The sequence below is a fragment of the Ooceraea biroi genome, chromosome 1 (assembly GCF_003672135.1).
Source record: "Ooceraea biroi isolate clonal line C1 chromosome 1, Obir_v5.4, whole genome shotgun sequence".
NCBI classification, from domain to species: domain Eukaryota; kingdom Metazoa; phylum Arthropoda; class Insecta; order Hymenoptera; family Formicidae; genus Ooceraea; species Ooceraea biroi.
The window spans coordinates 11,482,306-11,770,663 of NC_039506.1; the positions used below are offsets into that span (position 1 = coordinate 11,482,306).

General features: G+C 37.1%; 25 protein-coding genes, 3 long non-coding RNA genes and 1 other non-coding gene across 60 annotated transcripts in view; 14 read left to right on the forward strand and 15 right to left on the reverse strand.

Moving 5' to 3' along the window:
• Window positions 1–7,434, reverse strand: part of LOC105275115 (synaptotagmin 1) — a 25,017-nt gene extending 17,583 nt beyond the window's left edge. Inside the window, exons 1-7 of one of the 3 annotated variants that reach the window (XM_011331765.3) lie at window positions 7,128–7,433; window positions 3,251–3,377; window positions 2,969–3,079; window positions 2,691–2,836; window positions 2,511–2,609; window positions 1,971–2,165; window positions 1,365–1,541 (exon numbers count right to left, since the gene is read on the reverse strand). In XM_011331765.3, the coding sequence (XP_011330067.1) occupies window positions 1,365–1,541; window positions 1,971–2,165; window positions 2,511–2,609; window positions 2,691–2,836; window positions 2,969–3,079; window positions 3,251–3,374 (852 nt within the window). In that variant the 5' untranslated portion in view covers window positions 3,375–3,377; window positions 7,128–7,433. Of the gene's footprint in view, window positions 1–1,364; window positions 1,542–1,970; window positions 2,166–2,510; window positions 2,610–2,690; window positions 2,837–2,968; window positions 3,080–3,250; window positions 3,378–7,127 lie in introns of all 3 variants that reach the window. The other 2 variants (XM_011331766.3, XM_011331764.3) reach the window with 2 other exon arrangements.
• Window positions 7,435–14,877: 7,443 nt separating this feature from the next.
• On the forward strand, window positions 14,878–16,013 carry LOC105275112. The gene is made up of 4 exons (XR_003406814.1): window positions 14,878–15,027; window positions 15,098–15,222; window positions 15,292–15,465; window positions 15,602–16,013. It is a non-coding gene; the product is annotated as an uncharacterized LOC105275112 (long non-coding RNA).
• Window positions 16,014–42,706: 26,693 nt separating this feature from the next.
• LOC113562333 lies at window positions 42,707–43,246 on the forward strand. Its single transcript, XM_026971568.1, has one exon. The coding sequence runs from the start codon at window positions 42,707–42,709 to the stop codon at window positions 43,244–43,246; it is 540 nt and encodes a 179-aa protein (XP_026827369.1).
• Window positions 43,247–64,927: 21,681 nt separating this feature from the next.
• On the forward strand, window positions 64,928–66,974 carry LOC105275118 (golgin subfamily A member 6-like protein 6). Its single transcript, XM_026972417.1, has 3 exons — window positions 64,928–65,459; window positions 65,869–66,318; window positions 66,475–66,974. The coding sequence occupies exons 1-3, from the start codon at window positions 64,928–64,930 to the stop codon at window positions 66,972–66,974; spliced, it is 1,482 nt and encodes a 493-aa protein (XP_026828218.1).
• An 11,488-nt stretch (window positions 66,975–78,462) lies between these two features.
• On the reverse strand, window positions 78,463–81,237 carry LOC105275124 (52 kDa repressor of the inhibitor of the protein kinase). Its single transcript, XM_026972859.1, is given in 5 exon segments — window positions 78,463–79,427; window positions 79,515–79,595; window positions 80,609–80,767; window positions 80,770–80,846; window positions 81,137–81,237. Coding segments are annotated over 5 exon segments (804 nt in total). The 3' UTR covers window positions 78,463–79,041.
• Window positions 79,333–85,991, forward strand: LOC113561446. Of its 4 annotated transcripts, none has more exons than XM_026974220.1 (4): window positions 79,333–80,584; window positions 84,796–84,976; window positions 85,065–85,303; window positions 85,394–85,991. In XM_026974220.1, the coding sequence occupies exons 2-4, from the start codon at window positions 84,852–84,854 to the stop codon at window positions 85,591–85,593; spliced, it is 564 nt and encodes a 187-aa protein (XP_026830021.1). In that variant the 5' UTR covers window positions 79,333–80,584; window positions 84,796–84,851; the 3' UTR covers window positions 85,594–85,991. The 4 variants fall into 4 exon arrangements, with proteins under 4 accessions (XP_026830021.1, XP_026830018.1, XP_026830015.1 ...); XM_026974217.1 differs by lacking the exon at window positions 79,333–80,584 and adding an exon at window positions 83,587–83,965; XM_026974214.1 differs by lacking the exon at window positions 79,333–80,584 and adding an exon at window positions 84,023–84,232 and having other exon boundaries at window positions 85,065–85,270.
• Window positions 85,811–87,539, reverse strand: LOC113563090 (putative nuclease HARBI1). The gene is given in 3 exon segments (XM_026974199.1): window positions 85,811–86,673; window positions 86,758–86,992; window positions 87,074–87,539. Coding segments are annotated over 3 exon segments (1,125 nt in total). The 5' UTR covers window positions 87,397–87,539; the 3' UTR covers window positions 85,811–86,106.
• A 244-nt stretch (window positions 87,540–87,783) lies between these two features.
• Window positions 87,784–94,650, forward strand: LOC105280918 (anaphase-promoting complex subunit 4). Of its 5 annotated transcripts, XR_003407314.1 has the most exons (13): window positions 87,784–88,002; window positions 88,086–88,181; window positions 88,349–88,603; window positions 88,762–89,141; window positions 89,227–89,427; window positions 89,552–89,833; window positions 89,901–90,124; window positions 90,469–91,040; window positions 91,143–91,629; window positions 93,565–93,669; window positions 93,753–93,918; window positions 94,158–94,342; window positions 94,508–94,650. XR_003407314.1 is itself a non-coding variant. In XM_026974183.1 (11 exons), the coding sequence occupies exons 4-10, from the start codon at window positions 88,498–88,500 to the stop codon at window positions 91,583–91,585; spliced, it is 2,208 nt and encodes a 735-aa protein (XP_026829984.1). In that variant the 5' UTR covers window positions 87,785–88,002; window positions 88,086–88,181; window positions 88,349–88,410; window positions 88,459–88,497; the 3' UTR covers window positions 91,586–91,629; window positions 94,508–94,650. The 5 variants fall into 5 exon arrangements, 3 of the variants coding, with proteins under 3 accessions (XP_026829984.1, XP_026829983.1, XP_011340088.2); XR_003407315.1 differs by lacking the exons at window positions 93,565–93,669; window positions 93,753–93,918 and having other exon boundaries at window positions 87,785–88,002; XM_026974183.1 differs by lacking the exons at window positions 93,565–93,669; window positions 93,753–93,918; window positions 94,158–94,342 and having other exon boundaries at window positions 87,785–88,002; window positions 88,349–88,410; window positions 88,459–88,603.
• On the reverse strand, window positions 93,685–95,877 carry LOC105280917. 2 transcript variants are annotated; one of them, XM_011341785.2, is made up of 5 exons: window positions 95,742–95,877; window positions 94,452–94,700; window positions 94,189–94,323; window positions 94,013–94,118; window positions 93,685–93,916 (listed from the first exon to the last, which is right to left on the reverse strand). In XM_011341785.2, exons 2-5 carry the CDS (start codon window positions 94,692–94,694, stop codon window positions 93,756–93,758), a joined length of 645 nt encoding a protein of 214 aa, XP_011340087.1. In that variant the 5' UTR covers window positions 94,695–94,700; window positions 95,742–95,877; the 3' UTR covers window positions 93,685–93,755. The 2 variants fall into 2 exon arrangements, with proteins under 2 accessions (XP_011340087.1, XP_011340086.1); XM_011341784.3 differs by lacking the exon at window positions 95,742–95,877 and adding an exon at window positions 95,099–95,393.
• On the reverse strand, window positions 95,665–97,055 carry LOC105280916 (transmembrane protein 60). Its single transcript, XM_011341783.3, has 2 exons — window positions 96,679–97,055; window positions 95,665–95,960 (listed from the first exon to the last, which is right to left on the reverse strand). The coding sequence occupies exons 1-2, from the start codon at window positions 96,886–96,888 to the stop codon at window positions 95,784–95,786; spliced, it is 387 nt and encodes a 128-aa protein (XP_011340085.1). The 5' UTR covers window positions 96,889–97,055; the 3' UTR covers window positions 95,665–95,783.
• Window positions 97,056–97,998: 943 nt separating this feature from the next.
• On the reverse strand, window positions 97,999–99,038 carry LOC105280921. Its single transcript, XR_894203.3, has 2 exons — window positions 98,525–99,038; window positions 97,999–98,437 (listed from the first exon to the last, which is right to left on the reverse strand). It is a non-coding gene; the product is annotated as an uncharacterized LOC105280921 (long non-coding RNA).
• LOC105280919 (NADH-cytochrome b5 reductase 3) lies at window positions 98,346–102,760 on the forward strand. Of its 4 annotated transcripts, none has more exons than XM_026974205.1 (5): window positions 99,430–99,567; window positions 99,698–99,884; window positions 100,569–100,901; window positions 100,976–101,164; window positions 101,303–102,760. In XM_026974205.1, exons 2-5 carry the CDS (start codon window positions 99,864–99,866, stop codon window positions 101,684–101,686), a joined length of 927 nt encoding a protein of 308 aa, XP_026830006.1. In that variant the 5' UTR covers window positions 99,430–99,567; window positions 99,698–99,863; the 3' UTR covers window positions 101,687–102,760. The 4 variants fall into 4 exon arrangements, with proteins under 4 accessions (XP_011340089.1, XP_026830006.1, XP_026830007.1 ...); XM_026974206.1 differs by having other exon boundaries at window positions 99,448–99,567; window positions 99,686–99,884; XM_011341788.3 differs by having other exon boundaries at window positions 99,448–99,542; window positions 99,686–99,884.
• Window positions 102,611–107,252, reverse strand: LOC105280922 (T-complex protein 1 subunit beta). Of its 3 annotated transcripts, none has more exons than XM_011341789.3 (7): window positions 107,097–107,252; window positions 106,263–106,572; window positions 105,744–106,180; window positions 105,589–105,666; window positions 103,863–104,087; window positions 103,279–103,660; window positions 102,611–103,146 (listed from the first exon to the last, which is right to left on the reverse strand). In XM_011341789.3, exons 1-7 carry the CDS (start codon window positions 107,097–107,099, stop codon window positions 102,974–102,976), a joined length of 1,608 nt encoding a protein of 535 aa, XP_011340091.1. In that variant the 5' UTR covers window positions 107,100–107,252; the 3' UTR covers window positions 102,611–102,973. The 3 variants fall into 3 exon arrangements, with proteins under 3 accessions (XP_011340091.1, XP_011340092.1, XP_011340093.1); XM_011341790.3 differs by having other exon boundaries at window positions 106,263–107,010; window positions 107,097–107,251; XM_011341791.3 differs by having other exon boundaries at window positions 106,263–106,998; window positions 107,097–107,249.
• A 522-nt stretch (window positions 107,253–107,774) lies between these two features.
• Window positions 107,775–110,198, reverse strand: LOC105280924 (trafficking protein particle complex subunit 2-like protein). Its single transcript, XM_011341794.3, has 7 exons — window positions 110,151–110,198; window positions 109,835–109,958; window positions 109,307–109,353; window positions 108,973–109,145; window positions 108,783–108,870; window positions 108,150–108,229; window positions 107,775–108,067 (listed from the first exon to the last, which is right to left on the reverse strand). Exons 1-7 carry the CDS (start codon window positions 110,187–110,189, stop codon window positions 108,025–108,027), a joined length of 594 nt encoding a protein of 197 aa, XP_011340096.2. The 5' UTR covers window positions 110,190–110,198; the 3' UTR covers window positions 107,775–108,024.
• A 2,513-nt stretch (window positions 110,199–112,711) lies between these two features.
• LOC113561670 (nicastrin-like) lies at window positions 112,712–114,470 on the reverse strand. 5 transcript variants are annotated; one of them, XR_003406360.1, is made up of 4 exons: window positions 114,026–114,464; window positions 113,598–113,941; window positions 113,155–113,347; window positions 112,712–112,857 (listed from the first exon to the last, which is right to left on the reverse strand). XR_003406360.1 is itself a non-coding variant. In XM_026968418.1 (4 exons), exons 1-2 carry the CDS (start codon window positions 114,352–114,354, stop codon window positions 113,848–113,850), a joined length of 432 nt encoding a protein of 143 aa, XP_026824219.1. In that variant the 5' UTR covers window positions 114,355–114,470; the 3' UTR covers window positions 112,712–112,857; window positions 113,155–113,347; window positions 113,654–113,847. The 5 variants fall into 5 exon arrangements, 4 of the variants coding, with proteins under 4 accessions (XP_026824219.1, XP_026824212.1, XP_026824210.1 ...); XM_026968418.1 differs by having other exon boundaries at window positions 113,654–113,950; window positions 114,026–114,470; XM_026968411.1 differs by having other exon boundaries at window positions 113,199–113,347; window positions 113,598–113,950; window positions 114,026–114,470.
• Window positions 114,471–115,863: 1,393 nt separating this feature from the next.
• Window positions 115,864–127,430, forward strand: LOC105284622 (digestive cysteine proteinase 1). 2 transcript variants are annotated; one of them, XM_026968406.1, is made up of 12 exons: window positions 115,864–116,066; window positions 116,991–117,042; window positions 117,144–117,317; window positions 117,473–117,645; window positions 117,806–117,910; window positions 118,158–118,317; window positions 118,455–118,647; window positions 118,727–118,944; window positions 119,034–119,134; window positions 122,701–122,832; window positions 126,660–126,849; window positions 126,993–127,430. In XM_026968406.1, the coding sequence occupies exons 2-12, from the start codon at window positions 117,003–117,005 to the stop codon at window positions 127,175–127,177; spliced, it is 1,671 nt and encodes a 556-aa protein (XP_026824207.1). In that variant the 5' UTR covers window positions 115,864–116,066; window positions 116,991–117,002; the 3' UTR covers window positions 127,178–127,430. The 2 variants fall into 2 exon arrangements, with proteins under 2 accessions (XP_026824207.1, XP_026824205.1); XM_026968404.1 differs by lacking the exon at window positions 115,864–116,066 and adding an exon at window positions 116,294–116,383 and having other exon boundaries at window positions 126,993–127,177.
• On the forward strand, window positions 119,141–119,716 carry LOC109611315. Its single transcript, XR_002193676.1, has 2 exons — window positions 119,141–119,377; window positions 119,592–119,716. It is a non-coding gene; the product is annotated as an uncharacterized LOC109611315 (long non-coding RNA).
• LOC113563566 lies at window positions 119,918–120,036 on the forward strand. Its single transcript, XR_003407489.1, has one exon. It is a non-coding gene; the product is annotated as a 5S ribosomal RNA (ribosomal RNA).
• Window positions 127,431–129,114: 1,684 nt separating the features above from the next.
• On the reverse strand, window positions 129,115–141,353 carry LOC105284623 (eyes absent homolog 4). Of its 7 annotated transcripts, none has more exons than XM_026969891.1 (10): window positions 141,198–141,353; window positions 138,548–138,614; window positions 134,972–135,093; window positions 134,334–134,499; window positions 133,691–133,871; window positions 133,471–133,606; window positions 133,007–133,090; window positions 132,242–132,507; window positions 131,514–131,970; window positions 129,115–130,615 (listed from the first exon to the last, which is right to left on the reverse strand). In XM_026969891.1, the coding sequence occupies exons 3-10, from the start codon at window positions 135,081–135,083 to the stop codon at window positions 130,434–130,436; spliced, it is 1,584 nt and encodes a 527-aa protein (XP_026825692.1). In that variant the 5' UTR covers window positions 135,084–135,093; window positions 138,548–138,614; window positions 141,198–141,353; the 3' UTR covers window positions 129,115–130,433. The 7 variants fall into 7 exon arrangements, with proteins under 7 accessions (XP_026825692.1, XP_011346589.1, XP_026825682.1 ...); XM_011348287.2 differs by lacking the exon at window positions 138,548–138,614 and adding an exon at window positions 140,721–140,940 and having other exon boundaries at window positions 141,032–141,353; XM_026969881.1 differs by having other exon boundaries at window positions 140,721–141,353.
• A 13,348-nt stretch (window positions 141,354–154,701) lies between these two features.
• On the reverse strand, window positions 154,702–157,254 carry LOC105284624 (nuclear transcription factor Y subunit gamma). Its single transcript, XM_011348292.3, has 5 exons — window positions 157,044–157,254; window positions 156,193–156,325; window positions 155,645–156,118; window positions 154,991–155,170; window positions 154,702–154,899 (listed from the first exon to the last, which is right to left on the reverse strand). The coding sequence occupies exons 1-5, from the start codon at window positions 157,064–157,066 to the stop codon at window positions 154,774–154,776; spliced, it is 936 nt and encodes a 311-aa protein (XP_011346594.1). The 5' UTR covers window positions 157,067–157,254; the 3' UTR covers window positions 154,702–154,773.
• A 4,966-nt stretch (window positions 157,255–162,220) lies between these two features.
• LOC105284633 lies at window positions 162,221–165,111 on the reverse strand. The gene is made up of 3 exons (XM_026969075.1): window positions 165,027–165,111; window positions 164,640–164,893; window positions 162,221–162,550 (listed from the first exon to the last, which is right to left on the reverse strand). Exons 1-3 carry the CDS (start codon window positions 165,034–165,036, stop codon window positions 162,305–162,307), a joined length of 510 nt encoding a protein of 169 aa, XP_026824876.1. The 5' UTR covers window positions 165,037–165,111; the 3' UTR covers window positions 162,221–162,304.
• A 3,359-nt stretch (window positions 165,112–168,470) lies between these two features.
• LOC105284626 lies at window positions 168,471–173,122 on the forward strand. Its single transcript, XM_011348293.2, has 2 exons — window positions 168,471–168,671; window positions 169,508–173,122. The coding sequence occupies exon 2, from the start codon at window positions 170,107–170,109 to the stop codon at window positions 172,912–172,914; it is 2,808 nt and encodes a 935-aa protein (XP_011346595.2). The 5' UTR covers window positions 168,471–168,671; window positions 169,508–170,106; the 3' UTR covers window positions 172,915–173,122.
• Window positions 173,123–178,289: 5,167 nt separating this feature from the next.
• LOC105284628 (NADPH-dependent diflavin oxidoreductase 1) lies at window positions 178,290–182,891 on the reverse strand. Of its 5 annotated transcripts, XM_011348295.3 has the most exons (6): window positions 182,318–182,774; window positions 182,064–182,174; window positions 181,948–181,985; window positions 181,634–181,731; window positions 179,777–181,270; window positions 178,304–179,592 (listed from the first exon to the last, which is right to left on the reverse strand). In XM_011348295.3, the coding sequence occupies exons 1-6, from the start codon at window positions 182,343–182,345 to the stop codon at window positions 179,367–179,369; spliced, it is 1,995 nt and encodes a 664-aa protein (XP_011346597.2). In that variant the 5' UTR covers window positions 182,346–182,774; the 3' UTR covers window positions 178,304–179,366. The 5 variants fall into 5 exon arrangements, with proteins under 5 accessions (XP_019888918.2, XP_011346597.2, XP_011346598.1 ...); XM_020033359.2 differs by having other exon boundaries at window positions 178,290–179,592; window positions 181,948–182,174; window positions 182,318–182,772; XM_011348296.2 differs by lacking the exons at window positions 181,948–181,985; window positions 182,064–182,174; window positions 182,318–182,774 and adding an exon at window positions 182,786–182,891.
• A 52-nt stretch (window positions 182,892–182,943) lies between these two features.
• Window positions 182,944–194,311, forward strand: LOC105284629 (ubiquitin thioesterase trabid). Its single transcript, XM_011348300.3, has 9 exons — window positions 182,944–183,435; window positions 183,516–183,634; window positions 185,217–186,236; window positions 186,502–186,783; window positions 187,967–188,168; window positions 188,262–188,539; window positions 189,034–189,263; window positions 189,401–189,830; window positions 190,528–194,311. The coding sequence occupies exons 3-9, from the start codon at window positions 185,515–185,517 to the stop codon at window positions 190,604–190,606; spliced, it is 2,223 nt and encodes a 740-aa protein (XP_011346602.1). The 5' UTR covers window positions 182,944–183,435; window positions 183,516–183,634; window positions 185,217–185,514; the 3' UTR covers window positions 190,607–194,311.
• An 8,359-nt stretch (window positions 194,312–202,670) lies between these two features.
• Window positions 202,671–205,378, forward strand: LOC105284630 (protein ALP1-like). Its single transcript, XM_011348301.3, has 3 exons — window positions 202,671–204,089; window positions 204,157–204,506; window positions 204,584–205,378. Exons 2-3 carry the CDS (start codon window positions 204,329–204,331, stop codon window positions 205,228–205,230), a joined length of 825 nt encoding a protein of 274 aa, XP_011346603.2. The 5' UTR covers window positions 202,671–204,089; window positions 204,157–204,328; the 3' UTR covers window positions 205,231–205,378.
• A 415-nt stretch (window positions 205,379–205,793) lies between these two features.
• Window positions 205,794–208,784, reverse strand: LOC105284632 (flocculation protein FLO11). The gene is given in 5 exon segments (XM_026969868.1): window positions 205,794–206,319; window positions 206,412–206,668; window positions 206,753–206,927; window positions 207,195–207,278; window positions 207,281–208,784. Coding segments are annotated over 5 exon segments (1,140 nt in total). The 5' UTR covers window positions 207,405–208,784; the 3' UTR covers window positions 205,794–205,819.
• Window positions 208,785–236,909: 28,125 nt separating this feature from the next.
• Window positions 236,910–238,115, reverse strand: LOC105284634. 2 transcript variants are annotated; one of them, XM_026970942.1, is made up of 3 exons: window positions 238,091–238,115; window positions 237,636–237,949; window positions 236,910–237,159 (listed from the first exon to the last, which is right to left on the reverse strand). In XM_026970942.1, the coding sequence occupies exons 1-3, from the start codon at window positions 238,098–238,100 to the stop codon at window positions 236,911–236,913; spliced, it is 573 nt and encodes a 190-aa protein (XP_026826743.1). In that variant the 5' UTR covers window positions 238,101–238,115; the 3' UTR covers window position 236,910. The 2 variants fall into 2 exon arrangements, with proteins under 2 accessions (XP_026826743.1, XP_026826744.1); XM_026970943.1 differs by having other exon boundaries at window positions 237,021–237,154.
• Window positions 238,116–240,835: 2,720 nt separating this feature from the next.
• LOC113562735 lies at window positions 240,836–244,013 on the forward strand. Its single transcript, XM_026973076.1, is given in 4 exon segments — window positions 240,836–240,870; window positions 242,940–243,261; window positions 243,796–243,856; window positions 243,859–244,013. Coding segments are annotated over 4 exon segments (573 nt in total).
• Window positions 244,014–284,001: 39,988 nt separating this feature from the next.
• On the forward strand, window positions 284,002–284,403 carry LOC113562904. The gene has a single exon (XM_026973655.1). It carries the CDS (start codon window positions 284,002–284,004, stop codon window positions 284,401–284,403), a length of 402 nt encoding a protein of 133 aa, XP_026829456.1.
• Window positions 284,404–288,358: the final 3,955 nt, after the last annotated feature.

The following is a 288,358-nucleotide window of genomic DNA, read 5'->3' on the forward strand; positions in this document are numbered from 1 at the left end:
AGTGATCGCAATCCAGTAAACATAAGTATTTTAGCAGCGGTTTAAAAATGGAAGGAAATAACACGTTTTTTCAGTGTATAATAGTGTGCACCACTAACTACACCACCGACTGATCTGCATACGAAGATTATGCTCTGCATCTGGTGGGATTGGAAGAGACCCATTCATTATGAGCTCGCATCGAATAATCAAACAATGAGTTCGAACAAATACCGTTTTCAATTGAATGAATTAAAGGCAGCAATCGACGAAAAGCGTTCAAAATTGATTAATAGAATGTTACGTTCTAACACGACAACGACAGATCATACATTTCCTTACAGAGCAAATACCAGCAAAAATTCTTGCACCTTGACTAGGATGTCTTAGCTCATCTACTACATATATTCACTCGACTTTATGCCATTTGATTTCCACTTATTTCGGTCATTGCAAAATTCCCTCAATGATTTACAGCAGTATAATGCAGTTGAGAGATGATGACAAGTCATTAAAAAATGGTGCATTGTTCAATAAAATTAATTCTTAATACAAATTTTTGCATTTAAATTTTTCTAAAAGATCTGCATGGACTTTTCGACCAATCCGATATACATATAGCGGTTTATTCATAACAATTCATAATGTAATAACAGGATGAGTAATTATTGTAGATTCGGCAGTCGAGGAACTCTGAGCTCGAACGCGAAGGTGCGCATTTTATAAGCGCTGAAAATAATATGTTTCCCTAAGTAACAGAAATGAAAATAAAATAGCTAGATTTCTGGAGTCCACGTGGACACACGTGGGCTGCACGTGTGTCGGCAACATTATTTAATGATGATATAATTAAATAGTTTAGATGTTTAGTGTATTCAACACTTATTTAATGTATTATAAATATTTAATAAATCCTAGTACGCCTCCTTGTGGTGCATAGTGGATAAATCCAATGTCGGCGATAAATAAACTTTAAAAACCTCGCATAATCTGAGAAGAAATATCATAATAATATTTTGGAAAGATTGATACCAACTATCACATCATAGAGTCAAAAATAGGAGATTCACTTTAAAAGAATTATTGTGACTTTCGCTTGATTTAGGCAACGCAGCTCAAAGGTCAAACAGTTAACATAGATACATTATTTTATACCCTGTAACTTTTGTTTAACATATTTTTCTTTAAAATGCATACTTTTCGAGATATATCCAGTCCGAAATATTCTCACGCTTTTCTACACTCTGTACACTCTGTATATTATCTCTAGTTTTATAGAACAATGGAAAACAGAGATATTTATTTTGTGTACTCGTATTCTCTTTTTTATTTTAATATTATTGCTATTTTATATAAATTATTCTCTCGTTAATTAATCGACTCACCTGTCCACCTTCGCCTTCAACGCTTTGCAATTCTCTCCATTCCTCGATCGTTTGTGCTAAATCAATTTGACAGAGCGGCACTTTAACTTCGCCAATTTGATCATGTTTTGAAAATCTGTCAAAATCAAAGATGGCGAAGACCAAAGTCTTATTCATGGCATCAGCATAAGGAACGGCCTACAATAAAAACATATTTGTTAATAACAGTGTGATAATCAATATTTTTATATTTAAATATTTTTTATATATTAAAAATATATATATTAAGAATAATGCTCATATTTTTAATTTTTATATTTAATTTTAATAATAAATAATAATATAATAATAAAAGTAATAAATAATTTTAATTACATACATTACATTTTTAATTTTAATTAAATATTGATTTTTAATAGAAGTAAAAATGTACACACACACACACACACACACACAAACACACAATAAAATCTAAAGAATAATACATATAAAATAAAACAATATTATAAATTCGCTAAAAATTAAAAGATTATGCATTGTAGATTAATTATAATTAATTAAAATTTATATTACAGTTCGAAAAATATATATTTTGTATGACACAATTGTAATACACATTTAACTAACCTTGAACGTAAAAGTTTCATTGAAGACCGGATTCAATGTCTTCCTGTGAACTTTCGTCTCAAACTTTTTCTTCTTATCCGGTAATAAATATACTTTAACATATGGATCAGACGTGCCGCCCATGTCTAATGCCGGCAATTCTTCCGCTTGTATTACTGTCACAGCGAGACTGTTTGAATTGAAGTCGTATTCAAGCTGAAAATAGATTGTATTTACACACATATAAGTATACATAAATAGCAAATTTAAAATAAAATGCTAAAAATAATTATATCATATTTATGGTATTAATAATGCAAAAGTAGATGTGTTGTCAAAAATGGCCAGTGTTTGTTCTGTGTATATTGTAAATATGAAATAAGACAATTTATATAACATACTAAAATAAGATAATAAATGTGTGCATTAGCACAATATTTTAGTTTTCTTACTTCATGGTACTCATTTATTTTGATTTCAATAAATTAATTATAATTTGTAATATTGTTCTATAACATTTAAAATAAAATACAAGAAAACAGGACACATTGCGAATTGTACCTTGTACTGCAATCTTCCAAGTTTAACTTCGCTCTGCTTGCTCTCGGCCTCATCTGGTTCCTCAGCATTATCTGTCAGCTCCTCCATGTCCGGCTGGACCTGCACATATCGAAGTGGATTCCACGGGTGTAGAATGTGTCTCTAATGTCTACATGAAATCACGGTACACCATATACATACTTTGTCTTTGTACGTGCTTCCTAACAACTGCACGGATTTCAGATCTACTGCTCCCTTCAATCCCTTCTTGCCATCTTTGGAACGTCGTTTGCGACAACATCTTCGTATACAGCAGAAACAGATTCCAAGGATAATTACACCTACGACTGTATGAAAAGAAGCAAAGATGCAACATTTAAATATAATCAAATTTTAGTATACAGATTTTTATATACAGATGTTATTTTTAATTAATTATAATTTGGTATTATTTTGTGAGCAAACAAACTCTTTGTTACCTATTAAAATAGCGACAAGACCCCATGACGGTATCCCTAAATCTTTCTCTAGCTCTTCTTCGAATTGCTTAAATTTGTTCTCGGATTTTGCCGTAAAAACTTCTTCCGTTCCTGAAAACAAGTTTTAACTAACATCTCAGAAAAGGAAGATTATTATCATAAATAAAGAGTACGTACATGCACCTGCGTTTGAAATATATAAAGCAAATCCAACTCCATAATTATAACTGAGATCATTATTACAACAGAAAAATAGGAGTAGAATATCATATCAATACTCACCACCATTTTTCTCAGACGTGTCTGTAGTGGGAAGTACATTACTATCAGTGATACCACCGCCGACATTTTCCTCGGTTTTCTGCGGTGCCTCGGCATTTCTTTTGACGAAAGACCTTGGTGCCATTTTCTATATCATAGGGGTATATTATTATAAAAAACACACATATACGCACTTTGAAGTAATTCAACGTAAAATAACAATTTACAATATTTACAATTATATATAAACGACAATTCTTCTTCAACAATATTCTTATATTAACATCTCTTTTAATATTCTTCCTTTTAATAATTTAATAATTTAATTTCGAATAATTCGTGAATTCAATTCTGTCTTTCTGAATAATGGCGAGACAAGAGAGTGAATTAATCAATGATTTGACGAAGGTAGTAACGTAATACTATGATTTCACTGGGCCGAGATCGTGACGCGTGCAGCCAACGCGCGGGCGGATATTGTTAGAGATTCTGTAATCTCTCTCTCTCTCTCTCTCTCTCTCTCTTTCTCTGTCTGTAAAAAGATTGTCAAGACGGAACTGAAATGGGACGGTAAAACGGTGTGATACAAAGGCAATACCGCGCACGGTGATGTATTATCGAGCAATGCGCGTGGGAGTTTATTCACGCCAATCTATAACTGAACAACGGAGCGGAAGAAATAGAGATAAAGAGATAAAGACGCGAGAAGAGGAAAGAGGGTGGGGGAGAGAGAGAGAGAGAGAGAGAAGGAAAGAGCAGAGGGTTGAAAAAGAAGGAGAAAGAAGAAGATGATCAAATAGAAAATTAATACACTATAACACAATATTGCTGAAAATTAGGAGCTAATTTTATTATAGGAGAATGAATTTAAAATATCTTAAAATCAAAGAATTATTTATCTATTAGTTTTTCGATTATTCATTATGCGATAATTACATTATGTAATTGACAATTATATAATCATACTAACATAATCATAGAGAAGATGTGATTTATATCGTCGGTGTGTAGTTTTTACACACCCCATAGAATATGCGTGCAGAAATACATGCACGCTGTGCAAGATCAATACGGATAACTTTCAATGGGATTACTTATCTCAGACGCAATAAACTCACTTACAAGATGCTACAATTTCTTTATCATGGTAAAAGCAGATAACTTTCTGAGTATAAGAAATATGTTCAGTCTTGAGTAAATCTTTTCTTTAAAAAACTTGGCAGAAGAGATAACTAGTTAAATATCTCTATGCTAATTAAAATTAAGAAATAATAAATTTAAAAGTAGACATCGGAATATACTTGATTACTACTACATACAAATTTTCACAAAATCAACACGTTTTAATCTCCTGTTCATTCACAATCAGAAGTTACATCTTTATTCTCAGAAATTATTATACAAACTTTAGATTAATGTAGAAAAATTCATGCTATCTTTCTACATCTTATTTGTATAAACGATAGGTTTCACACCAAAATGCCCTACGACTCTACTAATAATGTTAAAAATTATTTCAAACATAATTAACATATTACATATTGTTCGATACGGATAAAAAAATATTAAAATATTTTTAGAATATTTTTCTCATTTCATACTTAATTTAGTATTTTTTAACGAATACTAAATTCGTAGGTTTTAAAGAAAATTTGTTATTATTAACAAAGAGGAAACTTCTGATTTTAAGGCTTTACTGACGTACTGACGTAAGAGAGGAAACTTATCTTTTTTCTTACATTTTAAGACTTTTTATTTTAACACAGAAAGATTCTTTAAGATAGGAAAATAGGATTACATTATATAATGTCACACTTTCTTCAGTATAAAGACTGCCTTTTAATTATCAAAGATTGAAGATAATCAAAGATCTTGTTTTTCGTTTAGAAACTACGATCAAGTTGTCATTGAATATGCTTAAAGGCGCCTCTTAAATTCCTATGATTAGTCCAGCAAATCTTACTACGCATTAATTGGAATATCTGTTGTATCTAAGCAGCCACGTAGATTATATACACGCTTGCATGTGTAAAAATGATCATATTTAAAGCAGGAATCAATACAGCTTTTCGTACCTGAAAGATACACTAACTAATATATAATAATTCGTAACTATTTTTTCTTGTTTGTTGTAAAATGTATAACGAACATTATGACAAATGTAAATACATATTATGTGCATGTGTAACGACGTACGCGTATGTACACGTAATATGTATGCGATTTATTGTATTAGACTAAATACGTTTTATTATATTATATTAAAAATGTGAATAAAACAAACAAGATATTAAAATTATTTACTAGACCGCGGAAAATCGTAATAACATATTTTCGTAATATCTGTAAAATATAGTTGTTGAAATCTTAACAGAAATTGAAAGGATCGTCGAAAACAAAATTAAAGAAATAAAGTTTAATAATAGAACATGTGCCTGTGTGCGCATGTATGCGCTAATGATACCTTTCTTTTTCAAAATAGCGATCATATGATCATCGACTGGCCTATATCTTTTTCAAGGACAATTTCACTATAATTGTTGTAAAGCATCTACCTTTCATGAATGAATATCCCTCACGTGACTGTTATACAACGAGTAAAAATGTAAGTTACGAGATAGATATACGCCCTTCTACTAAAGACAATAGATTTAATCCGATCAATAAAAATTGTTAGTCAATTTTAATTAATAAAATATTATCTTGACTCATTTTTATGTACCGATTTTTCGTGCTTTTAAGGATCCCGCAGGATGGCTTTGTATCTTGTGGTTTTTTTTAGTATGAGCAACCGAAGAAACCGCAATGACATTGAGCACCGGCATTTCAATCCTTAATAACTGGCGAACATTGGAGAGGAAATTATGTTGCAGATCAAAATATTTTATAGTTATTATACTTTTCTCCATCTATCGCACAGCTAACAAATCCCCCTCGAAAAGAATAAATAAAGGTTCAATTTCTTCAGAAAAAAAGCAACGCATTAATTTGCACATCTAATCTATCAAAATATAATTTTGTTGTATATTTTGTAAAATGAAATTTATTTAAAACACATTTTTAAGTTTATTTTTAATTGTATAATATAACATATATAAGGCTTCTCTGCGATTTTTTTAAACTTATAATAATTTGTTTAGTATTTTACTCATGTAACAATATATTATAGAACTTTGGTGGACGTATTTGTAAATTTACTTAAACGTTACATAAATATATGTAAAATAATGTTAAATAATAGTACACATTTCAAATTAAATCTCTTGCATTAAATTTCTCAATCTTATTATTTTGAAATTTTTATCTACGTTATTCCCACCTGTCACGACCTTCTTTTCATCTTGTAATTAAAAACATGAAAAAATATTGATCGATAAAATTCATCTATTGTAACAATTATGTTTTACATCTGAATTAAAACGTAAGAATTTATATGCAAAATTACGCACTTGTGATTAACAGAAACATCCAGAAAAAAAGACGATAAAGGAGAAAAATAAGAATTGACAAGTCGCATCATCTAAAGAAGCAAGAAATAATAATCTTGCTTTGACGGAAAAAATCTTTATCCTTTCTTACAATATACACTCTCCATCTCTCTGTCTCCCCCCCCTCTCTCTCTCTCTCTCTCTCTCTCTCTCTCTTTCTCCTCTCGCTCTTTGAAATGTGTCCATTCACGAATATTATTTAACAGAAAATAAAGTTCGTAAATCAAAATGCGTTAACTACTAGAGATTGATATTTTTTACGTTTCTCGGTCAACTCAATGGAGGGATACGAGTGATTATATCTTCGCGGAGGGTATATCGATTTCTAATTTTATATATATCCGTCATATACAAGGGGTTTGATCCGACAAAGTAGAAAACGGATGTTTGTTCATCTCGGCGATACTCACGAGCTGTTGATTGTTCCACAATCTGTTCTCTTCTTTCCTTTTCTTCGCGTTTTCTTCCCTTTTCGAGTTAGTTCCTCCCTTGGGCGTTACTCGGCAACCTCGTCGTCGCTCGTCTGCGACTACTCACAGATTCACGCGTATCGAGTGACAGTAATAGGGGATACGACGTGTGGGGCGAATTCACCACTCTTGTACTCGCGTTTTACAGGCACATCGCGCTGTTTCATACGCGACGATGGCGATACACGGCCAAGGGACAAAAATCTATCTCGCGATGTATCACGGCGATCTCTCATCGACGACGACGACGGTCGGATGAGCCGAGTGCGCCTGACCAGTGATGGCGAGCGCGAACATGGCCGTCGACGTAAATCGATAAAACACGTTACGTTTCCCGACGGCGTTCCGACGCTGCTCGGAGCCGACGCTCTGCGTCGTTCGCTCTCACCGCCCCCGCCTGTCCACCCCCGAATCCAGAGCGGCGCGATAACGACAACGACAACTCTGGAGTGAACGTCAATCGACGTCATCGGTATGCGCGGACGTTCGATACGTGTAACTGCTTTTTAGTTTCGAAATGTCACTACCCTTCTGGTAATGACAATGACGTGATATTAATGTGATTTAATCGGGTACTCCGTCACCAATTCATTAACATGTTATCAGCGCCAATGCAATACGGTACAATACAATGAAGAGACAAGAGGCGCTTGAAAAAAAGACCAATTGGGATCATCCTTTTATATCTCTGAGATATTTCATGCATCCCTTAATTATTTTCGAATTTTACAGTCTTAGAAATCTTACATCTATATTTAACAAGTTGACCATCCAATAAGTTTTATGTATCTTACTGCGTACGTCGCAATAAAATCTGTTAGTTTTGTTTCAATAAAGTGCATCGCGATACGTAAAATATATGTATTATTAGAAATGAAAATTGTAATAATTCGATAATGCACATTTTATTTGACATCTTCCTTATTATAGATTTATGCTACTTTGAATTTTATGAGACTTTATTAAGTGGATTTTATTTACTAGAAGTATTTAAAGAGAATAAGTCCGATAGATCGGTGGTCTTCACGTGGCGTTATTATTAAAAACTTATCAGCGTCGATCATCAGCGATTTCAGTGGCAGTCGACATGACGCACTATAGCGTATGCTATACGCTAAGTATAAGGTATAATTATTAAAAGTCGCGATATACATGCATTTTAAGAAAAATTGTACATATACATCATTATTAAAAATGCTATTAAAAATTGCACGCATGTTGCATCGAGATTATCAAAATAGCAAATTTTTACACATTATATATAATTAAAGTTTTTACACATTGTATATAATATGTACACAGAAATATCGACCACAAGTTAGTATTGTATAATCTAGAGTCTGCACGCAAATGTACGACGATTTTTTTCCTGCGAGATAAAATAATAAGATTGGAGAGAAATCGATTTGTAATTTTATTCCATTCACACAGGCAAGTAGAAGATTGCTATATATAAAACTTCCTATTGCTTATGTAAACCTCTTTACCTAAAATAGCAGTAAGCAAGAATACTATGCACTATTCATCCACATATCGATAAAAAGTTCATATATGCGGTTCGTGTACTTATCGCGAGAAATAATATCAATGACATGTATTCTGGTTTTATATATAGGTGTTCTATTGTTGACAGATGGTTTAGCAATTAAATCTCAAATTAAATATAGTTGATTGACGTAGTTCTTTAATTATAATTTATATTCTATTTATATTCTATTGCATTGTTGAATAAACAAGATAATATAATACGTTACAATACAAACAATAATTTGAATATGAAATAGTAAAAATTAACCACTACTTATGGTCCAACTGTTACATGTACAAATAAATAATTTATTTTTTTGTAAAAGTAAATGTTTATTATTAATACATACAGGATGTCCCATTTTAAAAAACGCACCTCGATAATTCTTCAACGAAGCATTTTCAGCAAAAATGTTTCAGACAAAAGTTGTATGGTTCGAAGGGGGACATAAGACGGCGTCATTGGTTTGACCTTGAGTGAACGTGCCAAGGTCATATGGAGTTCAACTTTGTTTTTTTAAACGGAACTCCATATTTTTTATTGCAGATTCTGATTCTCCGTAGAAAAGTAAGGTAATTATGCATTATAGGGGTGTCAGCTCCGATGACCTTGACCTTGACATATATTATAGAGGTGACCCTCCTGAGTGACCTTCAAAAGGTTTTAGCCGTCGCTCGTTGTTTATTAAAAAGTTATTAACAAAAGAAGTTTAATAGTTTAATAGTTTAATAATTTTGCATGTATTTTCAGCAAGCCAGGTCCCACGCAAAGCAAGATTCTATATTGTAACTTCCACGCAGTACTTTTGGTCATCCCAAAGTTTTGTTATTTATTTTATGTGCTTCGCCCGTCACCTAGTACTCTTCCACCCAAGCATATACTTTCCCAGTATAAACTTTCTTACTTTAATATTATTAATTTTTTGTACTGGGAAAGTATATGCTTGGGTGGAAGAGTACTAGGTGACGGGCGAAGCCTGTCTCCTCGTGCTCTTCCACGTAAAAAAAATAACAAAACTTTGGGATAACCAAAAGTACTGCGTGGAAGTTACAATGTAGAACTATCTGCAGATTACTGGGATGGAACGATCTTTATATATTTCAACGTGAAGTTCTTACTTTGCGTTTTCGAACAGCTGAAAAGTTTTGCAAAACAGATTTCACCGTACAGATTTTGATCATCTGGTACACGGCACAGATCCCGGTGGGGGGAAGGGACACAGCTCCTCGTCCCCGCCCTCCCGCGAAGCGGGCTGAAAACGAGCACTCAACTGTCGCCTAATAACATTAACGATCGTATGTGTCCGGGGCTTTATTCATTAAACTGTTTTGTTAATAACTTTTTAACAAACAACGAGTGACGGTTAAAACCTAGTGCGGGTTTTTCGGGGAGGTGACCTTTGTAATATATGTCAATATCATGGTCTTGCTTCGCGTGGACAGCTGACAATTTGTACAAAATCATTAAACTTCTTTTGTTTAGTGTTACCAAGGTCAACTTAATTTTTTTAATGAAAACTCCTATTTTTTATTATATTATCTTTTTCTACTAATTAATTTGAACAACTTTTGTCTGAAATATTTTTTTGTATTTTCTGTTTTTAATTTTTTTTATTTTCTGTTTAAATTGTTTTATTTTTCTGTTTTAATTTTTTTATTTTTCTGTTTTAAATTTTGTTATTCTTTTGATTTAATTTTCTGCATTTTTATGTTTTTAAGTAATTTTGATGTGAAAAAACAGTTTTTATTAGTTGCGCCCACTGTAATCAATTTTTGTGTCTTGAACATTTTTTGAATCGCACATGTTATCATTAACTCAAAATTACTTAAAAACATAAAAATGCAGAAAATTAAATCAAAAGAATAACAAAATTTAAAACAGAAAAATAAAAAAATTAAAACAGAAAAATAAAACAATTTAAACAGAAAATAAAAAATTAAAAACAGAAAATACAAAAAAATATTTCAGACAAAAGTTGTTCAAATTAATTAGTAGAAAAAGATAATATAATAAAAAATAGGAGTTTTCATTAAAAAAATTAAGTTGACCTTGGTAACACTACCCATGATCACACTCATATTGCCACTGAATGCGCTTTTTAAAACCTTACAACTTTTGTCTGAAACATTTTCTTCTAAACTGCAATGCTTATGAAATATTCGACCGTTTCCAGCTTTTTGGGACACCCTGCATGGGAAAGTTTTTATATCGCCATTTTTTTAACGCAAAGATAGGAGCTGTAACTTGCAGAATATGCTACTGGCATCATCCACAACATTTCTGCATACAGTTTGAATCGAAAACGATGAATCAGCTGGAAACGTTCCCTTGTAAGAGAATATCAACAATTTCGTTCCCTGTGTAGTCTGGCATTGCAGAAGTTACAAAAAATAAACGAAGAAAAATGTGCGTGCGTGCGTTCAAAACACTATAATAAAGTATGTTTTCATTAAATACTTTGCGAGTTACAAGACTTAAAAGTTACAGTACCGCCGGCATTAGCATTATCCAAGGTGTGCCACGTGGAGGTTGTCCAATCGGATTTACACCTCTTTGTATGTGTGTGTGTCACAGAAACTATAAGGACATGGTACATCATACGCACGCACGCACATGCTGACGGTAAACAGTAAAATACTAAAAAAAACTTTTGTGTCTGTTATAAAGCGAGTATTATCTTTGGTCCGCCAAAGGTTGAACCTGAGTTTTCGCAATAAGGAGGGCGTTTAAAAAAAATGTTTCAGACAATAGTTACTTATTTTTCGACGGATAATCAGAATATGCAATAAAAAGTATGGGGTTCCGTTTAAAAAAACAAAATTGAACTCCATATGACCTTGGCACGTTCACTCAAGGTCAAACCAATGACGCCGTCTTATGTCCCCCTTCGAACCATACAACTTTTGTCTGAAACATTTTTGCTGAAAATGCTTCGTTGAAGAATTATCGAGGTGCGTTTTTTTAAAATGGACACCCTGTATACACATAGTTATATGTATTAATTTTCTTTCAATCATGAAATAAATTTTCATCCTAATATTTCTATCTTTCACACAAGTTATAAATTTCAGTTCCAGACAAAAAGATTGCTTTTCATTTGCAATAAATTCATTACGCCATTTTCTTATTCTTGGATATGTATCAATTTTCTGTCAAATAAGATGTGCTGCATCTGTCGGAGCAAATAATAATTTGGAGATGCTATGTCTAGTGAACAGCGAATATGCTGGATAAGATAAAAGATCTCAACCAAATTCCAACAATGTGTTCTCGCTCAATCTAGCTATGTAAGGCCGAGCATTATCATATAGCAATTTAATTGAATGACATGCTTTCCTTGCAAAAGGTCATTTTCTTTCCAATTGTTCAATCACATGAAATAACTGACAACAATAGCGATCTAAAACTGTTAGGGTGAATAGTGTAAGCAAGCATTATGTAGTAATGCGGATGCGCGTTAATGTATGTTGGTATAATTTAGTTATATTTTTAAGTTGGTAAGACTTTGTTTGTTTGGTCGCTTTCCCGCGCCTTTTGTGTTAGATTCACTTCCGTTGTACCTTACAATACGTTCGTTATTCCAGTTTATGTCGTTACGTTTAAGTTTACTTATAATAAGTTGTATAACCACATACGAAGTATATAAAGAGTATCGTAACACGCTCGTGATTTATTTGGCTCATGCAATAACCCGATCAAAAACTACTGACTACTTGACATATTATATGTTTTTAATAAAAGTATACACATGTTATCAAAAAATGGTGCGAAAATATATTCAATGCAAAAATGTCATTCAATTTAAATTGCTTTTTTGCACGCATGAAAAATAATGGATTACCTATTTGTACATTTAAAATAAATTATATACTTTAAATTATATTATAATAAATTTAAAATAACTATCTGTAGCAATTGGCTTTTTTATTTTTATTATATTATCATTATGAATTGGGTCAACGCTTTCGCACTTTCCAGTCAATCCAATATTATTAGGTAATTAACTAAGTAATTGCGTCTAGATGGCGATTACACAACGCAATGTAGCGCCATTTTGGAGAATTCAGTTTTTTTAAAGATTGTCTATCCTGTTATAAAATTAATAATATCCGACTATGTTGTGCTGTCATGAAGGGGATCATCGATTTTGGTGGAAGCTTGGAGTAAAGAAAATAAGAACAGGAGGAATGACACGATGTACATTACATGTGTTGTAATATTCGGGAGGCAATGTTTACACGGTCACTGTCGTTCTAAGAAAGAGAGTTTATTCTGTCTCGCATACATTTATATCCCTTTAAAAAACCTTACAAAGGTAAAAGAATACGCCAAGTACATAAAAAAGCAAAATCAAATATGATGAAATCCATAGTTAACTAGCCAAGTACCTAGAAGCAATTCAGTTTGAGGATTTGTAATTTGAAATAATACTTGGCGTGCCCGGGTCGCATTGGACATGCATTCTTCTAAATTTGTACTTCCTTGAGTATTTTCACTAATGACTTGTAAATGACTTTGTATTTGATAATATTAAAACAAATACGTTTACAGTTTTGCACATTAGTGGAGTGATTATAAATATCCCTTTTCATTACTCACTTAATACAAATAATTTACACATACAGTTTACACAAAGTATAGTACCTATGGTAGGACGTATGTTTTAATGCGACCCGGGCACGCCAAGTATTATTTCAAATTACAAATCCTCAAACTGAATTGCTTCTAGGTACTTGGCTAGTTAACTATGGATTTCATCATATTTGGTTTTGCTTTTTTATGTACTTGGCGTATTCTTTTACCTTTGTAAGGTTTTTTAGAGGGATCTCATTACTTTTTGTAAAAATTTTTTATATTTCATTAATTTTTAATGTTTTTATAGAAAAGTACATAAAAATCAAAAATAAGGTACCGAACAATGAGAGTCACTGCATAAACATCGAGCGTTACCAAGTTCAGTGCATAGACGTCAAGCGCTAACGTATAGTTTATCTGGAATTCATATCATTTGACATGTCACATAAACTTGTGATTAAACTATTTCAGGAACTAAAGCCGTAATCAAAACTCTAACGGCACTTTTATAAGATAATATGGGTTCAAGCTGTCGGTTGCGACCACTCCAAATAAAAATGGTTCAGTCAATCCTGAAATATTGTAATTGAATGTTAGACTTGTGACGTTTCGTTCTTCTCCTTTTCCGAAATCCGGTTCAGACTCACGTACATATGTTCGCACATACAAATTCAAAGCGATTTTGTACTTTTTTTTCGTTGCACCACATCGACGACGACGACGACGTTGCACCACGTCGATGACGATGACCACGACGACGACGATGACGACGACGTTGCACCACGTCGATGACGATAACCACGACGACCACGACGACCACGAGCACGACGATGGTGCCGTATGACGTTGCAGCACGTCGATGTGGTGCAACGTCGTCGTCGTCGTCGACGTGGTGCAACGTCGTCAACATCGACGTGGTGCAACGTCATCGTCGTCGTCGTCGTCGTCATCGTGGTCGTCAACATCGACGTAGTGCACCGTCGTCGTCGTCGTCGTCGTCGACGTGGTGCAACGTCATCGTAGTCGTCGTCGTCATCGTGGTCGTCAACATCGACGTAGTGCAACGTCGTCGTCGTCGTCGACGTGGTGCAACATCGTCGTCGTCGTCGTCGTCGAATAAATTAAATCGTGCATGTATGAACGCATGTGTGAACGCAAGCTTGAGGGACAAAATCGCTTTGCATGTGTTTGTGCGAGCATACGTACGTGAGTGGTCTGAATTCCATGAAAACCGAAACGTCACAGTTTTAACATAACAATTGCAATATCTCAGGATTGCCTGCACCAATTTAATTCTAATTAATCGCGTTCGAAAGCGTGCACCCATATTATGTTATAAAAGTGCCGTTAGATTTTTTATTATGGCTTTAGTTCCTGAGATATTTTAATCACAAGTTTATGTGACCTGTCAAATGATATAAATTCCGGATAAGCTACTCGGTAGCGCCTCGACGATGTCACGCCAGTGCTGTATCAAGCGGCTATTTCTCATGCGGCTATTTATTTTTTTATGTACTTGGCGTCGCGACGCTACCACGTCGCTTGATGTAACTACCGTTAATTTTATGTAGGATAACACGAATCGGTAAGAAGTGACTCGAAAAAGTTTCATAAATTTGATTACAGGAATTACCACGACTTATGGCCAAACGATTTATTTTGTGCATACATTGTTTGGCCAAGATAAGAGTAAAATGCAAGTACTTTTAATTGTTTGTAACAGAGGAACACAAATCGGTAAGAAGTGATGCGAGAAAGTTTCATAATTGCGATTATAGGAATGGCTTTAAGAAACTTCTTTTTCCAGGATTTTCATTTCGAAAGTTACCTCGATTTCCGGCCAAAATAAATTAATTTTGTGCATACATTGTTTGGCCGAGATAAGTAAAATGTAACTACTTTTAATTTTTTGTAACAGGGGAACACAAATCGGTAAGAAGTGACTCGAGAAAGTTTCATACTTGCGATTATAGGAATGGCTCTAAGAAACTTGTTTTCCAGGATTATCATTTCGAAAGTTACCTCGATTTCTGGCCAAAATAAATTCATTTTGTGCAGACATTGTTTGGCCGAGATAAGTAAAATGTAAGAACATATGTTCAATTTTGAAATTGTAACAGGGGAACACAAATCGGTAAGAAGTGACGCCAGAAAGTTCTATACCTGCGAATCTAGGTACGTCTCCAAGAAACTTGTTTTCCAGGATTATCATTTCGAAAGTTACCTCGATTTCTGGCCAAAATAAATTCATTTTGTGCATACATTGTTTGGCCGAGATAAGTAAACTGTAAATACTGTTAATTTTTTGTAGGAGAACACGAATCGGTAGGAAGTGACTCGAGAAAGTTTCATAATTGCGATTACAGGAATTACCTCGACTTTTGGCGAAACGATTTATTTTGTGCATACATTGTTTGGCCCAGATAAAAGTAACATATGGAATTATTTTTAATTTTTTTAACAGGAGAACACGAATCGATAAGAAGTAACGGGAGGAAGATTCATAATTGCGATTATAGTAATCCCTAAAAAACCTTTTTAAAAAAAGAAAAACGGTGGAGTTCCGAAAAGGGTACGGCTCCGATTTTAATGTAACTTTGTAAAAAGCTTCCTCTCAGGTTGAAATGAAAGTCTTTAAAAGGATTTTTGGCGACTCTCATAAAAAGGTCATTTTTAATAAGAAATTCTCAGAAAAATAACAAAGATCTCTATTTGTATTTAAGTGAATATGGACTTGAGTTTGACATATATTACAAAGGTCACCTTCCCGAATAACCCACACTAAGTTTCACCCGTCGCTCGTTGTTTGTTCAAAAATTATTAACAAAAAAGTTTAATGAATAGAGCATAATTTTACGATACCAAATACGTTTACAAAAGAATATATTTGATGGAATTTTAGCTTTAAAACAGAAATAGTTTTGGGTTAGGTTATATTTTCCGAAATTGGAGCCCCGGACACATACGCTCGGTTTTCAGTCCGCTTCGCGGGAGGGCGGGGAGGGAGGGGCGACGACGACGACATCGTCGTCATCGACGTGATGCAACGTCGTCGTCGTCGTCGTCGTCGTCGTCGTCATCGACGTAGTGCAACGTCGTCGTCGTCGTCGTCGTCATCGACGTGGTGCAACGTCGTCGTCGTCATCGACGTGGTGCAACGTCGTCGTCGTCGTTGTCGTCATCGACGTGGTGCAACGTCGTCGTCGTCGTCGTCGTCGTCATCGACGTGGTGCAACGTCATCGTCGTCGTCGTCGTCGATGATGTTGCTTGCAATTACTTGCAATTTATGACTTTATCGTGAAATAAAACATTTCCTATGTATCACATTTTTTATAGTATTTGCGAGTTATATCTTTATCGTAAAATAAAACATTTCCCATGTATTATTAAAATCATTTTTAATTCATAATAAATTAAATCATGCATGTGTGAACAGCAGCTTGAGGGACAAAATCGCTTTGCATGTGTATGTGCGAACATGCGTACGTGAGTCTGAACCAGAATATGGAAACGGAAAACGGAACGTCACGATTCTAACGTACGATTATATCTCAGGATTGACTGCACCAATCTTATTCGAACTGGTCGCGATCGAAAGCTCGCATTCACATTTTATTATACAAGTGCCGTTAGATTTTTGATTACGGCTTTAATTCCTGAGATATTTTAATCATAAGTTAATATGACCTGTCAAATGGCATAAATTCCAGATAAGCTACTTGGTAGCGCGCGACGTTTATGCAATGAAATTGGTAACACTCGATATTATACAGTGACTCTCATGATTCGGAACCTTATTTTTGATTATGTACTTGGCGTCGCGACGCTACCGCGTCGCTTGATAAGAATAATACGTCGATTATTTAACAATTCTTTTCAGAAAATTGTGATACGAAAATTCGTTTGCTCTGTATATCTTGTTCTGATTGAATTAGGGCCCCATTGGCGACAATTATCAGGGCCGAAAAAAATGCGACATTGCCGCTATGTCGCCCATGTATAAAAGTATAACTTCAATAATTAATTATTCGACAACCATGCAGACAATTGTCTTTAATTTTGGTATGGACGACAGATTCCCATAGACGAATATCCTCCATAAATATGAACTAATTTTATCATATTGATTTGAGCAACCACCCTCCTTAAGGACATCGCTCTGAATAACTTCCAAAAGGTTTTACTCAGCGCTCATTGTTCATTACAAAGTTATAAAAAGTTGTACAAAGAGAGAATAGATTCGTATGAAATTTTGGCAATTAGTTACATTAGTTACAACATCGATGTCCTCACCGATTTTAATTACTTTGACATATATTGTAGAGGTCACCCTTCTGATTAACTTTCAGAAGGTTTTAGCCGTTGCTTGTTGTTTTTATAAAAAGGTTATTAACAATTCAAGTTCGAGAAATATAAATACTAGTAAACTTTTTTAACAATTATGTATATTGCTTCAGGGCGGAAGCCTCTCCTCTTGGCAATACGTTAAAAACAAATAGACCACTTTGAGGACTCCTACATTACTGGGTGTTACCCCTTATTGCTGGCGATATTGCTTAAGGGGATCCTGGGCCGGGATTCTGTAACTTGTTATTGATAGTTTTCGTTAATTAGCGATAGCCAATGGCAAGAACGACCTTGGAGAAAAGCATGGCTCTCATAGGTTGTCGCTAATTAACGATACCGAAAACTATGGATAACGAGTTACAGAATCCTACAGCTGGAGTGGCTAGTGAACTCCTTCGTATTATCGACGGAATGAATGAGTTTTTTAAATAAATCTTTTCATTGATAGCGCAGAATGAAAAATCTTTTTGCACGATGAAAGAAATCCTTTTGCACGATATCAAGGAACTAATCTTATCACTCTTGGTCACGATTTCACATATGAAATTTGGCATGCAATTTTCTTAACAATTTAGCTTTTTTACTACGCTTCTAAATTCATTTCGAAAAGCATCATCGTATTCGTTTATTGTGTCCCTAGCGTGGACAACAGCCATTTCGTACATACAAAGCGCCAAATTTTTATATAAAGCACATTATTGAAGAAGAAAATTGTAATTGTCGAACTTTTTTCCGTTTCGAACAGAAAGTCTTGTTGTTCACGATTCATTATTGTGTGTACTTTAATCATGGAAAAGGATTTTTATTCTGTGCAAACAATAAAAAGAATTCTTTAGAAACAATCACTTATTCCGCCGGTAATACAGACGAAATTGGTCATTTTTCCATAAGCTATACTTTTTATTGGTCATACAGAATGAAAAATCCTTTTCCACGAATAAAGTAGAAACAGTAACGCAGTGGTGGTCACTCGACTTAATGTCAAAAACGGAAAAAAGTTCGAAAATTACAGTTTTGTTATCGGTTTCTAACCTCACCTCGTACAATAATTTGCTTAATGTAAAAGTTATGCACTTTGTACATACAAAATATGAATGACCCCGACTCGGGATAGGATAAAGGATTATTAGGGCGCTTTTAAAAGTAAGTTTTCACGCGTAGTAAAAAAGATACGATTCTGCAAAACTTTTGGTGCATACTATTTGTGTGAAAGAGTACAACAGAGCACAAGATTAGTTCCTTGATATCGTGCAAAAGGATTTCTTTCATCGTGCAAGAGGATTTTTCATTCTGCGCAATCAATAAAAAGATTTCATTAAAAAATGTCATTTACTACATCCGTAATACAGACGACTCCAAGGGATCCTCCTGGAGTCGTCTGTATTACGGATGTAGTAAATGACATTTTTTAATGAAATCTTTTTATTGATTGCGCAGAATGAAAAATCCTCTTGCACGATGAAAGAAATCCTTTTGCACGATATCAAGGAACTAATCTTGTGCTCTGTTGTACTCTTTCACACAAATAGTATGCACCAAAAGTTTTGCAGAATCGTATCTTTTTTACTACGCGTGAAAACTTACTTTTAAAAGCGCCCTAATAATCCTTTATCCTATCCCGAGTCGGGGTCATTCATATTTTGTATGTACAAAGTGCATAACTTTTACATTAAGCAAATTATTGTACGAGGTGAGGTTAAAAACCGATAACAAAACTGTAATTTTCGAACTTTTTTCCGTTTTTGACATTAAGTCGAGTGACCACCACTGCGTTACTGTTTCTACTTTATTCGTGGAAAAGGATTTTTCATTCTGTATGACCAATAAAAAGTATAGCTTATGGAAAAATGACCAATTTCGTCTGTATTACCGGCGGAATAAGTGATTTTTTCTAAAGAATTCTTTTTATTGTTTTTTTTTGTTTATCTTGTTACGTCCAGAGACTGCACGGTTCCTTGCTTCCAAGAAATATAGCGATATCTATTTTTTCCCATTATCGAACAATGAAGCGCAACGCGTCGATCCGGTCGCGTGTGGTCAGTAGGGGCCCAGAGGGATTAGGAAAAACAAAGATACAGCTGCGTCGGATCATCTCCGAGGAAATACCCTCACAGGAGCCGCGGGTTTTGACACACGTGTCCGGGCAGGCGCGATATTAGATCTCGATATTAAACCCTTTGATCTCTAACGATCATTCTTGAATTAAAAAACAATAAGCCGCATCGCAACAAATTCGGCCACGCGTGACTATAGGCTCGCGGTGTTAGTTTAGGATATCGCTCTTCCGGGAAGAGGAATGATACAGCTGCGCCGGATCATCCCCGGGTAAATACCCTCAGAGGAGCCGCGAGTCCGGTCACACGTGTACCGGTGCGAGACTTAAGAAAACCATCTGCGAACGGCTTATCGCCTCATAGACCAACTGTCAATACCTGCAATTAATTAGCGAACGGTCCCCGAAAAGCAGTTCCCCGAAAGGTAGTTCCCGGAAAAGTTACCCCTCTTCCACACTATTCCTATCTTATAAAAGGCGATGACCACTCCGGAAGATAGCTTCATTCATTTCTGTCAGCGTTCACGCTCACAACCATTTGTCTCAAACGTTTATCTTGGTGTTGTGCGGAAGTTTATCTCACGTATCTTGGTGTTGTACGGAAGTTCAGTGCCTAGCACCAAGTGTCGTTCAGTTGCAAGTACCAAGTTTACCAAAGGTCCAATTGACACTCTGGTCACTGTCCTGGGGACCTACACGCACTACAGAGAAACTTCCGACCGGCCAGCATTTCATTCATCTAGTTCGCAACCGGAATCCTACAAACAAGTAAGCGAATCCTCTGTTTGATAGTTTTCTCTTTCCTTCTTTCCCTTTTTTTACTTGTTTGTTAGTCTTCGCCGACAACTCTCATTCTCACTTTCCTTTTCTAGTCTCTTCTACCCTTTTCTATCCGTTTCTCTTTTATTTATTCCGTTTGCCCCTTTTTTAAGTGTCTCCCAAAAGATCCCGCAGTGCGTCTCCCTCTTCGGGACCGTCTCGAGAAAATCAAGGATTGTGGTCTGGGGGCCACCCGTCGGGGGAACCACCCCGCAAAAAGATCGCGACTGAGACCAATTCGCGGCCCCCCTCTGCGTCATCTACTAGTTCATCGATAGTAATTTTAGATCCTCCTCGGCCTCCCTCTTCCGCCTCCTCCGTTCAAGTCATTTCTTCCCCTTCTCTTCGGGCATCGCCATCCTCGTCCATCCAAATTTTGGAACCTTTACCCCGATCACCTTCTCCGTTTTCTGTCTCCCCGTCATCATCTTCTTCCTCCACCTCTTCATCACGCTCCTTTTCCCGACCCTCAATCCCTTCAAGCGCCTCTCTTTCTATATCCCCTCCTCCTTCTCTTACACCGCCACCGTCCTGCTATTTCTCTCTATCCGAATCCTCTTCACGGGTATCCATCCAGGCATCACCGCCTAGCTCTCCCCGTTACTCTCCCTCTATTTCCCTAGCTCCGTCCTCCCGTCATTACTCACCAATTCAACCTGGTGATTTTGACGATTTCCCAGCTTCCCCTTCTCCGACATCCTCAGTAGATGAGGACACAATATTAGAGTTTATCCGCCGTTCACTAGTACATCTCGGTGAACGGTTTCTCTACATCTTTCCGCAAATCACATACCCTCTTCCACCTGATGCCCTCGTCTTAGACCCCGATTTCTTTCCCATCCTCTCACTCAGGACCGCCATTCGGCACACAGACCCAGCCGTCGGGATACCCCTCATAGTCAGGGGACACCTTTTTCCTATCCTGTTCCCTGCTACCCTTCTCCGCTGATATTTTCTAACGAATCATTAATGTTAACTTAGAATTAGACTTTACTTAGGAAGTAAACTTAGAAAGTAAAACATTTTTGTACTAAATATGTTAGATACGATTATTAGATAATTACTGCCAACAAATAACCACTAGAATTGTATTTTTAATTTACAAATTACACATTTTATAAACACCAAACAACACATACACCATATTTTCTTGCAGGCAAGATGTGATTTCCTTTTTTTTGTTTTTCCAAAAACTATGTTTTTGTACCCAGACGTAACTTGGTTTTAAAATATAATGTTTATTAATTAACAAAACAACGATGTGTTAATCATTTGAGTTCCCTCAACTCATCCCCATTTTCAGCAGGGTCGTACGGGTCCTATCCCAGGTAAAAGGGATTCAATTCCCTGACCTAAAAAGGGACCTACGGGCAGACCGTTCCGGGCTTATGGTAAAATCGACCCCCGTGGTCGTTGACCTTTATTAGGCCGGAACATAGTGGTCAGTCCGACTCGTGCTTTGGGGCCTGCAAGTGCAACAAGGTACAAAAGGCGCTTTGTTGCGTCCTTCCTTCGCGCTCACACAGCTCTGGACGTAACAATCCTTTACCTCGATTTTTCACTGCATTTTTCACAATTCATATGCACGAAATTTTCCTGCACACTAATCCTTTTTACTAGGCTTTTAAACGCATTTCTAAAAGTTTCATAATATTCCTTGATCCTGTCCTTACTAAATATTTTCATAATAATATATAAAGAAAAAAGATCACGCGTATGTTAAACGGAATGTAAGTTCGCATTCGGTGCTTTCTCAATGCGAAAATTATGGGCGCAGCATGGACACGCACCAAGTAGAGACTTCATCATCAGAGTGTCAAAAAATGAGTGTAACAAAATAGGTCCATCTTTGAAAATGGGCGTAAAGCGTTTCAATCAGTCTAGTAAAACGGTATCAAGTAAATTTGGCGGCCTAGCCGCTCTCAGGTTCCTCTCTAGTAAGAGAGAGAAACAGCTGCGGTGGTTCTATCTTTGTTTAATGTACGTCTTGGTGGGGATGGTCAATGCCATCAAATATCCACACTGTCGCAGTAGTTGTGTAAACAGTTGTATTAAATGAAGCAAATTATTAATTACTCTATAAAATAAAATAATATAAAATAGAATAAAATGGTTGCGATATGTTGTATCTGTAAGATAGTATAGCAGATAATATAGCAGAGAACTATTGCGGATGTTAGTCATCATAGGTAAGTAATGACAAAAATATACATACATATGTATACTTATATTGAATATATCAGCAGTTGCTGTTTTGAGATTACGTAGACTTTACAAATCATTTTACTTAAAGTCTAATATTATTATTCATATTAGTGTTCTTCTTTTTCATACTTATTTATTTAGAGTGACGCCCAGTTGCGCACAGAATAAATCGGACACAGCAGGTTTAGTGAATCGGACACGGACCCAATCGGACACAATAAGAAACGGACATACTGCGTGTGGAATCGGACACAGTGATAATCGTACACAACGCTAATCGGACACAGTGGCAATCGGACACAGTAGGAAATGGACACACGGTGGTTGCAATCGGACACAGTAGGAAACGGACACACGATGGTTGCAAACGGACACAGTAGGAAACGGACACATGTTCCGTGACAGTTTCATTCTAATAAGGAAGAGTCAAAATTAGATGTAGAGTAAACATTGCTTTGTCTTGCAAAGTACATGCGTGGATACAGTGTGGATACTTTCCCAGTATAAACTTTCTTTAATATTATTAATTTTTATACTAGGAAAATATATGCTTGGGCTTCGCCCGTCACCTAGTACTCTTCCACATAAAAAAAAAACTTTGGGGTAATCAAAAGTACTGCGTGGAAGTTACAATGTAGAACTTTACTTTGCGTGGAACCTCGCTTCATATACTCTCAGCATATGCTTTCTAAATTTATTAAATATCGCACGTATGTGCAAAGTAAGCATGGTAGCATCGCTACGCCATATAAAGAAATAGAAATAGAAAAGTTCTTACAAGTAACATTTCCAGGTTAGGAAAACTGTCACGGAACATGTGTCCGTTTCCTACTGTGTCCGTTTGCAACCATCGTGTGTCCGTTTCCTACTGTGTCCGATTGCAACCACCGTGTGTCCATTTCCTATCGTGTCCGATTGCAACCACTGTGTGTCCGTTTCCTACTGTGCGCAATTGGCACTGTGTCCGATTGACAATGACAATGTGTCCGACTGCCACTGTGTCCGATTAGAGTTGTGTACGATTATCATTGTGTCCGATTCTACACGCAGTGTGTCCGTTTCTTATTGTGTCCGATTGGGTCCGTGTCCGATTCACTAAACCTGCTGTGTCCGATTTATTCTGTGCGCAACTGGGATCATCCCATTTATTTATTACTATTTATTTATTTATTACTACAATAATCTTAGACTTTATATATATGTACAAAAAAGTGTTTGCATAAATAAAAACTATACGTACTAATTAAATGTTAATACTATGATGTATTTGTAGAATTTCCAAAAATGAAGATTTAAGAGCAAAATGGTTTGAAAGTATTGGCAGTTAAGTTAGTAAACATAGTACAGTTTGTAGCAGACATTTCGATGAAGACGGCTTTTATTATAAAATTGTCGGAGGAGTCATGAAAAGATTCTTAAAGCCCACAGCAGTTCTATGTTTATTAATTAACAAGTTAAATAAGTATGCTATTTTTAAATGAATATTTTGTATCACGTTAGGCAAGATTATGTTAGTTCAAACTAGATGATATTTTTTATTTAACATTTAATTTTAATTATTCTGTTTTAAATAATGATACTGTATCAAACTTAGAAGACGTATCAAGGATTGGTAGTAATAGTACAGCAAATTTAATACAAAGTAGTGCTGACAACACAACAGACAATGAAGTAAGGTAAGTGACCCAGTAATCGTTACGTTAAGCAAAACGCTTGACTTTACAAATGTATATCGCTCAGATTGAGAAGTGAATGACTGTTATGTTAAGTTATTCTAAATCAGTTTTTTGTTACGAATAAGAACGTCTCTGTAAAATTCTCGTACCTCTTACCTTTCTCGAGAAAATTCTTCGTAAAGGTTAAAAAGCGCAAATGTACGAGTCATCGCCATACCTCAATAATTTGCGATGTTGTACGTAAAACTGAGATCTGCCTTTATAACTTGAAGCTCAAAAATACTAAAATATCAGTGAGCCGCACGATTGACAGAAAACTTTAAAATACGTTGTTAATACGTAAACATGACGGTTACTGACGTGTGTAAAGTTAGCCCCGCACTTTTTGAATTTCATCTTTTTCTTGATTGTGCTGAATTGTGCTACGTTTGTGCCATATTGTGCCGCAAACCGCAGTTCAATATCTCAAACCGTTTTCGAAAAAAAATAAAAAACGAAAAATTTGGTAGCCCCGCACTTTTCGAATTTTGCTGACTTTTTTTATCAATCTCTTTCCATTTTACCTACTACTTTCGATAGTCGTTCATTTTTCTTGACTAGCATAATTCAACACAATTTACTAAATTCGATTATGTACCATGGTTTGGACGGTATGGAGTTTTGCATTTTTCTATTCCTAAATCCTAAGTTCCTATCAGCGACTGTTTTGCAAAATCCAGTAATCTGACGAAATTGTATCATTAGAAAAAGTTGTGCTCGTCGATCGCAATCTGGTAAAACCGAAAAAAAATTCGAAAATGTCAAATTTTTATTTCGCCCTCACCATTTTTTGGATAACTTTGACTAATCTTCACGATAATCCACGCTTCTTATGCATGTGTTTTGTAGATTTTAAGTAGCACAATCCAGCACAACTCGCAGAATTCGATTATTGTTCGCCGTTCGTAAGTTATAAGAGTTTGAAATTTTCTATTCCTAAAAAACCGTTACACTTCAGTCCTAACTTTCTCTGTACTGCGATATCTAGCGGTCTGAGGAAATTTTGTCACTTGAAAAAGTTGTTGTGCTACTCTAGCACAATCTGGCACAAATGGAAAAAATTCGAAAATGTCAAATTTTTTATTCACCTCCACCCCTTTTTCATTAATAATTATCGACTTTCAAATTAATTTCCGATTTTTATGCATGTCTCTCGTAGAGAATGAGTAGTACAACTCAGCACAACTCGCAAAAATTATATATTTGCCTTGCAATGTGATTTTATATGTTTTTTTAATCTATCTTTATGAATTTTTTATCGAAACGGAATGAAATATTCAAATTTTTCCAACGGCACAACACGGCACAAGTCAACGCCAATTCGGAAAAAAAATTTGAGCTTAATCGCGAAAAAGTGCGGGGTACCAAATTTTTCATTTCATTTTTTTTTTAAAACGGTTTGAGATATTGAACTGCGGTTTGCGGCACAATACAGCACAAACGGAGCACAATGCAGCACAATTAATGAAAATTCTAAAAGTGCGGGGCTACCAAATTTTTCGTTTTTTATTTTTTTTTCGAAAACGGTTTGAGATATTGAACTGCGGTTTGCGGCACAATATGGCACAAACGTAGCACAATTCAGCACAATCAAGAAAAAGATGAAATTCAAAAAGTGCGGAGCTAACTTCACACACGTTAAGAACTGCGTCCATGTCCTCTGCACCGTATACATCTCTCCTTCGCAACTCCCTCTATAGTGTATCTTTTTCTATTCGTTGTTGTATCTACTACATCTCCAGATCACATGATTAATGTCTTCCACCGCGTAACTGCACTCACATCTCGCTGACTCTATACAGGGTGTCCGGTAACTCACGACTCAACGCTCGTGAGTGGATAAAGCGGACTGAACTGAGTGGAAAAGTCCTATACCATTTTGCAATTTTCACAATAGTTAACAAGTTATTAATTATTAAAAATCGTGCTATTAGTCCGGCCTACCGCCGAATGCAAGCGCGCGGCGAGATGCGACCGCCTAGCGATCGAGTGCCTAGCGATCGCAGTGGCAATGACTAGGCATGCCATTTGTAATAAACAACTTCTCGCACCTAGCAACTTTGATCGCTAGGCGGTCGCATCTCGCCGCGCACTTGCATTCGGCGGTAGGCCGGACTAATAGCACGATTTTTAATAATTAATAACTCGTTAACTATTGTGAAAATTGCAAAATGGTATAGGACTTTTCCACTCAGTTCAGTCCTCTTTATCCACTCACGAGCGTTGAGTCGTGAGTTACCGGACACCCTGTATATCTAATAACTTTTACGGTTTGAGAGGATTAAATGTCTCAATCAGATTATATGCAATAATATATTTATGCACAACTGATACACAGACTTTCTTGAATACGAAATAAAAAAGATATTGAGAGCTTTTAACAAAGAATATTAATGCATGTATACGACATGAATATTCAGGGCGGGATTGAAGCGCGCGAACAAAGTAACTAACTCTTACAACGCATACAGCGCGCTCTCTTAATAAACCAACAAACTAAAACTATATTATCTCTATACAGCACCCTTTCAATGACAATCTATCTATATATATAATCAATCAATTCGGTATTACAACACTCCCACTAATTGACAATTATATATATATCTACACAAAAAACAAAAAACAAAACTTATGTCTTTTCAATTTCAATCGATTCTTCAATCATTGAAAGTCCAAATAATAAACTGTTAAATCGCTCCTTTGACAATCCTTTTGTTAAAACATCCGCCAACTGTTGCTCCGTTGCAATATAATGTTGAGTTCATTCCTTCTGACCTTTTCTCGAATATGATGAAACCGCACCTGTATGTGCTTCGTCCGTTTGTGAAAAGAAGTATTTTCACAAAGTCTTATGGCGCCTTGATTATCAACATTAAGATCAATAGCGCCCACTTTACGTTCAGTCAAGTCATCTACGAGTACTCTCAGCCAGCTTGCCTCTTACGCTGCCGAACTTGCTGCAATGTACTCAGCTTCCACCGTTGATAAAGCGACGACTCCTTGCCGTCTACTGGTCCATGATACAGGTCCATTGCATATCGTAAAGACATAGCCTGTTGTAGAGCGCCGCTTGTCCTCACATCCAGCGTAATCACTGTCGCTGTAGCCGCATACAGTAAAACTTTTCGTACCATCGAATACGATACCCTTGCTTTTCGTACCTTGTAAATATCGTAGTACTCGCTTTAACATTGTCCAAGGCTCTTTACCTGGATTATTCACATAGCGACTCAACAAATTTATAGCGAATGCAATATCCGGTCGTGTGACATTTACTGCGTATTGAAGAAATCCAATCACTTCACGATATGGTATCTTCTCCATTTGTTTCTTCTCTTCATCAGTGTGTGGGCACATCTCCTGATTCAGCTTGAGTCCAGGTGTAATTGGGGTAGCACTCGGTTTTGCATCCATCATGTTGCATTTTTCAAACACTTTCTCAATGTAGGTTGTCTGATGAACCTTCAGCAACTTCTTCTGCCTATTACGTTCAATCTCGAATCCTACGAAGTACTTCGGTTCACAAATCTTCATCTCAAACTCCTTTGTCATCTTGTTGAGTACTTCATCAAATATACTGTCCGATTCACTTATCAGCAAGCCATCATCGACGTATATTGACAGATAAACCTTTATTCCATTTATCTCACCAATATATATACATTCATCAGCTGCTGACTGTTCAAACTTAAACTTTCTTAAAAAGTCACCGAATCGACGACTCCAACAATTAGGAGCTTGCTTCAAACCGTACATTGCTTTATGCAATCGTACCACTCGTTTCTCCTGCGGTCATGATCCTTCTGGCAATTGCAAGTAAATTTCTTCCTTTAATTTACCATGCAAAAATGCAGTCTTCACATCAAATTGACGTATGTGAAGATCTTCATGTGCTGCTAAAGCAAGCAGTGTTCGAACTGATTCATACCGCACGACTGGTGCGTATATTTCGTCGTAATCAATTCCTTCTTTCTGCCTGAAACCACGTGCCACTAGTCGTGCCTTGAAACGATCTGACTCTCCTGGTATCTTCTTTACTTTAAAGATCCATTTACTGTCAACTACTCGTTGATTCTTGGATACTTCAACTTCTTGCCAGGTTCCGTTCTTGATGTGTACCTTTATTTCTTCATCAATTGCAGCCTTCCACTGGTCACTCATGGAACTCTTCATGGCTTCCGCATATGTCCTCGGTTCATTATCTACAGCCAGATTTACCTCATAACGTATAGGTCTCTTAATCTTGCTCGGTGATCTCAATTTTCGTCGATAACCTGTAGATGATGATTCGTTGCTGATGTCTTCATCATTACTGCTCCCACTTGCTATCGGAATCACTCAAATTCTCTTGTTCATTTAACTCCTGATTACTATTGTCTTCAACTTGTTCATTTCGTAATTTAACAATAGTAAACGAATATTTATTATTTTCGTTATCTTCTTTAGCGAAATTAACGTGTGCCGATACAAACACCTTCTTCGTCACCAAGTCATAAAGCCGATAATTGTCACTCAACTTCTCATAGCCGACAAACAGCATCTTTCGACTCTTCTTATCCAGTTTTCTTCGCTGACTATCAGGAATATGAGCATAAGCAATGCTGCCAAACACGTGAAGATTCCTAACATCTGCTTTCTTGTCAGTCCAAATTTCATGAGGTGTCTTGTTGCCACTCTTCTTTGTGATCACACGATTCAATACCTCAGCTGCTGTCTTCACTGCTTCAGGCCATAATTTCTTAGGTACATTTTCTCGACCATACAGAATCGATCGCGCAGATTCAACTAAACTTCTCACCTCTCGTTCAGCCGCACCATTTTGCTGAGGCGTGTACGGTGCTGAAAACTGGTGCTCAATACCACGACTTGATGTTACTCTTCGAAATTCTTCACATGTGTATTCTGTGCCGCAGTCGCTTCGTAACCACTTGATGTCCTTGCCGAACTTGTTCTTGATTCCATTTGCAAACTTTGCGAACGCGTCGACTACCTCATTCTTCTATCGTAGACAATACACCATTCGATATCCACTTGCTTCGTCCTTAAATGCCACAAAGTATTTTTCTCCATTCAAGCCAAGTTCTTCAAATGGCCCACAAACGTCCGAATGTATAAATTCACCAGGTCGACCATCCTTCGGTGGTTGCGTCCTGTGGGTCGATCTCTTCTGCTTACCATAATTTCAAGCTTCACATGTGAAATCCACATCATCGTTGATATTTAATCCAAGCGCACTGTTTTCTCTGGCCATCTTCCTGATCGTGTCAATGCTTACATGACCAAGCTTCTCATGTATCTCACGAAGTGACGACTCTTCAGCAATATGTGCTTCGCTCTTGATTATCGTGAATATTCGTGGCAAACCATTATTAATTACTCCAGTCATAAATACTTGTCCATTTGGCTTCTCAATTAAAACTTCATGTTTCTTCATTAATATTTTATAACCAGCTTCTGCACATTTTGTTAACGAAAACAAGTTCTTACGTAAATCAGGTACATACATTACATCGTATAACTTGCCGCTCCACCATCGGCCATCTGCAAACGACTTCACACGAACTGTTCCTCGTCCTTTAACTGGAACTGCTAATTGACTTGCTGTGCCGATTCCTGGATGATTGACAACCTCTTCAAAAGTTTCAAAACAGCCTCTATCGTGTGTCATGTGACAGTTGGCACCAAGCACTGTCTCCAAGCCACGACTCTTCAACTGTATTTACCATAAACGTTTCAGCTATAAAACCGTAATCCGACTCACTTTGTTTTGACTTCGTATCCTTTGTGTCCTTCGTTTTAAAATTCTTCTTTTTCTTCTTTTCTGGGCAGTCTCGTATCATGTGACCCTCTTCGTCACAGTTATAACATTTACCAAAAAACTCTTTTCGTTCTCCTTTGATCCTGTTAGCAGATTTCTTCTTTTCGTTACTTTTATCTGCCTTACTTGTATCCTTGCGAGATTTGACAACCAAAGCTTCACACTCAATATCGACCTTGCTCAAGACTTCTTCATGTCCTGTTAACTCAATAGTCAAATTCTCGATTGTCTGCTTCGATGGCTCCTTACTATTCCAAACAGTGATGAAGTTGCCATATTTTCTTGCAGGAAGTCCATTCACAATCTTCGCTACAATAAAATCATCCTCGAACTTCACTCCCACTGCTTCAAGTGAAGCTCTGATATTTGAGACTTCACTAATATAGTCCAGCACATTCTGACCGCTCTCGAGTTTACAATTTAGCAGATCATGTTGTAACTGTGCCTTACGTGCGTTCGATTTCTTCTCAAACATGCCCAGGATCTCAGACCAATGTTCTGCCGCTGTGGTACAACTGAGCAATAGTTTCAAAAGCACTGCATTAACAGAGTTCACAATCTCAAACGTAGCTTGGTTATCACGTTTCAACCATTTCTTCATCTCGTTGACCTCTGCTGGCTTCTGCTCTTTACCTTCTACGATGTCCATAAGTTCTTTCGCCCTCAACAAAACGGATAATGTTTTCTTCCATACTAAAAAATTGTCAGCGTTGACCAGCTTCTCAACCTTGACTTCTCGAAACTCTCGATCCATTGCGATTGATATACTATTGATCAATGTCCCTTTCGACACTCTCACGTTTCTCTTATTTCTATTCGTCTCTTAACCTCTCAACTAACCCGCGCAGCGTGCTGGGCCCATAACCTGATAACTTTTACGGTTTGAGAGGATTAAATGTCTCAATCAGATTATATGTAATAATATATTTATGCACAACTGATACACAGACTTTTTTGAATACGAAATAAAAAAGATATTGAGAGCTTTTAACAAAGAATATTAATGCACGTATACGACATGAATATTCAAGGCGGGACTGAAGCGCGCGAACAAAGTAACTAACTCTTATAACGCATACAGCGCGCTCTCTTAATAAACCAACAAACTAAAACTATATTATCTCTATACAGCACACTTTCAATGACAATCTATCTATATATATAATCAATCAATTCGGTATTACAATATCCTTTTCTATTTAGAGACGCATTTAGATTATAATGATTTGCCCGTAGTCGATTCACCGAAGAGCAGAAATACCTTTCACTATTTAACTTAGAAAACCACGGTCTACTTCTGCGACGCCGATTATAAACGGCGTTACACATCCTATTTTACGCGCGGCCCGCCTTGCACGCGCTACGAACGTCGCAAATCCGTTGTTACCGAGACTCTAAATTGTCGATATTTCCTTATGATTGGGCGCCAGGTGCGTCTCTGCGCACCACTCGAAAGTCCTCATGAACGTGACTAGCTCGCAATTCTGCTCCTTTACTCGGGCGTAGGGAAGTAAGTTGGGACCGCTGGAAGGGCAACCGTGAGACAATAAGGCTCCAAACTCTTAAATAACAAATCAGTCGTATATTTGGCTCGCTAATACATCTGACGGACGAATTCGCGTCCGCCAGGATTCTCACTGCGAATCGACCGGATTGCGCACAACTCGGAACGGTCGGCGAGGCGAATATTTCTAAGCGGCCGCACCGCTACCCGAAACTACCCGGGATCGACTCTCGATGTTCGCTCGGCAACGGGTCGGAAATCCAGATGAACCTGGAGACCTCCGAAGAAACGCCACATCTCGGCGAAATCTTCCCGGATCCCGTGGTTCCGATACGATTCCGGCCCCGATACACTCTCTACGGCAGGCCGACACGTGCACGCAGCTCTGAGACCCGCTAAATCGCCTCGCGATATGGCTCAGGCCCCGCGACGCGCTCAACCCGCGAACGCGAGCACGATACGATACGATACGATAACCACACGGAACTCGACGTGTCGATCTCCCCGGGCGTCGGTCACGGCTACACGGCAACGGCACCCGACGGGCACCACATCGAGCTACGGCTCTCGCTGGTCCCGGTAGAACGGGTCGACTCTCTACGACCCTCGCCGCCGCCCGATTAACGAATCTTTAACTACGCATTACGACGTGAGACGCGACGCAGACAGACTCCGCCGGAAAACGATACTACACGCGACACGGCGACAAAACTACACTTTACGCGAGAACGATAGACTTTACGCACGAATGATGAGAACGATACTGTACGCGAGAACGATAGACTTTATGCACGAATGATGAGAGCGATACTGTACGCGAAAACGATGGAAGCGATACTTTACGCGAAAACGATCCTGTACGGCATAACGCCACCTTCGACCGAACGGCAAAGGTCCCCGCCCGTACCTCGGATCGCGACTCTCATTTCGACAACGCACAACTCGCAACCACAAAGCGCGACGCAAATAACAAATCACGACAACCAACGATACATTACGCGACCACGATCCAGCACGGCATACGGAACGGCAGCCCGCAATCGCAAATTCCCCGCACGTAATCCGGATCGCGATAATTACAATTCGACAAAATACCAATCGCAGTTACAAAGTGGACGAGAGCTGGCTGTGACTATTAATAGGAGCGTCCCTCATTACGCGAAATTAACCGGGGCCGACGGACCTCGCCTCGGTACATCTTGACAACGGCAAAACGGCATAAAGTCGCCACACGTGGCTCGAAGATCGTGCATAAGTCCGCGCAATTACGAATAGTAAATATATACGGGTTCTAACTCGGGAGCTCCGAGGGGGGGGGGGGTATCTCCGAGGCGCGAGGGTATAGCGTCACGGGAGGGGGGGTCCTCTCAAGTGTCCTCCGCGGTCGAGGGTGTTTATGTAAACATATATCTAGGAACGAACCATGGTATGCTGTATGTTAATATCTTATTATATTTTCTAGCGCCGATACCCGGCTGCTATCAATAAGATGTTTATTTAAACATATTTCTAGGAACCGTGGGATTGTTTTATAGATAAAAATTTATTTTCGAGCGCCGATACCCGGCTGCTGTCAATGAGCAATTGAGAAGAGGCGATATACAGATCTAGGAATGTGTTCGGAATTGCATTAAAGGAATTTTCGGAAACCAAATCGTCTGAGAAATTGATCATTCGAATAGCTGTGCGGGTGATGTTTGTCTCATAAAGTCATTCGAGAAGTTTCGAGAGTTGAAATCGAGAAGGAAATTCGGGACAAATATTTTCTTCCTACGCTGTTTGTCCCGCCAAATCGAGACAAACATCAATCGCAATCTAATGGTTCACTCGCGACTTTTCTCAGGAGACATGCGCGAGGAGATGACGTCAGACGGCGACGGCCAATCGCTCGGCCTGCGACTCGCTCCGCGCATGCTCCTTATCATCGGGCTGCGTGAGGCCCAACCATGTGCCAATCGCGTGCGGCACGTGGGGGTCACCCCCAAAACTTTGAAATCGATTGGGCCTAGCCAAAATTCACGGGCTCTACAAATAGAGCTCCAAGCGATCCGCGGACTCACTTCACAGTCAGTCTGCAAAGTATCAAAAGTTTTCTGGCAATCAACTAATCGCAAAGTCTGTCTCTTTCAGTGCGTGCAAATTCCGTCGCTCGCGGAATCGTCACGGTGATAAATTCCGTCGCTTGCGGAATCACCACGTTGATACTTTCCGTCGCTCGAGGAATTAAAACGGCGATTTGAACTTGTATATAGTGTACATAATTTATTTCAATTATATATAACTTTGTGCCGTTACAACAGACGCTTTCTTCTTTTGTGTGTTCGTGGATGTGCTATCCGTCCCGTAATACCTCGCGTATGTAACAAATGGGACTTTTAGAGAAGTTTATTTCTCAAGGGTGATACGGTCGGAAAGAGAGGCGTCACGTTTGGAAATAAGCGGTCACTTGTATTAGAGAAGTTTATTTTCGAGCGCCGATACCTGGCTGCAGGGTGGAAAGAGACGGAGATATGGTACCGATATCATATAATCAAACGGAAAAAAGGTTTAGCATCACAGTTGGTTACGAGTGCTGTAGAAAAGAGTTTCCTGAAAATCTTCAGTGTGAAAAGTTCTGTGCAACAACATGGAGTAAAGTGATCGCTCCGGATTCGCCAAAAGGGTACGTACTCGAAGTCGATCTCGAGTATCCGCGGCATCTCCATGACGCGCACACTGACCTGCCGTTCTGTCCGACGCGCGATAAACCGCTAGGCAAACGGCAGGATAAGTTGCTCGCAACTTTATACGACAAGAAGCGGTACGTCATCCATTACCGCAACTTGCAACAGTGTACGCGTCACGGTCTTCGCGTCACAAAAATCCATCGCGTATTAGAATTCGTGCAATCTCCATGGCTCCACGATTATATTGAACTAAATACACGATTTAGAACGGCCGCTACCAACGATTTCGAGAAAAATTTATATAAACTAATGAACAACGCGGTATTTGGAAAAACCATGGAGAACGTGCGCAATCACGTAGATGTTAAACTTGTAACGAAATGGAACGGACGATACGGCGCGGAGGCAATGATCGCGAAACCCAATTTTCATAGTCGCAGCATCTTTTCATCAAACCTGGTCGCGATCGAGATGCGTAAGCTCGAGGTGAAATTCAACAAATCGATCTACGTAGGTATGTGCATCCTCGACATATCCAAGGTCTGTTTGTACGAGTTTCACCAGGAGTACATGTTACCGTTATATCACGACAAATGCAAGATCATGTACACGGATACCGATAGTTTAGTTTATCATATCGAGTGCGAGAACGTGTACGAACAAATGAAACGCGACATTGCGCGATTCGATACAAGTGATTATGCATCCGACAACATTTATGGAATACCGCTCGAGAACAAAAAGATACCAGGTCTTATGAAAGATGAGAACAACGGCGCGATAATGACGGAATTCGTGGGGCTCAGAGCGAAAATGTACGCTTTGAGGGTAAATGGCAAGAAAGACACCAAAAAGGCGAAAGGTGTTAAGAGTAATGTAATCGTACGAAAAATAACTTTTGATGATTATACGCAGTGTTTGCAGGAAAAGATTGAAATGAGTCGAGATCAGTCTCGTATAACATCGCAGTTGCACAAAGTGTACACCGTTTGCGAGACGAAAATCGCTCTGAGTCCGTACGACGATAAGCGCTACATTGTACCCGATTCCACGAACACGCTACCGTGGGGACATTTGCGGATACCATTGTAAAATATTTAGGATAAGGATATCAATAAAGAGTTGTATTTCATATATCGTTATATTTTCATATATAGTTATACATTTATATATGTTTGTGAAAAATAAAAGTATTAAACGACATTGTCTTTGTGTATCCATGAATTGTGCGATCCATCGAATCCCAGTCACTTCACGTAGACCTCGTCACCTCTCCTGCGCAGTACTTTCTCCACGAGATACACGTCCGGATACCTCGTGCGACGCAACTCGTGCTCGTAGAACGCTCCGGCGACTGGTTTGTCGCGATAGTCATCGAGTAGATAGGTCACGGGGTTGGTACGCTGCACTTTAGCTATGCGAAAAACCTCGGTGGTCCAGTTTGGCATGTAACCCTTCTCGAAGATTGTCTTGTATTTGCTAACGTGTACCGAATCGCCTACTTTGAACCTTGCTGGAGCTGCTATCTTTATCGCGCTGTATACAGTAGTCAAGAGTCTCTCAGCAACAGCGGGGGTTACGTCAACAGGTCGCATGCCGATTGTTCGATGCTTTCGGGTGTTATACTCCTTGACGAGTTGGGATAGCGCGTCGACCCACTTGTAAGTCCCATTAAGGGTAAACATCTGCCACATGGCGTTCTTCAGCGTACGATTGAATCGCTCGACGACCGATGCCTTCAATACCGAATACGTGGAATAATGATTGATGTTGTGTTTTCTCATGAGTCGTTGCACGTCGGTGTTGTAAAATTCCTTCCCCATATCGGTTTGCAAGTTTTTCGGACATCTCTTGCTCTCTCGAATTATCTGGGCGATAGCCGCAGCCGTCTCGCTTCCGCCTTTGCTCTTGAGCGGCACGGCCCATGTGTACTTGCTCAACACATCGATGACGGTGAGTATGTAGTGGTAGCCTCTGTTGAAACGTGAGTACGGGCGCATCTCGACTAAGTCTGCCTGCCACAGGTCATCGTATCCCTGAACTATGACCCGTCTTCGTGGAAAATTTCGTCTCGCCGGGGCATGCAGTTCCTCGACGAGTCGCCGCTTCTCGGAACTGACGGCACCTTTCTTACATCCTTCGGAGCTCATGTTTTGACGAGTACAAATCATCGACTGGTCGGCACGATATGTGTGAAGATAGTTACATTATGTCTCAAAACTGTTCCTGAGCCGTTCGTACCTGTTCGCGGTCGTTCGTTACTTGTTCGTACCCCTTCTGTAGTTATTCCAAGATGATTCGCTGAGGCTGGAGCTCCGCGGGGAAAGTGGGGGAGCGCTGAGGCTGGAGCCCCGCGGGGGAAGTGGGGGAGCGCTGAAGCTGGAGCTCCGCAGGGGAAGTGGGGGAGCCTTGGAGTTGTTGTTGATGCCCAATCTTTGGAGATCCGTGAGCGCCTGTTGAAAACCGTCTAGCGTGCCCCGCGAGGAGAGTGGGGGAGGGTTGTTGTATTCGTTGACCACTCTTTGGAAATCTGTGAGCCCCTTTCGAAGATCGTTAAGCGCACCTCGGTAATCCTTCATGTTCAAATTTGGTGAGAGATATTCGTTCGATGCGAATGACGTTGAACGATTGGTTCGTATTGACGATACGCGTATCAATTTATAATGATACCAGCCTTGTTCTTTCCATGTTCTTTCCACGTTCGTTCCACGTTCAAACACGTTCGTTCCACGTTCGATACACGTTCAAACACGTTCGTTTCACGTTCGTTCCACATTCGTTCCACGTTCAAACACGTTCGTTCCACGTTTTTAAAACGTGCGTTAGCTGTTTCTGAGCCGTTTATCAGTCCTTTATTAGCGGTTCGCGATCATCCGATTTGTTACCCTTCAATAGGCGTTTGCTAACGTTCTGAGCCGTTCACCAACGTTCGAAAGCCGTTCTTGAGTCGTTCCTGAGACGTCGGCTATCCGTTCAGTGGGTATTCGAAAACCGCTCTTTTGCCGTTTGTTGTCTTCGTCATAGTTGTTGGTTAGTTGTTTGTAACCCTCGCTTTCCAACTTTAAACGTCGAAGATCGTCGTATGCGGCCTGGCACCTCTTCATGTCCCTCTCGAATGCAATCAGCTTTTCGTTAAATTCTTTCTGTTGATTCCTCAACGCTTCAACGTACCGTTCCACGTACAGTTTATTGACGGCGTCAGTATCAGCCTCGGGCTCCGCTACGTGGTGAATCTTGCACGACTTTGCGTCAAAGTCCGTACCGATGCGACACAGAGCGTTACGGCGCACGTAACTTCTCACTAATTCGTCCCAATGACGGGAATTGTTGCTGACTGCGTCGTTTCCCCGTTCGAATAGTCCAAACTTGTTGAGAGGCATTCGTTCGATGCGAGTGACGTTGATCGACTAGTTCGTTTTGACGATACACGAGTCAATTTATAATGAGACCAGCTTCTCGAAGTTCCTCGATGATCGACAGCATCTCGTTGTCGTGAGAGTTGTGTCCGGCTTGACGCGAAGCTTCGAGCAATCGTAGGCGATCCACCAGCTCGTTGGGATCGTCCCAGTGCACGTAATCGATCGCATTGTCGTTCAGTGTCATGACACGAGGTAATCCTCTTCCGGATTTCTTCTTAGGTTCAACCGGTAGTAACGGTGCGATTATGTATTTATACTTGTATCCCCTGTTACTCTTTACCAGACCTCGCGCGCTGTGATTGCGTCTATACGCGTTCGTCACCAACAGCATGCTCTTGTACGTTTGCATATCATTTGCCGTGTACACGTCCTCGTCGAGATGTTTCTTGAAAATCAGCTCGTAAAGACCAGGTGTACCTTTGTGTCGCACGTCGTCGATAAGTATGTTATCTTCGTGGTCTATCGCGAATCGTTTATTACCGAACATCAGCCCATCCTGATCGATATAAACGCCGAACACACGATCTATCTCATCGTCACGGCTTATAACAGCCCCGACGTACCGTTGACTCAGCGGGCCCAATTGAGTCCGCAACGAATCGTCCATGGTTTCGAAAACGTTCTCAGTTGGAAGAGACGGTTGTACGGCTCCGATTCGACGTCGTTTCGATTCGTATGATTCGCGATCCGGTGAGCTGTTCCCTCGTTTTCTATTTGTCTTCAGGGTGCATGGTACTGCAAGCTCTACGGTACGTGGCGTAAAGGTTATCAATGGCGCATCGCTCGATCCGATTCAACGCCGTTTCGATTCGTATGATTCGCGATCCGGCGAGCCGTCCGTTCGTTTCCTCTTTACCCTACTCCTTATCACATTCTTCTTCTCACACTTCGGGGCGCGTGGTACGACTCGCGCTTCGGGAGTACTTCAATCCCTACGTCCGACTCGTCCTTCACCGCGCGTGTGCTCGAGTTGTCAACGATCTTTTGCAGCGGTTCAATGATTGGCCCAAAATATCTCCTCACCGCGATATCATCATCGATCATATCGGTCTTCAGAGCACGATGTTTCTTGCGGATCGATTCGCTCGTTTTCTCAATCGCCCTCGCGATTTTTTCACGCTCACGAATATCATTGCTCCCAGCCATGTTGTCGATCAACGACTAACCGCTCCGCGGTATCGCAAACACGTTAAATCCGTTTCTGTATCGACCGTTAGCGAGTGGGCTGTCCTTGTCTATCACTACGAAACCGTACTTGCGTTGCCAACAACTACGACACAACGCACAGAAATCATCGTACGTCATATCGGTATTCACGTGATCGTTGTACACGTGTTTCAGGTTGGTACCATCCTGTTTAAACAGGATCAGCAGGTTCGCGTTGTCGCGTATAAGATGTTTCGGTATTCTCGCGTACGTCTGACAGAGATAGAAACAGTCGACGTTCGAGTGTCGCCCCATCGCAAAGTATTCTCTCACCGTATCCAGCTTATCGCACGCCACGTCATCAAAGACGAAGATCGAGTTTGGACGCGCCTCGTTCAGTGGAATGACGTCACTGTTATTGGAGAATGTAAAGTAACCGATTTCATCTATCGACGACAACAGAGTTTCCAAGTACTGATATTTCGGCTGCTGCAACGACTTCGAGTACACGTACACGTTCTCGAAACGTACACCGTGCGGACTCTCCAGCAGGCTTATCAGAACGTTGGTTTTACCGCAGTTCGAGGGGCCGCAGATGATCGTGCGTATAGTGGTCGGCAGCACCGGGCCGTGTTTGCGTTTCTCCTCATTGTCCCCCATCAGTCGTAATCTGTCGTTGCAGTTCGTAACCTGTATCGTCAATGGTTGCCGCACGAATCTCATTTTGTCACTTCTCGGTGGAGGAGTGGAGTCGCCTATTTATAGGCGCATGAAACCGCGAATAGCGCAGTATCAAAATGTTTGTCACGCTGACGAGTCCTTCCGATATACGCGATTTAACCGCTGAGCAGTTACAATTTGTGCCTAAGGTAGTTCTGTTGCAAGTGTGCGGGAACTATATCGAACACGTGTAAAACAGGCTCCCGGAACATATAAAGGCGGATTCGGATGTGCAGACTTACCGCCGTTGTCGCGAACATTACAATCAACCGTGGCAACAAACGCACATCGACGGTCCGGCACCGTTGATCAGGGATTGCCCTGAATGTCAGCGCTCGCGACGAACGAATCAGTGAGAGGCGGAAGTTTGCTGAATCGCGCGATAAACGCGCTTCCTTTCAAGCTGCACATTCCCGGCTATCAGTTTTGTGGTCCGGGTACGCGACTCGAGAAACGATTAGCCAGAGGTGATCCGGGTATAAATCCGTTGGACGCAGCGTGCCGCGAGCACGACATAGCGTATTCTCGGGGTAAGAATCTCACCGAGAGACACGCGGCGGACAGGATACTCTCCAAAAGAGCGCGAGAACGCATTTTCGCGAGGGATTCGACTCTGGGAGAGAGAGCCACCTCCACGGCTGTCTGGACAGCGATGAAGGCCAAGACGAAGCTCGGTATGGGTCTGAAGACGAAGAAGAAGACGACGAAGAAAAGAACAACGAAGAAACGGATCCTTCCGGTAGCGAAACGCGGTGGTATATTACCGATTCTACCGATGCTGGGTGCACTCGGATCGTTGGCCGCCGGGGCAGCGGGAGTCGCAAAAGCGGTGAATGACAGCAAAGCCGTGCAGCGTCAACTGCAAGAAATGCAGCGTCACCATCGCGCAATGGAAGGTTGCGGATTGTATTTCGCTCCGTACAAGAATGGACAGGGACTGTATCTCGCCCCGTACAAACGAGGACAGGGCGCAGTAACAAAGAAAAAAAAAACGTCAAAAAGGCGATAAAGATGCCTACGGGTGTAACCACCAATGTAGAATTGGATCAACTGGCAAGACGTATGCGCGTACCATACTTTAGAGGTGTTTTCATGCGTAACTCGTTACCGATGAGCGGTGTACGTCGAAACGAGAGCGGTATCGTGAATCTGGACGATGCAACGGGTCCCGGTACTCATTGGGTAGCATACGCAAAGAGGGGAGGCCACGTGATATATTTTGACAGTTTTGGTGATCTCCGACCGCCAAGGGAACTGGTGCAATATTTCGGACATGCGGTGAAGATTCAGTACAATCGAACGTCCTATCAAACTTACAATCAGAGCATCTGCGGACAATTGTGTCTAAGGGTTCTCCAAACGGTCGACGATCAGTATGAATTTAAAGCCTAACGAGGTGCTATGAATATTCAGTATTCGTTGGGCGGTTTCTCCATCATGTCGCTGACACTCACGCTGACCGGGAGGAGTAGTATTCTCGCGGTAAACTACTTTCCATCCATAGATTTGAGCGACGGTGATTACGAGCTCGGTCTAATGGATTTTGAGACTTATCACACGATACCGAACGTGAACGCTTCGAACAATACATTTTATTTTGGCGAAGACGATGCGGAGATTACAATTCCCAGGGGATCGTACGAACTGCGAGACATAAACGAGTTTTTAAAACGTGCAATATCAATTTCACCGAAACGGCATATGATTGATCCCAGCGACGAATACCCAATAGTGCTCCGCGCTAATCACAATACGATGAGGAGTGAGATTAAATGCTCCTATAGAATAAATTTTGGAAAACCAAACAACATTGGATCGCTGCTGGGATTCTCGTCGAAGCGTATATTGCAACCGCAACAATGGTACGAATCGGACACATCGATCAACATCATCAACGTGAACGTTATCCGCGTAGAGTGTAACGTGACCGCGGATGCGTACAGCAACGGCGAACGCGTGCACACGATACACGAATTTTCGCCGAGAGTGCCATCGAGATATAAGATATCGGAAAGACCGAGACAGATCATTTACCTGCCAATCATCGTACGGTGCATTACGGATCTAACGATACGCGTTGCCGACCAAATCGGGCGATTGCTCGACTTTCGTGAAGAAGAGATCACGATCAGATTGCACGTGCGACGGCGATAACGTGAGATGCTCGTATTGAGCGGATCGAAGCAAGCGACAGATAACGCAATCTTTACGAGGCCAACGTTCGGTAATAGTCAGTCATCCGATACCACCAAGAAGAAGAGGCTCACCGCATCGAATATTGAATTTTTGAGATCTTTGGGTTTCGCGGTACGAAATATTTAATCGCGAAAAAAAATGACAGAGATCCTCAACATCGGAGACGAACCGATCTTTGACAATCGCATCGTCAAGATCGAGACTCACACGTACAATCCGTTCGCCAACACGACGTTCGGACACAGCGACGAGATAAGAATACCTATACAACAACAGGATCTGTACACACTGCCACATGAAAGTTTTTTGTACATCGAGGGAAAACTAACGCTCAACGGAGACCTTATTGGACTTCGTATGGTGATGGGAAATAACTGCGTGGCGTTCATGTTCGATGAGATTCGCTACGAACTTGACGGCGTGGAGATTGATCGCAACAGAAACGTTGGCATAACCAGCACGCTCAAAAACAATACACTGTTAACATTCGACAGAGGCATAACCCTGGGTAATTCCGGTTGGGATACGTATTATAGTGATAATGCAAATGGATACTTTAATTTTTGCGTACCGCTCTCCATGTTACTGGGATTTTGCGAAGATTACAAACGCGTGGTGATCAACGCTCGTCATGAACTGATTCTGATATGATCGCGCAACGATAACAATAGTCTGCTGGGAAATCCCGCGCTGGCGCCTGTGATCGACATATTCAAGATACAATGGCGAATGCCGCACGTGTTATTGAACGAGATAAATAAGTTGTCGATACTGCGTGCTTTGGAGAGTGGACGATACCTTACCATGGGTTTCCGATCGTGGGACCTGTACGAGTATCCGCTGTTACAGAGCACGACCAAGCATTCATGGGCGATTAAGACCGCGACTCAGCTTGAGAAGCCGCGATACGTCATCTTTGCTCTGCAGACAGGTCGGAAGAACGTCATGTCCGAGGACGTTACCATATTCGACGACTGCAAACTAACCAACGTGAAACTGCATCTCAACTCGGAATTTTATCCATACGATGACTTGAATGTGGATTTCGAGAAGAACAAAACCGCCATCCTTTATGACATGTATTCACGTTTCCGTAGGGCTTATTATAACTGCAATTGCGCCGAGGCATACTTGACTCCTCCCAACTTTCTTCTTCGCGGACCTTTCGTGGTTATCGATTGTTCGCGACAGAATGAGTCTGTCAAAAGTGCCACCGTGGATGTGCGATTGGAATTTGAGTGCAAGGAGAATGTACCGCCAAATACAACGGCCTACTGTCTCATCATACACGATCGCGTGGTCGAATACAGCCCGTTGACTAACGTTGTACACAGAGTCACCTAAACGTGGCAACATCGCGATCTCCATTATATAAAAAAAAACAGCCGCATCGAGAACGATTGTAGTCGACGCGTTGATACCACAACCAGTCATGTCCGTACCGACGTTCGTGGATCTGCAAGGCTTTATCATCGGCGGAAACTTTGTCGTGAAGGAGGTTACCGTGCTGAGAAATGGAAATATTCTCTCTCACTATATCTTTGGACCCTGCGTGCCATGGTACAGTCTCAACAAGGCGGAGAGACGTCGTGCATTCTGGCTGATGGCGAATCATCACGGATTACAATGGGACGATGGAACGATTCCGTATCGATGGGCTAAAGATCTGATTGCAAAGGCGGTGACGGACGAAGCATCATATACCATCGTATACGTCAAGGGACGCGAAAAACGCGAATGGCTGCGGAATCTGCTCCTGGATGACGACGATATCTACATCGAGACTATCGACGCTCACTACGAAGACGTACCATCTTTGAATAAGCTGGACGTTACGCATACTTTGCGTTGTAACAAACATGTAACCAAGTGTGCTTTGCAAAATGTATTTAAACTGTTTAATTGGTGGTCTTACCATACGAAATAAAATATGTTTTTATGAAACACGATTCTTCTTATTTCCCCTATCCCATCCCCTCCTTATAATTGGCTGAAGAATCGAACACGTTCGTGCACGTTCAGTATTGCATCAACTCAAATTCCATACGTAAGCAGCGCTGACATCGGCGCTTAAAAATGTTTAGATAATCCCCTCTCCTTATAATTGGTTGAAGAATCAAACATGTTCATGCACGTTCAGTATTGCGTCAACCTCAGTGCGTACAAAACCTAACCAGCAGCAGCAGCAATGAACTCCATTGAGGGAAGCAGCATGAACTATTACGTTCCGCTTCAGGACGCCGAAACTCCACCGAAGAAATGTATCAGGTACGTTTAAGAATCTTCTTCTTTGTCTTTTGATTTTTTTAATTTATAGAGAAAGTATTTTTTTATTCATGATTTTTTTTCTCACAGCGTTTTACCCGCACGTCGTGCAGTTCGTATACTGAACAGCCGATACGCACTGACGGCTACGGGATATAAGTACCTGGACATCGGCATCAACGTCGGTCCACCGAGCTACGTCGAGATTGCGATAGGAGATCATCGAGGAAACGAGCTGATCCTATCTCTCGAAACGTGGAAGGGACTCTACGAACAACGATGGAACATCCAGAACCATCTCTGCAAGGATGTTCGCGACCGTCCTCTCACCGTTGGACCGTTAACGGTGCGATTCAGTGAGAGTCCAGTGTGTGATACCAAACTCGTGTGTCTGGATTTGTCCAACGTACGATTGATGATGACCGAATCGACGTTCTTCGCCATGATTAACCTGGACCGCTGCATCGAGCTGACGTACGCTCAGTTGGATCGTCTCGTTGAAAAGGTCGACGCAAAGATTGCGCAATTTTCAAATATCGCGTCCGCCGAGACTAAAGATGTAACAAACGTAATATCAGCAAGCAATTGCTTCAGCGCCAATAACATTATAGATTGTGAGCTGTTGGCTCTGGTTTTTAGTAAACCATTGTAAAAAACAGATACAATAAAGAAATACTGTTCCAGGCATAAAGCGTACTATTCTTTTCCTCACGCTCACTTCCCTTACGCACTAGAGTATCCTCTATGAGGCGCTTCGCCCTTAACTTGTTGCATCGAAACGTAAATATTTTTTTCTCTAGATCGTTCTCGAAAAGGCTGCATCTTCTAGTTTCGTAGACAATGTATAGTAGTATGGGGATGAAATACGTGTATATGTGCGTGTTGTGTAACCGAAAAGCGCCACGTTACGCCAGCTCTAGACTTTTAGCAGTTTTATTACCTCAACACTTAACCATTGCACATCTAGCCTAAATCGAAAGCGTCACGTTACGCCAGCTCTGGAGCTCTTGAATTTTAGAGTTTTACTACCTCAACACTTATCTTAATGTTAACCATTGCATATTGCAATCCCTACTCTTCTTCTTTTCTACGGGCTAGAGGCGAAAGATTTTTTCCGTTCAGTCAGTCAGTCTTCAGTCTTCGATCGTGTGATCAGTTGTGTGAGCAGTGTAAGAGCAGTGATTGTATTGTGATGGAGAAGAAGAATTGTATTAATATTGAAGAAGCTAGGTGGACGAGGTGGGAGAGGAGAATGCAAAAGGATGAAGGAGAGTATTACGAGAATATATGGATACGACCGGATGTTGGCGGAAATATCTTCCAGCTCCGCCACTTATATAACATGGAGGAGTGGGATGAGAACAACGAAGAGGACTGGAATGATCCGCGTGAGTCTTTTGACATTGTTATACAATTGCATTCGTGGTAGGATTGTTACTAAACTGTTTTTCTTTTTTCAGCAACGAAATCTGGGGAGAATGAGGAAGAAGAGGGGATGGCGCAATTAACAAAACGATTGTGGATAGATGAGGACGTTGATGATGATGAGATATGTAGGTATTTTTTCTTTTTTTTATTTACATGGACTTATTACTATTGACAAATGAACTAGCGCGCCTGTGTTGTCTAGTACTACTAAACTCATGTTAGGTAGGACTAATAAACAGCTGTTATTTTTCGTTTTTAGAAGTATTATATGATTCCAAGCGTGCGAGGATAGATGAGGAAGAGGAGGAAGACGAAGCGGAGGAAGAGGAAGAGGGGGATTATTATTAAATTCATTTTATATTTTATATTATTAGGCCCATTTATATTTTATATTTTATTATATATGTATTACTATTACTATTTTCATATATTGTATTCTTATACTATATAGTTTTCTATTTTAATACATTGTAATACATATTATCCTTATATTACTATTAATACTCTTATTACTATTACTGGCATTAAAACATATTATGATTCTTATATTATGTATTATTAATTATATGTATTATTAATTTCATTTATATATTTTATTACATTTTAAAATTATATATCTATTACAATTATATATCTCTTTCTTATTTTCATTTCCTCCTTGTCGTCCTCATCCTACATTCCCACATACTAAAAAATAAAAACAAATATATATTTATTAGTTATATAGTTATTTATTAGTTAGTGCTTTACATCACAAGTAGATCTTTTTTCTTTTATTTTTAAAATTTTAAAACTTACGTGGCGTTATAGCAGGAGGGATCACCGCTCCAAACGAACCCCTTCTCCTTCCTCCCTCTCTTCCGCCTCCTCCTCTTCCCCATCCTCCGGTTCCATGCAGCTTGCGCAGACCCCCTCCACCTTGACCGCAGAGGACCCTCGTGAGCGCGGTCTACGTGCAAGCGGCTGGCCCCTTCTGAAACCCCCTCCACCTCGACCGCGGAAGACCCGCGTGAGCGCGGTCTACGTGCAAGCGGCTGGCCCCTTCTGTAACATAAATATTTTAAATTCAGGATTACATGATCGGCTTTTCCGTAATATACATTTTCTTTATTTACTATTACATACCTGTTTCTCGCTGCTCTTCCATCCGCAATGTGAACGTATCCGTGGCTGACAAGTGCTTGCGTCGCGTTGGTCCGTGAAACACTTCTCCTCACCAGTGTTCGATAGTTCATTCTATTTGTTCCATAGTTTATTATATTTCGGAGCACGTGCTGTTGTTCCATTGTTCATTATATTTCGGAGCACTTGCACGTGATAGTTGCCCTCAACAGTGCCCGATTAAGCGAATGCACCGATTGTTTAGTGTTTTTTATATTTCGGGGCACTTGCACATCTTTTCTCCGCACTTTATACATTTATGTACTATACGTAGAATGCCATGGTGTATTAACTGATACTTCCGTAGCACCCAGGGATCGTTGTATTCGTCATAGATCCACGAATCATCAGTCCAATCAATTTTCAAATCCGGGAAGTTGTAATACGGATAGGTTATCAACATATCGCATAAACTGTACCAGTTTCTCATCATTAACAGTTCGAAACACCTCCCGGAACCTGCAGGACCCAGAACATTCATTATTACATCGCTATAACCTGTGTACAGGCCTGGTTCTTTTGAATGCTGTTCACCCTGAATAAGTCCTTGTCTGACGTGGCGTTCATTCGTACCGCGTATACCGCGTTCTCGATCGCACAGAAACTGCACCACTGATATACGTTGCCACCTCCGGAACTCGGGATGTTCTTCTATCACCCAGGTCGCCATGCTCGCGTATTGTCACTTTCACTGTTCAATGTTTTTTAATTGTTCACTGCGTATATATCGGGCACATGTTGCACGGGAATATCACATATAATGCGGAGCGGCAATTTGTACACCAGCGACCGCGTATTTCATCCCAGGTGTCTACTTCGTGTCTTCGTATAATGTACACTACAGGTCCAAGGTCTACATTCGCTGTGCTGATTGCACATGACATGCACAAATCTGTAGGTCCACCCGTTGAATAATAACAGTATATGGCGCAGACACTGGTGAGTGGAGAAAGGGTCATTCGTTGGGAATCGGATGTTATTCTATGAGTTTCTTTTTCGACCGCTTCTGCACTGCTAAGATACGCACTCTCGTCTGATAATATACTTTCTTCGTCACTATCCATTAAAAGGCGATCGCGGGCGACACGTTTCTCTATATCGTCCATATCGATGTCATTGTCAAAGTTGAAATCATCGTTAGATTCGGAATCGATTTCCATGTTTTGCACACATAAATTCGTTTTGCGCGCACAGAACTTTTCTCACTGAAAACTTTCAGGAAACTTTTCTGGAGCACTCGCAACCAACTGTGATGCTAAACTTTTTTTCCGTTTGATTATATGATATCGGTACCATATCTCCGTCTCTTTCCACCCTGCAGCCGAATATCAGCCCTTGAGAAATAAACTTCTTTAATACAAGTGACCGCTTATTTCCAAACGTGACGCCTCTCTTTCCGACCGTATCACCCTTGAGAAATAAACTTCTCTAAACAGTCCCATTCCTAGATCTGTATATCGCCTCTTAATTGCTCATTGACAGCAGCCGGGTATCGGCGCTCGAAAATAAATTTTTATCTATAAAACAATCCCACGGTTCCTAGAAATATGTTTACATAAACATTTCATTGACAGCAGCCGGGTATCGGCGCTCGAAAATAAATTTTTATCTATAAAACAATCCCACGGTTCCTAGAAATATGTTTAAATAAACATCTTATTGATAGCAGCCGGGTATCGGCGCTAGAAAATATAATAAGATATAAACATACAGCATACCATGGTTCGTTCCTAGATATATGTTTACATAAACACCCTCGACCGCGGAGGACACTTGAGAGGACCCCCCCTCCCGTGACGCTATACCCTCGCGCCTCGGAGATACCCCCCCCCCCCTCGAAGCTCCCGAGTTAGAACCCGTATATATTTAATACTATTACGAAACGTCGAGATGCCGCGAGGTTCCGCTTACCCGGCTACGTGGACTATCGTCGCAGAGTGGAGATCTTATAAGTCGACTCGTCCCTCGAAGTCCTTATCTCGGGCCCACGGCAGGATCGCTCTAGTCCTCAGCCGTCGTCACAGCACGGCCGCTAAGCCCAAAGTCGTCGTTACCGGGGCTCGCCTGGAGGTCCTTGCCCTTCGCGCATCAATCTGCGCAACCCCTCGCGCATCGATCCACGCATCGATCCGCCCCTCGCGATCGCCGCGTTATCGCCCCCGTCGCCGCTATCGTCGGCTCGGCAGGTTGCCGTGCGATAGGCGCCAAGTTCGAAACTCCTGGATCCCCTTGTTGTGTGTTCCGCTCCTGTTCCGCTGCCTCCGGACGCCGGCTGGCCATGCCCTTGTCCGGGACGCGGAAGGAGGCGACGATATGCTCCGGAGTCCTTGTCCTGGTCGCAGGTTTTATTTCCTCCTTGCTGACGGCTGGGTAATCCCTGTAAAGCTGATGGTTACTCTCCCTTGGCCCTTCCTTGTGCGAGGGTTTTCGTGTCGGGGCGGTTTCGGGACGGCGTGGATCCTCCCAGACGACCCCGGAACTCGTGCTCCGCCTCTCCAGACTCCGTAGCCTCCTGAGTTTCCCTCGATGTCCAGTGGATTACATAGTCCAGACGATGATCCCACACTCTGCGAACACTAATAAACTCGCGCGCTCTCCGCGCGGCACAAATAACCACGGTAATCGTAATCGAGCAACAAGTTCGACGCTCCCTCGCCTGAGGGAACGATCCCACCAAAACTGTGCCACCTCGATCGGGCGAACCCTTGTGACGGACGCGCGGGCGTCACGTCACACTTCTTCTGCGCTTATAATAGTTTAAAAAGTAACTGCGTCCCTTATTTGCACCCTGAACTTCTATTATATTCTGCGTGTTTTCCCACGCAGTTCTATCAAAAATCTTAACACAATCCGAAATCGGAACCTCTATCCCCTTTGTCGTTGCACCTCGAGCACCCTCCTTGGCCAAAATATCCGCTATCTCGTTACCCGTTATACCTCGATGAGAGGGAACCCAAACATATAATATCTGCAGACTATTCCGCCGCTGCAAGTCAAAATGCAATTGTCTCGCTTGCAGAGCATAAGGATTCTTATACACGTTCTACTTATTGCTGGCCAAAGCCTCTAGAGCACTACTACAATCCGAGAACACTATCAATGATCGGTGCGATCGATATTCCTCCTGACCCATGATTGAACGAGCCGTATCCAATGCGACCCAAATGGCGAAGCATTCTGCCGTATACGCCGAGCATTCGCGAGGCAAACTGGCACAATACGCCGTCTTCATTTCGTCCACTACAACCGCCGCCCCCGTGGAGAGAGAGCCCTTCAGTCGAGATCCATCCGTATACATGACCAACGGGTCGTCCGTCAACCGATGCTTGTGTATCACTTCTCTGATTATGTCCTGATCCTCCTCAGTGTATTGCGCCGCCTGCAGCGGTACCGCGTATTCCACCTTTCTTCTATATGCCAACTCGTTTCCTACATCGAAATCCACTCTGATCTTCTCCGTTATCTCTTGGTAGCTACACTCCCACAACGGGTATCCCTCCTGTGAGGGTCCTAAAATACCACTCATTTTAAATACCGTGTCGCATGCTTCCGTGAGAACGCTCAGCTTTTGCATAGGGTTGCAATATCTTGCGAAGTGTTCCATCCTAGACAGAGCAACCAAACTGTATCGCATTTCCATCTGACCATACTTAGGGCCAAAGCACAAACATGGCGTAACGATCTACGACAGTCGTAGTCGTAGACGTAAGTAACGCACAAGCTTTGACGTATTATTCCTGTGTCGTATAAAATATACTTAAGCTTCTTAACCAAAAGTAAGTACATTGATATTTTCTAAATAAATTAAGAATAATTCTATTTAATAAAACAAAGTTAATTGTTTAATTGATAAAAGTAAATGAGATTTTTATTACTACGACTGTCGTAGATCGTTACGCCATGTTTGTGCTTTGGCCCTTATATACCTTGCTGCAATAGTTCTTGGCCAGCGTCAGAGCTCTTTCCCGTAGTAGTGAAACCTTGGCCTCGGCCACAATGACGTTTGTTGGTGTCGAATTGCGGTACCCCATCGCCGTGTGAAGCCCTGCGAACTGACCTCGCTCCAATTGTAAACGCGCCTGCTCATTTGCATCCTCGGGATAGGTTATGTGGCTTCATGGAGCCCACATTTGCGATCCATACCCCAGCCAATCAGAGTCTGCTAAGGATCACGTGACGAGTTGGCGAGTCTCTACTTATAGGTCTCTAGCTTGACCATGATTTCTAACCCAGATGTATGTACAAAATTTTCAAACACGCTTTTCTTTTCTCTTACGCTTCTAAATTCATTTCTAAAAGCCGCCTCATATTCTTTCATTCTGTCTTCATTCAAAAGTGCCTCACTTTTGTGCGTACAAGCTGCCAAACTTTTATATTAAGGAAATCATTGTATGAGGTTAGGTCAAAGCCTATAAGAAAACTGTAAGTTTCAAATTTTTCTTTATTTTTTAGATAAAATCAAGCACTTTTGAATGTATTTCAGTATGTACTTTTATCGTGGAGAAGGATTTTCCATTCTGGGCACGTATTATGATACTGTTCGGAAACGATTCCGATCGGAATGATTCCACATTTATCCCTTTCTTCCTGTTCTTCCCTTTCTTTTTTCTAGGGAAAAATGTGGGGAAAACGGAATCATTCCAATCGGAATCGTTTCCGAACAGTTATCACAATACGTGCCCTGTACAACCAATAAAGAGTAAAGCGTTTACAAAAAAGTCACTAGATTGTCGGTATTGGGCGCATGCAAATTGCAAATAGCTCTGCGGGCACTGAGATATAATAATACTGGAGAAGGCACTGGCTCGCCTGGACTGAAATTCTGTACTCGCCTACCGATGATTGTCAGTATCGTTAACTAGCGACAACCTATGAGAGCCACGCTTTTCTCCAAGGTCGTCCTTGCCATTGGCTATCGCTAGTTACCGACACCGACAATCATCGGTAGGCGAGTACAGAATTTCAGCCCTGGCGCGGCCCAAGTGAGATAGTTGAAATTCAGGTCTTGTACAGTCACGTTCAAGACTTCAAACGTTCTCGAGTAGATATTATTGAACAGATTGTACGAAACTGATTATTAACTTTTGGCCCGGATTGTACTGCGAGTGATTGCGCATGCGTCCCGTACATCAGACAAAGACAGACTGTGACCTAAAAATCTACTGTCTCACGACCGCTTTTCGCTTACGGTCGAAGCATAGCAGTGCCTCCTCCAGTATTATTATATCTCAGTGTCTGCGGGCACACAGTTGAGAATCCCTGCTGTACACCATCGGTATGAGTCTGGTATGAGACAGATTTCTTAACCTCACAATTGTCAGTTTTAAGCACGCTCGCTCGGAGGGACGGTCGCATGGCGGCAAAGAGTACGGTTGAGCTTGCTAATTCTGCTGTGTATACGAGTGAATTTATAGAATTTGAGGCGTGTTGAGTGCGTAGAAACAGTTCTTTTCAAAACTCTCGCTTAACCCTTAGCTGGCACATGGGGTTCTGAGAGACCCCAGCCTAGTTCGACTGTAAATTTCAATATTTGAACGTACGTAAACTTAAAATACTTCTTAAATAAATAGCTTAAATTGAAAAAAAAAAAACATAACCACTTTTATTCAAATATCACCAATGCAACCTTCAGAATAAATACCTTTTTTTATACCGAAAAATCAAACTTTTTTTTATAATAGTGTTATGACTCCAGAGTATGTCATTAAAATTTTAGCTCTTAATACGAAAAATTGAAAAAATAAATTTTTTAATGAAAACTAACATTTTTCACGTTTTTTCGACAAAATTCATTTTTTTATATACTTAACCTTCAATTTTTTTAAAATTTACTATAGGATCTTCTATAAGAATACTTTAGGAGTATCTCCTAATTTTTCAAAGTAATTATATATTTATTTACAGTAGTTACAAATGAATGTACTGCTGGGGTCCTACAGGACCCCAGTGTGCCATCTATGTTATTTGGCTGCAGTGTGCCAGCTAAGGGTTAAGTACTGAGGTGGGGAGTCCCTGAGAGGGCTCCTCGCGTGTTCGCTTGCTAAAGTGTTCAAGAATCGTACGGATGAGGTTAAGAGTGACATAATTGTAGCCGGTAATGGCGGGAAAGATTTGGATATCGATTTAAACGCACAAAGGAAGGATAGTGAACGAGATGGCATGAGTATTGAGTGTAATGTTACAAGTAAAAGTAAAGGAGACATCGGTAAAAGCTTTACGGAGAAAGACTTTGATAATTTTTGTACTGAGCTTAGTAAGGAGAACTTGAAGAAGTTGCGTAAACATATACATCCCATGAGGACGAAGAAGGCTGCGCACAAGCTAGGACGCGTGAAGAGGCAGGCTAGAGATCGAATACATGTGAATGTTGAGGAATCTTTTGGGAAAAACCCTGACAAGATTGTGGATATGGATTCTGCGGTAGCAACAGATATGGATTGTATTGAAGAAGTAAGTAGAGACATTTCTGCTGGTAATATGGCTTGCGCGGAAAACAAAGGAGCTTCGGCTATGGCAGTTAAAGAAAGTGATAATAAGGAGTTTGATGATAAATTAATTAATAGAAAAGGTATCTTTATCGCGGAAGGAGATAGCGAGGTAAAGCCGAATCGTCAGACTCGTTTTAAGGATGGTCACGTGGGTGATGCAATAATTTCTATTCGGCTTAATACTGATAAATGTATAACACGAGGAGGGCATAATATGTTAAAAATGATGGAGATTATTTCAAAATCCCCATATATACCTAATAAAGTACAGAAGACGGGATTTCGATCTATGGATGTAATCTTTGATAACATTGATAGGATCAATAAATTTTTGGATAGTTGTCGAACTAAAACAGACTTTGAGATTTTTACAAGTAATTTGTATAGTAAGGGGGTTATTGCGGATTGGGATTTCACTCTGGACAGGTTAGGTGAAGTTATAGATGATAAGGATAGGATATTAAGGATGGAATGGATGAAGAAGCTAATTTACAATAGGAATACTGGGCACGTATTATGATACTGTTCGGAAACGATTCCGATCGGAATGATTCCGCTTTTTCCACATTTGTCCCTTTCTTCCCTGTTCTTCCCTTTCTTTTTTCTAGGGAAAAATGTGGGGAAAACCGGAATCATTCCGATCGGAATCGTTTCCGAACAGTATCATAATACGTGCCCTGATCAATTTGAATGGATTCGTACACGCTATATTGTTTTGACCTTTAAGAGTAAATTATTGCCTAGTTCCATTGGTTTGTATGGCGGGTTAGTGTCTATTAGGGTAAGGCCGTTCTTTCCTGCGGTTAAGCAATGTTTCAATTGTTACAGGTATGGTCATGTAAAGGCGAAGTGTAGGGCTAAGTCTAGAGTGTGTGTGGTGTGTGGTGATACTTTCCATGGAGAGTGTTCAAAAAGTTCTAAATGTGTTAATTGTGGGTATTGAGGACAATGAAATTTAGATCGATATACGATGAAACGGGATATCTAGCGACATCTTATAGGTAATTAGGAAACCAATTTTCGTACGATAGATCGTTGCGTTAGCTCTAGGATAGACAAAGGGTCAGAACCTGTGCGAATACGCTAGCGATAAAGGTACAATTTCATGCTGTCGCTCGTCGCTCATTTTCAGCGACAAAACAGGTTACGTGATCAAAATTGACCAATATCCAGCGTTAATTCTGATCACGTGACCTGTTTTGTCGCTGAAAATGAGCGACGAGCGACAGCATGAAATTGTACCTTAACACGTGCGATAGACTGCGCTACATTGTCATTGTATCCAATTATATTGTAATAAATATACTAAGTTGTTCTAAATTCCACTCGAACTTTAATTCAATCAAAAGGTTATGGGCCTAGGATGTGCCTAAAGTGTTAAAAGTTCGGAGTGAGAAAAGAAAAGGATTGGAGCAGACACGTGACAAAGTGCGACATAAAGAAGCAATGGAAGCTGATTACGTGCACGCAGTAAAACTGGCAGGAGCTAGTAACTAGAAAGTATGGAAATTCCAAACGAGAATTGTGTTATCAGCAAAGGAATTGCTCGAGGTGGTCGAAGGCGAAGAAACGGAACCTGTTCAAACGGCAGACGAGACACCGGTGGCCTTTGAGACACGTAGGAGAGCATGGAAGAAAAAGGACACGAAAGCACAGGAAATACTGGTCACAAGAATGGAGGAATCTCCAACAAGTCATCTACTGACGTGCCAGAACGCTCATCAGATGTGGAACAAACTACTTTCAGTCTATGAGCAAAAATCAACGGTAAGCGTGCATTTGTTACAATAAAAATTCTTTCAGATGAAATGCGAGAAGGAAGGAATTTCGGAATTCGTTTCCAAAATCGAGGAAGTAACAAGTCAATTGAAGCACGCAGGGGTCGAAATATCACGATCCATGGTCGTCACGAAAATATTGATAGCCTTGCCCGACGAATACAAACATTTCGTATCCGCATGGGATTCCGTTCCCGAAGAGAAACAATCTGTGAACGAATTACTCTCTCGATTGTTAATAGAAGAAGAAAGATTCAAGACGAAGGAGGAATCAAGCAATGATAACTGTGCGTTATGGATGAAACGCAAAAGAGACCAGAAGAAGAAATGTACTATATGTGGAAGAGGACACACGCAAAAGGAGTGTTTTCATAACAAGGAAGGCAAAGGAAATAAACTCCGCTGTTATTACTGCAAGAAACCAGGACATATGCAAAAGCAGTGTAGGACGAGAATACGAGAAAATGGAGAAGGTGAAAACTCAGCAAGTAGCAGCAATCAGGTAATCGCTTTGCCTATTACTGCATTAAATACTCAAAGTAATCGAGAAGCATGGTATCTGGACAGCGGTGCAAGCGAACACATGACTCCAAGGAAAGAGTGGCTGACGGATTTCAAACGCATCAAGAAACCAGTAACAATAGGAGGCACAACCATCGACGCAACCGGAATTGGAGATATCAAGCTAGAAACGTTCGACGGCAAAAAATGGAAACCATGTGTATTAAAGAAGGTATTGTACGTACCTAATCTAAAATTAAATCTGTTTTCGGTAAGCAGTATAGCGGATAAGGACTGTAAAATAATAATCGATAAGGATACATGCCGGATAGTGGACAATAACGGTAACACTCGTGCAACAGCCGAAAGAGACGGAAAACTATACAGGATGAAATTCAAGCTAAAAGAAGAACATGCACTCAGTGGAAAATCATCAAAGAAGACATTAAAACAATGGCATGAACAATTAGCGCATCAAAATTTTAATCATGTGAAGAAGGTACTAGACAAGTTCAATATTAATTACATAGAGAACAAAGACGAATTTTGTGATTCATGCATGGAAGGAAAACAACATAGGATGCTATTTTCGAGTAGCCAGAATGAAGTAAATGGTCCGTGTTCAATAATCAGTGCTGATCTAGGAGGACCAATGGAGGTCGAAAGTTTAGGAGGATCAAGATATTTCTTATTACTGAAAGATCACTATTCACATTTTAGAGTGGTGTTTTTCATAAAATATAAATCAGAAGTTGCTGAGAAATTGAAAATATTCTTCGCAGGAGCAAAAGCAGACACCGGTCGGAAAATAAAAGTGCTGAGGACAGACAACGGACGAGAGTTTATAAACATGGAAGTCAATCAGATATTACAGAGGTACGGCATTCGGCATCAGAGGACAGTGAGCTATTCACCAGAGCAAAACGGCGCAATAGAACGAGAAATGAGAACAATAGTTGAAGCAGCAAGAACGATGCTACACGCGAAGAAAGTAAGCAAAACACTATGGGCAGAAGCAATAAACACGGCAGTGTACATCATTAACAGGAGCGGTACAAGTTCGATAAAGGACAAAACTCCGTACGAATTGTGGCATGGAAAGTCTCCGGATTTAAGCACAATAAAAATATTTGGAAGCGAGGTATTTGCTCATATACTTAAGCAAATACGAAGAAAATGGGATTCTAAAGCCAAGAAAAGAATCTTCGTAGGATATTAGGAAAATACCAAAGGTTATAAAATTTATTATCCAGCGGGAAGAAAAATAGAAATTGCAAGAGACGTGGTGTTCAAACCAAATATACCAAGTAATCAAAGTCAAACCCGAGACGGAAGGAAAAACGTAACTATTGAAAAGGAAGAGGATGCTGAAGATGAAGAGAAAACAAATCTGGAAGCAGAAAGAGAAGAACGAGATGAAGAAACAAATTCTAAAGCAGGAGTAAGATCAAATGAGATAGAATCAGTAGAAATAGAAGAAAATCGAGATGAAGAGAATGAAGAGGAAGAAATATTTGAAGATACGCAGCAAAGTATTTCCGAAGAGGAAGAGAAACCAAACCGGCAACTCAGAAACCGAGACTCGATTAAGAAACCATCAAGATGGCAAGACTTTTATACCTGCGCATTTGGAGTCAGAGATAGACGAACCAACGACGTATGAAGAAGCCTATGGCTAATGACAACAAAGATAAATGGAAAGAAGCGATTAAGGAGGAGTTACGCGTACTAAAGGAAAATAAAACTTGGCAGAAATATATTCCCCTGTAGCAAGGCTTGAAACTTTACGTGTCTTATTGGCTGTAGCAAACCAAAAACATTTAAAAGTTCATCAAATGGATGTGCAAGGGGCCTTCTTATACGGAGATATACAAGAGGAGGTCTATATGGAACTGCCACCAGGATCAAAATCTAGAGGAGACAAAGTTTGTAAGCTGAGAAAATCTATCTATGGGCTAAAGAAATCACCGAGATATTGGAATGACAAAGTAAATCAGAAAATGAACAAATTAGGGTTTGTTAGATCTAAAAGCGACTATTGTATGTATAGTAAAATAACCAGTACTGTGAGAATGTATGTTTAGTATACGTAGATGATTTATTAATTATTGGATCAGATGAGCAAAAGATAGAAGATTTGAAGCAAAAAGGACCCCGCACCAAACCCCGTGAAATTGGGCCCCGGTGAAAATGGCTGAATTTGAAATATGTTGTACCTTTTGGGTCACTGAACAAATATTTCCTTAGGCAAAATGTCAAAAAATGGACAGTTTCGTCGTTTCAACCCTTCAAAGCCTGAGGTCAGACCAGCAAAGATATCACTTTCGGATCAATGCGGTTACCATTATAAGGAAACAATATGAATTTTTAGTGAACAAAATAGTTAAAGAATAATTTGTTTATGTGACAGTATTGTTTAAACAATTTGAAAATGTCATTGTTTACAAGAACTGATTGCTGATGTAAATTCTGTGGGAAAAATCATAACAGCGTTTTCCTATCTAACGCATTATGTGTTTTAAAATAAGCAATAAACAACTGGCTGATAGTGAAACCTATTCCAGTAGCCTGACCCTTAGTTATGAAAAAACAAGTACTGTTAAACAGAAACAATGATATTGAGTGTTTTTATTACACCTGCGATTAGCCTATATTATAGTTACCGGAGTCTACCACGTGGAGGTGTAATGCGATTTTAGACTCCTTTGGGGTGCTTTGGGGTACAATATATAAAGGTTTCGTAAATATTCCGACGAAACTTTGCGCTCTCATACGAAAACGGGGAATTATTATACAGCCACGTGTGCGTGCGTGCGTGTGTGCGTGTGCGTGTGCGTGTGCGTGCGTGCGTGCGTGTGTGCGTGTGTGCGCGCGCGCGTGTGTGTGTGTGTGTGTCTGGGACTCCCCCAGGAACCTCGAATCGTGAGAGGCAAGGGGACTCACGTACAAAAAGCATCCCAAAGGAGTCTAAAATCGCACTGCAACCTCCACGTGGTAGACTCCGGTAACTATAATATAGGCTAATCGCAGGTGTAATAAAAACACTCAATATCATTGTTTCTGTTTAACAGTACTTGTTTTTTCATAACTAAGGGTCAGGCTACTGGAATAGGTTTCACTATCATCCATTTGTTTATTGCTTATTTAAAACAAATAATGCGTTATATAGGAAAACGCTGTTATAATTTTTCCCACAGAATTTACATTAGCAATCAGTTCTTGTAAACAATGATATTTTCAAATCGTTTAAACAATACTGTCACATAAACAATTTATTCTTTAACTATTTTGTTCACTAAAAATTCATATTGTTCCCTTATAATGATAACCGCATTGATCCGAAAGTGATATCTTTGCTGGTCTGACCTCAGGCTTTGAAGGGTTGAAACGACGAAACTGTCCATTTTTTGACATTTTGCCTAAGGAAACATTTGTTCAGTGACCCAAAAGGTACAACATATTTCAAATTCAGCCATTTTCACCGGGGCCCAATTTCACGGGGTTTGGTGCGGGGTCCTTTCTATTGTTATTCAAAATGAAAGATTTAGGTAGCGTATTTAATTATTTCGGTATAAACATAAATCAGAATTTAAAGTTAGATAAAATCGAGATTAGTCAAGCATCATATTTAAAGAATATATTGAGAAATTATGGAATGATTAATTGTAAACCGGTTAGTACTCCAATGGATCCTAAATTTTATTATCAATCTCTTAAATTGAACGATTTAGAAAATAGAAATAGAGAACATCAAATATGGAAAAAGAAATGTCGCCAAATAATAGGTCATTTAATGTATGCGATGCGAGGATCGAGACCAGATTTAAGCATATGTTTATCAATATTAAGCCGATATCAAAGTTGCGCAAGCGAAAGATTGTGGATCGCGTTAAAAAGAGTTTTAAGATATATTAAAGGAACATTACATTTAAAATTAGTATATTCTAAAAAAAGAAATGTTAAGTTAAGTTGCGGATATGTAGATGCAGACTGGGCTGGCGATGCCAGTGATAGAAAATCGACTACAGGATATATATTCTTAGTTTACGGATGTTGCGTCACATGGATCACTATAGGAAACAGAGTTCGATTTCTTTATCATCAACCGAAGCTGAATATATAGCACTTAGTATGGCTACTACTGAAGCGTGTTGGTTATATAATATAATTGAAGATTCGAAAGTTGGCGATGATAATAAGAGAATAATTACTTTGTTTGAGGATAATCAATCGGCGATTCGTATTGCAACAAGACCAGAAAATAATAAGCGTATTAAACATATTGATATTAAGTATCATTTTATAAAAGAGAAAATTGATTCTAAAATGATTAAATTAGAATATGTATCTACGGAAAATCAGTTAGCTGATATGTTAACGAAACCGCTAGGTAAACAATTATTTGAAAGATTAAAATTTAAGTTTGGATTAAGGTTGGATAATAAATCGCAGTAATGTATTGTAATTCCATTGAGGAGGAGTATTGAGGACAATGAAATTTAGATCGATATACGATGAAACGGGATATCTAGCGACATCTTATAGGTAATTAGGAAACCAATTTTCGTACGATAGATCGTTGCGTTAGCTCTAGGATAGACAAAGGGTCAGAATCTGTGCGAATACACTAGCGATAACACGTGCAATAGACTGCGCTACATTGTCATTGTATCCAATTATATTGTAATTGTTAAGCTGGAGACACAATGCGAGGCGATAGCGATAGGAACAGGGAATAACCAATCGCGTTGCTCGATTTGGTCATCCATACTTAAATCGTGTAACGCGATTGGTTATTCCCTGTTCCTATCGCTATCGCCTCGCATTGTGTCTCCAGCTTTAACGGGGCAGCGCGAGAGCAGTAGGATGCATAACACAATGCTACGTATTGAAATGACTGATTTAATAAGAAAATACACTGCTTTTAGTAATACTGACTTATCAAAACGAAAACTAAATATATATGTAAAGAACACGACTTGACTCATTAGCGCTCTTATACGTTCGTGCTCGCTCGTACATAACGAACCGAAAACTAAAAACTTCGCGTCACTCTAAACACACGCATGCGCAGCATACGTATAGCAAACTCAAACGTACATATTATTATATATTTCTAACAGTAATAAATATAGTAAGTTGTTCTAAATTCCACTCGAACTTTAATTCAATCAAAAGTGGGCTCGATCATAAGGCGAATGATAAAAAGTGCAGCAAATATGAATACAACAGGAATATTTTAAAGATTAGCGTGGAAAGAGGGGTTACATTATATGAAGCAAACAATTTGTTACAGGAGGGCTTTACTAGTTATAGGAATCCGTGGTCTTTTCGCGAAGAGTGGCCAAGACTCAGGGATAACCACGATGGAGGTAGGGATCCCCATCTGCGAACTGCTAATGTTAGTCATACGAGTGCGGATGGGCAGTTTAACCGGGTTGGTGAGGGTAATCGATCATATCGGGAAGATAGGCGAAAAGACGATACAATGTGCAATACTGATGCTGATCGTAGGCGCGGGGGTGAGGTAAATGTACCGCTCCGTACACCTCAATAAAGTTAGCCGGGCAACTTCGACTTTAAACATTTTTGTTTATACGAATCGTTTGTTAGTGGTTTGTTGTTGATTGTTAGATTAATTAAACTATTTGTTAGACAATATTTTCTATGTAAATACGAAAACAATTTGTAATGTCAAGATAGCCGGTAAATTACAATTTTTGTTTCAAAATAGGCTTAATCGATGCGGAATCGTTTGTTGTTTCCGAATAAACTAATTAAAACGTTTGTTAGATCACGGTTTCACTTAAAAAAGCGAAATTCTATTCAAAAGAAGAAACGAAATTCCATCAGTAGTTTCCCTTCTATGTTATTGAATGATTTAAGGTATAAGAAATACTGTCACGCCATTTTAATCCTTCTCAGGAACGAGCGAGACGGCAATAACAACCAGTAGAGCGTGCGAGACAGTAATAGGAGCGAGCGAGAGGGATATAATAATAACAACATATAAGAAGAACTCGATCCCGATAAACTTTTTTCCACCCTGTTTACTTTCATTTCGCTCGCTTCTATTATTGCTTTGCTCGCTGTTACCGAGATGGATATATCGACGCGCGTGTTCGCGGGTATATTCGTCAGAAGCGCAGACTTTTTTTGACTTTGTCCACGGGTTTCTTCATCTTTTGTGAAGATGATTTCGAAGGATTTGCTTGAGTCGCTTGACAACGGCCGCGCCACGTTGCAAAACACCAGTTCCCGTCGAACACTGAAGTCAAGCAACGTTGGGCACGGTGAGCAGCTCGGATGGGTTGCCGCCGTTTGCTGTTGTCTGGGGTGGGAAGGGTAAGCTTATTCGGCATATCACCGATACATGGTTATCGACTATTGGTTCGTCTTGGCCGTATTAGTCCACAGAGACTAGGCGCCATTAATAGATGAAAAAAGAAAGAAGACAAGCAGACCGATGGTTATGGATAACATCATCTTCGGTTCTATTGGATTCGAGCTGTAGTAGCTCCTGCTTATACTTATGTTGTAAGTGTTTTCGCAAAATTAGATACAAGTATTACTTGTTTAGTATTACTAATACAAGTAATACTTTTTGTTTCTGTATCGGTGATATGTCGAATAAGCTTACCCTTCCCACCCCAGACAACAGTACACGGCGGCAACCCATCCGAGCTGCTCACCGTGCCCAACGTTGCTTGACTTCAGTGATCGACGGGAACTGATGTTTTGCAACGTGGCGCGGCCGTTGTCAAGCGACTCAAGCAAATCCTTCGAAATCATCTTCACAAAAGATGAAGAAACCCGTGGACAAAGTCAGAAAAAGTCTGCGCTTCTGACGAATATACCCGCGAACACGCGCGTCGATATATCCATCTCGGTAACAGCGAGCAAAGCAATAATAGAAGCGAGCGAAATGAAAGTAAACAGGGTGGAAAAAAGTTTATCGGGATCGAGTTCTTCTTATATGTTGTTATTATTATATCCCTCTCGCTCGCTCCTATTACTGTCTCGCACGCTCTACTGGTTGTTATTGCCGTCTCGCTCGTTCCTGAGAAGGATTAAAATGGCGTGACAGTATTTCTTATACCTTAAATCATTCAATAACATAGAAGGGAAACTACTGATGGAATTTCGTTTCTTCTTTTGAATAGAATTTCGCTTTTTTAAGTGAAACCGTGATCTAACAAACGTTTTAATTAGTTTATTCGGAAACAACAAACGATTCCGCATCGATTAAGCCTATTTTGAAACAAAAATTGTAATTTACCGGCTATCTTGACATTACAAATTGTTTTCGTATTTACATAGAAAATATTGTCTAACAAATGTTTTAATTAATCTAACAATCAACAACAAACCACTAACAAACGATTCGTATAAACAAAAATGTTTAAAGTCGAAGTTGTCCGGCTAACTTTATTGAGGTCTCCGTACGGGTGCGGGAAGATCGGTACGGCAAAGAGGGGAGAGCTCGGTTGTGCAGGGTTGGATACTTTTATTGATAATACAAGGGTAGCTATTGATGAAATGGTAATAGAAGAAGATAACATAGAATTGTTAGTTCAATTGGGGAAAGCTATTAGCAAACGAATTGAGGAGTTTCGTCAAAAACAAGGAAGTCATCTTCAACCTTTGAGTAAGAAACCGTTGGATAAAAAGACTGAAGTAAAAAGGGTTGACGTAGCAAGTTCTGTCGAATTTAGTGATGAATATTATTAATTGGAATGCTCGAGGAATAAGAGGTAAAAAGGCAGAAATCTCAAATGTTATTGGTAATTATGACATTGGTATTGTATTGGTAATTATGACATTTTTTGCATTACAGAAACTAAAGTCAGTAGCCGTGATAATATACGATTTTTTGGGTTTCGATGTTATCGAACTGATAGAGATGTGGGTTTAGGGTATAGCGCGGGTGGAGTCTTTATCGGTATGAAACACATTAACTCTTATGTGAGTGACGAAAAAAATCTTAATTGGTGATGAAGGTACCCGGATACCTTCGGACATTTTGTAAGAAAATTAATATCCTGCAAATTACGTTCCCCAATGAGTCAATCTGTCCAAAGATAACGCTAAAATAATCATCAGTTTAAGAGTTCTAATGCGACTAGAGAACAGATAAGTTACCCGGGTACCCCGTCACTCACATAACGGTTAAACATAAAGTGTTTTCGTTAATAGATGTTCCCGGTAACACTGAGGCTGTTGCGGCCACAATTTATTGTGGTGGTAAGAATATTAATATATAGTAGTCGTGTATAGGAAACCTGGTAGTTATATAAGAAAAGGGGAATGGCGTAAGTTTTTATATCAATTTCAGGAAAGGAATATCATTATTATGGGAGATTGGAATGCACATAATATGATTTGGAATTGTGCAAATACCGATTATAATGGAGCGATTTTGTCGGAGGAATTGGTTGATACCGGTTTTTATGTAGTAAATTCGGATACATGCACTTGGTTGGGAGAGGGAGGTAGAACTCCGTCCAATTTAGATTTATTAATTAGGCCCAGTTTCACAAACATCGGTTAACTGCTAACTGGAGGTTAACTCACTCTTCGTCTCTTTCTAAGGCAGGTAGTTAGAAAGAGACGAAGAGTGAGTTAACCTCCAGTTAACAGTTAGCTGATATTTGTGAAACTGGCTCTTAGTACGACTGATTTAGTTAACCTTGTGCAATATGAACAACTACTTGATACTTGGGTGTCGGATCATTTCCCTGTAAAGTTTGTATTAAATGCGAGTACTATTTGTTATAAAAAAATAATCAATCGTTTGTCAAATAAGAATACGTGTTGGGATTTATATTCTGTTTTAATGTGGGATAGATGGAATGAGTTTCTGACTGAGGAGTTTTGTAGTTTACATTATTTGACTCAATATAGGACTTGGTTAGATGGCGTGATGGAGTGAGTGTCGCGGAGCGTGTGAGAGTTTAGTTTTTAAGTATTGTGAAGAGTATTCAGAGCGTATTACGGTAAGAAGAGTGTTATTCAGGAAGCGTAAGTGGAAAGGATACAATAGTTATAAAGGGGATAGTAGGAAAGAAGCGTACGAGAGGTAGAAGGAGATTAAGGTTGAGGTGAGGAGTGAGGTTAGGAAGTTAGGCGGGAAGAATGGACGGGAAGAGAAGCAGGATAGGAAAAGTGGGAAAGGGAGAAGAGGAAGGTCAAAGGAAATTACAGTTGAGGTCGTTAGAAGCCACTAATAAGACGGGGGGGGGGAGAAAGATAGGCTGCGTGGAGACGAAAAAGATGGATTAGAGAAACGAGTAAAAAAGGAGGTTAGATTTCAGGTAACGGAAAAGGAGAAAGAGAAAGGGGGATGTGTTTCAGATGATTTGATAAGAGAATTGACTGATTTGAGGAAGGAATATAGGAAAGATATGAAAACGTTGAAGGACATAATTGATGAAGGAAAGAGAAATTACAGGCTGATGGAGGTAAGGTTAAGGATTGTGGAAGAGAAAATTGAGGGATGGAATAAGAAGTGGAAGGAGTTTCAAGAGTTTAAGGAAGCTTATGAGGAGGAAAGGAGAGAGAGAGAAGAGAGGTGGAGTGAGAATGAAGAGAGGAAAAGGAGTTTGAGGGAAGCAGGGAGCAGTAGTAGCATATATACCAGGCAGAGTTCAGAATGGTTATCGAGAGGGTCAGGAAGTAGTGATGATAGATTAAGCTCAAGGGAGGTGCGGAGCATGAGACGCTTAGTTGCAGAAAAGGAGAAGGATGAAAGAAAGAAGAATATAATAGTAAGAGGTATGAGCACTGAGGGTACGTTGGAAGAGTGTATGATCAGAATTCAGACATTGTTGAGGGATAAGTTGAAAGTGGATAGTAAAGTGTGGCAGGTAAGAAGAAGTGGTAGAGTTTTGATAGCGAGGCTAGAAAATGAAGAGGAAAAGAGAAAGGTCATGAAAAGTAAGAATAAGTTAGGAACAGAGAGGGTATTTATAGAAAATGATTTGACATGGGAGGAGAGGAGAGTGCAGGAAGAGATAACTCGGTGGGCAAAGGACCAAAGAGGAAAGGGAATGGAGATAAAAGTAGCGACAGGAAAGGTAAGAGTGGGGGGGTGTGGAAATGGTGGGGTGAGGTCAAGAGAGAACAGGAAGTGATAAGTGATGAGGGAAGGAGGGATGAGGGGGAGAAGAGCAGGAGAGCGGAGGGGGGACAGGCAGAGAATTTTGTTTAAGCCAAGAAAGGAGAGAGATAGGGGGAAAGGGGTGGGTTAGGAGAAGAGGTAGGGAGTTGGGTTTTTGGAACGTGGCGGGATTGTTAAGACAAGATGAAGGATTTTGGAAATATATTAAAGGATATGATTTTATAGGAATGTGTGAAACATGGATAGAGGAAAAGGACTGGTGCAGAATTAAAAGTAAATTACCAAATTCACACAGTTGGTGGAGTGTTCATGCTGAAAAGAGGAAAGGTAAAGGTAGGGCGAGTGGTGGGATAATAATAGGAAAAAGGACAGATTGGAAAGAGGATGAGGAGGAAGTAACAAGGATACAGATCACGGGTATAGACGTGGCACAGGTAAAGTTGGTTTTAGAAGACGTGACATTAAATGTCTTTACAATATATAATAAGAATAAGGACAAGAATAGTGGTGGTAGAAGGAGCAAGAATAAGGACAGGAGGGAGGGGTTAGAGGATTTATTTAGGAGAATAGAGGAGATTTGTGAGGGAGAAGGAATCATTATTGGTAGGGATTTTAATATACGAATAGGAGAATTAGAAAGTAATGGAGAGGAAGAATATGCAACTGTGCGAAAAAGTAAGAACAAAATAATAGGGAACGGGGGAAAGGAATTTTTAGGAATAATTCAGGAGAAAGGATGGCACATTCTAAATGGAAAAACAAAGGGGGATTGGGAGGGGGAATATACATATATAGGAGCAAGAGGTAATTCAGTTATAGACTATGTTATAGTGAACGATTTTATAAAAGATAGGATAGAAGAATTTAATATAGAGGAAAGGGTGGACTCAGACCATACCCCGCTAAAGGTGAGGATCCAGCTTACGGAAGAAGAGGAGGAAGAAAGAAGAGGAGCAGAGGAAAAGAAGAACGAGACAGAAGAGGCAGAGGACGGGTCTAGGAAATATGTTTGCTGGGACGAAGAGGTAAGAAGGATATATAATGAGTTAACGGAAGAAGAAGAAGAAGAAGAAGAGGTGGATAAGGATGCAGGGTGTGAAACAACTGAAGCAAAATGGAGGAAATTAAAGGATCGGGTGTTGGAGAGCCTGGTATACAAGAAAATAGGAAAAGGCAGGAAGAGAAACATGGGATACAAGGATTGGTGGAACAAGGATTGTACGAGGAAAAAAAGAGAAGTGAAGAGAAATTATAGGAGATGGCGGGGAGAGACGAGAACTAAAGAAGAGTTTTTGGTAAGCAGGAGAGAATTTAGAAAGCTCCTGGAGTAGAAGAAAAGAGAGAAGAGGGAAGAGGAGGAAGAACAACTGAGAAAACTGAAGAACGAGAAGGATGTATGGAAGTATATTAACAAAAGGAGAAATAGAAAGGAGATGATGGAAAATGGGATAAAACTACAGGAATGGAAAAGACATTTCATGGAACTATTGGACGGAAAGGAAAAAGAGGTGGTTTTTGATAACAAACAAAGGATAGAAGAATTAGTAAAAGGTGAAGAAGAAATGGAAAACGAAGTTGATAACGAAGATGATAATGGAGAAGAGGAGTTGGAGACAAGGGAGATCTGGGAGGCAGTGAAGAAGTTAAAAGGTGGTAAGGCAGCAGGTGTGGATGGTATCCCGATGGAAGCATGGAAATATAGAGGAAAGGCGGTACGTAAAGGATTAGAAGAACTATTACAACAGATCTGGAAGGAACAGAGGTTACCAAAGGAATGAAGAAAGAGCATAGTGGTACCCTTGTAGAAGCGAGGAGATGTGGAACGGACAGAAAATTATAGAGGCATATCAATGCTATGCTCGGCATACAAGATATACGCAGAAATCTTACGGAAAAGGCTGGAGGAAGAGATAGAAGCGAAGAGGTTGTTACCCGATAGTCAGGCAGGTTTTCGTAAAGGATGGTCGGTGATGGATAATGTCTTTGTACTCAATCATATTGTGCAAAGGGAAAAGGAAAAGAAGAAAGGAGAAAGAGAGGTATACGCTTTGTTCGTGGATCTAAAGGCAGCTTTCGATACTGTTGATAGAGTAAAGTTATGGAGAGGTATGGAAAAGAAGAAGGTGAGCAAGAGACTAATTGAGAGATTGAGGACTATTTATGAAGAAACGGTAGTAGCGATCAGAACGAGGAAAGGGATGTCGGAGGAATTCATAACTGAAAAAGGAGTGCGGCAGGGATGTGTCTTGAGTCTTACCCTGTTCAATTTATACATTGCGGATATTGATAAGGTTTTAGAAACACGTGGTATAGGAGGAATCACTTTGGGAGATAAAAGAGTATAGTCTCTGGCATATGCTGATGACATGGTTTTATTTGCAAAAAATAGGGAGGCTTCAGAGGATATGATGGGTACGTTGAAAGGTTTTTTGAAGGAATGGAGTTTAGAGTTGAATGCGGATAAAATGAAGATTATGATTTGTAATAGTAGGAGAAAGACAAAAAAGTTACAGAGGAAATGGAAATGGAATGCGAAGGAAATCGAAGTGGTAAAACAGTTCAAATATCTAGGTTTTGTAATAACGCAGCGGGTAATTATGAGGAACATTTAAAGGCGTTACGGAGGAAAGGCAGGATAGCGCTGAATAGAGTGTGAGATTTAGGAGAAAGGATCTGTAGGGATGATTTTGCAAGGAGATGTTATATAGATATCTGGTGCATAGTGTAATATCATTTGGGGTTGGAGCGAAAGGAAGGAATTAGAGAAGATTATGGAAGATTATGTAAGATGGGTTTTCAGATTGGATTTTTGTACACCGAGGTATATTTTGAGAAGAGAGCTGGGTATAAAAAAAGCAAAAATAGAGTGGGGAATCAGAGCCAGAACATTTGAGGAAAAGAGTAGGAAGGAGGAGGTGAAAGAACTTGTAAGGCGTTGTTGGGAAGAAAAGGATAAGAGGAGGAAGAACAAGAAATTGTATAGTAAAGAAAGAAAAAATTATTATAATAGGAATGGATGGGGTATAGGTGCAGTGGAGGAGTTTAGGCGGAATGAAACGGAGATGGAGGATTTATTAAGAGAAAGAGAACTGGATTTACAAAAACAGATGGAGGAGAAAGGAATAAGAAAAGCGAGATACAATGCGAGATATAGGCCGGTATTCATAGTCGAATCTTATATTTAAGACCGTCTTAAGTTTATCTGAAGATGCTGTATGGATCATTTCATTGGTTATGGAGTATCTGAAGATACACTTAAGACGGTCTTAAATATAAGATTTGACTATGAATACCGGCCATAGGGTTTTGGAGTTAGGCAAGGATAAACCGAAATATCTATTAAAGGAAAATTTAGGAAGAGTAAGGGCGGGGGATGATGTTAGAGCGTTGGTACGATTACGATGTGGTAACATGGAGGAAGCGCATAAGTATTGGATAATGGAGAACGAGAGGAAAAAGTGTAAGTTTTGTGGAGCAGGGATGGATAATTTGGAACACTATATAGAGGAATGTGAGGAGGTAAAGGAGTGGTTTAATTGTATGGGGGAAAACAGGGTGGACAGATTGTCAAGGTTGTGTAATGATGAGCTATGGGAGGAAAAAGAGGGGTTTTAAAGAGGCTGTGGAGAGAAAAGGAGATTAGAATCAGGATGGAAAAGAGGAAATTGGAAGAAGGAAGGATGTCTCGTTGAGTTTAGTTTAGAGTAGTATATTTATTTTAGTATATTGGTAAATTATATAGGAAAAGGTTTCATTGTAAATAGGTAGGTGTGGATATGTTTAGGTATTTTAGATATGTAAGGCGTATTTTTTGTACCTAATTAATGCGACATTGTGATATTTGATGTAAGGATTAATGTTTTTTGTTATTCGTTATACAGTTATTTATTTGACAGAATAGGGTAAATTAATGTACAAATAAGGTAACATAGTATTTGATATTTGACCTTATATTATTTATATTTATAGTATTGTATAGCGAAAGATATCAGCGGATAAGTTAAGAGTAACGGTGTGTGTGTGAACAGAAAAGGTATGGACGGATGAGTGGTTAAGTGGAATTGTAAACCAAGTCCCTTTTTTGGCGAAAGCTGAAATAAACTTTATATATACATATATACAGGGTGTAACAAAAGTCTGGAAACGGTCGAATATTTCATAAACTATGCATTTTAGAAAGAAATGTTTCAGACAAAAGTTGTTTGGTTCGAAGAGGCACATAAGATGGTGTCATTGGTTTGACCTTGAGTGAACATGCCAAAGTCAGAAAGAGCTCAACTTTGTTTTTTTAAATTGAACATCCTATTTATTATTGCATATCCTTGTAGCTTACCTCAAGAGCTTTCCAAAACACTATATGAAAATATTTTTTCGCTCATTACTCTGTGAGTTATGAGGCTTGAAAGTTATTAGTACCGCCGGCATTAGCATTACCCAAGGTGTACCGCATGGAGGTTGCACGGTCGGATTTACACCTCGTGTGTGTGTGTGTGCATGTGTGCGTGCGTGCGTGCGTGCGTGTGTGCGTGTGCGTGTGTGTGCGTGTGTGTGTGCACGGCAGGGATCAGGACCCCGGGACTCGTCACTGCTCCGGTATTTCAAGACTCCAAACCCTCCCTGCCGTGACGTGTATTTGTTGTGCGTGCGTGCGTTTCGTTTAGTTGAGTAAGTGTTCAAATTGACCTCCGTCTGCTGCTTGACAGTGGCCTAGTCGTAGATAAAAATTATTTAAAACATTTCGTCTCATCTCTGCCGAGATAAGATCGCACACACACACACACACGCACACACGCACGCACACATGCACACACACACACACACGAGGTGTAAATCCGACCGTGCAACCTCCATGCGGTACACCTTGGGTAATGCTAATGCCGGCGGTACTAATAACTTTCAAGCCTCATAACTCACAGAGTAATGAGCGAAAAAATATTTTCATATAGTGTTTTGGAAAGCTCTTGAGGTAAGCTACAAGGATATGCAATAATAAATAGGATGTTCAATTTAAAAAAACAAAGTTGAGCTCTTTCTGACTTTGGCATGTTCACTCAAGGTCAAACCAATGACACCATCTTATGTGCCTCTTCGAACCAAACAACTTTTGTCTGAAACATTTCTTTCTAAAATGCATAGTTTATGAAATATTCGACCGTTTCCAGACTTTTGTTACACCCTGTATATATTTGACTCAATATAATTATCTTACGAATAAAATGCGGGAGGCGGTTTTGGCAGCATCTGGAAAAACAGTCGAGTATTCATTAAGGAATCGAAATAATAATTTTCAGAAGACTAAGCAGCTTAGGAATAGGAACCCCAAGGAGTGGTGGGATTCTGTGACAAGGTTGTTAAGGATCGCAAAGATAAGCTTGCCGATTTTCGACGATTGGGTAGCATGCATGATTATATTAAATTTAAGGAGGCTAGAGCTATCGCTACAAAGACTATTAATGCTAAAAAAAAAATTGTTTTTGTGATTTTATTCAATCAATTAATAAATTTGTTAATATGAAATATGTGTTGAATAAGGTACGAATTTTAAAAAATTCTTTTAAAACTATTGATTGGAAAAAGTGGCAGCATAAGGATCGTAGGCAAGAAATTTTGAAAACTATTAATGAGCTTAGTCCCCCATGGGTAGAGGACAAAAAGATCCCTATTGATTCTGAAGATGAGTATGATAATTTAAGGGTACATTTTCGGTTGTCAGGTCAAAAAAATCGATTTTTTTTTTTAAAAACATATTTTGAAAGATAGAAGTCTTAAAAATGTATCCTTAAAATATTACGTCAAAACTCGAACAATTTTGAAAGTTAGCGACCGTTATGTGACACAGACGCAAGTAGCGAGGCAGGTGGCGCGTAGGACCTTCTTTTCAAAACCATACTGGATCAGGTTAGATCGGTTTAAAAAGGTCTGTAGATGTACAGGATAGTATAATGCTATACCATCCTATCTGTATTTGTGTATATATGTGTATTTCTGTGTGTAAGAATTCAAGAGCGACCGGTGAATTCAGTTGTGTTTACTGCTCTCTTGATCTTTGCTTCGAAGGCTTTAATTTTATCCTTAAAACAATGATGACAATGGGTATCACAATTGGATCGCAAAATTATTGGCAAGCAAAATTATTTGCCGAGCATCGCAACAGCCAGCGGTTGACCACAGCTGAGAGAGCGTCCGCTCAAGCGACCAAGGAGGCTCGAATGACACAAAAAGAAAAAGAAGCGGCATTATAAGCTTTTTATGAAGAAGAGGAAGGCTTATGATATGGCCCTGGAATAGCTGATTAGCATCAAACAGTTGTAAGTATTTAAAATTTTATAGTTCACTGTACTTAAATCTTTAAACGCGTTTTTCTCGAAACAACATTTTTTCACCTGGTGACCATGATATCTTGAAAACGGATAGTCCGATTGACTTCAAATTTGCAGGGAATATAAAACACAAGTCTCTTTCTCGTCTGAACTAGGATTATTTTATTACAGCTTGTACTTTTTTTGTTATTGTAAAAAATATGGCCAATTTTTATCGAAAACTCGATATTTATTTTTCGGAACGCTATTTTTTTAACTTCTAATTTTTCTTTTCGTTTTATTCTAGTTCATATGATAGCCACATGTGTGAAGATTATATATCACTTTGATTTTTTGTTTCAGACCACCTGAAGACGAGTTAGGATGGTCGCCATCAAGAGAAAAATTTTCTGAGGCTGCTCGCGACAAATAATTTTACGAGCGCGTGTTTCAATAACTTTCTTTTAAAAAATTCATAAATGTAGTAAAATGTTCATACAACAAGCCTATATAAATGAAATATCGATTAGGTTTATAGTTTAAGAAAAAACAATTCCGGAAAAACCACCTATTTTTGAGCGCTGCAACCGCAAATGTACCCTTAACCCCTTCGGCGGCATTGATGCCATATGGCGCGAAAAATGTATGTGTCCATGTTGGCATTGACGCCATATGGCGTCCTTGTATTTTTTTCGATTGATTGGGCCGATCTTCATAAAACTTAGTACCCAAAAGCTTTTTGGGTCGCTGAATACTAATCCATAGTCAAAATTTCAAAATTCAAAATGACGGATCCAATATGGCGATCAAATAAAATCAAAATTTGTTTGGAATGTTATTAAATCTGATATCTAAGAGCTTTTGGGACTGATAATACGAATCTCAGATCACAATTCCAAAATTCAAAATGGCGGATCCAATATTATCAAAAAAGCAAAATCTATCTGAGTGTTATGAAAACTGGTATCCAAGAATTTTTTCAATCGCTGAATTTGAGGTACAAAATTGCAAAATTCAAAATGTCGAACCCAATGAAGTGGCACAAAATAAATAAAAACTTGTTTCACTGACTAAGTTTTTGGATGCATCTTTCCAAAGATAGTTTGGGTTCCCAATTCTAAGATACAAATACTTGTCAGTTTTTCAATTGTTCTTAGATAGATTTGGTGTTTTGACCACCATATTGGATCCGCCATTTTGAATTATGAAATTTTGTATCTCAAATTCGTATTCAGCGGCTCAAAAACCCTTTAGATACCAGTTTTCATAACAAATAGATAGATTTTGATTTTTGACCGCCATATTGGATCAGCCATTTTGAATTATGAAATTTTGTACCTCAAATTCATATTTCGCGAGCCAAAAAATCCCTAAATACAAGGTGTCTTTAAAATCCGATTACTGTTTTTTGGGTGCACCAGGGGCACAAACAGTGATATTCTGTTTGCCGCTGAAAGGGTTAAGTAAGGATATCGAAGAATGTGAGGTAATTCGCGCGATTAACCGGATTAGAAAAAATTCATCACCAGGGTTAGACGGTATTGAGTATATTATGGTAAAAAAGTTACCCAGGGAATATATTTCGTTGATAACTCGAATTTTCAACTCCATTTTTACAGATGCGAATTTACCTGAACCGTGGAAGAAGTATCAGGTGATATTTATAGACAAAGCGGATAAAGAACGAGTCCGATCTATTTCTTTGTCGTGTTTTGGCAAACGTTTAGAGCGTATAAGTTATTGAGAGATTGAGTTGGTGGGCAGAAAAAGAGAGAAAGATTAATATTAACCAGCGGGGTTTTCGGAAAGGCAGGTCCTGCGTTGAGAACATTACTCAATTAGTAGTCAATATTAAGTCGGCTTTTTATTCGCGTAGAAATATTTTGGCTGCTTTTTTGGATGTGAATGCGGCATATGATAACGTGCAATACTCGGCTTTAATTCAAGGTTTAAAAAATGACAAGTGTCCGGTTGGGTTGTTAAAGTTTATTAATAGTTGGATGTATGGTAGATCGGTTAAGTTTATCATCGGCGAAGATGAATTTATTTTTCGTAGTGTGCATAAGGGTTTGCCACAAGGTGCGGTTTTGAGTCCGCTCTTGTACGCTTTATACACGAATAAGATCATGGCAGATTGCCACCTTCCGTGCATGACGTGCAATTTGCTGATGATGTTGGTATTTACTATAGTGACCCTGATAAAGTACGTAGAAGGAAGTTTATAGAAGAAGCTTTGGTTCGAATTAATGAACAGCTTTGTAAGTTAGGTTTGGCGCTGCAGCCTCAGAAAACGACAATAGTAGAATTTAATATAGATGGTATTGTTGATAACAGGGTGAAAATAAAATGTGTTGATAAAGTAATAGGGATAAGTAAGGAAGTAAAATTTTTGGGAGTATGGTTGGATAGTAAATTGAGCTTTACTAAACAATCTCAGCTAGTATATTAAAGACAAAGTTATTAAAGCAAACTCTATGTTGAGATATGTTAATAAAGTTACCCGTGGAATGGAAGTAAATACTTCATTGCTTTTGTATAAAAGTCTGGTCCGTTTAATTATAGATTATAGCTCTTTTATATATGTTTCTAATGTATACGATGCTAATTGTTTGAAAGTAGAACGGGCACAAATGGATGGGTTTAAGATCTGCTTTGGGTTTCCGGATTAGTACTCCTACTAATGTTATAGTTGCAGAAGCGAAAGTAATGACTATTCGGGATAGAGCTATATTGCTAGCACGGAATTTTATAAGTAAAATAATTGCTGCGGGAGATGATTCTTTAAAACAGGATATAAGTAACTTTACCTCGCTTGAAGAAAGGAATAGGCTCAATTGCCCATGGAGAAAGAGCTCTATAATTGCAGAGTCTTGGAGAAAGTGTGCTAGATTACGGGAAAGACTTTATTGTTCTCAGGGTTATGAAGTCTTTCATACACAATATTGGTGGTTAACTAGGCAAATTACTGTTGATTTTGATATTGGAAAAGAATTTAATGTTCAGCGACATGAAAAAATAAATGCGGATAGTTTTTTAAGATCGTTTTTCGAAAAGTTCGCGCTAGAACAGGATACTTATATTATTTACATGGATGGTTCTAAAATTACAGAGAATATTGCAACAGGTAGTGCATTTTACATAAGTAATGAGGAAATGGGATATTATATGAGTTTAAATAGATCTACATCTATTTTTACAGCGGAAGCATGTGCCATAGCTAAAGCTCTGATGTTCGTTCAAAACCAGCAATTATTTTCGAGTATATTAATTTTAACTGATTCGCAAAGTGTTTTGCAAGCATTGGATAATAATCAGATTACGGTTTATATGAATCCATATGTGTTGGAAATTAGAAGATTGTGTATTTTGAATTGTCGGAGCGACTACAAATAGATAACAAGAAAATTGTTCTCGGCTGGGTACCTGCACACAAGGGAATATATGGCAATGAAGTTGCCGATAGTTTAGCTAAAGAGGCGACGATGGAGGCGGAAAGCCAAGAGTTGAAGGTCCCTTTTAGGGATTTGAGGAGCGACTTTAAAGAAGAGTTATTTAAGTGCATTATCCAAGAAGTTAAAGCTCAGGAAACATTTAAAGGACGGTTTTATTTTGACAACTTTTTCCGAGAAGATGAGTATAAGCCCTGGTTCTATGGAATGAATGAGCGTCGTCGATTTATTGTGACACTTAATCGATTGAGATCCAATCACAGTATAAGGATATACAGTAGGGACAAGCACCCGTTTTCGAGTCAGCCGCGCAGATTTGCTTGCGCATCCCAAGCGGCCATGTTCTTGGGCGGCTTCCAATCCCGTTCAAAGTAAAGAACGCACATTATCTCCGTAACTGTGATCACATATAGATAGAGAAACATAACCAAACATAAAAATTCGCATATTGTATTGTATTGTTTGTTTTGTGCTTTTGTTTAAAACAATGTCTAAGAGAATACATCGAGTGTGTGCGGTGCAAAATTGTTTTCACAATGATTCACAGTGATAATATATCATTTTTTCGCTTTCCAAAAGAGAAAGAAAGGTATGCATTACTTATGTATTTATAAAATATGTAATTTTTTTTAAGAAAACACATTAAAAATATTTGCTGATAGCGGTGGTTTCTAATATTATTGATACGCTACTTGCCGCCCGAAGACATGGCGGATCGGCTGAAAAAGATCAAAGGTGCCGACGCTCTTTGTCCCTACTGTATATCATTATACCACAGTGTAACTACATACAGTAGCGACAGTAGCTGTCGGTTCCTTTGATGTAGCCGTATTCGGTCACGTGATGATCAACCATGTTGAAGGCTGTGCGAGCGCTTAATTTGAACGATATTAAGAAACGCAGTAGTGTCTCGCGCGAAGGAATTTTTATGTTTAAATCAGATAAAGTAGAATAATGCAGGTTTATTGTTTGTTTTAATATCAGCATATTTCAGGAATGTGAATAAAATTATAAAACAATATTTATAACATGATGGTAGAAAGAACAGTTTATTGATAGTATAGGATGGCATGACATTGAAATAAATAAACATTATTATTTCATTTCAATAAATTGGAACCATTATTATTTCATTAGTATTATCTGAAATAATGATGACTTATGTTATAACATATAAATAACTTACATATTTTATCCGGAGTCATATTACGAATTGATTTTTGCATTGTGTAGCAATAGTCATAACTGTGTTTTTGTTGATGAAACACATCTTTGGAAATATCAAGAAGTGCTATCCTAAAATAATATTAAATAAATTATTACTAATTAATAAGAATTGCAATTAATAACCAGTGGTGGAACCAGTGGTGCATGTTATTTTCACCTTGGAGTAATTAAGTGTAGGCTGTGGTGTTAGGAGTTAATACCAGTTAAACCCAACAAACAAGCAAATGAATTAACAGAAATTAAAGTTAATTAAATTAAAGTTATGAATTAACAGAAAGTAAAGTGAAAAAATGTAAGTATGAGTGGCATTACACGGCAACGTTAATCGGGTTTAATAACATCCGTAGTTATAAGGTTGGCCAATCACAGTCATTCCATTCTTCAGGAGAATAGTTGTAATTGGACAGTTTTAGAACTACGGATGTTATTAAACCCGATTAACGTTGCCGTGTAAACTTGGTCTATGATAGGCATCATAGGTTGTTAGAGATAGGTTGTTAGAGCTTGCAATAATAAGAAAAATAGGATAAATAAGATATATATATATATATATTTATATAACAGAACATATACATGTAATATAGAGAACATAACAAAAACAGAACATTTATAATAAAAATAATAAATTGCAAGAGCAAATATATGAAATAAATAGTAAGACATATTTAATTGTGGTTTAAAATTATCATTTTTTTGTGACCTGCTTGCGATTTAAATGTTCTGTTTATAAATTTCAAAGTATAAAATAACCTGACTCTACAATATAATTTAATTAAATACTGTAATGGAAATTGTGAACAAGGATGACTAAATTCAATATTACTGCAAATAGATATTAACTTATGAATAATATTTTGTTGTACCATTAACTCTTTAATATTGTTAAAGAAACAATATTCTAACTGTTTTATATATGCAAGAAATTCGTCGTTTGGCATAAATAAACTACCATAGAGATTTTCTTCAGTAGAGTTATATGCTCGAAGAAAACAATAAATTGATGTACTGTCTAAATCAATATATTATTTTGCATACGTTAAGCAAACATCACAAGAATGTTTATCAATACATTTACGCATAAGATAACCACAAATAAATCGAAAGGTATTTTGTTCTGTCACATCCATGGTACGATAATCATGAGTATCTAGTAAGATTGAATTTTGTTCCTGTATTTCGTGTTGGATAACAGGATTTTTTTCTGTATAGTTTTTCAATGCAGTTAATATGTCATCATAGTCCTCGGCACAATTTCCCTTTGCAGCATTACAATAGTTCATTGCAAAAACCTTCCTAAATGTAAAATAAAATTGTATTGGCGTTGGGTTGTGCGCGTTACCATTTAAAGACCTTATTCTTCCTAATAAATTTTCTATTGGATCTTGATTAAATCTCCGCATAAGTACAAATTTAATATCTGAAGCGTTTTCTTTCAAATAAGACCATAAATGAAACAAACTGTTAATATTGTGAATCCACTTGTCAAAAGCTTTTACTTTACTAGTAATATCTTTATTTGCTTTATTATATATTTTTATATTAGATAAATACGTTTTTACTGATAAAAAAAAAGCTTCTTGAGATTTTGAACAGGTAAAAGCTCTTTTATGTTGTTTTTTACTATTTACACTGGATGAATTAAACATATCAAACACATTGTCCATAATTTCAATAAATTCACTTGTAGCAAGTGCATCGGTTGGTAAAAGATCTAGCGTTACAAGTGTTTTTAAAGCTGAAGCCACAGATGCACTTAAAACTTGTACGGCATACCGAACTTTCATGCGTTCAAAATTAGTAGGTCGCATATGTGAATCAGTGAGTTTTGGTGCCAATCGATTTTCTTTTTTACTGTTTATTGCATACAGTTGTTCTATGTGAGTCCAAGATATTTGTTTGCCATTTGCAATTATTACGTTATTTAAAAAATTATTTCTACAAGCTTTTTGTAGATGTGGAGGATCAAAAAAATAAGCAATGTGTTTATTGTTAATAATAAAATATGGAGACTCAGTAACCTTTAACAGCTTTGCTGTTTGTATGAAGTTACTACCCATATCTGTAATTAGCGCAACTACTTTCAATCCAATTCCTTGCAACTTACTAATTGCCTCAGTGATTATAAGTTTAAGTTGATCAGCTGGAAATGTAGAGTGTAGGAAATAATAGCCTAAAGGTTGCTTCCATGATCTACACATACCTCTAATCATTAATACAGCAACATTGCATGAAGGAGAGAAAGACTTGCCATTTCCGACATCTTCAAATCCTATTACTTCATCTCTACTGATATTGTAAAATAAACTTGCTTTCAATGATGCTTCATCAATGCATAAAATGCAATATGTGTCGGAGGAAATTACAAATGTGCTTATTTTCTTCCGTAACGCATCAAATAGAAAGTCATGCAGGCCCGGTACAATTTAAAAATTACTTATCATGCGTTGTAAGGTTCGTTTCGTTGGTAAGTAAAATGTTTCGCTCAATAAATCATAGCATTTAGCATTGCAAAAGTATATGTTCAAACAGAATTCTTTATACTCTGCGGTATATTTTCTATCTTTTTTCGATTGCTGATGTAGAAGAGCTTGATTTTTAACAAATTTTGCAACAGATGGTGGCAGAAAGTGATCTGTTAAATTAAAGTAATGTTCAATGGAAGAGTCCTCCATCTCAACCTTATTCTTGTTTATTTCTTTTTTCTGCAATCTGTAAATTTTCCTTTGCAGCATTACAATTCTTCTCTTTAATAATTGTTTCCGAGGTGAATTTCTTGATAGAGTTAAATCTGTTTGTGTTTCCTGACTCTCTGCAATCATTGTTAATTTTGCATTTGTAAATAAATATAACATTGTATGCAAGTTCATAATCATACTTTCTATTTAATACAATTTACCTCTTTCGTTTTGTATTTCTGTATTTGCAACATAACTTGAAGTGCTAGCTTCTAAATAATCCAGCAAGGGAATGTCTGAACCTTTCAAAAACACATTAAAACAAACGTAAAATTACTTTTTATACCATAAATGATAACGATTGGAATAAATATAGGTAAGAAAGGGGTGCGTGCGTGCGTGCGTGCGCGCGCGCGTGTGTGTGTGTGTGTGTGTGAAGCGGAGGGAAGAGAGAAAGGATGTAAAGAGAAAATATCATACAATAACAATGATACTAGTTGTTCCGAATTACAATTATTGAATCTTAATTTAATCCGTCGTTATTCGATATCTTCAGACAGTTCTCGAGCTCGCTTGTTTTCATGTAAGAACGCGACAAATAAGTTATTTTCGCGAACTCGATCGACTCGAAACAATGGAGCTAGCCGATCCGCTGGCTGTCCGCGACATTGACTCGAGTTTTTAGACACGTATAGATCAAGAGCCTAACGTCCGAAGCCTTGTTGTCACCGTGTTAGTCGAATTATCTGAGGGATTCAAAGGAAAGCGAGGTCTCGGGAACGATATTAGAGCTTTGTCAGCACTCGCGTAAAGATCGATCTGCTTTTGAATCACCTCACGAATCGAACCAATTCCAGTGTCGGCCAACTCTCAACTCGCTTCGCCGTTGAGCCGCTCTCTCATTTCGACGTCCGACGCGTCTGAGAGCTCGTCAGGCGCGCGTCATCGATTCGCCGCTGCATAACATTTCTATTCTGTGTCTTTGACGAACTGCCACCTCGTGTGTCGGTGCACGCGTGAAAGCACGCCCGAAACCGACGCGATCAAGATATCCGCCGCGTCGCCGATCCGGCGCTGCAAATGTGGAAGATCTCCGATCTGCGCCTAGTTTGAACTTACGACCTGACTGACATGGTGCACGAATTGCAGTGATAATAAACTGACCGTTGAGTACACAAGAGTTCTCTCTCAACCTGCAACTACCTCTTCCTCCATCCGCTTGGAATCATCAGGGCTCCGAGAGCACAGTCTCGCGCTCAACGCTGGGCGGTTCCGGTATCACGAAACACTAGTAACGCTTTATTCAATAACTTGCCTACTTCTAATGGTTCTTGATAATTTGATTGAGGTATTGCATTGCTTGAAGTAGCTTCCTGTTTTTGTATATTATGCTCTCTTACAGGAACAGCATTTGATTGAAGCCGGTTTCGTAGATCATTCAAGAACATTTCTTGTGAAAAATGCAAAGCACAGCACGATAGTTTTTATATAGTTGCTCAGATGTTTTGTTTATTAAATCCTGACGTCCACAAGCTTCTACCCAAAGCTTACTTCTAAAACGTTTTTTATTCATACTTATTCATATAATTAAAGAAGTGCAGAATTTCATATATCTCATGCTAAGAATATAATGAAGAACATAATGAAGAATATAATGAAGAACCACAATAATTACAACTAATTATTTAAAAGCTCTTAAGATCTCTAAATATTATTATGTATATATTTTGTGATTCATCCCAAGTAGCAAGGTGACGTCAAATGACGTTATTAAGACGTTATTAGACGTCATTAAGACGTCACCTTGTTATCTGGGATGATTTGTAGCGTAACCTTAACGTACCTTTCATTCTTTGGAAATCGGAAAAAGCTTATAAGTTTTGTTTCTCTGCTACTATTTTTGCATGAAGCAAACGCACAAGAATTGCCACCCCTTGCACTCATGTTGTCAATGTAATATCAATAATGTATGAACGCATGTATGACAGTCCGCCATATTATTAGCTGTGCAGCCAACGCATGCGCAGAAGGAAATCAATTCGCCGATTTGCTAGCACTGTCGCTACTGTATATACTTATACTGTGATTATTCTGTGATCCTTTGACTATATAACCATGGACTGCCAGTTACTCCGACTTTTCCTATGCTTCCGTGTAATCAACATCACGCGCGCCACCATAGGTTAAATGGCAAAAAATCGAAACTCAAAATCAGATTGCAATGGTAAAACAGGAAAGAAGACAAAGATAGAATGAAAGAATAATAATAGAATATGCCGAATTCAAAATGCCGATGACGATGATGAAATTTCGATCTGATCCGCTATTTCACTCGATTAATCCTTGCATTGCGGATGGATACGTTAATCCTCTCTCGTATGAATTATTTCAGCGCGACCAAAATTTGTAGATGAGAGGTGGTACATAGATTGCATCCACACATTTCTATCCAGATATGTGATATCTCTCGTATAATCCTCGCACAAAAGATACGTGATATATCTCTCGTATAATGCTAATAACAACTTTATTTTCTAATTCAATAACGCGAGCAGAAATTGCGAATAGAGTAAATCCGAACACAGTTAATTAAATTACTATTTTCTTCTGTTTATCTTCAAATCTTCAAATGCATCTATATAATTTTAAGTTCTTATGTAAACGTTCTTTATGTACGTTATTAAGGATTCTATAATTTATTGTGCCAGTTTGGAGGAAAACTCTCGCGTCTCAAATTTATTTTATGTTGTAGCTTGCACCCTTGTATACAATAATAGACAAACATTTTAATGTTTGTCTTGCGTATTTTAACGTTTACGCGTATATATTATACTAGCACATTAACCTACGAACGTAGATTTCCTACTGCATGTCTGCATGTGAACTGATGTGAATTCACAATTTGTTATTGAGGTACCAGAATTTGCCACTTAACCTATGGCGGCGCTCGTGATGTTGATTACAGCATAAAAAGGCCAACTAGCAGTCCATGGTTATATGTCAAAGCAGAGAGAAGCCTGAGAGCGGTCACGCTCGCGTTTTAACTGTAACGCCTCAAACGTGGACATATGCATTCCACTTGACGCTCCCAACGCTCGCGGCGTCATTCTATCTTTATTCAATATTCAGTGAGCAATAAAGACAGAATCACTTCAATCACTTCAATGTCCACGTTTGAGACGTTAGGGTGAATTCACACCTTGGCAGAATAGCAGAAAACAGAAAAGCAGAAGCCAATCAGAACTCGCGCTGGTAGTCGACAGTACATTCTGCTTTCTGCTTCTATCTTTCCGCAAAAGTTCGGGAACTGAAGAGATCCTAAAAACAGATAATTATCATTTTTCGAAGTATCATTACTGTAAAAGAAATTGGTATGTGAAAAAAACATAAATATAACTTTCTTATTATATATATACAGGGTGTCCGATAAGTAACTTCTATCCCGAAAGAGGGTGGTAGATTGGGTCCAACTGAAAAGAAAAGTCGTATGTCATTTTCTAAAATTCACAATAATAAATAGTTATCAATGCAAGCTTGGAGTCTCTCCACCAAATTATCTCGCACTCTACGGAGCACAGCTCGATTTCGTGCTAAAGTAGCAACCGCCTCTTCAATGCGATCTCGTAAATCCTGAGCTGTCCTTAAAGCCCTGCTTGACCCATAAACAATGGCTTTCAGAGCTCCCCAGAAATAAAAGTCCAGAGGGTTCAGGTCAGGTGAACGGGCGGGCCATAAGTGTGGCGCAGAATTACGACTGATCCATCGAGTTCCAAAAACTCGTTGTAAAAAAGCGCGGACTTGCCTGCCGAAATGTGGTGGAGCACCGTCATGCATAAAAAAATTCGATTACGGGCATTCCTCGGAACCATACGTCGCAGTCGATTCAGGAGAGTATGACGTAGAAACCGCAAATACTCAACGCTTGACAATCGGTTTGAGAGAAACACAGGAGCAATATAATCATTCCCGAGTATCCCTGCCCAAACATTGACTGAAAAACGGCCCTGCTGAACTCTTTGGACCATTGCGTGTGGATTGCGTCTGCGCCAGATACGAACATTTTGCCGGTTCAAAATGGAAGTGCTGGAAAAACTGGATTCATCAGTGAACACTATATTTTTCAGAAAGTGCCGATATCTTCGGATCTTGCGAAGCATCCACCGACAAAAACGAAGAGGAGCTATGCGATCACCAGGTCGTAACTCATGCACTACCTGCACTTTGTAGGGTCGTAGGCCTTCCTCACGGAGAATGCGCAAGACTGTTTTATGATCAACCTCTACTCGCGCGCCTATGCGTCGTGATCCCATGACAGGATAAGTTCGAGCTAAAGCAATCACACGTTCCTCAATTCTCCAAGACACACGAGGACGACCTGTCCTACGGTGGCCAGCACCTGCAAAATTCATTTGCTCCTGATCATGTAATCGTTCATCGAGTCGTTGAAATTCTCGACGATCAGGCACGGACCCTGGACGTAATGGTCTGCCATTAGCTTGGCGTCGCAACCAACTAGCATAAAGAGCTCGTGCTCGTGTGTAATTACCATGAGCACGATCAATTGCTTGAAGCATTAGACGTTGGTCACGCCCATCCCGAAGCGCCCGATCACGACCACCACGGCTACCACGTCGAGGCATGCTACAGCAACGTTATTCTTAGAAAAAATTTGGTAAAAAATTAAAACAATTTTTTTTAATTTTACACTGAAAATTGATTCAAGATCAGCGGCGGTCTTCTAATAATCACGAAAAAGGTCTGGATATGGATGGAAAACTTCTTAAGCACAAGTAACGGAATGTCTTATGGAGCGATATATTATTCCTCTCCGAGGCAAATGACCGTTGCTTTAAAGAACCAACAGCCGTTGAAATGTTACTGGGTACCAAGATACCCCGAAGGGAACAAAAATCTACCACGCCCACTTCGTTGTTCCTGGGTAGCGTTAAGAGTAGATTAAGCAGATTTTACATTCATCACAATTAATTTTACGAAATTTTTTGGCTTCTAAAAACTTCAAACGAAGATTTCTCTATGAAATATTGATTTCCGGCATATGGTCCCTTTGAGACTTTTGTTCAGCTTGACGAGTAGAATCGACTAAGCCAATAAAAAATTTGACATTGAAAATGACCTTGAAAGTTAATTTTGCGGCACCAGGTTTATGATGCAATGTTGGCTATCTCGACGAGTAGAATCGACTGGCGAAAGCTTGACCAATAATTTTTCCCCACCCTGTACATATAACAAATACAATAAACATGTATGAATAAAACTTATGAATAATGTGCACTAGCACTTTATTAGTGGTCAACTAATCAATTTAGACTATTTAAATAGACTAAAAGACTAATAATAATAAAGTATGATGTTTGAAAATTTTCATTTAGATTTTATTATGTTATCAGACAAGCTATGAAAGCTATCACAGAAAGTTTGTTCACCTTGTGTTCACACACAATGTGTGACTATTAAAATGATTATTATTATAATTTTATATAGGCCAGATACCAGTCGAAGAATTAAAAAGACGCTGGAAAATTCAATGTGATCGATATATGAGGATTCGAAGTGATATGAAAAAAAAACCACGCAGTGGATCATCTGCGGCAACCAAAAAACATCCAAACTATAAATATTATAAATTAATGTCATTTTTAGATGATAGTATGGAACAGCAAAAGTAAGTTATATTTTGATTAACATTAGAATTGATGTTAAAAAATTGATGTTAAATGAGAAACTAATTCCTATTTTATAATTTATTTTAGGCATGTATCGAATATATGTTTTAATATAAAATCACAGCCGCTTACTTCATCATCAAATTATAATACTTCACAAATAAAAACTTCTCACGTTGACAATCTGCTTCCGTCATGTACTACTCAGGTTCAATCTCCGCTTACATCACCTACAGCTGATTTTTCATCATCCGAAACGATTTCTCAGTCTTCATCATCTTCCTCATTGACAAGTTCCGCAAGTCATAATTTTACCAAATCATCAAGTACAGGCTTTAAAAATCCAAATTTTTTAATCTTTTAAATTAATATTAATGATAATAATTTGTAATTATATGTTGTTTTTTCTATTTTAGAACACGTCCGACGATTTTCCACCATCGAAGATGAATTATTACGTGGACTTGCAATATTAAAAGAACCAACACCACCTGCAGCAACAGACTCGATAGATCTATTTTGTCGCAGCATTGCAGATACTTTACGGAAGCTAGATCTGAAAAGCAGATTATCAGCTGAAATGGAAATAATACAGTTACTCCATGATAAGTTTTAAAAGATTCAAAAATATATTGTTTTTATTATAATAATATTAAGAAATATATAGCAATATTATTAATAATATTAAAAAAATAATTTTTAGTTTTCGTTATGTGATTAAAGAATTTATTATGTGTTTAGTTTATAACTATAACAAATGTACTTAATTGTTGAATATTACATTTTATTTTATTTTATTAGTTTAATAGACGAAAAATATGTTCCTTTTTTTAAGATTATAATATTTATTTTAGAACGTTTAGTACAGATAAAAATGTTATACAAAATACTCTTATTCTTTTACATTCAGTTTTGCACATGGATACATACATTATCTACATACATAAGTTTATTAATAAAACAATGTTTTCTTAACATGTACATGTTTTTTTAAATAAAGTCATGTTTATGTTACATGTTATTATTCTGAACAGCTTCGTATTGCCAAAATACCGCTTCTTCATTCATGAAATAATTAACAAATTTATTTCTTATTGTTACAGCATTACGTTGTTCATTTACATCGATGTTAGGCAATATTTCTCACAGCTCCATGTTCATTGTATTCCATTCTATCAAACATATATCGTCGTTCATTCACGGGTCTCCTTAACTCATTCTTTATTAAAAAATTATGAAGACAAATCGATGCCTTAATAATATTATCGACAGTCTTCAAAGATGCTATAATTGGTTTACGGAATATTCGCCATCGAGATGCTAAAATACCAAATGCGCTTTCAATTATATGCCGTGCTTGACTTAATCGATAATTAAAGATTCTTCTTTCATAAGTCAGAGATTTGCGAGAAAATGGCCGCATCATGTATGTTTTTAATGCGAACGCTTCATCTCCCACCAAAACAAATGGTAAAATACAATTCTCTGAAATATTTTCAGGAGGAGGCACATTTAATAGATTATTTTCAAAAGCAATGCCAATGTCACTTCTTTGAAATATTCCTTCATCGCTCTGGCGCCCTTCTGCTCCAATATCGACAAGAGTAAAAGAGTAATTTGCATCACAGATAGCCAACAATACTATACTATGACTTGCTTGATAATTATAAAATGTAGAACCAGAATGAGCAGGTGCCTAAAATATTATATTTATTTAATTAGCGATAATAAATATTTATTTATATGAGTGACCAACAAATATAAAAACATATTTATTTACCTGAATAACAATATGTTTCCCGTCTATCGCTCCAATACAATTAACAAAATTCCACATATTGTTAAATTTGTTAGCTATTCTCTTCCAGTCATTTTCTCTTGGTTGTTTAAGGACAATTGGTTGTAAAATATTCCAAATTGCTGTAGTAGTCTCTAATATTATATTCGATACTGTACTTTAGCCTATTCGAAACTAATAACTAAGTGATACCATGCTATCCCCACGTGCAAGATAGCTGCAAATAGCAATTTATTAAATATTATAAGTAATATATAGGTTAATAAATAATTAATATATCTTTAATAAGTTTTCTTACCGTAATGTCACAGCAAGTCTTGTTATTGCTGGTATAGGTGTACGAAGTATAGTTTCTTGCTTCGTTATATATGGTCCAATGAGACCAAGTAAACAGTCAAATTGTTCTGGTGTCATTCGGAAATAGTTCACAAATTTAGTAGGTTGCGTCAAACGCATTTCTTTAATAAGTCTTTGTGCACCAACTTCGTCTCTTTGTTTTTCATTGAATATACTTCGTACCCAAACAGTACGTCTTTTTAATATTCTTCGACGTTTCAATAATAAATAGGCATATAATGTGAAGAAAAACCTACGATATTTATTATTATGATATTCTTCCATTGTTTTAATATATTTCCAGACACTTAAATTTTAATATGTAATTATTCTTAACATTAAAAATAAAATTCACGGAACTCAGGTTACAGGAAACAGGTTATAGTCACGTTATAGGAAAGATCAATGTGAATAAACAGAATAACAGAAAAGCAGAAAGCAGAAACTGTCGACTACCAGCGCGAGTTCTGATTGGCTTCTGCTTTTCTGCTTTCTGTTATTCTGCCAAGGTGTGAATCCGCCCTAAACAGTTAAAACGCGAGCGTGACCGCTCTCAGGCTTCTCTCTGGTCAAAGCTGTGATCCAATCACTATAACCTCAACCATTCTTTGGCAAGAAAGAATATAGTGGCATCCGCCAGATGTAGTTGCGGCTATGAAACGGCGGACATCAACTATCTTGTGTTTGTATGCTCCAAGTATGATGATATTAGAAAAGATTTGCACATGAAATTGAATGAAGTTGGAGCAAGTAGTCCGGATTGTGTGTGGAGCTGGTTACGAAAAGAGGAATTAAGTACTTTGAGAGTCGTTTATGAGTTTCTTATGAAAACTGGAAGAATTATATAATTGGCAAGCGCAGCGTATATTAAAACAGAGGCGAGATGTATATGTATGTGCCATAGCTCACGCGGGATATACTAACCCCCCCCCCAAAAAAAAAGTTTTAAACACATAACTTTTTTTCTATTTAAGAGCGACGATGTTCTTTTTCGCATTCGTATTTTCATTAAAATATACAATACATTAAAAAACTGTCAACTCGAAATGTATGAAACATTTATAACTCTGGTGAGTAATAGTTTTCATTTCCAAATAATACAATTTTATACCATAAACGGAAGAACTTTTTATTTATAAGTAATACTAATTTATTTCGCAATAGCGAAATAGATAAATTTTTACTTTCAAATAGTATGATATTTAACATTGAATTATACAGAACTTTTTCTTTTTAGGTACGTCGATCCAGTGATACCAGGTGTAAATACGGATAAATATTGGCAATATAAAAACGCAGGTAGTTTAGATACATATTAAACAAGAATTTCTATAGAGGAGAATTTAGATTTTTTATTACAATATTTAGCAAAAAGAAATTAAAACCATGGCTGGTACTATAAGACAACTAGAGGAACGTCAACTTCCTGCAGAAGTAACGATAATGCTATGGTCACCAAAAATGGATCTTTTAGCAATTAGTAATGTGAAAGGTTAGTTTTTATTGAAAAGCAGTTTGTTCAAATAACTTTGTTAAGACTTTGTAATTTTTAGTTAAAGTGTGATAACTATATTCATTTGTTTTTTTTTTCTTTTTAATCACTTAGGCAGTTTTTAGAGGACTCTGTTATCATTATGTAAAATATTACAGGTGAAGTTGTCCTTCATAGGCTCACGTGGCAAAGAGTATGGTTACTGAGTCCACCGGATGAATCCGATGTCAACGCACATTTAGCATGGAGACCAGATGGAAAGCTTCTCGCAGTGTCCTATGAGATCTCAAACTTGCTCTATCTCATCGATATCGAAACTAAAAATGTCATTCATAAAACAAAATTGCCGACAGGCGATACAATTGCGTGCATCAAGTGGTTGTCGCTGTCCAATATGGAACACGAAAGTACATTGACGAGTGATAGGGCTAATATACCCACTGGTGATTACTTGCCAGCCCTGCCCAGTTTAATTAGAAGTTACAGCACAGAACCGGAGCGCAAGGAATTCCTGTCCAATACCTTAGACATGCTTTTTGTATGTATCATAAGAGATAATTATTGTCAATATGACACTTACAGCTATGTGATAAGAATATCACAACTGTGTATGCTTGTTGCAGATTGGTCAAAAAAATGGTGTAGTACTGATGTACATCTTTGGTATGTTCTATTGTAGCACTATAAATGTAGGCCATGGACCAATTTTACAGATCACAGGTGGATCTGGTGATCCAATATGGATCACGTGGAAGGATAATGATTGTATCAAAATAACCAGAGTATCTTGTTCATTGTTCGAAAAAAACACGGCATTCCTCAAGGTATCTTACATACAATTTTGCAATCACATTTGTAGTAAAGATGTCAGAAATTACAGTAAAGTATTACGCACGCTAGATGATATTAAAGAATGATATTGAATCATCAAAGCCTATTTTCGTTCAGGTGGCGCAGATTCAAGCCAACGTAGAATGTTTGAAGGACTACCTCTCACGTACCTTAATGGCTACTTCTGAAGCCTGGGAAACGATACTTCTTGAAATGGATGAGAAACTCACGCGATATGCGGAAGCAAATCCACCCGGTGGAATGGCTGCAGATTTCTTGGAATTACTGATGATCGGCATACCTTCAAAGAACTTGGAAAATTTTCTACTTCGGGATCTCACTGAGAAGGGCTTGAAGAAATTTGGGCATAGTATTGAAATGTGTTACAGTAACATACAGGTATCGTAAGAAGTATGTAAAAGCTGCGACGTACGTTTCGAGTATGTTAAACTGAGTATTTTTACAGAAACTAGTCTCGAAAAATTTAACTAGCGTTGGTATGGCTCTAATTTATCAATTAGCCGAGTTGAGAGGATTGAGTAGAGTGGGCGGCACGTATGAGGCATTGGGGCTACATGACGAGACACTTGTAACTAACGCCATTAATGAGTCCGAGGCTTTCCTGGCTAAATTATATGAGATCGAGCAAGTTATAGACCAAAGTATGCGCAATTATAAGGCGTTCTTTCGGTATGGAATATATATGTACGCGCGTGTGTGTGTGTGTGTGTGTGCGCGCGTGTGTGTGTGTATTAGGGGCGCAAATTTATATGATGCTTTTTTTGAAAAAATATACTCTTTATTTTCTTTCTTTTTTTCGAAAATGATACAAAATAATAGCCAATATTTCGAAGATTAACACGTTTATTATTTTTCTGTAATGAAAGCTCAATTTCTTCAAAAAAAGAATCATCGAAGTAATTTGTGTCTCTAATATATGTGTATGTGTGTGTATGCATGTATAAATTAGAAATTAAACAATTAGTTAATTTATTATTTGTATGTTATTGTTTTATTTATTATTATTATTATAGATGGTTATACGTAGCTATTCTTCAACTGACGGATGAAAGAGTACCATCAGAAGTGAGTCGCGTAAGTCAGCAGGAATTAATGTTTATTGCTGAATTTCTAAATGGCTTCGACAAGACTGTGCCAACGGTAGATAGCAGAGCAGCTGTAAATCTAGAAAAATTAGGGCAATATCTGCGCCATGAGAATTTGCAGACTCGTTTGACTCCGGAGGGAAGTGAATGGGCGGCTATGCTCAATACGAATAATTGCCTGCACAATTACGCACACGTAATAAAGCAGGATTTTAACTTGTCCTTACTGCAGTCCTATGCGAAATTGATCACCGCGATAGAGAATGTCTTTGCAAAAGCGTATCAGGGCCTGCTCGATCACTTTGTAATGATCTCGACTTCGTTACCATCATACGCATCCCTCGTATGTTCGCAAATTGTAGCGAGTGAACGAAGTCTTCTGCTAGCCATGAGTAATACCGATAGCAAATTTCTGAAGCTTTGCAACATCGAATACGTATCTACGGAATCTACCTTCCTCAGTTCAAAAGTGATCACGATAAATTTAGATCACAAACAAGGTTGGTAGTACACCCCTGGAACGATCGTAAGACTTGAGACTTACATGTTTATTATAGAATATAATTCAATAATATTTTTTAATGCATATCTTTTACATTTAGGAGAACACCCAAGAGAAAGCTGCGATATCACAATAGCGGATTTGCAATTTTATTCACAAGATTATCTCAGTTTACTTACGTTAAACAAACAAATTCGTACATCGTCGCTGATACAAGTGCCATTGCGTGATATACCGATCGTTGAGTACCGAGATGACAATACGGCAGTAGTTTATTTAACCGATGTCATTGGTGGGACGTGGCCGAGACCGTTTCAAGGAATATCCGCTAGACGATTAGCGGTCAGTGGTCCCCGAAAAGTAGCTGCCATTCTGAATGAAAATAATAGGAAAATTCGATTACTTGAGACTGAAGCCGAACCAGAGGATGAGGAAGACGATGACGAAGAGGAAGCACGACTTTTGGATAATATGATGGATACCACGCCTAGCGTAAACTTCTCTACGGAAATAACGAGGAGCAACTTGCAAGAATACTATTAATACAGTAAAGACTTAAAGCAATACAGATAGGAGATATATTTCAGGTATGTGTAATGTATGTATAAAAATTTTTATATAAATCTATTTAAAAAAACATGGATAATGATTTGTTAACTAAAAAGTTTTAAGTCATATCAATATATATATATATATATATATATATTATTTGTCCTAAAGTTCGACTTTGATTTATTATTATATATTATCTATTATTATAATATCCAGGTTTTTTGAAAATGTGATATTTAACATATCCTTACTATTTATCATTTTTCTTTTTAATATAAAAATTTTGTTTTGGCTAATGAAAAAATATTTCATGCCGAATCCAATCGTGTATAACAATGTCACATTGCAAAAGATGGATTGTTGAAAAATAGATGAAAACAACTTCATATGCGCGCTATCCGTAGTCTTCTACCCCGCTCGATACATCGCCATATGTGTCGATACGTTCTCTTAAACTTTCTCATGATAAGGGATGACTATTAGTACAGATACGCAGTATATGTTACGATATAATATTTCAATATATAGCAAGTACAGTAATGATGAAACTGATCTATACAATAATAATGTTTCTTAACATTTTCGTTGAAAAATGAAAGAGTATATACACATTTTGAAAGTAAACCTTTATTTATGAGAAGCGTGTATCAAGAGACACGGTAGTAGTGTTTGGCATAAAATCAACGATTAAAGTATGAACAGTGAAACTAACATAACATCTCAGTACTCTCTACTCAGTAACTGATATTGATTTCAAATTATTTACTATTTATATTATTAAAGTGCATATAAATAGACTATATCACAATTCAACACTAAACCACAAAAACCATCAAATGTGAGAACTTTGCTATAGTGACCTTGATCATTTCATCGTAAAGAAGCAAGTTTATGTCTGCAAATATCTTAGATACGTATCATAAGGATTAGTTGTATTTCATTATATTTATATGGAGCTGATTTGCCGCGTTAGACGAACACTGCTGCAATTTTTCCGTCATCATGTTACACAAATACTTATTATAAGCATCATGTTGTACAGTGATTTGCTGTATTATGTTTTTGAAATATATTATATCTAAAATCTTATTAAAAGTTAAATTTAAAACACGCGATTAATAAAATAAGATATTAATATATTATAAAAGTACATATTTAACACATTGAATGCCATCGGTGACTCACGCTGAACTTTCCATTCAGACCGTTTTGATAATTTCATATAAGAAAAAACATTACCATGAAATATTTCATAATATCATTCGCTAATACATAATTGTTATGTGTAGTGCAAAAAACTCATAAAAAATAACTAAAAAAATTTTGTTTTTATATTATACATTATACAGGGTGTTTCAGAAATAGATAACCAAACTTTAAGATTATATTCTACTCACAGTAAGGATGAAAAAAAGTCATATCGACATAGATCCGGAAATGCTTCCTTTCCAAGTTATGAACACTTTTTATTTACAACAAACTTTGATAAAAAAAACGTTTCTCATTGCATTGATGCAGAAAATAATTTCTTTTCGCATCAATGCAAGCCATATCGAAGTTTCATGGATTGTCAAAAACGTTCAAAAATTCCTAGGGACATTTTAAGATTCTCATTTATGATACTCGTGTTGCTACTGTGGACGTACTAAATTGTATTATCGCTTTGTGTGACAAAATACGAAATAATATTGCAGGAAGTTTTGAATATCTTCAACAATCTATGGAACGCCAATCTGAAGTATTTCCAGCAATTTCTTTAATGAAAATGTCCTTTTACCAAAGTTTGTTGTAAATAAAAAATGTTTATAACTTGGAAAGGAAACATTTCCGGACTTATGTTGATATGACCTTTTTTTCATCCTTACAGCGAATAGAATATAATCTTAAAGTTTGGCCACCTATTTCTGAAACAATCTGTATAACGTATATTATAATATATTACTCTTTCTTCTTCTTAATTATTTTTGTAGTCTTATAAATGTTTCATAAATAACTCATGGAATGAAAATGAATGGAAAGTGAAAATGCGACACCCAACGTGTTAAACACAATCTGATCTAAAAGTAAAATCTAAGGTATTTTTTCAGGAATTTTTACGAACATTTTATATTTACATAATATATAATACACTAATGTACAATTGATCTATTATAATTAGAACCTATTGCATTGCCTGTTCATTGTGCATTTGTTTAAATACTTTGGGAAAATCAATGTCGAGGGCAGTATTATCGATCCCAACATTTTCGATGCCTGACGAAACACCAGGTGTATTATTCGACGTATAACGTGCTGGAGAACTTTCTCTGGACTCTTCCAAATCTGTAAGAATTATTAAAAGATCATGTCTGATTACACGAATATATTTACACGAATATATTTTTTTACATTAATTATTAATTTCTATAGAAAATTTACCGAAGAATCTTTGATTTTTCCTTCTCTTAACAGTGATAATTAAAAGAACGACGGCTATAGCAACCACTAGTACCATAACAGCACTCATACCCCGCAATAAGTTTGTCTAAAGAAAACAATATTTTAATAAAATGTAATATTGCAGTTATCCTTGTACAAATTAGGACAGGAGTTACCTCAAAATCAGATTCCCAGACTTGTTCCCAATCACTTTTAACTATTAATTCAATGGAATGGATTCTGAGTTGAGAATCGTCGAGTAAGCCTCGAGAAACACACTTGTAAAATCCAGATTCCGCCGTGGATACGCCCTATAAAAAGATCATTAATGTAATATTATAAATCTAATTATGATATATAACATTATATATTTATTGAGACAGTTGTATAAATGAATTGCTGTTTAAGAAAACATATTGATATTTTCAAAAACCCTTACTTTGATTTTAAGTGTGCCAGTCAACACCTCATAATTATATTTCTTTTCGTTTGAAGGATTTCCTGGGCCAATAACATCATTATTCCCAAATTGCCAAAACATAAAACGGTGATGTTCGTCAATGCTTAAGCAGGGCAGTTCAGCCAAGTGACCAGCCGTCACTTCTTTTACTGTTACTATATCGCTTGCAGTTTCAGACTTTTGTAAAAGAAATAATGAATAAAAAAGTATAAAAAGCCACATTGTTACCTGAAAATAATGTTCTGTTTACAAAAGTACAAATTTTAAAAAAAGTCATTAAATATAATGATAGAGAATATCCCAGATTACAAGGGATTCTAGCGGGATTGTATGTCTTTTTCTATGTTGATTTGTTCGAAAATTTATGTTTAAAAACCGATGCGTTCACTATATCGCAATTTATTTAAAAAAAGCTAGAGATAACGTATATTTTTATGTATAAATTATATAAGATAAAATAAGAATATACACTCAAAAAAATCCGAAAGTTTTACAAATGTGTTCAGCATATTACTACACATCCCACCGAGACCAATGTTAGCACACTGTCAGATGTTACTATCTTTCCCCTCCTCTCTCTCTCTCTCTCTCATATCCCATAATTACATTCTAATTACATTATTCACCTTTTTTTTCCACAGCTGCTAATGCTGCAAAACCAGTTTGTTCTTCACAGATGGTTGTCGCAATAATTACCCAATGCACAATGCTAGCCTTAGAACACCATCCCGACTAAATGTTGTATAACCGTAAAACGGACTCTTACGTGCAGTTGCTTATTGCTTCTAACTTGGCTATATAATTGTATTCACGGATGAATGTTCACGGAACATTAACATAAATTAGTAATTTTACACTGCTTCCCTTTTCTTTCATTCACTCTCGCGAGAAGTTTCTACGAGTACCGCCACGAAATTATTTATTTTTAACTCTTGTCCTATTTGGCCTTGTGCAATACTATTTATAGTAGAGTTACTGTACTTCATAATGCGTGTTTTCAGATTCTGCTATGAGGGAATGTACTGTTTATCTTGTAGAAAGGCTCTTGATGGTGTTATATGTTTGATTTAAAGTAATAGGTACACGAAATATTCATATATTTTTCATGTAATTATAAATACGACAATCCATACTGTTGTTCAGCAATAATGTTAGAACGAGGAGTAAACAATTTATAAGAACAATAAGCATAGCAGCATTCAACCATCTAATTATTGGACACATATAACATATATTTGTCAATTCTTATTGATATATCATGATACATACATTTCTTTAGGAAATTTGAAATAAGTTGGAGCTCATCCATTGTCAGTATCTGGACTGATATATCAAGTGAATGAAAACGTCTACTGCCAATGCAGGAAGAAGTAGCCAGAACGGTGCCAATACCACTTTGGTTGGTAGTGACCAGTGCGGAGCTTCCAGTTTTAGGCAGACCAAGATTTGAGCGCACAGTTTCAGGAGCACAGCTATCATGTACCATGTCTGAAACATTTTTTTATTCTTATAATACATTGAAACTTTAAATTTTCTTATTTTCTTTCTTAGATAAAATTGGGAATTGATTATTGTCCTTTTAGACATTTCCTGTCTTCTACATTCCTATTAAATGTCTTATAATTTTAATTTAATTTAACTAAATTTAATTTTCATTATTATAATACATTGAAACTTTAAGTTTTCTTATTTTCTTTCTTGGATAAAATTGGGAATTGATTATTGTTCTTTTAGACATTTCTTCTACAGAGAGGAACCTGAGAGCGACCACGCTGCCGTTTACGCCCATATTTTTGCATTGAGAAATTTGAGAAATACAACACCGAATGTGAACTTACATTCCATTTAACATGCACATGCACATGATTTTATAATGACAAAAGATCATGTGCATGTTAAATGGAATGTAAGTTCACATTCGGTGTTGTATTTCTCAAATTTCTCAATGCAAAAATATGGGCGTAAACGGCAGCGTGGTCGCTCTCAGGTTCCTCTCTGTCTTCTATATGATATCCTCTCGCTTTCTTTCTGTCTTCTATATTCCTATTAAATGTTTTATAATTATAATTTAATGTAATTTAATTATGCATGTATGCACAAGAACAAACCAAAATATGTTTTGCTGAAGAAAAATGCTGTAGCTGTAGAAAAATGTTTTGCTGAAATGTTAGATAATAAGGTTCGCACAATGTTCAGATATACTCACATTTCGATATAGGCTATTAACACGTCCATTTTTGCAGTGCGAAATCATGTTGAAGACTATGTAGATGAGAAGAATGTTGTCGTAGAGCCACATCGGAATGAAAATGATGAACCAATTCCATTGTATCCTTTGATCGAGTCTCAGAACGAGCAAGATTAGAAATATCAGTAAATTGAACCACGTGAATAATGCACGATGCAGAACCGCCATGGAAGACTTCTATTTAAAGGTAATAACACACGCGAACGCGACTCCGAAGAAGATCAGGCATTCATGTACGAAAAACGAGATGTTTTGACAGTTCTAACCTCTCGCGAGTCAACAGCATGAGACATTATCCTTAGTCATGCTGTTTTATCGACGGAGTCACCAATAATTGAAAGATACGACTCGCGACGTTTCTCTACGGCTCATTCCTATCTTCATCAAATTCTTCTTTATCTACTTCTCCAATTTTAATAAGGTCACATAAAAAAACATATACAATGGTCCACATAAATTATGACAACCAAAGGCTCTAAAAATATTTATATTTTTATAAATTTATAATATATTTATAATATTTTTCTACAATGTTACAGCCCAATACTTTTGAGTCAGCAAACGTAACAATTTTTTATAACTTTATTTCAAGCGTTTTTATAATTGTGTGTGTACACGTATGTACATGCGTATGTATACGTTAAAATAATTATATCTTGATGATTAAATTCTAATTAAGAATAAGATAAAGACTAAAGAATAAACTATACCTGCAGTTATATACTATTTCATCGCATTAAAAATTAGCATTTTTTATCGTGCGGATATCTATACATATAAAATCCCTATTCTGTCTGTCGTTGAATTGATTGGGTACTTCCCGACATGCTAGAAACACCAAATGTCGCATGGTGATAGGGGTTCACCCCCAGGTAATGGGAAAATTCTTGAAATCTTTAATTTCAACAATGATAACGCCTGGCGTAGACAGGCGTTTCCCTAGTTTATAATAATATGTTACACATTCCTTGTCCTTGTAACAAGACACGCTCGAATACATTAAGCAACTGCAACACTGTATCCTTGAAATATTACAGAAAAACGGCGGCTACTCAGCAGATTCTTATCGGCACAGCCAATAGTATCATTCGTACAAGAAAACGTCATCATGAGATCATGGAGCTATTGCAGTTGCGTATCCCAAGGATGCGTGCCATGAAGACAAAATTTCCCACGACAAATGAAAAGAAATAAAGGAAAAAGTGCCAGAGAAAAATAAAAAGAGGAGAGAGAATAACAAGGAGAAAAGAAGGAAAGCGAGATAAAAGTTTATATTTCATTGTTTTATAAATAAAGTTCTATTAATTTATAAATTAATGCCTAATATTACACAATTACAGTCTTACACAATTCTTATCTTATTTTCTTGATATATATGTACAGTTTGTTATTGTGAGACAATAGCTTTGATATATTATATTGCGATTATTACAAAGTTTTGCAGATTTTTGCAAGGTAGGAGAGATAAAATAATAAAAATCTAAAAAGTGTCATCATCTCATTTTTTTCCACGAGAAAAAGACTGGAACGTTAGTTACATCACTGCAAAGTGATTATCGTACGAGCCACTGTTTATTGATATATATTCGCAGATACGTCGATCTTTCTTGCTACTTATTACTGCTGTCTTCTGTTGATAAATCGACCGCAAGTAGCTTATCGATCCAAGTAATACGGTTACCGGACATTCGAAGATTCACGGAGATTCGTCGGCATCCTCGAAGTTGGAATTGAAAAATATGAACGCCATAATTGATTCTGAAGTACGTATATCTTGTATGAATAGAAATGAGTTGGCTTATACCTGCGAGCAAATCTAATCTGCGTAAACCTTCTTTGAATTCTCAGGACAGGAAGATAAATAATCACGTTCTCGTCGCCATGCGAAATGTTTTTTCAAAATAATTTTTCTTTAGGAAAATGAAAATTCAACAAACTGCGCATGTAAATTTATAGCTCCGTGTTAGGCGTACAGTACACGTCAAGTGACAGAATGACATTTTTCTCATCGAGGTCATAGACACGTCAACCTACAATTTGGAGTAATTCCAAAGCAATTGTTTTCTCGTAACAAACGAGATTTCGACACGGCATTTCAATTCAGTCCTTTCTATATTTTGATATCGAATATTTTTCTCTCTCTCATAAGTCTTTGAGTATATGCGAATAATGAATTACAATTTTTATATACTTACATTTCATTATAGATAATTATAATAACAAATTTCTAGATAAATGTCGCATTTACTTCCTATTTTATTTTTGCATCGCGTACAACCCGCGAATTATTATTATTATATTTACGCACGTGAAGTTAGCTCGAGTTTTTTTTATGAAATTACGCACGCACACACACGCGCGCGCGCGCATAATTGTATAATTTTATATAGGACATAATTGTTACATTATATGTAACAATTACACTATTAATGTAGTGGAATACTTGAAAAACAATGAAAAAAGTATATTTTAACTGAAACACGGCAAATAATTTCTGGTCTTTTTAACTTTGCAAGTAGAAGATGTCTTTTTGTTTGGCAATTGGCAGACCATTTCATATCCATCGACACATGGTTATTTGGTGTACGAATCGACCGATGACAAAACCGGATGCGCCTAGCTCAACTTAATAATGCGGCTTTAGTAATATGGTTATAAATACTTGCGCCCGATAACTGCTATCCCGAAAATGTGAGAAGCCGAGTCTATTTTAACGTATCGGCGAGTCTGTAAAGCAGTGCCGTTTTGCTCGTTGACCTCACGTCCTCGTAGACGCCGCCGAGACGTCGTTTCGTTGTTAGCGAGTCGAGAAGTCGCTTAAAGTGAGGTCTATAATAAGAATTTAAGGTATAAAACCATAAGAAATTCACCAATCACAGTCGATTTCTTTCTCCACGTTCGATCGTAATTGGTCAATTTCTTACAGCTGAAAACTTAAATTTTATACCTTAAATTCTCATTGTAGAACTTGCTTAAGGTTACAGTCCCGCACGTGATCGCGCCGACTGCTCCGTTTCGCATAATCGCATTGCGTATCCAGTTATCCACCAGGATTTCTGGCACTTGGCGTCGTCCGTGGGGTTTTTAACCTCTCTCGCGTTCACTCGTGTTCCCCGTGTGCCCACGTGTGTCCCCCGGTGACGATGTCAAATGTACGAACCCTGGTAAGTTTCAGACTGAACAATCGCGATCTCACGAATATCGTAGAAACAGTGTCGAAAAAACATTGATGTCGTTAAAAGTTAATCTACATTGCTGTACATAAAACAATAGATTTTTTCCCTTTTAAGAGTGAGTTTTAATAGAGAGCTTAGTATTTTGATCCACATCACCTGACCTAATTTCGAAACTTTAGATGTTTTGTGATACTTTTTACGAAATCTCTTTTTACGAATTCATTTTTTGCAATTTTGAAACTTGATGTAAAAAAGTTTCTCTCAAATTAGGAACCTAGATAGCACAAGACGTCCTCAGGATCACGGTATGATCCAGAATATTCTGGGATATTTGTGAACTGTTTTCTTGTGTTATTAATAATTTTTTTATAAAAAATTTAATTGAAAAATGTCAAATATTGGAGTAAGACAAGTATTCTATAAATATCTACTGGACGTCCAGTGAATATACATGCCGTGTGTTGCACCTATGTTCAATATATTTATTTGGCAAGTTTACTCACTTTACCATACATATACAATTGTACATCCTGGATGTCCCCAGGGACACTCTTGTGCTGTTTCGAAAATCTGTGTGTAAAACATTTTGAGAAATATTGGGAAAGATAATACCTTCTAAAAATGGCAACTATAAAAATGCTGTTGCATCTCAAGATGAAATTTTATCTTTAGGTGCTTCCAATCCTAGCTGCAGTAGGGACAATAATAGTTGTAGGAGTGGCATTTAAAATCTATATATCCTGGAGCAAGAAGAAGAAGAAGTCTGTGCCAATATTGCTGGTTGATCCGGTAGTCAAATATAGCCTGCCTCTAATCGAGAAAGACATAATTAGTCACGACACGAGAAAGTTCCGGTTTGGACTACCAACACCAGATCACGTTCTCGGCCTGCCTATCGGTCAACACGTACATCTGACAGCGAAGATTGGAGAGGAGGTCGTGATACGTTCGTACACGCCTGTCTCGAGCGACGATGATCGAGGCTACGTGGATCTCGTCATCAAGGTAAGTGAAACAACGAGGTCACGGTCTACGTGATTAACGATGAGAATGCATTTTGACCGTGCGAGATTTTGCAGGTATATTTCAAGAATGTGCACCCGAAATTTCCGGAAGGAGGAAAATTGTCTCAGTACTTGGAGAACATGAAAATAGGGGATACCATTGACTTCAGAGGACCGTCCGGTAGATTGGTCTACAAAGGCAACGGAAAAATCGCCATCAAACTTCTCAGGAAGGAACCGCCCGTAGAATATAACGTCAAAAAGGTGAGTACGTAGTTGCCCATCAAGTATCCTGATAGGTAGAATTCTATTGTATTTTTGTTTATATTTATTTTTAAGTTTTATGTAGCTTTAGCAATTATGTAGACTTGTAGACGATAAAGCCTCTCTCTACGCTTGCAGATGATCATGCTCGCCGGCGGTACTGGTATCACCCCGATGTTGCAACTGATTCGTGCGATAGTAAAGGATCCGACGGATGAAACTCAAGTATCCCTGTTGTACGCCAACCAGACCGAGAAGGACATCCTGTTGCGGGATGAACTGGACGATGTTGCTAAAAAATATCCGAATCGAGTGAAGGTTTGGTACACAGTAGACACGAGCAGCGAGGGATGGTCATACAGCACAGGGTACATTAACGCTGACATGATCGAGAGACACACGTTCCCGCCATCGCCGGATACCATAGTATTAATGTGCGGTCCACCGCCAATGATCAATTTCGCTTGCACGCCAAACTTGGAGAAACTTGGCTACGACAGTAAATTACGATTCGCGTATTAATTGACTCACGGGCAAGATTGTAGTTTGCATCCAACCGAGACTTGTATGTTTTTAGCGTACTTTAGTAAAGTAAAACACGAGCCGTTGATGTCTGACTAAACACCTTAGTCGGTCCGTTTTAACGCGGGATCTTGAATGTAATGCGATGCTAATCGATGATCTTCTTTTCTGGATTTCCTCAATCCTGAGGTAGCCTTGCGGTTCCGTCTTTATTTTATTGTTTCCTTGGAGAAAATTCCTTCAATTACAGCGATTATAAGTCACCCCATTCAACACGTAAACTGGGTCTATATTTTAACTTGGTATAGCTCCATTTTATAATTTTTATAAAAAGTTGTTTACTTTCTTATAAATATGTCATTTTTAAAAATATACATTATCTTATAGATGTTTTTAATTCAATGGTTCTCTATTGAAAAGAGGGCGAAGAGAAACAAACTTTCATAAGCTTAAAGACAACACGTGAACAGTATTTGCTGATTACTACCTAAGGATCGAATTGTTTTTATTGTAGCAGTCAATAGAAGATAGTACGTTGTACGTAGTGCATGGATACTTATCTATCTATCTATCTATCTATCTATCTATCTATCTATATATATATATATATATATATATATATATGGATAAGTATCCATGCATATATATATATCCAACAATATCTACAAGACATAAAAACATCGAAGTTTGGAGCACCCTTTTTTTATTCTCGAGTCACAAGCTATATTTAGTTATAATCAATTTGAATAGCAAAAATCATAGAATTTAAGGGAAACTTAAAAATCAGATACGCAAGCATTTGCCTTATTACTTATTAAAATATACTTTGTTCAGCCGTACATTTGTGTTGTGTAAGAATGACCTGTATAAAGGATGGGGTGAATAAAGTATATTTGTTAGCATGGGATATTTAAACAACATATTGTATCTCAAAGCATTTATTAATGTTGAATCTCTATTGTGTCGTTATAAAAATTCTAAATACATGAAACAAATGCCTTTTTTAAAGTTTTAAGAATCTTTGTAGGAAACTGAATAGAATAGAATTCATATGTAAATATACGTTTGAAGAAACATGATGGAGTAATTACGCTTGTGTGTGTGACGATTATCTTTTTTTATCCATTGCAATGCTCCCTCAACGAGAGAATGACATAATGAGATTATAATTTATATTCTACATTAAGCACGTTAGTTAATTTCAACCTACACGTCGCGTGTAGAAAAAAAGAACAAGCAATCGTGAAATCGGGAGAGATAAAAATGTTTTTTTCTCTTTTAAATGAATTAACAACGTCCCCTGTCTTGAACGCGCTTCCTAGGAGCCGCACGCAAGATGTCATCTACACGTAGTATCATCTCCGCCGCCTCGGCCGCGCTTACGAGGACCTGTCTCTTGACTGCCCAAGATTCGGTAATTCCCAGTCGTTTCATACAACCGATTTTACCTAATTCCATGTCTGCAAAATAAATCGCAGAATAAATTCGTGCTCACATCGCGTCATATGAAAGGTACCATATTAAAAGAATTGATTATATATAATAAGAGATATTGTAACAATACTTTCAATGTAAATTTGAAGGAAACTTACCTAATCCCATCGTGTTACCGCCTAAATTATGCGCGGCCCTTAGCTCACTGACCAACTGTGCCGAATCGTAGCCAGCGTTATCGGCGATAACGGTTGGCAACTGCTGTAATGCGCGAGAGAAAGCTTCCATCGCGACCGCTTCCTTGCCCGGCGTAGCTGCGGCTGCTCGCATGACGGCGCAAGCCATAATCATCTCGCTGCATCCACCGCCGTAGACTATCCGTGATTCGCGCACTGTAGCGGCCAGGACGCAAAGCGCATCGTGCAGCGATCTCTCGGCCTCGTCGATGATTTGTTGCGTCGCACCGCGTATAACTACGGTGCACGCCTCGCCCAACGGAACCCCCGAGAATCTCAGAAGGGTATCCTCGCCTATCATCACCTGTGCGTGGAATGAGCAATCAGGTTCAACATAATTAAATTACGTACGCGATGTAATCGATAAAATATTAATTATTTCATATATTAAATCATTAAAGGCCACAATTATATATTATAATATTAACGACTTAATATTAATACGAGATGTATGTAAATAATATATGAGATAATTGCAGAATTGCAAAATTAAATCGTAAGTTTACCTGTTCGATAAGATCGCACTTTCCAAGCTTGACCAAATCCGGGTTGTCGAAAGTACTAACTATTTCACCGCCAGTGACTAGCGCTAGTCTCTCGATACCGTCGAAGTCGGCGTGCTCGATGGCCATAACGCCGGCATCGGCAAACAATTGTTCTGGATAATTGTAGATTAACTGTCTATTGATGAAGACGTTACATCCATGCTTCAAAATCTTGTCGACTTTATCCTGTGACAATTTTACATTATTTTTACTTTCTGAAAATTACTGACAAAAATTACCGTCATACGCAATTTTGATACTTTGCCTGCGAGCGTTTTGTTCTTCTCTATCGCTGATCACGGACAGCATGTTTTTTTTTTAATGAATTATAAGTGAATATAAATATCAAAAACTAGGTGTAACAATTTGGGACAAGGTGTCCCAAAACCACCGATAGTCATTTTGAGAGAAGATTCTATGGAACATTCCAAGACAAGCAATTTGAGTACGAAAATGTTATGGATCTACAAGTTTTTAAATGGTAAGCGATTTACAAATGACAGAGGTGAAATTCTGCGCGCACAGATATGTCGAAATTTTATACAGCACAGATGCTTCCATAAATTCTTGTGACATTATTGAAATTATTCTTCAAATGATTAATATTAGTAATTAATTAAATAATAAAGCAATTATACAAACATTAATAATTTCATGTTTTTTTCATATACAGGGTGTTTCCTAAGTAAGTAGACAAACTTAAGGAGGATATTCCTTGGCTTATTTTAAGAAGAAAAGGTCATATAAACATATGTCCTAAACTGCTTTGTTTTCCAAAAAAAGTACATTACTGTTTTCGTTCACTTTTCGGATAACGTGCTTTAAATCCAGTAGATTTTTTTCTATGGGGACAGCTTAAATCTTTAGTTTACGCTACACCTATTCAAAATGAAGATCTCAGAAATCGCATAATAGATGGATGTGAAAGAATATGTAACACTCCAGGTATTTTTGAGCGTGTACGTCAATCAATGGAAAGGAGAGTTGAGGCGTGTATCATGGCTGCAGGTGGACATTTTCAGCAGTTACTGTGATGTTATTATTTTTCTTTTTAGTTACTATTTTCTTTTTCGTTATAATTTTTCTTTTTGGTTACTATTGTTTTTCATTTGTTTCATTTGCAATAACACAAACTGTTCTATAATAAACGAAAAGTGAACGAAAACAGTGATGTACTTTTTTTTGGAAAACAAAGCAGTTTAGGACATATGTTTATATGACCTTTTCTTCTTAAAATAAGCCAAGGAATATCCTCCTTAAGTTTGTCTACTTACTTAGGAAACACCCTGTATATTTGTACATTGCGTACGCATAATTAAATTTAAAAGAAAATTCAAAAAATAACCAGATATTATGATTATGATGCTAAACAGGGCTGTCGACATTACCATATTCTCGTATAGTATTTCGACATATCTGAGTGTGCGAAATTTTAGTTTTTCTATCACTCACGAACTTTAAGTGCTTCCCATTAAAAAACTATTATAACATCGATATTTTCGTCTGAGAATGTTCCATTGAATCTGCCCTGAAAAATGGTTTTCAGTAGTTTTGGGACATCCTGTATATTCAATATAATGCAGGATCATCCGTAATCCAAGGACGAGTATCAAAATTGGAATATTCCGCCAGCCACAGATAATGGTGTTAAAAATGTATGTAAAATTGAGAAAAGGTAAAGTTTTACCTTCATCTTTTCTTTCTCCGCAGTTTCTAACTCAGCGATTTTTGCCATTGAATCTACACGAACTCTGGAACCAAACACCTGTAAACATAATGCATACATAGTTAGATATTTATCAAGCTGGTAAAAAATATACATATATGTACAGAAGCACATACCTTGATCTTGTCCGTGTCCATAGATGTATTAGCAATGAGTATACGCGCATCTGATACTTTTTGCGGTTGATGAACACCCGGTTTCTTGTCCAACAAAAATCCTTGATCCAAGAACGAATCAGCGAGCGTTGCACCGCGTTTTTTTATAACTTGTATCGCGGAGAGATTACCAGAACCCTTAAGTCGCAGGACCGCGTCGACCGCGAGTTTACTGAAGTGCTCTTTATGCTGAGACAAGATCTTGGAGCTCAGCGTCGTGCGCGCAATGTTCAGCAGATCCTCGCGGAAACGCTCGGGATCGGCAGAGTTGTCCGCGGATGCATTTTTCAGAGCTTCGATCGCGACATTTGCGGCGTTCCTCCAACCGCTAATGATGGTCTGCGGATGAATCTTCTGGTTCTCAATCAATTTCTCTGCCTCTCGCAAGAGTTCGGCGGCTGTAAGAGGAGTGAGAAGAGACACTTGATCATGCTTAATCAAATAAAAAATTCAAGTTGACAGAAATAACATCACGCGTACCGAGAATAGTGACCGAAGTTGTGCCATCCCCCACTTCATCGTCCTGAACACGAGACATGTCAACCAGAATCTTGGCAGCGGGATTGTCAACGCCAACGCTCTTGAGAATAGTGGCACCGTCATTGGTGACCTGTACCTGTCCCGCGGATCTGCCGTAAGATACAAGTATCTTGTCCATGCCTTTAGGACCTAGGGTGGATTTCACCAAGTCTCCAATGGCAATAACTCCAACGAACAGGCTTAGCCTAGCAATCTCTGCTTTCTCCTCCTCTGCCTCGGGTTTGAAGATTCGCACTGGATTCAAGGAGGTCTTGCAGCAAAATAAAATGACAAATTAGTTCATAATATAGATCCATATTTCAAATTCGTCATTTAAGCAGATTTAAAGCAGGTTCTACCCGCTTGATGAGAACTAAAGCTATAAAATTTAAGCTTTAAAATTTAAATCATAAGAAGTTGATTAATCACAGTCGATTTCTTACAGCTTAAAGCTTAAATTTAAACTTTATGTCTTTAATTCTCATTGTAGAAACCACTTAACGTGAGATGAGATGTATATCTCCACGACGGTTCTTAACACGGTGAACGTGCGAAATCGGTTTAACCAATTGGAAGAATCGGTTTCTTCAGATCTCACTACGCGTGCACGTGTGTGTAATGCAACTAAGATTATTGCGTAAAAGTGATCTGTTCTTCTTGTTATATACTTTGGTCACCCATGTGCGCCATTGTCATGCTGCCAAGAGATCTCCCGAATTCGCCGATTCAGAATAAACCATTAATATTTCACGCTATTTCAATGTCACAAAAACTACAGAAAATACGTATAGTTACCATTGTGAATTAAGTATAAGGAATACTTAATTAATATTCTTCTTCGAGAGAATCACACAAATCCTGAATCAGAAATTAGAATCGTCAGCGAGGATGCACGACGTGCGTTCGCGATTTCAATGACCGTCGCTATGCCGCTTAGCCATGTAACATCCATGCGCGTTTCCATAACGTGTTTGGTTTCCTCTTCTACGCCGCTGATTCGCTAGAATCTCGGTGATGCGACATAAGAGCCAATCAAGATTTCAAACAGAAAAATCAATATATAAATGGACCAATTAGAGAAAAATCTGAAAAGATCGTCATGTATTTAATCGTACAGGTGCGAAGTTGACTTTAGCATGACGGCGTTCCTGAATTTAATTCCTTTTAAGTCCTGAATCGAACGTGCCCTACCATGTAGATTAAATACGAATGATCTGAATAGTTAAAATGCGTACGAATGATAATTGACTGTATAGAAAACGGAAACATTATATTAACAATAAAAAGCTGTATAAAAATCATTATTCCAAAGTCACTCAAGAATTATATTAAAATCGATGTATATATTACAAATTTATTTATTTATTAAAAAAATCTATTATAAATACTAAATTATATAATTATATAGTCTATTTATTAAAAAAATTCTTTATATAACAATAAGATAGGAACAATAAGACACAGAAAAAAGAATTATACGACATTATTAAAGTGTTTTATTGCGATAAATCATTAACAATGAGAAGATACTAAATCCAAATATTTAAATATGAAAATCAACATATGGGAAATTTGCAAATAGAAAAAATAGATATAGTTAAGAAATAATTATTAATTCTCTTAAAAATATAAATTAATATGTTATTCGTCATGAGTGTTTATATTAATCCATACAGAGTTCTAAATTTTGTAATTGTGATCGTCTTAACATCTCTCTGGATAATTATACGACTCCCATTATTTCCAGTACTGACATATCAAATAATCTAAAAAGCCAATGCATAATTATACATATTTATTTTCATCTATTATTACGCAGATGATAGTCAAATGATGGCTACTACTTACTTGGAAGTTATTTGATCTCCTGGAATGTAAAATGGATTGCAGACAGCATTCGAGTATGCAGCGTGTAGCTTTTTAAAGATCTGGCAGTCAATCGTTAAAAATTAAGTTTGCACTTGCACAATACATAAAGTGACCAGATATTTTATGTTGGAATGCAGGACGTGTCCAAATAAAAATAAGTACTTAACATGTTCGTGAGGAACCATTTTCTTAGTTTATTTAATTGTGCGTCATTAAAATATCTTGGATCTATTTTTTATGCGTTTATTAATATAAAAATTAGAAAAGAAACATACTTCTGATAAATTAATAAAAAAAATTAAAAACACTTCTTTTCATAACAAAAATTAACTACATAGAAAATAATAGTCTCGATACAAAAAATGATCGTGTATATCAATATAAAAAATAACTATATAAATATAACCATTAATATAGAGAATATTAAATTTTTGCCACTGCAAAAATGTTAAAAAAGTTACATGTCTAATCCGGGATATTTTCCGGGACAGTTTTCAATGCAGGATAAACAACTTCAATCCAGGACAGTCCTGCATAATCCGGAACATCTGGTCACTTTACACAATAAAGTCAGAATTTCATTACACATAAGTAACATGAAAGGATCATTACCATCTTTACTTCATTGTCCCTTAACGATACGTTGGATGACTGTAGTACTATGACGAATTTAATCTTTGTGTTAGTAGCGTAGCCATATCTGAAGATAGAAATGTTACAATATATTTACACAATACATATAATGCATAAATTTCCCATCTTTGTATTGCAATGTAATGTCTTGTGTGATATTGTAACGTACATTTTATACTCTTCAGTTGCAAATAACAGGCCCAAATACAGGTCCCGTATATCGACCGTGGTCTTATTTCCTACATTGAGTTTTTCCTCTATAATATCGATCGATGTGTGCACCTTGTAGTGAAATTGCAGTGCGGAGGCTTCATCAGCACACTTAATGTATTTCGGGGAATTCTGCAAAATGTTCATTAATTAATTAAGCAATGTTTTTCGGGGATAGAGTAAAGAATACAGTTCCACACGTGTGTACTTGGTTTGGAAATTTTGAAAAATTGTTTATCCATCAGAAATAATCATAACCTATATATAAGTAAAACGGAATTTAGTGTACTTGCATCTTTTCCGATAACAGCTACGCAAGCGGCCATTGTTTTAGTGGATTCTACAAAAACGCGGAAGAAAGATCCATCATAACATGGCACGCATTTTCTCTTAAATATACTTGTTTGTACAAAGCAACCGTGGCACGACTACTTCACGACCAACACAATGACGTTAGGTTAGCGTGACAACATTGCAGCGTACGTACTTCGTTGCTCAAATGAATGCAATGTTACTTCGACGAGCAATTTTACTCGTAGTAAATACACATAGACGTGTGTGTATGACATGAGAACAATATAGCAGTGTAAATTTATTTAAGAATTACATTGCACAGCACACCGATCGAACAATGCATTTATACAATAGAAAACAAAACAGTATGTAATATTGTACAATATTATGAGACGTTTATACAACATTGGTACACGATTGAAGCTTTTTCTTTTCCTCTCTGCGTCATTGGTCGTAGTATCTCTTCTTCAGAGTTCTGTATTTGCGCAACATGTACAAAGCCTCGAGTTCCTTTATCACAAAATTACCATGACCTATCATTTTATCAATCTTTTCAGGATCAGTCTCTAGTTTGTTCTTGTCGAAAGCTCTCCTCAGCTTGGTCCTGAAGTACTGGTATCCCTTTGGATAATCTCGACCCATGTACAACAGCTGAAAAGATAATACAAAGTGCACTACAGTATAATAAAGGTCAAGTGATAAAAGAAGGAAAAATGAAGATTTATTTTTTATGTTTGATTGTGTACCACAGGTATATATCAAAATATATTAGCATATGTTATTATTGGAGAACGATAGCATATAAATTAAATCTATATAACATATAGCAAGTATTTTATTTACCGTTTTGTACAAATCAACAACTTTAGTACGCTGTGACATGATACATGATAAGTCGCAGCTAGTCTGGATTGAACTAAAGTGGTACCTTGGAAACTAATGAAGAAATTTTTTTTGTTATAGCATGGTTATCATTTTTGTTCTCTCTCTCCCTCTCCCTCTCCCTCTCTCTCTCTCTCTCTCTCTCTCTTCTGTTTGAAGAAATTAATTCGATACTTTTTTGTTAAAGAAATTGAGTCTTTATTAGAAAAAAATAATAAACTATAAATCGTCAAAAAATTTGCCATCATTTTCTAATATTTTTCTCGACCTATCGAGCAGCTGACGAATTTCTTCTCGAAAAAAATAAATAAATAAAAGCTCAATTTCTTCAACAAAAAAGCACCGAATTAATTTGCACACCTAGTACAAGTATAGTAAAAATTACAAAGTTGGCAACGTGAATTGCTTGTGGAACGATCTTAGGTTTGTTCGTGTTGCATGAACTTTTCGTGTCGTAGTTCGTTCTATCTTCTACCAACTTCCATTCTTTCTCTTTTTCTCTCTAAACGCCTGATCTATATACATTTTATTCTAACAATAAATAAGAGAAATATAAGTACTGCAACTGCAAAGAACAGATCTCTGATCTCTGATCTTGGCTGCAGTCTAGTTAGCAATTAACAAATATAATTAATATAATTTTCTAAACCTTTAATTATATCGGGTGGTAATATAAATTCATCTTGTGTTCTTAATAATATGTTGTAACATATATTCGTTACTAAACCACTAAACTCAGATGCATATATAAGTCATGTATATGACTTGCTGTTTGTGACCGCTGCAAATTCGTCAGAGTTCGCTCGCATCAGAGAGGAACCTGAGAGCGGCCACGCTGCCGTTTACGCCCATATTTTTACAGTGAGAAATTTGAGAAATACAACACCGAATGTGAACTTACATTCCATTTAACATGCACATGATCTTTTGTCATTATGAAATCATGTGCATGTGCATGTTAAATGGAATGTAAGTTCACATTCGGTGTTGTATTTCTCAAATTTCTCAATGCAAAAATATGGGCGTAAACGGCAGCGTGGTCGCTCTCAGGTTCCTCTCTGCTCGCATACGCGATAGTGCAATACTTCGACGAGAGAATAGGTCTGTTCTTTTTAGCTGCACTGCTGAACTAGTGCAATACGTTAAAGTGAGGGCGCAGTCCCATGGTGCGGAACGTGCGCAATGCGGAATTGGCGGAATGAAGTCCGTCCAATCACAGTCGTTCCGCCAACTGTACTCCGCTGAAATGTATTTTCCTATGTCTCATGCAGCAGAACTTGCGATTCGTATACACTTGACCGGAATTGAACGTAATTTTAAGGAACTGCTATATGCAATCGTTTGTATTTCGTTTGAAGAGTAATGAAGTGTGATTAAAAAGGTTTGTGAGTCCCTCAGTTAATTGTAATTAATTAATTATTTTTGCTTAACGTATTTAGCCGGAACAGATTAGCCGGAATAACTTCAAACGATATTTTTGTATGGAATCGTTTGTATTTTGTTTGTAGAGTACTGAAGTGTGATTAAAAAGGTTTGTGAGTCCCTCAGTTAATTGTAATTCAATGTTTATTACTCGGTAGTTAGCCGGAATATAGATTTTAGTTCATGTTAAAAGAAAAAGGCGCCACTGTTCCCTGAAATTCTATTGACAGTTTCCCTTCTATGATGTTGAATGATTTAAGCCATTATATACTTACCATGCATACTAAAAAAAGCATAAATATATATAAATTAAACACTTCTTTCCCGTGTACATCAAGCTCTAAGATGTTAAGTAAGATATTTCATGATAATAAACGCCATGACGCTTGAATTATTTCTTTGTTTTATTCTTATCATAGTTATATATATAGTTATATTATTATATATAATACTATTAATTCTGCATTTATATATGTATATATTCCTACATCGTATTCGTCCCACGTTTTAATGAAGAGCAATACAGCATTGTATTTTGTAAACTTAAAGCTATCGGCAACAGAGCCTAAATTTTAATTACCATTTATAAATATTTTAATTGTTTCTAGATCTAGATAATAAAACAAACTCGGTTAGAGAAATAAAAAAACAATTTATTTTTACACATTACAGATTTGAACAATTTGCATGTTTACTAACAAATTTATATCATTATTGAAATTTGTTCTTTAATAATCTCGCATACACGCACACGTATACGTGAAATGCTGTTAAAATGATGGAGTGTTTTATTGTCCGTTTTGTAAAATACATATTTTTAATTAATAATTTAGAAAAATGCAAAGAAATTATATTTACACTAAAGCCCGTTTTAGACTATGCAATATATTATAATATATTGCGCTAGATTTGACGCAATTCCTTGAGCAAATTTTTGCTGCAAGAATTGCTTGCCGTTGATTGCATAGTCTAAAACGAGCTTAAGATATTAAAAACGTATCAGTTATTTTCACAATTGAACGTGATGTATGAGAAACGATAAATAACGATAAATAAAGTAACCGCAATGGCAATGATACGCGTGTAACACTATTTGAATATTTTGAATTAAATTATAGATTGTCGGAGGGCGCACCACACATACAGTTAAAGGCTAGTTATTGGAACATCCTGATCTTGGTGATGATGATCCAACCTGGTCATTGATATGTGGTCCGCGGCATGTTCCTAGCAATCGACGGTTCTCCTGTAACAAAATTATATCATTAATAAAACAATCTAATAGGGTTCATTTCCTGTTAAATTTCCATGGGACAAAGTTATTCAATGCAATGTCTGTTTATTATGTTTACTATTGTTTGGAATTAGATAATGTTTAAGAGAAATTAGAATAGAATTCACGTTGTCGATCACATGTTCTACTTGCTAAATTAATATTATTCTTATAATAAAAGTTTCTCAAACACATTTTGTGAATAACCTGTGGCTTTTTCATCATGATTTTCTATATCATGATTCTTATTATATTACGTTACATACGAACCTCGAATTAAATAACACATCAGCTCGGTTATTAATAAACCATACCAATATGATTAAGGTGCCGGCAACCAGACTACCCAAGATCATGCTGAAACGTTCTGTCGCTGCTGATGGTTTAAGAAACATTCTAACGCTCAACGTTTGCCATATGGACTCTGTCTACATAGAGTACACATCAGACTTCATATTATATCCTAAAAATGAGAAACCATTATTCAAAAGAATCTTTCAGAAAACATGCAATGCACAAGTAGTTAACGCATAACTTAAGCTGGAGACACAATGCGAGGTGATAGTGATAGGAACAGGGAATAACCAATCGCGTTGCTCGATTTGGTCATCCGTACTCAAATCGTGTAACGCGATTGGTTATTCCCTGTTCCTATCGTTATCGCCTCGCATTGTGTCTCCAGCTTTACCGTCAATGATAAATACCGGACTCACAGCTGTACTATAATTGACGGTTGAGTTTATGCATATTTCTGTAAAATTGTATCCACCCATCCATGTGAGGCGGTTTTTGTGACAAGTCGTTTCATTCATGTTGCTGAGTTTCTTGCCAGTCAGCAAGGCTAGAAGCTGTCCAGTTAATGTCGTCACGGCATTGGGCGCTCGGTGCACACCAACGTACAGTGGCAAAATCTGATTGATCAATTTAGCACCGGATGTCGAGGCTGCATGAAACCGAGTGCATTTAGCACTTTGGATGTAGCAATATAACATTTCTGCGACGAGATCTTCCAGCGATATCGGCAGATCGGCAGACTGCGGCGCTGACTCGCCCGTCACTATCATTTCTAAAACATGATACACGAAAATCTTAATAATGAAAAATGCATAAAACGTATGTCGAAATCGAACAGATTGTGTACCTATTAAAACCAAGATTTTCCCCGTCGTCCAAGATACTGTTGTAGTATCGATTTAAAAATTTTTTTCCATGATTGGTTATAACAACAGTCGTTAAACTGGGCCTCGCCTCCAGAAAACTTTGCACAGATGTAGGTGGTACGCTATCATCTAGAATCGATGCATTCAACACTTTACTCAAACGATCTGTGGTATTATCTTTACTGCTGCTATGGAGAACTATTTTCCCTTTGCCCAGTTGGCCGAACTCGATCACACTCTTGATATCATCCAACTTCAGATTAATCCCACCGAGAGCGTTAAAATTGTTCTGCTTCATATTGTAGATCATACGACTTGATCCTATGTAATCAAATGCCTTTCCTTAAAAGGATAACTTTTTAAAACAGGCCATTGATAAACCATATGGATTACGTGTGCAACATCAACTCTCAATACCATAGAAGGGAAACTGTCAATAGAATTTCAGGGAACAGTGGCGCCTTTTTCTTTTAACATGAACTAAAATCTATATTCCGGCTAACTACCGAGTAATAAACATTGAATTACAATTAACTGAGGGACTCACAAACCTTTTTAATCACACTTCATTACTCTACAAACAAAATACAAACGATTCCATACAAAAATATCGTTTGAAGTTATTCCGGCTAATCTGTTCCGGCTAAATACATTAAGCAAAAATAATTAATTAATTACAATTAACTGAGGGACTCACAAACCTTTTTAATCACACTTCATTACTCTTCAAACGAAATACAAACGATTGCATATAGCAGTTCCTTAAAATTACGTTCAATTCCGGTCAAGTGTATACGAATGAACTTGCGGAAGCGCAATTGGCCTCCGCCAATCACATGATGTTTTCCGTAGTTCTTCTGTTGTGTCTATCGGAATAGCGTATATTATTGGCGCGCACAAATTACGCTTCCGCGTTTTCCGCTGCATGGGACATAGGAAAATAAACTTCAGCGGATCGGAATTACTACGAGTCTATGCACGTAGGCAAAATGCATGTAGGCAAAACGATGAATTCTGAAGAATTGTTTATTGTTATTTGTGAGCTACTAAAAACATTAAAACAAAGTTGGTGTGTATTTAAAAAACAGGAGATACGTCGCAAAATTGTAAAACTGTATTTTTTATACAGAATTGCAAGAAAAAATGAAAATATACAGAATCAACGGAAGTGTTGGGTACGAAGCATATTTAGTGCCGAAAGAAGATGCTACAAGGAGCAAGCGATAATCTTGTAAAAGAAATGTTGGTCGAAGACATAGAAAAATATATAGATTATTTTAGAATGCCATCACAATTATTTAAAACGTTATTAACATATTGGTCCAACCAATCATCATTAAAAAATATGTTGTTCGAGAATCTATTTCGCCTGAAATGCGGCTCCTGATTACACTGATAATACAATCTAAAACATTATACTCGAGACTTGTGAAGACATTTACTGACAATACTATTTACCATATATTTTTTGCAAAGACAAATTAAAAATCATTTTGCAACGCCTTTTCCCACTGGTAACTTAACGCACCAGTACCTTGAAAGTATATCGAATATGCCTCTCTGATTGCAATAGCATTGCTATTACTTCGACCTCCACGAAATGTCATATTGCTAACTCCACGACAGACGTGAGTAACGTAATTCCGCGATAAAATGAAAATGTGCGGAAAGAAATCGGCGGAACGAACGTAACAATGATCGAATCAATCACGAGCGTTCCGCCAATTCCGCATTGCGCACGTTCCGCACCATGGGACTGCGCCATGATGAGACAAGTATATTTTTTCTCACTCTAACTTATTGCACCAGTTTAGCAGTGCAGCTAAAAAGAACAGACCTAATGCCTGGCTCGACCGTAAAGCCATAAAGTATCACTAGCAGTTAGTGTATCCACAAAAGATTTCCTCGAACGGTTGCGGTGGTGAACAGATAAAAGACCGACTTACTGGACTTTAGTCGCATTTAGATATTGTTGTGTCTTCGAAGAACGAATCTCGCTGCATCGTGCTCAAGATAAATCACGTACGTACATACATACGCAATTAAAATAAGATCTACGCACTTTTATCATCGTGACAGCACAGTTAGCTCTCGATCGAAGCAACCAAGCACAGTTTCCTCATTGTTTAATCAAGCCGATTAATTTTATTGAAATTATTTTGCTAGTAAGTACGAGTTCATGAAAATTAGCCTGAATTTTTTCACAAGAAATCCAGTTTGCTTTAATTGAGAATACCATCACAAACTATCACAACAGATAGAGCAAGTTTCAAAGGCAAATAAAGTACATTACATATGTTGTCAACAATTGAAAGAAAAGGAAAGATCAAATAACTATTGTAAGCAATTCAATTGTTTTTGAAAAAAATTATCTTTCTATCACAAGATACATATTTCGGAGATGGTTTTATTGCAAAATAAGTGTTTTGCATTTTATATTTCTTTACATGTATATCTCTCTATAGAATAATTTTTATTTAACAGATAGTTTTTGTTAGTACAAAGCAGTAAATGCAATATAAAAAAAAGAACAATGCTGTTGTTACTTTTTTATGTAACAGAGATGTAATAATGCACATATTAATTTTATTAATGTATTGAATTGTAGCAAAATAGCGTTGTTTAATGTTTTTACTGAAAAATGATAACAAGTTTGGAAAGATGGAATCATGAAGCTACCACAAAGATGGCAAATGTTAGTACAATAAGACAGCGCATATGTAGTCGAATAAACGTTTATCCATATATATATAATTTATAATCTAAAAATTAATAATATTAATAATAATTATAATCTAGAAATTTCACTAAATAACGCTACAAACTTTTGTTACAATCCAATACATATGATCGTTCATCAATCAATATTATCTAAATATTATCTGTTGGGTCAGTCATGTTATCAGCACATGTTGATAAATTTATTCATCCATCTGCACATTTCAGGGGACAATCAAAATGTCCAGTTTTAGGATTAGTTTATTCCTACTGTTTTGGGGTGAGTTGTACAAATAATTATGTGATACTAATATAACGCATTGTTACTTTGTGTGTATGTTTCCTTGACCTTCTTGAATATATGTCGATTGAATTCTGCAGGAACATATGTCACGTGTGCGACAGCGTCTCTCAAAGAAACATTGACAGCTCCTGCATTCAGTAGAACCTATACAGTAAAGGGAACGTTATACATACCATATGCAGAGATCCGAGAACCTTTCTATGCATGGTACGACGGAAACAGTGGTTCCAGTCGGATTGATTACTATGGAGGTAAATAGAAAAAAGAATTATGAGGTTTTAATTTGTTCTTCTATTTTTAATTAGGTATATACATATATATATATATATATATATATATATAGTATATACAGTATATATACATGTGTTATATGAGTAATGTGTAAATTTGTTTCTTTGTTTGTTAGGAATGGTCAAAACCTTTCAACTCGCTCATAGAGGACAATATGGAGCCAGCCTGAAAATGGCACCTATCACTACAGAGACTGTCGTCAATGAAGAGACGTGTCTCCAAGTGAACGGTTCTAATGATCTGAAGATACAACCTCAATCTATTATTCCAGATGCTTCTGAGATGGAGGTAAGAAAACAATGATTGTATTATATTTGACTCCGCAGTTTATTCCACTTTCCACTACATCTATATGACTATGTACATCTCAAGTTCATCATCCTTTCATCAAGAAAGTTTCTTGAATATGCTTGATATAATGGCAATAATACAGATATTAAATATTTAGTGCATTGGAGAGGAGATGATCAATGGATTATTGTGTGAAAAATGGCGACTCGTACAAGAAGTCGGGGAGAAAATGAACAAATATACACTCTGGATACGTTACAAGGTGAGAAAGCAATTATCATTTGTAATGTTTAATATTCTTACCGTTCTGCGTTTATTTAATTCGAATTTTCTTACTGAAATTGAGAATACAAGAAGATATTGTAATAAAATCGTAAAACATATTTAGACAATGTTTTTATTATAAAGGAATTAATTGTAAATTGTAAATGTAAAACTGTGATAAAAATTGATGACTCTAATTGGAATCACCGGAATGAAAAAGATTAGGAAGGAAATTATTTTTGTAGAAATCGCCGTATTTGCCGCAAGTCAAGGAGCCTATTCCTGTGCGATATGAGATGAGAGGATTTAATAGTCTCTTGGGCTCACATTACGATCATTATTACTTGGAGTACGATTGGTATTCTTTTGACAAGCCGTCTGAAGATGTCTTCAAAATCGCAGAGAGTACGTAAAATTTGATCCTCACGGCATCCTCTTAATTTCTCTCGACAAAATAAATCTTTTTTTTCAAGTTATCGTAAAACTATTTTTTATGCCGAGTCGAATCATGAAGTAAAATACGCCTTATTTATTATTTGCAGATGCTACATGCGTTAGCTTCCCGGGCCCAGGCGAGAATCACATATATACCTTTAATCCGATGCGTGAATTTGTTCACAATTATGAAGATCATGTGGACAAAGAATTCGACAGCTTTAAGAAAGTTCACGGCAAGAGTTACAAGGACAGCAAGGATCACACGTATCGCAAGGATTTATTCAGACAGAATATGAGGTACTATTCGTGTGTACCGCAACAAGCGTTGCATGTTATCACTCTTAAAGGCAAAGATTATGCATAGAACAATTTCTAGGTTTATCCACTCAGTGAACCGCGCGAATCTGGGTTACCAATTAGATGTGAATCACTTAGCAGATCGCAACGATCTTGAACTGAAAGCTTTACGAGGAAAGCAATACACCCCGGGTTACAATGGCGGAATGCCATTTCCATATGATATCGAGAAAGAAATCGCGGGCATCCCCGATAGTATAGACTGGAGATTATACGGTGCTGTGACACCAGTAAAAGGTCTGTCATATTATAATGATCAAGCCATTATGACATTACTGTGCATGACATCGCACTCAATGTATATACTGATATACTAATTTGAATAGATCAATCTGTTTGCGGCTCTTGTTGGAGCTTTGGCACTACAGGAGCGGTAGAGGGCGCATACTACATGAAGTATAATAAATTAGTACGTCTGTCTCAACAGGTGAGTAACTTGTAAAAGTATCAAAATCTAAGTTTTCACTGTTTCATTGGTTACTAATAATCTTATTTGTCACTTTTTTTATGATCGTCATATTAGGTTAGTCAAAAAGATTAATTAGATTTGCAATTTTTCTCATCAATTTACATGTATATGTGTAAACAACAATGTCTGATCATAGACAACGATGGTGATTATTTGGTTGAATTTATTTCTACTGAATGCAATATACAGGGTTTACCAAAAGTATGGAATCCCTTAAATTTTACGGGAGCGTCTCGTTTGCCCACAGTGCAATTGCGCACATTGCGCACAGGTCAATCAAATTGCTTAGTCTGGTTGGGTTAGGTTAAATTTGACTATTTTATTGGCCTGTGCGCCATGTGCGCAATTGCACTGTGGGCAATTAATATCTTCCCAATTTTACGAAAACTATGCATTTTAGAAAAAACTGTTTCAGACAAAAGTAGGGTTTCAAGTAACGCATTCCATAGCAATATCAGTATGACCTTGAAGAGCGTTGTCAAAGTTACATGTAGATAACTTCCAATTTCTTAAATAAAAACTCCCATTGTTTATTGCATATTCTTGTAGTTTATCTCGAGAGCTTTTCAAAACACTGTAATAAAGTACCAGTTCTCGTTCGATCACTGAAGTCAAGCAACGTTGAGCACGGTTAGTACTTGGGTGACCGCTTGGGAACACCGTGTGACGTTGGCACCTTTTCTTTTTCCTATTTTTTAAAAGTTATCCATACTTCTGTGGAACGAACAAGAAGCATCATCAGCCAACATCCATACCACGTTGAAAGTACCAGTTCTCGTCTGATCACTGAAGTCAAGCAACGTTGGGCACGGTTAGTACTTGGATGGGTGACCGCTTGGGAACACCGTGTGACGTTGGCACGCGTCTTTTTTTTCTTTACATCTTTCCGACAAGGAGTAATGCCGGTAACTTTGACTTACGTCGACAATCAAATCGCGGCATACTGTCATAGACTGCGAAGTTCGACGATGCCTTTTTGTTTTTGTTCTGCCAGGATAACGATTTGGTATACATATAAGTTTTATCAAAAGTGTGGAAACCCTTAAATTTTACGAAAACTATATATTTTAGAAAAAACTGTTTCAGACAAGTTTATCTCCGTCTTGCAATTCTTGAACGTACTGCAGTTTGTATGGATGTAATTTCTTTTTTCTTAAAATTCTGTGTACGGACATGGGAGCAATATCGTGAGCTTGAGCTGCTCTATTAGCAGACACATGGAGATTTTTAATAAAACTGTAGAACATCAAGTTGTTTATCCTCATTACTTGCAGATGATGGCCTGTCTGACTTTTTACACTACCAGTTTCTTGAAAACACCGTATTATTTTCAAAACAGTGGATTTATTAATTTGACGATTTGGAAACGTGTCTTTAAATAGTCGAACGATTTCAGTGAATGATCATTCCTTATTACCCCATCCGCGCATCATAAGGATAATGATTCTTTCACGCTCCAATAATTCGTTAGCTATTTTTAGTCAAACGATTAATTTTCAATTTATTAATTTGTGAATTAAAAAGACAAAAGTCTTCGGCAGAAGCAGAGAGTGCTCTACTCTGAATGCTATCACCCTACCTGCGTGATTATACGCGAGAAAATAATACTGTACACCCTGGCGTTTTATACCCCATCGGAATATCGATACTGTAGGAGAGGGCCAGGGGAAGGGGAGGAGAGGGCAATTGGATCATTGAAGGCTTCCATTGGACTCTCAGGAAGGGAATCAATTCCTCTTGATTATTACTTTTAGGTAATGCTGACGCCAGCAATACCGTAAATTTCAAGCTCAATAACTCAAAAAGTACTTAATAAATATATATTTTATTATTATAGTGTTTTGAAAAGCTCTCGAGATAAACTACAAGAATATGCAATAAAAATTGGTGGTTTTCGTTTAAGAAATTGGAGGTGACCTACATGTGACCTTAACAACCCTCTTCAAGGATATACTGATATTGCTATGTAATGCACCACTTAAAACCCTACAACTTTTGTCTGAAACAGTATTCTAAAATGCATAATTTTCGTAAAATTTAAGAGTTTCCATACTTTTGGTAAACCCTATGTATGTATATCATCTATTATTTACTCTATACTTATATATATGTATATACAGGGTGGGGCAATAACTATTACCACCTTAAATATCTTCTAATTTATAAGGTCCAGAGGAAAATTTATGTAATCAAAATTATACGGTACGAAGGGGGCTAACATATGGCGATAATAATTTTTGTCCTGGTGGAGACGCTTCGAAGATATCAAGGTCACCTTCATTTTTTTTTAATAGGTTCGGTATGTTTTTTTCCATAACTTTATAGAGGAGCTTAAAACAAGTACGGAACTCATGACACAAAATTATTGAACAAGATTAAATGTAAATGAAAACGATAAAAAATACATTTTTATATTAAATGAAATTTACGTTTAAAAGATGTACGAAATGACGCTTTATTAGTATGTTTTGTCGGAATGTTTTGATTTTGACATTCCTCATAAATGAGGATCAACTTGTTCTTCAAACGGATACATCGATGAAAATAAATAGGATTTTAAATGTTCGACGCGAAGGCTGAGTGCGATTAGGATATCGTTCAGCGTATAAATTTTGCGCTCTCACTGAATTTTTTTGACATTCTCCATAAATGAGATCATTCTCCATCATGTCGACTTGTTCTTCAAATGAATACATCTTGCACGATTGACTTATCTATCGATACTACTTTTTATGTTTATCTTATCCTGTGAACTTATTAAGATGGCCTTCAAAGGGTCTTTGTTTTCATTGAAATAAGTTTACGTCACTATTTATTTTCATCGATGTATCCGTTTGAAGAACAAGTTGATCCTCATTTATGAGGAATGTCAAAATCAAAACATTCCGACAAAACATACTAATAAAGCGTCATTTCGTACATCTTTTAAACGTAAATTTCATTTAATATAAAAATGTATTTTTTATCGTTTTCATTTACATTTAATCTTGTTCAATAATTTTGTGTCATGAGTTCCGTACTTGTTTTAAGCTCCTCTATAAAATTATGGAAAAAAACATACCGAACCTATTAAAAAAAATGAAGGTGACCTTGATATCTTCGAAGCGCCTCCACCAGGACAAAAATTATTATCGCCATATGTTAGCCCCCTTCGTACCGTATAATTTTGATTACATAAATTTTCCTCTGGACCTTATAAATTAGAAGATATTTAAGGTGGTAATAATAGTTATTGCCCTACCCTGTATATAATATACATGTATTGTATGTTATATACGATATATATTATATGTATACTATATTTTACTTATATACTATACAGTATATAAGTATATAGTATACTTATATATAGTATATATACTAAATATAGTTATTGATACTATCTATTATCAATAAAATAAAATTTAACACAAAAATTGAACCGAACTTTTTGACTGACCCAATATTATCTTGTTTAGTAAATTTGTAATATTATTAATGTAAAGCATAATAATAAATAAAATCGAAGTATGCTATCATTATAGGCTCTCATTGACTGTTCGTGGGGCTTCGGTAATAATGGTTGCGATGGCGGAGAAGATTTTCGCGCGTATCAGTGGATCATGAAACACGGTGGTTTACCTACCGAGGAAGATTATGGGAATTATTTGGGACAGGTAAACTATTCGAGCATATTGGTACTCCTTTGCAGACAAGCTTATTTTCAGGTTTTTTTTTATTTGAGTACATTCCAATTTATGCAATTTAGATATTTATTATAATTGTTAGTTAAAAATGCAAAATAATTTTCGTAGTTTCATAATTTGACTTCTGACAAGCAACACTACCCAAGTGCCACACGCCGATTTTGATAAGCTTTGAATATGTTGTTGTCTAGGTCAAAATATGAGACACATATTTTTTTATACGGGCCCGTATCGCTATTAAGGGGGTGAAACACCCTCTTGAAAAAATCGGTTTTTATATTTCTTAGCGAATACCACGGAGTTAAAGGAGGGAGCATTAGGGTCTACTATGGGTGCGGGGTATGAAGCAATGGCGGGAGGGGGATTTGATCGTCGGCCATGTCTTTACGGGCTACTAGTAGTGTCACCTATCGACAATGAACTATATCATCTGTTTGTTTAGTTGGTAATATCGATAAGTTTGCACAATCTGAAGCAACAGAGGAATTCCTGCAGATGATGAACGACTTATTTGATATTTTTAATTCTAGAAATTTACGACAAAAGTTTTACAAACGTCCAATAAATCCAGATAATTACGAATCAGTTTTATGTAAACTGGAGGAATGCAAAGAATATTTGTTAAACTTAAAATTTGAAAATGGGCAATTAGTAGTACGTTCTAATCGTAAAACGGGAGTCCTTGGCTTTTTAATTAATATCGAAAGTTTGAAAATGTTATATCAAGATATATGCGATAAGGAACAAATTCTACCATATATACCGTTATATCAAATTAGTCAAGATCATCTGGAGATATTTTTTGGATGCATTCAAGCTTTTGGACGACAGAATAATAATCCTATTGTTAGACAATTCAAAGCTGCTTTCAAAAGATTATTGCTCAGAACAGAAATTAAGGGTGCAACAACGGGAAATTGTATAGCTCTAGATGATATACCTATATTAAATGCGACTTACACTATTACAACCAGAGGAAGTAATAAATAAAACTTCTACAGTCGTGCTTATGATAGATGTATAAGTTGTCCTGATTTTGTATCGTCGATCAAGGCATTTGTACATAGTTCACACATAATTCGTTTTGTTAAATGTCGAACAATAAATCCAGCAATATACGTAACAACTTCCGTAGCATATTCAGTTAAATTGGTAGTATGTAATAGAGCTACATATAGATGATCAAAATCAATTGCAACATTGTTTACATAATTTTCATTATTGATTTGATAATCATCTATCATACGCACGACTGTAGAAGTTTTATTTATTACTTCCTCTGGTTGTAATAGTGTAAGTCGCATTTAATATAGGTATATCATCTAGAGCTATACAATTTCCCGTTGTTGCACCCTTAATTTCTGTTCTGAGCAATAATCTTTTGAAAGCAGCTTTGAATTGTCTAACAATAGGATTATTATTCTGTCGTCCAAAAGCTTGAATGCATCCAAAAAATATCTCCAGATGATCTTGACTAATTTGATATAACGGTATATATGGTAGAATTTGTTCCTTATCGCATATATCTTGATATAACATTTTCAAACTTTCGATATTAATTAAAAAGCCAAGGACTCCCGTTTTACGATTAGAACGTACTACTAATTGCCCATTTTCAAATTTTAAGTTTAACAAATATTCTTTGCATTCCTCCAGTTTACATAAAACTGATTCGTAATTATCTGGATTTATTGGACGTTTGTAAAACTTTTGTCGTAAATTTCTAGAATTAAAAATATCAAATAAGTCGTTCATCATCTGCAGGAATTCCTCTGTTGCTTCAGATTGTGCAAACTTATCGATATTACCAACTAAACAAACAGATGATATAGTTCATTGTCGATAGGTGACACTACTAGTAGCCCGTAAAGACATGGCCGACGATCAAATCCCCCTCCCCGCCATTGCTTCACCCCCTCAGACCTATGCTCTCTCCTTTAAGGCGATCCTGGAGTGGCTAGGGAACTAATCATACATCTAAATTTTCGCATAAACTTATCTTTTTATTGATTGCATAGAATGAAAAATCCTTTTCCACGAATAAAGTAGAAACAATAACGCGCAGTGGTGGCCACTCGACTTAATGCCAAAAACGGAAAAAAGTTAAAAATTACAGTTTTGTTATCGGCTTCTATAGTCTCACCTCGTACAATAATTTGCTTAATATAAAAGTTATGCACTTTGTACGTACAAAATATGCATGACCACCACTCGGGATAGAATGAAGTATTATTAGGGTGCTTTTAAAAGTAAGTTTTGAAGCGTAGTAAAAAAGAAACGCTTCTGCAAAAATTTTGATGCATACGAGCATACCAGCATACAAAGCTAGTGAAAAAATAGTTCACTAGCAACTCCAGGATCGCCTTAACTCCGTGGCGAATACCGTGGAAACAATAAAAAATATAAAAAAAAGGTTCAAGTAAAAGTTTTATGGCTTCTAATGTACTTCATAACAGTGCAATTAGATTTTTCGAAAATGTCATTTTTCGAAATCCCTCCCCTCTCAATTTTTCAAAAATTTTTAAATTTATCTTTCAATAAAACTTAAAGCATATTTAATGTCAAATTCAACCATATATGATAAAGTCATATTCTGAAAACGCATTTTTCAAAAAAAAGCTAAAAGTACCTCTATATCGCTATATACGCGCCCCACCTGTATTTGCGTTTTTAATACGCTAGTTACTTTTGGCGACAGTTTTTTCGCAATCTCATAGAGATAACAATGAAGTCAGGAGATTACTTTTAATAAACAAAATAAGTTAGGTTCTCACTCTCTGCCGGACCCAGAAATGGTCAACGTGAAACTGGCAAGAAATTTTCACTTTTTTAAAAACTTTGTCAATATTTTTTTTTTAATTAAAAAATTTATAATAATTTATAATATGTTTATAATAAAAAAAAAAAAATTTTTTTTAATATTGAAAAAGTTTTTAAAAATGAAAATTTCTTGCCAGTTTCACGTTGACCATTTCTGGGTCCGGCAGAGAGTGAGAACCTAACTTATTTTGTTTATTAAAAGTAATCTCCCGACTTCATTGTTATCTCTGTGAGATTGCGAAAAAACTGTCGCCAAAAGTAACTAGCGTATTAAAAACGCAAATACAGGTGGGGCGCGTATATAGCGATATAGAGGTACTTTTAGCTTTTTTTTGAAAAATGCGTTTTCAGATAATGACTTTATCATGTATGGTTGAATTTGACATTAAATATGCTTTAAGTTTTATTGAAAGATAAATTTAAAAATTGTTGAAAAATTGAGGGGGGGAGGGATTTCGAAAAATATGACATTTTCGAAAAATCTAATTGCACTGTTATGAAGTACATTAGAAGCCATAAAACTTTTACTTGAAACTATTTTATATTTTTTATTGTTTCCACGGTATTCGCTAAGAAATATAAAAATCGATATTTTTCAAGAGGGTGTTTCACCCCCTTAATAGCGATACGGGCCCGTATAAAAAAATACGTGTCTCATATTTTGACCTAGACAACAACATATTCAAAGCTTATCAAAATCGGCGTGTGGCACTTGGGTAGTATTGCTTGTGAGTTGGAGTATTTCGCGCCCTTTTAGTTCCATTCCGTAAATATTTGATTCCATTTTATCAGGAAGAAAGGCATTCTAATGTGACAAATTTTGATCAAGGATTACAAGGATTCAAAATAAAAAATAGAGGCAGACAGAGAGATGTATAATATATAGGATGCCAATAAAATTTGATATTTCTTTCATGCAGACACTCACGATTAATACGTGTGCAAAACAAAAATTGTAAAAATTATTGCTCTTCTAGGATGGATACTGTCACATAAATAACGTGACGTTAACCGCCAAGGTCACGGGTTACGTTAACGTCACTCCACAGAATGTAGACGCATTGAAAATCGCGATCTTCAAGCATGGTCCTATTTCTGTTGCTATCGACGCGTCCCATAAGACATTCTCATTCTATTCTCATGGAGTATATTACGATCCAACTTGCGGTAAGATTTTTCGATTCATGTATAATTACTAATGTCTATCAAAACTTGTTCATATAGTTACAAAAATCTTTCAAATTCCATTAAATCATAATTGTATATGAGTTTGTCATTCAATAAGAGAAATTATTTTATTTTTGACACAGGCAACACCGAAGATAAACTAGACCATGCTGTTCTGGCCGTTGGATACGGCACTATGAATGGAAAAGGCTATTGGTTGATAAAGAATTCCTGGTCGAATTATTGGGGCAATGATGGATATATCCTTATGGCTCAAAAAGATGATAATTGTGGTGTTCTTCTTGTCCCTACATATGTTACCATATAATGATATTTCTCCTTTAACTTTTGCGTCAATTTATCGCGTTGCTTAGAGCTCTCTGATATATCCAAGGAACAGACATATGAAAAAATAAGATATAATTTATATATGTACAAATGAGAAAAATTAGAGGCTGTATAAAATATATCTTAGATACTCAATACAAGTTGTTAAAGATCGTATTTACTGTATACGTTATGTGCGTATGAAAACATAGATTGTAATAATAAGAGAAAATAAAAGGAAAGTTTTGCAATTAGGAGAAGCGTTTAGTATCGAAAAATGTTTAGCTTTAGGAGAACCGATTGAGTATAACACCAGAGATATCAACCGCACAACCTAGAGGTTTTGTTTGAAAAACAAAATTTTAGATGTTATTGTTTAAGACGCCAGATGCAGACAAGGAGAAAAAACATACAGCTGTCCTCCCTTATATTCAAGGCACAACAGCTCGCAGATCAGTAGGGTTCTGAGTAAACACAATATTAGTGATCTTCAAATCCCAAAACAAGATCTCTCAATTATTAAGGATCGGAGACCTCTCTTGGCAATCCCAGGTGTACACAAGATCCTGTGCTCTTGCGAAAAAGTGTGAATGGAGACTGGACACTCCGTTTAGTACAAGACTACAATCCTGGCTTCTTCACAAGGTTACTTTATCAGAAAACATCGTGAAGGTTTAAAAATTTTGAAGCATTCTGACAACCTGACCATGAAGTGATAGAGATTATCAGGTAAATCCCATTTGGTACGCTACCATCCCAGTTTTTAATTGGCCAGCTGATCAATCAAAAACACTATCGGCTGAAATATTACATTCCTCCTCCACCAACTGAAAAAATAGAGGGGTATATAACCCACACAGCAAAATATATCACAAAGATATCTAGGAAATATCTAAATGTCAGAATATCTGATTGTAAATTACTGTCAAGATATGAGAATATTTCAGAGACATCTCCAAGATTATAAAAAGTCATGATAATTTCATCTCAAATGTGATATCTGATTCTGTATATATAGATGATATGTATGCCTCATTAAAAGCAGATATTATATGCAATTTATTTCTCAAAACGGAAAAATCACGATAAATAATATATTCCAGACATCCCAGGCAGCGCACATAGGTTTCAAAGCCGTTTCATAAACGTTTTGACGTAACGTTTCATAACCATTTTATTGAAACGTCCAAAAGTAATAAAATTTCACCTTTTGAAAAAGTGAAGTTACGCACTCTTTATTTACTTCAAAAGAGTCCAAAAGAAGAGAAGAAGAAAAGAGTACTGGATCGGTTTTCCGGATTATTTATAAGGTGATAACGCAAATGTTACTTGCGAGAACGTCACGCCTGGCTTGGCCATCTATCGGTCGCTTGGTGAACCAGAGGCTGCCTGGGATATATGTTTTTAAACGTCGTAGAGATATCTCAGAGACGTCTTAAAAATATTTATGCTTTTCGATCAGGTATGAATAAGGATAGTCATGTGCAAATGTTGCACAGATATCTTTTTCAAAGAAAAATGTGATATAGAGTTATGAGATATCCTACAGATATTCTGTGAATATCTGAAAATAAAATATCTCAGATATGACTTAAAATTGTAGGCATATACATATGCGATTATGTCAGCTGATATATTTTGCTGTGTGGGAAGGATTACCACAAATCAAGGGAGCTCAGTATCGGAGCTCAACCCTGATGATGCAGACTACAATGTCTGCAAAACGTTGACATAGAACTGTCAAGGAACGCGGTTTCTATCCGGGAGCCATCACTACTACTACTGATCGAATATAAGCAGTTTTTTTTATATATGAGACGCGATAAAAATTATTATGTAAATTTCAAGTATACTAACAGTGTGTAGAAAAATGGAGCAAGTTAAACTAAAAATTGAAATGTGCGTTTGCACGTTTTAAGTAAAATGAGAATATTGATCTTGAACGCATTAATCTTATATTATGAGGATTTATCATTACATTGTAAGTTTGATGCATCTTCCCAAAAGATATAATTGAATCATAATCTTCATTTCAGACATAAATGATTATTTTACGTTACATTTTTAATTATATCTTTATTGATAGTTTTGTTAACGAATAATACGATATATTCAGAAAATTTCTATAAACTGTTTTTACACATAACGATATCAATTATCAATCGGCAACTATACTAATCCGTTTCTCTTTTTGTTATACTAATTAATGAATTCTTGCGTTCTGGAGTAGTCTTGTATAATTCCAAAATACAATCTAGTATAACTGCATAGTAGTTTTACAAATATATAAATACTCCTTCTATAGTGCATTTCTGTCCAATTTAATTATGTGGTAATACGTTTATATAATTGATATGAATACTTCCAAAATATACATAACGAAGATGCTGCTTACGACTATATTTGCTTCACAAAAGCTAGAGGAATGTAACAGATACATGTAGCATAATGAACAAACATAATGTAAAAGTGATTAATCGAAATGCAACGAATCACTAAAGTGTTTAATTCTTTCCAAGAATTCGCGCGTGGAGATATATCACGATGTATCGAGTAAACTAATATAATAATTATATTAGTTCATATAAAAGACGGTATATATATAAAATCTACGTGAAAAAACTATGAAAAATTGTTGCGACCGTAAAATCGTGTCGTTATATCATGTACAACGGCTAAAGTCGTTTGATTTCATCATCGGAGGCAAAAGGATACGAATATAATGCTCTTAAGTACACACGAAACGTTACAGATATTCTTTTCGCAAAGAAATACCCTTTTTTAGTTGATATAATATTGTACATACAAATGAGAATCGGCCAAAGTTAAAGACTTTTCAGAGGAATCTTAATATATATAAATCTTTGTTTCTTATGGTATTTGTTTTTGCTTATCACTGTTAGAGTTTTACTTTCATTTTATATCACGTGCAAAGCGAGAGCGAGGGCCAACTCTGAACTTGTGAGATATTTTAACATCGGCTAGTACAGCCGTATAATATGTTAATCGTGAAAAGTGTCGACTTTTCCTTTATATATATATATATATATATATATTACACGTGATAAGGAATTATAGGAATAGTAAGAGAATGTCCCAGAGAGAAAAGGAAGAATTAAGCATGATGCTCACTGGATTCTTCTTTTCCCGTGTAGCTCTTCTCCGCGAGTTGTACGGGACTAGCGCCGTTTTTACCGCATAATTGAAATACCTTCCGACATTTTTAGACTATTTTCTGTACATACATCTCTTTTTGATTAAAGAAATCCCATTTCTAAGGCATTGTATAGGGCTTGAGTGTCAGAGTGACTATTTATCCTCCAAAAGGGAAAGTTATGCGTGCGTGCCGCGGTCTCCTCGTCTGAATCGTCACCGATAACCACGTACGTACATCTTCGACCAAATCTGGCGACCACTCTGCCGAAACAACTCTCCTTTCCTGAAACGGGAACAAGTGAATTTACCATGATATTAAGGCTGCGATTACACAGTTGACGTTTCAAATGCTTCAGAACACATTCTATCCGTTTTCTTCTTTCAAAGCAAAAGAAGGAAAGATATAGTGTTTTGAATTATTTGCAGTATCAAAAGCTGGACTGCAGCCTAAGAATATCGGTAAAAGATAAGAAAAAAAGAACAATTGAATCTTTTGCTTGTCTATAGAAAAAACAAATCGCACGAAATGTAATATATTTGCGAATACATTTTTGCTTGAATGTATTTTCACGTATTCGTAGAATAATTGTTTGCTTTATTTTTAATTTTTATTTCAGTTTATTTAGTCAATATTATTTACTGCACGAACTATAAGTTTGATCATGTTATTTTTCATTTTTTTTATTCATTATTTTTCAATCGCTTTTTTGTATACATCCCAGGTAGCACAAAACGTCCTCTGCAATATGTCCACGATATCCTAGGATATTTGTGGGCTGTTTTGTCATGTATTAAAAATAGTTTTTATCAACGTATATGACTCTTTTCAGTCATATTAGGCATTTTATCTAATTGAAAAATGTCAAATATTGTAATAAAATCCTCTGGATGTAAATTCGATATGTGTCACATTTATGTTCAATCTTAATTATTTTATAAGTTTACTCATTTACTCTTCCTCAGGATGTCCAGAGGGGATCCGAGGATTAAAATGCGATATCTTCAGGATATCATATACGTCCTTTGGATGCCTCAAGGACATCCTTGTGCTATCTAGGATATAAGTATGTAATGCCCACTTTAAAGTGTGATAAAGTGTCGTAGCTAGTTACATACTACTTCTTTTTCTTGAAAATTATTCAGTTAATTAATATATCATTTAATTATTTCTTAATATTTACCGATTTTTGAAGCTGAATATATATTCTCTATAGGAAATATGCCGCCGATGCCGAAGAGTAGAACCTTGGAGAGCGCGGGAACCAGTTGCGTGGTCGTCACCAGGATATTAATACAGTGGCTTCGCTTATTGATGATGTTCAGACATTTCACGGCCGATGTCAACCAGTTGTCGGTCAATACCTCGATCTCGGAACGTAGCTGTAGCCACTGTTCGCGTTTAGTTGTACCTAGCAAGCCGCCGACGTTGTTGCGGTAATTACAATAGATCTCTTTGATTTTGCGATAACGGAATGCCAGTTTTCTCATCCAATCGACGCCGCCACGCACGCCGGAAGCCAAACATATTCCGTTGTTCGCGGATGCGCATTGAAAACCATCGGTCGCAAAATTATAGGACGATAAGTCCTGCCCGTTGTCATCCGATGAGACGTCGTCTATGTGCACTTGATCACAGTCCTACGAAAAGATACCGATACATTAATTTCTTATTCAGAAGCAGGAAATGATCAAATAATATTTAACTATAATCCAAGCTTCAGATCTTGATCGAAGATAACGAAATGTTTTTGATCCTTTTTCTAGAAAAAATGATTTTGAAGAAAAAGCATTCTTTTTGTATTATATATTCGCCCATTGTATATAGATATTTCTTCAGTTTTAAAGCTAGTCAGGTATTACTCGGATAAGCCGTCCTGCTATATAACACGTATCAGCAAGTCAACTTCACCTCGATGTCAGTGAAGAAGAAGTGTGTATCTGCCAAATTGAATATCATCTCTTCCATTCTATACGCTGTCTGAGCCAGGAGATTTGGATCCTTACGGTGCTTCGTGGCGAATTGCCCAGTTAGTAAGGAATGAAACACGACTATGGTTTCGTCGAGGTCCCAGATAAATATGCGTTCGGGGCCGGCTTCCGTCGTATCCGCGGAACCGATACTATTCCCGCTTCCGCTCTGTCTCCTTCCGCGCCTGCATGGCTTCGTTGTCGCCACTATAAAAGTAAAGATTGCTTCTAAACATCTTTTTAATCGACAAATACTTTGTTTTACATTATTATTTCAATTATTATTAATCGATCATCGTTAATTATAAAAATTAATGCAATTATGCAAACAAATTTATTAAATATAATACTTTTCTTGTTGGTGGGACGAAGAGAAAAGGAGAAAAATATTTGAAATACAATATTACGACAGACGGTTAGATTAAATATTTACTTGGTAGATATAATTTTTCTTTAATAATTTCATTGAATATATTCTACATAATGCGCAGTGTATATTAATTAATAATATTTTACAATAGAGATATAAGTCAGTACTCATAATTTAGGATTTAATGATTGGTTCTTCTCTGCAAAAATTAATTGAATTAATTTAAAGAAAAATAAATAAGGGAAGATTACAATACAGTATGGTGCTTGAAGAAAAATTAACTAAAATATATACGCAATTAAAATAAGAGACAAAGATATATTGAGAATATATTACCTTCGATGTTTGCGGTTTCTCGTGCGGTCAGATCACTTGCATCGTGCGTCGTCGAGTCCAACGAGAGCGCGGACTTGGTCGAATCTTTTCGTTCAAACGGGAATTAACATTGTTAATTACTATTTAAATGAACGGCGACAAGCATGCAGGTAACTTTTGTTCAAATAGTTGAATTATTCTTATTTGCGCGTTTATTTCGAAAGCAACGTACGTTTGATTCTACATTATATAATATGAAATTGATATTGCAATATAATGTGTAACAGAGTTTTCAATCATCATACTGTAACAAATAAACAGCTTGTACGCATATTTTATTTTTTGATTACAATTTGATTTTTAGCAAATTATATTGCTATCTTTCTCGATTATCCACAAGTATCGTTTCACGGAATTGAAATTTGTCTTTATTTATTATAGAACGAAAAGAAAAGAAGCGCGTGATCTAAGGATGAACGGTTTACCAGCGAAATTGATATTCCCAATGTTGAACGAGGCTGGTGACGCGTGATAACCGGTTACGGGATAATATCCGGAATATTGGAGTGGTACCCTGTCGTTTCCGTATAAACTACTGCTATAAGTGCTGTAGTCCAATTTCTACAGGGAGAATAATAGAAAGAGTTTTTCGTAAATAAATGATAAACGATGGAAATGGAACAACTGTCACGCGTGTATCGTCACCTGAGAGGCTGATGATATATTTTGCGCCACGTTCGGGAAGGTTGTCGTCCCGCTGTTGTAACCGGCGTACGGATACTGCGTCATCGAGCCGGACGACGTGTAAGAGCTCAGATACGAGCTCTGCAAGCTCGATGCGTTTTTAGACGCTGTTGTCGATCCGTAAGGCGATGGGTTGTATAAGCTGTAATAAAAGAGAAAATATAAAAATGAAGATATATCTTCGACGGATGGAAAATTATTTTGCAGCAGTCTGAGTCAGTTGCACAAATTATGGAAAGTCTAACGCAATTATGTTAAAGAAGATTTAATTAAAATCTGTAATTATGATCTTATAAGATCATAAAGTAATGAGGTGAATTTTATTAAGAAGAGAAAGAGAAATATTTTATAATCTCTCTCTTCCTCACCTCTTTACCTCTTTCTTTCATTTTATTTGACGTATATTCTATATCGATAGAGGACATTTGCGAACCAGAGTTTCAATTACTGCTTGATAGTGCCAATCATTTTGTATCCGTATTGAAGAAATTAAACAGAGAAACAAAGTAAGAGATTATTTTAATCCTAATATCAACCGTTTTTCAAAAATAAAATCTGCTTCGTTATTTAATCACTGAATCACTTCATATTAATATCTAAATACCTGTTATAATATTGATTGGCACCATACAGAGATCCGTAATCCGCCTTCTCCAACGAATCCGGATATTCCTGTTCCTTCTCCTCAGCATTCTCATCAATGTATAATTCGCCACCGGGTACACTGTCATTTTCGGGGCAGTCCTGCACCTCATTCTTAACTTCGGCCTCTAACATGAAAATGACGATTTATTTATGCAAGCTATTGATGGAAATATTATTTTCTAAAATACTCATGCTTTGCATCTTTATTTAAAAATTAAAAAATTATGTGGCAAAAATAATATTGATAATCAAAAGAGCAATTACAATAACAACAAAAATACTAATATTTAATAATAATATTTACAATACCATTGATTCGCTTTCGACTGTTTTTTAAAGAATGAGTAGTCGCAATAAAATTATGCAATAAGTAGAGAAAAATATATATTAAAATACAAATTAGTCGATTTAATGTAATAGAATAGATGACCAGTAATTATAATAAATTACTGATAAACAACTCTTATCAATAGTATTCCGAAATTTATTAGAAAATAAAGAATTGCTAATTTATATAAATCTGCTTTTATCTAAAGTGATATGTCTCCTTTTATTAACTGACGCATCTATTGCCAATGCTGTTACATCTCTATCTACCATTGTTTACGGCGCAGGGATGTTGTACCGAGGCTTCTGTCGAAGAGGACACGTTGCCAGCATTGTCTAAAACCCCTGCTGGTTTCGTCGGATCATTGTCTTCGGTTAACATATCACTCTACCTGTAATGACACAAATGACCGATTTATTTACGTTTGCCGGCCGTTTGTATGACAAACAAAAAAGGGACTAGAAATAAATTAAACAGTAAATAGATGAAAGAAAGGAAATACTTATAATTAAAAAATGATTGACATTTCGACATAAAAATATCTTTGATGGAAATACCAAAGTAATTTATAAATGTCCAAAGAAGTCGTAGATGAAAGGGAGAAACAAGAAATCTGTGTAATAAATAAAAGGCTCCAAAATAGTAATGAAACAATACGAGCGATACGAATAAAATAAATAAGAAAGGAATAAGAAGAGAATAGTTATAATGTTGATATGATGCCAATATATTTGCATAATTTAATTAACGAGACATTGAATAATCGTGCCGAAAAATAAATAAGATTCCACGGTGAAGTGGAGGGAGGCTGACACCTGCAAGGTTGCAAGAGTTGTGTCTGTATACGTGCGAACTTCATTATTGTCTGCCAATTGCGTCTCGAAGAGGTGGAGTGACTGGTCGGGTAGGCGTATACCATGAGATACCGAAACCAGCCAATAGAACCTTCTCCCGCAACGTTTTACATTATGTATTCTTACGTTGCCAAGTCACTATCTATTTGCATTCTGCCCTTGATATGTATGTACATACACGCACACAGACGCACACGCAGCGCGAGCGTGCCTTATACATACATACATAAATTATACATAATAAGTACATAATCGATATATATCGATAGTTACATTGATCATACCGCGTCTTTTATCAACGTAATTCACGTAATTTAATTAAAAAATCAATTTATTCTCTTGCTTAATAGAAATATAATAATCCAGCTTCAAGTACTGTGACACCCTTCTCCGATATTTAAAACTACATATCTCAGTAATAAAATTTCAAATGACGCTTTTAAAAATTTTGTAAATTCTGTTAATTAACGCTTTAAATGGAACGTGTGATTTAATTTACGATACGTTTCTTTGTGGAACAAATTAGCTACTGTTAAAAGGACAAAATGTAAGTAATAGGTAACTCAATTCATTGTCAATTCAAGTCAATTCGTTGCCTCATTACTATTTTGCATCGAGGAATTTCGCTCTATCCGAAAATACAATCTTTATAGCTTTACTATGATGCACATAGATTTGATCTATCTTCTTTATACATATACAGGGTGGGCCCAAACGTTCCGGCCAGACTTTGAGATCTTATAGGAAATTTAATTCTGAATAAAATGTTTCCTATAAACATGGGTCGAAAAGTGCTTCCTTAAAAAGTTAGCGCCCAAAAACTTCTGAAATCACGGTTATTTTATAGATTTTTATAAATGTTAAGGAAAGTGTGCGTTTTTTAACAAAAAGTACCGAAACAAAAGTTGTAGAGAAATTATCTTCAAATGAGATCAAAGTGATTATAGTACGTTCCACAGGTTTTGAGATAACCAGTTTTCTTTTCACCTTCTGCTCTTCCTTTCATCCACCTATCGTGATTGGTTTAAACTATACAGAAAATTTGTATAACATTTTTTTAGTGGAATAACTAACGAGCAAGATAAATATTAAAAAGTAACTAAGGCCATAACTATAGTATGAATGAAGAATATTTTTAAAAAGCTCTATCGTCGATAGCTGAAGAAACACTTTTTTTGTACATTTGAAACTGGTTATTTTCAAAACCTATGGAACGTACTACAATCATTGTCGTCGTATTTAAAAGATAATTTAAATCTCTACAACTTTCGTTTCGGTACTTTTTGTTAAAAAACGCATACTTTCCTTGATATTTGTAAAAATATATAAAATAACCGTGATTTCAGAGGTTTTGGGCGCTAACTTTTTAAGGAAGCATTTTTCGACCCATGTTTATAGGAAACTTTTTGTTCAGAATTAAATTTCCTGTAAGATTTCAGAGTCTGGCCGGAACGTTTGGATCCACCCTGGTATATATGTATAAACTATCAAGAAATAAGATTTCATATGTAATAGGTAGATTAGATAGGTAGTTAATAGGTAGAAATATTTATCTGATATGATATCTTTTAACTGAAATATTTTTCCACGAAAAGATCGATTTCGATTTGTGTGTGTGTGTGTGTGTGTGCGCGCGTGTGACCTAGCATGAATGAATTTGTCGCCACTATTTATGTTAGTGGTATGCGCGTCTTGACGGTTTATCTCGCCACGTCGGTAGTAATATAATGCAAGACGAAGCGAGATGAAAAGGCACTCTGCTTATCTAAACAAAAGCTTGTACCGAAGTGTTTATCACGAGCGAGTTGCTTAGCTTGCTGTCTGGCTGGCTTGTCTATCCGTCCGTCAACCGTCAGAAGAGCGAAATGCAGCACTAGGAATGCCGCATGGCTCGCAGGACTCTCTCATCCCTCTTAATGGGTCGGTTTACGTCGTACAGAAAAGAAAAAGGAGAAGCAATGCTCTCAGGATGGCTACAGTTCTTTGAGACAAAAGCTTTTTGTCCGACAAAAGCTTATATCCAGTCGCATTGTAAGAAAACTTCTCGAGCATTTTTCGAAAAATATTGTTCCTCCGCAGTCACATGCGTACGCGTACACAAATTATTTCAGACAATAGACAGCGCTTACTTAAATATATATTAATCATCGAAGATTTCACATTATAACATGTGAAAATCTTTTTCATAAAACTTGTGTGTTATTCGAAATTTAAATATTTTTCTGACCGGACATCTTTCTACTAGCTCACCATTAAATGCCATAAGAAATTTTAGGAAACTTTTTTTCAACTAAGATTGAATTAGCATGTTTTAATACCTGTGTTGAGTTTGCTAAATAGCTTTCTAAGATATATTAATGTATCGTACGTTTAATATTGAGTGCAAGAATATGTGCATTGAAATTACCAACAGACTTTCATCAAATCAAAGTAAACAATAACAATATCATTTTTCAAATATCCGAACGAGAAATATGCTAAGATATGATATGTTAAGATTAATACAAAAATTACGAAAATTGTTAAAAATTATTTAGTAGAATATCTCTCTCTATATATACAGTTATTTTATTTTTCTTTTTGAAAAATTGCGATCCTTATGATACACAGCAGCGATCGGTCTACAATATTACAGTATTTTGAATATAGAAAAAGTTTAACAATGTTGCAAATACTTGTAATGTAAGTTCAAGCAAAATGAGAAACACGCGAATTTTAAGAACTTTATTATCAATATCGCAAAGTGTTTAATAAATTTTTCTAACTTTTTATGAAATTGATTTTGTCAACCAGATGCTTAGCGTAACTTATTATACATAAATGTATGTGTGATATGTATGTGTACGTATAAAAAATGTATCTATAAAAAAGTTGTATTTTATGTGCTTGCATGATAGTTGTACTGTGTCAATTTTTATATTATTTTATTTAACAGATAAATACATGTAATGGATAAATAAAATAATTAATGAGTAAATACATATTTATTACCAATATATTTTTTCCTGTTTTTCCTATTAATCCGATAAAAATTGTTTTCCTTTCAATTTAAAGAAAGCTGAAAAAACATACTAAATTAGATGTTTTAATATATAGTCTTCATTTATTCTTGACCAGACTGGCAAATACAAGATGTTACAAAATCACGACGTTTCGACCTACAGTTTTAATCCGCAATCATAATCCTTCATAATAGAAGCCGACAACAACATAATCCACACTAACTTTACAAAGTGAAATGAAAATCAAAGAGGAGTATTTTATGTGCGGTGATTCCTTTTATTAGTGGTTTATTGTTTATGGTCGCTCTCTGGAAAGAGTGACTACGTATCACTTGATAAGGACCTTAAAACTGTAGGTCGAAACGTCGTGATTTTGTAACATCTTGTATTTGCCAGTCTGGTCAAGAATAAATGAAGACTATATATTGATTTACTAATTGGCGTTGGAAAGAATTTTTCTAAATTAAATGTTTTAAGACAATTTTTATATCTTATTTTTATTTTAACTCTTACTATTTTTCAACATGATGTTATTTAAACATTAACACTGGAATTGTATATGTTATTAGACAGTAACACTTATGTGTTGTAATGCACCTACGTATATACATTGTTTTTAGAATATTTCACGAACTGTCACAAACTGTATTTCGGAGGGAGACAACTGCTTAATCAAAAGCGCGACAGGCTTTTTGGAGGGAATGTATTATTTGATATTACGCAACGCCTGGCCAATTAAAATACATTACCGCCGTAACGAGCCGAATGGGATGCATAAGTTACGCATGCTCAATTAATTATGTTTCATGCGTATGTGCGAACATCCGCATAATAGTCGTTACCTCTGGCTGTTGTCTATTTAGCAGAGAGAGAGAGAGAGAGAGAGAGAGAGAGAGAGAGAGAAAAATATACGTACGATGTAAGCCTTCATAACATCCATACGGTTTTATTAAAGTGAATTGTCATAAATTCTAATAAATTGGACAAGCAAAGTATATTTTTCCTATTCTATTCTTTATATATATGTATATCAGAACGTTAAGTAAAAAATATTTCTCAAGAACTTTAAGAAAAGGAACAATTATTAAAATATAATGAGTACTCAAAGTATACATCATAAAATTATAAATAAATAAAACTTATAATCCTAAAATTCTCATCTTTTTCAAAAAATAAAGTTTTGACAATCACAATAAATAAATTTTAACATTTTTGATACTGAAATTCATATTATAATCCATGATATGTAAAATTATGAGAAAAAAAATATCATATTTGCGGTAATGCAAAAGTTTTCATAAAAATTTTCAATTGCATAATATATGCTGCATGTACGTATGTTGTGAGTTTATAATATTGTGAGTTCTAGAGCCGAAAATGTCATTGTCAAGAATTTATCTCAATAAATAAGTTTTTCTTATGTAGGAGTAAATACGCGTGTAATTTCCAGATTTAATATTAATAAATGATGATTTGGAACTAAAATTTCCAGCAAAATAGCAACGTAAGAAGCACTTTTCTTATTTATATATTCAAATTATAATTTACGTGCATTAAGTACCATAAACACAAATTTGATAACTCATTAGACATTCACGATCTCCATATTTTCTAGAACAAAATTTCTACATTGTATTTCTTTTTAAATTTTTATTTCACATTTCTATCTTGCATTCTCATTTCCTTTCCAGCAAACTTATTCAGCTCTCAGCTAAATATCTTAGCGTTGTGTTTGAGAGCTGAATGCTTATATCGTCGAGCAAGTGACACGACAATTAGGCACAACAAATTGTTGATTTATTCTTGACTTATCATTCAACTTTCGTCGGATCTTCTGTAAAAACGGAGGAAAAAAAAGAAATCTTGACTGATTGAATTGAGTAACGCCGATCAAACCTTGCGTCCTGTCTCGTTAGCTCCAAAGTACAGATAGGACGATTCGACAAACGATTAAAGGAAGCCGTTGGTGATTCCCTCCTGACAATAGCATTGTTATCCTAAGGAGGCTGTATTATATGTGTGCGTGCGTGCGTGCGTGTGTGCGTGCGGGCTGCGTGCGTGCGTGCGTGCGTGCGTGCGTGCATGTGCGCGCGTGTGTGTATGCGTGTGTCCGTGTCTACATGCGTGTCTACGTGCGTTTGTGCGCGTTGCGTCGTGCGAACCTGCGCGTTTCACCCTCGTCTTTTATTTCACTGAGATTCACACTTTTCTCGCACCTTCCACGAGCACGGAAACATCGTGTTTCTTATACTGATCACCCTGTTTTACGCATTACGTTTTGCGCACCGCTCGGCACAGGCACACAACACATACACATACACATACACACGTTAGCGACCTCCGCCGCTGCTGCTGTTGCTGCTGCTGTTGCGGCTGCCGCTGCTGCTGCCAAAAAAATATACAACTTGATTTGTTGAATTTCGTTGCGAATCAGTCACGAATGGAACGGAGGAGCAATGTTCTCGCGACCAACCGAGATGTATTCCCCGCGAGGATCTCCCGTGAGGTTCCGCTCCGTTCGCGCGCTCCGAGGGGTGCGCTCACCGAGAATCCTGACCGAGGATCGCGCACCGTGCAAATTCACCCTTCGCGATTGCGATCGCGAGCGAGGAGGACGCGTTTTCTATAATTTTACTAACGCCGTCTCCGAGAAGATTCGAATGGATCTCGTGCGAGGACAGATCCTTCACTACGGCGGACTGCTCGCTACCATTGTTTCTCCAGCGCGTCGTAACGGAGGTATATCGGCGGGCCCGTGCTCGTGAGTGCGATACACCAAGGCCTGCGGAGTTCTGAGCATGCGAAATGTCGCCTGCCACCCCCGCCCGATGATCACGTGGCCGCCCCGTTCGTTCGGCTGGCTCGTTTGGCTCCTCTCTGTCGCACCTTCTCTCCCTCCCTCTCTTTCTCTCCCCCCTCTCTCCTCGCTTTTACTCTCTTGCTCTCTTTTCGTCTTGTCTCATCCTGTCTTGTATTCACTCACCTTTCTTTGTTCCACACTCTGACAACGTCCCTCTCGTCCCTGCTTTTCCATCCTACTTTTTTTCTCTTTCCCTTTTGGAATTTTGATATACACGTACACACCTAGTGTTGGCGTATTCGTACGTATCATGTATATTCTAAGAAAATTAACTAGAACGATAAATTATGTATTATTTGCTATTATTTGATTAATTTTTGCACTTTCCTTCTTACTTACTTCCCGAACTGTTTGTTTTACGTTACGTTATATATTTTTATATTTATATAAATATATTCGCGCATACAATGCATATACCTTTTCACACATAGACGCACACACGCGCACACACACACGCGCACACACACACGCGCGCCCAGAGAGAGAGTTTAGGGAATTGTAATAAATTGTCTCTTTCCTGCTCGTGTCCTCTCTCTTTGTCTCATCTTTTACCCTGCCTCATTTTTTCCATCTTGCTCTCGTCGATGGGAGCACACATAAATTGCTCGTTAATTAGAATGGAAAGAAATAACGACTCAAGCTTAACATACGATGGTATGAAAGATAAGCGAAGAAAGAGACGACATTGATGGAGACAAAGGCAAAGATAAGAATAAAAAGATGGAAAGAGAAAAGTAAAAAGAAGAAATTCTGTAGAAAATTAATATAAAGGAGAAAGATAGGAAGAGATAGATCCTTATACTCGAGTCATTATCGCGTCACGTCCTCAATCGTTTGTTTAAATCGCTCGGCAATGATGCTTCGTCCTTCGGAGACAGGCTTTTTAGAAACAAGACAAGAACAAGGTGTTCGAAGGGTTACGTAGATAACTTTGATAAAAAGAACCTTAAAAGGAGAAAGGACATGTTTTAAGATCTTATGAATTAGGTGTACAGTATAAAACAAACATTATGAACACACAAATTAATATAAATTTAATTATTAATATAAAATTAATATATAATTAATATAATTATATAATATATAATAATATAATTATGTTATTATATAATATAATAATAATTATATTAAGCATTACGGTAAACGTTAAGATTAAGGGTAACTTCATAGAAATTTTAATTGTTTGTAATTTTGTAATAAACAACGAACTACAACTCTTTGTAAGTTAATCAGAGCCATGTTTTTGACAATATATGTCAAGATCATTGAAGTCGATGAGGTTGTCCCTGTTTACCGCATGAATTACTAAAGAAAACGTGGGAGAAGAACTGAGTCCCTCCCCGTGCGCCCTTACCACCAAAAAACTCACGTAACTCAAACTAATTTTTTATTTAAAATCAAACTTATAGAATTTGTAAAATTAGATTCGGGTTAGATTAATTTTGTTAGTAAACAGGGTGACCTCACTGGTTTTAATTAATATAATCATAACTTTGTAATAAATAACGAGCGACGTGGCTAAAACTTTTTGCAAACTGCTAGAGCCATGTCCTTGACGATATATTAGGTGTGCAAAGTAATTCTTTTGAAGAAATTGAGTATTTATTTATTTTCGGTTTTTCAAGAGAGGATTCGCTAGCTGCCCGATAGATGAAGAAAAGTATTATGATAAAAATGATGATGAATATTTCAAAGATTTACATGTTTACACATTTATTATTTTTTTATGAATGAAGACTCAATTTCTTCAATGGAAACACCGAATTAATTTGCATATCTAATATGTCAGAGTCATTAAAATCGGTGAGGTTGCCGCTAATCTTAATATTTACGCATATTCATTCAACGAAGTTAGTTAATATATTACTTTATTGTTAAGCGAGTTATGATAACATGAATATACATATATTATCAAGTAATGGTTGCTGACCGATTAATCAGTAATACATGACTAATGAACAGTATTAATGATCAGTATTATTAAAAAATGAAATCAATTATCAGATTATTTTTCACCTTGATCAATTATCAGATTATTCTTCTCTTTGATTAACTGGATTGAAATGTTCCACATGATTGAAAAATCGATACTAAAGGGACAAAAAAAGTGACGCGACTTCAACACAGAAGCCAAATCCAATCGTGATAATCACAGTGTGACAGCCTTAAATTTCTCGTAAAATTAATTCATTTTGATAACAATTAGTTTACTAATCAATTAGTAAATCTATTATTCGAAGAAATATAATCGATTATTGTTGCAACATATACAACTGCAGTATTCATAGCTATTCAAAATTCGTTTGCCTTTTCATTCATTTACCATTTGCAAATTACAATATCGTCTTTTCTACTTTTTTTTTATCCGTGAGCAATGTATTCTTGGTCTACTGGCACTACGTCATACTCAGTAGGTTCTTAGAAGGCGAGAACGTTCTCGTTCATTCTTCTTTCTCGTTTTATCGATTATATCGCAATAAAAGCGCTGCGAAATATTCGTTTTTTTTTCTGTTACTGCGTGACAAAACAGATTAGAGCTTTTACTATGAGTGAAATAATAAATGTCGAAAAACGACCTTGCGAGATGTACAGATTTTTATATATAAAGATCTGTATATATATAAATGTACAGATAATATAAAGATATTATCTTTATATTATTCGTATATTGATCTTTATATAAAAATGCAGATTTATCTTCGTTGCTACAATTGTCGCAAAAAAGCTTCAAACAGTAAAATATTCAAACAGTAGAATACAAAATATAAATAACATAACAGATACAATACAAATGATATAAGTGCTTTATCTAAAAAAATATAGCTCATATAAAATAAATTTAAAAATTAAAACTTGATAACAACATATAAGATAATAAACTTCTAATTGTTAAACTAAGATATTGATAAAAAAATTCTTGAATTAAAAGAAAGAAAAAAAGTCTTGTCTCCAAGATCTTTATTTCTTTTAATCGCAAAAATTCATATATTGATCTTTATATTTTATATAAATAAAATATAAATAATATATAAATAAAAAAATTCTTGAATTAAAAGAAAGAAAAAAAGTCTTGTCTCCAAGATCTTTATTTCTTTCTTTTAATTCAAGAATTTTTTTATTTATATATTATTTATATTTTATTTATATAAAATATAAAGATCAATATACGAATTTTTGCGATTAAAAGAAATAAAGATCTTGGAGACAAGACTTTTTTTCTTTCTTTTAATTCAAGAATTTTTTTATCAATATCTTAGTTTAACAATTAGAAGTTTATTATCTTATATGTTGTTATCAAGTTTTAATTTTTAAATTTATTTTATATGAGCTATATTTTTTTAGATAAAGCACTTATATCATTTGTATTGTATCTGTTATGTTATTTATATTTTGTATTCTACTGTTTGAATATTTTACTGTTTGAAGCTTTTTTGCGACAATTGTAGCAACGAAGATAAATCTGCATTTTTGAAGAATGGCGACGAAAATGAGAAGCAACATAAGTGAGAAAATAATTTTGTACATCCCTGTATCAACATCCATTGTGCGTTTTCTGCCAGCTTGATGGACTCTCAAATTTCGTTAAAAGTCTCACTAATGTTACCATAAAAGCATCTTGAAAAACTTTCGGGGTCTAAGCGCTTCCGTGCACTTCCGAGCACTTTCTTCGCGATTGTTTCAGCAGAGTGCTCGCATTCACAATATAATCGACTGTCATACAAGCTATGCGAATATATAAAATTTAGCGAAAAAATACAGAAAAAAATATATAATTTTATAAAACTAGATAGCGAAATTAAATCATTTTGTACTCTTGTTTTTTATACTCAAGACAATTTATCGACTGATGTAGTTTATTAGAAAAATTTTCGTCGCAGATTCTGATGTTCACATTTGTGTACAACAGTAGCGAATATGCAGAATTCTAAGGAAATGTCTCCGATTTATTATCCATTTAGTCAGCTTTCGATCTACTGTATTTCGAACTTCCTCTCGTGATGGAATTTGTGCGACTCTCGCGAGTTCGCATCAAATGTGATACATTAGCTCGTAAAAAGAAATATCGATTCTAACACGCGACGGATGCTATCGTGTGTCCCAAGAGTCACTCGTTGTCACTCGTGAACGTAAAGAGATGGCGGACATAATGAAGACAGACGCGCTCCGTAGAGGTAGACATGGCGTCGACATCATTCCCGCGGTGGGTTGGCCCCGATAGCACAACCGACAAAGAGATGGCGGAGAATGGTGATTCGTGGTGTCTTTATGATATAATAGCGTAGGAGTTCTCTGAATCGCAAAGTTAGATGTATCATAGTTGTATGTATAAATATGTACAAATATGTATAAATATGTATAAATATGCACAAATCCAGAGAGAGAGAGAGAGTGAGAGAGGGAGAGAGGGGGAGAGGGTGAGAGGGAGAGAGGGAGGGAGAGGGGGAGGGGAGAGGAGAGGGGGAGGGAGAGAGGGAGAGAGAGGGTGGGAGGGAGAGAGAGGGAGAGAGGGTGGGAGGGAGAGAGAGGGGGCGAGGGTGAGGGGGATGGGAGGGGGAGGGGTGGGGAGAGGAGAGAGAGGGGGAGGGAGAGGGAGAGGAGAGAGAGCTTCTCGTAGTATAAAAGATTTATGATTTACCCTCGACGTATAAATGAACACACGGTGTATGTACGTAAGAATGAAATGATTAGTACGCGTCCGCGTACATGTGTTACACACATATAAGCGCGTACATACACATGCATATATACATACGTATATATAGGGACAAGCACTTTAGGAAAAATGCGAAAATGTATAGGTACATACTCATAAGTTGCTAACGTCGAATGCTTATTGTATAGTGACGTTATTATTTTATTCCAAAGGGTATATATTATCTTATCAATGAGCTCTAAATATATTTAAAACTATGCTTTTATTTTTACAGCAATTCCTTGTCTTATTTCACAATTTTAAGAAATTATATTTTAATATTATATATAACTAATCCTTTTTTTATGTATATGTGTCGCATATGTGTGTGTCACAGATATTTCTCTCCTCTGTATATTATCTTATTAATATTCTTCTGCGAGTAACAATTGCAAGACTTAACATAGTCTGGCCATAGTAAGTTTATATCAAATAAAAAAAAAATTATTGATTGTTTGTAATCTACGCACAAAATTTCGATAGTTTTTAATGAATCAATAATTTTATTTTTACACATCAATGCTATTAGCATGACACAGAGCATAATAATCGATTTTCGTAATGTATGAAAAACATCATGGACATTCCTAAAGTACCGTTTTTCAATCAATCATTTACTGCTTCGAGTGTTTGGAACCGATGCATGTATGATGTCCACCATGAATCATGTTGATCTTGTAGATATCCAGAAGGATCCAGAAGGAGGCGAAGAATTAATGGATGAACATGTTTAATGACGAGGATCCGAAGAAAATTGACCAAGAAGCACGCATGTTATATATTGCGAGATATAAGTCAGTTATAAACATTTATAAATAATATGTAATAATACTGTAGAAAATAAATAAATTAAATTGAATTGGAAGAAACTTTTCCTGCAACAGTTGACGCCTAATTTTCGACATGAGAGATTTTCACTTTGATTGCAAGATAATTAAGAAGTTTATGATTAAGTCTTTCATCAGTTCTCAGTTACATATTGTAATTTATTTACATGAAAAAATTTTTAAAGAATTTATTTTCTAGATAATATGAAATAAAAGTTTTCTTATGTAATTATTGCATTTAATTTACTTCATCTTTTGTGTATGAATATAAAGAATATCTTAAACCTGGCATACAAGTTAATAACATATTCTTGACATTATTTGGAAACGAAACATTCTAATATTAAGGCTATTTTTAACTCAGATATGTATTTAGGTCTGATAAATTGCATCATCTAAAGTTCGTGAAACTCTGACACGACGCAAATGTAATAAACAGATTACATATATGAACAATAAAAATTATATTATAATATGGTAAAAATGTTAAAATCAATTATAATCAATAAATTCTAAGAACATCTGAGAATATTTTCCTTACTGTACAATGCATCATGTCTGAGCATACGATTGTAGACTAGATTATATAATTGATCAACATTAAACGCTTTCCATTTAGAAAATTTATTATAGCCTCAAGGTTTTAGTACTCTATATATATAGGATTTTTGTCTCGATATATTTTAGAAATATATATCTTAGGAATAATCTTAGGAATATATTATTAGGAATTATTATTAGGAATATGTTATTAGGAATATATTATTAACAGCTTATGCATTAGGTTTGGACTGCTGATTTCTGAGTTTTGTTCTGCATGTTACACGCATAATCTGTTGCATTTTCAAATTTATGTGTTCGTCAATTGAAGGACGGCAGTAATGGCGGAGCAAAGCCGCGCGGGGTTTATGAAATTCCTGGTGTCTGATACTCGCGTGTACGAGAAAAATGAGAAATTCCGCTGGCTGAATTTTTTTCTCTAGAATTACTTCTCGGTATGGTTGACTGACTGATTACTCACCTTTCAGAAGGTTTAGGAGGCCCGAATCAACGTGCATCTTTTCCGCGACGAAACACGCGCGTCACGACATATATTTAAATGATGGTCCTGCAGTGGATACATGCATGTACATACCACGTATACATATATGCGCGGAGATTTCGTGGATGAGTTTTGGGGTCGAACCTTAAGTAACCGAGATATCTCTCTTACCGGTTTTGCCATGTGTAAACGCGCGTGTGTTGGAAAACGGACATGTGTACGTGTGCAAACGAGAATGTGGTGTGAGTAGGTATGTACCAACGTGCGTCCTCCCTTCGTTATACACGGTGTCCTGCTATTAAAAACAAAGGCAGACGAGTCGTTGTGTATTGTTTACAAGTAGCCAAAAAACATGTAAAAGTTCATCTTACAAAGTAATTGTGAAGAAAATATATTTGAATCTATAAATGACATTGATTATTTCTGCGTCCGAAACTTGATGAAATGAACGATAAAAATATGTAAACTACATGTATGTATAATAACTATACGTTAAAGTATAGTTAGCGTTAGTTGTACTTTAAATGCCATTTTTATATTCTACGAAATCAATTGTATCATCTAAATATTTTACTTATTAAAAGATTTTTGTATAAAATAAATGTGTTGTATGCTGAAAGCAAAATGCAAATTTAACAATACAAAACTGAAACTTCAGAATATAAAACGAAATTGTTCAATTTCGAATTGGCTTTATTATCAGCAATAAAACATGCTATAATTTAGGAGTTTTAAAGATGCATGATATTGTATCTGTTAATCTGTTGACACTAAAGAATATGCAAAAACTTGATTTTTTCAACCAGAAATCTGTTTGATGATTTTTATTACTTCGATGCTGAATTCAATGGTGAAAATCGCACATCTCTTAAAAGTCGCGGGAAGTTGTCGAAAAGTTAGATAAGAGATACGGTTTTCATTGAATTCAGCGCGTATCCGAATTAATAAAAATCAACAAACAGATCTCTGGTTGGAAAACCCGTGTTCTACAGTGTTATTAAGCAATAGGAATCCTTTAATCTAGATACTATATATATAATTTTAATATTAATATAAATAATATAAATAATATTTTACACACATCATCATATATCAGCCAATCTTACCATGCCCATCTTTCCTTTATATGTATTACATGCACACACACATCATACATACGCGTGCGCGTCTTGCACAGTGCACAGTGACTTTTTTGTTATCTTATTAGCGTATTTCTAAACTTTATATAATATATCGCCGTTCTTTTTTTCTTTAAGAAAACTGTTCCCACGATAAAAGAAACTATTATTGCTATTGTTATTATCGTTTCTTACGGCATTTCACGCGCTCAAGATCGAGTAGATATTCCTGCAACGTCATCTTTGGATAAATGAGTGATTTTCGGTAAAGACACCCTGTGTGCATGTAACGCAGGCGCAGGCAGCTGTCACCTTACACCCATGGAGAAGGCATGGGCTGCGGTGGCCATTCTCAACTTATCTCTAGGATCTTTGTAAACATGTCGTGAAATCCGAGTATTCCGACAGTGGCGTAGATCACAGGGTGGAAAGGATCTATCAGAGAGATTGCGAGAGATAGAGAGTTAAAATCGGACATTGATGCGTAATTTTCATGAGTTTGAGTATCGCCAACCAGCCGTGATGGTAGAAATATCGGCTAGTGTGCAAAAATCGTTTTTACACATGTATATCCGTAATAACGGAATCGTTAACGCAATCGCCGGATTGCCATTTTTTTCTCAAGTCTACAGCGATGGAGAATTGAACTCGCCGATGTTGCGCTTGTTCCAATGTCTGATTAAATATATGAAATCCTCACTGGATGCGTCATCGCGAAACTTGCACGTTTGTGGTTTCCTTGGCAACTAAGACCGTTAAATGGCAACGTTACTAAATGGAGCGTATCTTTGCAATACTAATGAAAAACACATCGACTTATATACAGATCGCATTCAGATGTACAATAGTTTGTCTATGTAGAACGTGCACTTGAAAGTGCGAATTATGTGAGAACTAAACAATTGAAAAATCAACCCATAAAAATAATATAAATCTAAGATTGTAGTAAAAACAGTCTTCCAGAAAAGTTCGGAAAGATAAGAAAAAGATTCTATATGAATATAATAATTGTACAGTTGAAAATGAGCGGCTTTTCCATAATATATTGCACTAAATTATCAATGATCTTATCTTTACTTAATTTTGTTGTAAATAAAATATTGATATAATTAATTTTTAAAATTTTTTAAATTTAATTTTACTTTTTAATTATTTAGCTTTAATTTAATTTTAATTATAAAATTATTTATATACTTTAATTAAAGTTATTAAACAAAAAACTGAATCTATTTAAAAAAGATATAATATCTAATAAAATACTGACTCTTTTTATTTTCTTGATGAAAAAGTCAATTTTGAATTGGAAGAGAAAAGAATTTGTAACTTTAGCTGCACATAGCGTTTTATGTAGGTACTCAATATAATCAAAGTTTTGCCAATCAGTTATTGTATATATTTATTTAATTTTAATATATTGCACAGTATCGAGTACAGTACACTCTTCATCGATGTTTCTTTACTTATCAGTTTCAATGCTTATATATTGTTCTATTTTGGTATTTTTAAATACAGTTTTTACATAATTCTTTTTGTACGTAAATTACAATAAATCGGAATTATTCAAAGCTTTAACGTAAATCTTCTTTTCATGTAATTTCATAACATAAAAAAGAAATTTATGTTAAAGTTCGAAATAATTGTTATTTATTAAAGAATTAAAGATCCTGTTGTAACGTTTAAGCAAAATGGGCAAGTATTGGTTTGACCGGCGCAAGTCCGTGCAGATTTTATGAGTTGACCGGAAAACCCGTGCGGATTTTTTTAGCAAAATTCAAACGCAAAATTTTGTATTTTTAATACTTTCGAGTAAAAATTTCGATTTTAAATTTTGCGCAAAGTATAATAAATAGGAGATTGATGTGATTATTAGCATGTACTTCTATATCGAACATTTTAATTCTATATTGGATTCTCCTCAAAGATATTATTATATATATAATATATAATATATAAATGTCATTACATTCAGTCGCTGAGGAGAATCCAAAATGGAATCGAAAAAAACATTCGATATTATAATTCACACATAATATAGAAGTGCATACCGATAATCGCGTCAACCAAAGTTCTATTTCTGAATAATTGATCTTTGAAATAAACATTTTTTAGAAATGTTTAAAGTCATTCTTATTTCTTTCTTCTACATCGGCATCGTTTTTTGTAAAATCAAAATTCAATCAAAATTAAATTTTCATTTAGTGAAAAACTATAAAACTGAAAAAGATATTATACAGTCTATCCAGACTCTGGTGCAACTGGTACTGAAAAAAATACAAAGCGTCAATTATTTCTTGTTTTCATTTTATTTTATTCAAATACCCTCCTTCTAAGTCAATACAATGTTGGAAGCGATTAAAAACTTTTTCGAAGCGATCACTGTACTCCATTTCGGAATCGCCTTCAAAATCGCAATCTTTTATCGCCACTTGAGCTTTGAGAATAGAAATGAAAAATCGCACGGAGCCTATACAGAGGTGTGCAAACACTGTAATACCTTAATTTCCTGGCGAAAAAATTGCGTAGAATATTGGATTGTGTGCATTATTGTGCAGAAGTGACTAAGACCCTTGCTCTTGGTATTCAGGCCGAACTCGAAGAATCCTGTTCGGCAAACGATTCAGAACATCTAAATAATAATTCACCTTTTGAACTTCTATGATATGAATTCCTTGTAGACAATTCCTTGGGAATCGAAAAAAACAATGAGCGATATCTTGATTGGGCCTCTCTGCGTACGCACTTTCTTCGGTTTTTTCTTTTCTGGGCTCTGTCATTTCATTCTACTCTACCGCTTTGTGAGTTTAATATTGGAAACACTACTACGTTTCGTCATCAGTTACGATATTTTTTATGCAATCTGGAGTAATATCACCGCTTTATCTATGCAATGTTCCACTCTGGCATTTTTTTGATCCTCTGTCAGCGGTACGAAATGTACGCAGAATTATGCCTCCTGTTTGCACAAATCTTCGATCAAAATTTGATGTACAGTGCTTTTAGGTATGCCAGTGTGAGTTCCTCGATAAGTCTAGCATGCAACAGGATTTCAAGCATTTTTTGCACATTTTCGAAGGTACGATTTGTTTTGGCGGCGGTGCTCGTAGAACGTCTACGACGTCCTCCCTGACATCACGAAATCGAGCATATCATTTAAAAATATTGTAATGATCCAAATAATCACTATCGTACGCTTTTCGCACGTTTTTCATTTCGTATGTTTCGCTAGCTATTTTGTTCAGCTTAAAACGATATTTAATATTGGCTTTTTGTTCGATAACAAGTGTTTTCTTGATGAGCATCAATAAGATATTGTTACATTTAACGCCAAAATTAATGGTGCAGACATGCTAGCTTCTTGAAATTTTAAGTAAAATGTCAAGGTTTATAATGTAATCGTGCTGATCAAGAGATAAATGCTGCAGGAAATAATTTAAAAAAATCGGTTGCGCCAAAGCCTAAATATACTGTGTATGTTAATTATTTTATAATTATATGCTGGTGTGTGTGCATTTGTGAACTTTTTTTATATATAATATTTGTGTGTGCGTAGGTCTGTCTATATAGTTAATTAATTTTATTTAATAAATTGAATCTTATACGTACACGTGCACACATTTTGCATAATACAATGAAATATTGGGTTGTTCGGAAAGTAATTTCGTTTTTCACAAAGTGATGTCGTTAGTCGCGTTCCTCGATACTTAACCTTACTCTAAGCGGCAAATTCGTTTTATATTTTGACAACTGACATTTCAGACGTCATTTAGTATCTTATTGTGTTGCGATCTGTCAAGTAATTGTTTTTTGGCATCACATCAAACATGGAAAATCAAAGTGAGCATTTTCGTAATATTTTGCTTTTTTACTACCGAAAGGGCAAAAATGCAGTGCAAGCGAGAAAAAAATTGTGTACCGTGTACGGAGAAGATGTACTGAGTGAACGTCAGTATCAGAATTGGTTTTCGAAATTTCGTACTGGAAATTTCGATTTGAAAGATGCACCACGTTCAGGTCGGCCAATTAAAGCTAATGACGAGAAAATAAAGGCTCTGGTGGATGCAAACCGTCGCATAACAACACGCGAAATTGCTGAAAAGTTAAATTTATCGAATTCGACCGTTTACGATTATTTGAAACGCCTTGGATTCGTTTCAAAGCTCAATATTTGGGTTCCACACAATTTAAAGAAAATTGACTTGATTCGACGCATTACCATCTGCGATTCATTGTTGAAACGCGAAGAAAATGAACCATTTTTGAAGCGAATCATAACTGGAGATGAAAACTTGATTGTTTACAACAATGTTAAGCGAAAACGATCATGGTCCAGGCAAGATGAACCTGCTCAATCGACATCCAAGGCAGATATTCATCAAAAGAAGATCATGCTTTCTGTATGGTGGGATTGGAAGGGAATCGTATTTTTCGAGTTACTACCAAGCAACCAGACGATTGATTCGAAAGTGTATTGTCGTCAGCTGGATGAATTGGATGCTGCCATCAAGCAGAAGCGACCAGAATTGGCGAATAGGAAAGGTGTCGTATTCCATCACGACAATGCCAGACCACACACAAGTTTGGTCACTCGCCAGAAGCTTTTACAGCTTGGATGGGATGTGCTACCACACCCACCATACTCTCCTGATCTGGCACCATCCGATTACCATTTGTTCCGGTCTCTACAAAATTCTTTGAACAATGTAAACTTCGATTCAAATGAAGGCGTCAAAAATCACTTGCTTCAATGTTTTGTCAATAAGGAGAAGGACTTCTATGAGCGTGGAATCTTAAAGTTGCCAGAAAGATGGCGAAAGGTAGTGGAACAAAATGGCCAATACATCACTGAATAAAATTTATTCTAAATATGAAAAAACCGCCTTTCATTTTTCCTTGAAAAAACGAAATAACTTTCCGAACAACCCAATATATATACACAATAACGTTATTGTCAACACTATTAAAGCATCATAAAACAAATGATTCTATAAATTATTACTTATTATTATTATTCTTAATACAAATTAACAATTATTATTTACTACAAAAAAGTAAAAATTTTCTTTTATATAAACATATTATATATGTTTATTATACGTGACGTATTCAAACTGATAAATGATTGATAAATGTGTAGTTACTTTTCATGTTTTTTCAAGATTGTATTTTAACAAACATATTTTTGTTTTACAATATCCACGTATTAATATATTTATAAAAACACAGTTATTATTACGTGACATTTTGAGATTGTCAAAGAGATTCTGTGAACCTCAGGACTCGCCATACAAGAGAACTGCAGTAACGTGAAACATAATACAAGTTGCACCAGCCAGTCCTAAGCTTAGCCATGCGAAGCAGCCAGCCGTTAAGGAACGCAACGTTCGAATCAGATTACATCTTACGTTGTCTGCTTATCTTTATTCTTCGTCTTACATCGCCCTGATTTACCTTATTTTGCTTCAGTGACCAATATAATGATATTCTTGTTTTATTATGTTTTATTTTTGTTATATTCGTAATTATATTTATTATAATAATATTTGAATATACAACCGCATGTGGACAAATATTCTCAAAGTTCCTACATCAGTAGAAATTCTCGATTAATTGGGGATTAATTTCCAATTTATTTTATACGAATGAAACATTTTTGACATACTTTTTTACAAGTTCTTTTAATTTGTAGTAGGATACAACACACAATTGGTTTGAATCGGTGCAGTCTGTATTATTATTGGTTGATTGCTTCCACCCTGCACTTGCATACGAATCATCTGCAACTGCTGAGGAGTCAACTGAATCTAGAAGAGAAAGATCGGGAAAGATCAGAAGTAATGCGCAAAAGATTGTACAAATAATATTGCATCCTATGAAAGAGTTTTTGACACTTACAGGTATCTGCTGAATTTCGCCGCTAGGAGTGACTATCTGCTGAACAATTTGTATTCCTCCAGTAGTTTGGGTAGTGGGCGTTTGTTGCGTTTGTTGTAATTGAATAATTTGTTGATTGGAGGATTGCTGTGGACTTTGAACCGTAACCGTCTGTGCTGTGCTATTCGTGCTGGTGGCCTCCTAAAATGTTTGAAATTGCAAAGATAAAGTAAAATGATTTATAAATTGTGAAGAATCGTATTAGTTGACCGAATTGACGAGAGTGTTCTATTTTAGATTAATAAAAATCTATGAAATCAAAGTTTCCTTTCTTTCGACCGAACTAGCAAATTTATTAACTATTAACGTATCGATCAAGTTTTTGGTCCTTCTCAAGTGTATCTTATGGTTAACAAGTCATTTTCTGTAATATAATAAATACTACAATGCAGTGAATACGAAGGCCATTTAAAAAACTGATAAACGCTATATAAAATTCTTTTAAAATGAATAACTTACTGACTGGAAATGACTTTCAAACTAATCGATATAACATTCGATAATCGATAAAATATCGTGACAAGAACACTCCCGAGTAGAAAACACGTCAGCACTCCACGGCGTTCAGCAAGCAAACGATAAAGCAGAAAAATTAATAGAAATCTGTTAACAAACCTGTTCTACCGGGCTACTGATTGTTTGTATTTGTATTTGTCCGCTAGAAGGCTGAACAATCTGTAGTTGTTGTTGTTGTTGCGTAGTACTGTTGTTCTGCACAGTTTGATTTGCCGAAGCTTGCTGCTGTGCCAAGTGGAAATAATAATGGACTTGATCCGAGTTCATGGATGTGCGCATGGTAGCCTCGTTCTGCGCCTTACTTTGCTTTATCTCGTCCCTAGGTACTATATCTATGAGAAAGTCGAATTGGTCATATTTTGTAACCGCCATTGCGATGTCATTTCGTTGAAGGGTTCGTCTTTTATTGTCCTCTGTGTGTACCCATGCTCTAAGAGTCAATTCGTGTATAAAAATCTCTGCGGCTTTAGCAAAGAGCATAGGTGCTTCTGCACTTATCATTTTCACGTCTCCGTCTAGCTTCATGATTTTCTTTATCCTTGCCAGTGGCAAGGACTGTGTCTTCAAATCCATCTGTACGGCAGAAATGTTTTCATCTAAATTCTGAACGATTAAATTTCATTGAATCATCATATGGTGTTACTAACGGTTGTGATATTTTTTATCTCCTCCATAACTTTTGGCCAGAAGTGAACCAATGCTTGTTGGGCCTCAGAATTTCCTGGTGATGCAATTTGAAGGTCTCCATTGGAATCGGCTTCCACCTCACTATCTTGATTTCTGACAAACAATGATTTATTTAGTCCAGAGTTTTTCAGGTAAAGTACTGTTAACAGTACTCAAAGATGCGCAGCAAGATTATTATTAGATTAAGATTATTTACTACTATTACTATTATTAGTACTAATAGTAATAGGAGGAGGGAGGGGATAGTAAGAGACTATCAAACACTCTTGAGAAACAGTTCTAGTTATAGAAAATTGATGGGTGTCAGAAATTATGATAGCAATAAATTATCAGTGTTATCAATGAGAAAAAAATTGGAGACTATTGATTTAATCTACTCATTTTATTTTGGAAACAACCAATCAAATAGAAATCTAAGTCTTTTACATTGTTTATTTTATGGTAACATTATTATACAATATTTTCAATTCATGTATAATTAAAAAAGAACCTTAATGACACAATATATGTAAGCTTAAAATTACTATTACATACATGTTCAAAAATCAATTTACAGCTTGAAGTATAAACATGTAGTGGTAGTTAGAAACAACAAAGGTTAAAACTAACAACAAGAATAATTCATACATGTACTTGTTATTTCCTTGTTATTCATACACACAAAAAACAAAAATATTAAAATAAAATATATCAATATATGTGTGAGAGAGAAACATTAAATTTTTATGGCGAAAAGTACATGTATTCTATAGATTTTAGCAGTATACTTAACGTAACAACATATAACCTAAAAACAAAGATGTTTACTTACGTATTTACAAAGAATACAGACATTTCTGCAATTGTTTATTAATTGCATAAAGAATAAAGATTTCAAATTATAGAAACAATTTGTTTATATTCTGCAATCATGGACCATAATTATACTTCACATAACTCAAAATAACTTGTTATGCCTGAATATCTCCCTTTCCCAAATGAGCAAGAGCAGGCAGGACACAGGACTGGAGTGACGAGCGTCGAGCGATTGCGAGCGATCTCCGAATTAGAGACGCTTCAATCACAGTCTGGACAACTCGACCTAAAATGGCGGTCGCGCTAGTAGCGAGCTCTGTAGGGTATTAAGGGTACTTGTGAGAAAATTTCTTATTCAATTAGTCCTATTTGTTGCTTTTGCTCTAGTTTTCCAAGTCGATATCTTTGACTATATAATCATGGACTGCCAGTTACTCCGACTTTTCCTATGCTTCCGTGTAATCAACATCACGCGCGCCGCCATAAGTTAAATGGCAAAAAATCGAAACTCAAAATCAGATTACAATGGTAAAACAGGAAAGAAGACAAAGATAGAATGAAAGAATAATAATAGAATATGCCGAATTCAAAATGCCGATGACGATGATGAAATTTCGATCTGATCCGCTATTTCACTCGATTAATCCTTGCATTGCGGATGGATACGTTAATCCTCTCTCGTATAAATTATTTCAGCGCGACCAAAATTTGTAGATGAGAGGTGGTACATAGATTGCATCCACACATTTCTATCCAGATATGTGATATCTCTCGTATAATCCTCGCACAAAAGATACGTGATATATCTCTCGTATAATGCTAATAACAACTTTATTTTCTAATTCAATAACGCGAGCAGAAATTGCGAATAGAGTAAATCCGAACACAGTTAATTAAATTACTATTTTCTTCTGTTTATCTTCAAATCTTCAAATGCATCTATATAATTTTAAGTTCTTATGTAAACGTTCTTTATGTACGTTATTAAGGATTCTATAATTTATTGTGCCAGTTTGGAGGAAAACTCTCGCGTCTCAAATTTATTTTATGTTGTAGCTTGCACCCTTGTATACAATAATAGACAAACATTTTAATGTTTGTCTTGCGTATTTTAACGTTTACGCGTATATATTATACTAGCACATTAACCTACGAACGTAGATTTCCTACTGCATGTCTGCATGTGAACTGATGTGAATTCACAATTTGTTATTGAGGTACCAGAATTTGCCACTTAAGGCGATCCTGGAGTCGTCTGTATTACCGATAATGTAGGGGAAATTTCCGGAATTACAGCATCGAAAATTCTCTTTACTGCTTATGCAGAATAAAAAATCCTTTTCCACAAATAAAGTATAGATAGAAAGAAAGTCCGGACGACAGGAATTTATATTCAAAATGGAAAAAAGTTAAAAAATTGCAATTTTCTTGTCGGCTTGTTGACGCACCTCGTAAATTAATTTGCCTAATACGAAAGTTATGGACTTTGTATGCAGAAAATCTCTGTTGAGCGGTGTTTGGACACAATGAAGGAATATGAGGATGCTTTTAGAAGTAAATTTAGAAGTGTAAATAAAAAGAATTCTCGATGCTGTAATTTTGTGATAATTTTTCATGTCCATCGTGTCCAAGAGCACAAAATTAGTTGTGCGATGTTCTAAGAGATGGAACTGCAATATTCACGCCTAGAGTACTAAATATTAGAGGCGCGAACTGATACCCTCTTTCTAATTGGTCCGCCATCTGGAGGCACATGACAATACCTCGCATCGTTTGGAGCGTCAAGTGGAACGTATCTATAGCATATATATGTTTATGAAATAATCCAGTGCCGGGATTTTCTTGCACATTTCGGGCCGATTTCGTTGTCACCTCCCACTGTTCCCCTCTTGCCGCGCGTATCTTGGCGACGAGGTGCCGAACGCTAATAAACAAGATGAGTGCTCCTACATCTCAGGAGCGTCCCGCGTACTAAAGTCCTTTAAGGCCCTAAACAATGTCAAATAGCTAATAAAAACATTTCTTTCTGGAATAACTTTAAATTAATAATTAAAACTTTTTGTTACTATTAATAATAATAATATTATATAGTATATATATTTTGTTATTATTAATAAATATATTCTTTAATATTTCCGTGATAATACATAATGTTAAATTTGAAATGTGAAGTTTGTGCACTATATTTATAAGAAAATTACATAATAATTCATTTAATTTCACATATATAATTATTATGTAATTATGATTAGATCAGTAGTTTTCACGTCACTCATGAAGTACTATTGCTGATGCGTTTTGCTGTATTCTTCGAAGAGAATCTGGCAAGAAGGATAGAAATGAAGAATATCTTTCTCTAGATTATTTTTAAATAACAATAATTTTCTACGAAATGAATTAATATGACTAACTAATTGACATATTGTCTGGTTGGTCTTTTGCAGCTTTAGATTTAAAACATTTAAATGACTCGTCAAATCGGTGATAAGAGCAAGTTCACAAAGAAACTCTGTATCTTCTGAGAAGAGATCTATATTTCTCACGTTATATAAACCGCGCATTTGATATGGTATTGTCTTGATTCTTATTTGTTTTCCAACGGATAACTGTGATTGTTGCTGGTACGGGCAGTCTGTTTTGTGAATCGAGAGCGATACAGAGAGCTTGCAATTAGTTAAACTTTCACGATCTTTTCCTGTAGGATGGCCAATGAACAAAGGTATTAACAACATTTTGATAAGATATGGGAGAATAGTTTTTTTGCGCTTATTAATAATCAGACGGTTTGACTTTTATGCGGTTATCGACCTGTTGTAAAAAAATTTGTCATTGAGAGACATTATAAAAATAAACATTTCGAGGAATATTCAAATTATATAGATCAGGAGAAATGTAATTTAATTGAAGGTTTGAAATTAATATATTAGGAAGGTTCGAGTTTTAATGATAATGATGCTACATCTTCGGTAAAAGCTGTTACTGCATCGTATGCAATTTCGCTTCTTATTGCCAAACATTCTAGGCCGTTTATGGAAGGTGATTTTATGAAGGAATGTCTCATCGAGGCAGTAAAATCATTTGGCAATTCATTAACTCTTGCTGAAGCTGCTAGCATTCCTTTAAATAAAAAAACTGTAGCATCAAGAATTGTACATATTGCTTCTTCAATAGAAGAAAAATTAAAATATTTATTAGCAAGTTGTAGTTATTTTTCATTGTGTTTAGATGAAAGCACCGATAATCGACATATGAGTATTTTTGCTCGAATCGTACAAAACGATTTTTCATATGTCGAGAAGCTATTAGATTTTGTTCCATTGCATAGCACAACAGGTCTTGATATTTTTAAAGGTGTTGAACAAACTCTTCACAAATTTAATATCGATTTTGCAAAATGTTCAGCCATAGTAACAGATGGTGCAAAAGCAATGGTAGGTACAAAAATTGGTTTCTTTGGTCAAATAAAGCAGCGAGATTTTAAATTCCCCATTATTCACTGTATCATTCATCAGGAAACATTATGTGGGAAAGCTATAAAGTTGAGTACTGCCATGAAAACTGTTACTAAAATCATCAATTCAATAAAAGGCGGTCACAAGTTTCTTTCTCATCGGAAATTTCAACACTTTCTCGAAGAACATAATGCAATTTATACAGATGTACCTCTATATTGTGAAGTCCGATGGCTCAGTGCTACGAAATGTTTAGAGAAATTCTTTGCGATAAGAAAAGAGATCTTCCTTTTCTTGCAAGAAATGTCTATTGCAATAGATGACGATATTAAGTACTTCCAAGATACAGAGTTCCTTTGTGAACTTGCTCTTATCACCGATTTGACGAGTCATTTAAATATTTTAAATCTAAAGCTGCAAAAGACCAACCAGACAATATGTCAATTAGTTAGTCATATTAATTCATTTCGTAGAAAATTATTGTTATTTAAAAATAATCTAGAGAAAGATATTCTTCATTTCTATCCTTCTTGCCAGATTCTCTTCGAAGAAGACGGCATAAATTGCAATTTAAAAAAATATATTTTCTTAATCGATTCATTAATAAATCAGTTCGATACGCGTTTTGTCGATTTCGAGAATCTTAGAAAGGACTTGATTCTTTTTGAAAATCCTCTCACTGTGGAAATCGAAGTATAAAGTTTAGAATTTCAAGAGGAACTTTGTGATTTACAAAATGATCTTTCTCTTAAAACGCGCCCAGAAAAAGGAGCAGAATTTTTTAAAATTTTGGATATATCAAAATATCCTAATTTAAAAACTTTAGGTCTTCGGATTTTTTCTATGTTAGGATCCACATATTTGTGTGAATGCTCCTTTTCCAAAATGAAATATATTAAGACTGATAAACGTTCCTCCTTGAGCGACACATCATTAACTTCATTAATGCGAACTAGTTCTTCTAATATTCCTATAGATATCTCATCTCTTGTAGAATCATGTAAACGGCTTAGAAAATCGAATTAATATTTGTCATTGTTCCTCTCATTTCCGCTTTTTCGTTCAATAATAAACCTTTTCATATTATTCTTCTATTAGTGGACTAGGCCTACTGGGGAAACCACTCTAAAACAAAACGCGTCAGCAGTAGTACTTCATGAGTGACGTGGAAACTACTGATCTAATCATAATTACATAATAATTATATATGTGAAAGTAAATGAATTATTGTAATTTTATTATAAATATAGTGCACAAACTTCACATTTCAAATTTAACATTATGTATATTATCACGGAAATATTAAAGAATATATTTATTAATAATAACAAAATATATATACTATATAATATTATTATTATTAATAGTAACAAAAAGTTTTAATTATTAATTTAAAGTTATTCCAGAAAGAAATGGTTTTATTAGCTATTTGACATTGTTTAGGGCCTTAAAGAGCTTTAGTACGTGGGACGCTCCTGAGATGTAGGAGCACTCATCTTGTTTATTAGCGTTCGGCACCTCGTCGCCAAGATACGCGCGGCAAGAGGGGAACAGTAGGAGGTGACAACGAAATCGGTCCGAAATGTGCAAGTAAATCCCGGCACTGAAATAATCAATTATGTAATTTCTGATATGTATAAGAAAACTAATTTTACTAAATAAATTAATGTATATTTTGATATAGTTACACAAATTACACAAGTACAGAAATACTGGGATATAAATACTTTATAAGATTTCATATTTTTATAACTTATATTTTTATTCTGTAACATACATACTTCTACATACAGAATTCATAAATATAAAATAAAAATATTAAAAATTATTTATATTTTTGGCATTTGTGCTTTGGCGGCGGCGACGCCGTGCATGTATAACGATGTGCGCAGGGCGCGGCCTCATGTGCGCACGTTGGTGGCGCATGTCCGTGTGAACAGCCATGACAATGTTGCCGTTGCGGCGGCGGTGGGGGCGGTGATACGGCGTATCTCCGTGTCTCCTTGTTGCGGAGTGCTACCCTCTCTCTCTCTTTCTGTAGAGCACGCCGGACCGCATCTCGAGTGTTGCGCTGAAAATAATTAAAATTTCATTAGATTATTACCTTTGCATAAAGCAGTGCTCGGAATTAGTTGCCCTTTTCGGGCCGATTTCAGAAGCAACGCCTATCATTCCCCCACTACCGCTCGACGCGCGACGGCCGAGCCGCCGAACGCTGTGTCTCAGGGGCGCCACTATATGAGATATACGCTGAGCATTATCCCAGCGCCCTTTCGTCCAGTCATTAAAATTTTTCTAGCTAAATAGGTTTTACTTTCACAATGAAAAGTGAAGTACTAAATTTTCAATTATTAATGTAGTAGAGGAAAGTCCCCGATTATGAGATACCATATCGATTTTGCCGAATGTAAGGAAATCTATAGGCAGAATTTAAAAATGTAATACGTTCTCTTGAAGAGAATTTAATAAGCTTTAGTTTGGTGAAATGAAAAATCTAATTTAAATATTATTTTTTCTGAAAATTAAAAAAATTTAAAAAAAGAGCTTAACGCAAGATCGCAAAAGTGTGCTCCTAATATAAGATACCTTGAGAAATCGGTGTTAAAAGTGCAAAATACATCAGTATTGCAAGTAAAAAACTTTATTAGATATTTTTATAAAAATACTGCTGCCACAGCCTTCGCCAAATCTTCACGATTCCACTGTCAACGCTTCCTCGTTTCTCTAACCTCCATAGTCAGATTCTATAAAAATTAAGTACACAAAAATTCGTAATATAAATTCGTATTAACTTTTCTTTAACCTTAACGTAGTATTTTCTTTCTTTTTATTACACTACATACTCTTCATATTCGAGCAATAATTATCTCATATTAAGAGTACCCTGAATATCTCATTATTATACGAGCCACACGCCTAGCGGTTCCGCGATCATGAAATCTAACCTCTACAATTAAGCAATTCAACAAATCGCGTATTGTCCTGTTACTACGATTCTACTCTATCATTGCATACTGAATTTATTGCCAACCATTTCTTTATTATGTAATAAACAAGGTTTAAAGACTTACCTTAAGTTCCTTTAACATGTTCACAATTTCACAAACCTTTTTTTGCAAAAGCTAAACGCAATAACGAACAATGAATTTTTTACTAAATACATTTTACACCAAGAGTAATAAGTTTATGGTGGAATTAACAGATAGTGCTCACTAGTTTAGCAGAAACTCCATTATCTCATATTAGGAGCATATCTCATAATAGGGGATTCTCCTCTATACACACACAGTAATAATTTTACATTACACATTAATAATAAGTTAATAATTGAAAATTTAGTACTTCACTTTTCATTGTGAAAGTAAAACCTATTTAGCTAGTAAAATTTTAATGACTGGACGAAAGGGCGCTGGGATAATGCTCTCAGCGTATATCTTATATAGTGGCGCCCCTGAGACACAGCGTTCGGCGGCTCGGCCGTCACGCGTCGAGCGTTAGTGGGGGAATGATAGGCGTCGCTTCTGAAATCGGCCCGAAAAGGGCAACTAATTCCGAGCACTGGCATAAAGTGTCATACGTAGAAGTGATCATTTTATGCAGTACTCGGAATTAGATGCACATTTCGGCCCATACACCTAAAGTATGAACTGCGCGACGTAAAACAAAAGTGTACCCAAGTGTGCAAGAAGGATAGATAGCGTCCGCGGCCATTTGCTATCTCACTCATTTTTTAGGACTTCATTTCGTACACGAAAAATAGAGAGATCGCGCAGTCTATTCTTTAGGTCTGTGTTTCGGCACAATTTCTGAGGCGACGCCTACTGTCCCCTTGCTTGCCCCCCGACCCAGGAGAGCAGCGGGAGGACAGTAAGCATCGCCTCAGAAATTGGACCGAAATGTGCATCTAATTCCGAGCACTGCGTTACTACGTTTACATGGCCAGATTTACATCGAAGTTACAACATTGATGTTATAACAACTAACGTTAAATGCCGTGTAAATAGTACTTTACGCCGGAGTTATTATACCGGTGTAATAACTCTGACGTAAAACATTGTTTATACGGCATTTAACGTTAGTTGTTATAACATCAATGTTATAACTTCGGCTTGAATCTGGCCGTGTAAACGTAGTCAATGTGTATTGAAAGTATGACTTACCTTGTTCATTGCATCATACGGCATCGTACTCATATTCTGTTTTCTACGCGGCGTCATGGCCGTTGCAGCATTTTTTTGTGGCGATGTTTGTGTTGATGTCACCGTCGTCGTCACCATCGTCATCGTCGCCGTCGCCATCGTTATCGTCGTCATTGTCATCGTCGCCGTTGCCGTCACTGTCGCTGTCGCGGTCGTCGTCGCCGTCGCTGTTGCGCTTGTCGCTGTCAGCGCCGGTTGGCTCCTTGAAATTCGTACTGTAAATTAAAAAAAAATGGGAATAAATAATAATCACCTATCTCATTTACATAGAGAAAGTAACAGCAAAAAAATAAAAATCAATAAAAAGAAAAGAGAAAGAAAAGTGAATAAAACTACAGTCATACTTACATCTTACCATCTTGCTAGTACAGCTCGAACTGAGGATCGGTGTAGTGAAACCAGATCGCGGCCGCGGCTCACGACTCACCGTAGTGGAGGGGATGACCACGCAAGCGAGAACCGCGTACGTGTGCGCTCAGCGCTTCACTGATTGGTTCATCGCTTGTGTGTGTCATCACCCGGCTGCACTGCTGAGGATCGGTGTTGTTAGAAACAAACACGGTCACGCCTCGCAGCCTCGCATTCCGACACACGTACGTGACGAGCCACTTCTTTCACTCATGCTATCTCATGCTATCGCACACCGTTTCTAACAACAAATGAGACTTACTCTAAACAAAATATGATTTCGACAATTTCGGGCGGTCTATCAGATGTATAATATAATTTTTGTTGACGTATCGTATTTCTCACAAGATCGCTGGGACACCGTAAGGCGGTCACGGCTATTTCGCAGAATATAACATAATAATAATATAATTTAATATAATATTATATATTTTAATTTTCTTATATTGTTTTGCTATGGTATTATTGAATTAATAACATTAAAGTGATTACAATTATATTACATGTTTTATGTAATTTAATATATTCCCATACAGCACAGAAGCTTCCAACAACATTGCAGTAATATTGCAAATATTGCTGCAATGTTTCCAATATTACTGTAATGTTGTTGCAAGCTTCTGTGCTGTATGGGTTGTAATCACATGAATGTTTTAATTAATTGGGAATGAGTTAATTAAAATAAATTACATACTATAAAATATTATTACGCATTACAATTTATGCAGAGCGTGATCACAGTCTGAATGATGCTATCCTGCTTATTGCAATAAGTGGAGTGAGCAGGATAGCATGATTCACGCTCATGCACGAGCTCCGCGCGAAGCATTATGTATAGAAGAGGGGTTTCGGATTTGTCCCCTCCAACTTTACTGAAACTGATATAAGTTATAACACTACCCTTCCATTAATGCTGAAGCCACTCTAAACACCTGTCAAATATTTGCTCAAAAAATTACTTTACAGTTTTCTGTCCATTATATGTACCGATTAGCAAGTGCGTGTTACCGAGCAGCAGCTGTAGCCGGGAGCATAAGGTCACAGGCTGCTATGTCAGAACTCTGTATGTTGCGGATTCAAATCTCCTTTCTTTCCTGTTTTTTTTTGTACGTGGATGTGATTGTACATATTAGTAACATTATTATTTTTATATATTTATTGGGTGTATTTATTTATATGTATAAACAGAGGAACCTGAGAGCGGCTAGGCCGCCGTTTACGCCCATATTTTTGCATTGAGAAATTTGAGAAATACAACACCGAATGTGAAGTTACATTCCATTTAACATGCACATCATCTTTTTTCATAATGAAAAAAGATCATTTCTCAATGCAAAAATATGGGCGTAAACGGCGGCCTGGTCGCTCTCAGGTTCCTCTCTGGTATAAATATGCATTTGATTTATTATATATATTTTTCCACAACACGTTTCAAATAATGTTTCAATTGTGTCATTGTTATTTTTACATGTCACAGTATTTCTACATTGCATTTTATGAACGGCAATGGTAAACAGATATTATGTGTTTTTAAAAACAGCGTCATATATACAAGGCAAGTTATCTGTATCTTTTTATAAATTAATAGCGTTATCATATCGTTTTATATAGAACATTTCACTCCGTTGTTAGTAAGCATAGATTTTGCAACCATAAGTGTTACTGGTGTAATGTGAAAATTATTCATCAAGAAAATCATATTAAAAAGAGAGAAATAGCTGAAATGTTCTATATAAAACGACATGATAACGCTATTACAAAAAGATACAGATAACTTGCCTTATACATATGACGCTATTTTTAAAAACACATAACATCTGTTTGCTTTGATATGTCAGCAGCATTTTGCACAACACATAGTATTGTCAACTTTGCTCGAGCATGGTTGTCACTCTTACTGTTTGCTTCTTTTTAATTCTTTTATGTAATTTTTATTTATGTTGGTTGCTTTCTGTCAGTAAGTAATGCAATTTCTAATTTCTTCCTTCTTTTTAAAAATTTTTTCGTAACTTTTAGACATTACTGTATTACTTTGAGAAAGCCACTTTTGACGCAATTTACAATCACACTTGATAAAGACCAAAAAATAATGGTCGAAATGTTGTGATGACGATTGACGATTGTAATTGTATTGCCAGTTAGTTCAACAAATAATTTATTTTAGTTTATTATTATATTTACTGGCGAATTAAAGAAAGTATCGAATAATTTTTAAATTCATTGTTCTTCTTACATTTCATAGTATTTACTAGAGTCCCTATAATAAGAGTCTTGCCATAAGGCGATCGGGGCAACATCCTGCGAGAAAGAGGGATACATTGGATGCTTTCCAATTGCTTACACATCTTAACACAAAAGCATTTTATTAGCTATATATTATTTAAAAAACCTTAAAAGATAATATATAGCCAATAAAATGCTTTTATGTTAAGATGTGTAAGCAACTGGAAAGCACCCAATGTATCCCTCTCTCTCGCAGGATTTTGCTCCGATCGCCTTATGGCAAGACTCTTATTATAGGGACTCTAGTATTTACCATAGCCGTTTATAAAATGCAATGTAGAAATACTGTAACATGTAAAAATAAGAATTACACAATTGAAACATTATTTAAAATATGTTCTGGAAAAAAATATATATATATAAATTGCATATTTATACATATAAATAAATCCAGCGAATGAATATATAAAAAGAATAATGTTACTAATATGTATAATCACATTCACGTACAAAAAAAATAGGAAAAAAACGAGAATCGAACCCGCAATATGCAGAGTTCTCATATAGCAGCCTGCGATCTTATGCTCACGGCTACGACTACTGGTTGGCAACTCACACTTGCTAATCGGTACATTTCGTACACAGAAAAATTTAAAGTAATTTATTTAGCGAATACTTTGAGAAGTGTAGAAGTTTACATATAATTAGTGTGAGAGGAGTATTTCATATATCAGTGAAGTACAGATAGATAAAAGGAGAGAGAGATTACGTATATGTCCCGCTCTTTATCGCACGAATTTGCTTTCCGCAGTTATGACCAAACTGTGTTTACAGTAACTGTGTTTACAGTAACTTGTTTTTTAATAATTGCTATTCTCAGTCATATTCATTATGTATGAAATATGAAATATATGACGTAATAAATATACATATAAACATATGAAATATCTCTTCGCTCAAGCAATATTTGGTTGAAAATACGTTATTATAATAATGCCGAAGCAATGAGCCGCGAAGTCAGCTGATTCGCGCAAACATATGCATATGTGCTGATACAAAGTGCGCCCATACATACTCACCGTTACGCGGGTCAGCTGATTCACACACATGCGCTGATGCGAACTCTGACTCGCGCTCGCGAAACAAAATAGCGCTACAGAAGTTGACCGTTGAGATCGCGTTGCACGCTAGACACATTGCAACGCGGAAGGAAGTGTATTTGTGTATTTACATATTAGTGAGAGTGATTTTGAAGTAACGTGAAGACGTTTAGTATGTGCATATTATGCCACACAAATTTACTAATAGATCGTTGCCTCTCAATCTTCCGAGACTTTTCCGGAAGAAAGCATGGGTAAAACGGTAAGTCATTACTAATAATACGGTTTTTTTATGTCTTACATTTATTACACATTCCTATATTAAAAATACTTTCAAAGCCTCTGTACCTGATTTTACAAAATGTGGATTATGTCGTATTTCTATAAAATAATATTGAATAATAAATATCCTTACTTATATTCTCTCTCTCTCTCTCGCCCTCTCTCTCTCTCTCTCTCTCTCTGTCTATCTCTCCACTTCTCTATTTCTCTGACCTTGAGTTATAATTGTAAATTGAATATAAATTGTACAGAGAAATATTACTTGGAAAACATCATAACTGAATACACATTTTAAATAAAGTAACATAATACGCAACGCAAACATATGTACATGCATATGTATATATATTTCTTTATACATACAACATATATAATAGAATTATTTTTAAGAAAGGAAGGCAGTCTTTTGTTCATTAATGTTTTTAAATTTAAAGGTAATGAATACATATGTATCAATAGTAATCAGTGCCACATATGCCACTTCATGGGCTGGCATGTACGACATAGTCAGATGTGATTCATTTGTAATTTGTTGTAATAAATATTTTACATCGCATGTGTTTTGCATTTACGTATTAATCACAAAAATATATAATAGACAGCAATGTTTCACAAATATTTTATTCATTGTACTATCTCTACTCTCTGTATATAGTTAAATTGCATTAGGTATTATATACGTAGTTATAAACAAAAGACTACATTTTTATCATACAGTGGGCTTTTCAAAATAATGTAATATGAAGAAATATATATTTATGTATATGATATATATGGCATATATTATGTCAATAGGTAATATTTTTTCCTTTTTAGGTAACAACTAATGAAGGCAATGGAGCTTATAAAAGACTCCAAGACTGCAAAACCTGTCGGTACTAGCCAGCAATATTTGGACGACAAAATGGAATGCAAAAGTAGCACCGTAATTCAACAGGAATGTCTGGAGTCAGCATCAGTTAAAGGTATGTGTACCAGCATTGTGAACCCTCGCTACGAAGACAATACTGTTGTCGAAAGTGACCGCCTGGATACAAATTGTATCCAGGAAAGCACGCGTGCAGGCCGCACTGTGACGCCTCGCGAAGATGACAACAATTTTGTTGTCGAAAGTGGCAACCTGGAGCCCCATCGTATCCAGGAAAACCTGCCTGAAGGCCGTCGCATTGTCAACATTTCTTTTATGTGGAATGAAATCCATAAAACCTTCGATAATCATGTGCGAGGAATCGAGTGCCAATTTAAAGATTGGAAACTCATAGATTCTTATCGCCGTGGGTTAAAGACGCAGTTGTTCTTCAAATGCCAAATGTGCCATTATGAAGACACCATCTGGTCAGAACCCACAGAATCGCATGTATTAGATATTAATACAGCTGCATATTAATACAGCTGCTGCAGCAGGTACCATTACAATGGGAATTAGTTACGCCCAACTTGAAGAGTTGTGTGCGGCTGTAAACATTCCTTGTATGTCTGAAAAGACATACATTGATCGTCGAGATACTTTAGTCGACGATTTCCTGCAAACTGCCATGCAAAGCATGAAAATGGCAGGCGAGGAGGAAAAACGACTCGCAATTGAAAGGAATGAAACTATAAATGGCATTCCATACATAACCGTCGTTGCGGATGGTAGTTGGATGAAGAGGTTGTACGGCTCTGTCTATGACTCATTTTCTGGTGTCGGTGCTATAATTGGTTATCGCACGAGAAAGGTACTCTTCATAGGTATTCGCAACAAATATTGCGCACTGTGCGACATGGCGGAGTACCGAGGTCTCAAGGCACGGAAGCACAAGTGTTACAAAAACTTTTACCATAATGCAAGCTCGACAAAACTGGAAAGTGATGCCATTGTGGAAGGTTTTCAGAGTAGCCTTGAAATGCATGGAGTAATATACAAAATACTGATTGCCGACGGCGACAGTAGCGTATATAATTCAATCAGGCATAATGCACCGTACCGCGAGATGAATGTAGTGGTGCAAAAAATAGAATGCACCAACCATTTGCTTCGCAACCTATGCAAAAAGCTGAAGGCTGTAGTACGAACGACTGCGCCGAAGACGATGCATAGGAAGCGTGACTTTGTACAGCTACGAAAGGTTGTGGACAATAACATTTTGGCAATGCGCAAAGAAGTGTTGCGACTAGCCACTGTACGAAGACGCGGAACGCAAGCTCAGCATAAGAAGGCTTTGGAATTACAAAAAGACATTTTAAATATTTCTAGCCATATCTTTGGTGAGCATAAGAGATGCAGAGAACGTGGTGTATACCAAGATCTGTGCAATAATGTGAATAATTATGTACCGTCTCTGAAACACTGCGGTCTGTTTGAAAAGATTGACAGTGTTATCAGATTCCTGAGTACTTGCGCTGATAGTTTGTTATTGAATGTAACAAACAATCCTGCAGAATTGTTCAATTCGATAATCTGCAAGGAAATTGGTGGTAAGCGCATTCATTTCGGTAAACGAGGTTCTTATAACGCTCGAATTGCGGGAAGTGTTGTGCAATATAATACAAAACAAGTCCTTACAGAGCTCCATAAAAGCATGTGTAAGGATGTTCCTGCTGTTATCGGCGATTTAGAAAAACGACGACAATTAAAAATTGCCAGAAATAAAGAACGCAGAGAGGTGCATAACAGGAAAAGGTTTAAGCGAGATGTTGGACCAAATTCTCATTACGGTCCACATTCGCAAAAGCCAGATCTTCCACCTCACGTATTTGAGCAATTGCAGCAGCATCATGCTGCAAAATTGTTAGAAAATGCAAATAATCGTGTCGAAATTGAATGCCAGACGAGAGGTCAAAGTGATTGCGAATTGTGGCAATCATTGAGACGTCTAATGTTGACAGCATCCAATTTTGGCATCGTTTGTCGCATGAAACCAACAACGTCTTGCGCAGCGACAGTAAAAAGCATTTTGTTTCCTCCCTCCATCGAGAACGTTGCAATGAAATATGGACGCGAGATGGAGGAAGTCGCAAGGAAACAAATTGCTGCAAAATTAAAAAAGGACATTACGCCATGTGGATTATTCATTTATGATGAATATCCATGCTTGGGCGCTTCTCCTGACGGCATTATTGACGAAGACGGTCTCGTGGAGATTAAATGTTCTTTCTCAGCTGAGAATTTGACAGCTGATGAGGCTTTACAGAAATTGCCTCAATTCAAAACCGTGTTTGACCAAAAGAATCCTGATGAAATGAATCGGAAACACCAATTCTTTTACCAGGTTCAAGGTCAATTAAATATCACACGGAGAGATTATTGCATCTTTGTTATGTGGACGCCAAAAAGTTTCAAAATGGTGCGTGGTAGCAGAGATGAAGTTTTTTGGGAAAATGAAATGCTACCTTTGCTAATACGTTTCTATAATGAAAGCATGCTGCCGGAGATATTGGACAGTCGCCACAATAGGCACTTGCCAATAAGAGATCCGCAGTACATACTTGAAGCTAAAGAACGTAAAGATGCATGTAAAAGGACAAAAAGTTCAGTAGTTGATCGAAAAATTTTCTTGAAAGATGAAACTGCTGAACAGATTAGTCCAGTAACACCATCTGCTGTTTCTCATTGTGAGGAGCAAGAAGATGATTGCATCATTATCAGTTATTCGAACAACGGAGAATTAACTGAAGAAGATGCAAGAAGAATGAAAAACACTCTCGACGATACGATTGTTCCTTTCTCTTTACTGGAGCAGAATATTTTACCTCTGCACAGCAAAGTGACTGATGAATCTTTAGATGCATTTTTACGCATCGTCAGAGAGACGTCTCCTTTCGAGACACAAAGCGTGCAGTACCTGGAATCTCCTCAGCTCATTGACGCTAGTAATAGCGACATGAGCATTCAAATTATTGGAGGGAATTGTACCGATCATTGGCGGTGCATTTTCTTTGACGGTTCCAAACTGCATGTGTATGACAGCATACCCGGCTGTACATACCATAAATTAGCAGCAAAGGAAAAAGATTATATTCGCAAACGTTTCCCACTAATAAACGTGAGCGATATAATTTTTGAAAAGGTGCAAACACAACCGGATAGTACGAGTTGCGGTATTTATGCTGCCGCCTTTGCTACTGCTATAGCGTTGGGAAAAGATCCATGCGAGGAAAAATATTCCAATGACCTGAAGCGCATGAGACATCATTTCCTTAGTATTTTACAAAGTAAGGAACTGACACTTTTCCCAACATAAAAGATGTACAACAAAGCTAGATGCGATCAATTCGTGATCCGGCATGTACAAAAAAGCCAGATGCGGTAATTCCTGGGCTAGCATAAAAAATAAAGTCAGATGCGATTTCGAATGACATGAAAATGTTGGCATGAGATGTCATTGTTGCTATTTTACGACGTAACAAACTGACACTTTTCCGACTTGAAAAATGTTTACACATCACGTCATTTTCAAAGACATCACATACGTGGCATTGACTTTATGTTATACATGCATAGTAATACATTATTGCTCGATGCGTGCGTCATTCACGCAAATGCTTCTTACTAAACAATATGTTACTGCTGACATGCCTGGTATGAAAAATCGGAGAGACGAAAAAATATTGGTTGTGTCTCACGGGAATGGGCGTTGGAGGGGCCTATTCTATTTCTCAAATTTTATAAATTTATTATATATATAAATGATATGTAATATTAATATATAGTGGATCAAAAAATATTTGCACAGTTACTTTTTGTACAATAACTTTGCTGTTGTCTATTTGCACGCTTATGCAGTTTTTTTCTTACTACTCTTCCGTATAACTCCACCATTGCCTGGTCCCAAGTTCGGGATGAGAAAGAAGGAGGGTACGTTGTGCGTGAGGTTAGCAACTGTACCACGTAAAAAACTCATGGCTACAGAAACCAACTCTTCCATATATTCGAGTCAAATGTAAAGTTAATATATTTTTAGTTAATATATTTTTTAACCGCACTGTCGAGAAACCTCAACGTTTTACAGATTTCTCTGTAACTTTGCCGACACTTACATAAAAATATAACTATCTGTCTCGTACGGATGCAGATATATCGCTGTTTTTACGGGCCATAAATTATTATATTTACGTTACGGATCTCAATAGTGTTTTTGAAGCGAGCAGTTTTATTTACTATAGCAATTAATTGTAAGTGTGCAACCAATATTTTTGCATATATAAGTTTCAATGTTTTTGCATTATTTTTTTATAATATAAAATTAAAAATTGATTATAAATAACATAAAAAGACTATACAGATACAATTCCTACTTATATATATATATATACACATATATATATATATATATATGTTATTCTTTTCAATACAATTATTGTAAAAAAACTGGCTGTGCAAATTACTTTTTCGATCCACCGTCTATGCGTTTATACATATATATGATGTGTATGTAAACACAAATACACACAAACACACACACACACACACATACATATACGTACACACATATTTATATTATAATATACATGTATATATAAATAAATATTTTATATGTATATAAATGAAGTGTTATGCACTCTACGAAATAAAATTTTCTCGTAATTATATAAAATAAAAATAAATAAATATATAGACTAATAATAAACATTATATATTAACAAATTTCCTATTATATAATATAAAATACATAATCGCAATTTATAAATAGCATTTTTTCTTGTATAATTTGTCAAAAATTTTAAAGGTTTACTAAAATATATGTGTAGCGCACGAAAATATTTGATTGCTAAACGTTATATTTTTTCCATTACATATTGATAATTTTAAAAAGTATAATATGATATGGTCTCATAAAATTGCCATGCATAAAAAATCTTTTCTCAATGCAATATTTAATAAAGTGCATACAAACTGCACCGGGTTTAGCAATCAGTATTTTCGTGCGCTATAAATATTTTTAGTAAACTTTTAAAATGTTTGACAAATTATACAGGAAAAAAAATGCTATTTATAAATTGCGATTATTTATTTCATTTATATTATATAATAGCACATTTAACGATATATAATGTTCATTATTAGTCTATATATTTATTTATTTTTATATAGTAACGTTTTATATTTATATGGTAACGAGAAAATTTTATTTTGTAAGATACATGTTAAAACACTATATAAATATATATATATATATATATGTGTGTGTGTAGCATACATACAGACATACGTTTTACTTTTGGCCACGATTTCACGCAAATCATACATGCACCAACAGTTTTACAGAAACAGAAAATCTTTTTTACTACGCGTGAAAATTTACTTTTAGGCGCCCTAATAATCCTTTATTCCATCCAGAGTCGGGATCATTCATATTTTGTATGTACAAAGTGCATAAAGTATTGTAGAAAATATAAAGCACCGTATGGTGGTGCGGGGCCATGGACGCGCATTCCGGCGCTGGGACCGGCGTTGCAACATATCCAAAAGGAAAAAAAAATGTGACAACAACGCGAGGAACGATACGGCCACGGCAATGATAGACGTGGAATACGGGACCGTGCCGGCATCAGTGCCACAATACGTGCCAGTGTCTCCCGCACTGCCATCATACGGTGCTTTATATTTTTTGCAATGCTTTATGCACTTTGTACATACAAAATATGAATGATCCCGACTCTGGATAGAATAAAGGATTATCAGGGCGCCTAAAAGTAAATTTTCACGCGTAGTAAAAAAGATTTTCTGTTTCTGTAAAAATGTTGGTGCATGTATGATTTGCGTGAAATCGTGGCCAAAAGTAAAACGTATGTCTGTACGTATGCTGCACATATATATATATATATATATATATATATATATATATGTACTACGTCGATGTCTAGCTTGTATCGATGTGCAAGGACAACATTTTGAAATGCGTCACTAAATCATTGCGTAGATAATTTTTATTTTTGTGAAAAAATCCGTTGTTACTTATCTCATATTTCTTTTCAATATTGGTTTATAACTTTGTAATAAAGCATTTCTAAGCAAACTCGATATAAGAATTTTTTCTTATTTCCACTAGTAGAATATGCTCCCGCAGTTTGTCGGTTAAAACCCGGGACACCCTGTATATATATATATATATTTATATATAGTGTTTTAACATGTATCTTACAAAATAAAATTTTCTCGTTACCATATAAATATAAAACGTTACTATATAAAAATAAATAAATATATAGACTAATAATAAACATTATATATCGTTAAATGTGCTATTATATAATATAAATGAAATAAATAATCGCAATTTATAAATAGCATTTTTTTCCTGTATAATTTGTCAAACATTTTAAAAGTTTACTAAAAATATTTATAGCGCACGAAAATACTGATTGCTAAACCCGGTGCAGTTTGTATGCACTTTATTAAATATTGCATTGAGAAAAGATTTTTTATGCATGGCAATTTTATGAGACCATATCATATTATACTTTTTAAAATTATTAATATGTAATGGAAAAAATATAACGTTTAGCAATCAAATATTTTCGTGCGCTACACATATATTTTAGTAAACCTTTAAATTTTTGACAAATTATACAAGAAAAAATGCTATTTATAAATTGCGATTATGTATTTTATATTATATAATAGGAAATTTGTTAATATACAATGTTTATTATTAGTCTATATATAATTTATTTATTTGTCTTTGATATAATGACGAGGAAATGTTATTTCGCAGAATGCATGAAAACACTTCATTTACACACACACACACACACACACACACACACACACACACACACACACACACACACACACACACACACACACAAAATAAATAATATATTGGTGGTATATATTATATGGAAGTACAAATGACAAAACATGTAAAACAAATGTTATATATATATATATATATATATATATATATATATATAAAAGCAATCTCTCAACATTATTTCGATAATATGCGATAATGTATGCGGTAATGCACACAGTGTCATTTCCTTTTTGTTACAACAAAACGTTGCAACGGGAAGTACAAATGACAAAACATTTAAAACAAATGTTATATATATATATTTATATATAAACACTTCATTTATATATATATATATATATATATATATACATATTAATGAAGTGTGCATTACCGCATATTATCGAAATAATGTTCGGAAATTGCTTACAGTCCACTTGACGATCCAAATGCTTCAGAATTTTGAAGCGCATACGTCTTCCCGACATGTCGGTAATTGTCAAGTCTGTCGGTGGTGTCGCTAGCGGACGGTCGCTGTTACGAGAGCGAGTGAAAAAATAGTTCACTAGCAACTCCAGGATTCCCTTAACCTATGGCGGCGCTCGTGATGTTGATTACAGCATGAAAAGGCCAACTAGCAGTCCATGGTTATATTGTCAAAGGTCGATATGCTCTTTCATTGTGTGAAGTCATTTTTCTCCGATTACAATATTTGTTTCGCTGTATTTATATTAATATATTATTAATTTACATCTTTTATATGTTCTGATAATTAAAGAAAAGGGAAAATAAATTATTCATTTAGCATTGCACGAATTACATTTGCATACTCTTTATTTGATCTCAAATTATTACCACATATTCTCCAACTGTACCTAATTTTATTCGTTTTGGAAAAATAATATAAAATCAGGTCTCAAGAATGCAATATCCTAAAGCAAATATGTATAAATATGTATTTCCTAAAATATCCTTAACGTTACACAAAACATTTTGTAAGAATTTATTGAAATAAAAAATAAAATATGTAAAAGGAAACTGTTCATTTGAATTGTACCTTAAAGGGACTGCTTACGCGCTTTTGTATACGTGATTACAATTGGATCCGCCATTTTAGGTCGAAGCCAATTTTGACCAATACCGGTGAACACTTGGATTGGCCAGACTCTGATTAAAGGGCCTCTACTATGCCCCAGAGTCCCTAAAAATAAGAGTCCGGTCAATATTTTTAATTTTTGATTGGCTTGATACATAATGGCGGAACTCTAGGCGGAACCAATCAGTGATGATCAACACGCGGAATTCTTCAAAAGTACCTTGTCATAGTTTTGAATACTATAATTAAAAAATAGAAATATGAAAAATAAAGATAAAAATACATTTTTACTTTAATTTTTATTAAATAATTAGTAAAATTAAAAACAACATGAAACAAACATGAGAAATACTATAACTGCAAACTGAGGATGAGGCAAAACGACTAAACTCATAAATTTTATCGACTAAATTATATCTTGTTTAATAATCTTCTGCTTGTTTCTGCCATAATTGAAAGTGTGAATTAGATTTTGTTACCTTTTTTCTTTTTCCATTTTCTGGTTTTCTATTCGATTAAATATATATCTTTCTTTTTTCTAATTTGTGCATGTGTACATACATTATTTGTACATTATTTGAAGAGGCTGAAAATATTTTTAAAATAGCATTTAAATGGTTTTAACTTTTTAGTTATATAAACTTTTTATTTTTTTTATGAAACGACTTATGTTTGCAGCATTTACATGGCCATACCTTTTTTAATTAATTCGTTTAGTAATTGTAGAATATTTGTTTTCGACAAAAAGATTTCATTAGTGAAATAATTTTGGAAAAAATATAGGTTTGAATAACTAAATAACGCTGTAAAATGTTACTTTATTATTGTTACTGATCCACCTTGTATATCGAAACTTGCTAGCTTAAAACGAATACACAAAAATACACATTAGAGATCATAATAATAAATCAAGCAATAAAAACAAAAACATGCAATTACTTTTCTATAAAATATTAGTTGGATATTGAAAATTGTGATATCCGCTTCATTTTTACGCATTTTCAAAGCGAATGTTATTCAGTTATAAATATAGTGCTAATAAGCTAAACGCTATAATAGCACAAAAGCATGTAAACCCAATGCAGTTTTAATTTTCAATACATAGTTTAATACAGACTTGTCCAACCCACGGCCCAAGACTATGAATGTAGCCCAACACAAAATCGTAAACTTACTTAAAATTATGAAATTTTTTGCGATCTTTTTTTTGTAACTCGATTGCAGATATTGATGCATTAAGTTTCTCAAATACAATATCAAATATCTTACTAGTTTTGTTGCCCTCTTTTCTTTTACTTTTATAATAAAAAATATCAAAAAATTAATGAAGTTTTACTTAGTTATGTACATTTTCTATATTAGTGATGGCAAACTTGGGACCTGCTCGACGATTTTAAAAGACTCCGGGGCGCCGCATAATTAAGATTATTATGCGAGGACTTTTTTGCTTAACTGTGGTGGCGGATATATCACGAAAATTATACACCTGACTCGTTTTTTTGCTTATCTGCTGTCATTAGTATTTTTGTGTATTTTATGTCCCAAGACAATTCTTCTTCTTCCAATGTGGCCCAGGGAAGCCAAAAGGTTGGGCGCTCCTATTCTAATATGTATACTTTACATGCGTCCAGTGCATTATGTGAATCCATATGTAAGAGTACCGTTTTATATGGGGTATATATTGCACATATGTATATGTACACATGTACTATATATATTCTATTATGGCATTTATATGAACAATAAATATATTGTTTTACATTTATAAGAGCAAATGCTATTTTCACTCATTATTTGTTCCAAAGACGCAATCTTTTCTCCATAAGTGTTTCAATATTCCAAAAATATCTTCGAATATTTCTCACCCCCAAGTTTCAGTTTGATATCGATTATTTTTCTCTAAATGTTCGATAAATAATCTTGCCTCTTCCTTTGTCAGTTTACCAAATTGTTTTACTAAATTAAGAAATTCGTCCCGTACACTGTTAGGCATGTTTCTAGAATTTCCCGCTAAATGAATATTGCCATGATTTTGTAAAAATTCCCAGCATAATTTTCCTTGTTGCTGTATGACATGTTGTACATATCTGCAATTTATAATACAAGATTTAAAACAAAATAAACTAGAAAAAATTAAACGTAATACTCAAAAGTTAGAAAATGAAAATAAGGTTAAATTTAATGCATATAATAATTTTTAAACATATATTTTAATGTATTAAAACAAATTTATCACTAGTTTATCTATTAAATTTACTGTGAACAACTTACATTTTGTGATCCTGGTCTCTGGAAAACGCACAAAACAGTTTCAAATTATTTTCTTTCGATAAACGCTTAAAATCTTCCTTGCAGTGAAAATCTTTCTCCTTATTCCTGCATCCAAAGAACAGGACGCAATCTTCTAAATTCCTTTCAGTCATTGCTCTTTCTAGAAGCAAGGATCTAAATGGTGCCACTCCTGTCCCAGGACCAATTAGGATCATTGGCTTGTTATTATCAAAGTGAAAAGTTCCCTTTTGCAGCCAAAATACTACCTCATCACCTTCCATTAAACTAGCTAACCATTTTGAACATAAACCAAACCTTGGATTCATTAATCTAGTTTTATATTTAACAATTGCTACCAAGATTTGAACAGTATTTGGTGTAGCTTTCGAGCTGGAAGCTATGCTATAAGGACGTGGTTTTATGGGCGACATAATTTCAAATAACCATTTAATGTTTAGTTTACTGGTAGTGTGAGGAAAATCTGCGAGGACTTCCAGAATGTTTCTTCTTGGTCTGTTTACATAATCATAGAGCTCCTCTTGACCAACTGAACTAGTAAGTTCATAAAGTTTTTCCTTTTCCAGATCATTTTCACTGACGAGAAATAAATTATACATAGTAGATCTTCGTGGTTTAAAATTTAGGTCCCAATATTGTTCAACTATCTCTCCTAAAGTCAAACTTCGTTTTAATACGAATGGAACTTTTATTTCCTTTTCTGATACTTGGATTACCATATCAGGAAACAATTTTATGCCGTGTTCGTATAATATACTGAAAAAAAGCTTGACTTGTTCAAAAGTATTTTTTGGTCTAATGTACACGATATCTCCAGGATTGTATTTTATATTGTTCGTTTTAATACTTATTAATCGAACATCTTGAAAATGGTCTTCTATTGTAGTTCTTACATTTTCGACTATTGTTCCTATTTTAACTTTGCTATCTAGAAATGTTTCTTGTGCGTAAATGTTAGTATTTAATTGAGGTAGATTATTTATTAACCGACTATTGATATTTATCGGATTTGTTTGATTCATTTCTATTACAGAGACATCATATCTTTCAATTATTAGATTCTTCTCATTAACTTTGTCTTTTACGGAAATGTCAAAAACATTCGCAATATTTTCCCATAATATTTTAACCCAGGGGTCAAACACTGCATCGATTCCAAGATTGTGCTGATCGTCAGCAAGGCCAATGGACATTAATTCCGTTGCACCTAGTTGTATAAGACGTTTGTTTAATTTTTTTGCAGCAAAGTTAAATTTTGGATAGGAACTGTCTCCTAAACCCAGTATGCCATAATGTAGGTTTTGAAGCATAGTTGCTGGAAGATTCTTGCATAATAAATGCCTCCAGAATTGTTTCATGTTAGCTGGAGGATCTCCTTGCCCAGTAGTAGCAACAACAAAAACGATTAATTGTTCTGATGGAAGATCTTGGATATTGTAGTCGTCTAAACATGATACTGCACTTTGCAGGCCTTTCCTATAAACATTACAAATAAACATTTATTTTATAATTAGGTTTCACTTGTTTTCTGTGTTTTGAAGCCATGTTTCTTATCATTTTAACATTTTGTAACCATTTTAGCCTACTTCATTAAAGAGAAGCAATCCAATAATCAGGTTCTTTCTATTGGAACTAAAATGATAAGAGATGTGGCTCCAATCTGAAAGGTAAACCCAATTTTAATTATTTACACTGCAAATATAAAATAAGCATTTATCTTTTTTGAACTGTATTAATTTTGTTTAAAAGCTAATTAAAATACAAATTTGAAGCTTGTACGTCGAAAATCTAAGATATAAATCTAAGAAAGAAATTTATATATTAAGAGAGTAATAAAACCTTTTGGCACTCTTCCAGATCTGCTCTGCAACGTCCTGAGCGGTTCCGGTTTCGCTTCCGTATAGTATTCGGATCAGTGGATTCATCTTTGACAGGATCTAATAAAATTTTTCCAATTATCATTCAATTACAGTTAGTTGTTTTGGTAGTGATAAACAAAAGCCAAATCTCAATCGATTACAAGAGTAATGTCATCGATAATCAAATCAAACACGAACGCATAAAAATTAGGTAAATCCTTTTTATCGTTGACGAGCACTGGCTATACAATTAATCATATACACAACGTTTCGATCATTATTTTTGGTCCTTACCAAGTGTGAATATCTCTTATTGCGTAACAAGTAATTTTCTAGAAGTAAATATATAAATTTCTTATGAAAGATTTCAATTAAAAAGAAGATAATTAAAGAAATAACAACTAACTTACTGACAAAAAACAACTTATGTTTTAAAGGGTAAAATAAAGGTGTTTTCAAGAAACACATCAGCAAACACCTAATGATGAATATACTGCCCGCAAAAAGGACAGATACTGTCACTAAATAAAACATTATGTATATTTTAAAATAATAATTTAATAATAAATTTAAAATAGAGTCATATATACATAAAAATTCGATTCGACTGTTACACTAAATACTGTTCTATAATTGCATATTGCATATTCAGCATTTTTCATACATTTTTCTTTCCTCTTGTCTTCTCTCATACATAAATATGTATTTCTCACATAGATGAGGTGCAAACTGGTGGAAAAAATCAAATCCGTTCTAAATGTAAATAGTATAACATGGAACAAGCCATGTAACCTATATCAAACGACGTAAGGCGAGGTCTTGGCTTTCGTGACAATTAGCTACAAGTCCAAATCTCGTTGACGAAATGTCAAGGATAAATGTCTAGGCTACGTTTAGTCCCATTTGGCAATGAGTACCGAGATATTTATAAACAAAAAAAAATAGCATCTCTCCGTCGTACGTGATGAATCGCGCGAATCTCGAATTTTTTGTGGACTTTCAATTTTACTCGATCGATAGTTATTAATACGCGAAATCGATAATAAAAGGGTGGAAAATGTACGCGAGAGGACGGAGAAGCATAAGAAGGGAATAAACGTCACGCGAAGTAAGATCGGATCGTTCTACGTACATTTTTCATGAGACTTGAGGTTAAGTCGGCTGCGCATACTCGCGTGACATAATGGTATATATACACTATACGATTTAAAGGAGAGAGACCGAGCAGTTGGCAGTACTGACTCGTTCGCCTGTTTGCGGATGACTGTCAAAACCTACTTCCGCAGTCAGCGAGCGAGATCGTTGTCGTACTTGTGAGGCAGTTTACAGCAGCTCGAGAGACGAGGGGAAGCAGCATGCCGTGAGTGCGCGTGAAACCTCGTGGATGATGTGGTGATACAGTCACGATTACAACGATTTGCTCCTCTTGTGTCTTCATTTACGAGAGTGACATCATTGTATCGCATCCTCGTCTCTTCGTGTTTTTCACATTCGAGTCATTCTTGTCGCTTCTGGATAATCGTCCGAGGGAAGAGCCACGCGATTTCGAATGTTCCGAAATTAACGAGCCTGTGCACATACGAGCACGTATGTATATGTGCACGGACCATAACCTATGTCCCTGGCGCGAATGGTGTGACTGCAGATTGTGCTCGCTGGTGCATGCATAGTATATGAATCGCCTAGGTAATCTCAATTTGAAGGATCTTTCATGGAAGATAGTTGTGCGTGTTCCCGAGGACAGTGCTCGATTTAGGCAGGACAATTCAGGATAACGTCAAGGTAACCAATCCAAAACTATCTAGGGATACTGTCTGAAAGTGGTACAACTTCAAGTTTTTTAATTTCCTCTTCTCAAATAGGCATTTCGCGTTTTGGAAGGTTAAGTTTTCCGACGAGACGTTTCGACGAGAAGACGCCAGGTCAGTGAGTCACGTGGTGTCGCCTATTTCTCAACTCGTGGAGTGTGGCTTTCATCAAAGTATATAAAACATTCAATTTTTATTTTAAATATATCAGATATGTAAATCTAAATATGAAATATTTCACATTGAGCGTATGCATGAGAGTGTTTCAACTTTCTCTCATTATTCTTTAATGAAATTATTGCAAATTAAAATCTATTTCCTTAGTCTTAGTTTCAGTTTTACAGCATTGACATTAAAGTTTCCGAGGGTTATATGATATAATAAAATAATTGTCCTTTATATATTATGGAAATGAAGCGATAAGGTTTTTAAGGAAAAGATGGAAAAAATCTTATTTTAAGCTCATGCATATACTCAATATACATATACATATATATATATATATCATATATACTATATATAAAATATTTAAACTAAATAGTTAAGTATCACATTGTTTCTAAATTAAATCGCAGGTTATGGGAATATTCAAATTTCAAAATGTCTATATAAATGTATATAACTGTTACTCACTGCCAATTAGTATTGGCTAAATTTATTTTTATTAATATAAAATTGTTTTACCATTTTTTACTATTTTATCTATCAAACATTGAATAAAAACACAATAAGTAATTCTCATATTGACAATAGTAGAGCACAGCTGATATATCAAAATACCAGAGCAAAAATATTGCATGTGCAAAAACAGGTAGACATTTTGAATTTGAACATTGTTGTGAGTTTAAGGGCAAGCTGGAGTTGCTAGTGAAAAGTATTGCCAACTGCACACATACATATACAAAAATTAAAGTTTAAATGCTTTTTATAAAAATTTCGCAATTTGTACGCACAAAATTGTGGCGACCACCACTCGGGATAAAATAAGGGAATATAATGAAGCTTTTTGAGGTGACTTTAGAAGCGTAATAAAAGAGAAAAGTATATGTGAAACTCTTGTATGTATGTATAAGTAGGTACAAGATTTTCACATATACTTTTCTTCCTTTATTCTATCCCAAGTGGTGGCCGCTGCAATTTTGTGCGTACAAATTGCTAAACTTTTGTAAAAAGCATTTTATTGTGCAAATGACAGCACCATCACGAAAAAATTCCCTGGTCACTCTAGGATCCCCTTAAGAACATGTAGTTTTAAAACAAACGAAAATTCAGTATCTAATAATTATGTGTAAAATATTATTTTGTTAGTTTAAAAATTTAAAACTGCTCCAAGAATGTTGCAAACAATAGAAATTTCAAATATTTTTTCATTATAAAAAAAAATATTTTTTAAGATACCTTTTATAATATATTCGCATATTTGATATAAAACAATATATTAATATTTATATATTTATATATTTAACAATATATTAATATTTGTGTGCGTGCACCCATGTGTAATATTGAATTGACCAGAGAGTCCATGCCGAGCCCTTAAAATTCAAATGCAAAACTCTGCATTAAGAATTAATACAATTTGCTCAATATTTACTTCATCTAAATAACAAGTACTTTAATTTATATGTATTGTGACAAATATTATAGGTATCCAAAGTATACATAAAATATTTACACTTGACACTTTATATTTTATATAATAATAATTTTACATAATTGTGTACATTTTTTATAAACTTTGCTATTTGTTTTCAGGTTCTTCCATCAATGTCCAGATTGACATCTACCTCCAGCGACTTCGTCTCTTATAATTGAACATGATGCTAATTACCTAACAAATTGGGCTATACAAACCAATTGAATATAAATCCTTCCAGTACCATGTGTAACAAACTATAGAAAACTCATCGAGAATATTTAGGCTATTTAATGATTAGTATATACCTTAGCGTCATCTCTCAACTTAATAGTTATTTCTGCATCGAGAAATACTATTTTCTGCAACAAACCAACCAGAAACTTGATATATATCGATTAACATTATCCAGTGAAGATGACCAGCAAACTGGAGGATGCAGAACAAAAATGGACCTGTGAATATTGCACTTACGAGAATTGGCCTTCCTCCTTAAAGTGTACTATGTGCAGAGGCGCCAAGCCTCTTCTAGGTGAAGACATTTACCGTCTTCGGGATCCCAGCCCCCAAAGAGGCTTCTCCAATGCTGTTGCTTCCGGTCCCGTGCCCCAAATGAGCCCTACAGACAACTTTGCCTCTCAGAATTATAGCCAGAACTTGCCTTCCGCCGGAAAGTGGACCTGCAGCATGTGTACTTACTTGAATTATCAGAATGCTACGCGCTGCGTTCAGTGCGGCAGTCAGAAGGCAGGCGTCAATCAATCCATCAATTCGTTAGCATCAAATTTGCACGAGCATTTGGCGCCGTTGAGATTGGCTGAAGGATCGCCAAATTCAGAAACTAATTCTCAACTGAATTCTTCGCTGATTAATCTGCATCCGGAAAGATTGTACAATATACATCCAGAAAAATGGTCCTGTCACGCGTGTACTTACGAGAATTGGCCGAAAGCAACGAAATGCGTGATGTGCGGTTATCCGAAAGAGAAGGATAAGCGAGACAAGAGTATCCATGGAAACGTAGGAGTAATTTTGCCAAGTCCTGAGAGAGACCATAGTCAAAGGGGTTTGCCGTCGCCTCCACACGCGCCCTATATTCACCAAACACAGAGAGAAGATAATCTAGCGATAGGAAGGAGGTGAGTATAGGAATTATATTTTTCGTATTTTACACATATTAAATGGCATGGAAGTATTATATATTGTAAACATCTTTGCCATATTTACAATATTTTTAGGTAATTACACGCCGTTAATCAATGCACCTGTAATAGCAATAGGTGTACATATTGTACATAGAATATTAATTAAAATATGTTATTTAAAATAATTACGTGTGATTTTCATGAGGTAAAATTATGGAAATGCAATTACAAATTTACTGTTTAATGATCTGTTTTTTAGAGGTCCACATAGGTATACGGATAGCCGAAATGACAGTCTATCTACTCCTCAATCTCCAAATAACTGTGATTACGAACGTCGATTGAAGCAGCTAAGACGTCATACCGATTGGTGTTGGTTGAATGCTTGTCTCGGCATCGTCGAGGGTGATAATACACCCGTGGAGGCTTATTTAGCAAGCGGTGGTAATCCTGCCCGTCAATTGACACATTCTGAGGTTTTACTCCTCAACAGAAGCAGCGCGTTTGACGTCGGGCATACCTTGGTGCACTTGGCTATTAGGTAAGCTGAAATATTTAAAAATTTAGTAACTTAATAAATGATATATTATGTCTTATTTTATTATATTTAAATAACGTGATTGAACAAATTAATAAATATCAATACGTAAAAGGAATTTTTTTATTGTCGACAGATTAAATGAAATTTCGAAATGTAGCAAAATATTCGACGATAAAACAAGGAAGAGACGCGGGATATATAAAGATTAATTAATCATCACAGAATAAAACTGAAAATATAGAAAATATGGTTAGAATGATTAAAATAAGGAAAAGGGAGAATTTTCTTTGTTTTTAAAAAACAAAGTCTGGATAACTATTGCAAAATTATTTCTGTTGATGTAAACTTATTTTTCCTTTTTAAAAACAGTTTTTTTTTATTAATAATTAGATATTTTATTAAAATTGTCTATATATAGGATGTCCCAAAAGTACTGATAATGATTTTAAGAGAAGATTCTAAAACAAAAATGTGATTACGAAAATGTCGAGACTATAAATTTGAAATGGCAAGGAATTATAGTCTATTCAGAGTCAATGACAGAGCTGAAATTTTGTTCGCTCAGGTATGTCAAAGTGTCATACAGCACAGATGTTTCCGAACGAAGATGTTTTGACAACATTGAAATATGCATTAATAATTTCATTGAGAAACTCTTTTTCTTTTTATGCGTTGCATATATGTACATTGCATACGCATAGATAGATTAAAATTAACCAAATATAATGGTAACAAAGCTATCAAAGTCATTATTATATGTGAGCGCGCAAAATTTCAGTTCTGTCATTGGTGAACTGTAATCGCTTTCCACTTAAAAGTTATAAAATCCTGTACCGTTTTGTAACGACTTTGCAATAATTATCCAGATATCAATTTTTAAAAAAAGTAGCAAATGAGCACGCGGTGAAATGGTAAACAGAATTGTAAACGTGTAGCAAAGGGAAGGACAACGCCGGCGCCGCTAGTATTTTATTTTAATATTTTCTAGTAAGCTGTTATCGTATCTAGAGCGCCTCGCCGCGTGAAACGCGTTATTTGCCAATTTTCTCTCCTAAGTAAATTTTGTTATGATTAATAAATTTGATTTGATTTTTCATGATTAAAAGAAACAAGCTTTGTCAGAAAGTATATGGAAATATTTTGTAAATCACATATCTTGATAATATAATTGGAATTTTGGCAGGTTTCAAAGGGAAGACATCCTGGCAACGTTGTTATCGCAAATAGAGGGCTCTGGTTCAGGAGTGAAAAGGGTACCGAGCTATGTCGCACCAGATCTTGCGGGACAAATACGTCGGCATGTCACGAACAGTATACGTTTACGCAAGGGCTCGTTTTCATGTTATTTTGTCACTGATATGGCTACCTTTGCGTTACCAGCCGAGGTATTGTTTTAATACACACAACTCTATAATTTTGACCTTTTTAATTCGAAATATTTTCAATCTGTTCATATTTGCTCGTTCAAATACTTTAAGGTTGAGGATTTACCGAGCATTGTACAAGAACAAATGTTAGAAGAATTGTTAGATAAAGAAGCTCAGCAGCAACTGGAAGGTGGTGGCGACGAACCGCCAGCTTTAAACTGGTCCTTGGAAATTACGGAACGATTAGGCAGCCGCTTACACGCCCTTTGGAACCGATCAGCCGGAGATTGCCTTTTAGATTCAGCTATGCAGGCGACCTGGGGTGTTTTTGATAGGGACAACGCTCTAAGAAGGGCGCTGGCCGACACTCTGCAACAAGCCGGGCAATTGTAGGTTTTTTTTATTGAACTTTGGTATAACGTTTTGTATAAAAAGTAGTATTGTTTAATTGTTAATTCTTTGAGGACGGAATAGTGCAACACTGAATTATCTATGGCCGGGCTCAGCTAGTAATAATACAATACACTGTGGCACTGTGTGATTTTTCTGTCATATTAAACTTAACGCCGGACGTATGCCGCATGTATGCCGAAAGAATTAAATTAAATAAATAAACTTGAAATTTATAATTAAACATTTTATAAGCGAGAGGAATGAGAGGTTCTTAGTATTTATTATACTGATGTGACATTTCTAATTTTTTAGATTAATATTATTAAATAGAATTATTAGATAAAGAGAGATTAATAAATTCTGAAATTTATTAGTTCTTAAACTAATTTGTTAACTTTTTACTTAATGAGAATTTTATTTGTTTATTTATATAATTAGAACGAATTTTAAATTATAAGTAATATTATTGTAAAATAAAATATTATTTTAGCTTTTACCCTCGTTGGAGAGAATACGAAGCCTCGCAGGCAGCTAGAATGTTGGATTTTACTTTAGAAGAAACACAATGGCAAGAAGACTGGGAGAGTTTGTTGGCAACGGCTGCTCAACCTGGAAGCGCGTTAGAACAATTGCATGTATTTGCCCTCGCGCATATTTTAAGACGACCTATTATTGTGTATGGAGTCAAGTATGTCAAGAGTTTTCGCGGTGAAGATATAGGTAAGTTTAATAAAAAAAAGCACACCTTTTTTTACTTGATAAGTAATTAATTATTAATTTCCATATCTAAATAAAAATTAATCTCATTGAGTTAGAATCCTGAAATAGGATCGATCGATTTTCGTTATTTTGTGCAGGCTATGCGAGATTTGAGGGTGTGTATCTCCCTCTCTTGTGGGAACCTTCATTCTGTATCCGTTCGCCGATTGCTCTGGGTTACACTCGTGGCCACTTTACGGCGCTCGTCCCAATTGAGCCATATGCCTCATCCAGAATACCACCCCTTGCAGCTCATGGTGTAGTGAGCGGCAACAACAGTCCTCTTGAGCAACTGCAAATTCAGATGCAGACTACTTTTATGCCTTTGATGGACCGTGAGCACAAGCTTCTGCCAATACATTTTCTTACAGCGGATGAGATCGGTCATGAGGAATCTATTTATAAAGAATGGTTAGATGTATGTAGAACTGAGGGTGGAATTCTCGTTGCACAGCAGAAACTTCATAAGAGACCGTTACTCGTGGCGCAGATGCTGGAAGAATGGCTGAATCACTATCGTAGATTAGCGTAAGTACTTGGTAACTTGGTTTTGATCCATTTAATCTCTTATTAAAATACTTAAAACTTTTAAATATGTCAAATAGATTATCGGGAAATGGATCGAAAGTTGCAATTATAACTTATTTTTATTACTCTCTCATGGTATATAAAGTTATTTTACTTTTAAAATTTTATTATGAATTTATTATTTATTTTATTATGATTTCTCTCTCCTTCCCCCCTCTCTCTCTAAGTTCTTTTCGTCTTCCTCTCTCCTTTCTTCCTCTCTTTCTTTGCTCTTTTTTAATTAAAAATTGCTATAACGGCCACTAACACATTCTCTGCCGCGTGTACCATTTTGTACACACTGACATTCATTTTCAGGTCAAGTGATATTTTTATCATTGGTAGATAAAGTGCAAGAATATAATTGTTGGTATCGCTATTACATGCTTTATGATGTTTGTTAGTTTCACGATTTGCTCTACTAAAAAATATAATAAATTTCCAGCGCACAAAAAACGACAAATAGATAATCTTTACATATTTATCTATAACATGTTTTTGCTACACATGCCCTGAAAATGACAACTACTCAAAAACGACTGAGCAGGGAACGTGCTAAATTGAACAGAATCTTCAAAATCAGTTTATATTCTTTGTAAATAAAGTATTTTTTATTTAAGCATTGTTTGAATTAGGATTCTTTCTTCTAATGTCACAGTCAAACCAACGAAGCACCCTTCTCGAGACCACCAACATTACAAGATTATAGCAGCGATGGTGATACCGAGGACGAGTAACTAATAAGTAGTAATAGTAATTATTCACGCATTGACACGAGAAGCATTATGTTCTCACAAGTCTATCTTTGATGGGATTAGCAAATTATAAAAAAGAAAAAGTGAAGGTTGTATGTATTTTATTTTGTGAACTTGATAAATGAAACAAACACACACACGCACACACACACACAACACAACACAACACAACACAACACACAACACATAACAACAACGATAACACACATACACAGAAGGTGTGCGTGCGGTATGTGCTATGCGCACATGTGTATGCGTGTGCATTCAGTGGCAATGTACTTTTAAAATCGAATTATTATGTATCAGGTATCCTGTATAAAAATTGCAAAGTTTGTTCAGACGTTTACGAGTAAACATTTACGTGAATTGGATACTTCCGTAATTAATTTCTTCATCATTGATCAAAATTTTCCGGTTTAAAAAAGTCATGTATTTATTTCAAATTGTTAGTAAAATAATCGTTCTAGACACTTTCTTAATTGGTGAATGCGATTACGATTTAGCAATCTTCTTCATCAGAAGAAGTATTTTTCAACATATTTTCTTTCTTTCTGTACACGTGTGCGTGCGTGCGTGTGTATGTATGTGTCTGTGTGTGCGCGCGTGCGCGTGTTGTATGAAAGTATATGGAAATATTAGATTACATATAAATAAGCGTTGTACAATTCATTGTCTGAAACGGAAGTGGAGAGGAGATTGCGTTTGTTATACATTGTCGTTCGCATAACAGAAATTTAAATATTAGGCTATTAAAGAACATTTTTTTAACAAATACTCTGTACAAATATAAATGTGTGCGAGAGAATTTAGAGTAATTTTTTTCTTGCGAAAATGCGGAATCTTGTAAAAGCAGAAGAAGTTTTCGAATATTCTATTTGCATTCTAGTATTGCAATGAACAAAATGATGCAGGATGTTACTTAATATGATTATTTTCATGCCAATTTTCCCTAAATAAAATAATGGAGAATGTTGATGCACCGATGCTATTTAAAATTATTGTACAATATGATACTTATTTAAAGATGTATTATTTATAAAAAGACTTTAATCTATAAATTATCTTTAAAAATTTTCTTGAAGATTAAGTTAGAAGGTTAGTTAAAAATTAATATATATTTAATTTTTAATTGTTAACTAGAGAAGATAAATTATATTCTGTCGCGAAAATTTATTAAATTGTTTTATATTATTTATATTAGAGATTCCTAAGTATCATTCGTATTTGCTAATTTTACATTTAAGTGGCAAAACATTACATTATGGCAATTAGTAATTTAATAATATAACTCTTCTGTATTTGAAAACTCTGTTATTGAGATTTAATATAAGGCACTCTGTATGATCACGCAAATAAAATGTGATCCTCGATGATGATAATCTAGAAAGGTTAACAAATTTAATGTATAATTGTTTCCAACTTTTTTCATTTGTTACAATAGTTATAATAGTTGCATTAAAAAATTCAAACAGCTCAAATGTATGTAGAACGTTCTGCCCTCTATCAACAGAGATTGTGTGGCTTTGTGTTTATCTTCTTGATATAGTGTGTTGATACAAAAAATAATTAATACACTTTAAAAGTTACAAAAGCTTTTTGTCCTCTATGCGAAAATAGATTCTTCTTTATGCGAGAAAATGTAACATATAATACATTTTTGTTACACGTTGAATTCTTTGCACTGTGTTAAATATTATATTAGCTAATACTTTACGAACTTTTATAAAAAAGCGATGAGGAAGAAATTAAAAAGGAATCCATAGCATACATAATTTTAAGTACTAGAATTACTTTATTGACATGTAATAGCAAGTATAGATATCTATATATATATATACGCGCACACACACGCGCGTGCACGCACGCACGTACGCATGCACGTACGCACGCATGCACGCACGCACGCACTCACGCACGCACGCACGCACGCACTCACGCACGCACATGACACATATAATAATGCATTATAGTGAACTAATGAGTGATTGTAAGAAATCCTTAATCAAAAAAGTACAAAAGATTACTAGAATGTTTCTTCGGAAACGGAACTTCCTTATCTTCGTTTTTCGACGTAATAATAATCTTTGTTTCTACTAACTTTCGTAACAAGTAATATCTAGTCCTTTTTGCATATTTGCTTTATATCGCGATTAATTTCTTGCGCATTATTGCGTGATCGAAAATCCATGTAGCAAAATTAACAAGAAAGACTCGAAAGAGGTGGGAACCGGCATTTTGAGAAACTGGTATCATTTGGTCGAAATCAGATTTAAAGTTATCTATTAGATTTTAATCTTTTAATTTCTAAAATGCCATCTTTCATTGAAATTGAAACTTAAAAGTATATTTGCAGAGATATAAAATGTAAATTTTTAAATATAAAATATATAAGTGTGTAAAAATATTTTATCTCTGTTGTTTTCTTATATTTATACACGAGGAATTACTCTCTTTTTCACAATCTGTATCGGGATTGATTTTTGCTATGCTTTATATGCTATGAAGTAGAAAATAAAAGAAAATAATTTCTTCAATTAATTTGTATTGCCGCAAGAAAAAGAAAAAATTTTTCGATTCTATATTTACATAAATCACAGAGTTATTTCAATAAATTAAAATTGTCTTTTTTTGTCTTTTATTTTTTCATTATCCTCCCGAACAATTAGATTCTCTTCCCTCTTCCCCCTTCCTTCTTTCCTTCTTTTCTTCGTCTTTCTCTCTATCTCTCCCTCTCTATTTCTTATGATGATAATTATGTATGACAAACTTTTCAAGTGAGTCGTCAAAATTACATTGGTTTCCGATTTAAAAGACATAACAAATATAAATTAATTTGCAGCGTCATATTTGTGAAAAAGATGAAGTTTATTATTACCATTGTTATTATTAATAATATATAGTACATCGACGATCATTTCCATTATTATTATCATCATTAAGACACTAACTGTATAATAAATCCGTTATTTATAAGGTCCATATTACATACCAACTTGTATCTAGAACAAACTTCATAAAACAATTATAGATATAGACCATTCTTGTTTTAAACTTTTTCGTTACAAAAGGATGGTAATATTGGATTTTACATAAAAAAACAATAAGGCTCTTCTTCGATTATTTGACATTAAGTATTTAACAAATATTAGATGCAAAGTAGTTGGTTGTTCTTTTTTGAAGAAATTGAACATTTATTCATGTTTTTTTTTGAGAGAGGATTCGTTAACTGCTCGATGGATGGAGGAAAGTATTAGAAAATAATGACAAATATTCAAAGAGTTGACATGTGTTTTTATTGTTTTGTAATAAAGGCTGAATTTCTTCAAAAAAGCACTGAATTAACTTGTACATCTAATAGTTAATATTATCTTTAATAATATTTATAGTAATATGTGAGTAATGTTTATAATACTAATAGAAATGTGCATGCATAATAATCTAATGAGACATAACATTATACGTGTGTATGTGTGTGTGTGTGTACACGCGTGCGTAAAATATATCAATTTAAATTGTGTATATCTTATTTGAATTTGATAATAGAAATAACTGAAGTTATTATTAATATTATTAAGTCATATTGAACTTTAACATATATATACTGATTTTTAATGGGTACGATAAATTCATTTGACAGTGTAGGAAGAATTGTAAAAAAAGATTAAATATAACGATGCTCGTTGGAAATTGGAATTTTTTTCTCTTAGGCAAGTAATTTTTTTCTAATTTTCGATGTCAGAATTTGTTCTCGGTAGATGATAAAATGATAATAAATTTTAAGAATTTTAATCAAGCAGGTAGATAAGAATAATGTTTAGATCTACGAATATATATAAACAAAAAGCAAATTTGGGTCTTTTTTACACGATATTTTTTTATACGTTTTTTCACAGTAACATGGATTTTTTAACACGTTTTATTCACAATTACACGAGTTTTTTAACACGTTTTATTTACATTTACACGTTTTTTTCATACGTTTTACTTACTTTTATATAGTTTTTTTTTCACACGTTGTACTTACTTTTACACGGATCGCAAAAAATGTCATGAAAATCACGCATATCCTGTACGAATATTTAAAATTCTTCTTTTCTTAAGAGGTTAGACCGTCCCTGAGGCCCGAAAATTATGCCTAACTTTGACTATTTATAACGAGGAAAGAATTTGCTGTTCGAAAAATCTGTTTAGAGGATGACTTTATTATACATATATTGAAGAGTATAAAAGTATAAAAGAGAAAAGTATTTATGAAAATCTTGTGCATACTTATACATACATACAAGATTTTCATAAATAATTTTCTCTTTTATTACACTTCTAAAATCACTTCTAAAAGCTTCATTATATTCCTTTATTTTGTCCCGAGTGTGGATGGGTGCAATTTTGTGCGTACAACTTGCCAAATTTTTATATTAAGCATTTTTTTGTGCAAATGGCAGCACCATCGCGAAGAAATTCCCTGGTCACTCCAGCATCCCCTTAAATAGTGTACTATACAGTGGAACTGTGTTTGTTTATTAATTTTCCTAAAACACATACAATAAGTCCCAGCAAACACGGGTATATAACTGTTACATTACCGTAATAAAACGGAATGTAACACGCAATATCACATAGATGTACTATGTTATATACACGTTACGAGTAATTTCCTACTCACATAAATTACAGTAATATAACAGTAATGTAATATACACATAACATATTATATACTCTTAACAAAGTTAGAATAATTATACATATAACATACATATAATCGAGAGGGCTCCGTTTGCCTACATTCCCAATTGCCTACAGCTTCGTTTGCCTACAACATTTTGCCGACAGCTCCGATTGCCGACATTCCCGATCGCCTACAGAGCGATTGCGTACAAGCGCTATTGCACACAAGTAATAATTAAAAATACGAATGTACGTTTGCGCACATGACATTATTGCGCGCATACATATTGCACACATGACTTTATTGTACACAAGAAATAAGAAAGTTGCATTATCATTTTGTACACATGACTTCATTGCGCACATGTATATTGCGCACATGGCATATTGCACACATAGCTTTATTGCGCACATACACATTGCACACATGACTGTATTGCGCACATACACATTGCACACATGGCTTTATTGTGCACATACACATTGCACACAACTTTATTGCGCACATACACATTGCACACATGACTTTATTGCATACATGAAATAAGGGATAATGTTCCGAAAACGACTTACCTCCGATTTCGATGAAACTTGGTACAAACCTTCCTTTTTGGTCAAAATGAAAGCCCTTAAAAGGATTTTGTGCGACTAATATGGAAAGATCATTTTTCACCATCAAATACCAGAAAGAGTATACGAGGCGCCCTAAACGAGGTATGACAGGTTTCTATAAAAAATTGAATATTTCTATGCAAAGTAGGATGCTTTTATTTAGATTATGGGAAGATTAAGTTAAAAATAACCTAACCCAACCCAACCCCGATTTTTTATTTAAGGTCATCCTTCGTCTTGCAAAGTACATGCGTGGATACCGTGTGTTCCGCCCCCCTTACGGGGGGCTCCACTACTGTTAAAAATAACCTAACCCAACCCAACCCCGATTTTTTATTTAAAATCGTACTTCGTCTTGTTCATCTTTTATTGCAAATAATTACCCTCCTTTCATATAATCTAACTCAATTCATAACTTCTTTCATATAACATAATAATAAGAGTATATAACAGTCAAATTCCAGTTTCTAGTATTTGATGGGGAAAAATGATCTTTCCATATTAGTCGCACAAAATCCTTTTAAGGGCTTTCATTTTGACCAAAATGGAAGGTTTGTACCAAGTTTCATCAAAATCGGAGGTAAGTCGTTTTCGGAACATTATCCCTTATTTTATGTATGCAATAAAATCATGTGTGCAATGTGTATGTGCGCAATAAAGTTGTGTGCAATGTGTATGTGCGCAATAAAGCCATGTGTGCAATATGTATGTGCGCAATAATGTCATGTGTGCAAACGTACATTCGTATTTTTAATTATTACATGTGTGCAATAGCGCTTGTAGGCAATCGCTCTGTAGGCAATCGGGAATATCGGCAATCGGAGCTGTCGGCAAAATGTTGTAGGCAAACGAAGCTGTAGGCAATTGGGAATGTAAGCAAACGGGACCCCCCCATATAATCGTGATGTAAATTATGTAATTGTTATATTACTGTTATATTTTTTGTAACTGAATAGTAACTGTAGAATGAAAATATATATTTTATACATACTAATCCCAGAAAAGGTCTTTGAATTAATTCTAAGCGAGAACAAACTATTTCATTTGCTTTCGCTCGAAATTAATTCAAAGACCTTTCCTGGAATTAGTATGTATAAAATATATAAGTTAATAGAGTAACATATACAATAACAATCGCGCTATAGTTATTATAATGATGCAGTTTTTCCAGAGGAAAATATAAATATTTAATTATTATATTTTGCACTCTAAACATGTACATATAAAATATACACAGCATGTTGTTGCGTGTTATGGAAGCGTTCTCTTTATCCAAGGTAATCTTTTCTAACAGTAACATTAATATTAAAAGTATTCAAAATAAGTATTATATTATAAAGGAAACTAAATATTTGTACATATAATTTTACCAGTATTCTTTAACTTATTGCAGTTAATCTATGCATATGTAAAATGGTAATAGATGCAAAAGTCGCATTGCAAGAATGCAACGCCGAGTCATTTCCACTTCTACGGAGCATTTAGAAATACTTAATTTCATTATCAATCTTTAGAGTTGTGTACATTTGATAATGATAAGCATTACTAAATGTTCCGTAAAAGTGAAGACGACCGGTATTGTATTCTTGCAATGTGACTTTTGCATACATAACCTACTACACCATTTCAATTACATATACATAGGTTAACTGCAATAAGTTAAAGAATACTAGTAAAAATATATGCACAAATAGTTAGTCTTTATAATAATACTTTTAATCAATGTTAGAAATTAAGGATTACCTTGGATAAAGAGAGCACTTCCATACCACGCAACAACACGCTGACACGATGAAAGAACCAGCAAGAACTGAAAAGAACGCAAGGATACCAACAACGAAAAGAGGCAACATTTTAAATATATATGTTATATTCATGTTATAATATATATAATATAAAATGAATATAACATCTCTATATAACACGTTGTATAACATCAAAGTAATAATAACATAGCATTTGTAATATCACGTGTTATGTTCAATTTATATTGCTGTTATATTATTATAACCAGGAAATAACACAGTTATAATAAAGTTTTAAAACAAAGTAATATTACAGTTATAAAAGGAAATTATGTAGCCTCAATATTAATAGTGTATAACAACTGTTATATTACGTGTTACTTCTGAGATATACAATAGTTATATTCTGTGTTTGCTGGGGTATTTATATTAATTGGCTGTCGTCTTTAAGAATATGTACGCACTGCGGTGTTCACCTTGTTGGACAGAGTTAATCTTTATCGGGAAGAGATTTTGGGGTAAAAGATATCCCACACAGCACACTTTATCCTGAGGATATCTCAAATTGTCGCAGATTTACTAAACAATCCCAGAGATATCCAAGTAAGTAGCATCTAGGATATCCCAAAAGGATATCCTTACGATATCCTACTGAAATCTTCGTATCGCGTGATATCGACAGGATATCTGCAGGACATCCGCATGTCAGGATATCATCACACACAAAAGTCTGAAGGACGTCGTAGGGATGTCCACAGGATATAAAATGTCCTTTAGACATCCCTTCGATGTCTCTCGGATATCATTTTGCAATGAATTATATATTATACATAAGAAAGTTGAGAATGTCATAGATATCAAGTAAACGCGTAGCGCGAGACCGCACCGTGAATTTACGCAAGTCGGCGAGCTGCGAGTACCCGAAATTATCAGATCTCAATAACGGGTGAATTGATCAAGTTCTAAGTAGGCTCAACGATAGCTTGGGTATGATTTGCATAAGAAAAATGATCTTATTTTTTCGCTATGTGCCCTACGAGCGGAGATATTGCGATGCAAAGTCCAAAGAAACGTCGTCGTCAACGTCGATTGTTGTACAGTTGCACTTTCTGCCGCAAGAGAGCGCTAGCGATATATCTAGTGTAGCGTTGGCACGAGTGGAGATTTAATAAAGACTCAACGTAATGGTTAATGATAGTTTTATTGGTATCACTCGCGTACACTCGTATAAGCTTGTGTGTGGTTCGGAGGTTTCCGAAGAACTGTGTCGTGTAACAGTAACTGCATAACTAACTAACTAAGGCGAAACTTCGCGCCAAGGAAGTTAAAAGTAACTAGGAGTATGTACAGTCTAGATAGACAACTCAACTAAAAGTGTAATACGGTGTAGTACCAAAAGTGTAAATATAATGTCACCAAATCCCTACACTAGACCTTTGTAGGTTATGATTATAGATCGAGTGAGCAAACAAGGGATTGACAGTGAGTGTATATCACTTGAACACAGTTCACTTGGACACGTTGCAAGTGGACACTGAAAATTGCACACCGTTCGCTTGGACACCGATTCGAAGATCGAATGATCGTTCGGCAAGTTACACAGAATCGCTTTGTATGCGCACGTAGAATTGCCGGCGATATTAATTATGGTCGACAGTATCCGATCTCGGCTTCAACGATAAGAAATCGTTTGAGAGAAGCGGGATTGCACGCTCGTCGACCAGTGCAAGTTCCATACCTTACCCATCGTCATCGTCGCCTACGATTACATTATGCTCATTCTTTAGTCAGTAGGCGACCTAGGCAATGGAATTCTGTACTGTTTAAGGATGAGTCTAGATTTTGCCTTTTTGGCAATGACAGACGAGCCCGAGTTTGGCGACGTCAAGGAGAACGCTATTCCGAAAACTGCAACAGACCGGTTCGAGCTTTTCATGGTGGTTCTGTAATGGTATGGGCAGAAATATCTCGATTTTCACGAACACCTCTTGTAATTATCCCTCCACCAGGATTAACTTCTAGACGATATGTTCATGAAATACTAGAGCCATATGTTCTACCAATTAGAAATCGAATTGGTCAACGATTTCGCCTAGTGCATGACAACGCACGACCGCACACTGCTCGTTACACCCAACAGTTTCTGAGAAACCATCAATTATTGCATCCGCCAATGAGTCCTGATTTGAATCCAATCGAGCATGTTTGGGATATGTTAGAGCGCCAAGTACGCGAAAACTATCCCAACATCGTCGATTTGGCTTCGCTTGTCACAGTTCTTTGCCGAACTTGGCAGCGAATCCTTCAAAGAGCAATACGTCGTTGCATCAATATGCGAAATCAATTGTAAGCAGTCATTTTGAATAGAGGCGGAAATACACGTTATTAAATTCTTTTTAGCGTTAATCACTCCATCTTGCATTAATCACTGATACACTCCACATAATACATACGCACACACACGCACGCACACACACACACACACACACACACACACACAAAACGAAGCGTAAATCCGACCGTGCGACCTCCACGTGGTACGCTTTGGATAAAACTAACGCCGGCGGTTCACAAATTTTTTCAACTTTTGGTAGAAAAGTGTGTACTTTGTTATTGCTGACTTAATAAAGATTAATATAGTGCTCTAGAAATCAATTTTTTAACATTAATGGGTTAATTAACATTATTTTCCATTTTATCTTACTGAAATTTAGCAATTTCTTAGTTTTGTCCCATAAAACCACAATGGCCACCATGAAAAAAATCTTATAGCTATTCGGCAAATTTTTGTCAAATTCATGGTATTGAAAAGTACAAAAAAATGAAGAACAAATTTTTTTGTCATTCTGTACGATTGTTTTTGAGGTCAAAATGACAAAGTGAAAAATCATTCATTTTTACGTTATATTCATCCATTTTCAGCATGGTTACATGTTTTCGAAAAAATTTGGGCAAGTATACCGTTCAATAGAACAAAGTTTCAGCTTTAAGAATCCGTTTTTTAAATTGCTGTGCGATGATTTTTACCGGAGTTATGAGCAATCAAAGTAAACAATGCCAATTTTTATTTAATCGGCGATAACTCAGTAACAAAAACTCGTAGAAAAATTTTTAAAAAAGCGTTTTGTAGGGAAAACTTCAATCTTTTACAATAAAAAGTCGAGAATTTTCGCAGAATGTTTTTTAATACGTAACAGACCTTCAAAGTGAAAAGAAAATTTCTTATTTTGTCCAGTTCGCAGTTTTTTGTATGTAAAAATTACCAAACGTCACAGAAATTTAAACGCATGGCAACCGTTCGAAAGTAGAAGTTTCAAGCTTTAAAATCCTTTTTTTAAATTTAAATTGCATTCATTTTTAACAAAGTTACAGCTGCTTGAAACCGATTGAACGGTGTGCAAGTGAGCGGTGTCCAACTGAGCGGTGTGCAATTGAGCGGTGTCCGACTGAACGGTGTGCAATTTACGTGTCCAACTGCACGGTGTGCAACTGAACGGTGTGTAAATAAACGGTGTGCAAGTTAGCGGTGTACAAAATTCATTCGCGTCCAAATTTACGGTGTCCAATAGCTACTCTATCTAAAATTCCTGTGTCCAATCGCACTGTGTCCAATTAAACCGTGTGCAAAGTAACGTGTCCATTTGCAACGTGTCCATTTGCACCGTGTCCAATCGTAACGTGTCCAATTGCGCCGCTCCCCGCTGCAGTCGCTTTCGCAGGCAGAGTAAATGAATAACATCTGCGGCAGCCACTGCGTAAACGAACGCACCCATAGAGATATAAGAATAGAGCGCGCGAGTCCTATGCTAACGCGTAAGGGCCCATGCCCACAGGACGCGGTAACGCGGCAATACACCAGCATTTCTGGTAATACTAAATATATAACTTCCGTATTACCAGAAATGCAAGACGGTGATTGGCCACCGCGTTGCCGCATTACCGCATTGCCGCGTTACCGCGTCCTGTGGGCATGAGCCCTAAGTGGCTGCGATAGAGGAATAGAAAAGGAGCGCTGCATATAGGGTCCTCTGTCCTTCTCAGTCGCGCATGCGCTTTTGCGTGATACACAGTCTTTCCATATCTGCACATGCGCGACTGAGAAGGACAGACGGCCTTGAGCTCTAGATATTACAAGAGTAGCGCAAACGTTTGATCTTACCGATGCCGCCATGTTGGACCTATCACCTTGGCGTCCAATGAGAAGACAGAGTCACTTGTAACCTAACATAAAACTGCGCCTGCAGTTAGGTCCAACATGACGGGGTTTGCGCTACTCTTGTAAATATCTAGAGCTCTAAGACGGCCCTATATGCAGCGCTCCTTTTCTATTCCTCTATCGCTTGTTCAGCTCCCTCGCGCGCTCTATTCTTATATCTCTATGATTGCACCATAGTAGCAAACAAAATGGCGCTCATCACGTGATTTACCTGGCCAATCAGACGATATTCCCTCAATGTCGCTTCTCTTATAGTTAGGATAGAGACCCTAGAAGTAAGAGACTGGCCAAGGTTCTAGTTGGATAGAAAATGGCAGAAAATGATATTATATATAGCTACTCGCTACTGTCAGATCACATACTTCACAAGCATTTTTATAATTATTTCATAACAATTGAATGTATTTTAACTCTTATTTTTCATATTTCTATTTTTCAATAGTATTCAAAACTATCATTACGTTTACACGAGCGATACTTCTGTAGTAAACTTACATTTGCTCGTCATTGATTGGTTCCGCCATTATTATTCCGCCATTATGTATTCAGCCAATCAGAAATTGAAAACCTTGGCCAGTCTCTTACTTCTAGGGTCTCTAATCTAGGACTCTAGTTGTACTATAATAGAAAGCGACCATGAATAAATTTTTTTTATTTTCCTCAACACAAATTGCTTTTTGTATAGTTTGCGTTACTTTAATACAACTTTTATACTTTGTTGCAAATTGTTACGACTCTGATCAACAGAGGGGGAGTTTCTGGGGGAACGCGCCGATAGGGTTGTCAATGAGATGTTGAAACTTTGTAAGTTAACCGAAGGATTTATTCCGAGGCATAGAATCTTCCGTTATTAGAAGTGATTAGAGGCGCCTCTTGTTCGAGATGGTGGCTTGCAGAAGATCCGGACGTTGCAGGAAGATTTGGGGGTTGCTGCTCGCTTCTAAATGATTATTTGACTTCGGGATAGGGCCGTGAAGCGTCGATCAGCCCTGTTCAGTTGAGTCGGGAACAAGGGATTTGGTTCCGGGGTACTCCGTGCAAGGTGAGCTGACGAAGATCCTAGAAAGTTTGGGTTTTTGGGCAGGTAAAGCCCCCACCTTTTCAGGCAATGTCCCGTATCTGTAAGCTGGGCAAGTGAAGGCCCCCCCTTTGCAGGCTATTGCGTTGTATGGGCGAATAAAGCCCCCCGCGCCCTTACTGGCAAGACCAATATATGTAATTTTGGGCAATCGAAGCTCCCACCTTTGGAGGCAAGACCAAAGAATGTTGAATGGGCAAGCAAAGCCACCACCTTTACAGGCAAGATATAATGCACGAGCTCGTAAAGCTCCCCGCGCCTTTGCATGCAGGACCAGTGATGAACACAAAGGTAAATCGCTGATTAACCGAAGGATAATGTGAGCATATGCCAAGATAAACCATTAAATATATCAATCAATGAATACCATAATTCGAGTTCGGTCATAAGCCAATATAATGATTAAATAGTAATAAGTGTGAATATATGCCAAAATAAACCATTAAATGCATAAATCAATGAATAACATAAGTCGAGATCGGTTATAAGCCAATCTAATGATGAATAGTAATAAGTGTGAATATATGCCAAAATAAACCATTAAATGCATAAATCAATGGATAACATAAGTCGAGATCGGTCAGAAGTCAATCTAATGATTAAACAGTAATAAGTGTAAACATATGCCAAAATAAACTCTTAAGGGCCATCTACAATGGAGTGTTTTAGTCGTAACAGCGCTAAAACTACGACCATGTCGTCTACAATGTAAACGACGTAGCAGTGATTCAAGCCAGCCAATGAGAAAATCAAAGTTAGAAAATGGTGATTGATGGTGATTTAGTTTTCCTGAAGAAGTTTGTTTTTGTCGGCAGTAGTTATGGACAACTTGAGAAACATTGGACTTTCCTTTTTATTATTGTGTTTATCTTGGCATAATTTATTGCTATTACAATGGCAATCTAGAAGGAAGAAATCGACGCAACGACGCTGGTGGATTCGACCTGTGAATAGGTTACGAAATACTCAAGGGTTTTATCATAACATTGTTCAAGTATTACTTCAGAATGACCACGAAGAGTTTTTTGGATTGTATAGAATGTGGCCCGAACAGTTCAAATTGCTAGTAAATATGCTTCATCCTCATCTTCGGAAGAACAGTATCCGGACTCCTCTACCTACAGAGCTGCGCTTAGCTGTCACTTTGTTGTAAGTAAATTTATTTCACTTTTATTTTATTTCATTTTCTGAAATAATCTCATCATGATTATTGCAGATACTTATCCCAGGGTGACAGCGCTAAATTAAAACATGCAGAATTTAGAATAGGCAAATCAACTGTTCATAAAGTAGTGCATGAGACTTGTCAGGCGATTTGAACAGCACTACAACCAATTGTTTTAAAATCTCCTAGTAAAGAAGACTGGAAATCCATTAGTCATGAGTTCATGACAAAGTGGCAATTTCCAAACTGTCTAGGTGCAATAGATGGAGGTCATATGAGAGTACAGGCTTTTCCCAATTCTGGATCAGCATTCTACAATTATAAACAGTTTTTTAGCATGATATTACTTGCCATCTGTGATGCAGCATACAAATTTACATGGGTTGACATTGGACAATATGGTGAGTATATTTATGCTCTTCAATTTTACAGTTTATAATGTGTCATCTGTAATTGCCACTTTGTGATCCATTTTCAGGTTCTATAAGTGATGGCGGAGTATGGATAAACACTGATTTAGCACATGACCTCACTGCAGGCAATGTACCCTTGCCAGATCCAACACCACTTCCAGGGACAAATATTCCTTTTCCCTTTTTTTTTATTGGTAACGAGGCTTTCCCACTAACATCATATATGCTGCGGCCCTATCCTCGCAAAGAGCTGACTGATGACATGAGGATCTTTAATTATCGCTTGTCACGTGCACGATGCACGATAGAGAATGCTTTTGGTATTCTGACTGCGCGATGGCGTATCTTACAAAAACCTTTATGCATGTCAACAACAAATTGTGAATATGTGTTTAGGGCTCTTGTCTGCCTACATAACTTCATTATGATTGGAGAGGAACATAAAACTATTAACAATCGTCGGTATTGTACATCAGATCTCATTGATACTGAGGAGAACGATGGCAGCATTAGAGAAGGGTATTGGAGACAGCACTTTTACCCACAGTTTGCTGAAGTTCGTCGAATGGGTGCTAACCGTGCAGGTTCTATACCGAAGGACATGAGGAATTACCTTAAAGAATATTTTGTCTCTCCAACTGGTGAAAATCAAGTTCCATGGCAATACGAGTACGCATTCAGGGGAGCGACTATTACTCATCCTCCTCAGTGATATTACAATTAGTTTCTTAATATAAGTCTATATGATAGGTATAAATATGTTTTATTTAAGTATATAATATGTATTTATAATATTTGAAAGAACAGTAAACCCAAATAGAAATTAATAAAAAGTATTTATTGATACGTTCTCAAAATGTTATTCTTAACAATTTCAATCAGTCTTCTTATGAATCTTTAGTCAAAACAAACATTTACTTAACTTTTCTAAGTTCACTATATAAACGTAATAATCATAAACTTAATTATAGAAATATGACTATTATTAATACAAGAAATATATATTTCTATATATAGATTATATATTAATAAACAATAAGATATATAAATATATATAGTACTAACTTAGAACATGCAAAATTTAAGATAACAAGAGATTAATTAAAAATATTAATAAGTTACATTTTAATAAAAAAATAAAATCTCTTATGACATAAAATATTAAAATAAAATCTCTTATACATAAAATATTATAATATAATAAGATACACACGCACGCACGCACACGCACATCTTATTATATAATATATTAATGTATTAAAAATATAATCTTGTATGTTGAACATCTGCTATCATATAGATTATAGATACTTTGATTTTATAACGTTGAGCACTTCACACATACATTCGAGACGCTTTTCTTCAGGTACAGACTTAAGAGCATATCCAATGACAACTAAGACTGGATTATTTTCAGATAATGCTGAGGAAACAGTAGATACTTTGGCCTGAGAGATACACTGATCTAAGTTTGTGATCATTACCGTAGGTTTATTTATGAAGGACTCCTCTAATTTTGTAGCAAAATTAGTCAAAACTGTTGACTGCTTAGCTATTGCTTGCATTAAGAAATCATCATCTTTCTTCTTGCGTTTAGCGAACTGATCAAGTTCAGGAACAGTTCTTTTACTTTGTGTACTCTGTATCGTTTTCAGCACCTACTCAGATGGTGACAGTAATGGTGTAGTAACTGATGCAGAACATTCCTGTACATTCAGGCTATTGGATGAAGATGTTGATGCTCGTATGATAGCTTCCTTTTTTTTGCTATCATTAATCGAGGACACAGATGTAGCATTATCTGCAGATAAAAAGAGATTAATGAAAACTATCCATTTTCCTTTCACTACATCCTACGTACTACATTTGCAGGCATTACAATAGATTACTTACTGCTATATGTTGACTCTAAATCACTAGACCATGAACTTGACGGAGAGAAAAACAATACTTGTGGAGATGGTGTTGATATTGGTAATGGTGCTAATGTTGATGGTGATGATGATGGTGATGGTAATGGTGATGGTGATGGTGATGGTGATGGTGATGATGATGATGGTGAAGGCAAAATAAATAGTGGGGAAAAAGAAGTTTTTCCAGTGGTTGTGATCTTTTTCATATTATTATATGACACGTAATTACTGGCAGTTCTGAAACACCAAAATATTTACCACTACTTAATATCATATAATATCATATAAGCAAGTTGATTTGATTTTGAATGAAGACTATACTTGCGAGGCATAATATGGTCCGCCAAAAATAAACAAAGAGGATAAAGAGGCCATTTTGGCACATACAGGGGCTTCTTCTCTTATCAAGATTTTCCTTTGACAGATGTTACGACCTTCCGTCTTTCCCTACCAAATCGCTGGCGAATGCTATACCATATTTTGGCGGCTTCTTTCCCTGATGATAGAATCAGGTGAAATTATGTTACTCGTATTTTAATATTATTTTTAGGCATATATCTTTTTTTTGTATAAATTCGTGAAAAATTCATGAAAAGTTTTAGTAATAGCAAATATTACATTTTCGACAATAAAACTTCTTACTTTTTACGAGTTTACGCTACAGGAAAAGATACATTGTGATACCTAGAAATTACATCAAAACATGAATGACGTTACATCATTGTCACATGCGAACATAGAAAGTGATTTATATGCAACTCACCTGATATTTGCTTCGACAAGCTATATCCGATACTCTCCCAAGCCAAGTCTTTGCAAAACTTTTTACCAGCATACTCTTCCAATTTTTCGCGTACAGAGCGGGATTAGCTTTGACAAGTGCTATCAGTTCTTCCTTCATAGAAACGTTATATTCATCATCCTCCTCATTTACATCAACGTCATTTACATCAAATACTTCTTCATCAGACATCGCGTTTCGAATATTTTATTTAAATAAAAAAACAAATTTATTTAAATACTAAAAAGCACACTCAAGCTACTTCATAATTCTAACATAATACTAACTCAATATTAGGTTAGGTCTTTTTCGCTGCACTTCTGAACTAGTGCAATAAGTAGTGATAGGTACGTCTCCTTAGAATACTAGGGATGCTAGGAACACTAGTCGTAGGCAGTAGGCAGTAGGTAGTACGAAATGGAAATATTTTCTACAACTACTGCTACGGCCTACGACTCTCCATTGTAGATGACCCTTTAGAATGCATTAGCGCAGATGTAAAACGATAATTAACCCGACAGTGAATGCGATCAGAGTAATAGACGCGGAAAGTGAGCGGAAAATGAATCAATCATTGAATGCAAAAACAAATGCATAAGCATAAATGTGAAGTAATAAATAGCCGTTAACGTAGGTAAAAAGCATGTAAACGTAAACCAATATGGAGAAAATTAACCATGAATTTGACTTTAACTTGAGAAGCAGACATTGTATTATACGAGCAACCAAGGTGAACGAATGCCATGAATTAAGCCATCAAGTAATTCGTAAATATAAATGTACATCAGTGATCAGTCTCCAAATGACATAAACAAGACTAATGTGAACGTTTGTCGAAAATAAACCATTAAATACGTATACACATGAATAAACATACAGATCGGTCAATAATATGACATTCCATGAATAAATCAGAAGACTAGGACCGGAATTCAATCATAAGAAACCGGTAAATGCATAACTTGTTGAACAAGATATTCGTAAGGCGACAATGGACCATGCAATGAAGAAATAATGGCAATGCGAGCGTACACCAAAAGTCGAGACCAATGAACGATACAAATAAATCGGTAATTAAACACTAAAGAATACACTGAGATGATGTGAACGGGAACCAACCATAAGAAATCGTTAAAGGATAAACACGTATTAACCGGTAGCACTGAGTCCAAAAAAAGAGGGCAGCCTTTGATGTTAAATTTGTGATGCCGTAATGGCGGTCAATCAGTCAGGCGTACTTCGAGTCGAACGGATCGATTCACCGCCGAAAATGTTCACGGTACTTATCTCGAATTTTTTCTCATCCGTAATCAATCGGCCACTCAGGGTCGCAAAAGATCCCCTCTCTCTCTCAAAGCAATCCTTTTCTCCACCTTGACCTTCAGATAGACTTTCGAGAATTCAGCAGCCTACGATCTCTTCAGTGACTCACACATTCGGGAAAAAACCAACCAGCTCCAAGAAAAAAGACGTCCTTTTTCGTCCTCCGCTTGTTGAATCCGTTGCTATAGAGCTTGAGTCTGCGCGCCGCGGCGGGTATTCCTCCGCGTCTACGCGCTACGGTCACACCGCCGCTCTACGCGCCGAGCGATTCGAGCCTGCTATCGATAGTATCGACGGTTTCTGATACACAAATCAAATTTTACACGATATTTTTTTATATGACTTGTTTTTGCACAATATCATCCACCGTGCAAAAAGAGACCCAGGTATGTGTATACAGGTGACCTAGAGCTCTAGATATTACAAGAGTAGCGCACACGTTTGATCTTCACGATGCCGCCATGTTGGATGGACCTATCATCTTGGTGTCCAATGAGAAGACAGAAGGTTGTTTTGTTCGCGTCGCATGCTCCAGTGTACACCAGGGAGCACTTGGGTCACGGATAAAATGACAGTATTGGTCATTGGAACGCGTTGGGGCGAATAGGAGCATGTTGGAGTAAGCGACGCGAACAAAACTAGAGTCATTTTTAACCTAACATAAAACTGCACCTGCAGTTAGGTCAACATGGCGGGGCTTGCGCTACTCTTGTAATATCTAGAGCTCTAGGTGTCTCACATAAAGTGTTCAATCACTCTTCTGCAGATAGATCTCGTTAAGCTGAATTAAAAAGTCCTATCATTTGGTCATATCATTTTGCAATTAACCACGTAAAATTTTGAGATGTTAATAAAAGAAGATTAGCTCAATACGAATGAGAGCGCGGCTTGTGCAGCGAGGCCGTTGGTAAGAGGGCCGCGCGCTCGTTGTTGGCAAGGTCCGTAGATGAACAGAAGACAATAGAGAAGGTCTTCGCATGGGCCCCATTTTGGATCCACGAAGTGAGACAAATATATATTGTTTTTCACTCTAACTTACTGCACCAATACATTTAAGTGCATCACTACATTTATGCAAACAATATCTGTACGATAGTGGCCGTCATATTGGGGCCAATGTTATGAAGTGAGTGCGAAGACCTTCTCTATACCATCTCCCCTTCATCTACGGACCTTGATTGTTGGTTACGGCGCAGTGAGGCAGCGGTGCCAGAAAGCGTGCTTTGTAGCATGCGGTGGGGATGGAGTGGGAATGGTCTCGCGAATCGTCGCACGCTTTCTGACGTCACTGAGTGAAGAGGATGGCGCGTCTCATTCTCTCCACTATCAGTGATGCCAGAAAGCGTGAGACGATTCGCAAGACCATTCCCATTCCATTCCCACCGCATGCTACAAAACACGCTATCTGGCACCGCTGCCTCACTGCGCTGTACTCACGAACCGCGCTAACGCGGGTACTTGTAAGACTCTCAGCTGTTCGAACTGCAAGCCTGTGCGGATAGCCGAGGGAAGGGTGGAGGAGAACGAGAGAGTAGACTTTAGTAATTGAATTACACCACAGTATATGTATTTAATGAATAACCGAGTACACTTGTACAGAATACCGATTGCCCGAATTTATTGACTGATTGACTCCACGGAGCACACGGCCAGTGCTCGTCCTTGCTCGGATAGAAGTGTCTGAGCGCGTGCCAGATCGGAGCACGTTGCTCCTAAATGAGCGCTCCGATCGCAGACGTATTTCCGGCTGCCCGTGCCGGGCTTCCGGTAGCGGTGGCGCTAGGCGTCACGCTGTGCGCTGGACGGTGGTGCACTCTTTGGCGCAGTAGCGGCATTATCTTACAGCTCGGCCATTCTGCATTTAACTTCGTCTCGAAGTTCTTTATTGACATCATTAATTACCGCTAATTACCACAAACAGTTTTTTTCTCAAATACACTTGTTCCCTGGAATAAGTTTATTGTTTCCGCACGCTTCTTAATCTATAATCTACAACCTATATGTACGTATAAACTATTATACGAATAAATATTTTAATACATAGAAATATATTTATTAATAAATATAAGTGTTTTTTTCAAAATACTTGGCGCTGCTAAACCGAATCAAAAATTGTGTTAGTATTTAAATACTCTAAAGATTACAATAATTTCCTTAAACTCTAAATTACATAACAACTCGCTGAAATACATATATGTACAAATGTAGTTAAACTTATTCTATGCTTAATTCTAATGTCACACACATATACACACATGCACGCATTCACAAGAGAGAAAGAAAGAGAATGAGGCAATTAACATAATGATTCGGTTTAGCAGCGCCAAGTAGGTAAGACTTCCGTATACGACCCACCTCCAATTTTGATGAAATTTTAAAGATATTTAGTACATACTAAATGAAGACGAATGACACAAGTGTGAATGTGCGGAAACTTCTACTTTTTGAAATATTCACATTTTAAGCTAAATGCATATTCGAGCTAAATAAAGTTTCAGATGCACTTTTTAGATGTATAAAAAGAAAAATGATTAGTAAATATTTACCTTTACACAGCCCGCACCAAATGACCTCCGACTGACCTTGACATTGACCTTGACCCCTAACAAGGTCAAGGTCATTGACCTTTCCCGTCGGTCATTGTTTGTTCACTTTCGATTAAAGTAGTTTCGAAAAAGTCTTTAATTTCGATTAAAGCAGAAAATAATTTGTATTTACCTGTTTTGTGCTTTTGGTTAAAATAAAGAATACTTTGTATTTATAAACAAACTATTCTATATATTAATGATTCACTGCTTTAAATAAATTTTGTTCGTTCATATTCAAAATAACTACTATATTTTCGAAACTTATGTCTCCTTATGTGTATAATTACCGGTTATATTTTCTGAAATTGGAGCCCCGGACATATACGCTCGGTTTTCAGCCCGCTTCGCGGGAGGGCGAGGAAGGAGGGGCGAAGCCCCTCCCCCCGCCGGCATCCTTGCCGTGTACCAAGTGATCAAAATCTGTGTGAAATTTGTTACACTGGTTCTGGCGAGGGGGGGGAGGGGGGGGCGAAGCCCCAGCCCCCCGCTCTCCCGCGAAGCGGGCTGAAACCGAGCGTATGTGTCCGGGGCTCCAGTTTCGGAAAATATAACCTTTTGCTTGTCATGGACGGCTGAAAATTCGTGCAAAATCATTAAACTTCTTTTGTTAATAACTTTTTAGTAAACAACGACCGACGGCTAAAACCTTTTGAAGGTCACTCAGGAGGGTGACCTCTATAATATATGTCAAGGACAAGGTGATAGGAGGTGGGTACGCTAATCGGTGGATTTACCAATCCTACATTTAAGACAATCATAAAAATTTGAATACCTCAGAAACTACACGTTTCCGCACATTCGCACTTGTGTCATAGACTTCATATAGTATGTACTACATGTCTGTAAAAATTCGTCAAAATCGGAGGTGGATCGCATACGGAAGTCTAGCCAAAATATCTGTTCGGAATTCGGGCTGTATATTTTCCGAACCTTCGAGAAAACGATCTAATTCGCTCGAAAGCGGTTGAGTTGTCGAATCGTCGAGTTATTTGTCTCGAAGTTCCTATTATGGTTTGGCCGAGTCGCGACAAAGCTGTGTGCTTTCCGTCTCGCTCACCAGCTGACTTTTAGCAGGGAGTGAGAGCGACGAAAGGCTCCGGCTTCTCACAAACAGCGTCACCTTGCCTAACGAAAGAGAAAAACAAGGACAAATTCCGCTAAATCGGAGCAATCAATGCTCGAAAATCAACCACCAGTCGCTCACGAATCCTTCGTGGAGCCGCACGTGTCGAGCATACTGAAATAGTCGTTTCATACCGCTCAGAATTCTTGGTTCTCTCTCGCGTTTGCGATCTCGCTCAATACCGATAAATCTCATCGTGCGAGTGACGAGTCCCACGAGTGAACGCTAAAGTTCGTGGAATTTATACAAAAATCCCGATAGTTTGCGCGTCGTTCACTGAGTGCCTCTTCATCGTTCGAATCGTGGTTCGCTGCTCTCGCCGGCTCAGATATGGTGAATTCGGAGAGTGATCTCCCATTCGGTCCGTCGGCCCTGCGATCACGAGTCCGGCCGTCTGGCGTCCTGCCACTCGTGCATTTCTTTGTGCGTCGGGCGAGTGCAAGTGCACACTCAGCGATAACTGTATTAAATTATCAAACGATTGTTGTTTTCTGATCCAGTGCGGGAAATCTATATTCTCGGTTGCGTATTCCTTTCGCCCAGCTGCTCGCGTCAAAATATTCGTCGTCCGTCGGTTCAAGATATCCGCCCGTGAGAACGGAAACAGACACCGCTCATCAAGATTTCCAATCCGCGAATACGGTGCAGCGGAAGGCGTCGCGCGAAGATTTCCGAATGAACAGCAGTTGTGATTAACGACCGATCCCCCCTGGACGAATTGTCCGGCGAAATCGTCAATCAACAACTGCGCTGTGTTGATTTACCTCAAGAGTCTAATTTAACCAAATCTGTCTCCCGTCCTTCGTACGTCTCTCCTCGCATCACGCTCGCTCTCATCAGAGCGTTAAAGTAGTAAACCCGATCCGCGCAAGCCGGATCGAATCTCGCACATAAAAGTTGCTTAATATTATTATGTCCTTTATTTTTTAATATCAAAGGCTAGTATTCATAGTCCGTTCTTATTTCCAGACGATCTGAAGTAATGTCTTAAGATGCTAATACGACTGTGTGATTGGTTTCAAATATCTTATGATTGTACTTAATTAAGATGGTCTTAAATCAGAATCAACAATGAATATCGACTAAAGAGTAATAATAAAGTAATAGATTTTCTGGTTTGCATAAATACCCATTGTAGTTGGCGCAATTTGTTGATATCATTAGTTTTGTAGAGTCCTTTTTTGAAAGAACGTCAGGCGCGTATACTTGGCGCTTTTTTTGTACCTTTTTTTAAAAAGGTAATTTTGTTGTGATTTCACACATTTTGTAGTGTGAAGTATGTTATTCTTTTTTATAATATATGAGGAGATGAAAGACATAGTCCTGTCAGTCAAGGTTTTTAAAAGTATTAACTTACGTGTTTATAAAATGTAAAATTATATTAAGTATATTTATGCACAGAAGTCAATATATGCAAGAGAAAAGAGTCTATCCCCGTCGTTTTTTATTTCGTTTAATCAATAAATATAATACATTCTGTAAAAAAAAGTATCCGGAATTAGTTAATCAACGTTATCGTTGTCGTCATCGTCGACGTGGTGCAATGTCGTCGTCGTCGTCGTCGACGTGGTGTAACGTCGTCGTCGTTGTCGTCGACGTGGTGCAACGTCGTCGTCATCGTCGTCGTCGTCGTCGACGTGGTCCTTTCACTCACGCCCTCTCGCCCTCTCGCTCTCTCATTCACTCGCTCTCTCGCCCTTTCGCTCTCTCATTCACTGGCTCTTTCGCTCTCTCATTCACTCTCTCTCTCGCCCTCTCACTCACTCGCCCTCTCGCTCTCTCACTCACTCGCCCTCTCGCTCTCTCATTCACTCGCTCTCTCGCTCTCTCACTCACTCGTTCTCTCGCAAATATATCTTTTCTCACTCCAACTTCTTGCACTACATCGCGTCGTACACTTGTCGTATACCGACCGGCGGAGATGCTGTCCGTATATTTGTGTGACTTACACATAACGGTCGGGTCGATAAGTTAGTTTTCTGAATGTAGAGCCTCTACATATGATCGTTATGTGTGAGTCACACGGATATACCAACAGCATCTACGCCGGTTATTCATAATAAAACGTATAGGTTAAAAACGTATAGGTTATTATTAATGACCGAACTAAAACAATAACATTACCAACCGCACTTTTATGTCTTCTTTGGCAGCGTTCGAATTCCCCGCCCGGGTCTTCCTTCATTCATACATACTTTTTCTCACTCACTTCTTTTGCACTACACATCGCGTCGTATATGCTATTACATAGGTTACTTACATTGTATTCAATCTCACTCAATGGCCGGTATTCATAGTCAGATCTTATATTTAAGACCGTCTTAAGTTTATTTGCAGATGTATAGATCATTTCATTGGCTACGGAGTATCTGAAGATACACTTAAGACGGTCTTAAATATAAGATCCGACTATGAATACCGGCCAATGGATAGGTTATTTAACGACGAACTAAAACAATAACACTGTTACGTCCAGTAAACTCCATGGTTCCTCGCTTCCAAAACGAAATATTCTTTAAAAGATTTTATATAATATTTTATGTACGATTAAATCAGCGAACGTCGTTGCCACGCGCGAAAAAGATTTCGCGTGAGCGGAGGTCTCGGGGGTCACGATAAGAGGCATTGCGGTTCCCGGAAAAGAAAATAATTAACTGATTTCTTAGCGATTGCTCTCATCAGACCCATGAAATTTGGCACATGTCCGGCAAAACAAGTCTTTAAATCATGATTAAGACCGGGCTAATGAAGCAAATCATCTCGTTACCGCGACGTTCGAAAACTATTCATTTAGGGGGTTAAAAGGTTAATTGTCGCAAATGATACGCGAAAACGATTATCAAAGAATACCGCCAAGAGGTTTCGTTGATTTACGAAAGCAAGTATTAGACCCATCCGCTGATACCAAGTAAATTATTATAAGCGATAACCAATAATTCGCGGTAACAACTTTTTATGAATTCCCGGAAACAAATAGCACTCCCCATGGTCCTTTGAACGCATATAAAAAGGCGACGATCTGCCCAGAGAGGCACTCTTGGACTCACCTAGTAACAAGAAGTCTGTGCGGGAGTTTCGCTAAATACAAGTCAACTAGAAGCGCGAACGTGTGCCAAATCATCACCCTCGCCTCCCTTTGGGTCTGAAGCAGTAGTAACTCTGCACAAATTTGCAGCATTAAAAGTAAGCGAAAATTTTACGATACACAAAAACTTGTAATTATTTTACCATTACTTGAGAAATTAATTCATCAATCTAATTGTAACGTTTTTACTTATGTTACTGTTGCTTCATCATAATATTACATCGAAATTTATTAATTAAATATTAATATTTAATGCACTTGTTGGTGAAGGAATTTGAAATAATTATAAAATATTTTCACCCACGAGAATTTGTTTCTCCTTGAGAGACTTCCGACCGATAGAAATTCACTGGAATTTACGCGATTGTTCCTTTCTTTTAAAGTGCGTCCCACTAAACGTGGATCCGACGATTCGGGTTCCTCTCAATAAAATAATACACGGGAACCACACTCAGAGGGAAACCGTCTGACTACGGGCGAGCCACCGCGAAAAAGAAGTCGTTCGCGGTCCTCTAGTTTAGATTTTCCCTCTACTAGCAGTACATTTTCGAAAGTATCACCACCCTCTCCTTGTTCATCTTCATCCTTGGAGATATCTGATAATCCATCTTTTACTCCGTGCCCTTCCCCTGTTCTCTCCTCCCCTTGGTATTCACCCATTGGTTCACCAGATCCTGAAGAGTATCAGGATGAACCAATAACAACCGATCAATCCTTTCCTTCCTTAGAAGTATTGAGAACCTTTTACGAGCGTGGTCTCGAAGTCCTTCGAGAACACATCCTTAGTCTTTTTCCCACCTATTCGATACCCCTTCCACCCAATGCCTTTATCCTCGGACCTGGATCCATTGACGTGCCCAATTTAAGGGCCGCCCTTGGCAATTCCGACCCTGACACCGTTGTTCCACTCATCACCAGAAACCGCCAGTATCCCGTCTTAATCCCTTCGTCCCTCATTCAAGAATTCTTTTTAAATATATCATAATTTAAATAATTGTCAGAATTATAAATAGTTTTTCATCAATGTAAAAATTTTATCGATGTATTTATTTTGCGTATTTCATTTTTTTCTTATGTATTTTATTTGCGAACATGATTATTAATTCCTTAAAAAGGATAATCTTTTTTTTTCCTTATGTATTTTATTGTGTTTCAAATATAATATGTTAATTGTTTAAGCAACAAGGAAAATCTAATTATTTGAATAAACCTCAATCACTCCCCTTCCCACAACAGGTCGTACAGGTCCTATCCCAGGTAAAAGAGATTAAATTCTCTTACCTAAAAAGGGACTAACGAGCAGACTTGTTCCAAATCTAAGGGTAAAATCGACCCTGGTCGTTGACCCTACAGACGGAACTCGCAGTTAGCTCGACTCAAGTTTGAGACCGAGTGTCTCAAATATTGAGAGGCGTGTGTTACGCCCTTCCCTCGAGCTCACGGTGCTCTGGACGTAACAACACTTTCACTTCACTTCCTCGGCTGCGGTCGGATTTCCCGCCCGGGTCTTCCTTTATACACATGTGGTCTGTTCTTTGTAGGTTAAAGGGAGACAAATATAGTTTTTCTCACTCAACTTCTTTCACTACACAGTGCGGTCCAGTTGCAGCTTCAAGTGTTTCAGAACATTTTCTGAAGCATCAACTGGACCGCAGCCCGTCTCTGGCGCACGTGAGAAAACGGAGTTGCTGCCATCTCGACGAAAAAGAACGAACTGTACAAACGACGATAACGACGACGACGACATTTCTTAAATGAAATTTTCCAATTTCAGACTTTGCATCGCCATATCTCCGCTCGTAGGGCACGTACAAGAAAAATAAAAACACTTTTATTATATAATTCGACCCCAAGCTATCCATTGAGCCTACTTGATCCGTTCAGCGGTTATTGAGATCTAATAATCTGAGTGTCTGCGAAAGCGTCGCTTCGCGTAAAAGAGTCACGGTGCGGTCTCGCTGCGCGTATACTTGGCGCGAGACATTACCGTGTCTCTTGATAATTAATGTTCGCGGTTCTACCTCCGATAGTAATTTAAATCTTTTTCTTTTTCAGTTGCACTTAATCCAGGGCTTGATGCGATCAGAGGACAGGATCGTGTCTACTGGAACCGGGCCCTGATTATAACCAGGTATGTCCTTTATCACAAATCGATTATTACCTAGTATTTTCGCGACCATGTACGGCCCCTTGTACTTCGGTTTTAGTTTCGCATTTTCGCCTGGTTTTATTCGCGTGTCTCTCATTAATACTTCGGTCGGAGTTCTACATTTATTATCGCGGTATACTTTGTTATACTGTCTAATCAGATTATTTGCTTGTTGGGCTGCGTCTCTTCCAACGTCCCTTTCTTTTTGCAGATCAACTTCTACGTTCGCGAGTTCCTTCGTGAACTGAGCGAGAGCGAAGTCTGAATGACTTCTTTGCTCGTATCCCAACATTAGTTTCGCGGGACTAGTTTTTATCACTGAATAGTCAGTATTATTGAGTACGTATTGTGCCTGACCAAGATATTGCGTCCAGTTCTGGGGTGTATCTACCAACTTAGTCAGAGCATTTTTCAAAAATCGATTCACGCGCTCGGTGAGACCATTAGCCCATGGTGCGGCGACCGCTACCTTACGATGCGTAATATTATTTTTCTCTGTAAAAGATGCAAATTCCTTTGAAGTGAACGCGGTGCCTCTATCTGATATCACCCTGGTCGGTCTGCCGAAAACGTCAAATATCTTGGTCAAGCATTCGGTTGCTTCTTCGTACCGGTTGATTTCGTCGGTTACAGCCATGTAAACCGAGTATATGCATCGACGGCTACTAACATATGTCTGTAACCTTTCGCAGATTCCTCGAGTGGCCCGAAGTGGTCGATGTGGACTGCCTCTAACGAACCCTGAGGAGACGGCTCTAAATGTGTTTCGCCTTCGAACCGGTGGACGGAGCTGTTCGCCATAACACACGTAAGACAATTACTTATATAATCTCGAACTCTTTTATAAATGTTAGGAAACCAGAAGTTCCTTTTTATGCCCTGTACTGTTTTTTCGATTCCACAATGTGCCATGTCATCGTGGTGCGCGCGAAGTAAATTAATCACCATGGCATCCGGAACTACAAATTTCAGACTTTTATCCTCTTTGCGATAAACCAATCTGTCCACTAGCGAGAATTTGTCATCGTCGTTATATTCTAATTTATTACTTATCTCTAGGATGCGAGAATCGGAGAGCTGTAATATTTCGAGCTCTTTCTTCAACGGCTGCTGGTTGGCAAACGCAACTGATCGGCTGAGCGCGTCTACATGGATCATGCGTTTACCCGGACGGTGAGTCATTTTAAAATGATAGTTCTGGAGCGTTAACATCCATCGTGCGATCCGCGGATTTAAATTAGCTTTGTTCACGGCATGCACTAGCGCACTACAATTAGTAACAACCGTAAAGTCTAATCCATATAAATACAGGTGAAATCTCTCAACGGCTCGAACCACGGCGAGCATCTCGAGCTCGTAGCTATGGTAGTTTTTCTCAGCCTGGTTCGTGGTCCGGCTGTAATAAGCCACCGGCGCCCACGGACGATTGGGGCGCTTCTGCAATAAGATTGCCCCGATTCCGGATGCACAAGCGTCAGTGTGTACTTCAAACTGAACGGTCGGATCGTACAGCTGTAATAACGGTCGCGAGATAAGCTCACTCTTCAAATTATTCAAAGCCTGCACGCAACTGTGATCAAAATTAAACGGGACATTTTTCTTCAACAAACTCTGTAGTGGTCCGGCTTTCAACGCGTAGTTTTTTATGAATTTACGGAAATATCCTGTCAGGCCGAGAACTCGTGTGCATTAGACGGCTGTTTATAATTTTTAACCGCCTCGGTGTGTCTGGTGCTCAGCGTAATATTACCGTCGGTAATAATGTAGCCCAGAAACTCAATGCGAAACGAAATGCTCTTCTTCAGAAATTGGCACTTTTGCCAATTCAATTCAAACCCGTTTTCGTAGGATAATTAAGACTCTGCGTAGCGTCTCTAAATTTTGTTCGACCGTTTCTGAAGGGATCAAAATATCATCCATGTATACAATTACTAATCCCTCTCGAATGAGCTGATCAAGTATCTTTGTCACCCGTCGCTGGAATTCCGTAGGTGCCTCGCAATAGCCGAACGGCAGTGTCGTATATTCAAACTGCTCATCGGGTGTTGCGAAGGCAAAATACTGACAAGGGAACCTCGCGAACTCGAAAATTCTGATTTTGATCAAACTTTATGTACATGTAGAGGGGGTTAATAGATGAATTTAGAAATTTTCCGTTGCGGCCCAAAAACGGTTTTAAGGGGTGAAACTACCCTTCATATGTAAGGCGGCTTTTTGTTTTTCTCGATATATCTCGAAAAAAATTCGACATATCGAAAATGATTTATACAAAACTTTCATAGTACAAACGCCTCTATTTAACCACATTACTAAAATTTGTTTAAAATTCCGATACGGGACCGCCTCAATCTTGTACGTACAAACTGCCAAATTTTTGTAAAAAGGTATTTTAACTGTAATTTTTGTGCAAATGGCAACACTGTTTCACTAGTCACTCCAGGATCACCTTAATTGTAAAAATTATTGCTTCCCAAACTGTAAAAGTACCTTCCTAAACTTGCCCAAACGATTCCCAAATGATTGCAATAGAAAACATTAGAAAACAATGAGATATATCGAAGATTATAAACATTTTCCATTATATAGGTTATGGTCAAAAAATCCCTAGATTTTTGGCTTCACGTCTGGTTGATGACATAAAACTTTATTTTGAGATGCAATTATTATTTCCCAAACTCTAAAAACATTACAGGCGTATTTCCCAAATGATTTGGCGTTGAAAGAAGCGAAAAAGAACATTATTTGGAATGATAACTATACGCTCAACTAATTTTCATTAATTATTAAAAAACTATTATTTCCCAAACTCTAAAAGTAGTTTCCTAAACTTTCCCAGACGATTCCCAAATTATTGAAATGGAAAACAATGAGAAATATCAAAGATTATAACGTTTTTCCATTATATAGTCTATAGTCCAAAAAGTCCCTAGATTTTAGCTGCACTTCTGGTTGATGACTTTAAACTCGATTTTGAGGGGAAATCATTGGGTGCTTTCCAATTGCTTACACATCTTAACACAAAAGCATTTTCTTGGCTATATATTATCTTGTAAGATTTTTTAGATAATATATAGCCAATAAAATGCTTTTGTGTTAAGATGTGTAAGCAATTGGAAAGCACCCATTATTTCCCAAACTCTAAAAACATTATAGGCGTATTTCCCAAATGATTTGGCGTTGAAAGAAGCGAAAAAGAAAATTATTTGGAATGATGTCTGCTAACTATACACTCAAATAATTTTCATTAATTATTAAAAAACTATTATTTCCCAAACTCTAAAAGTGGTTTCCTAAACTTTCCCAAACGATTGCAATAAAAAAATAAGATTTATCATATTTGTCTGCTAACTATACCGAGGTCGCCGGAGGACACATAACTGCTACTGGTGAGACAATTATTTTCTCGGACAAGCAGGTTGATGACGTACACGAAAGTGGAATGAAGATGGTTCTGAGTAGGAGTGCAAGGCGATGCCTGCTCAGTTGGAAGCCAATATCAAATAGGCTGATTATAGCCTGTTTTAAAACACATGCAAGAAATCTAAGAATTGTCCAATGCTACGCACTAATTAAGTATACGATCGAACGAAAGTTATTATACGTTCAACAAACGCGGAGATCGGTGCGGTAACATAATCACAGAGTATCTAACAGACGACATCGACGACCAATATTAAACTTTCATTCCGTATCTCAAACTGTTGTATAGTATTTTTGTTACTGTAGCGGATACAAAGGAAAGTAAGAACTGGCAAAGATATAGCCGGTATTCATATTCGGATCTTATATTTAAGACCGTCTTAAGTTTATCTGCAGATTTTGTATAGATCATTTCATTGGCTACGGAGTATCTGAAGATACACTTAAGACGGTCTTAAATATAAGATCCGACTATGAATACCGGCCATAGTTTTAGTTATGGCAAATAGAGATTAGAGTCCTAGATATAAGAGAAGCGACATTGAAGGAACATCGTCTGATTGGCCAGGTAAATCACGTGATGAGCGTCATTTTGTTTGCTACTATGGTGCAATAAAATAAGGTCAGATGACTACTTTTAAAGCAATTATGTGTACAGGCAAGCAGTTTTAATTGCGATGTAAGTACTTTTATGTAAATATTTATTACATATAAATCAAATCCTACATATTGAAAGCAATATTAAACTGTTTTATATGACTGCTCCAGTTCACACGTCATTTAGCGTTAACCTGATTTGACTTCTTGTACCTCACATATGGAGAAAACAAGATGGTGGGTTATCGATATATTGCATGTATCGATTTCAATGTCACTTCTCTTATATCTAGGCCTCTACTAAAGATGATAGTGTTATTCATTGTTCCATCGTTGCTCCAAAATAGTTGCTCCAGAAAATCGGAGCACCCGTCAAAGAAGTTGCAAGGTTTAAAGATAGATTAGAAGAGTTGTGTTTATAGAGTGGCGACTTCGTTCGAATCCTGAAAAGCAGTCATTGTATTCTCAATAAAGTTACTGTGTAACCCAACGGCTGGACAAGAAACTTTTTTAGTAATTAACCAGTGAAAAATCCTGACAAGTAACTAAAGTAATTAAAATATTAGGGCTCATGCCCACAGGACGCGGTAACGCGGCAATGCGGTAAATGCGGCAACGCGGTGGCCAATCACCGTCTTACATTTCTGGTAATACCGAAGTTATATATTTAGTATTACCAGAAATGCAAGACGGTGATTGGCCACCGCATTACCGCATTGCCGCGTTACCGCGTTCTGTGGGCATGAGCCCTTATACTTACTATCTATACTTATCAGCAACATTATAGTAAATATCTTAAGTCTGATCTACAATATGCTCTTTGCATCTTGTTTCTTAAATCTTCTTCTCTTATCTAATACTTTCTCGACATACCTGATGACAATTGTGTTTCTTGTCATATTTTCCTCGTCTATTCCAAAGTTCAATTTTCAACTTAAAAGAGTGTGTCAAGAAACCAAAATACAAGAAAATACACGAAAAGAGCAGGAAACAAGACGCAAACATTTCATTGTAGATCTTTATAGATAGGATTCAATGTTTTAAATCGTGTATATTATAATTGGACTAAATTTTCTCCAGAGTGTGTGCAAGTGCGAGATACATTACCTCTGTATTCACTGTTCGATTGCTCTGTTTTAATTATGAAATCCAGCTCGTAGTTCAATGAAATGGCTTGAAGCTGTTCTGCTGCTGGTTTATATTGTCTAGATACAACCTATCAAACGATACATCTCATTCGGAAATCAATTTTACAGTTCGCGTCATCTTCTAGTTAGGATTTCACACTATCGAAACTGTTATAACAATCAATTGCATTACAAACGCATATACTTCCACTTAAATGAAGCGGTCTCAGAACGTTTGGAACATCTTCGTCTTTGGCGAGAAGAGCGTTCATTGTGAGGCATTGTTGCGCAGCGTGCAACATTCCTCGCGACGTTTCTCCATCTATGAGAAACCGCAGCCGCAGAGAACAACGAGACATTATCCAGCATACCCAATACACATATAACCATTTCTCTTGGTAAATATGTAACAAAATCAATCTTCCTTTCATTGTGGTGACGAAAGTGGGACATTAAACTACGGAGCGCCTCCATCACTGTGCTTTGCGCCACGTACGACGAACAACTGATGAGTAACAACTCACTGGGAGCCATATATATGAGATTCTTCCCCACCATTAGCAACTCCCCACTAGGTTCTCCCCACTCCCCACTAGGTTCGCCCCACTGTTAACTATTATTCAATGTAAGAAGCTCTGTGAAGTTAGCACTCCCAATTGCGAATTTTTATAAAATGTTGATAGCGTTCATTTGTTCACGATTTGTCCACATTTGTCCAACAAAAATTTTCGTTTGTCCACCTCCCAAAACAAAGTTATAACAAAAACATTTTTTGAAAAAATTTTATCACTAGCACTTCCCATATAAAGATTTCTTTACGTTCAAAGCACCAAACGATTGTCCATGATTAGTCTATGTTTGTCCACTAACAAGTTTCGCTTGTCCACCTTCCAAACAAAAGTTACAACAAAAAAAGTTTGAAAAAATTATATTAGCAGCACTTCCATAAAAAGATTTCTTTGTTTTCCAAGCATTTCTAACAGCATTTTCTGCAACTTGAGCACTGTAATCGTTTGTCCACACGTTGTTTTCGTTAGTCCATGGAAAACTTTCGTTTGTCCACCCACGGAAATATAGTTATAAACAATTAAAACGAAGTAATTAACAATAACCGCTCTGTAGACATCTAACAGCATTTTCTGCAAGTTGAGCACTGCAATCGATTGTCCACACGTTGTTTTCGTTTGTCCATGGATAACTTTCGTTTGTCCACCCACGGAAACAACGTGTAGACAAACGATTGCAGTGCTCAACTTGCAGAAAATGCTGTTAGATGTCCACAGAGCGGTTATTGTTAAATACTTCGTTTTAATTGTTTATAACTATATTTCCGTGGGTGGACAAACGAAAGTTATCCATGGACAAACGAAAACAACGTGTGGACAATCGATTGCAGTGCTCAACTTGCAGAAAATGCTGTTAGATGTCTACAGAGCGGTTATTGTTAATTACTTCGTTTTAATTGTTTATAACTATATTTCCGTGGGTGGACAAACGAAAGTTATCCATGGACAAACGAAAACAACGTGTAGACAAACGATTGCAGTGCTCAACTTGTAGAAAATGCTGTTAGATGCCCACAGAGCGGATATTGTTAATTACTTCGTTTTAATTGTTTATAACTATAATTCCGTGGATGGACAAACGAAAGTTTTCCATGGACTAACGAAAACAACGTGTGGACAAACGATTACAGTGCTCAAGTTGCAGAAAATGCTGTTAGAAATGCTTGGAAAACAAAGAAATCTTTTTATGGAAGTGCTGCTAATATAATTTTTTTAAACTTTTTTTGTTGTAACTTTTGTTTGGAAGGTGGACAAGCGAAACTTGTTAGTGGACAAACATAGACTAATCATGGACAATCGTTTGGTGCTTTGAACGTAAAGAAATCTTTACATGGGGGGTGCTAGTGATAAAATTTTTTCAAAAAATGTTTTTGTTATAACTCTGTTTTGGGAGGTGGACAAACGAAATTTTTTATTGGACAAATGTGGACAAATCGTGAACAAACGAACGCTATCAAAATTTTATAAAAATTCGCAATTGGGAGTGCTACTTCACACAGCTAATGTAAGATGTGCTGAATGCGGCATTGTACTTCCCATTTCCGATTCCTTGCATGTCACCACTACATGCTCTGCAAAATATTAACGTATGTATAGAACGATATTTGAACATTGCCTCCTTTTTCTTCTTCCTTTGTCTACCACATTTGGAAAGCCACCGAAAAGTAAATTTCACAATTGTTTAATATACATATAATGTCCTACAGATTTTATATTACGCACACAAACATCTTAAAGTATGGATAGCATGTCAAAAGAGAGCTTGAACATCCAGAATTCGAATTACATATGTACATTACATGTTGTGTAGTTGTGTATTTCGTTTAGTTGTTAGGATTTCACTGCATCGAAACTGTTATGACAATCAATGAGACAGAGGTCTGTCGGCATTGTTGTGCAGCATATTGCATTGTCTCTCATGACATCAACGATGCCTAAGTACAGCCTCTTTTTTCTGCAGTAACTGTTACAACAATTCAACATCATCTATCGCTCTGTAATACCATGTTTCCAGAGCTTTGTGTCGATAGATCCCTAATGAACTATCACGCTTTAATATCAGCTGTTCGCTATGTGATTGATGCTCTGAATGTCGTTCGTTCCGTGTTTGTCTCACGTAGACCAATCAGGAAAAACCACGAGTTATTTATTTGCGCTTTTAAATCCACGATCTAAATCATGCGAATCTGTTGTTCTACACAGTATCAAGGCGAGTCAGGTAGAAGGTAGCGGATATTCTAAGAACGAGAATAAAATTCTCAAATTAATAGTTAGATAATTTCTCTTAATGTCTTTCTACATCAATTCTACAGAAAGTCTCAAACAGAAGACAACATTAAATGGTCCTTCGAGCCAGAGCAAGTCACTCTTAATTCATATCTCGTAATTCGCGGACATAAAATCCGAATTTAAGTCGGGGACCTCTCAGTGACCTCTCTTGAAAGTGATTATGAATAGAATAGTGATGAAACATCTGCAGATGACCGCTATGACCTTTTATATTTAATATGAAGGATTTTGCAGGAGCATCACATAAAATGTGTTTAATTTTAATATCGTAAAGTTTTTCACACAGGAAAATTCCATTGTTTACTAATTCTATCATTTCTTCAACAAAATCTTATAAACATTCATTGCAATTTGTTGGTTTCTTAGATCCATAATATGCACCAATTATAAAAATTTCTTTATGTGGCAAAACACATCCTACGATTGGCCATAATGAAGATGTTGAAGATTTCGATAGAGGTAATCCATCAATATTAATTTCTAAATTTATAGTATTTATATTATTAAGTCGCTGATTATATTTTAGAAAGTATTTCTCTTATGCCACACGAACTCCAAAATGAGAATATATACCGGGTAAAACAGTTTTAATTTTAGTGAATTTTGGCGTACGCAATAAAGTCCTAGGATCTATTGGTAAGTTAGAAAAACATTCATGGATACGAAGAATTTTAAGAAGTTCAGTTAATGTAACATCATTAACGTTGTAAGTTATAGCCCAGTCATGTAACACGGTTTTAAAGCTTTTTTCTTCTTTCTCTTTTATATTCTCATCAGTAACATTTAAATTGGCTAAATGAACTGAATTAGTATTTCTTATTTCATTTGATTCATGTATTATCGTTACATTATCTTTCTTTTCTTGTTTTATTATTTACAATCTCTATACAGGGTGAGGAACAAGTATGGAAACCCCTAAATGTTTCGAAAACTATGCATTATAGAAACAAATGTTTCAGACAAAAGTTTTATGGTTTCAAGGGGGCAAGATGATGATATTATCAGTTTAATTGTAGATGGTGCCACTTTAGAGATTATACCATGGCGGCTATTTTTTTAAATGGAAGTTGATTTTTCTCTCTAAGTAAAAATTATAGTTGACAATGAGACGAATACAACGGTTTTTTGTTTTTTTGCAATTGGACCATTTTTCAGTGAGTTACAGCGTTCTAAAATATAATATTTTATACTTTAAGTAAAATGCTTCTATCCCCATACAGTGTGCGTGTTTTGTGACTCAAAACCACCCTCCACCTCTATGTGTGTGCGTGCGCGAGCGTATACATGAGGAAAAGTATGAAAATCCCTAAATTTTTCGAAAACTATGCATTTCAGAAACAAATGTTTCAGACAAAAGTGTATCACGTAGAGGTTGCCCGGTCGGATTTACACCTCTTTTGTGTTGTGTGTATGTTATGTAACGAAAGATCCGGCCAGCTAAGGCAAGATCGAGGAACGATCCGACCAACTAAGGCAAGATCGAGGAAGGATCCAGCCAGTTAAGGCAAGATCGAGGAAGGATCTCGAGGAAGGATCCGGCCAGGTAAGGCAAGATCGAGGAAGGATCCGGCCAGCTAAGGTAAGATCGAGGTAGGATCCGACCAACTAAGGCAAGATCAAGGAAGGATCCAGCCAGCTAAGGCAAGATCGAGGAAGGATCCAGCCAGCTAAGGCAAGATCGAGGAAGGATCCGGCCAACTAAGGCAAGATCGAGGAAGGATCCGGCCAGCTAAGGCAAGATCGAGGAAGGATCCGGCCAGCTAAGATAAGATCGAGGTAGGATCCGACCAACTAAGGCAAGATCGAGGAAGGATCCAGCCAGCTAAGGCAAGATCGAGGAAGGATCCAGCCAGCTAAGGCAAGATCGAGGAAGGATCCAGCCAGCTAAGGCAAGATCGAGGAAGGATCTCGAGGAAGGATCCGGCCAGGTAAGGCAAGATCGAGGAAGGATCCGGCCAGCTAAGGTAAGATCGAGGTAGGATCCGACCAACTAAGGCAAGATCAAGGAAGGATCCAGCCAGCTAAGGCAAGATCGAGGAAGGATCCAGCCAGCTAAGGCAAGATCGAGGAAGGATCCAGCCAGCTAAGGCAAGATCGAGGAAGGATCCGGCCAGCTATGGCAAGATCGAGGAAAAATTTTGTTTTTCAAAGCAAGTTTATAATAAATTTTCAAAATGTTCACCATTAACAGTGTGACAGTGTACTAGTCTATCGTAAAATGTAAGAGAAACCCTAAATCAGTGCTCGGAATTAGATGCACATTTCGATCTGATTTCTGAGGCGACGCCTACCATTCCCCACTGCTCCCTCGCCACCGAACGGCGACTGCCGCTTGCGTATGTGACGCTGTTCCTCAGCACGGAATCTGGCACTGGACTAAAGACACTCCTAATGTAGTAGTCGTTCCGAGTTCGATTATCACGTATGTACAGAAGAGGTCACGACGCACGAAATCGAGCAATACGACTGAAGGAATTATTTCTGTATTAACATTGATAATTGTATTTGGTCAAAATGCAACAACTTACTGAACGTGAACGAATATCTCTTTTGATGATGAGAGGCTGGGGAAACAGACTAAGGTCGTACAATGATGGTATGCACCTCTTCAATGCAACATTCCATAATGAAAATACAAATATCTCGAAATCTACGGTTCACAAAACAATCCGACGTTTCGAAGAAACTGGTAGCATTAAAAACCACCCAAAAACAGGGAGACCAGCAAAAGCAACAAATTCCGAGAAGTCATTGGATGTTTTGCAATCCTTTGTGGAGAATCCACATAGTTCCACCCGCAAAACAACTGCAGAACATCAAATAGATCAGAAGTCGGTGTGCAAAATATTAAAGCAAAATAAATTCCATCCATACAATATTCATCTAGTGCAAGAGTTGAATGAAGACGATTTTGATCGACGTCTACAATTTTGTGAATTAATGATGGAAAGAGCAGATGCAGAACCTGATTTTTCTAACCACGTAGTTTTTTCAGACGAAGCCACGTTTCAACTTAACGGTTACGTCAATCGACACAATTGTCGATTTTGGTCGGATACAAATCCTCACTGGATGCTAGAATTTCATACTCAATATCCGGAGAAAGTAAATGTTTGGGTAGGTATTTTAAATGATACTTTGATAGGTCCATTCTTTATTGGACGAAATTTAAATGCTGAAATATACGAAAATATGTTGAGAAACCAAATAGTTCCTGCAATAAGGGCCATTGTTGGTGCAGATATTGAAAATACTTGGTTCTAACAGGATGGTGCTGCGCCACACTATGGAAGATATGTTCGTAATTACTTAAATGAAATTTTCGCTGAACGATGGATAGGGAGAAGAGGTCCGATTGAATGGCCAGCTCGATCGCCAGACCTCTCACTTCTCGACTATTTTCTATGGGGCTACCTGAAGAGTAAAGTGTATACAACAAAACCACAAAACATACATGATCTTCGTTGTCGAAGTCTTGATGAATCTGCGCTCATTCCCAGGGATTACATTAGGAACGCTATTTCAGGATTTTACGATAGACTAGCACACTGTCAAACTGTTAACGGTGAACATTTTGAAAATTTATTATAAACTTGCTTTGAAAAACAAAATCTTTCCTCGATCTTGCCTTAGTTGGCCGGATCCTTCCTCGATCTTGCCTTAGCTGGCTGGATCCTTCCTCGATCTTGCCTTAGCTGGATGGATCCTTCCTTGATCTTGCCTTAGTTGGTCGGATCCTACCTCGATCTTACCTTAGCTGGCCGGATCCTTCCTCGATCTTGCCTTAGCTGGCCGGATCCTTCCTCGATCTTGCCTTAGTTGGCCGGATCCTTCCTCGATCTTGCCTTAGCTGGCCGGATCCTTCCTCGATCTTGCCTTAGTTGGCCGGATCCTTCCTCGATCTTGCCTTAGCTGGCTGGATCCTTCCTCGAACTTGCCTTAGCTGGCTGGATCCTTCCTTGATCTTGCCTTAGTTGGTCGGATCCTACCTCGATCTTACCTTAGCTGGCCGGATCCTACCTCGATCTTATCTTAGCTGGCCGGATCCTTCCTCGATCTTGCCTTAACTGGCTGGATCCTTCCTCGATCTTGCCTTAGTTGGTCGGATCGTTCCTCGATCTTGCCTTAGCTGGCCGGATCTTTCGTTACATAACATACACACAACACAAAAGAGGTGTAAATCCGACCGGGCAACCTCTACGTGATACACTTTTGTCTGAAACATTTGTTTCTGAAATGCATAGTTTTCGAAAAATTTAGGGATTTTCATACTTTTCCTCATGTATACGCTCGCGCACGCACACACATAGAGGTGGAGGGTGGTTTTGAGTCACAAAACACGCACACTGTATGGGGATAGAAGCATTTTACTTAAAGTATAAAATATTATATTTTAGAACGCTGTAACTCACTGAAAAATGGTCCAATTGCAAAAAAACAAAAAACCGTTGTATTCGTCTCATTGTCAACTATAATTTTTACTTAGAGAGAAAAATCAACTTCCATTTAAAAAAATAGCCGCCATGGTATAATCTCTAAAGTGGCACCATCTACAAATAAACTGATAATATCATCATCTTGCCCCCTTGAAACCATAACACTTTTGTCTGAAACATTTGTTTCTATAATGCAGTTTTCGAACAATTTAGGGGTTTCCATACTTTTTCCTCACCCTGTATACAGGGTGGTCCACTTAAATCGATCATCTTAGATATTTCACTTGTTTTTGATGATACGAAAAAATGTCTAAGGAAAAAGTTGCACCGTTCGAAGGGGCTATCATGATGACAGAACAACAATGTTTTCAAGGCTATTTTTTTCGGAGATTCAAAGGTCAAGATAATTTTTTTAAATGGAACTACATATTTTTGTTTGCGCAATTTTATAGCTAACATCGAGAGGAGTTCAGCGACCTATGACAACATGACCTTTAAATGATCTTGAACGCGGGAAACAGAAAAATCAAACTTTATGCTCTTCAACACAAAAATTTATTTAAGGAGGTGTTCAAAATGATGTCCTCCGACTTTAATACATTTTCTAATACGATGCACAAATAATACTCTTACCCTTTCTATCATTTCTGAATTTATACTAGCACATGCATTCAAAATGCACTCTCTCATGTTCTCTTGTGTAGTTGGTACATCATTGTAAACAGTGTTCTTTAACATTCCCCGCAAAAAAGTCTAAAGGATTCAAATCAGGAGAACGTGCTGGCCAACTGATATGTCCTCCTCTTCCTATCCAGCGTTCCGGAAACATTTCGTGTAAAACTGTGCGTGCAACACGTGCGTTATGAGCCGGACAACCACCATGCTGATACCACATTTGTAAACGAGTTTCTAACGGCACCTCTTCCAATAAGTTTGGTAATTGTTGGGACAAAAAATCAGCATATTTTTGACCATTTAATGTACCATCAATAAAAAAGGGCCAATGATTCGATTGTGTAAAACACCACACAATACATTAAGACTCCATGGACGTTGACGTTCTACTTGTCGAAGCCACCTTGGATTTTCAACGGCCCAATAGTGCATATTTCTTCTATTTACTTGTCCATGGTTAGTGAAAGTTGATTCATCGGTAAACAATATTCTGTTGAAGAAGAATTCATTGACTTCCAACTGTTGTAGCGCCCATTGACAAAATTCTATTCGATTAATAAAATCATTTCCATGAAGTTCTTGATGCAATGTAATGTGATATGGATGAAATGAGTGGCATTTAGGAATGCGTAAAACACTTGTCTTGGAAATACCAGTATTTCTTTGTATTTGTCGAGAACTGATATCTGGATTATTTGCCACTGCAGCCAAAACAGTAACTTCTGCTGGTTCATTAGTTTGCAAACGAGGTCGCATTTTCTTACGTGAACAAACTCTTCCAGTTTCACGAAATGTTTTAATAAGACGGTCAAAAGCAGCGCGAGACGGTAAACGCTTTTCAGGGTATCTTTGGCCGTACATTCTCTGCGCCTCTGTAGAGCTTCTTCCGCTTTCACCGTAAATAAGAAGCATTTCTATTCTTTCCTCTTTCGTATAATCAGTCATATTTAAACTCTGATATCGAGAAGCTCAGGAAATGAACTGAACTGCGAAAGCATTTCACGATCATAAATATTTACATACACATACACACACGCACACAATACATGTATGGAATTATTTCAATCTTACATTCCATTGAATTCCAGAACATGAGAGTGTTTACCGATGAATCAATGTTCACTAACTATTTACAAGTAAATAGAAGAAATATGAACTATTGGACCATCGAAAATCTAAGGTGGCTTCGATAAGTAGAACGTCCATGGAGCCTTAGAAAATGTATTGAAGTCGGAGGACATCATTTTGAACACCTCCTTAAATAAATTTTTGTGTTGAAGAGCATAAAGTTTGATTTTTCTGTTTCCCGCGTTCAAGATCATTTAAAGGTCATGTTGTCATAGGTCGCTGAACTCCTCTCGATGTTAGCTATAAAATTGCGCAAACAAAAATATGTAGTTCCATTTAAAAAAATTATCTTGACCTTTGAATCTCCGAAAAAAATAGCCTTGAAAAAATTGTTGTTCTGTCATCATGATAGCCCCTTCGAACGGTGCAACTTTTTCCTTAGACATTTTTTCGTATCATCAAAAACAAATGAAATATCTAAGATGATCGATTTAAGTGGACCACCCTGTATACGGGTGTCCCATAACTCTTCATTAATATTTCAGAGGGTGAATGAGGGTTGAATATTGAACAAAAAGTTACTTTTCCGATTTTGGCTCAGACCATTATTTACCGAGTTATTAACAGTTAAAGTTGTCTAATCAGACGGCGCGCGGTCGGAGTACGCAGAGGCGTAGCGTGCTGTAGGACCCCTCGCGCTTATCGTATCTTTCCTCGGTTAAAATTCTCTTTTACTTTTTCTTATCCTTTTATGACAAATAAATCAATAAATTCTTACAACAATTCTTATAACAAATAAATCAATAAATCGATAGACAAATAAATAAATGAATGAATAAAAAATAAATAAAAATAAATACAGAAATGTATCCAATTTTTAATATTAGTTTAATTATGTTATAATAATGTTATACTTATTTAATTATGTATTAATTTTTTCTGAATTATGTGTCATACATGATATGATATATGATATGATATGATATGATATGATATGATATGATATGATATGATATGATATGATATGATATGATATGATATGATATGCAACGGTTTATGTTTTGTAGCCCTAAAAAGGACCGATTATTATTATAGTGGCCTTGAAAAAGATTTGTTTAATTTATTTGTTCGAAGTGTCCCCCGTCCGCTGCTAAGCATGCATGTACTCTCCGGACAGTCTCATTTCTTACGCGTAGAAGCATCTCCGCATCCACCATTGCCACAGACCATTGCTTCTACGCGTAAGAAATGAGACTGTCCGAAGAGCACATGCATGCTTAGCAGCCAATGGGGGACAATTCGAACAAATCGATTAAACAAATCTTTTTCAAGGCCACCATAATAATAATCGGTCCTTTTTAGGGCTACAAAACATAAAACGTTGCATATCATATCATATCATATCATATCATGTAACACATAATTCAGAAAAAATTAATACATAATTAAATAAGTATAACATTATTATAACATTATTATAACATAATTAAACTAATATTAAAAATTGGATACATTTCTGTATTTATTTTTATTTATTTTTTATTCATTCATTTATTTATTTGTCTATCGATTTATTGATTTATTTGTCAAAAAAAGATAAGAAGAATTAAAAGAGAATTTTAACCAAGGAAAGATACGATAAGCGCGAGGGGTCCCACAGCACGCTACGCCTCTGCGTACTCCGACCGCGCGCCGTCTGATTAAACAATTTTAACTGTTAATAACTCGGTAAATAATGGTCTGAGCCAAAATCGGAAAAGGAACTTTTTGTTCAATATTCAACCCTCATTCACCCTCTGAAATATTAATGAAGAGTTATGGGACACCCTGTATACATCCAGGGTGTCCCATTTTAAAAGTTGCACTCAAATTTCTCAGAAACACTGCGTTAAATCGAAAAATGTTTCAGACAAAAGTTGTTTAGTTCGAAGGGGGACATAAGACGGCGTCATTGGTTTGACCTTGAGTGAACGTGTCAAGGACATGTGAAGGTCAACTTTGTTTTTTAAAAATTGAAACCCCAACTTTTTATTGCAGATTCTGATTCTCCATCGAAAACTAAGTAACTTTTGTTTGAAACATTTTTTTAAACGCCCTCCTTATCACGAAAACTCAAGTTCAACCTGCTGGTTTACGGTTACACAAAGCGGAAACTCAAAGTTGCAGCGCTGCGTATCCGCCGAGCTAAGCCTCGCTCAGCTGCAAACGCGTCGGAGAATTTACAGAAACGCACGGTAAATTAATAATTATCACGTGTGCGGCATCTGCTTCGCTGAAGAAGCGATGGCGACATGCGTGGCGCTAATTAAACGTCGATTAAAGGTGCCGCTCTAGCAACCGTCAACGCAACCGACTATTTACATTTTCTAAGACATGAATTGCCAATTCTTTTAGAGAATGTTGACCTGCAAACAAGACAACGTATGTGGCTTCAACACGATGGCGCGCCAGCCCATAGGGGCAGAAGAGTTCAACAATTTTTACATCGCCGATTTCCAAGAAAGTGGATAGGAATTCGAGGACATTTTAAGTGGTGCCCCAGATCTCCAGATCTGACTAGTCCAGATTTTTTTCTATGGGGCTACTTGAAAAACGTGGTGTACGCAGAACAACCGACTACTAGGGAAAACATGAGGCAACGGATAATTGATAACTGTAGAAATATCCCTAGAAACATACTTTTGTCAACTGTTCAAAACTTCGAACGACGAATACAAACTATGTATTGAAAATAATGGAGGCATTTTTGAACAGTTGATGAGATAAAACAGTAATTCATCAAGGCCTTGCTTTCGACAGTGATCTTGCCTTCACTGGCCGGATCCACGACGGTCTTGCCTTCACTGGCCGCATCAGTGATCGATGTTGCCTTAGTTAGCCGGATCAGTGATCGATGTTGCCTTAGTTGGCCGGATCAGTGATCGATGTTGCCTTAGTTGGCCGGATCAGTGATCGATGTTGCCTTAACTGGCCGGATCTGTGATCGATCTTGCCTTAGTTGGCTGGAAACGCACGCACGCACGCACCAACGCACATGCTGATGGTAAACAGTAAGATACTAAAAAAACCTTCAGTGTCTGTTATAAAGCGAGTATTATCATTGGTCCGCCAAAGGTTGAACCTGAGTTTTCGGGATAAGGAGGGCGTTTAAAAAAAAATGTTTCAAATAAAAGTTACTTTTCGATGGAGAATTAGAATCTGCAATAAAAAGTTGGGGTTTCAATTTAAAAAAACAAAGTTGACCTTTACATGTCCTTGACACGTTCACTCAAGGTCAACTTTAAAAATGGGACACCCTGTATATACAGGGTGTCCCATTTTAAAAGTTGCACTCTTTTTCAGAAACACTGCGTTAAATCAAAAATGTTTCAGACAAAAGTTGTTTGGTTCGAAGGGGGACATAAGACGGCGTCATTGGTTTGACCTTGAGTGAACGTGTCAAGAACATGTAAAGCCGCACTCGAGAAGTCGTTCTCCGATTAAAATTAAAATACGCGTAATTGAAATCCGCATCGTGGATAACCACGGGAAAATGTAGGTGCGCCATCTCGAGCTCGATGTTGTTCGACGTCCGAAATGGAGCATCAGACTGGAAATTTTTTCGTCGGACCAGTTTCGAGCGAGGACCAGCTCGGTGGATACGCAGCGCTGCAACTTTGAGTTTCCGCTTTGTGTATCCGTAAATACCAGCAAATCTTGTCAATAGTGTGATTGCTGCTCAAGTATAGCGCTTTTGTGCGAGGCTTTCGATTTGACAGGGCCGCTTCTCGCGCTGTGAATGAATTTTTGAGTAGTCTGTTGTTCAGATATTCATTCAAAAATATTAATTCTAAAAATTTTTTTCTCTTTTATTAATTTGCAAAATGCCAGATTACACACGAAATGAAATTGTTGACATTCTTCTAGTTCACGGAGAATGCCGTGGTAATTACCGTGCAGCAGCACAATTGTATCGTCAACGCTTTCCTAACAGATATCAGCATCCAGCTGATGTAGTGATTGCCAGAATCGAAAGGCGTGAGAGACAGCATCCTCCTATAAACCGACAATGTCGTCGTGCAATTGAACGAGATGATCCACGAGTTCTTGTTGTGTTGGTTATGCTAAATTTAAATCCCCATATTTCTGTGCGACAAATTGAAAGACAATCAGGTATTCCAAAATCCACGATTCAAAGAATTATAGCTCTCCACGGTTTCCATCCTTATCACATAACTTTAATTCAGTGCTTAAGGAGAAGCTGGAGTCGTCTGTATTACCGACAATATAGGGGAAATTTTGAGGCATTACAGCATCGAAAATTCTCTTTATTGCTTGTGCAGAATAAAAAATCCTTTTCCACAAATAAAGTATAGATAGAAAGAAAGTCCGGACGACAGGAATTTATACTCAAAATGGAAAAAAGTTAAAAAATTGCAATTTACTTATCAGCTTGTTGACACACCTCGTAAATTAATTTGTCTAATATGAAAGTTATGGACTTCGTACGCACAAAATCGCTGTTGAGCGGTGTTTGGACACAATGAAGGAATACGATGATGCTTTTAGAAGACAATTTAGACGTGTAAATAAAAAGAATTCTCGATGCTGTAATTTTGTGATAATTTTCCCTGTCCATCGTGTCCAAGGGCACAAGATTAGTTGCACGATGTTTCGAGAGATGGAGATGCTAATATGTCCGCGCCTAGAGTCCTAAATATTAGAGATGCGCGATCCCTCTTTCTAATTAGTCCGTCATCTGAGGCACAATGTTCGCATCGTTCGGAGCATCAAGTGGACCATACCCTTCCAAAGTCGTATCTTTTTTTTTTATCGAACTCTCTCTAATCATTCGCTCATTGTCAGACATATTGACTACGTTTACACGGCCAAATTTACGCCGAAGTTATAACATTGATGTTATAACAACATTAAATGCCGTGTGAACAGTACTTTACGCAGGAGTTATTATACCGGTGTAATAACTCCGGCGTAAAACATTGTTTATACGGCATTTAACATTACTTGTTATAACATCAATGTTATAACTTCGGCGTAAATCTGGCCGTGTAAACGTAGTCAAAAGGGATAAGAAGGGTAAGAGAGAAAGAAGAGAGCGGAGGAAAAGGATAGAGAAGATAGAAGTAGTAGAAGCGAAAAAGGACTGGAAATATTGAAGAAAATAGAAAAGGAGAAAGTAGGAGGAAAATAAATTACAATATATAATTACAAAAAAATATAAATATATTTTTACATATAAATATTAATATTTGTTATATTAATATATTTTTACTTGTAATATTTTTTATCGGGATGGCGGTGGCGGCGGCGCCGCGTATCCGTGTGAGCAGCACGAATACGTCGGCTGTGGGTGCCAGTGCACATATTGCGGTGGCGGAGGGGGGGGGGACCGCGTATACCGGCTGCGATAGTGGTGGTGGTGCGGCCGCCGTTTCCTTTTTCTGGCGTGCCACCCTATCCCTCTTCCTGTTGAGGGCACGCTGCACCGTAGCTTTTCTGCGCTGAAAAAAATAAAATTACATCATTACGACCCGTTTCTACCAACACAGATAGATAATCCCTAGTAACATTCGGTTAAATTAATCAAAATATTGGTTTCTACCAATCATTTATCGCGTGTGTTACGCTTTTTCTTAGAAGCGTCTTACGTAATTTATTTGTGATGATAATATATAAGATACGATTCCGACAAATTTGTTATGTAGAAACGCACCTGAGAAACAGCGTCACACACGCGATCGGTCGTTTATGCTTAGGGTAGCAGCGAGGGGATAGTAGACATCACCTCAAAAAGCGGACCGAAAAGTACCTCTAATTCCGAGCACTGTGATCTTACATACAGTGGATTTGCTAGCATGCGGTAGCATTCTGTCTCACTCTCGCTCTCGGGCGAGTTGAGTCCAGCGAGAGTGAAACAGAATGCTACCGCATGCTAGCAAATCCACGGAATCTATGTATTCGTGAATGTATGACTTACCGTCTTCTCTGTGCCGTCGAACTTCACCGTCCCAAGCTGCTTCTTCGGTGGCGTCATTTCCGTCCCCACATATTTTTGGGGGGACGTCTGCACTGACGCTGTCGCCGTCATCGTTGCCGTCGTTATCGTCGCCGTCGTCACCGTCTCGATCCCGGTCGTCGCAATCTCCGTCGTCGCCGTCTCCGTCCCGATTGTCACTGTCTCCGTCGTCGCCTTCTCCGCCGCGGTCGTCTTCTCCGCCGTGGTCACCTTCGCCGCGGTCGTCGTTTTCTCCGCCGCGGTCTTCGACGCGCGGATATTTCCTAAACTCTTTGCTGTAATAGAAACTTAAAATAATTAATTTCTGCCAATATCATAGGACAATATGAAAAGATAACAGTCAATAGAAAAGAGAAAGAGAAGAGAAAAAGAAAGAAAGGAGAAAGTAAAGTGAATATAACTGTAGTGGTACTTACATCTCACCATGTTGGCAGCGCAACTCGAACTGAGGATCGGCATCGGTGTTATCAGAAACACGAACAGTCGCGCCTCGCGCGAGGGGAGGGGATAGGCTCGGCTATCGAGTCGTTTCTTCACGAGCCATTTCTTTCACTCATGCTATTTCATACTAATGCGCACCGTTTGTAACAACTGCGGCTTCGTCTAAACAAAACATGATTTCGACGGTTCCGCGTGGTCTATCAGATGTGTAATATAATCTTTGTTGATGTATCGTATTTCTTACAAGATCGCAGGGACACCGCCAGACGGTTGCGGCTATTTCGCATAATATAATATGATAATAATATCCTATTATAATTTTTCTTATATTATGTGTTGCGATGATATTAATTAACTGAATGTAATTACAATTATATTATATTTAAACATGTAATTATATTACATGAAATTATGTTTCATGTAACGTAATTGTGATCACATGAATGTTATTTTATTGGAAATGGATTAATTTTTATGAAATAAATTATAATATAAAATATTATGCATTACAATTTATGCAATGCTGTATTGCATGTTTTTCAAACCGACCGCAGTATGATTTGGATTACCGCTGGGTAATTGTAATTAATTTAAAAGTATATGCAACATATAACAATTGTAATTATGCTGAAGCCACTCTAAACACCTATCAAATATTTCCTCGAAAAATTAGTTTCGTTTCCTGTCCATCATATGTATCGATTTGCATGTGCGAGTTGTTAATCAGCAGCCGTAGGCGAGAGCATAAGACCACAGGCTGCTATATCAGAACTCTGCATGTTGCGGGTTCGAATCTTGTTTTTTCCATTTTTTACGTGGATGTGAGTGTACATATTAGTAACATATTTTTATATATTTATTCGTTGTATTTATTTAAATGCATAAATTTGCAATTTATTTATACATACATATTTTTCAGAACACTTTTTAAATAATGTTTAAATTGTGTCATTATTGTTATTTTTACATGTCATAGTATTTCTACATTGCATTTTATTTCTAAGAACGGCTATGGTAAATACTATGTAAGAAAATAGAAAATGAAAATAAAATGTAAGAATAACAATTAGGTTAAAAATTATTCAAAACTTTCTTTAAATCGCCAGTACATATAATAATAACTGCAATTTATTTGTTGAGCTAACTGGCAATACAATTACAAATCAGTCGTCGTCACAACGTTTCAACCATTATTTTTTGGTCCTTATCAAGTGTGATTGAAAATTGCGTCAAAAGTCGCTTTCTGAAAGTAATACATGAATATCTTTAAAAGTTACGAAACAGATGTAAAAATAAGGAAGGAATAAGAAATTGCATTACTGACAGAAAGCAACCAATATATGTATAAATGAAGATTACATAAAAGAATTAAAAAGAAGCAAACAGTAAGAGTGACCCTCGAGCAAAGTTCATTCTATGTGTTGTTCAAAATACTGCTGACAGGTCTAAGCAAACAGATGTTGTGTGTTTTCAAAATAGCGTCATATACAGGGTGTCCCTGACTTACCGAATCACCGATTCAGAGTAGATTCCTGACGTCATTCCGAGACGATAGTTCCTCTTGCAAAATGTCGAGGGTGGCGTAGTTTCAGCGCTACGAAGGGTTGTAGTTATCCTATCCTTGTGCAGAATTTTCCCGCGTTCAATGACGATAGGTCGAAGGGGCCCCGCGCATCGCGCACACTTCAATTTGATATTAATTTTTCGCGGCTGTTCACTGCGTGTTTCTATTCACTGCACAATGTCCTGCAAGCACTGTATCCTGTTCCTGTAAGCACTGTTCACTCTTCAGGGTCAAATCCGAAGACCTTGCTGGCGAAATCAGTCGCTCCGCGTTCGATCCATTTATCCGCGTATGTCTCGTTAAACGCACTTCCACATACGTGTACACCGAGATTTTCACGCGTTACCGTTCGACTTTCTGCGACATCGGCAGTACGATCGACGAGAAAAGGCGGACCGATCGCTTATCATGTTGCACGAAATCGCGATACACGAGGAACTGTCAAAACATACGTGAAGTGCAGCGCGCCTTCGCGATGACAGAAAATCAATACGCTTGGAATCTGTCACCACGCAGTATACGATGCTTCGCGAGATCCCGATTTATCTGTGACGAGCATAATTATTTAATAAAATTGTAAATTGTATCGTCTTTATGAATCACATCTTATCGATATTAGTGCAGCGCGCTTCGCATCGCTCGTATTGATTTTCTGTCATCGCGGAGGCGCGCTGCACTTCACGTATGTTTTGACAGTTCCTCGTGTATCGCGATTTCGTGCAACATGATAAGCGATCGGTCCGCCTTTTCTCGTCGATCGTACTGCCGATGTCGCAGAAAGTCGAACGGTAACGCGTGAAAATCTCGGTGTACACGTATGTGGAAGTGCGTTTAACGAGACATACGCGGATAAATGGATCGAACGCGGAGCGACTGATTTCGCCAGCAAGGTCTTCGGATTTGACCCTGAAGAGTGAACAGTGCTTACAGGAACAGGATATAGTGCTTGCAGGACATTGTGCAGTGAATAGAAACACGCAGTGAACAGCCGCGAAAAATTAATATCAAATTGAAGTGTGCGCGATGCGCGGGGCCCCTTCGACCTACCGTCATTGAACGTGGGAAAATTCTGCACAAGGATAGGATAACTACAACCCTTCGTAGCGCCGAAACTACGCCACCCTCGACATTTTGCAAGAGGAACTATCGTCTCGGAATGACGTCAGGAATCTACCCTGAACCGGTGATTCGGTAAGTCTGGGACACCCTGTATACAAGGCAAGTTATCTGTATCTTCTTGTAAATTAATAGCGTTATCATATCGTTTCATATAGAACATTTCACTCCGTCGTTAGTAAGCATACATTTTGCAACCATAAGTGTTACTGGTCTAATGTGAAAATTATTCATCAAGAAAATCATATTAAAAAGAGAGAAATAGATGAAATGTTCTATATAAAACGACATGATAACGCTATTACAGATAACTTGCCTTGTACATATGAGGCTATTTTTAAATATACATAACATCTGTTTGCTTTGACATGTCAGCAGCATTTTGCACAACACATAGTATTGTCAGCTTTGCTCGAGCATGGTTGTCACTCTTACTGTTTGCTTCTTTTTAATTGTTTTATGTAATTTATATTTATGTTGGTTGCTTTCTGTCAGTAAGTAATGCAATTTTTAATTTCTTCTTTCTTTTTAAAACTTTTTCCGTAACTTTTAAAGATATTGATATATTACTTTCAGAAAGCGACTTTTGACGCAATTTAAAATAACACTTCATATAAGGACCAAGAAATGGTCGAAACGTTGTGACGACGATTGATTTGTATTTGTATTGCCAGTTAGCTGAACAAATAAATTGGAGTTATTATTACATGTACTGGCGATTTAAAGAAAGTATTGAATAATTTTTAAATTCATTGTTATTCTTACAGTTCGTAGTATTTACCATTGCCGTTCATAAAATGCAATCAAGAGACACGGTAGTGTCTCGCGCCAAGTATACGCGCAGCGAGATCGCACCGTGACACTATTACGCGAAGCGACGCTTTCGCAGACACTCAGATTATTAGATCTCAATAACCGCTGAACGGATCAAGTTCAGAGTAGGCTCAATGGATAGCTTGGGGTCGAATTATATAATAAAAGTGTTTTTATTTTTCTTGTACGTGCCCTACGAGCGGAGATATGGCGATGCAAAGTCTGAAATTGGAAAATTTTATTTAAGAAACGTCGTCATCGTCGTCAAATGTACAGTCCGTTCTTTTTCGTCGAGATGGCAGCAGCTCTGTTTATACCATAGACATAGTAAGAATAGACCGAGCGTGTTCTCTACTTGGCAGTGAATCTCAGGTAGAAAAAGAGAGAAAGCAGGCGAAGGATTGCTCTCTCTCTCTCTAAGGAAAGAAGAGTAGGGGTAAGAGCGGAGAGTAGGGAAATGAGCAGTGAACACCCGATCGTTGATCGTTTGTCGTTTTTATAACCTCTTCAGTAAACGTGCTGTTGTAAGAAATATTTAATTATATAATAAGAATTAGTATTTAAAAAATGATTTCAAGCTGTTGCATTTGCACTGCGGTGGCAAACCCCCTTTTTCCACAACGTTCATTTCATAAGTAAGTAATTGGATAATTTTATTTGATATTAATTGAATTACTGAATATGGTGATTGGTTATGTATAATATTTATATAATATTTTGGCTGCGTTTCGTTATTCACTGCCAGTACTGAAAATCTATAGTATACGCGACGTGAACTATAGATTTTTAGTACTGGCAGTGAATAACGAAACGTAGCCATAAATATTAATAAGTGAAAAAAATGTAGGCAATACTTATAGCATACCAGTAAATGAGGAAAGACGGCAAAAATGGTTAGAAGTAATTGGCCGTGATGTTTTGCCTAAAGAGGCCAGGGTGTGTAGTGATCACTTTACAAACAATGACTATCATGAAAGGAATGAATATACTAAAAATAAAATATTGAAGAAAACTGCAGTTCCATTTATTGTCAACAGAAAGAACAAAGAAAGGTTTAGACTTTTTTGTTATAAATATGAATGTACACACATTGTGCGTTTATAATTTATATAATCATTAATGTTTGTGATAAAACATTTATGCATTTGAATACGTTGTCCTATAGTGAAAATGCGAAGGATCCAAATACTACTCGAAATATTCATATAGAAATGGATACAAATATTGCAGAAAAGAATAACGAGGAAATAGAAAAGAGTAATAACGTAGAAATCAAAAGCTCAAATAGGAAAAGGTGAGATATACATATAAGGATAAGAAAATTAAAACATTCTTTTATTTTATACTTTTTTAAAATATATTTTAAATTATAAAATCTTTATTTACAGGAAATTTCCGCAAGATATTTCTAGAGCTTATAAAATTCAAAACATTTTTTTGAATGCCTCTAAACACATTGTACAATGCTTCCAAGAAAAAGATTTTATTTCTCCTAAAAAATGGAAACAATTTTTAAAATGTATTATTTACAATCGACATGAGATAAAGATTAGATCGCAAAAGAAGAAACGCCTACAAAATAGAATTTTAACTTGTAAAGACTTGCTGCAAAAGCTGAAAAGTAAGAAATTAATGACAGAAAACGATATTGAAGTAAGTTGCATTCATAATTATAAAGATTAAGATTTTTAAAAAATTAGAACTTAATTGTTGCATTTCGCAATAGCATTTATCAACAGCAGTTAACTCGCTAATGTAGTACGCACTAAAGTTATATCTCACTAACGGATATCTTTATAGTTGAATAAGGTGTTCATTATCTTGAGTCCATTATTATACCTATAATAATATTATAGGTATAATAATAATATTCTCCAAGAGTGTGTAAAGCCTACTTAGCTATTTTCAGTCTCAGAAGGATTTTAAATATTTTCACAAATATTTAAAATGACAAAAATGTTAATATTCGTAATAAGGTCCATATGAAAATGAAGGAGATAGAAAAAAGGACAAAAATAGAACGTACCGAATCATTGTAAGAGTACAGTCAACAGAAATATAGTACTTGTACATCATGTTTTACACATATTGTATGTGTGCACCCACTATTTTTATGTCTCTTTTACTTGATTTCTTGGGCTTTTACATATTTCTTTGTTTTGATATATTTTATATAACTTTATTTAGGATATGATGCCACCTGCAATACAAGAATTGCTACATAAGGTGCTAAGTAAGAAGCGAAAGAAATTTCCTGAAAGTTTGAAAAGTTTTGCATGTACGCTCCATTTTCATTCGCCTGCAGCGTACATGTATGTAAGAAAAATGTTTGTAAAATGTCTACCTCATCCCACTACACTTCGTACGTGGATGCGAACAGTTCATTGCAATTCGGATATATCTGATCTTGCATTACAAAATGTAGTTAAGAAAGTAAAAAATGCTCGAGAAAAAAATAAGAATTTAATATTTAATATAACATTTGATGAAATGCATATTAAGAAAAAAGTTGATTGGGATGGTAAAAAAATACATGGTTTTATTGACACGGATGTTAAAGTTGACAATAACAGTCTATCACTTGCTAGTCAAGTTCTTCTTTTTATGCTGATTTGCATTTATGCATTTATGATAACTTTAAAATCCCGATTGCATTTTATTTGATCGACTCATTAAATGGTACAGAGAAAGCAAATTTGTTAAACAATATTTTGTGTAAACTATATGAAAAACAAATTAATGTTGTTAGTGTTACATTTGACGGAGCTACTTCAAATATTGCAATGTGTCAGATATTAGGTGCACAATTAAAAGAAAGTAATATTAAAGAATTGTGCCGTATTTTAGTCATCCTATTGATAAATCTAAACGCATTTATATTTTTTATGACGCATGTCACATGTTGAAGCTTATGAGGAATGCAATTAGCAAAGAAAATATTACAGATAAAGATGGGAATATAATAAGTTGGACTTTTCTGAAGGAATTAGTAAATCTGCAAAATGTAGAAAAATTGCATGTTGCTAACAAAATAAGAAAAAGACATGTACAGTTCTTTAATGAAAAAATGAAAGTTAACTTGGCGGCACAAACATTAAGTAATTTAGTGGCTGACGCATTAACATTTTTAGAATACGATTTAAAAGAATCGAAATTTTCAGGAGCTTCAGCAACTGCAAAATTCTGTAAACATTTTGATGATATATTTGATATCTTAAATTCACGTAATATATACAATAAAACTGAAAATAAACGTGCAATAACAAGAGATACACTGTATCCTATTAAAGATAAAGCTACACATTTTATTAATTACATTGATTCATTACAAATAAAAAATGTGTCCATACTTCAAAGCACTCTGAAAACAGGCTTTATTGGATTCATTATTAATTTGCGAAATGTTGCGTTAGCGGAAGAATTGTTTTATGTAAATGTAATAGATTTTTTACTTACTTACAAATTATCACAAGATCATGTTGAAACTTATTTTTCATTAATTAGGAGAATGCATGGTTGGAATAATAACCCAAGTGCAAAACAATTTAAAGAATCGTATAGAAAAATATTACATTTAGCGAATGTATCAGTTTCATTAAGTGCAAATTGCATTCCAAAAGATGATACTGTATTATTAAAAGTTTCAAATACATCTACAAATGACGTACAGGGAATTGAGGAACATGTGGAAATGCAGATGTTGATTTACGAAAAGAATTTTCAAATCCCGTCTCTATTGAACATAATTATTTTATGACAAATAATGAAAGAGTTAATGAATATACTGATGAAATCATTGCATATATATCCGGATATATTGCTAAAACTATAATGAAAAGAATTCATTGTTCAGATTGCAAGCAATTACTCCTTTCAAATACGACACAAAAATCATCAGATGCAGATCGTGTCAGTAAACTTATACAGCGAAAGAATAGGGGTAAATTGTTTGAAGCATCAAATGATGTGATAACAATTTGCAAGATTGCACACAAGATATTACGATGTAATCAAGATAAACTGTTTAAAATGAAGAATATTTTTCAATATCTAATATGTCAAGCTGTACACTCAATTCCTCTATATATATTTAACGATAATAATCATATATTTGATCAAAGTACACTTTTTGATCATCGAAACCAAGTTATTAAATTAATTTTGGAAACTTTTTTTAACTTGACTCTTAAGCATGAAGCTAAATCAGTTGTAGATTCTATACTACGAGTTAGGATAAAAAATAATAAAATTACATTATTTAAGAATCAGTAAAAATAATATAAGAATAAAATGAGAAGATAAAAAAATGTATAACTTAAAAAAATAGAACATACCGTAATATTCATAAACAGTATATAAATTTAATTTCTCTTAATATATTAAGTTCATACATATTTAATGTTAAAGAAACATATAAAAAGAAATAAACATGTAAAACAATGTATTTTTAATTAATAAATTTACTGTAAATATATTATATTGTTGTTATGTTTTGTACAACTTTTCCATTCTACTACATGTATTATAAAACGTTATTATAAATCAATATATAAGGAATTACTGTAAGTAAACATTTTATGTATGTATACATGTATAAATATGTATTCTATATTTATAAATCTCTCTTCTGATTTGATGTTTTTTTATATTTTATTTTCACGTTTTACATATACATATATATATTCAATTATTTAACATATCCAATTCTTAAGAAATAGCTCTCTTTCTCTCTTTCTTATCTACAATTCGTAGGTATTGAAGGTTAATATATATCTCAGTACATGTGTCTATCACGCATGCCCCTACCTCACTGCGCAGACGCGAACAGAGAAAGAAAGAGATCCTCCACCTACTTTCCGTCCTTTTCTACCTGTGCTTCACGTTTTGCGCTTCACGCTTGGTCTATTCTTACTATGTCTATGGTTTATACCGACCGGCGGAGGTGCTGTTGGTATATCCGTGTGACTCACACATAACAATCATGTAGAGGCTCTATATTAGAAAACTCTAACTTATCGACCCGACCGTCATGTGTAAGTCACACGGATATACGGACAGCATCTCCGCAGGTCGGTGTACGACAAGTGTACGACGCGATGTAGTGCAAGAAGTTGGAGTGAGAAAAGATATATTTGCGAGAGAACGAGTGAGTGAGTGAGTGAGTGAGTGAGAGAGCGAGAGGACGAGTGAGTGAGAGGACGAGAGAGAGAGAGAGAGAGAAAGAGAGAGAGAGAGAATGAGAGAGCGAATGAGTGAGAGAGCGAGAGGACGAGAGAGCGAGAGGGCGAGAGAGCGAGTGTATATGTATTATACGTCTATGCGTGCAGCGCATAGCGATCCGACTATCCGAGAGCGAGACATCAGTGGGACTCGAACCCTCGTCTCGTGAGAGTTACGTACTGTAATCCGGTAAGTATATTCAGTTTAGCGGCCTCATTAAGCTCTTTCGAAACGATTTACACGAAACGAAAGAATCTGGTAGAAAAAAGCGTCGCTCTGCCCCGCAAAGCGGAATATTAATCGTTGAAGGTGATCACTTTTCAGGTTAGGAAATCTGTCAAATACATTACTAAATATAATGACAGGTTTCCTAACTTAAAAAGTGGTCTACTTTAATGAGTGATATCTTGCTTCGCGGGGCAAATCGACGCTTTTTTCTGTCTAATTCTTTCGTTTCGCGCACAACGTCTCGAAAGAGCTTAATGAGGCCGCTAAACTGAATACTTACCGGATTACAATATGTAAATCAACTTTCTTTTCAGATCGGGAATATCTCTTATGTTCATATAATAATAATTGTATACACTAATTTGTGAAAAAGCGCGATTAAACAGTTTTATACGTCTTTGAAGCTGGCACGACGTTCTACGAATATCGAAAAAATATTAAAAGTTCTAATAGCACTTTTTATAGTTCTACAGTTCCTGATAAAGATTAAAAAGAGTTCTGCATTCCTTCTATTGAAAAATCGAAATTGAAAAAATGTTGTGCTAACTTCGCGAATCTAGCACGACACTTTCCCCTCTAAAGTACTAAAACGCGTGGAAAATTATTATTTTTGACTATAGTTCCCGATAGTTCTAATCGAGATTCATATATATATATACAATTTCAGATCGATATTCCACCAATTAACAATTTTTGAATAATTTGTTATATCTGCGTTCAGCACGACACTTAGTGAAAATGCGTTGTGCTGATGATTTTCAGCAGTTCTAACGATAATTCTCGACAGTTCTGCAAGAGTTCTATGCAATAGAATTACTTTCAAGAAGAGTCAACTATCGTTAGAACTGTTGAAAATCATCAGCACGACGCATTTTCACTAAGTATCGTGCTGAACGCAGATATAACAAATTATTCAAAAATTGTTAATTGGTGGAATATCGATCTGAAATTGTATATATGTATGAATCACGGTTAGAACTATCGGGAACTATAGTCAAAAATAATTTTCCACACGTTTTAGTACTTTAGAGGGGAGAGTGTCGTGCTAGATTCGCGAAGTTAGCACATTTTTTCAATTTTGATTTTTCAATAGAAGGAATGCGGAACTCTTTTTAATTTTTATCAAGAACTGTAGAACTATGAAAAGTGCTATTAGAACTTTTAATATTTTTTCGATATTGGTAGAACGTCGTGCCAGCTTCACAGACGATATTTTTATTGTGTCATTGTATTATATATAACTATTGGGTCATCCGGAAAGTTCGTGCCGATTTTTAATAGATGGCGTTAGAACATGTCTGAATATATCAATGTTATTGAAAACATATGATTTATATACATATGCTTAAAGGTGATATTTCAACGCATCTTTAGGAAAAAAGTTGTTTGAGATAAATTGATTCGTGTCAGTTTTGTACTCTTTTGAAGATGGAAGAAAACAAAGAACATTTTAGACACTTGATGCTTTTCTATTACCGGAAAGGTAAAAATGCCTCACAAGCAACAAATTCGATATGTTCTGTTTACGGAGAAGGCGCTTTAGCTGAAAGAACCGTACGTAAGTGGTTCGCTAAGTTTAGAGCTGGTGATTTTAACCTTAAAGACCAAGAACGCTCGGGCAGACCTCTACTACTGATGATGACCAAATCAAGACACTGATCGAGAATAACCCGCGCTACACGACACGTGAATTAGCAGAGATACTGAAAATATCGAAAACCATTGTCCACGATCATGTAGTGAAGCTTGGTTACGTAAGTCGCTATGATGTATGGGTTCCGCATAATTTGACCGAAAAAATTTAATGGATCGCATTTCCATCTGCGACTCGCTGTACAAGCGCAACGCAAACGTACCATTTTTGAAGCAATTAGTGACGGGTGACGAAAAATGGATCATTTACAACAATGTAGAACGAAAAAGATCCTGGGGTAAGCGAAATGAACCAGCATTAACCACTCCGAAAGCCGGCCTTCATCCAAAAAAAGTCATGCTCTGTGTCTGGTGGGATTGGAAAGGAATCCTATATTATGAGCTCCTACCACACAACCAAACGATAAATGCAGATAAGTACTGCTCGCAACTGGACGAATTAAAGACAGCGATTCAGGAAAAACGTCCAGAATTAGCTAATAGGAAGGGCGTCGTGTTCCATCAGGACAATGCCAGACCTCATGTTTCTTTAACTACCCGACAAAAATTGTTGGAGTTTGGCTGGGATGTGCTACCTCACCCACCGTATTCACCAGACATTGTACCTTCAGACTTTCACTTATTTAGGTCTTTGCAAAATTCTCTTAGCGGCAAGAACTTCAACTCTTTGATCGACATAAAAAACCACCTTGAGGAGTTTTTCGCCAAGAAACCTAAGAAGTTCTGGGAGAATGGAATCTTCCAGTTGCGTGAAAGATGGACAAAGGTTGTGAAACAAAATGGTGCATACATAAGTCAATAAATATTTATTGACATAAAAAAATGTTGCCTTTGAATTTTCCTTCAAAATCGGCACGAACTTTCCGGACGACCCAATACAAAAATGCATGATATCTCGATAAAATTACCTTTTTCGAAAAAAAGTAAAAAAGGGCGCCAAGTATGCGCGTGGTATGTGCTCGAAAAAACCAATGTGGTAGTTTCTTTAATTATAAAAAATATTAAACCAAGTAATATGTACCTTTTATATTCTTATTCAATGATCCTATTCCAATCCAAGCGATAGTAGTTTTAATTGTCTTTAAATATTATTATTTTATAGTATTTTGTAAAAAAATTTATGAAATCCTCAAATTGCTCCAATTGCAAAGAGGATGTATTACCTCGAAAATTAATTATTGTACAACAATTTAAAAAAAACCAAGTGGTAGTATCTTACCAATTACAAAGAGAATCTATCTATATATATAAAATCCCTATTCTGTCGTTGAATTGATCGGGTACTTCCCGACATGCTAGAAACACCAAATTTCGCATGGTGATAAGGGTTTACCCCCAGGTAATGGGAAAATTCTTGAAATCTTTAATTTCGGTCCAGAGACTACCTGGCGTAGACAGGCTATTTTACTAGTATGTATATATTGTCTTGAAAATTTGTTATACACCTACTTTCAAAAAATATGAAGCTTTGATTGATTAAATAATATTTAATGCAAAATACTTGGCGCTGCTAGACCGAGTATTACAAGAAATCTCTCTTTCTCTCTTTCAGCGTTTAGTTTGTAGCAATTTAGTATTTAGTATTCAGTTTAGCCTTTAGTATTAAACGCGTGAAATTTGTTAAACTTCTTTTTATATGAATTTGATATGTAAACAAACGGCTTGAGCTTTAGTAGACGTGTAAGGAGCGCAGACGAGATGCTAGGCGCTGGCGAGGTCTAGCAACGCCAAGTATTTTGCATTAAACATTATTTAATCAATCAAAGTTTTATATTTTTTGAAAGTAGGTGTAAACAAATTTTCAAGACAATATATACATACTAGTAAAATAGCCTGTCTACACCAGGTAGTCCCTGTACCGAAATTAAAGATTTCAAGAATTTTCCCATTACCTGGGGGTGAACCCCTATCACCATGCGAAATTTGGTGTTTCTAGCATGTCGGGAAGTACCCGATCAATTCAACGACAGAATAGGGATTTTATATATATATAGATAGATTCTCTTTGTAATTGGTAAGATACTACCACTTGGTTTTTTTTAAATTGTTGTACAATAATTAATTTTCGAGGTAATACATCCTCTTTGCAATTGGCGCAATTTGAGGATATATGCTGAGTTGTATCCCAACCGAGCAAGACATTCATCGGTCCCCGTAATACTTGCGGCAGCTCAAAAGCTGTACGAAACTGGCAGTGTCTTACCGAAGAAAAAAGACACTGGTAGAAATCGTAATGCCAGAAATTTACGAAATGTCGAGACAATTCTTCATGCTGTTGAGGAAGAACCCGAAACAAGCATTCGGGTAATGGCACGAGAACACGAGTTGTCTTATTCTACTGTAAGGAGAATCCTCAAAGACGAAAAATTGCACGCCTATCACTACATCCGCGTACAAGATTTACGAGAGGAAGACTACCAGGAAAGAAAACGATTTTGCGAATATTTCTCGACGAGAGCAAATGAGGATCCCGAATTTCCTTACCGTGTAATATTCAGCGATGAATCGCTATTTACACGGGAAGGCGTTTTTAATTCCCACAATATGCATTTGTGGAACGACGAGAATCCTTCAGCTACTCACGTCAGAAATTTTCAAACACGATGGAAACTAAATGTCTGGACTGGGATAATGGGCACGAAAATCCTAGGTCCCATTATTCTTCCAGATACTTTAACCGGCACCTCGTATTTAGAAATGTTGGCAGACAATCTGCCAGAATTTCTAGAAGACATACCATTGGCGGAGAGACAGAAGATTATTTTCAATAGGATGGTGCTGGTCCACACAACGCAAGAATAGTCACCGATTATTTGAATCAGCGATTTCCTGGGCGTTGGATGGGCCGATATGGCCCGATACGTTGGCCCGCGAGATCTCCGAATTTGAATCCGTTAGATTTTTTCTTGTGGGGATACTGCAAAGAAATTATCTACAAAAAGCTTTCCAACAACGTAGAAGAATTAAACGACAAACTCTACAATGCTATTTGGAATATCGAAGATACAATTATAGAGCAGATTCCGATAAATCTACTGAGACGTATGAGAGCTTGCGTTGCTATGGACGGTGGCCATTTCGAACATTTATTATAAATCTTCCAAAACTAACAACATCTGCCCTTTTCAGGGCAACCAAATATTTTCTTACGTGGAACATTTCTTAGGTTTACAACATTTATTACAGCGATACTAATAAATATGCAGAGAAGAAGCAAGAATTTCGCGCGTAAAATTAGCTGCGGCAACGCGTGCGTCAACCAATTAGAAGCCTGCCGCAAGTTGCCTGATTCGTTGACGCACGCTGCCGCGATCTTAGCTTTAATGCCGAGTATCGGAATCGGTTCTGGAAAGATACGCGTCGGGCGTTCAGAGATTGCGCGCACTTTTACACTCAATGACGATACCGGTACATGTCTTGTGTTGCACCGTGATTCCGTTTGTTTACAAATAAAGTTTCATGTGCGTTTCAAGTGCGTGAGTGTTAAATAAAGTAAAATAAAAGTAAAGTGAGGTAAAGTAAAGTGAAGCGAAGTAAAGTGAAGTGTGAATAAAAAGGAAAATGATGTGAATAAGTGTGAAAGAGAAAGATTGGCAAAACATGTTTCGCATGTGTGTGCGCGTACCATTGTGCAGCTGTTTTCCACAATTATTGCCAGTTTGTGTTCTGTAGCATAAACTACATTTTCAGTACTGACAATGATTATTGGAATACAGCTTGCGTAGTGCAGCGACTAGCTCCAAGTCAACTCCCGCGTTGCACCGCCCCTGCCTGCCTCCTGTACCCGACTTGTGGTACACTCATTATTTTCATTTATATCTTGAAAAGTAAGTTTCCGATAAAGTTTTGCAAGAGGAAAAAGTGATTCACAATTCACTCAAGATTATGTGGCTTTAATGATAAAAGGTTGTTCTGACTCACTCTGTATGTATGTATTGTTTGAAAATACGTACAAAATGTAAACTTATGCGATATTGTTATGATCATACATTCATAGCATTCTCATGATTACTTTTGTTTGAGAAATCATCTTAAACCCCCCTTTTAATCGTTCGATGTCGCAACCCTTGACGCGACAACCGCGCACGGCGGGTGAGCCGCCGCGCCATCAGACGGGCTACTTCGCATATTAATCAGTTCGTTAGTCACGCCGGCCATGAGCTGACAGCGAATGCGAGTTCTCTTAGCATAGTTTAGTGTAGTTTTAGTTCGTAGTTTTTCATAAGGTGCATCTCACGAGTCTAAGTGTTTAGCTCGACACGGTAGATCGCTCAGCTCATTCTTCCGCGAGTTACTCGTATCAATAACATCGGTAGCCCGCGCGAAGCTCACCCAGCACGTGCGTGCCACGTGCACCGCGAGGCCGGTGTCTCACCGCGATCCACGACCACGAGTCGTATTAATAAAATCTGCTCGCTCGTGTGACTCGCAAGTGTACATAGTGTAAATACTGACAGCTCAAATACATTGTTAAACTCAAACTCAGTGCGTGACTCATTTTATGCCGCTCGTTGCATCCACCTATTCCACTGCGCGCTACCACCTTACGCGCGAAAGCTCAAACAACTTTATAATATAATTCCTAATGTAATAGTATTCTTACAATTCTGCATAGTTTTTATATAACATTTTTATTAAACATTTTTTATTAGAAAGTCTCATAGTTACTTTCATTTAACATTACTTGTCAATATTTAAAAAATGATATTGCATTTTGTCAATAGAAAATTGTTTAATAAAATTCAACGATTATAAAGTTCAATCAGCTTCATAAGCTTCTGCCAGCTCATGACATCGACGTTTCATTGAATGAAAGCGATTGTTTTAGTGAAAGCTGATATGTAAATATTTAATATTGATGAGATAATTGATTGATACATTATTCAAAGTATTAATCCCATATTTCATTGGCTTTTATGTACAATTTATTGCATTATTTATATTTATCGTTGCAGTGGAAAAGCACTTGCAGTAAACGAACTGAGTTGAAACGTGAATATTATATTTCATTAAGAAATGCGCAAATTGTATCAATTCGACATGTATATGAAGCAATGTTACATTATATTAATTTAGTGTTGACAATGGAGCAATTTTTTAAATCAATTTATTGTATTTTTGGCTCAGTGATATTCTTTACTCATTACAATTTCAATTGTAACATGCAGTTCTTACATGGTCATTTTCTCATTCATTCACTCATTTATTTACCTCTCTCTTTTCTCTCTGTTTAATGACTTTGAGAATTAGAAAAGTCAACCGAATTCGGACATGAACAATATGCAATACATTCGATAAAACACAGTAAAATTCACAGAACAGATAATACAAATGATTAAAACTTAGGATATCAACATACAATACATTTGAAATACATTAGAACACGGTGAATATCATACAATAAAGGCAGATGTTCGATACGAAACAAGATAATCAGGAACACATTAAATACTAGACATATCGCTCATACGATATTAAATTTAAACGTTAACGATGGCCATTAAAGAACATTAATTTATATCAAGTATATAATAAACAATAAAGTGGTCGGATTACAAATAATTATGTTGGAAGTGTTGACTTGACTCATAAAAATACATAAACGCACATAATATAATCAACCAATAACTGCGAGAATGAACTGATAAGAATGAAAAATTAGATATTAACAATTCTTTGTCGAGTGTTATAGACGGCAGTAAAAATTAACAGACGGAGAAATTAAAATACGTACTAGTTATTATTAGTCAAGAGAGCGAGTGTATTCCTTTTTAAGATTGGGCAGGATAAAAGGAGAGAGATTTTACAGACCTTAGTAGTGGTGGTTCGAGTCATATGTTATGAAACAGATAATAGAGAAATGCTGCTGGAATGTCCGTAGGATCAGATCTGTCAGCGAGAATTGCCACTTGAGCCTGGCAGATCGAGAGTAACTGACGATCCCAGGACGAAAACGTTCTATCCAGCAGCCGCGGTACTTTCTTTGGAGCGAGTAATCGAATTATGTCCAGAATAGTCCAGAGTGCTCCTTTATTTTGAGCAGGTCTCAGAGAGAATCACTAACTGTTCGTTCGAGAGAGAGTATATGATCGAGATCGGACCATGAGAATTATACGTGTTACTCGTAACCGTAGAAAAACTCGACTGTGTGTCCATAACAACGCAAACAGGAAAAGTAACAAGCGCATAGTTGCTATGCACCTCTCTGCTCCTCGAGATAAACGAATACAGCTGAGCGCCACATCGACGCCGCTCGCTTAAATATCGCTAACATATGATTTCTTTTTAACACTCTCACTTTGTCTTCTTTTTTGTTTCTATGCATATGTAACATAAGTTGTGTATACATCAATAGTAGCACCATTATTGGAATATCGCGCGTCAATATTAATAGGAATAAGTAAAACCAACTGCACTTAAAAACATTACAAAATCAAGAAATGACAATTATACTTTGATACTACTTTGATAGAAGAATACGGATAATCTACATACTTGAGGCACTACACTTTATGTCATTACAGGAACATTGAATATAATATGTTTCCTACTGCATAAGATGGTTATAATAGTATACCCGAATTATTTGCTGAATTAAATAGAATTAGTGCAATATGAGAGTGTAATCAACATTAGACAAAGAGGTAATATATTGTATATGTGTATATACAGGGTGTCCCAGAATTGTGTATGAAGCGCTCGTGAGCGGGTAGAACGCATCGAACTGAGAAGAAAAGTCCTTTACCGTTTTGCAAAATTCGCAATAGTTAACGAGTTATTAATTATAAAAAATCGCTATATTAGTCCGGCTTACCGCCGAATGTAAGCGCGCGGCAAGATGCGACCGCCCAGCGATCGAGGTTGCTAGGCGCGCGTGAAGTTGGTTATTAACAAGTCGTTCCTGCCTATCCATTGCCACTTGTAATAAACGTTAAAAAATGCGTCCTGTATTCTTCACTTTTCCAAAAAATGTTCATTAACAAGTTTTAATTAATGCCATTTTGTATGAAGCAAAAGCTCGTTCACACCTCTTTCTCTCTCTTAAGAGGAAATTCTTACATGAATTTATGGCGAAGATACGTTAAAAAAACTGTAATAACTTCGCAATAAATACTCGCAATAAAAATGTATGTGTCCATGTCGGCATTGACGCCATATGGCGTCCTTGTATTTTTTTCGATTGATTGGGCCGATCTTCATAAAACTTAGTACCCAAAAGCTTTTTGGGTCGCTGAATACGAATCCATAGTCAAAATTTCAAAATTCAAAATGACGGATCCAATATGCCGATCAAATATAATCATAAAATCAAAATTTGTTCGGAATGTTATTAAATCTTATCAGATTAATATCTAAGGGTTTTTGGGACTGATGAATACGAATCTCATATCACAGTTCCAAAATTCAAAATGGTGGACCCAATATTGCGGTCAAAAGAGCAAAATCTATCTGAGTGTTATGAAAACTGGTATCCAAGAATTTTTTCAGTCGCTGAATTTGAGGTACAAAATTGCAAAATTCAAAATGTCGAACCCAATGAAGTAGCACAAAATAAATAAAAACTTGTTTCACTGACTAAGTTTTTGGATGCATCTTTTCAAAGATAGTTTGGATTCCCAATTCTAAGATATAAATACTTGTCAGTTTTTCAATTGTTCTTAGATAGATTTGGTATTTTGACCACCATATTGGATCCGCCATTTAGAATTATGAAATTTTGTACCTCAAATTCATATTTCGCGAGCCAAAAAATCCCTAAATACAAGGTGTCTTTAAAACCCGATTACTTTTTTTTGAGTGCCACCAAGGGCACAAACAGTGATATTCTGTTTGCCGCTGAAGGGGTTAATAATGATCCGTACCGCGAGATACATGTGATGGTGCGAAAGATTGAATGCACCAATCATTTGCTTCGCAACCTATGCAAAAAGCTGAGAACTATAGCAGAAACGACTCAGCCAAGCATGCATAGGAGGCGTATTTTTGTACAGTTACGAAATGTTGTGAAAAACACTAATTTGAAAATACGCAAAGAAGTGTTGCAATTAGCCGCTGTGCAAAGAGAACGATTGCAACCTCACCATATAAAGATTACGGACTTGCAAAAAGCCATATTAAATGTCCCTAATCATATTTTCGGTGAGCATAAGCGATGCAAACAACATAATATAGACGAAAACAACTGTAGCAACAAAAATAATTATGTGCCATCTTTGCAGTTCTATGGTCTATATCAAAAAGTTGATAGTGCTGTCAAGTGGCTGAGCGCTTATTCTGACAGTTTGTTAGTAAATTTAACAAACAATCCTGCAGAATCGTTCAATTCCATCATCTGCAAAGAAATTGGTGGAAAACGCATTCATTTTGGCAGACGAGGTTCATATGATGCCAGAATTGCAGGAAGTGTTGTGCAGTACAACACGCAACAAGTTCTTACACAAGTGCATGACAGCATGCGTAAGAATGTTCCTTCTGTTGTCACTAATTTAGAAAGACGACGACAAATCAGAGTTGCGCAAGTCAAACAATACAGAGAGGTGGAAGGGAAACAGAAAAGGTTTAACCGAGAGGCAGGGCCAGATTCTCATTACGGTCCACATTCGCAAAAGCCAGATCTTCCACCTCACGTATTTGAGCAATTGCAGCAGCATCATGCTGCAAAATTGTTAGAAAATGCAAATAATCGTGTCGAAATTGAATGCCAGACGAGAGGTCAAAGTGATTGCGAATTGTGGCAATCATTGAGACGTCTAATGTTGACAGCATCCAATTTTGGCATCGTTTGTCGCATGAAACCAACAACGTCTTGCGCAGCGACAGTAAAAAGCATTTTGTTTCCTCCCTCCATCGAGAACGTTGCAATGAAATATGGACGCGAGATGGAGGAAGTCGCAAGGAAACAAATTGCTGCAAAATTAAAAAAGGACATTACGCCATGTGGATTATTCATTTATGATGAATATCCATGCTTGGGCGCTTCTCCTGACGGTATTGTTGACGAAGACGGTCTCGTGGAGATTAAATGTTCTTTCTCAGCTGAGAATTTGACAGCTGATGAGGCTTTACAGAAATTGCCTCAATTCAAAACCGTGTTTGACCAAAAGAATCCTGATGAAATGAATCGGAAACACCAATTCTTTTACCAGGTTCAAGGTCAATTAAATATCACACGGAGAGATTATTGCATCTTTGTTATGTGGACGCCAAAAAGTTTCAAAATGGTGCGTGGTAGCAGAGATGAAGTTTTTTGGGAAAATGAAATGCTACCTTTGCTAATACGTTTCTATAATGAAAGCATGCTGCCGGAGATATTGGACAGTCGCCACAATAGGCACTTGCCAATAAGAGATCCGCAGTACATACTTGAAGCTAAAGAACGTAAAGATGCATGTAAAAGGACAAAAAGTTCAGTAGTTGATCGAAAAATTTTCTTGAAAGATGAAACTGCTGAACAGATTAGTCCAGTAACACCATCTGCTGTTTCTCATTGTGAGGAGCAAGAAGATGATTGCATCATTATCAGTTATTCGAACAACGGAGAATTAACTGAAGAAGATGCAAGAAGAATGAAAAACACTCTCGACGATACGATTGTTCCTTTCTCTTTACTGGAGCAGAATATTTTACCTCTGCACAGCAAAGTGACTGATGAATCTTTAGATGCATTTTTACGCATCGTCAGAGAGACGTCTCCTTTCGAGACACAAAGCGTGCAGTACCTGGAATCTCCTCAGCTCATTGACACTAGTAATAGCGACATGAGCATTCAAATTATTGGAGGGAATTGTACCGATCATTGGCGGTGCATTTTCTTTGACGGTTCCAAACTGCATGTGTATGACAGCATACCCGGCTGTACATACCATAAATTAGCAGCAAAGGAAAAAGATTATATTCGCAAACGTTTCCCACACATAATCGTGAGCGATATAATTTTTGAAAAGGTGCAAACACAACCGGATAGTAGGACTTCCGTTTTCGGTGCTAAGGTGATGAACACAGGTTTTAGCAGAGGAATATTCGCGGTGGTGGAGAGGAGAGTGTGAGTGGAGTTCACAGGTGAGAGTGAGTGAGTGAGGAGCGGAGGGGAGGGAGAGTGAAAGAAAGTGGAGGAGAATGACTTGGTTGAGAGAGAGGAGGTAAGTGAATGAGATAGAGTAAGAGACTGAGCGAGGTTATAATCTGGGCAAAGAGTAAGACGAGGATAGAGAGGGGACGTGTAGGGAGTAGGCGGATAGGCATAGAGTAGTGAAGAGAAAGAGAGGAGAGTGGGTGAGTGCAGAGGACGGTAGTGTAGTGAGCTAGCAAGTGATAAAGATAAGTAATAGGGGAAATGGAGAAAAAGACAGGGGCGATAGTGAAATTAAGCAAAGGGGAGAGAGACAGATACAGGAGTGAAGGAAATATAGCAGATATGTTGAAAAGGAAGAGAGAATTGTTGAAAGAGGGAAGTGGAGGAGAAGAAGATGAGGTATTTAAGGAAAGTAAGAAAACGCCGAGGTCGCCAGGAGATAGGAAAGAGGGTGGAGAGAACATAGGAGAGCAAATCAGGGAGGTAATAAGAGAGGAGTTCAAATTTTTGTTGGAAAAAGCTAATGATAGGATTGTAGAGCAGGTAAAAAGATTGACTGAAGAAGTAGAGAGCATGAGAGAGGAAATAAGGGAGCAAGAGAGAAAGGGGAGAGAAGAGAGGATGGAGCTGAGAGCTAGAGTGGAAGGGTTAGAGAGGAAGATGGAAGAGATGGAGCTGGGAATTAGAGAAGGGAGAGGGAAAAAAGAATTTGCAGAGGGGGTTAAGAAAGGCTGGGAAAAGAAAATGGGGGATTTAGAGCGTAGAATTGAGTGGAAGGATAGAGAAGAGAGGAGAAAAAATGTAATAATAAGAGGTATACAGGTGAAAGAGGGGAGGAGAAAAGAGGCGGTAGAGAAATTAATAGGTTAGATAGGAGCAAAGGTAGAGATTCTTGATTTAAAAAGAATTGGTGGGGTAGGAGAGAAAGGGGAGGAATCAATTTTGGTGAAACTTAAAAACGAAGAACAAAAGAGAGAGATGATGAAAAAGAAAAAAGAGTTAAAGGGAAGAAAGGTGAGAGTAATGGAGGACTGGACGTGGATGGAGAGGAAAATGAGATGGAGGTTGGAAGAGATAGCTAGAGAAGAGGAAAGAAAAGGGAAGAGGGTGTGGATAGGCTATGGGAGGATTAGAATAGAAGAACAATGGTGGAAATGGGATGAATGTGAAGAAGTGTTAAAAGATGAGAAGGGAAGGATTAGAGAGAAGATGCAGGGAGAAGAGAGGGGGGAGAGAAGAAAAGAGGGAAACTAGAGAAGGAAGAGTGGATGAGAATGAGGCGGGTGAAGGAGGAGAGGGGTAAGGATTGGAGAGTAGCTTTTTGGAATGTGGCGGGACTACATAATAAGGATGAATGTTTTTGGAAGAGTTTAAAAGAGTGGGATGTGATGGTATTGTCAGAAACGTGGGTGGAGGGGAGAGGATGGCAGAAGTTAAAAAGTAAATTACCGAAGGGATATGTATGGGCGATGCAAGAAGCGAAGAGGAAAAGTAAAAAAGGAAGAGCGATGGGAGGTATGGTAATGGGGATAAGGAAAGGGATGTTGAATAAAAGGAAAAAAGTGGAAGTTGGTAAGGAAGGTTTAATGGTGGGAAAGATAAGGTGTGGAAGAGAGAGATGGAGAGTAGTAGGGGTTTATGTAAACGGAGATATTGAAGAGAAGTTAGAGAGGCTTGAAGAGTGGGTGGAAGGAAAGGAGGAGGGGGTTAAAACGATAATAGGAGATTTTAATGCGAGAACGGGAGGTGAAGGAAGGATAATGATGGGAGAAGAAGAGGAAGAAGGGGGAGGTAGGAAATCGAGAGACGAGAAAGTAAACAGGGAGGGGAGAATTTTGTTAAACTTTTTGGAGGAGAAGGGATGGGTTTTATTTAACGGGAATACGAAGGGGGATGAAAGAGGAGAATGTACGTTCACGGGAGGGAAGGGATGCACGGTCATTGACTATATAATAGGTGATAGAGAGATAAGGGAAAGTGTAATCGAGATGAGAGTAGCGGACAAAATGGACTCTGATCATCAACCAGTGGAGGTGAGGATAAAGGGTGAGGTGAGTAGAGAGAATGTATGGAGGGGGGGTGTAGACGAGGGAGAGGAGTTTGGAACGAGGAGGGGAGGAAAGTATTCAGAGAGAGGTTGGGGAAAGTTGCGTTAGGAGATGGGGAAATTGGAGAAGAATAGGAAGGGTTAGAGGGGAGGTTGAGAGATGCAATGGAGGAGCCGGGGAAAGTAATAGGGGATAAAGAAAGAAAATATAGGGGATAGTGGGATGATGAATGTAGGAGAGAAAAGAGAAAGGTAAGGAAGGAATTGAGGAGGTGGAGAGGAGGGAGGGGCTCGGGGGAGATATATAGGAAAAGGAAAAGAGAATATAAACAATTATGCGAAAATAAGAAGAAGAAAATGAACGAGAGATGGGTGAGCGAAGCGGAGAAGTGAGGAGGGAGGGGGAGGTATGGGAAATAATAGAGATAGAAGAAAGATGAAAAGATTTAATGAGGGTATAGAGATGGAAGAATGGAAAGAGCATTTTATGAGGCTATTGGGAGGAGTAGAGGGTAGAGTGGTTAGGGGAGAAAGGAGGAAAGAGAGGGGGAGAGATGAAAAGGAGGAGATAAGCAGGACAGAAATAAGAGAAATAATTAGAAATTGAAGGATGGAAAGGTAGTGGGAGGGGATGGGATACCGAATGAAATGTGGAAGTATGGAGGAGAGGAAATAGAGGAATGGATATGGGGTTTTTGTAATAGGGTGTGGAAGGGAGAAGGATGGCCGGAAGGGTGGAAAGAGGGTTTGATAGTGCCGATCATAAAGAAAGGAGAAGGAAATGTGGCGGAAGAGTATAGAGGAGTGACGCTAATGTCTACGTTATACAAGGTCTACGTGATGATCCTGGCAGAGAGATTGAAGGTAGAGATAGAGGAGAAAGGATGTCTTGAAAAGAATCAGACAGGATTCAGGAAGGGGCTGGGGACAATAGATAATATTTATGTGTTGAACTACTTGGTGAACAGGCAGATAGGGAGAAGGAAAGGGAAGTTAATTGTGTTATTCGTAGATTTGAAGGCAGCTTTCGATTCAGTGGACAGAGGTGTATTAATAGAGGCATTAAGAAAAAAGAAGATTAGGGAGGGGTTGGTGTGTAGAATAGAGGAAATAGTGAGAGAGACAAAGAGTAAGGTGAGAGTGGGAGAAGAGGAGGGAGAACGTTTTTGGACGGCAAGAAGGGTGAGGCAGGGATGTCCGCTAAGCTCTGTTTTATTTAATATGGTGCTGGCGGATTTGGAGGAAGAGATGGGGAAGGTGAAGTGGGGAGGAGTGAAGTTAGGAGGGGAAAGGGTTTATTCATTGTCGTATGTGGATGATGTTGTGTTGATGTCAGAGGATGAAGAGGGAATGAAGAGTATAATGGTGAGGCTGGAAAAATATCTAAAGGAAAAGAAGTTGGAATTAAATAGTGACAAGACGCAGGTAGTGAGATTTAGAAAAGGAAGAGGAAGGATGGATAAAAGAACATGGAGGTGGAAAGGGAAGAAAATAGAAGAGGTCAAAAAGATTAAATATCTAGGGTATGTGTTTCAAAGAAATGGGAAACAAGAAGCGCATGTGAGGGATAGAGTAAGAAGGGCTGCTGCGGTAATGGGACAGATTTGGAGTATAGGGAAAAAGAGGTTCGATAAAGATATGGGTAGAAGATTATGGGTATTTGATAAATTAGTATGGACGGTATTAGCTTTTGGAGTAGAGATTTGGGGGTGGGAAGAAAGAGAGGGGATGGAGAAATTAGAAGAAAGATTTTTGAGATGGTGTCTAGGTGTAGATGGAAAAACTCCGAGCTATTTGGTAAGGGAAGAATTACAAAGGGATAAATTGAGGGGAAGGGCGGTGAAGAGGGCATGGGGGTTTGAGAAAAGGTTAGAGGAGGGAAGGAGAGGGATATTGACGAGAAGATGTTGGGAGGAAGTGAAGGAGAGGGCAAAGAGAGATAAAGTGGAAGAGGGATGGGAAGAGGAGAGGAAAAGACATTTTGAGGATAATGGATGGAAGGTAGAGAAAATGGAGAGAATGAGAGAGGAGGGAAGATTTTGGTACGGAGAAATAGAGAAAATGAATAAGGAGAAGCAGAAGGAGGAGAGGTGGGAGAGAATAAGGGAGTCGAAATATAACAGATGGTACAAGGAGGTGAAGGGAAGAGGATTGCCGGGATATCTGAAGAAGGGATGGGGGGGGAAAGCAGATGGAGAAGAGCAGCAAGGTTTAGGCTGGGTAATGAAATGAGGGGTGGTAGGTACTAGGAGAGTGATGAAAAAAGAGTATGTAGGTTATGTAGAAATGAAAGGGAGACGTGAGAACATGTATGGGAGGAATGCAGAGAATGGAAGAATGGAGGAGGAAGTTGGCAGGATGCGGTAGGGTGGGTTATAGGGGAGAAAGGGGAGGGTGAATGGTAGATGAGGGAATTAGAGGAAGAGAGAAGAGGGTGGGAAGGAGGGAGAAGTGAGGAAGAGAATGGAAGGGAAGGTGAGGAAGAGGAGTGGTTCGAGAGAGAGAGAGAGAGAGTGAGAGTGAGGTTAAGGGGTGGGAAGAGAGAGAATTGCGGAGGGAGAGTGAGTGAGAGGAGGTATGAAAGGTGTGGGAGAGAAAGGGAAAGAAAAGAAAAGAAATGGAAGAAAGAGCGTAAAATGGAAAAGAAAGGAAAGAAGGAAATTGTTGACAGGGGAGCAAGAGGAAACGGAAGTCCAAGGGGGGAGGTGTGTGTGTGTGTGTGGAGGGAGAGGAGGGAAGGTTGGCTTCCCTCGTCTCTACTCGCACGAGTAGAATAAGTAGGTTAGTGTAAGATAGTTGTAAGTAGGCTAAGATTAGGTTAAGTGTTAATGTACAGATTGTAACCCTGAGGGGAACAATAAATCATACAATCAATCAATCAATCGCAACCGGATAGTACGAGTTGTGATATTTATGCTGCTGCCTTTGCTACTGCTATAGCGTTGGGAAAAGATCCATGCGAGGAAAAATATTCCAATGACGTGAAGCGCATGAGACGTCATTTTCTTACTATTTTGCAAAGTCAGAAACTGACTCTTTTCCCAACATAAAAACTGTACAACAAAGCCAGATGCGATCAATTCGTGATCTGACATGTACAAGAAAGCCAGATGCGGAAATTTCTGGCATAAGAAATAAAGCCAGCGATTTCCAATGACGTGAAAACGTCGGCATGAAACGTCATTTTGTTACAATTTAACGAAATAACAAACTGACGCTTATTCCGAATTTAAAAATGTTTATGCGTCATTTTCAAAGGCATCACATACGTGGCATTGACTTTATGTCATAAAAGTATGGTAATACATTATTGCTCGATGAGTGCGTTATTCAAACGAACGTTTCTTGCAAATAAACGCATTACTGCTCACATGCCTCGTATGAGCAATCGGAGAGACGAAACAATATATTGGTTGCGTTCTCACGGGAATGGGCGTTGGAGGGGCTCATTCTATTTCACCAAATTTATAAATATTTTAAATATGCCTAAAGGATATATAATTTATATTAAGCATATATATATATATATGTATAGAATATAAAATATATAAAATACTTGCAAAGAAAAGGGTAAGAAAAAAAGCAATGGTTTACTTTAGAAAAAAATTCTGAACTAGTGCAGCAATAAAAAACGGACCCACTGATTCGGTTTAGCAGCGCCCAGTATTTTGAACAAAATACTTGTAATGAAATATTTATTTGTATGAAAGTATGTATTTGCATAAAAATATCTGCGTCATTATCATTTCCTTCATTTCTTTTAATAAAATCTTTTATTGATTTAAAATACTGATTGTCCACATCTTCAAGAATTTTTGAAAGTTATCTAAAACATATTTATAATCACGTTTAGTTATAAGTAGAATGTTTAATTTTCTATAGGTTTACATTTTACATATTTTTATAGTTGGCATAATTTTTTATCATCATTCCTTTTATATAGAGAGGCGTATACTTTGGGCGCTTATACTTAGCGCTTTTTTCGTACCTTTTGTTAAAGAAAATATTAAAATATTATTTAATTATATTGTTTTTTCAACAGACCAGAACATAGGTCCTGACAAAATAGTTGCATGAACTTTTGGCGAACACATAGAGCAAGTACATTTGAATTTGTCAACTTTAAAATTTTTGCAAACACAGGAAGAGACGGCGATTTCAAGAAGAATAAACGCACTCATGGAAGAGGTCAACAGACAAACGGAACGAGAACGCTCGTTACAAATGCTGTATGCTCAGTTATAAGACCAGTTGCATCAGTGTTGATAATATATTATCTAAATAGACCATAATGTTTGTTGAATATTATATAGCAAGCTTTATTGCAACATGTATTGTTTTCCAGACTATATTTAATTCTAATAAATACTATTAGTGTCATTTTCAGATTTATTTTGTTTATATCTTTATATGCTCCCATCACATTTACTCAAAATCGACGGAGATTGCGTTATTAAAAATAATTCGAAGTAATTTACCGCATTCACAATCATTTTATTAACTTATTTATGTAATCTGGCTCTAGATTTCGATATAAATATTGTAGCGATGTTTCGGTGAATTTAGTTTTGTGTTTTATAAAGGTCCTATAAAATTCTCATATACGAGAAGCTACAAAATAATGATTGTATAAAACAAAAATGTTATTGCAATGTGCATATGCAGATTTGATATATATTTTATTAGAATTACCTTTTTTAAAAAAAGTAAGTTTGTTGTGATATATATCACTAAACGATATGTAATTTTTATATTACATATATATATTTATATATATGTATAAATGAATGCATTCTACAAAATAAAATTTTCTCGTTATTATATGAAATAAAAATAAATATCAACAATCAACAAATATGTTGAAAATTTATTCTAAACGGTACACATAATGTAAAATGTAGTATACATCTTTTTGCATTAGTCGCATACATCACATTTCTCAATTAGTCGCAGTTTGTATGCACTATAAATATTACATTGAGAAACTATTTTTTATGCATGGCAATTTAATGAGACCATATGGAATCATAGCTATTTTTTACAATTATCAATATGTAAGAATATAATACGTTACGCAATCTTAAATATTTTCGTGCGTTACAAATATTTTCAGTAAACTTTTAAAATTTTTGAAAAATTACACAATACAAAAATGCTATTTATAAATTGCGATTATTTACTTTATATTATATAAAAGAAAATTTTTAAGATATATGATGTTTATTATTAGTCTATATATCTATTAATTTTTATTTTATATAATAACGATAAAATTTTATTTCATAGAATGCATTCATTTATTTATATATGTATATACGTTTATACACATGTATACCTAAAATATTTGTTTTACATGTGTCATTTGTACCCGTTGCACTTTTCGTTGTAACAAAAAGGAAATGACACTGTGTGCATTACCACATTTATCGAAATAATGTTACGAGATTGCTTACAGTCCACTTGACGATCCAAATGCTTCAGAGTTTTGAAGCATTCAGTTCCCGACACATGTCGGTAATTGTCAAGTCTGGCGGTGTGTCGCTAGCGGACGGTCGCTGTAACAAGAGCTAGTGAAAAAATAGTTCACTAGCAACTCCAGCTTCCCCTTAATGCCTAATGATTTCCAACGAAGGCTAGCATTCTGCAATTGGCCCCAAACGATGATACTTCATGATCCAGATTTTTTTAGATATGTAATGTTCTCTGATGAAGCTACTTTCCACAACGGCCAACTGAACCGACACCAACAGTCATTATTGGTCTGTAGAAAATCCACATTAGGATCGTGAAGTTGACCATCATCGCTGGAGTCTTGTTGTGTGATGTGCATTTGTGAATGGCTATTTGATTGGTCCGTATTTTTTCGAGGGAAACGTCAACGCAACCGACTATTTACATTTTCTAAGACATGAATTGCCAATTCTTTTGGAGAATGTTGACCTGCAAACAAGACAACGTATGTGGCTTCAACACGATGGCGCGCCAGCCCATAGGGGCAGAAGAGTTCAACAATTTTTACATCGCCGATTTCCAAGAAAGTGGATAGGAATTCGAGGACATGTTAAGTGGTGCCCCAGATCTCCAGATCTGACTAGTCCAGATTTTTTTCTATGGGGCTACTTGAAAAACGTGGTGTACGCAGAACAACCGACTACTAGGGAAAACATGAGGCAACGGATAATTGATAACTGTAGAAATATCCCTAGAAACATACTTTTGTCAACTGTTCAAAACTTCGAACGACGAATACAACTATGTATTGAAAATAATGGAGGCATTTTTGAACAGTTGATGAGATAAAACAGTAATTCATCAAGGCCTTGCTTTCGATAGTGATCTTGCCTTCACTGGCCGGATCCACGACGGTCTTGCCTTCACTGGCCGCATCAGTGATCGATGTTGCCTTAGTTGGCCGGATCAGTGATCGATGTTGCCTTAGTTGGCCGGATCAGTGATCGATGTTGCCTTAACTGGCCGGATCTGTGATCGATCTTGCCTTAGTTGGCTGGAAACGCACGCACGCACGCACCAACGCACATGCTGATGGTAAACAGTAAGATACTAAAAAAACCTTCAGTGTCTGTTATAAAGCGAGTATTATCATTGGTCCGCCAAAGGTTGAACCTGAGTTTTCGGGATAAGGAGGGCGTTTAAAAAAAAATGTTTTAAATAAAAGTTACTTTTCGATGGAGAATTAGAATCTGCAATAAAAAGTTGGGGTTTCAATTTAAAAAAACAAAGTTGACCTTTACATGTCCTTGACACGTTCACTCAAGGTCAACTTTAAAAATGGGACACCCTGTATATACAGCTCGTCTTACGGAAGTGTGTTACTAGACTTCTCGATAACTGGGAAGTCTTGAAACATTACTTCCACCTGGAAAATATAGAAAATAAAAATAACTCGGCAATAACAATTTTTAATATTGTAAATGATAATAAAATTAAAGCTTAGAGGAGAATCCCCTATTATGAGATATGCTCTTAATATGAGATAATGTGGTTTCTGTTACACTAGTGAGCACCATCTGTTAGTTCCACCATGAACTTATTACTCTTGGTGTAAAATGTATTTAGTGAAAAATTCATTGTTTGTTATTGCGTTTAACCTTTACAAGAAAAGGTTTCTTCTTAAAATAAGCCAAGGAATATCCTCTTTAAGTTTGTCTACTTACTTAGGAAACACCCTGTATATATTTATCTCTGTCGCTTGCGTTCTCTCACTCCCTCTCACTCTCTTTCGCTTTCTCTCTCGCTCGCTCGCTCGCTAATAAATTAAATCGTGTATGTGTGAACGCACCTTGAGGGACAAAATCGCTTTGTTTGTGTGCGTGCGAGAATACGTATGTGAGTCTGAACCAGAATATGGAAATGGAGAAAAACGGAGTCACAATTCTTACATACGAGTACAATAGCTCAGGATAGACTGCACCAATTTTTTTCAAACTGATTGCAATCGAAAGCTTGCACCCATATTATCTTATAAAAGTGCCGTTAGATTTTTGATTACGGCTTTAGTTCCTGAGATATTTTAATCAAAAGTTTGTTAGACATGAATTTGGCATGAAATTCCGGATAAGCTATATAACGGCACAGTATAAGAAAGAACAGTAGGTGCATTCCAGCAAGTTTCATGTTGTGTATCGAAACCGTCCGCCATGTTGTCGGTTGCGGGAGTGCCAACTTCAATTTGAACTGCTTGACACTTATTATAATTTTTTTACTATATTCAAACATTGTTAATAAAATTGGTACACGTATTTGATAATAAGTGTCAAGAAGTTCAAATTGAAGTTGGCACTCCCGCAACCGACGACATGGCGGACGGTTTCGACACACAATAATGAAACTTGCTGGAGTGCACCTGTTCTTTCTTATACTGTGATAACGGTAGCGCTCGACGTCTATGCAGTGGCTCTCAACATTCGGAACCTTGTTTTTTATGTACTTGGCGTCGCGACGCTACCGCGTCGCTTGATAAATACTATAAATTTAGGAATTAATATTGATGGATTACCTCTATCGAAATCTTCAACATCATCATTATGGCCAATTTTAGGATGTGTTTTGTCACATAAAGAAAGGACCCCGCACCATTTCTTATGTGAAAATGTCTTTCGGTGGATTTGGCTAATTGTTGGATATGTTGTAGATCTCGTCATTCTGAACAAATGTCTCAATGGGCACAACTTAATCCTATGAGCCGTTGTTTCCACGCTACAAACCCTAGAAGGTCCAGATTTAATATGTAAAGATATAGTCTTTTCGACTCGATATATGTGACTCTGGCCGAATGTGTGCGTGCGTGTGTGCATGCACGTGTGTTGTGTATGTTCGTGAGTGAGTGTGTGTGTGTGTGTGTGCGCGCGCGCGCGCGCGCTAATCAATAACTCATTTTTATAACATCATTATTACTCATTAATGCGTATTGGCTCGTTTGGATTTTGCTGCAGTGGTCTTTGACCAGCATCTAATACAGAATGAAGTAGAGATGCGTCAGGGTACCGTATATTTGGCTGATGTCTTCCGTAGCCCAGGAACCAGATCACGCTTGCTACATGTGCACAGTATCCAACAATTCTTGCTCCGGATTGGCAAGTGCAGTAATATCCAAGAATATAGTCATCATCAATATTATTATCTCCAAGAGCTTCAAGACTGTTATACGCTATCCATAATTGATGTGTTGTCGCATTCCGGAAACGTGAATATTGTCTCACTCTCAAGAAACCACGTTCATTAGTAAGCATAACTATATGGAATTCTTTGTCTTCTCGCTGAAGCCTATCTTGGATATACCCAGCTGCAAGTTGTACCTGATATATTCCGACGGTCAAGTCTCTAAGATAATCTATGTCAAGGTGTGGAAAGTCATTAACCTGGTTGTGGTTCAATCGAATCCATCTTGCATTTTTCGTATGAAGATTTTCTACTTCTACTCGAGCCTGCACAACGTTTGGCTCCTGAGATCTAGCTAATAATTGTTGGGCTAGTTGGAGGTTAGCACCTTCCATGTGTATCAATGGGTGATACCTATTTATTATTGCTCCTGCTATGCAGAAGAAATCACCGAGATTCGTGACATGCGGCATAATAACGGTTTGTGCAAAGAATTTAAAGATACTTTTTATATGCCCGTTTCTAGCTTCAATTATCTATCTAGTTTTGATAACTAAACGTGATTCGTTCGCTTGTTCAGTGGAAAATTGACGTTGTCCAGGCTCGAAAATAGATGGCATTTTCACGTGAATTCCTAAGGCTTCGAGTATAGGTTTAACGTCCCGGTATCCGCGATCAACTACAAGAATGTCTCCATCTTGAAACCATGCTCTCATTGCATTACCATCTCTAGCATATTCACTTCGGAGCATCTGCGCATCATTATTCCTTGAATCTGAAAAATATGGACCTTGGATTGTCAGTATGTAGCCATCTGGAGCCACAATAAGAGCAGGTTTAACTAAATGGCGACCTTTATGACGACAGTAAGATTGCCTCAAGATACGGAAGTTACTGCTTTTGTGTATGTAAGCATAAGTGCTATCAATGTAAGCAATTACTCTGGGTTCATTGAGTTCTGGATTATACAGGCCATTAGCAAAATCATTAACGTGTCTTTCAATGAATTCATTTCTCGTTATTGCTTGAAAACCAATATTTTGTGGTACAAATCGTTGCATAAGAGATGTTCTTACTGTTTTGATAGTTAAACTTACGATTTGTCTACTAGATTAATGAAAAATGACTTTCAAAAATTCATCACTTAGGCCCTGACGTAGTTTACAGAGGAACAACAGATCTCTTTTCGATACATGCCTATGACCTCCTTCTCGCGGTACTGGATCGTAAAATGTATATAACTCGCGGAACTGATCCTTTGATATAGGGGCTATCGATTTAAACTCTTCGTCAGTAAAACTACTTTCATCATTATATGAGCAATCGTTCTGACTAACTCTTCGAAGTTCTTGCAGAATAATGTGTAACTGATGTCCACGTATCACATACGGTCTGTTAACAAACCGCAATCCACCCAATAAGTATTATAACAACAAGCCATTATGATCTAGATGGATTCTGCAACATTTAGCTGTTTCAGGTATATAAATATTCCTTGTGATGAAAACATTTATTCGGCACTCAACTGATAATCTCTGTATATTAGCATATTGATTACAGATCATACAGGTGTGACTAGAAGTTTATGTTAATACGTTTAATCGCAAACAAGTTGGATCACGCTCAATAGCTTTCATTTCATTGAGAATAGAACGATTGCAATTAACGCAAAGTCTAATAAGATCTGTTATATCAAGTGGTACTCGATTATTTGCATCGCATCTCATAATGGCAATTTCACGTTTAATCAAGTTATCATCACCGTCAATTCGTGCCAATTGTCCTGGTCGTACTATAGCATCACATACATAACACTGCAATCTATTTCTATTTCTGAATGCCATGATTTTATTGAATGTAGAGTATTTAATTGATTCAGAAACTGAGAATTAATTTTTTTATCATGAGTGACGGGAAGTTGGAAAACGGAATCAAGAAGGATGGATTTTTTTTATTCTACTCTTGACTGTGGATCATACGCGTAATCGATCCCGCGGAAAGGAGATCTTGACGCGATTCTACGGGATTTAACACACGATCACGGACATTTTGGAACCGCGAGTATGGAGATCTTGAGTTTCGTGAGACGGAAATCTTCTTCGAGACTCGACTGTCATCCATGGACTCGATCACGTCGCACTCGTATTTGCGGGTAAAGATTCAATCGCGAATGTAATGGAACACGTAGGAACACGGGACCTTAGGCGAGAGGAGAGAATATTGCTACGGTTCGGACACGTTCTACTGTTCCGAGCGTCGGAACGGAAATCTCCCTGTCCGAGCAAGCCAGACCGCAATTATTATTTTTTTATAAAACATTAGAAATATGGAACAAAATCGCCTGTACATACATACATACACACACACACACACGTGCATGCACACACGCACGCACACATTCGGCCAGAGTCACATATATCGAGTCGAAAAGACTATATCTTTACATGTTAAATCTGGACCTTCTAGGGCTTGTAGCGTGGAAACGGCTCATAGAATTAAGTTTTGTCCATTGAGACATTTGTTCAGAATGACGAGATCTACAACATATCCAAACATTAGCCAAATCCACCGAAAGACATTTTCACATAAGAAATGGTGCGGGGTCCTTTGCAAAAAACGAGGGCACAGCGCCGAGAAGTGTCGACTCCGCGATCTTCAATCGCGAGTTGCCATAAATGTAACTCATGGAAATACAGTAATTTGTCAAATATGTTCTAAACCTGGTCATAGTGCTAAAACGTGTGGATCCAGTCCGGAAAACAGCAAGAGAATTTCCGTAATTTGTCAGTGGTGTGAAAAGCCTGGTCATTCAGCTAATAATTCCTGGAAAAACAAAATTCCGAACCTAACTCTAAACCAAGGATCGCATGTCAACTTTGTAATAATTACGATCATGTCGCAAAAAATTACCTCAGAAAGATAGCCCTTCTTGTCGATATTGTAAAGAACAAGGGCACTTGATTGAAAGTTGTCAGTTGCGTATCATAAACAACAATAAATGAAACGGTAATTCCCAGGGAAACTACAACGGTCCTTTGAAATCGGGCGCACAACAGGGGACCGAACAAGCTCCAGGCCCGTCAACGTCTCAGCAACCCAAATAGAAACACATGAAACGCGGCCAGTGACAGTAAACCTTGACAAACATAGTCGTTTACTTACTGTCAAAATTGATATTGATTATTTCTTTACGGAAATACCTTTCATGTTAGACATAGGATCCGGCCTAATATTATTAAGGAACATTTTCTCCCAAGAGGAGTTCGCATTAATTCCGCAAAACTCTTACAATTAAATGGTATTAATAAATCCGGTATATACACTCGGTGAGACTGCATTATCGCTTTTTAATACATCCGTCGTATTCCATATGGTATCAGACGATTTTCCAATATCTCAAGCCGGAATATTAGGAAACGATTTTTTTGTACACACGGGATCCAAGATTGATTACGCGGACGGATATTTAGAAATATCTGATATGAAAATACCCTTCTTTTCACCGGAAACTATCATCGTTCCCCCGCGATCCGAATCATCATTTTACATACGACTGCAAAATTCCGAGGTTAAGGTAGGCTATTTGCCGAAGATTAAATTAACACAGGGAATTTATTTAGGAGACATCATCGCGGACAACGTTAACGGGAAAGCTCATTTGCCTATAATAAGTACTTTGGATAAAGAAGTAGAAATACGCGTGCCGATTTTACGAATGATACCCTTAAGTGAATATCTGGATGATTTGTTAGCGAACCTAAGCAATGAACAAAGGAACGAACAAAAGAAAGAGGGAAATACAGAAATGGCGAGTATAGCGGACTATGATAAAGGAAAACAAGAATGTTTTATCAAATCCAGTGATAATTCCTTGATAGAAGAATCCAATATTTCCGGGGAGGGAAGTTTCCAAACCTCTCCAAAAGAATTAAATTATTTAGGAATAAGTGAGGATCATATACCCTCATTCCAGTATTCCTGGCCTGTCGAGTGCGATGAGGGAAGTTACCAAACCTCATTAGTCACTACAAGTTCAATTGAAGAAATAAACGAAGAAAAAATAAACAAGAAAGATAACAAAAAGGAAAATATAATAAAAGAAAACGAGAATAAAGAATTAAAAGAAAATAAAAATGATAACTCCTTGATAGGAGAATCCAATATTTCCGGGGAGGGAAGTTTCCAAACCTCTCCAAAAGATATAAATTTCCAGTATTCTTGTCCTGTCGAGTGCGATGAGGGAAGTTACCAAACCTCATTAGTCACTACGATTTCAATTGAAGAAATAAAAGAAGAAAAAATAAACAAGAAAGATAACAAAAAGGAAAAAATAATAAAAGAAAGAAAAGAAATAAATGAGAATAAAGAATTAAAAGAAAGTAAAAATAAAGAAGTAAATAAAAATATAGAACCAGACGAAAACAGTGAAATAAGAAAAAGAAAAAATAAGGATGGAGAAGAAATAAGTGAAAAGAAAAGGAAATTTTCCAATATAAATTTTAATTTCTCCAGAGAGGGAAATTTCCAAATCTCTCCAAAAGATATAAATGAAGAAATAAAAGAAGAAAACATAAACAAGAAAGATAGTAAAAAGGAAAAAAAACTATAAAAGAAAGAAAAGAAATAAACGAGAATAAAGAATTAAAGGAAAATCAGGAACTGAACGAAGATGAAGAAATACATAACAACAAAGAATCCAATGAAAATAAGATCCACGGAAATAAAGGATTAAACAACGAATTAAATAAAAATGAAGAAGTAATTAAAAATATAGAACCAGACGAAAACAGTGAAATAAATAAGGAAGTAAGAAAAAGAAAAAGTATGGATGTAGAAGTAATAAGTAAAAAGAAAAAGAAACTTTCCAATATAAATTTTAAATTCTCTAGAGAGGGAAGCTACCACACCTCTTCAATGGAAACCACCAATCCAGGAATAATTGAGGAAAATGATCAAGTAAATTTTGCACCAGCACAAGTGAAATCACAAGTAATAGCAAACAAAACTATACGGAAAAGGAAATCTAAACCAAGGAAACTCTTCATCCCCAACACGAACATAAATCCGGATGTACAGCAATGCCTCGGAATAACAAGTGATGCATCAACAAAAAGGGTTTCCGAAATAATAGAATTGCTACGCCTGGATCATCTGAATGAAGAAGAAAGAGGCACCATCGAAAAACTCATAGCCAACAGTCAAGATAGGTTCCACTTGCCCGGAGAACAGCTGACCGCAACAAATGTATTACACCATGATATACTGACAACAGATGATCGACCCAGAAATACACGACAATACAGGTTCCCACAACAACATAAAGAGGAAATCAACAGACAGGTAGAAGAATTACTAGCAGGAGGAATAATAAAACATTCGCAATCACCATACAATGCACCTATCTGGATAGTACCGAAAAAGGAAGATTCAAAAGGAAATAAACGCTGGAGAATGGTCCTTGATTTTCGGCAATTAAATGATAAAACCATAGGAGACGCATATCCTGTACCAAATATAAACGAGATCCTAGATCAGCTAGGAGAAGCTAAATATTTTACTATATGTGATTTAGCCTCAGGGTTTCATCAAATAAAAATGAATCCAGCACACAGTCATAAAACTGCATTTACAACCCCTTTTGGACATTAAGAATTTCTAAGAATTGCCGTTCGGATTAAAAAATGCACCTTCAATGTTCCAAAGATCGATGGATTTGTCCTTAATGGGACTGCAAGGCCAGGAAATATTTATGTACATAGACGACATAGTTATTTACGCGAAATCTATAGAAGAACATGAGAGGAAGTATAATTTATTAATAGATTGTGTTTGAGAACACGCGAGTTAGGCTGGTAGGTTCGCGGTGAGAGGACGTCACAACGGGCAAAAAGAAATGATTCGCAGCGCGTGTAATTTAACTCTACAAAACTAATGATATCAACAAATTGCGTCAACTACAATGGGTATTTATGCAAACCAGAAAATCTATTACCTTTTATTATTACTCTTTGGCCGATATTCATTGTTGATTCTTATTTAAAACCATCTTAAGTACAATTATAAGATATTTGAAACCAATCACACAGTCATATTAGCATCTTAAGACATTACTTCAGATCGTCTGGAAATAAGAACGGACTATGAATACTGGCCTTTGATATTAAAGTGCTATATCCAGTTAATAATATGATTCTGTAATGACAGTTTTGAGCATATATTGTTTTACATTACATTCAACATACAAATAAATATTTTAATATTATTATCTCCTAGTCCGTATTTATCTCCTAGTCCGTTCTTATTTCCAGACGATCTAAAGTAATAATGACTTAAGATGCTAATGCGGCTCTGTGATTGGTTTCAAATATCTTATGATTGTACTTAAGACGGTCTTAAAGATTTTATTTGAAAAAATAAAGGAGATAATAATATTAAGCAAATATATTTTTATACGAATAAATATTTTAATACATATAAATATGTCTGTACAAATAAGTGTTTTTTGATTTTTATACGACTAAATATTTTAATACATATAAATATGTCAATACAATAAGTGTTTTTTGAAAATACTTGGCGCTACTAAATTTAAAAATACTTGGCGCTGCTAAACCGAATACAAAATTCTCTTACAAGGAGAGGTCGCGGGTTGGTACCAACCGATTTCGCTCTTTCTTTTTCTATGAATAGTACTCGATATTAGGTATTATTGAGCAACAGGAGAGAATGCGCTTCTCAAGCGTTTTCGAAAAAATTCAAATTGCGAATTTCGAGCGCTGCATATGGCAGTGAGGTAGACGACTTTGTCGAAGAGCGCGTGGCTCGGTGTTAGCGCGCTAGACTACGAGTCGCAGCATTGCTGGTTCGAATCCCGGTAGGTGAAATTTTTGTCGGAACGATTTTTTTCATTATATTTGTACACGAAATAATTGTTAATTTATAGTTTTATATATATATAAATATTATATATATATTTTCTTTCTTATATTTTGTATTTTAAAATGTGCATTTTTATCCTCTGAAAATTTGTTCTAGAAGGTACTATTAAAACTTAATTAAAGATTCTGTTTTCTAAAAATTAACCAATTTGGAGATAAGTGATTGAAGCCCAAATACATGAAAAAAATGCTTTATTATTCAATAGAAACAGATGGAGCAGATGAATCACATGAAGCAGGATGATATTCGTCGTAAAAGCAAGTAAAACAATAAGTTACACGACATCTTGCGCATCTTATAAAGGCAGCTTTTTTACATTGACAAGGTATTTTTAAAATATCTATAGGAAAACATACTTCGTTACAATTCATAAACATTTCTCTATCATCTATTAGTTTCGAAGCAAACCACGCATAAATCAACATGTTTTGAAAAATCGGTGCCGATAGTTGATGGTGAACGATGGAATGAATTTTAATACAATCCTGTCGAGAGAATATTTGGCAACCATCAACTATCGGCACCGATTTTTCAAAACATGTTGATTTATGCGTGGTTTGCTTCGAAACTAATAGATGATAGAGAAATGTTTATGAATTGTAACGAAGTATGTTTTCCTATAGATATTTTAAAAATACCTTGTCAATGTAAAAAAGCTGCCTTTATAAGATGCGCAAGATGTCGTGTAACTTATTGTTTTACTTGCTTTTACGACGAATATCATCCTGCTTCATGTGATTCATCTGCTCCATCTGTTTCTATTGAATAATAAAGCATTTTTTTCATGTATTTGGGCTTCAATCACTTATCTCCAAATTGGTTAATTTTTAGAAAACAGAATCTTTAATTAAGTTTTAATAGTACCTTCTAGAACAAATTTTCAGAGGATAAAAATGCACATTTTAAAATACAAAATATAAGAAAGAAAATATATATATAATATTTATATATATATAAAACTATAAATTAACAATTATTTCGTGTACAAATATAATGAAAAAAATCGTTCCGACAAAAATTTCACCTACCGGGATTCGAACCAGCAATGCTGCGACTCGTAGTCTAGCGCGCTAACACCGAGCCACGCGCTCTTCGACAAAGTCGTCTACCTCACTGCCATATGCAGCGCTCGAAATTCGCAATTTGAATTTTTTCGAAAACGCTTGAGAAGCGCATTCTCTCCTGTTGCTCAATAATACCTAATATCGAGTACTATTCATAGAAAAAGAAAGAGCGAAATCGGTTGGTACCAACCCGCGACCTCTCCTTGTGAGTAGTAGTAGTACCTCTTCGTCTTCCTCTTCCACCACCACCCCGCAGTACGAGCATTCCCTACGGCTCTACGCAGCGCGTCGTCGTTGTCGCACGTGCAGACGCACCGTTATCTCCTCGCCGCGAAAGTCGATCGGTCGACCGTTCTGATCCACGACGCGCACCGTGATGTCGGTGACGCTCCGCGCGATGACCAAGAGGTAAATGATCTGCCCGGGCCTCTCCGACAGTTTATATCCAGGTGGCACGTTGGGCGCGAACTCGTGTATCGTGTGTACGGGCCTGTTGTTGCTGTACGCCCCCACCGTGACGTTGCACTCCACGCGGATGACGTTCACGCTCATGATGTTCACCGGTTCGTCGGACGCGTACCACCTGTTGGGCCGTAGTACGCGCGGCAAGAACCCCTGGCGAAGTTCACCCTATAGGCGCACTTCATCTCGCTGCGCATGGTGTTGTCGTTGGCGCGTAGAACAAGCACGTCCTCCCCTGTGCTCTCCTCACCGTCGTACATGTCATACGTTCCGACGGAGTCGTCGTCGTCATCGTCGTCGTCATCGTCGTCACGTCGACGGAGCATGGCGTTCCTCAGGAACCGGCTTATAGCACGGAGCTCGTAGGATCCCTCGGGAATCGTTATCAACGTGTCCCTCTCGCCGAAGTAGAATCGGTTGTTGGTCGCGTCGACGTTAGGTATCGAGTTGTGGGTCTCGAAATCCGCGACACCGAGCTCGTAGAAACCGTCGCTCAGATCGATGGGCGGGAAGTAACACACCGTGAGAACGCTGCTTCTACCGGTCAGCGTGAGCGTCAGCGACATGATGGATCGCCACCTCCTACCACTCGATGTCGCGGAGAAAACGCAGACACAACTGCCCACAGATCTGCTCGTTGTACGTCTGATAACGGTGGCGATTGTACGCGATCGACGCGGCGCCACCCAGATAGCGCTCGAGTGTGCGCGGTGGGCGCAGGTTGCCGAAACCGTCAAAGTAGACGACCCTCTCGCCCCTCTTAGCGTACGCAACCCAATGGGTCCCCGGACCCGCGAAGGCGTCGAGGTTCACTATGCCGCACTCGTTGCGACGCGCACGTGCGGGTAACGCGTCACGCATAAACACCTCTCTGAAGAACGGCATGCGAAGACGCGTGGCCGCCGCTGCTAGCTGCGCGCCCGTCGTCACGCCGGGTGGCAATCCTAGCGCTGACGGGGACGTTTTTTTTTCTTCTTCGTACCGCGATCGCGCGCGTGCGGCGCGAGATAAAGACCACGCCCTTCCATCGCACGATTGTGACGTTGCAGCTCCTCCAGCTGACGACGATTAGCCTTGCTGTCGTTCACCGCCTCCACACCGCCGGCCACACCACCGATTAGCGACCCGAGCGCGCCCAGGACCGGCAGGAGCAGCAGGAAGCCGCCGCGTTTCGCTATCGGGAGCGTCCTCACCGGTCTCTTGGTCGCAGTGGTTGCCCTCCTCCTCCTGCTCGTCCTCTTTATACCAGGCGCCGATCGCCTCTTGCTCCTCAGACCCATTCCGAGTTTCGTCTTCGCCTTCATGGCCGCCCATACGGCCGCTGCGGCGGTCCTCTCACCCAGGCTCGAGTCGCTCGCTGAGATGCGCTCGCGCGCTCTATCCACGAGCACCCGGTCGGCCGCGTGCCGTTCGACCAACTCCCGGCTCCGCGAGTAGGCGATGTCGTGCTCGCGACAGGCGGCGTCCAACGGGTTCACGCCGCGATCGCCTCGCGCGAGTCGTTTCGCGAGTCTCGTACCGGGTCCACAGAACTGGTAGCCGGGAATGTGAAGCTCGAATGGTAGCGCGTCTATGGCGCGATTGAGCAGACACGCGCGGTGAGCGGTTAGACGCATTCGTCGCACGCCGGTGTAGCCGTAGACGCGCGCAGCAGCAGCAGCCTCGAGGACGCGACTGATCGAACAGGTGGGTTCGTTCCGCGTATAAATAGCGTGGGCGCCTCGACGCGCGAGCGAGTTCGCGCGACATGCGCTACGTCAGGCAGCCCGTGCGGATACGAGTGTCGAACGTGGACGACAGGATCGGGAGTGGAGAGACGAGAGCGAGCAGGTACGGGCCTCTGCTACCGAATACCATACGCGCCCTGGTGTGCGGACCGTCGGGATGCGGCAAGACGAACGTCGTGATTAGCCTGCTCGAGTCCGCACGGCGTGCGCTTCGAGAACGTGTACGTGTACTCGAAGTCGCTGCAACAGCCGAAGTACCGCTATCTGGAGCGCCTACTCGGGTCGATGGACGGGATCGGTTATCGCGCGTTCCACGACAGCGGTGACGTCGTACCGCCGCACAAGGCCCCGCCGCACTCGATATTCGTGTTCGACGACGTCGCGTGCGACAGGCAGGACGCCATGAGGGAGCACTTCTCGATGGGACGGCACTCGCTCGTCGACTGCTTCTATCTGTGTCAGACGTACGCTTGGATACCGAAACACCTGCTGCGCGATAACGCGAATTTGCTGATCCTCTTTCGACAGGACGGCACGAATCTGCGGCACGTGTACAACGATCACGTGAACACCGACATGACCATCGAGGAATTCGCCACGCTGTGTCGCGACTGTTGGCGCCTACGGCACGGATTCCTCGTGATAGACAAGGACAGCGCGCTTCGGAACGGTCGGTACAGGCGCGGATTCAACGAGTTCGCCGTGCCGTAGGCGGGGGAGCCGGGGAGCGGGCAGTCGTCGCGGGCATGTCGAGTGGTGCAGCCGCGCGTACGTTGCAGGAGCGCGAGTCCATCCGCAGGAAGCACCGGAGTCTGAGGACTGACAGAATGGACGACGAGCGGGCTCTGGAGACCCACTTCAAGCTCATCGTCGAGCCGTTGAAACGACTGGTCGAGCACACCGTCGGCGACAACGACGACGGATCCTACACCGGCGCCGACACTGACGACGACGACGTGTATCGCGTGAAGAGGAAGTGTGAGTACGAGGACGCTGACGCCTCGTCATCCGCGATAGTGACACCGCAGAAGTGGCGGATGGTTACGCCGCAGAGGCTAAAGATAGGTCGGCAGAGACTGAGCGCCACGTCATCACCGTTGATAAGCGCGACGCTCGAGTCCGACGCGGCGGCGCCGTTGAGCCCGCTGGAGCGATCCGTCGCCGAGGTCATGCGAACGGACGATAGCAGGGACGCGCTGCTCGCCACGCTGGGGCCGTTGGGTCGGAAGTACGTAGGTGCTCTGTTTACGAACAGTGGTCGAGGGCCAGCCAGCAAGACAAGCACCATCGACACCGTGTACGGGGTGTACATCGGTGAGACCGGCACGATGCTCGGCGACAAGCGCTTCGACATCAGCTCGGACGACACCATATTCGTGGACGGTACGCGGTACGAGGATACGCCCGGTCTGTACGAACTGATCTTCATGTGCATGCCCGACGAGCGTGTGTACACCGTACAGGACACGACGATGTACCGCCGGATTCTGTCGGCGACGAACGTGCACAGGCAGCGGTATCAGGCGCACAGACCGATAAATAGTAACAAGGGCTTCAAGTACAAGCAGATTATCGCACCGTTGATGTGCATTGAGGGGGGGAGGGTCAAGTAAACGGCAGTTTTTTCCCGAATTTTTTTTAAACAGATGGAAAGAGTTATTAAATCGGAACAAAGTACATCATAATATTTATGATTTAAGGTATATTATAAAATTTTTTTATGTCGAAAAGTTCAAAATGGCGGCGCAGCAGCTGCTTAAAGTCGGCTCCTTGGATTTGCGCCATGCAACGCTCAGGTCGCTCTAATTAACTGAAAGCAAAAAACCAAAGTGTTTTTGTTAAAATGCGTTCATATGCTTTGCATGAACCTAAATTTAACAAAAAACATCAAAAATTAAAAATTCAGGACCATTTTGAAAAAAGTACTTTTTTCTTTATAAACAAATGGCAAAAAACAATGTTTATTATTAATTTTTTAATGAACCTTTAGGTTCATGCAAAGGCCAATAAGTTAAAGAATATATGTGCCAAAGCTCGTTACGATCGGTTAAAAATTGTAGGTGATACAGTGCACGGCGCGCGAAATTTTACGTTTTGAGAAAAACGCGTTTAAAGTTTTCGGTAGAGAAAAGTTGTGTTAAGGGGACTTACGGCTAATGTAAGCTTAGTCTACGATGCCAGGGCCGTATAATAAGCCTTCCTCCTCTGCAAACTCATCCATTTTAGCAGCTAGTTCCTGTTTTCGAGCTGTTCTGGCCTCTTTTGATGTGCTTTGGGTGCGGCGGTCCTGCCTGTCCACGCGGTGTTTGTCGTACTCGTCAGCGAATTGTTTGCAATGCAGACCGATTTGCAGTTGCATATCATTCATAACTTCTAAAGTGAATGTATAGCCATCGTTGAACATGCCTCCGGCCAAATAAGCAGCAATTTGTATAATTTTCGAGCCGCAGTTTAGATTTTTCGAAAACAGCCGTTGCACGAGCACAAATTATTGCTTTCCCTCGTCAGTAGTGCCATTTAGTGTCAAAATAGCAAAAACAGCAAGTCTATTTGGCCAAGGGACCGAAAGGTAAATCGTTCACGCGCGTGGTCGTATACCTGCGTTCGGCGTCGTTCGGAGCACGTCACTTTAATAACTCCGTAGGGACACTTAGACTTCGAATTACAACTCACGGCTTTGGGAACACATTCTCCAGATGTTACATGAATTTTCTAAGCAATAAAAAAATGAAAAAAAATGACCGTTTACTTGACTCTCCCCCTTGACTCGGCCGCGGGTCACGGTGGAGCCGGTGTGGAACCGCAGCCATCACCGCCACCGCAGTCGCTTCCAACTATGAGGGTAACCGACAACGCGATCGACTACGTGCATTGGGACGATCCGAACGAGCTGGTGGATCGCCTCAGGCTGATCGAGGCGTCTCGCGACGCGGGCAACGACTCGCACGACGCCGAGTTCCTGTCTATAATCGAGGAGCTCCGAGAGGCGGGTATCATTACGATCTGAAGCACCGTCCACGACGCATCGATGCCCGTGAACAAGTTCGGCGCTACCCTCGCGCGGAGTGGCGACCACGAGACGGGGTTTCGGACATGCGACGTTCGCGGTTACGTGCGCGACAACGCTCTCTGCCGGGTCCCGGACGGCGACGAGTACGACGCTAAGAGGCGACGAATACGGCACGTGGCCATACTGCGGGAGGAGTACGATGCGGTAAACTGATACCACGTGGACCAGCGGATCGGGTCGTTATCCGAGGCCCAGCGGAGGCACTATCGCGAGCTGCGGGAGGCGGTCGACGCGCTACGAGCGCACGTCGACGGTACGAATGGCGGGGTGGCTGAGTTGCGCAGGGTCGTCGAGGAAACGGGGCTGCGGATCAACGCTCAGGAAGAGCGGATTACCTCGTCGCTGTTGTGGCTCCAGTCCGACACGACCCTCCCTCACGACGCAATTGCAGGCGCACGACGGGAAGATAAAGTACCTCACGGAGAACGTGGCAAAGGTGCGAACGGACGCTAGATCCAACACGAACCAATTGGACAAGGTGACGAGGACCGCACAGTCGTGCGAGGAACGGGCGAACGATCTCGAGGCAACGGTGTCGAGGCTGCACAGCGACCTGGTCGAACTCTCGAGAACTGACGGATCAGCGCTGACATACGTGAGCATCGACAGACCGCCCGTAACGGGAAAGTGAAGCGAACGGACGAACGCACCGACGAACGAATGAACGGGTCGATCAACGAACCGATCGTAACGGTAGATCGAATCCGTACTGAGAAGACAGGACCGGCCCGCCGAATCGCGCCACGATGAGGATTAAGGCGCGCGGCAACGTTAGTTCAGAGAGGTTGCAACTGGTGCGCGAGTTACACGCGCTAGCGCGAAGAAACTTTCCTCGTCGTCGTGTGATCGTACGCGGATACGACGACCTGTGGCAGGCGGATCTGGTCGACGTGCAGTCGTACGCGCGGCAGACAGAGGCTACCGCTACATACTGACGATCATCGACGCGCTGAGCAAGTACGCGTGGGCGGTACCTCTCAGGCGTAAGTCCGGAAGCGAGGTGGCCGAGGCGCTCGCTCGGATATTCCGCGACGACCACAGGTGTCCGCGGAACCTGCAGACCGACGAGGGCAAGGAATTCTACAACGCGCAGGTACGAGAACTAGCACGTAAAAACGGTATAAATCACTATTCCACGCACTCGATAATGAAAGCCTCGATAGTGGAACGCTTCAATCGGACGCTGAAGAATGAAATGTGGAAGGTGTTTACACTCATGGATCGTACGATGGGCAGACGCGTTATCGCGCCTCGTGCGAGAGTACAACGCTCGCCGACACCGCGCTATCGCTATGCGGCCGGTCGACGTCACGCCAGTCACAGCTGCTCGACTACTGTCCACTGTTTACAAGCGCGTGAAGATCGCCGCGCCAGCGAAATTCCGTGCAGGTGATACGGTGCGCGTGAGCAAGTATAAAACCGTCTTCGCGAAGGGCTATACGCCGAATTGGACCACGGAGGTGTTTAAGGTAGCGAAAGTACAACGGACCAATCCCGCGAAGTACTTGTTGGAGAACTATCGCGTTAATCCGATCTCCGGCGGCTTCTACGAGCACGAGTTACTCAGAGCCCGTCATCCGGACGTTTATCTCGTGGAAAAGGTGCTGCGGCGAAGAGGAAACGATGTGTACGTCAAGTGGCTCGGAATGGACGCGTCGCATAATTCTTGGATCAATAGGGACAATGTGCTGTGATCGTACGCGTGTGTCTTTCATTACTTATATATACTGTATATGGTTATATACTTTATAAGCAATTACTTATATATACTGTATATGGTTATACACTTTATAAGCAAAGTTATAAGAACATGTAATACTGTGTATTATGTTTATTACGATGAATGAATACAGTATCATACACATGATGTGTTCTTTCGCTTTCCCTCGTGTATGTCACTGTGGAATGGCGTAATGCCCCCACGGGAGGGTGCTGGTGCTGTCGGGTACGATGTACCGCTTGTCGTCGTACGGACTGAGGGCGAGCTTCGTCTCCGCTATGGTGTAGACCCGACGGAGCTTCGACTGAATGCGTGACTGTTGGCGGTCATCTCCACCGATTCGCTCAACAGCGCGCGTAGTCGTCGAACGTTATCGTTCGCCCCACAACGCTCCTGCACACACCCTTGATCTTCTTCGTATCCTTCTTTCCGCACACCCTCAGCGCGTACATCTTCGCCCTCAGCCCGATGAATTCGGTCATGACGGCGCCGTTGTTCTCGTCCTTCATGAGCTCCGGTACCTTCTTGTTCCACTATGGCATGTCGTACGCGTTGTCCGCCGGATAGTCACTCGTGTCGAAGCGCGCGATGTCGCGCCTCATGTCCGCGTACGCGTCCTCGCACTCGATGCGGTATATCAGACTGTCCGTGTCCGTGTACATGATCCGACACTTGTCACCGTACAGCGAGGCCATGTAGTCGTAGTGGAACTCGTAGAGGCGCGTCTTCGAGATGTCCAGAATGCACATGCCCACGTATATCGGACGGTTGAACGTGGCCTGCGAAGCTTCACGGCGAGGAGATTCTCCCCGAATACGGCTCGGCTGTGGAGTTAGGACGCGAGATAAGAGCCTCGGCACCGTATCTCCCCTCCCAGCGCGTCAGAGTTTCATGTCGACGCGATTTTCGAACGTTCTCCATCGTCTTACCGAAGACGGCGTTGTTTATAAGCTTGTACAGGTTCTTCTCGAAATCGTTCGTCGTGCGCGTCCTTTACGCCGTGTTCAGCTCGATGTAGTCCCAGAGCCACGCGGACTGCGCAAACTCCAGCGCGCGGTGAATCCTCGCGACGCGAAGGCCCGTGGCTCGTGCACTGCTGCAGCGTGCGGTAGTATGACGTACCGCTGCTTAGCGCACAGAGTCGCGAGGAGCTTTTCCTGCCTTGTCGGGCGGTGCCTCGCGTGTCGGACAGAACGGCAGGTCCGCGTGCGCGTCGTGTAGATATCGCGGATACTCCAGGTCGACCTCGAGGATGTACCCTGTAGGCGAGTCCGGGGGGATCGCGTGCACGTCGAGCATCGAGACGTCCTCGACCCAGCGAAACTCCCCACGAGGCAACGGCTGACACATGGCCCATCCGTAAAGATTATTCACGTCGTAGTATATGAGATACGATGACGGCTCGGACGGATCGTATGACGGCGCGTATCTGTTGTTGGCTCGCGCGTATCTGTGCGAGCATTGACTCAGCCCACCGCGCACGCCGCGCTCCACGAACAGCACCATATCCACGTCCGTCAGCAGCTCGAACTCGATGCCCGTGTGCAGCATCGCGTCCCACGTGTAGCCCGGTAGTGTGTAGTAGTACGCCGGTGTGACGTCCTGACATCCACCTCACACCCATTTTTAATTTTTTTTTATTTGCAATATTAATTATTAATGTATAACCACTGATAGTTATTTTTGAGCGCCATCGATAATTACCATTTTTGCTTCACTACTTATTATTAACCACAGGCTTACGTACAGTAGTCTGTTATTAAACCAAGAATATTATTTACTTAGCAACCTAACCGACACATTTATTATGTTAAAGCTTAGCTTGATAATAGTTTTAATATAAAAATATATGAAGTATGTTAATAATATTAACATATATAAAGGGAAAAGAAATATTAAAAGCACAAAAACAATATATATGTATAACTTAGTTATTATGCTTTATGATAGATTTATTTAATTAATTAGTCACGTATATATATATATATATTTCTAAACATAAAAACACAAAAACATACATAAAATCAGTAAAATATATAAAAACAGTTTTATATGTTCTAGCAGTTAAATAAAATAATTTTGAAACATTTATCATTAATAATTTGATAGATTTATAATATAATATTACGAGATTGGTAATATTTAAGATCGTTTGAATTGTAATACCATGAAGGTTTTTGTAGGTATAGCAAAACCATTGAGCTATTTAATATTGTTTATTATATAAAAGTATTAATGTTAGTTGTAATAATTGAAAGAATTGGTTTGAAAATATTCTTATTATATGGTTATATAGCCATTGATAAGTATTACAAATTTGGCTTAATACATTTGGGTTATTGAAGGATAAAATATTTAATTATTTTTATAACAAAGAAACAAATGGATTTGAAATGGATTTTATTATACTATAGTAAAGTCCTTTGCAAGTAGGTAATTTTCGTTAAAACCAATAGGGTCGGTTATTATATAAAACGGGAAAAATCAATTAGTTATTTAAGACAAGAGTAAAAATAATGCCGGCGGAATTGAGTTTTATTAAGTGACGGTGTAGCTTTGACAGTTATTATAATTTACGGAGACATTTGGTGTTGATTGTTGTACAAGGTTATAAGTTGTCAGTAATAACAATTAACGGAGTAAATTTTGGAATTGATTTTATTATACAATGAAATAGTTTTTGTGAGTATAGTAAATTGTATTACCACATTTGAAGTAAGTTATCGTATAAAAATAAAGATTATTTTTATAACATAAAAGGAGAAACATTTTATAAGTAAAAGAATGTAGAATATTTGTCTACATCTTAGTCAAAAGGAAGTACATATTTAAAGTTACGAAATTGCAATAAAATTTTACCAAAGTTTTTGGGTCTGAAATTTGAACCGTAAGGAAATAATTTGTTACAATTATAGTGAAGCATCTAGGTCATAAGAGGAAACTAATAGGGACCTCAGATTTTGAAAATAATCATTTTTACGGAAGTGACCAATAACTTTTGGGAATCATCATTTTTAGCTAGGCTGATGGTACCTTGATGAAATTTTCCTCATCGCATCACGGGATCATTGAGAAACTGCAAAAATTGCAAAGTCACTATTTGTTAAACAAATCAGCGTTCTTTTTCAATATTTATAGTGTAGAAAGTTTTAATGAAATATTAATAGTTTAGAAGTTACAAAGTTAAAAACAATTAAAGTCAAAATCAATTAGTGTACAATTTAATATAAAAGGAAATAAGTTGTTTAACCCAAAATATTAAGAAAAGAATAATCGTTAATTAATTATGAATAAAGTATATTACACATGGTATTACTTCATAGTAAGGATTATTGAATTATTTAAAGAATATTTATGTTACTGAGCATTAATTTAGTATATAATTATTACGCATTTAATCCGTTAATAATTAAGTATATTAACCATACCATATACGAACACACTTATATATGTGCGTATAACCATAAAACAATTATTGTTATTAAGATTTTATGAATTAATTAAGACTAAATTGTATTGAATAATAATTTTAACGTTTAATTATATATTAAACCAGCACAACCAATAATTGTCTTATATTATAGGATCCTATATATATAGATATACACGTGTATGTACTTGCACGTCTATTCTTTGGTTATTATAAAATTATAATAAAGCAACTATTGGTGTGCCGGTTAATATTATAATTAAACCGTATAAAATTATTATTCCAATACAATATTAGTCTTAATTAATTCATAAAATCTTAATAACCAATAATTGTTTTATGGGTTATACGCACATATATAAGTGTGTTCGTATATGATATGGTTAATATACTTAATTATTAACGGATTAAATGCGTATAATTATATACTTAAATTAATGCTCAGTAACATAAAATATTCCTTAAATAAATTCAATAATCCTTACTATGAATGTAATAC

What these genes read in the sequence shown, in the direction of transcription:
- LOC113562333 (XM_026971568.1), top strand. Translation starts at nt 42,707, where the DNA reads ATGGGTTTCCGATCGTGGGACCTGTACGAGTATCCGCTGTTACAGAGC.
- LOC105275118 (XM_026972417.1), top strand. Translation starts at nt 64,928, where the DNA reads ATGAAAACGTTGAAGGACATAATTGATGAAGGAAAGAGAAATTACAGG. An exon ending in AAAGAGAAAGGTCATGAAAA is followed by an intron (nt 65,460 to 65,868) that starts GTAAGAATAAGT and finishes ATGATTTTATAG; the next exon opens with GAATGTGTGAAACATGGATA. An exon ending in ATATGCAACTGTGCGAAAAA is followed by an intron (nt 66,319 to 66,474) that starts GTAAGAACAAAA and finishes ACTATGTTATAG; the next exon opens with TGAACGATTTTATAAAAGAT.
- LOC113561446 (XM_026974213.1), top strand. Translation starts at nt 84,166, where the DNA reads ATGTTACTGGGTACCAAGATACCCCGAAGGGAACAAAAATCTACCACG. An exon ending in GCCCACTTCGTTGTTCCTGG is followed by an intron (nt 84,233 to 84,795) that starts GTAGCGTTAAGA and finishes AATTTTATATAG; the next exon opens with GCCAGATACCAGTCGAAGAA. An exon ending in TAATTTTACCAAATCATCAA is followed by an intron (nt 85,304 to 85,393) that starts GTACAGGCTTTA and finishes TTTCTATTTTAG; the next exon opens with AACACGTCCGACGATTTTCC.
- LOC105280918 (XM_011341786.3), top strand. Translation starts at nt 88,498, where the DNA reads ATGGCTGGTACTATAAGACAACTAGAGGAACGTCAACTTCCTGCAGAA. An exon ending in AAAACACGGCATTCCTCAAG is followed by an intron (nt 89,428 to 89,551) that starts GTATCTTACATA and finishes ATTTTCGTTCAG; the next exon opens with GTGGCGCAGATTCAAGCCAA. An exon ending in AATTATAAGGCGTTCTTTCG is followed by an intron (nt 90,125 to 90,468) that starts GTATGGAATATA and finishes TTATTATTATAG; the next exon opens with ATGGTTATACGTAGCTATTC.
- LOC105280917 (XM_011341785.2), bottom strand. Translation starts at nt 94,694, where the DNA reads ATGTGGCTTTTTATACTTTTTTATTCATTATTTCTTTTACAAAAGTCT. An exon ending in CTGGCACACTTAAAATCAAA is followed by an intron (nt 94,324 to 94,451) that starts GTAAGGGTTTTT and finishes ATCTTTTTATAG; the next exon opens with GGCGTATCCACGGCGGAATC. An exon ending in GAAAAATCAAAGATTCTTCG is followed by an intron (nt 93,917 to 94,012) that starts GTAAATTTTCTA and finishes TAATTCTTACAG; the next exon opens with ATTTGGAAGAGTCCAGAGAA.
- LOC105280916 (XM_011341783.3), bottom strand. Translation starts at nt 96,888, where the DNA reads ATGGCGGTTCTGCATCGTGCATTATTCACGTGGTTCAATTTACTGATA. An exon ending in TTAATAGCCTATATCGAAAT is followed by an intron (nt 95,961 to 96,678) that starts GTGAGTATATCT and finishes AAAATGTTTCAG; the next exon opens with ACATGGTACATGATAGCTGT.
- LOC105280919 (XM_011341787.2), top strand. Translation starts at nt 98,460, where the DNA reads ATGAACGCCATAATTGATTCTGAA. An exon ending in ACGTGGATCTCGTCATCAAG is followed by an intron (nt 100,902 to 100,975) that starts GTAAGTGAAACA and finishes GAGATTTTGCAG; the next exon opens with GTATATTTCAAGAATGTGCA. An exon ending in TAGAATATAACGTCAAAAAG is followed by an intron (nt 101,165 to 101,302) that starts GTGAGTACGTAG and finishes CTACGCTTGCAG; the next exon opens with ATGATCATGCTCGCCGGCGG.
- LOC105280922 (XM_011341789.3), bottom strand. An exon ending in CGGAGAAAGAAAAGATGAAG is followed by an intron (nt 104,088 to 105,588) that starts GTAAAACTTTAC and finishes AAATTGTCACAG; the next exon opens with GATAAAGTCGACAAGATTTT. An exon ending in CGGTAACACGATGGGATTAG is followed by an intron (nt 103,147 to 103,278) that starts GTAAGTTTCCTT and finishes TTTATTTTGCAG; the next exon opens with ACATGGAATTAGGTAAAATC.
- LOC105280924 (XM_011341794.3), bottom strand. Translation starts at nt 110,189, where the DNA reads ATGTCACAGCGTACTAAAGTTGTTGATTTGTACAAAACG. An exon ending in GCAACTGAAGAGTATAAAAT is followed by an intron (nt 108,871 to 108,972) that starts GTACGTTACAAT and finishes TTCTATCTTCAG; the next exon opens with ATATGGCTACGCTACTAACA. An exon ending in GGAGATCAAATAACTTCCAA is followed by an intron (nt 108,068 to 108,149) that starts GTAAGTAGTAGC and finishes TTGGCTTTTTAG; the next exon opens with ATTATTTGATATGTCAGTAC.
- LOC113561670 (XM_026968418.1), bottom strand. Translation starts at nt 114,354, where the DNA reads ATGATCTACAATATGAAGCAGAACAATTTTAACGCTCTCGGTGGGATT. An exon ending in GAAAATCTTGGTTTTAATAG is followed by an intron (nt 113,951 to 114,025) that starts GTACACAATCTG and finishes ATCATGTTTTAG; the next exon opens with AAATGATAGTGACGGGCGAG.
- LOC105284622 (XM_026968406.1), top strand. Translation starts at nt 117,003, where the DNA reads ATGTCCAGTTTTAGGATTAGTTTATTCCTACTGTTTTGGG. An exon ending in TGTCTTCAAAATCGCAGAGA is followed by an intron (nt 118,318 to 118,454) that starts GTACGTAAAATT and finishes TATTATTTGCAG; the next exon opens with ATGCTACATGCGTTAGCTTC. An exon ending in TAGTACGTCTGTCTCAACAG is followed by an intron (nt 119,135 to 122,700) that starts GTGAGTAACTTG and finishes CTATCATTATAG; the next exon opens with GCTCTCATTGACTGTTCGTG.
- LOC105284623 (XM_011348289.2), bottom strand. Translation starts at nt 135,083, where the DNA reads ATGTTAACCGAAGACAATGATCCGACGAAACCAGCAGGGGTTTTAGAC. An exon ending in GCCAATCAATATTATAACAG is followed by an intron (nt 133,872 to 134,333) that starts GTATTTAGATAT and finishes CTTTTATTACAG; the next exon opens with CTTATACAACCCATCGCCTT. An exon ending in AGAAACCGCAAACATCGAAG is followed by an intron (nt 132,508 to 133,006) that starts GTAATATATTCT and finishes TTACTTTTATAG; the next exon opens with TGGCGACAACGAAGCCATGC.
- LOC105284624 (XM_011348292.3), bottom strand. Translation starts at nt 157,066, where the DNA reads ATGTCTGTATTCTTTGTAAATAC. An exon ending in TCTGTATTCTTTGTAAATAC is followed by an intron (nt 156,326 to 157,043) that starts GTAAGTAAACAT and finishes ATTGTTTGTCAG; the next exon opens with AAATCAAGATAGTGAGGTGG. An exon ending in AGATAAAAAATATCACAACC is followed by an intron (nt 156,119 to 156,192) that starts GTTAGTAACACC and finishes TCTGCCGTACAG; the next exon opens with ATGGATTTGAAGACACAGTC.
- LOC105284633 (XM_026969075.1), bottom strand. An exon ending in CGTATGATGCAATGAACAAG is followed by an intron (nt 162,551 to 164,639) that starts GTAAGTCATACT and finishes AATTATTTTCAG; the next exon opens with CGCAACACTCGAGATGCGGT.
- LOC105284626 (XM_011348293.2), top strand. Translation starts at nt 170,107, where the DNA reads ATGGGAATTAGTTACGCCCAACTTGAAGAGTTGTGTGCGGCTGTAAAC.
- LOC105284628 (XM_020033359.2), bottom strand. Translation starts at nt 182,345, where the DNA reads ATGAGAGAAGACAAGAGGAAAGAAAAAT. An exon ending in ATCTGGAAGAGTGCCAAAAG is followed by an intron (nt 181,271 to 181,633) that starts GTTTTATTACTC and finishes TAATGTTTATAG; the next exon opens with GAAAGGCCTGCAAAGTGCAG. An exon ending in AGAGACCAGGATCACAAAAT is followed by an intron (nt 179,593 to 179,776) that starts GTAAGTTGTTCA and finishes TATAAATTGCAG; the next exon opens with ATATGTACAACATGTCATAC.
- LOC105284629 (XM_011348300.3), top strand. Translation starts at nt 185,515, where the DNA reads ATGACCAGCAAACTGGAGGATGCAGAACAAAAATGGACCTGTGAATAT. An exon ending in CCTTTGCGTTACCAGCCGAG is followed by an intron (nt 188,169 to 188,261) that starts GTATTGTTTTAA and finishes AAATACTTTAAG; the next exon opens with GTTGAGGATTTACCGAGCAT. An exon ending in TTTTCGCGGTGAAGATATAG is followed by an intron (nt 189,264 to 189,400) that starts GTAAGTTTAATA and finishes TATTTTGTGCAG; the next exon opens with GCTATGCGAGATTTGAGGGT.
- LOC105284630 (XM_011348301.3), top strand. Translation starts at nt 204,329, where the DNA reads ATGACAAAGTGGCAATTTCCAAACTGTCTAGGTGCAATAGATGGAGGT. An exon ending in GGTTGACATTGGACAATATG is followed by an intron (nt 204,507 to 204,583) that starts GTGAGTATATTT and finishes ATCCATTTTCAG; the next exon opens with GTTCTATAAGTGATGGCGGA.
- LOC105284634 (XM_026970942.1), bottom strand. An exon ending in TCGACGGCACAGAGAAGACG is followed by an intron (nt 237,160 to 237,635) that starts GTAAGTCATACA and finishes TATTTTTTTCAG; the next exon opens with CGCAGAAAAGCTACGGTGCA.
- LOC113562904 (XM_026973655.1), top strand. Translation starts at nt 284,002, where the DNA reads ATGCGGCCGGTCGACGTCACGCCAGTCACAGCTGCTCGACTACTGTCC.